At 38.9% G+C, this 288358-nt stretch overlaps 2 protein-coding genes and 3 pseudogenes across 2 annotated transcripts; 4 read left to right on the top strand and 1 right to left on the bottom strand.

Moving 5' to 3' along the window:
• Window positions 1-32483: 32483 nt before the first annotated feature.
• LOC143646078 (lipid droplet-associated hydrolase-like) lies at window positions 32484-33581 on the top strand (annotated as a pseudogene).
• Window positions 33582-52742: 19161 nt separating this feature from the next.
• LOC143645665 (nucleolar complex protein 3 homolog pseudogene) lies at window positions 52743-56544 on the top strand (annotated as a pseudogene).
• A 35032-nt stretch (window positions 56545-91576) lies between these two features.
• On the top strand, window positions 91577-178498 carry ARL8B (ARF like GTPase 8B). Its single transcript, XM_077116683.1, has 7 exons — window positions 91577-91902; window positions 157038-157118; window positions 168342-168415; window positions 168812-168905; window positions 171487-171554; window positions 171825-171895; window positions 177602-178498. The coding sequence occupies exons 1-7, from the start codon at window positions 91780-91782 to the stop codon at window positions 177649-177651; spliced, it is 561 nt and encodes a 186-aa protein (XP_076972798.1). The 5' UTR covers window positions 91577-91779; the 3' UTR covers window positions 177652-178498.
• Window positions 178499-186484: 7986 nt separating this feature from the next.
• EDEM1 (ER degradation enhancing alpha-mannosidase like protein 1) lies at window positions 186485-212840 on the top strand. The gene is made up of 12 exons (XM_077116682.1): window positions 186485-187085; window positions 192311-192383; window positions 197122-197225; window positions 198464-198635; window positions 199800-199983; window positions 201418-201592; window positions 203157-203277; window positions 205143-205313; window positions 207153-207226; window positions 208082-208178; window positions 210171-210374; window positions 212536-212840. The coding sequence occupies exons 1-12, from the start codon at window positions 186583-186585 to the stop codon at window positions 212623-212625; spliced, it is 1968 nt and encodes a 655-aa protein (XP_076972797.1). The 5' UTR covers window positions 186485-186582; the 3' UTR covers window positions 212626-212840.
• Window positions 212841-229689: 16849 nt separating this feature from the next.
• Window positions 229690-229895, bottom strand: LOC143646077 (phosphatidylinositol N-acetylglucosaminyltransferase subunit Y-like; annotated as a pseudogene).
• Between the last annotated feature and the right edge of the window lie 58463 nt (window positions 229896-288358).

Here is a 288358-nt window from a genome sequence, read left to right as displayed (position 1 = left end):
CACTGGGATTCCCGATATGAGTAAGAAATGCCTTTCACTTTAGAGGCACATGTAAGCAAATAATGACCACAGAATGTGCTAAGGGCAGCAATGGTCTGGCCCATCCCTTCCTACCCTGCTGGTGCCCCAATTGGTTAAGCCAGACAATGAAGCAATTAGCCAGAATCAGGAAACAGAACAGCTAACATTTTAGGCTTTGGAATCCCTGGCAGAAGAAGAATGGCAGCCCAAGGGAAAGGGCCAGCAGTTGTTGTGGCTAGAGGGTAGACTGCGTGATGCAGGGACAGGAGAGTGGTAGATTGTGAAGATTTCCCTTTGGTAAATGATGTTCATGGAAATCCATGAGGTCTGTCCTGGCACATGGGGACCACAGTCATGGGAAAATTGGAGCCAGCCTAAATGTCCAGCTCAGCCATTTCTGAGAATATATTGCAGTGCTTAAAAAATGTCATGTTAGGTTTTATTATGTGAAAAGTTCTTCAAAGAATATTTGTGAGCAGAGAAAGCATGATATAAAAGAGTATCATGATAGGTTAAATTATGCACCCCAATGAACATGTTCTTAATCTTCATCCACTTTCCGGTAGCTGTGAACCCGTGGTGAGTTCACCATGGACCCCTTGAAGATGTTATTTTTAATTAAAGTGCAACCCAACTGAATGAGAATGGGCCATAATTCTGATTATTGGAGGTCTTTTAAAAAGAACCCAGAAGTCACAGAAATGACAAAGGAGATGACATTACAAGGCAGAGAACCCCAAGGTTTGCCAGCAGCCAGCACCAGAATGCAAGGGTTTTGGGGGGAGAAAGCAAGCCTTGGCCTTCTCTTGAGGATTTCTAGCCTCAAAACTGTGAGCCAAAGAATTACCTTTGTTGAAACCAACCCCCTGTGTGGTATTTGTCATAGGAGCTTGGCAAACTACGACAAGTATGATCCTATTTTTTGTATTAAAATTATAGAGACTGCCCACATTCAAATCCCAACACCACCATTTACTAGCTGTGTGGTCTTGTGCATGTCCCTTAACTTTGAGGCTGTAGTTTCCCAGTCTGAAAAATTGGGATAATGTCAGTTACTACATCATTGGTTTATTGTTAGGATTAAATGAAACAAACCATGTAAAGCTTTGAGCCTAATGTTCGGCATGGATGAGGCACTCAGTAAATGAGAGCTATTATTATTACATATGCACAGGAAAAATTCTGGGTCAGAATATATCAAAATAGAAATAATAGTTCTCACTAGGTAATTATGTGTGATTTTAGTACTTCTTGCATGCCTATATTTTCTAAATTGCTACAGTGAAAATAAATTATTGTGTAAAAAGAAAATAGATAACAAGCCTTGATTACAGCCCTGTTCCCTAGCAGCACTTGACATATAAGTGTACCGTAAATATTTTTAGAATAACTTCATGGACATTCATACCACAGGTCATGCAGTTTAAGAGAATTTAACATCAAATATCCAGTTCGTTAGTTTAGCCAGGATTATCATACTTAAAGGTTTAAAAACAAATATATGCTTCCTTAAATTCTTTTCAGTATTGTTTTATATATCACTTACTGAGAAGAAATGAAACCTGTCATTTTAAAAGCCCTTATATAGTACAGATTAATTTTAAAAATAAGACTTTACAACCATATCTGTTGTATTAGTGAATATTTTTTAGATGCAAGTTGCAGATTTCAACTGAAATTGGCTAAGCAAAAAAAAAAGTTTACCTCTCATAAATAAGACTGGATGGATTGTTCAGCCTTTTGAGGGGCCCAGATAATGTCATCATCTTTCTCTATATACAGGAAACAAGATGGCTGTGGTTGGCCCAAAGGTTGCCATCCAAAAGAAAGACAACGTCTTATCCAATGGCTCTGAAAACATACTAGGGAAGCCTCTGATTGGCCAAGCCTGGGTCAGATGGCAACCCTTGGGAGGAAATTGGGAGCAGAAACTGAGGATATTTACTACGGAATGGGAAGAGGAGTGAAACCCAAAGGAAAGATTACCAATCACACCAAAAACCATATGTTCACTGTCCATAAGCAAACAGGCCCCTCATTTCCAGTGGAAGGTTCTTCGTAAGGTTCATTGAATTCTCTGGGAAAATAATGTTGCACTAATGTAAGAAGATTTGACTTTGCTGAAAGATCTGGATTGTCACCCAGATTCCAATCATTCTGGAGTGTGAAGAGAAATGAAGGAGAAGATAAGGATCAAAATACTGCCAAGTATTTCGACACTGAACTCTGGCATCATGCAAAACATTGAACTTTCAGTCCAGAGACATCTCCAGGACTCAGTTACTTCCTGGTTAAAATTAGAGGGTTGGCTTTGATGATTCATAACATTGCTTCTTGCTTGAAGATGCTGTGATTCTGGATATCACCACATCAGAACAAGTTCTGCCTGGATTTTGAAGTAGGTATAGTTTGCACAGGCCTATAGTTTCCTAGATGATATTGACCTTCAAGGAGTCATTTCATAGTGTGAGACCTCAGGAAGCAAAGAACATGATTTAATTTTGTAATAGTAGCTATCACTTTTTGATTACTCACTGGGCCTAAGACTGTCTTGAACCCTTTACATACATTCCATTTGGCCTTCACCACACTTCTGAGTGGTGTGGTAGACAGAACCGCGCCCCATTCCCCACAGTGATGCTGCATCCTACTCCCCAAAACCTGAGAACATGTTAGGTGACCTGGCAAAGGGGAAATAAGGTTGTAGATGGAACTAAGGTTGCTAAGCAGATGACCTTGAGATGGGGAGATTATTCTGGAGTATCTGGGTAAACCCTGTGCAAACATAAGGTCCTTCTAAGTGAAAGGGAAGCAGAAAAGTCAGAATCAGAGAAGGGGAGCAGAGGCTGGATGATGTGACTGCTGGCCTTGAAGGTGGAATGGGGCCACCTGCCAAGGAATGTGGATAGTCTCTGGAAGGTGCAATGATAAGAAAACCAGTTCCCCATGAGCTTCCAAAAGGAACATAGCTCTGCCGACATCTTGCTTTTAGCTTAGTGAGACTAACTTTGGACTTCTGATCTCCAGAACTGTAAGATAGTAAATCTGTGTTTTAAGCCACTAAATCTGTGGTAATTTTTTATAGCAGCAATAGGAAATCGATATAGGTAGGCACTGTTAACCTGATTTACTGAGAAGGACATAGTCATAGACTATTTAAGTGACTTTCCCAAGCTCACATGGCTAATAAATGGCAAAGTTGGAAATTTTAACTTGCTCTAACCACTGCACTGTGCATTTTGAGTGTCATATGTGTCATGAAATATTGACCTGGGAGGGGGGAGCACAAGAACAGAGTCTCTAACCTCAGGGAATCGATATACCTATTGCAGGTGAAAACAACAGGCTTAATAATTACCATTTATTAGGAACTACTGCCACTCACTTTCCATATGTAATCTTAACACTATTACCCGACATGAAAAGGAAAGATGTTATCATCTCTATTAGTTCCCTGCAGATGTATAACAAATTACCACAAACTGGTGGCTTAAAACAACACTATTTATTGTCTTATAGTTCTGGAAGCCAGAAGCCAAAATCGAGGTGTTGGTAGATTTTGCTTTCTTTGAAGTCTCCATAGGAGACGTCTTCCTTACCTCTTTCAGCTATTGGTGCTCCAGGCATTCCTTGGCTTGTGCAAGCGTAACTCCAATCTCTGCCTCCATCTTCACATGACCTCATTCTTTCCTGTGCTTGTGTTTCTCAAATCTCCCACAGCCTTTATCTTTTAAGAATACCTGTCATTGGATTTAAGACCCACTCTGATCTCATCGGCAAAGAACTTTTTTCCAAATAAGGTCATATTCATGGGTTCTGGATGAATAGAGATATATTTTTTTGTGGGCCACAATCCAACCCACTCTACTGTTTATAATTAAATGGACTTACTATTAGCCAAACTGTATACACGATAACTAAGAGTTCTTTACTTTGGGCTTGAATGGGTATTTCCAAACCAGGGCAGGGGAACTCAGGAGGAACTTCTCTAATGTATTCAATTTATTGCTAAATACTTCAGTGGAGGCAAAACCATAGGTTTCAGTACTTTAAGAGCTAAAGGTAACCTCTCTCTTTGTCCCCCAAACCTTTCCTTTTCTTCTCCCCATCTCCCATATCCTCTCAGTCCATTCAATCTCTTTACTCTCCTCCTTCAAAACTAAGGTCTAGTCTTTTATTTTACTTAATCTGTAATGTGGGTTTTCTCTCTAGTGCTACTATTACATAGGGTCTGGGGGCTCTGAATCATAAAAACATTATAGGGAGAGATACAAATTCTCTACAATAGTCTTGCCTTAGAATAAATCACCAAGAAAGGAATCAGGCTTTTCATACCACAAAGAAAAATCTCATATGCTTCCTGTCTCTTTCACTGCCTTGAGTTGCATTACCAGAGCAACTTGGTAAAAAAAAAAAAAACCCTAAATCTCATTGGTTTAAAACAACCAAGTTTATTTCTCCATCATGCTACTTATGTAATGTTAGCTGCTGGGGCTCCTGCTTATCACAGTTACTAGGAAACACAAGTTGTTGGAGCCTCCATTGTGTTTCCATGATAGCTCAGGGAGAGGAAAGAGAGTGTGACAAATCATCTGGTATTATAAATTTCCACCTAGAAATGACACACGTTACTTCCACTCACATTTCATCAGCCAAAACAAGCCAAATAGTTTATAATACTTCAAAGGAAGAAATAGGAAATGTAATCCTCTCATATACCCAGAAAGAGAGAAGGCAACTATTTGCAACTAGTCATGATAACTGCCATGAAGTACTTTGGGCTGCAAGTAATACAACTAAAAGTGGCTAAAACAGTGAGAAGTTTTATTATTATATATAACAGGGAGTCCACATATCAGGTAGGCCGTGGGTAGGTTCATTAACTGACTTAATGACATCATCAAGGACACGTATTTCTTCCATTTTCTGCCCTTCCATCCTCACTGTTATAATCTTATAAGATGACTCTTTATGGTTTAAAAATTGTCGCCTTCTTATAGTCATCATATACAGATAAAAATATCCAGAGAAAACCTATCTGTTTCATATCCCTTTTTGAAAACAATGAAAACATGCCCAGAAGCTCCCCAGCAGACTTCCCCACCTCACTGGCTAGAATTGTATCATGTGCTTTTGTCCAAACTATCCACTTGGCTGGAGGATTGAGAGCACCACAATTGACTTATATCAAACAAGATTTATTTCTTAGGATTGCCTAGGGGACAGGGGTCAACCTCCTGTGGCCTCAAGTAAAGGACATGGTCATTTGAAGAAGGGTGAACCAAACTTGAATTCTGTTTTTAAGAAGGAGTATAGTGTCTGGTCAAGCAAGACAGGAGTATAAGACACTCCAGGGTTCCGTTCCCCACTGAATCTTTGAACAACTATCAAAAACTGGCAAAGCCATATTTCTCAAGACTGTGGTGAACAGTTCCAGGGGTCTTATAATTGGAAAAGGGCTGAATCAAGAAAATGCTGCTTTAAATATGGTAGGAATTGGGTAGATGGTAATACTAGTGGTCAGTGAGAGGGAGGGGCAATGGGTATGGGATGTATGAGCTTTTTCTTTTTTCTTTTTGTTTCTTTTTCTGGAGTGATGCAAATGTTCTAAAAATCATGGAGATAAGTGCACAGCTATGTGAAGATGTTGTGAGCCATTGATTGTACACTCTGGGTGGACTGTATGTGTGTGAAGCTATCTCACTAAAAATATTAAAAGCAAAAGATACAGCAAGTACTCAGCATCCTCCCATAGATGTTATTCTGATGATTTAAGCTTTAAAGACAGTGGGAACTTACAATCACCGTTTGGAATGCTTTCTAAAATAACAGCCCCACCCCACCTCGCCATGACAGTCATTTTTTTCCTTCATAGCAACGTTTCTCAATGTTTTTCTAATGTGGGGAGAATATATTTAAACTCTACTACATGCTCACATTTTAATATACAGATGTTCTTATTCCAGCTTTTCAGAGGGGAAAATGGAGCAAGAGAGAGGGGCATGCTGAGACAAGTTACCAGGGTATTGAGGCCAGGATGCCATTGCCAGACAGCATTGTCTTTGTCAGATTAACCAGTAGTTCATGAAACTGTTTTTCCAAGTTCTCGTTATACAGAGCCTCGAAAGGTCAGAGAGACTCAGTGTGACAGCCAAGCATGAAAAGCAGGAAGGAATAGCAAATTTAAACCAAGAAATGATAAAATACTGGAGGTGCAAATTGCTATTCATTGTGTAATAGAACATGTACCATAGTTCCAGATCAGGTTTTTCAGAAACACATTACCAAATTATAAAGGTAAGAATCTAAAAAGAAAAAGGTTATATGTATGTATGTTATTAGAATTAAAAGAAACCCCACAAAACATAAGATGGTATAATACAAACAGGGATCTCAAATGTAAACCTTGGACTATTAAAAAAAAATGGTCGGAGAACTTTGTGGCACCCTTACTGTCTCCTCCACCAACCCCTCCCCAGTGAGGTTGGTCCCCAGACTGAACTTCCATTGTGGGCCCCCAGGCCTGTTTCAGAGCTAGCACAGTAACCCCTAGTGCATGTTGGCATGCCTGTATGCTGGTGCCAATCTACTGAATAGCATCATGAAAAACTGAACCAGGGAGCTCATCTCTGGCTCACCCTCCCAGAACTTGCCCTGTAGACAGAAATATCTTGTGGATTGCTAAAGCAATGTAAGAAACAATTAAGACAAAGCGGTCTGGGACAAAGAATTACCAGCTTTACGACTTACAATAGAGCACATGGGATGAAGGAAGTCTATTTCATAGGGAGTAGAGGGAACATTCAGATTCCTGTAAACAGGGGAATTCCTAAGGCCATGAGAGCACAAGCCAAGAACGAGATGTAAGCTCAGAAAAGATGGAGAGAAGCTACCCTTTCACCTCAGGCTGATAACACCTTGATTTCACCTTGTCTTGATAACAGCACTAAATTCTGAGGGAGAGCACCAGCCGCCGAAGCAAAGCCAATTTCAAAGCCAATTAACAAAGACTGTGGACACTGGTTTTTGTTTGTTTGGTTTGTTTTTGCATTAGTTTGCTTTTGTTAGCTCATGGCACATGAGGAAATCTATGTCATATCACCAGCTGGATATAAACTTGAGGAACAGACAGCACAGGAACTAAATCACAGGGTTAATAAATTAAAACATTAAAATGTTCAAGGCGCAATAAAAAACGGCAAGACAGACAAACAGGAAATGATGGCCCATCCAAAGGAACAAGATAAAATATCAGTGAAGACCAGACTTTGGACATACCAGGTTAAAAACTTAAAAAAACTGGTTTTAGTTATGCTCAAAAAGCGAAAAACAAAAACAAAAAACAAAAAAAACACAGAGAGAAAGAACTAAGGGATATTAGGAAACGATAAATGAACAAAATGAGAACCTCAATAAAGAATAATTTTAAAAAGGAACCAAACAGAAATACTGGAGTTGAAGACCATAATAACTGAAATAAAAAATTCCAGTGTTTTGGGAACAGATTAGAATAAGCATAAAAAGAATCTGTTAACTTGAAGACAGAACAATTAATATGATTCAGGCTGAAGAGCAGAAAGAAAGAAAAATGAATAAACATGAACAGAGGGTGCACAGGTGGTTCAGTGGTTAGAATGCCCGCCTTCCATGCGGGAGACCTGGGTTTGAGTCCCGGACCATGCACCCCCCCAAAAAAGTGAACACCATCAAGTCTACAAATACATATATTATAGAAGTCCCAGAAGAAGTAAGGGACAGAAGGAATAATCAAAGAAATAATGACAGAAAACTTTCCAAATTTAACAAAAGACACAAGTATACACATTCAAGAATCCCAGTGAACTCCAAACACAATAAAATTGAGATGATTTTATGCCTAGACACATGTAGTCAAATATCAAATGCCAGGGGGAAGGAGAGAGTTCTGAAAACTGCAGGAGAAAAGCAACATAGTTTACTCAAGGGGCCCAAATTAGTTCAAATGCTGATTTCTCATCAGATCATGGAAGAAAGAAAAAGTGGGATAAATATTTATAAAGTTGGGATAAATATTTATAAAGTGATGAAAGAAAACAATTGACAAATAATTTTATGTTTGGCAAGGCTGTCTTTCAAAAATAGGGAGAGATTAAGATATTCCCAGATAAACAAAAGCTGAGGGAGTTCATCACCGCTAGACATGCCCTATAAGCAATGCTAAAGGAAATTCTTTAGACTGGAAGGAAAGGACACTAGACAGTGGATCAAAACAGCATAAAGGAAAAAGATATGGGTAGTTATAAACGTCAGTACTATTGTATTTTTTGATGTGTAACTTTACTTTCATGTCTGACAGTTTCTAAAATGCAATGCATAAAAAGTAATGATAAAGATGATTTAAGGCTTTTGTGAATTGTAATAGAATGAATGTATTTTGTGTTTGGAAAGAATATGTCTTTCTGGGTTCCATAGGATGGAATGTGCTGATTTGAAGCTATTATGTACTCCTAGAAAAGCCATGTTCTTTTAATCCAATCTTGTGGGGGCAGATCTATTGTTGGATAGGACCTCTTGATTAGGTTGTTTCCTTGGAGATTTGACCCTGCCCATTCAAGGTGGGTCTTAATTCACTTTCTGGAGCCAGTTAAGAAGGAAACATTTTGGAAAAAGCACAGAAGCTTAGAGAAAAATGCCCCGGGAGCTGCTAAGGAAGGGGACCCACAGAAACTGAAAGCGCCAGAACCTGGAAAGAGCCAAGAGAGAAGCAAAGAGGTGAAATCAGAGAAAAGCCTCTGGAGAAGAGAGAGCCATTGAAACCAGAGCCCAGGAGAGAGGGACCAGCAGATGCTGCCACATGCCTTCCCATGTGACAAAGAAACCCTGCATGCCAGCAACATTTCCTCCAAGAAAGTATCCTCTTGTTGACCCCTTAACTTGTACATTTTCATGGCTTTACAATTGTAATTTGTAACTTAATAAATCCACTTTGTAAAAGCCAATAAAAAAGTAATGATAAGCCTATGGTTTTGGACATACAATGTAGCAAGATATAATTTATAACAAGTACAAAACAAAAGGGTGGGGGAACAATGTGTATGCTATTGAAATAAAGTAGGTTTCAAATCAAATGTGGTAGTTATAGAATGTTAAATTGAAGCCCCATGGTACTGCAAAGAAGGTATATGAAAAATATATATGGAAGGAAATGATAAGGACTCAAAATGGTGCACTAAAAAAAATCAAGTAAATATGAAAATGGTTATTAACAAAAGGGGGAACGAAAGGTATAAGACTTAAAAACACCATATAGCAAAATGGCAGAAGAAAGTCCTAGGTTATAAGTAGTTAACTTAAATATAAATGGATTAAACTCTCCAATTAAAAGGCAGAACTTAGGAGAACGGATAAAAAAGCATGACCCAATTATATGCTGTTCACAACAAACATCATAAGTTCAAAGACACAAATAGATTGAAAGTGAAAGGATGGAAATAACATTCCATGCAAATAATAAACAAAGGGAGCTGGGGTAGCTATACTAATATCAGATAAAATAGACTTTAAGTCAAAAGCTGTTATAAGGGACAAATAAGGACACTATAGACTGATAAAGGAGTTACTTTAATAAGAACTCATTATTATAAATATATAGGCACCTAATGGCAGAGGCCTAAAATCTGACAGGTGACAGATAGGAAGGGAGAAATGGACAGTTCTACATTAATGGCAAGTGACTTCCATACAGCACTTCAATAATGGATAGAACATCAAGACAGGAGATCAGTAAGGAAGTAGATAAATTGGATGAACTATAACCAACTAGACTTAACAGACACAAATAGAACATTTCACCCAACAACAGCAAAATACACATTCTTCTCTGGTACATATGGATCATAAGTTAGGTCACAAAACAAGTTTCAATAAATTAAAAATTGTTGAAATCATATGATGTATCTTCTTCAATCACAATGGATTGAATGGATAGAAATCTTTAGCAGAGGGAAAACTGGAAAATTTGCAAACGTGGAAAATTTAAAAACACACTCTTAAACAACCAATGGGTTGAAGGGAATTAAGAAATAACCGAAATGAATGGCAATGAGAACACACCATACCCACATTTACGGAATGCAGCAAGAGATGTGCTTGGAAGGAAATTTATAGCTATAAATGCCTATTCCCCAAAAGAAGAGAGCTCTCAAATTAGATACCTATTTTATATAGGTAGAACTAGAAAAAGAAGAGTAAACTAAACACAAAGCAAGCGGATGGAAGGAAATAAGATTAGAGTCAAGGTGAATGAAATAGAGAGTAATAGTTTAAAAAAATAGATGCAACAAAACCAAAAGTTGGTTCTTTGAAAAGATCAATAAAATTGACATGCCTTTAGCTAGACTGACAAAGATAAAAAGAGAGGACGAAATGACTAAGTCAAAAACGAAAGGGAGGACATTGCTATCAATCCCGCAGAAGCAAAAAGGATTGTAAGAGGATATTATGAACAACTGTATGCCAACAAATTAGACAAGCTAGACGAAACAGACAATTTCCTAGACACACGCAAACCACCTACACTGACTCAAGGAGAGTAGCGTGACCTCAACGGACCAAGAGTGAGTAGAGATCGAGTCAGTAAACAACTCCCCCCAACTCAGACAACTTTACACTACATGCCTTCACTTGTGAATCTTACCACATCTTCCGAGAACTAATGACTACCCCCCTCAAACTCTTCAAAACCTTGAAGGGGAGGAAACAGTTTCTAACTTATTCTCTGAGGCCAATATGACCCTTAATTCCAAAGCCGGAGAAAGAGACCACAAGAAAATAAAACTGGGGGAAGGTAGCTGTGCAAGAGGTGAAATCCCTGCTTTCTGTTCATCCACGAGTCATCTTAATACAAGCAGCGTTTCCATGATCAAATTGGCAGATCGCTGAATTTCCTTACTGACGTCACAAAGATCCCCTTTTAAGTAGGGGCAGTACCCAGTTTTTGGAAAGGAAAAAAAAAGGGCAGGTGTGTTCATCTGCAACTTTATCCAGGACTAAACTTTCCTAGGAAAGGAGTGTGAGCTGATGCAAAATTTCCTGTGAATCATTCTCCGCCAACACTATTATTTGCCTCCTTTCTGTAAGAAAAATTTGCATTGATTTGAAATCCTGCTTTTTCCTCCACCTTTACTAATAGAGGCACTGAGAAATGTTGTAGGAGCCTGAATCAAGGTATCCAGGTGGGGAGTGGGGAAATGGGGAAAGTGCTTGAGAAGGCTCTGGGGGACGCCAGAGAAATACCCACCGACACGCTGAGCCCACGTCGGACCCCTCGGCCGGCCTGATGCCAGGCTGGGCCCTTGATTTCAAACCTCTGGCCAGATTATACAGCAGCCTAGGGTCTGGACCTCGCTGCACATAATTATAGTTGGCATTTCCCTTTCTGGAACCCCTCCTAAATGCTAGATACGGAGTTAGTCACAATACTGCACTGATACCATCTCAGTCATTCTGGCTATGTCCTCAGTGACATTTCCAAGGCATAAGAAAATGGAAGCTCAAAAGTTCAGAGACTTGTCCAAGGTTACAAGGAGATGGCAGAGCGGTGGTCATATTTCACATCTGTCTGGTTGCCAGCTTCCTTTGCTCATCTGAAAAACTGATTTCGTTCGTAAAATCCTCCTAAAAAGTCTATCAGGTAGATATGGACCCGACTATCTCGCCTTAGTTCAGAGAACTTAAAAACACTTGCTTCATGGAGTTAGGATTTGAATCGATGTTCAAATGACCCCACAGCTCAGTTTTTCCCTTCACTCTTTGACCCTGCTTGCCCCTGTACACGCAACACTAAGGCCAGCACCTCCCCTGCCCAAGTCACCTTCCACCTGGACAATCGGCTTCTTTATAGTAACGAATTACCACATTAAAATCACGTAAAAGAGAGAATATGTTTGATTTTGCAAGCTAGCTTTGAGATATACATGTCTATAATATTTTCCCCCTCTTAAAAATAGCTCTGTGTCTTCTAAAGGAGAGTTCTCCTGTTAAAAATGCCCCTGTTAAAAATGTACCTGAAACTGTAGAGCTGTGTTCCAATAGCCTTATTTCTTGAAGATGTATAACTACATCTTTTTACAATGTGACCGTGTGATTGGGAAAGCCTTGTGTCTGATGATCCTTTTATCCAGGGCATGGACAGATGAGTGAAAAAAAAAAAAAGGATAAATAAATAATAGAGGGGACAAAGGGTAAAATAAATTGGGTAGATGGAAATATTAGTGGTCAATGAGAGGGAGGGATAAGGGGTATGGTATGTATGAGTTTTTCTCTTTTTTCTTTCTTTTGCTGAAGTGATGCAAATGTTAAAAAAAAATGATCTTGGTGATGAATACGTAACTATGTGCTGATATTGTGAGCCATTCATTGTACGCCTTGTATTGAATGTTTGTATGTCAAGAACGTTTGTATGTTAAGTTTTTACAATAAAAAAATATATTTTTAAAAATGCCCCAATCGTTTCCCCAAGGTCTCTTTAGGTCGGCATATTTAAAAATAGAAAGAATTTAACTTGTCACTCAGCTCGCACTTTGTATGAATCATAACAGGACTCTACGTGGGGAACCAGCCTAATTCTAGGAACCGGTAATAGAAGCTGGGGGTTGTCGCCTTCACGGTTGTGTTTCAAATCCCATTTGGGTGCTTGTTTGCGGCCCGTGTGATTAACCCAGGTCAGAACTGAGCAACTGGGTGGTGACCATTTCAGCTTTTAGATACCGGAATTCCAAAGGCAGCTGCCTCTTTGATCAGACCCAGGGCAGGGACCAAAGAGTAAAGAAGACTCTTTAGAGGAATGGCATACTTCTCCCTTCAAAATTGTATTTCGAGGTCAGGGGTAATAAAGCAACAACAATAGTAATAGCAGCCAACATTACTGAATGCTTAGCTATAATTATTGTTGTTGTCATTGTTATAGATAACAATATCTATAACAATATCTATAACATTGTTATAGATAACAATAGATAACGACTAACTAGATTAACCACCAAACACCCTCATAAGTAGCAATCACTTGTTAAGCACCTGTAATAAAGTGTGGTGTTTAAAAGATCAGCCTGCAGGGGCGAAGACTCTTGGGTTCACTGGTGATGTGAATAAGGGAAGTTACTTAAACTTGTGAGGTTGGCCTCAATTTTCCTCATCTGTAAAATGGAGTCAATGATCGTAACTATTTCATAGAACTGTTGGGAAGATTAAATAGGCTCCTGTATGTAAAGCACTTAATAGTGCAGTCCTGACGCAGAGTGAGAGCTGAGTGATTGGAGGTGGTTATCAGCTATTAGGGTGAAAATGCTGGAAACTCGCTGATGTTTTGTTGCCTCCAGGAAGAGCTGGCCTGCTCATACCAATGGTTCAGTGCCTGTTCTCTGTAAGCACCCAAAAAGATCTGAGTTTTCCATTGGTGATGATATGGAGGGAAAAAGAAGGAAAGAATCTCTAGAAATGAACTATGATTTCTTGCCCACAAGCTAAGACAATGGTACTCAAGTGTCTTGCTAGGTAAATTTTAGATGGTCAGGGGTTTGCAAGGATGGGACACTAGGAGTAGAGAGGGATGTGTTTTTTGGATGCTTTGTTTCTGCCTTGGATTTAGTGCTGAACCTATTTTGTCATTGGCAACATCAAAGAGAGAGAGAAATTCCTCAGGCCTGTGCCTGACATCCTTTGTGACGCTGGGCTGGAGAGCAGGGAGGAGCAGGAAATAAGTAAATTAATTAAATAAATATGATCAAAGTATTTGCTATCCTAGGCATTTGCATCTGAGAGGAGAAGACAACATAAATCTTTCCTGTGAGTTAAATCTTGAAATAGGACGAGAAATTGCTGCAAAATGAATATTCAATTCGGAATGCCAGTGGCCTCATTTTCTTGACTTGAGTTTATCTATGGATCTGATTATCTTTTAGGAAAAAGTTGGGAACCCGGCTCCCAAGTGTGGGGCTCCTTCTCTCTCTTCCCTTTCCTTTTTCCTTCCGCTAACATTTACTCAGGGCTAACCCTGCACCAGAGGATATAGGGGAAGGCATTTGATTTAGCACCTCCCCTCAGGATTGTAGTACGCCAATAATAATTGCTGTTGTGATAAGTGCTAAGAGGGAAAAGGCTCAAAAGAGTAAGAACAAGAGGGAATATTAGGGACCCTCCCCATGCCTACTCTGGGGGCTCAGGGGGACAGCCTCCTTGAGGAAGTGGTATTTGAAATGAGACCTGGAGGGTGAGCAGAAATTAGCCCGGCAAAAATGAGTAGTGGGGATGTGGGTGGGGAAGTTCAGCATTTTCAAGAAACAAGGAAATGACCAGGGTGGCTGAAGCACAAAAGGCAAAGAAAGTGACGTGAGAGGGGGCTGGTGAGGAGCGAAGGGGCCAGGCTGCCCTAATTTCCTCTCCCTTTGGATACCTCCTGTACAGGAGTCCAGTTCCTGGAGACCCGCCCTCCCTGTCTCAGGATCGTAGGTTTTAGGCTGGTGCAGCACTCTTTGGGGTTCAGCTGGCTCCCTGACCCCGCGGTTCTCTTGTAGCTGGGGCTGCATGCTTTCTCTTAGGAGCTGAGCTGCCACCAAGCGCTGAGCCCAGTCCTCCATCAGAGATTTCAGTTACTTGGCGGATCTGGTTTCCTCTTTTCGTGAGCGGTTCTCCTGTGATCTGGTGTCACAGTAAAGAAACCAAGTCCCCACTTCCTACCCCAATTCCAGCAACCAGTGCCTTCTCTCGTTATCACTGATTGCAGTGAGAATGGCTCCCTTCCCTGGGACCGTCTTAATCCATTTGTTCACCTGGGGCTTATTCTGTGGCTTTTTGTTGTCCTCCAGGGAAAGAAAGGTAAGTAAACTCAGACAGAGTCCTGCTCCTGAGCAGCACATGGTCACCCAAGAACTATGCTAATCACTTTACATCTTATGTCATTGCATCGTCACAATAAGCCCCTGAGGTAGGAACCATTATGCACTCCCATTCTACAGATGAGTAAACCGGGTTTAAGAGAGATCATGCGACAGGCCGAAGGTCCCACTTATCAGATGAACCTGTCTGGTTTCAAAGCCCGAGTTCTTAACCAGCACCCTCTGTTCCCTCCCCTCCTGTCTCTGTAAATTTCAGGAAGTGTACTCAGCCTGGCTTTTCTCCACCTGGGGCTCTTCTGGGTGGAACCCTGCTCAGCTCCTCCAAGTTTTCCAGTGGCTGCAGCCTGCTTATAGGTTCCCACATGCCCCACTGTGTCTTGCAGGGCTTCTGTGTCCCTGTCGTCTGTTGGCCTAGTTTCTTCATGTCACCATATTCTTTCTTCTGCAGTATTATATGCTTTTTAGGGGGAACAGAGTTCCACCTCTTGCCTGAGGCTGAGGTTTTTACTATTAGAAAGAGATCAGCCCTTCTCAGCCCACTCCCCTTGCCCACTGCCAACCCTTTGACTCCCAGCTGGGTGAGAGAGCACAGAGGAGGAGTTGGGCTAACCCAAAGAGTGAGTGAAAGACCTGACGTTCTGAGCGTTGTGACTTCAATAAGTATTTCTCAAAGGGCACCCTGCCTTCTTCATGGGAGCACTTTTGGTTGTTGCAATGACTGCAGGGGGTAAAGGTGAAAATGGGGGATCTGGGGTCCCAAAAGAAGTTGGGGATGCCCAACAGCTGGGATGTGTGGGGGACGGTCCTGTGATACAAAGAACTGTTCTGGGTCCCCCCAAGATTTGAAATGTCCCACCACACATGCACATAAATGAGAAACGTTTTGGCAATTATCAGAATTCAGATCCTAATTATTATTTTTTTAATATATGAATTTTGTATTAGAGAAGTTGAAGGTTTACAGAAAAATCATGCAGAAAATACAGTTCCCATGTTCTCTCCTCTGCCCTGCTGGTTATTAACACCTTGCATTAGTGTAGTACCTTTGTTACCACTTTTTACAAAGATAAAAGTACAAACACCAGCATAGTTTTTTTTTTTTTAAATTCATCAAGTATCATGTGTAATGCCCAAAGTTGACAGTCTATCAACATTCTTCAGAGTAGTTTAAGCATCCATTGTGTTTTCCAGGACTGCTACTATTGTGCAAATAGAAGGAAGACTCAATAGCCTTCCTTGGATGATATTACCAAGTGCTTTTTTGGCATTTTGGAAAATGACATCATTAACAGACCCACACCCAGAATCTGAGTCGCTAATGCCACACGATTGAATCAGTTTTCATTCAATTCTGGAGGTTTTCTGTGTGCTAATTTCTTTTTTTTTTTGAAATAGCAAATATAAGGTAAAAAAGGTCAACAGAGTTCAGTTGATTATTTTCTCACTCCTCTGAAATCCAAGTGGGTATAAACATCTGACAACTTCATTGTCTTCTTACACAGTCATAGCCATGCTTGAGAATTTTCATACCGAAATACATATTTTACAGCAAGTTATTTTATTTCTCCTTTGTATGACATTAGGGCATTATATTGATTTTTAGAAATTATATGTGTAGGTAGATTATACTATCTGTGAATTTCAATTCAGGATAGTAAAGGGAGCGTTACAAAAATATTCGTTATAAAAGAGGGTTGTGATGGGTGTTTGAAAGAAACGCATCAGTTTTAAGGAAATGAAAATGACTTTTCTTTCAGTGCCAGAATTTATACACCAAAATAGTCCTATCCAACCCTCCTTGGCAACTAAGGACTTCTTCTATTGGCTATAGTTACTCCAAAAACTTGCTCTTCTTTTCTTGGAACTATCATCAGAGGCAAAACAGGGTCCTTTTGCTCCCCTTCATAATTTTCTAGGTTTTGTTCATTGAAGATGATTTTGATTTTTGAGATGAGCCAACAGTCATTCAGAGCCAATTCTTGAGACCACAGAGAAAGATCAAAAATAGATGATGATATTCTTGGTCCTAGACTGTCAGATCCATGGGGGAAGAGCACGTGTCTTATCCATCTTTGTGTCCCCAGCACTTAGCACATGGTACATAGTAGGTGCTCAGTGTGCGCTGATCTGAATTTTGTCCAGTAATGCAATATGAGTTTGGTATAAGAAGCCTGAAGCTATGCATGCGTATCATACAGAATATAAATAATATAGAAGTGTGTAACAGTAGAAAGTGAAACCTCCTCCCTTGGATGATATTCAAAATATTTAACCATTGTATCGCACGGGCACAGTCCAATCAGAGTGCATGCTGGCTGTGACCAATTAGTGAGCCCATACTGGTGCACTCCAATTGAATATCGGCCTGTCCTTCTCTTCTCCAGCTGTTCCTTCTGGAAATCTCACTTCCCAGACATAACTGTTAGGCGTAATGGTGGATGTTCTCCTCTCCTTACTGTAAACACTATTAACACTTGGTGAATTTCCTTCCAGACTTAAAATGTGTTCACAGAGGTGGGGAGTGGGCATATGTTTGTGGAGAGTATTAGCATGTTTTAACGTATTTATTCAATTTATAAAAATGAGATTATATCACAATAGATATCTAAAATGGGCTTTTTTCATTTCTGCATAATCTCATGCCAGTATATTCAGAACCACTTTGAGGCCAGGTGTTTTGAAGAAGAGAATAGGTTATCAAAGGGCCAGTTTTCATGGAAAATATGCCTTTGGATGTTTGAGTTCTCCTGAAGGCTTTTTCCCCCCATTTGAAATGTACTAGAACTTGGGTGTTGGCAGATGTGAGTTCAAATTCCAGTAGGGAGCAAGAGCTTTTATTCTAGTGCAGGGACTAACACTAGCAGATAAATAAGCAAATGATATCGACATCATTTACCATGGGGTAAATGTGCTGAAGGATATAAATAGTGTGACGGATGTAGGGCCAAAGCCACTATGGGCAAAGTAATCAAGAAAGATGGGATCTGAAAAGTGGGATCCTGCAAAGGCCCTCAAGGAGGAGAGGGTGGGATGTGTTTTGGGAACCACAAGGAACCCATCAGGAGATTCATGGGTCGTGGGGTCTGTGAGTTTGGCAGGAAATAGGACCTTGTAGGATCTTATAAACTATGATAAGAAGTATGGACTTTATTCTTAGGGGACTAACTTGTTCTGATTAAAGAAAAAAAGTTTATAGTGGTAACATAAACATAATGTAACAATTCCCATTTTAACCACTTTCAAGTATACAATTCAGTGGTGATAATTGTATTCCTAATGTTGTATTACTATACAACCATCCACTATCAAAACTTCTCCATCACCCCAAACAGAAATTCTATACTCATTAAGCATTGACTCCCCATTCCCCCACCCCAGTGCCCTGAAATCTACTTTCTGTCTCTATGAATTTGCCTATTCCAGTTATGCCAGATAAGTGGAATCACACAATGTTTATTTTTTTGTGTCTGGCATGTTTCACTCAACTAATACCTTCAAGGTTCATCTGTGTTGTCACATGTCTCAGAACTTCATTCTTTTTATGGCCAAATAATATCCCATTGTACACATATACCATATTTTCCTTATCCATTCTTCTGTCATGAACACTTAGGATGCTTCCACCTTTTAGCTATTGTCAATAATGCTGCTATGAACATTGGTGTGAAAATATCTTTTTGGGTCCCTGCTTTCAACTCTTTGGAGCATCTTTTTTGGTTAAACGCATTTTTAAATGTCTAACTGATATTCAAGTGGGGTATCAATTAGGTCAATGGACTAATGAATGTAGAGCTGGTTTGGAGGTATAGATTATGGGACTAATCGACATATAGATATACTTAAAGTCACAGGAGCTAACTTTGGAAAGCAACTGTCTTTCTAGTTTTTAAACCCTGATTGCAAAGTTTCTGAGTGATGAGAAAAAGAATATAAAGAGAAGGGGAGGGAGAGAGAGAAAGAGGGAGAGAGAGCTCACAGTTCTAATTTTACCCTTAGAGTATGTCTTGCCACAAATGGAGTGAAGTTTTTGCAGGCATCCTTAAGACAGGGCCTTGGGAATGGCGTTTTTTATGACACATGGGGCACGCACACCACCTGCTGGAGATTTCCCTGCATTTTCCAACACACCCTTCAGGGCAGAAAGAAACGTTTTTTTGTTCATCAGGAGTATAAGCTGCCAAAGTATTTCCAGAGGAAAAAGGGTTGAGCTTACTGTCCCCAGTAGCTAATAATCTCTCATTGTCAAGAGCAGAAGAGGCCACGGGTTTGGGAAAATAGTGGGAAGAAACTTGGAACACAGAGAGCTGTATTTGAATCCCACCTCTGCCTACACAAATGGCAAGACTTTGGACTCTAGAGTAGGGTTTGTTTTTTTGTTTGTTTGTTTGCTTTTTCCTGGTGGAGAGTGTCTGCTCTGCTCTCTTTCTTTCTTTTTTTAAAATTTAATTTATTTTGTATTATCAAACCAAAACAACATACAAACGTGAACATTCTTACCATACAAACATTCCGTATATGGTGTATAATCAACGGCTCACAATCTCACCTCATAATAGTGTATTCATCACCATGATCATTTTTTTAGAACATTTGCATCCTAGAGTGAGTCTTTGATAAAACTTCTTATGAAGATGGGAAGCTTCGGTATCTATACTGTCTGATATAGTAGCCACAAAGCCAGATGTTGAGCTCTTGAGCTCTTGAAATGTGGTTAATATGACTTAAGAACCAAAAATTTTAATTGCTGCAAATTTAAGTTTAAATAAGAATCTGTGGGTAGTGGCTATCATATTGGATAACACAGCTCTAAAGACTCAGTTTATCTTTAGCTGTACAAAGTAGTCAAAAACCTACCTACAAGTCTTGGTGAGAATTAAATGAAATAATTTGGAAAGACATCTAGCACAGTGCATGGCTTATGACAGACAGTTAAGAAATTTGTGTTTGGATATGCACCCAAGGAAATCAGTAGAACGTTCCATTTGCGCCCATCACTAAATTTTTCATTAATCTCCTGCTGTGAATTCACAAGGAAAAACAGGGAATATTCATTAGGACCACAGGCCTGGCTTTCTTGAAAACAATCTGCTTAGAATAAATCAGTCAATGTGGTGTTTTGTATTTTCTTTTCTCCTCTTTCTGAGACGGGAGACTATATCAGCTTATGGTGAGAAAGTCATCCCAGTCAATGAATAATCCAAGGCAAAGCCAAGCAGATGATAAATCTTGGCCTCCATTCTGAGAAGCCACCCACTAAGCAAAGTTGAATAAATCTGTTCAGGCTTAGCATATTTTTCAGGGTAATTGGTTACAGTTTTCTCAGACTCTTTGATTGGCTAACCTTATCTTGGACTTATTCCAAGCTAATGAAGCAGAGAATGAAGTAAGTTCTGATTTTGGTCTAAGTTTAGGGTGGGGACCATAGCGTTAGCTACGCCAACAAAAAAATGTTAGTTCATCCTTCTCTATCCTGAATGCTGGCAACATCTGGGTTTCTGTGATGTTCCCAGATGTTCCCTTCTCCTTGGAGAGGGCTACAGGTGACTTAGAGAGAACAGCACAAAGCACCTTGTAATTAAATTAATTATAGCTCTATCGATGCAGCATATTAGCATTTTAAGTCATGGGTTTTGGAAGTTATGAAGAGAAGCCAGAGGCACGCTCTAGAAATAGTTAACTCTGTGGGTACAGAGTCAGGAGACGTGGATTCAAGTTCGAGCCTCGTCCCTATCCACTGTGTAATCACGAGCAAGTGATTGAATGTCTCTGAGTCTCTGTCTGTTGTTCAGTAAGATAGATGTAATGCTACCTGCCTGTCTTGGTTTGCCAGAGCTACTGCATCAAAGTGCCACCGATGAGATGACTAAAACCACAGAGATTTAGTATCTCACGATTCTGGAGGCTAGAAGCCCAAAATCAAGGGGTGGGCAGGACCATGCCTCCACTTAAAGGGGAGAATCTGCTCCCTGCTTCGCCCCTGGCTTCTGCTGGGTGGCCACCAATCCATGCCATTCCTTGGCTGATAGCATAATTCAATCTCTGTATCCACCACATGGCCATTGCTCTCTTTTGCGAACCCTATCCAAATTCCCTCTGCTTATAAGGATACCAGTCCCATTGAATTAGGCCCAGCCAAATGCCATTTGGCCTCATCTTAACTAATAACATCTTCAAAGATCCTATTTACAAACATATTCAGATTCACAGGACCAGAGATTAGGACTTGAACATGTTTTTTTTTGGGGGGGCGGACACGATTCAATCCATAACACCAACCCAACAGAGTGCTGTGAGGACAAATAAGGTAATATCTTTTATGTATCGGGCACAGTGCATAGTATATAGTAAGGACTCAAAACACACAGGCTAGTGTTAGGCTACACCTTATTTAGTGTGGGAAAAAGAGAAAACTCATCCCCCACTCTGTCTGGTACTCATTCATTCATTTTTTTTTCATCAAGTATCTTTTATGAGCCAGGCCTGAGGATATAAAGGTGAACAAGATCAAGTCCCTATACTCATAAAACATATGATCTAGTCAAGTACACAAATGAAATAACTCCTAGGGACAGGTGCAAAGGCCCTGAGGTAGAAATGAGTTTAAAGGGTTGTAGGAATGGAATGGACATCCATATGGATGGAGTAATCAGAATGAGTGGGGAGGCGAGATGAAGTCAGAAAGAAACGCCAGGCAGGCCTGGGACGCCAACTACAAAGTTTTTTGTCGGTTTGATTTTGGAGAGTCAGGACAATCCCATGATCCCTGGCCACTGTAGCCCTCATAAACTTGTTGAATGGATCCACGACTGTGGCAGAGTCTATGATGCAACATTTGGATCCTCCTTTAGGACGGAAGGATTTATTCCCCCAGGCATTGGGAATGATACCAGAAGACAACCTTTAGCCGTCACAGCACTTATGGGATTGCCCCAGAAAATGGCCTCACCCTAGCCTCCTTTTGGAGACAGCCTGCATCAGCAATTGGCAGATATGGGGACATAAAGACTCAGCCTCTTTGCTCTAACCTGGGATAAACCTGAAGGGCCAGTCCAGCTTCAGAGCTGCCCGTGAAGTTAGCCTAGGTCTTTTCTGAGACTCTCTTGCAGCTCAGTTTCTCCCTTTGTCCAATCCTGCTTGCCTTCTACAAGTGTTATTCACAACCTAAAAAATCACAACCTAAAAAAGTTCCTGCTGCTAATCTCCTACTCAGAATCTGCCTCCTGGGCACAATGTCTCTGCTGAAAATCAGCTGTGAGACGGAATATGATTTTTACAGCAATTCAGGAACTTCCGTGTGCCTGCGTAGTCAACAATCTCTTCTGAGCGGTCTCTTACCCGTGGGCCACCATGCTCTGTACCACATGACCTGGCAAATGTGGCTTAAGCTGATCGGAGGAGGGATGGGGTTCTAACTTAAAGACGCCCATGAGACCGGCTTTTGCAAGCTGTCTACCTAGCAGATGGTCTCTACCCCTCCCCTGTTGTGTTCTTCTTTACCCTCACATTCCATTTATCGTGCTTTCTGTAGTTTCTCCTTCACTAGGGCATTTCATATGCTACTGCCTCTGCTCGAACGTTCTGCATTTCTCTCCTCCCCACACATCTTCTCTTTTGGCCCTGCAAAAGACCACTTATCCATTTTATTTAAAAAAGTCACTCTGCTAAGGAAGCAATCTCTTAACACTCCCTGACTTGATGTTCTTTGGTGTTTTCCTTCATGACACTTATCCCAGTTGATAAACCTATATTAATGATTGTATTATGAATGGGTGTGAACCATGCCAGGCTGTGAACAATGTGAGAGTAGGATCTGATTCTGTTTTGCAGACCATTGTACTCTCGCCCCTAGCACAATGCCTGGAGTGCAGGGAGCTCCCAGCAGTTTTTGCTGTATAAACAATAGGGATTTTCTTATTGAATGATGGCTAAATCTGAACCAATCAGATTCTCTCTCTTTAAATGAGAAGTTTAAATTAGAAAAACAAGCAGAGAGACGGAGATGATGAGAATTAGGGTGGAGCAGTGGTTCTCAACTGTGGTGCAGGGACACTTTGATGCCCCCAAATTTTTTCGGGGGCCCACAAGATCAAACTATTTTCATATTAATACTAAGATGGCATTTTGTCCTTTATCATTCTCATCCCCTTAGGGGGGTGTACAGAATATGAAAAATTCATTGCCACAGTCAGATTCCATATTGTAACCAACATTTAAGTAATGACTACTTGTTGAGTTTTAGGGTAATATCAAAAAATTATATCTACAACGATCTGAAAAGTTGATTAAAACACTCTTAGCTTTACCAACTATACAAATATCTGTGAGGTTAGATTTCCTTCATGTATTTTAACCAAAACATCATATGGCCGTATATGAAAACAAAAACAGATATGAAGATTCAGCTCACTTCTATTAAGCCAGACATTGCAAGACAATTGCAAAAATGTAAAACAATGCCATGTTTCTTGCTGAACACATCCTGTTTTGAAAAATGCAATTATATTTCATAAAATATATTATTTATATTAACATACAATAGGTTTGCTTTATTAGTTTTAAGAGAATTAATAAGTAACTTTAATATTTTTCTCAATTTTAATTTCTAATATGGTAAATATCAATCAAAATAACCCACATAAAGAAAAATTCTTTGGTATCTTCTATAAATTATAAAATTGCAAAGGGGTCCAGAGACTAAAAAGTTTGAAAACCATTGCTATTGTGTAGTAATCACATTTTTTAGATGCAAGTGACAAACTCACAACCAACTGCCTAAACAAAAGCGAAACTCTCTCCATCTCTTGGTCCTTCTCCCCTCTGTGCTAGCTTCCTGCTCCAGCAGGCCCTCCCCATGGGGTGGTGATGATGACTTATCAGCAACTCCAGGTTCACATCCTATCAGTGTAGCAAATGTCAGTACCTCTTTTCCAAGAGCTCCAGCAAAAGTCCCCGGGTGAACTGTCATTGACCTGACTCCCATCATATTTCCATCCTTAAGCCAATCACTATGACTCATTGGTCAGGTCTTGGTGTGATGTTCATCTCCAGAATGGTGAATTGTGTGTGGTTAGTCTTGAATGGCTCATGTGGACTGAGAGAGATGACTCTCCATGGGAAAATCAGGATGCTTTTACATGCGACAAGAAAAGACAAATCAGATGGGCTAACACAATATCTGTCATCTTGGGAAGATCTGAAACAGTAAGTCTTCTCCTTTAATAGCCAGATGTTGAGAGGTTTAAAGTCCTGAATAAATAACCAAATGTCCTCTGTTTCCCTTCTTTCAAATCTTTGCTTTTATCTCTACCAACATCCAGAAGAGCTGTTGGCAGGAACATTTCAGAAAACAGTAGACCAAAGTGAGGGAAGCCAAGAAAAACCAGACTGAGTGATCTGTGTTGGAAGATGGTCAGAGGAGTTGTTGGCAGGAACATTTCAGAAAACAAGACAGTCGTCCAAAGTGAGGGGAAGCCAAGGAAAACCAGACTGAGTGATCTATGCTGGGAGATGGTCGGCTGAGGGGGGGCGTTGCCATACTTCCTGTTGCTGTCCTATCCATTTCGTCTTGGTGATGATGGATATGCTTCTGTGCTGATGGCTATGTGTATCTACAATTTTTTTTGACATTGATTGGGAGTCTCCATTTCTGTTCCCTTCTTGACACTCTTTCATTCCCATAGTCCTTCCTTGCTTCACTCCAACACAAACTGGGTCATGTCCAATGCCCTGACCTCAAAGTTTATTTATCCCAAGTCCTGTTTCCTGAAGCCCATGCTCTGCCTCAGGGGAGACTATGGAAGAATATGGAAATCCTAAAAGAGTCACATCAATAAGGAAGTTGGGAAGATTTAGGTTTGAGAGCCCTTTAGTATCTCTCAAATAAAACCATGGAAGAAGTTGCCTAAGGAGACTGTCCATGCGGAAACTAATCTTTGACGAGGACCATTTTTCCCTTTGACCATCCATGGATAGGCCTTCACTGTAGATCTTTACATGTGGAAGGAAGGGTAGACTTGTCTGCATGGATCTAAAGCAGGGAAGAGGACTAAGGGATGGAAAAAAATGGGCAGATAGATTTTGACTGAGCATAAAGAAAAATGTTCAATAGACTTGTTCAAAGTTGGAATGGGCTACCTCAGGTGTTTTGGTGGGAAATGGCCACGTACACCCACACATGACCTCATTTTCTTAAAGGCAATCAGTCTTGGGATTGCTGGAAACTTGAGTAATATAAGCATAAGATGCATTATTATTTCCTCTGAAAGGCCCCCTTTCCTAAGACCCGATCAGACAACCCTGTGCTGAGAGTCCTCAATTCACATCCCACATAACCTCACCTGTACATCTTGAAAACCACAGCTCCCATCTCTCTCCTGAAGAACCTGGGCATTGCTAAGATATTACAGTAACCAGGGACTTTGATACTTATTCCCTCTGAGTTCCCTGTGCCCAAGTCTGCAAGGACCTGTGTTTCCAATTCCTCTCCTCCTCCCAGTTTTCCAAGATCTTGCTATCTAATCTGGGAAGCCATTGGTATCCCTAAGGCCCTCTGGCCTTCTGGAAACTGACTGAATTACAACAATAACCTGCTAATTGATCTCTTTAATATTACCACCAGCATAGAATGGATGATCAATAAATCAAAAGCCTCCATTTATTGAATATTCAGTGCCAAGAATGTGTTAAGTCCTTTCAAGGCTGGGCCTTTTTACTTCTCTCAACAGTGGTATAACCTAAATACTACTACTATTCCCATTTGACAAATGGGCAAACAAAAGGCCCCGAAAAGTTCATTGGCTTTCCCAGGAGCATATCGCTAATTTAGTAACAGCACCTGCTTATTCCTGCTTATCTCCCTTTGAGGAGATGTGAAGGGAATTCAAACATTGGATGGAGGTAAAGAAATGGAAATTGGCCTCTGTATTAGTTAGGGTAATGCTGCTACTGTAAGGAATACAGTCCTAATTTCAGTGCCTTAATAGAGTAGAAATGCATTTATTACCCATATAACAGTCTGTTGAAGGTGGTCCTGGTGGCTGTCTTCCACGTGGTAATTCAGGGACTCAAGCTCATCTCATCCTGTAGCTTCTGCCACCTGTAAGGTCTGGGAGGCCTCTGTGTCCAGGATGAAGGGGAAGGAGAAGATGGCGTGCCATCACTTGTGCTCTTATTCCACTGGCCATCACTAATCACATGGTCTTTGATAGATGTCAAAGCATTGAGAAGTGTATTCCCATTTGGGTCTGCCCCTTCTCATCATCAGCTCTGTATCATGGAAGGGGGAACATAACATTTTTGGTGGAAAGTTAGTTATCTCTGCCCCAACCTCAGTGATCTCAAGTTCCTTCTCTCCCATAGGTTCAGTGGTTTTGTCATTTAATTAGTCTGGAACACATGAGATTTTGGAGAAATCTTGAAGGTCTTTTACATATGGCAGTATTTTGTGAGACATGATTAAGACAGAAAATGTCTGTGCCAAGTGCACTCTGCGGCCTGATAGTTCCAGTAACTGAAAAGTGGCAGCATCTGGATCTCTTTTTCATGTTCAGATTTGCATGGTTCATGATAACATTTCCACAGGGGGGCAAGTTGGACCCCAGAGGCAGAAGCCTTGCCGAGGCTCCATGACTCAGTGGAAAGAGAGGTACTCCAAGATGTAGTTTTTACATAATGTTTAGAAATAAGCATCTGAGAAGTGTGGAAACATGCCGTCCTGGTTTACTCAGCTATATCGTTAAGCAGTGGCATTATCACCATCTGCTGAATGTGGAAGTTGTTTAAAAATGAGTCACCTGGCACCAGAAACCGTTTTTATACAGAACCCCCCCCCCACCATCACCCCACACACACGCACGCACACACACACACACACACACACACACACATCCGACCCATCTCTTGGGAGCAATAAAAAGTCTGCTGCTCGTAAGTTGTAAAAAGATATAAGAGAGCATGAGTTCCCCCAAGTGGCATATGGCTATTTATCCTACAGGACAAAGACATCGATTTCCTTAAACCTTGTTGGTACACTTGCCTTCCTAGGGTGCTGAATTATGTTGCATGGAGAAGAGAAATATTTTTCCTAAATTCATGTGAGAACTGGCTGGATCAGACCCCTTTGAATATCTTTTCCATCTCATACTCTGTATTTATTTGATAGCTGGAAGCTCATCCAATGAAAGATACTATGTGTTGAAACATAATACAACCATCCCGCATGCATCCCAAGACATGCTAACTCTTTCATAATAAAGGATCCAAATTTCCTTTATCCATTTTTGAATGATATTCATTCCTCTTTTGGCTGAGATATACTCTCCCTTGATATCCTATGACTTAAATACTGAAATACAAGATTAACTACTATTAACACATCTTATGTTAGATGGTAGGGGAATGGAAGAGGGGAAGAACAAAACATTTATGTATAAGCAAATGCATATAAGTCAAAATAAGAAAGAAGTAGACTTAGTTGGTATAACTTAGGAGTGTCTAGAGTGGACGATGATGGTGATTAAATAGACAAATATAAAAATGTTTTTCATGAGTGAGAACAAATGAATGTCAACATGGTCCATTCTAGGGTGGGGCTGCCATACGATCCTGAAACACCTTTGCTCAGTATGTACCTGGAAGAGCTGAGAGTGGGGACAGGAATGGACATTTGCACACTGGTGTTTATAACGACAGTGTTCTTGATTTGCAACTGATGCAGGTGGCCTAAGGGTACACTGACTGAGGACTGGAAGGGGGAGCTGTGGTGCACACATACAATGGACTACTGAGCAGCTGCAAGAAAGAATGAAGTGAGGCATGCAACTAGGTAAATGAAACATAAGGACTGCATGTTGAATAACATGTTAGAAGCAAAAAGACAAACGTTATCATGCCTCACTCATATGGATTAACTATAATATACAAACTTGGAGAATTGAAGTTGAGAGCATGGGTTATCAGGTTGGGGCCTATTGTAAACCTTTACCTATTGTAAAGGTTCCTAGATTGTACGTTCTTACAGCAGTCACATATTTAGGAGTTGTAACTGATATTTCTAAATTCTGAAATGCTGAACTATTTGTTATTTAACCTGGTTGTTACCTGAAACGTTGGGCATTTATGTGACACCTGAGACTCAGAGTTAGAGCTCTGAAGCTATGAAAGTCAGCATTATCCCATTCAGCAACTGTTTAAAAAGCTGAAAAAGTGATCCATCTTCATCTAGAGATATGAATGAAGCTGATCTGGATAGGACTAAGGTAAGTCAGAATATTGGGTAAAGGATGATATGGCCCATATTTTCAAACTTCAACCTCTGTGCAAGACCAAAGGGAGAGATATTTATTTAGTGCAAAATTTATATTTTGGATAGCACATTATCTAATTTAATTCGTATGGTCAATTTACTTGAACACTAAAATAACATGGAATCTTGAATAGAGCGTAAGATTTTGTTAGTTTGTACAGGTTAGTGTGATGCCCCAATACGTCCCAGAGTAATTTGGGCAGAGAATAAAAGAGTATCTGCAAAGTCCCCTTGGAGGACTGGGGAAAAAGAAGGAAATATTAAACTTCCCCATCTGGGGAATTCCTGATTCTCACAAGCAGTGAGGACAACCCATTCAATAGGCTGAGCCCTTAATCTTGGGGTTTGCCCCTATGAAACTTGTTCCTGCAAAGGAGAAGCTAAGCCTACATAATTATGCTTTGAGTCACCCCCAGAGAACCTCTTTTGTGGCTCAGATGTGGCTTCTCTCTCTAAGCTGACTCAGCAGGTGAACTCATTGCCCTCCCCAATACACAGGATATGACTCCCAGACGTGTAAATCTCCCTGGCAATGTGGGATGGGACTCCGGGGGATGCACCATGACCCTGCGTCATGGGAATGAGAAAACCTTCTTAACCAAAAGGGGAAAAAGGGAAATGAGACAAAATAAAGTCTCATTGGCTGAGAGATTTCAAACGAAGTCGAGAGGTTATCCTGGAGGTTATTCTTATGCATTATATAGATATCCCTTTTTAGTTTATGGTATAGTGGAGTGGCTGGAGAGAAGTACCTGAAGCTGTTGAACTGTGTTCCAATAGCCTTGATTCTTGAAGAAGATTGTATAACTACACGGGTTTTACAAAGTATCCATGCAATTGTGAAAACCTTGTGTCTGTTGCTCCTTTTATACAAGGTATGGACAGATGAGTAAAAAAAAAAAAAAGGGATTTAAAAATCAATAAATAATGGGAGATAGAGGGTAAAAGTTGGGTATATTGAAATACTGTGGGTCAATGAGAGGGAGGGTAAGGCATATGGGATGTATGAGTTATTTTTTCTTCTTTTTATATCTTTTTCTAGAGTGATGTAAATATTCTAAAAATGATCATTGTGAAGAACACACAACTATGTGTTGATATCGTTAGCCATTGATTGTATAATATGGTTGGATTGTATGTCTGTGGCTAGTTCTCAATAAAAATATTTTAAAAATATAAAGAAGTACTCAGAACAGTTACAGTCTTAGTTTCTGCAATCGGTCACATGCCTGTAGCTGGTATTTATAGCTGCCTCCTTCCTCTAGCCCTCCCATATTTCCTTGGCCCTCAGTATGTACATTTTGGTAAGCTCCTTGCTGGTACCAAAACGTCATTCCTAAACCCTTACTGTGTAACCCAAAAAGGGGTCACTTGTATGTGAGACATAGAATATGAGAAGATTGCACAGGACTAAGCTGCTATGCAAGCTGCTCTGTTGCCTGAGATGTGTGACCCGTAGGTCTGAGGCTGCTTGAGGCTTCTGGGGCTGAGAGGGGTGCTGTTTGGAGCCTTTGTAGGACCGCTATAGAGGAATCACAGCATAGAACCTCAGGATCTGGGGACTAAGCCCGGATATCCTCTGTGGATAACTAATCTTTTTCTTTTTCTTCTTCTTTTTTTAAAAAATAATTTTCTATTTGAAAAGCTGTAGGTTCACACAAAAATCATGCAGAAAGTACAGAGTTCCCATATACAGCCCTCATTATTAACACTTTGCATCAATCTAGTAACTTTGTAACAGTTGATGCAAGTATATGCTTTAGTTTGCTAGCTGCCAGGATGCAATATACCAGAAACGGAATGGCTTTTAAAAAGGGGAATTTATTAAGTTGCTAGTCTGTGGTTCTGAGACTGTGAAAATGTCCCAATTAAAACAAGTCTCAAGAAAGGCTGATGAATTTCAGGGTTTCTCTCTCAACTGGAAAGGCAAATGAGGAACAGGGTGAAGTCTGCTTGCTTTCTCTCCAGGCTTCTTGTTTCACGAAGCTTCCCTGGAGGCATCTTCCTGCTTCATCTCCAAAGGTCTCTGGTTGCATGGGCTCTCATGGTTCTTGTGGCTGTCTTCTCTCGTGGCTCTGTTGCTTTCTCCAAAATGCTTCCTCTTTGAAAGGATTCCAATAAACTAATCAAGACCCACCTGGAGTGGGTGGAGTCACATCTCCATCTAATAAAAAAGATAATACCCATAATTGGGTGTGTCACATTTCCATGGAGACAATCTAATCAAAAGATTCGAACCTACATTTTTGAATAAGTGTTAAAAGAAACGGTTGCTCCCACAAGATTGGATCAGGATTAAAACATAGCTTTTCTAGGGCACATCATCCTTTCAAACCAGCACAGTTTATTGTCATAATTGTACTCTTGATGATAGTATATAGTTTACATTAGGGTTCACCATTTGTGTTGTACAGTCCTATGAATTTTTTAAAAGATTTTTATCCTATAGTAACATATATACAACCTAAAAATGTCCCCTTTAGCCACATTCAGGTATGTAACTCAGTGCTGTTAATTATATTTACAGTGTTATGCTCCCAGCACCGCCATCCTACCAAAATGTATCCATCACTCTAAACAGTACTCCGTACCAATAAACATTAACTTCCCCATCCCTGTCCCCGCCGCAGCCCCTGCTAACTAATTCTAGTTTTTGGTTCTATGAATTTCCTTGTTTTAATTATTTCATATCAGCGAGATCGTGGAATATTTGTCCTTTTGTGTCTGGCTTATTTCAGTTAACATGATGTCTTTAACATTCATCCATGTTGTTGCATGTATCAGAAATAGTCCCTTTTTGAGAAGGTATATCAAAGCAATGCTTTCTCCCCGAAGACTGTGGCACTTTGGGGCTGGCTGCTGCTGATCCTTGGTTCACATGGATATGTCACATGGTGTTTCAGTTTGTAAAAGCTGCCAGAATGCGATATACCAGAAAGGAAGGGCTTTTATAAAGAGGAATTTACTAAGTTGTAAGTTTACAGTTCTAAGGCTGTGAAAAATTAAGACACCAACAAGAGGTTACCTTCCCTCAAGAAAGGCTGGTGAAGTTCAGGTTTCCTCTCTCAGCTGGGAGGGCACATGGCAAGGTCTGCTTTTTCTCTCCTGGCTTCTTGTTTCATGACGCTCCCCCCGGGGATGTTTTCCTTCTAGATCTCAGAGGTCTCTGGCTGTGTAGACTCTGTTGGTTCTGGTGACTCTAAAGCTTTTTCCAAAATGGTTCCCTCTTAAAAGTCTCCAGTAGGCAACCTGACTTTGAATTGGTGGAGGCACATCTCCATGGAAACAATACAAAAGATCCTACCCAGCCGCACTGGATGAGGATTAAAGGACATGGCTTTTCTCGGGTACATAATAGCTTCAAACCGGCACACATGGCAAGGCACTTGGTGGCCTCTCCTGGCTTCTTCTTCTCTTCTGGCTTCTGTTTCAGCTTTTTGCTTCCTGTGGCTTTCCCTCTGAGTGTCTGATTTCATTCTCTTATGCAAGACTCCATATAGATGAACATCCATCCTGGTTCAGGTGGGTCACTCCTTAATTGAAGTAACCTCATCAAAAGGTCCTACTTATAATGGGTTTACAACCACAGGAATGGATTTGATTTAAGAATTTGCTTTTCTAGGGGTACATACAGCTTCAAACCACCACACTATGCCATTAAAATTCTTTCACATATGGGTGTCCATGTAAAGTGTGTGAGCAAAGGGTATTTTAGTAAAGGACTTGAGAAACACAGGACTAAATGTTTTTTAGGGTCTCTCTCATCTCTAAGAGTCTGTGATTCCAGCCATATGACAAATTCATCCTGTGACAGATAAATGACCCAGGACACCCCTTGCTTGTTGCTCTGGTCTGTCCAATATATACGTATATATATTGTACAATTCTTGTTCCTTGTTTCTTTTATTTTTTAACTTTTTTTTAATTAATCATAACCATATACAAACACATTCTTACCATATGATCATTCCATTCTTGATATATAATCAATAACTCACAATATCATCACACAACTGTATATTCATCATCATGATTGTTCCTTGTTTCTTGCTAATTTTATTTGGTTCTTCTAAATCTGAGAACTAGTAGAAAAGTCACCAAGGACTGCAGTTTTTTTTTTTTTTTGTACATGTGCACACTTAACTCTTAACAGCCAGGGAGAACAGATTAATTGACTTGTGTTTTTGATGTAAAATTGTGTTTTCAATACAAAATTGTTCACTTAAAAATTAAATTGTTGGACACCTTGCCAGGACAGTGGGAAAGAGCTGGCTAAGCAAACAGAAATGAAGTCAGAAATCAAAGAGGAAATACCTGTGCATGAAAAATTCATTTTGTGTTGTGGAGTTGAAATCCAGATTCTAAAATCTGGACCGATCTGTTTAGTGATCAAAGTGCCAATAAGCCAAAATTGCTTATTTTCATTATTCCTGGTGATCCAGGTTTTATTGCCTTCTATGTGCCATTTGCAAGAGCTTTGCGCTCTTCAATAAGCAGACGCTTTCCAGTTTGGATTACCAAGTCATGCTGGGCATGTCTCTGTCCCCAAAGACAAGAAGAGTCTTACAACCTGGTTGATACAAATCCTCAGGAAATTAAAGACATCTATGGAGTCCGTGGTCAAGTAGAACACAAAGCTAGCTTTCCTGAGAACTCATGTACCGAAGGAAATGAAACTTGTGTTGACTGGCTGTTCAGTGGACTGCTGTACTTCTCTGCGGACACTGAAGCACCCCTGAGCTTCCAGTCATCCCCATCTTGCTGCTCTTCCCAATGACTGAGTGATTATCACAGACACCCAAGGGCAAGCTCACCACCTCATTGCTCTGCTGGCTTTGATATGCCCTCGACGTCACCAGCCACGTGTTACTGAAACTGTGCCCTGAGGAAATCAAGTCCTTACTCATCAGCATGGGCCTTCTATATGAAGAATATGTCCAATGAGATTTCAGTCCATAGTGTTTTGGAACCATTCTGCCTTGCGAATGTTGCCTACTTTGGGAGTCAAGAAATGATGGAGATGGTGGACAGAGGCAATGAAACCATCAATGAACATTTGTCTAAGCTTACATTTTACTATGGTCCTATTGACAGTTAGTGTCCAAAAGAATACTATGAAGACATCAAGGAAGATTTTCCAGAAGGAGACATTCGACTCTGCGAGAAACAATACCTCACTGTTTTATCATCTCGTCTAGCCAGGAATTGTTTGATCATCTCGTCTAGCCAACTGCACAACACAAAATGAGTTTTTCATGCACAGGTAGTTCCTCCTTGATTTCTGACTTCATTTCTGTCCGCTTAGCCAGCGCTTTCCCGCCATCCTGGCAAGGTGTCCAACAATGGTAGCCGACTGGCTAAAGGATGACCTACCCCAAATATAAATGACACAAAAGGAAGGAAGCACCTACAGCCAATACACAGGGACAGTAGGTTTACTAGATTTACTGGACAGGTGTTTAATTTTGAAGACATATTAGAAAAGAAAAATGTGAGAACCTCTTGGCTTAAAAAATACCAGTCCTAATGCTAGAGCCTGAAGTAAACACAGGTGTTGAATCATTCCCTAAGTTTAACAAGACATTTCTCAAGACTCAGGGACCATACTTCTAAACAAGGTCCCTTATGTTTGCAGGAGCTGCTCAGTGGCACCAGGTGGTCTGTTTTCATGGGCTGGATCCCTGCAGACAGAATGATGTCCAAATCCCATTGATTTTAATTGAATATATTGTAGAACAGACTCTCCTAGAGGAGAAATTATGAAATAACTACCAGAAAATATAAAGGAGGTCTTGACTATTAAGTGGATTACGTATGTGAAGTGCATGAGACCATCAGGAGGATGCACTTGTGCCCCAGGGGAGGGGAGTAATGGGCAGCGGACCTGACCACAAGAACAGAAGCTGAGGGTCAGCCCAGGCTAACTTTGCATGGATGGTGGCTGAGGTCAGCCAAACTAGACAGGGTCTCAGCTCAGTGTCTCCTTTTCAGTTTTTAGTACCTTGGAGCTTTTGGTATCTAGGGGGAAATACCTGACACTGTTGAAATATACTCTCCCCTTGATTCTTGAAGATGATTGAATAACTAGAGAGCTTTTAAGGTGTGACCATGAAAACCTTGTGACTGACACTCCCTTTATCCTATGTATGAACAGACGACTAAGGAAAAAAAAAAGACAAAAAATAAATAAATAATTGGGGGTATGGGAGGCATGGGATGTTTTGGGTGTTCTTTTTCACTTTTATTCTTATTTTACTTTTATTTTTGAGTAATGAAAATGTTCATAAATCTATTTTGACAATGAATGCACAGCTATATGATAACACTGTGAACCACTGATTGTTCAGTTTGGATGATGATATGGTTTGTGAATATATATCTCAATAAAATTGGTTTAAAAATAAATAAATAAATAAATAAATAAATAAATAAAGTTGTCTACATATCAGAAAGTGACTCAAAACGGAGGCCACTTTTTTTATATAGGCATGTGCTTCCTCCTTTGTCTAGCAATTCAACTCAAGTCAAATTTTTTGTAATGAACAAATTGCATGTGATATAACTGAAGGAACTGGGGGTGTGTATGCTATGCGGTAATTCTCCCTCCCCTTCCTCCCTAGCCTCCCTAGGCCCTTTCTCCAGCTTTGGGGATCCTACTCTGTGTCCTGGAAGGCTGATGCCTGGCCTTTGTTTTCTGACTGCCCTAAAGGGGGCAGCAGCAGGGCGGAGGAGGGGGTTGGAGGGAGCAAGGTCTGGAGATTGTTCCATCCGTGCCGGCCTTGTCTTGGTCGGGCTGGGGCAGTGGCTGTCTCCCTCTCTTCCGTCAGCCTTCCTCAAGCCACCCATCTTCCGTGCTCCCAATTCTCAACCATGCTCTGGTTACATCTTCAGACCTAGGAAGAGTATTAATGGCTTCCCAGGTTGCTAGCCCCTGGGTGCCTCAGTATCCCCTTGTGCTTCCTTTAGCCCTTTCCCCACAACTTTGTAAATAGTTACTCATTAAAGTCTTTTAAAGAATTCCAGCTGAGTGTGCTTTTCCAAGACTGACGGACACTGAGCAACTATGACAACAATGAGGGTGGAAAAAGAGGAGAGGACCCCAGCTAGCCAAGCAAGACAGCCAATTGTGGAATCATACAGAATTAGATTCAGCTGTGAGAATCAGCGACCCAAAACAACACTTACTTAACAGGAGCAGTGTATTTCTTGCTCATGTAAGAGTCTCTGTACTCTCGTCTGTAAAATGACGATGATTATGGTACCTACCTTCCTTGGTCATGTGAGGACTGAGTGAGATAATGTATGAAAACTTCTTAGCCCTGGGCCTACCATATAATAAGTATTACTTTTATTGCTATTATTATTATCTTACCTCCTTCCTTCCCTCACCCGCCCTGTCACCTTGCATAACAGGCTCATTCTTTTGGATTCCCTTATGTGGAAAATGAAGTCCTTTGGTGATGTGCTCATCCAGGTTTTGATTCTCTGTAGCTATTTTTGGAGGATGGAGACAACCAGGGAGAGCGTAGGCAACCAGAGAGAGATTGGTGGCAAAAAGTGGTAAAATGGTAATATTAAGACTTAGATCAGTGAGGTGTTGGTTGTTTGGGATGGTTGGATGTTTCGCAGGACCTCACATTTCCCTAAAATTGACTTTAAATATCTATTGCCTATTTTAAATGATGAGAGTGTATACATCCAGCCAAACTAAAACATGCCTACATTTTCAATGTGTTTTGTACAATAAATGGCCAGAGCCTAGACCCCTGGACCCCCAATGCCAGGCTCCTGGTGAATGTGGATGTGGAGGGGTGTGGTAGATTGACGCATGTCCCCAGAAAGGCATGTTCAAGTCCTGACTCCTGCTCCTGTGGTTGGGAACCCATTTGTAAACAGGTGGGCCTCCATCCAATATGTCTGGAGACCTTCCAAGCAAAGGAAATCGGATACAGTAATAGTAAACAACAGAAGAGGAGACAGCAAGAGATAGATGGCCATGTGACAGAGGCAGAGATTGATTACCAGCAAGCCACTGTTAGGCCACTATAGACTTCAGATAAGGCGTGGCCTACCAGAACCTTGATTTTGGACTTCAAGACTCCAAGACTGTGAGCTAATAAATTCCTGTCTGTTTGGCCAATAAATGGTATTTTATTATAGAAGCCTTGGCAAACTAAGATAGGGGGTGACACTGCAGAGGTCCTTTAGGAGGAGATTCTGAGATCGTTTATATCAATGTTTTAGTTTCTTTGTTGCTAAAGCAAGTACCATGCAATGGGTTGGCTTAAACAATGGGAATTTATTAGCTCACAATTTTGAAGCCAGGAGATCAAATCAAGGGATCATCAAGGTGATGCTTTCTTCTTGAAGATTGACTTTCTGGGCTTGGCTGCTGGTCATCCTTGGTTCTGGGCTTCTCTGTCACATGGCAATGCAAATGGCGGCCTCTCCTGGCCTCTTTGTTCTCCTCTGGGTTCCAATGATGCTCAACTTCTGGCTGCTTCTTCTGTGACCTCCTCTCTCTGTGTCTGAATTTCATTCTGGTTATAAAGGACTCCAGTAATGGGATTAAGACCCATCCTGATTGAGGTGAGTCACACCTTAACTGAAGTAATCCTATCAAAAGGTCCTATTTGGCCATACAGCCTGTTATGTGCCTGGCCTGCTGGCCAAGCTTCCTCCCGTGTCCCTCAGCTGCTCCAGGAGGGTGCAGACACCACCTAGAGAGTGATCCTGCCAGATGCTTGGACTGGGCTGGATCCTGTGCCACGTGTGGGCGGTGTCATGAGGCCCCTACCCTACTTTTGTTGCATCCAGGTGGTGTGAGCTTCAGTCATGGCTCCAAGCAGCTGGGCATCCCCGCTGCTAACTTTCCTGAACATGTAATCTTCCAGCTGATATGCTCACTGGCATTTATGATGTTTGGGCCACTGTTGGAAGTGGAGATGTCTGTAAAATGGTGGTGAGCATAGGATGGAATACTGCAGGAATATGAAAAAGTCCGTGGAAACTTACATGCATACCTTCAAAGAGGAATTCTATGGGTAAATGCTCAATGTGGCTGTGCCAGTTTGAATCTGTGGTATACCCCAGAAAAACCATGTCCTATATAATCCTCATTCAATATTGCTGGGTGGGAGTTTTTTGATTATTCATGGAGATATGACCCAACCAATTGTGGGTGGTAAGTTTTGATTATATGATTTCCATTGAGATGTGTCTTCACCCATTCAAGGTTGGATGCTTATTAGAGCCCATTAAGAGTGAACCATTTTGAACTAAAGGACAAATACTGTATGGTCTCACTGATATGAACTGACATTAATGAATAAACTTGGAATATGTCGTTGGTAACAGAGACCATCAGGAGATAGAAATAGGGTAAGATAGTGGGTAATTGCAGCTGAAGGGATACAGACTGTGCAACAGGACTGGATACAAAAACTCAGAAATGGACAGCACGATACTACCTAACTGTAATGTAATTATGTTAAAACACTGAATGAAGCTGCATGTGAGAATGATAGAGGGAGGAGGGCTGGGGACATATTGAAATCAGAAAGAAAGATAGATGTTAAAGATCGAGATGGTATAATCTAGGAATGCCTAGAGTGTATAATAATAGTGAAGTGTACAATGTACAAATTTTAAGAATGTTTTGGCATGAGGAAGAACAAAGGAATGTCACTATTGCAGGGTGCTGAAAATAGATGATAATTAATACTTTAAAATGTCACCTTATGTGTGAGACTAAAGCAAAAAAAATGTTTGTTACAAAATTTAGATTTTGACTAGAGCATTTCCTAATATAACTCATGTAGATAGTTTGATTGAATGTCATAAGTACTTGGAATCTCAGGTAGCACATGAGATTTTGTTGGTTTTTCCAGAATGATCCCCCGATGAATCCCAGAGTGATTTGATCAGTGACTGGAAAAGTATTTGCAAGCCCCCTTCGGGGAATGGTGAGAGTGGGGAGAAATTCAACTTCCCCAAGTTGAATTCTTGATATTCTCACAAGCAGTGTGGACAACCAAAGCTATAGGCTGAGCCCCCAGTCTTGGGGTTTGTTCATATGAAACTTAACCCCACAAAGGATAGGTCAAGTCTACTTAAAATTTAGGCCTAAGAGTCACCCCCAAGAGAGCCTCTTTTGTTGCTCAGATGTGGCCCCACACTCCAGCCAACACGACGAGCAGTCTCACCACCCTCCCCCTCTCTGCGTGGGACATGACTCCCAGGGGTGTGGACCTTCCTGGCAACGTGGGACAGAGATCCTGGAATGAGCTGAGACTCAGCATCAAGGGACTGAGAAAAACCCTAGAATGAGCTGAGAATTAACATCAAGGGATTGAGAGAACCTTCTTGACCAAAAGGGGGAAGAGTAAAATGAGACAAAGTGTCAATGGCTGAGAGATTCCAAACAGAGTCGAGAGGTTATCCTGGAGGTTATTCTTACGCATTAAGTAGATATCACCTTGTTGTTCAAGATGTAGTGGAGAGGCTGGAGGGAATTGCCTGAAAATGTAGTGCTGTGTTCCAGTAGCCATGTTTCTTGATGATGATTGAACAATGATATAGCTTTCACAATGAGACTCTGTGAATGTGAAAACCTTATGTCTGATGCTCCCTTTAGCTACTATATCAACAGAAGAGTAGAACATTTGGAATAAAAATAAATAATAGGGGGAACAAATGTTAAAATAAATTCAGTTTGAAATAGTGGTAAATGAAAACGAGGGGTAAGGGGTATGGTATGTATAGTCTTTTCTTTCTCTATTATCATTTTATTTCTTTTTCTGTTGTCTTTTTATTTCTTTTTCTAAATCGATGCAAATGTACTAAGAAATGATGAATATGCAACTATGTGATGATATTAAGAATTACTGATTATATATGTAGAATGGAATGATATCTAAATGTTTTGTTTGTTAATTTTTTTTAATTAATAAAAAAGTTAAAAAAAAAAAAAAAAAAAAAAAAGAGGGAACCACTTCAGAAAAAGCTACAGGGCCCAGGAAACCAGAACCTTGGAGATGAAGAATGAAAACCTCTCCAAGGGAGCTTCATAAAACAAGAAGCCAGGAAAGAAAGCTAGAAGACACTGTCATGTTTGCCATGTGTCTCTTCAATTGAGAGTGAAACCCTAAATGTCCTTGGCCTTTTGAACCAAAGCATCTTTCCCTGGATGCTTTAGATTGGACATGTCTATAGCCTTGCTTTAATTTGGACATTTTCACAGTGTCAGAACTGTAAACTTGTAAGTTATTAAACTTCCCTTCTTAAAAGCTATTCCATTTCTGGTTTATCACATTTTGGAAGCTTTCAAACTAGAACAGCTATATCTGTTAAAACTCACATTATTATCATAATTGTAAATGTTACTTACTCCAAAAACAAAATTTATTATAATTTTACAATCTTGGCTTTTATGGAAGTGAACAATAAATATTTCCAGGAAAAAAAAAAAGAGTGAACCATTTTGGAAAAAGCTTTAGAGCCATTAGAGCCCACACAGCCAGAGACCTTTGGAGATCAAGAAGGAAAATGCCCCAGGGGTAGCTTCATGAAGCAAGAAACCGGGAGAGAAAACAAGCAGATTTTGCCATGTGCCCTTCCAGCGAAGAGAGAAACCTTAAACTTCACTGGCCATTCTTGAGGGAATGTAACCTCTTGTTGATTCCTTAATTTAGACATTTTCATAACCTTGCTTTAATTTGGACATTTTCATGGCCTTAGAACTATAAACTTGCAACTTAACAAAATACCCTTTTTAAAAGCTGTTCTATTTCTGGTATATAGCATTTCGGCAGCTTACAAACAAGAGCAGTGGCCATGAGAAAATAACTTTGGTTCTTTAGAGTCACTTATTTCAGGAATTCAAAGTGATATTAAGGAAGCTAAGAAATGACTAGAATTGCCAGAACAGTTAAAACTCAAAACCATTCTTCCAGGTTCTTAAAAGCAAAATAATGAATGGCCACTGCCGAAAAGTCATTTTATTTCTTCCTTCACTGTTTTCTAGTGTTCCACTTCTCATAACTACTGCCTCACATTGGCTATATTTTTAAAATCAACCATTTTCCTATAACTGTGAATTAGTTTAAACAGGACAATGTAATTACTGTCTTTATGTTTCAGCTGTTAAACTCACTGTGCCATAGTACAAGAAAGATTTCCTTTAAAAATCAAGAATCTTTTTAATGTAATTGTTCTTAAAAACTCCTTCAAAAGATGGTTGTATAATGATGTAGCTTTCATAATGTGACTGTGTGATTGTGAAAATCTTGTGTCTGACACTACTTTTATCTACAGTATGGACAGATGAGTAAAAAATATGGATTCAAAAGTAAATAAATAATAGGGGGAACAAATGTTAAGGAATAATTATAGATGGATACATGGGGGGAAATGTACCTATTGCAAACTATGGGTTATGGTTAGCAGTAATATTTTAATATTCTTTCATTAAAGGTTAACAAATGTACCACACCAATACTATGGGGGTCAATGGGGCGGGGGGAGAAATAAGGAGTATGGGAGGATTTGGATCTTTTTTTAAATTTTTATTTCCTTTCTGGAGTAATGAAAATGTTCCAAAGTTGATCATGAGAATATACGCACCCCTACGTGATGATACTGTGATTGAATACTTCAGATGGTCTGTATGGTATGTGAGTGTATCTCAATAAAACCGTACTAAAAAAATTAAAAGCGAGCAAGGAAAAAAAAAACTCCCTCAAAAAAAAAAAAGCTTTCTAAAATGTACCACTAGAAAGGTCTTAAGTTTCTTATGATGGAAATAAAATACATATAAATGTGCATGAAAGGCATATCAGTAGTTTGAGATGAAACATATGATCCTCACAGTAAAAACCAGTATATATGTACTTGCGTAGCATGTGCTGTTAAACAAAGAAGACTTGCAAAAGTAAATGCATTAAATAGAAGTTTGGTAGCACCGAGGATAGACTGCCACATATTTAATATTCAGCAAATTTTTGTAGAATGAATAAGCCATTCAATGTTTCCATGTACTATTTGGCCATTCTTATATCTTCTTTTATGAAATGTCTGCTTCTTCTTTCTTTAATTTTATTTTTCTTTTTAATATTGATTTGTAGGAACTTTTTAGGGAGTTCTTCATAAAGAACTCTTTATAATACATGATTTTAGTATATGGTTTACGAATACATTTTCCTGGTTTGTAATTTGAGTATGCATTTCTTTAATTGTATCTTCTGGTGAGAAGTTTTTAATTTTAAGGGAGTCTAAATTATCTCATTTATCTTTTGTGACTTTGCTTTCTATGTCCTATGAAATTTTGCCTATTCCCAAGTCATGAGGCTGTCTTTCTCTATTTGTCTCCAAAAGCCATATGAATTTCCCTTTCCATTTGTCAGAGGTAATGTTAGTAGTACATGAACAAATGTCTTTAAAATTTAGTAGTAATGTTTTTTATTTTTATGGTTATTTTCAATTTATAGTTTTGCATCTATGGGAGCAATGTACAAATTCTCTTTTTCGAATACATTTATTAAAGCTAAAAAACTGAGGATGAAAGAGAAAAAAATTTTTTTTTGCCAAAAAATTGGCAAAAATCATGGAGATGACACTGGAATAAATGAAATTTGGAAAATATAATGGCAAGAAGTTTTAGTTTTTGGAGAGTCTAAACAACAATTTAGTTTTTTAATTGATGGTAGAAAATGACTTCTTTATTAATTGTAACCTGATTAAGGCCTTGGCTTGGATCCCTTCGTACCTAGTTCTTCAGCTCAGATCTAGCCCAGGCTAGCACAGTTTTCATGAACTAACAACTTCCTATTACTGCTGGACATTGGATAAATGTAAAAGCAGAAATCATTCAAAAACTGCAATATCATGTCTTCAAACCAGCATTTGATCCCAGGTATCTTCATCTGGAATGTAGAATTTTCTCGATAAAATTCATCAAGAAATTCCTAGAACAGTACACCTTTTTTCAGTATTATTTAAGGAGTTAAGATGGAGGAACATCGCATGTATTTGTGTTTAACTTTGCTTTATTAATTTAGGAAAATAAGGCTTTTCCCAGATTTGAAAAATAAGGGAAATCGACTGTCTCTCTGTCAATGAATCTGCTCTGATTGTCAGTGTGGGTAATTGGGGGAACCTTTTACAAACAGTTTTGTTCTGCTCACCCCCACCCAACCCCCACCCCGATAAGGAACCTGGAAAGATAAACTCATTTGAAAGTATTTAGATCAATGATCCCCCAATTTTTTTTCTCTCTCACCCTATCAGTAAAAACTTAAATGACGTAAATATATGAAAAAGGGATCAGACTTAGACTAGAAATATGCATGAAGTTGATCTGGACAGGACTGGGGTAGATCAGAATACAGGGTAAAGGATGATATTGTCCATATTTTAAAAATTCAACTTTTGTGTGAGACCAAAGAGAGAGATGTTTATGTAGTGCAAAATTCATATTTTTGATACTGCATTAGCTAATTTAACTTGTATGGTCAGTTTAGGTGAACACCATAAGTACACGGAATCTTGAATAGGGTATGAGATCTTGTTGGTTTGTACAGGTTAGTATGATACCCCAATATATCCCAGAGTAATTTGGACTGTGAAAAAAGAAGTATTTGCAAAGTCCTTGGAGGGCTAGGGAGAAAGGAGGAAGTATTCAACTTTCCCATTTGGAGAATTTCTGATCTTTTTGCAAGCAATGGGGACAACCAAATCAATAGGCCAAGCCCTTGTTCTTGGGGTTCACCCCTATGAAACTTATTCTTGTAAAGTAGAAGCTAGGCCTACTTATAACTATGCCTAAGAGTCACCCCCAGAGAAACTCTTTTGTTGCTTAGATGTGGCCTCTTTCTCTAAGCCAACTTGGCAGGTGAATTCAGTGTTCTCCCCCACCCCCTACATGGGACATGACTCCCAGGAGTGGAAATCTCCCTGACAACATGAGACATAACTCCCAGGAATGAGACAGGACCTAGTATGATGGGACTGAGAAAGACTTTTTGAACAAAAGGGAAGAGAGAGAGCAAAGATGATGACTTAGTGAGGAATAGGATTTAGTTCATCCTCCAGAGAATATAGTAAATAGTCAGGAAAACTACAGAACAATTCTGGGGCCATGCAGTGTACCCCAGTTTGGACAAGCTGGACTGGCTGCAGAACTGCGAGTTCCCCTAGCCATGGTGGCCGGCGCTCTTCCCCCACAGGCTGCTTCCCAGAGGTGAAAGGAAAGAGACTTTACTAGCATCAGGGGCTGAGTACAACCAAACTCCAATTGTGGAATTAATTAGCAAATTCTGATTACTAAAAATAGGCCCTAGCTCAGCTGAAACTCAAGTAAAAGTTTCAGCTCTGGTGTCTCCACCTTGAAAGGATACAGAGGGGGCAGGGCTGACAGAAAAAGAAACAAAAAAACCCAACAACATAAAAACAACTATGCTAGTGGGACCTGAGACAGACAAGTGCTACATACCAAGTAACCCAGGAAAAACAGAGTCCAGAGGCTTCATAGAAAAGCCTTTCAATTTGCTGGGTCTCACCCTCAGGGAGAGCTAATATAGGCGACTCTTTCCTTCTGAAAAGAGGCCTGTTTGGTCTGGGAAAATCTTACTGGGATCTATAATACCTAAGTAGACCCTCTTAAGGGGGAAAGAAAAAGGCACCATACAGGCAGGGCAAGAAACAAGGAAGCAAGAACTGAAAAACAGTGATCTGTTAAACAAAACCTAAGCTAGGTGTCTAGAATAAGCTGAATTGAATGTCAAAGAACAGATAGACAACAAGGTCACCCAGCAAGAAAATCCTAGGTTAAAAAAGTGAAAACAATCTCCAGAATAAACTAATTAAGGAAATTAAATGCCTAGATGCCAGCAAAACGAACAAATCATACTAGGAAAATTGAAGATATGGCTCAGTTAAAGGAACAAACCAACAATTCAAATGAGATACAGGAGTTGAAACACGTAATTCAGAATGTTCACGCAGACATGGAAAACCTCATCAAAAATCAAATCAATGAATTGAGGGAGGATATGAAGAAGGCAAGGAACAAACAAAAAGAAGAAACCAAAAGTCTGAAAAAAAAATAAAAAAGAACTTATGGGAATGAAAGGTATAGTAGAAGAGATAAAAAAAAATGGAAACCTACAATGTTAGATTTCAAGAGTCAGAAGATAGGATTAGTGAATGGGACATCTGAAATCCAATAAGAAAAAGAAAATATAGGGAAAAGAATGGAAAAATATGAGCAGGGACTCAGGAAATTGAATGACAACATGAAGCACACAAATATACGTGTTGTGGATGTCCCAGAAGGAGAAGAGAAGGGAAAAGGAGAGAAAAATTAATGGAGGAAATTATCACTGAAAATTTCACAACTCTTATGAAAGACTTAAAATTACAGATCCAAGAAAGGCAGCATACCCCAAACAGAATAAATCCAAATAGACGTACTCCAAGACACTTACTGGTCAGAATGTCAGATGTCAAAGAGAAAGAGAGAATCTTGAAAGCAGCGAGAGAAAAACAATCCATCACATACAAGGGAAGCCAAATAAGACTATGCATAGATTTCTCAGCAGAAACCATGGAGGCAAGAAGACTGTAGGATGATATATTTAAGATTCTAAAAGAGAAAAATTGTCAACCAAGAATTATATATCCAGCAAAATTGTGTCCTTCAAAAATGAAAGGGAAATTAAATTATTTTCAGACAAAAAATCACTGAGAGAATTTGTGACCAAGAGACTGGCTCTGCAAGAAGTACTAAAGGGAGCACCAGAGACAGATAGGAAAAGACAGCAGAGAGAGGTGTGGAGAAGAGTGTAGGAAAGAAGACTATCAGTAAAGGTGAAAAGAAGAAAAATTAGATATTACACATAAAATCCAAGAGGCAAAATGGTAGAAGAAAGTACTGCCCATACAGTAATAACACTAAATGTTAATGGATTAAACTCCCAAATCAAAAGACATAGACTGGAAGAATGGATTAAAAAACAGGACCAATCTATATGCTGTCAAGAGGAGATGCATCTTAGACCCAAGGATAAACATAGGTTGAAAGGGAAAGGTTGGAAAAAGATATCTCTTGCAAACAGCAATCAGAAAAGAACAGGTGTAGCTATTCTAATATCCAACAAATTAGACTTCACATGTAAAACAGTTAAAAGAGACAAAGAAGGACATTGTGTATTAATAAAAGGAGCAATTCAACAAGAAGGCATAACAATCACAAATATTTATGCACCAAGCCAGAGTGCTCCAAAATACATGCGGCAAACACTGAAAACATTGAAAAGAGAAATAGACACATCTACTAAATAACTGGAAACTTCAATTCTTCACTCTTATCAATGGACAAATTATCTAGGCAGAGGATGAATAAAGAAACAGAGAATTTGAATAATACAATAATAGAGCTAGACTTAACATTTATAGAACATTACACCCCACACAGCAGGATACATCTTTTTCTCAACTGTTCATGTATCATTCTCAAGAATAGACCATATGCTGGGTCACAAAGCAAGTCTCAATAAGTTAAAAAAGATTGAAATCATACAAAACACTTACTCAGATCATAAGGAATGAAGTTGGAAATCAAAAGTAGGCAGAGGGCCAGAAAATTCACAAATATATGGAGGCTCAACAATACACTCTTAAACAACCAGGGTCTCAAGGAAGACATTTCAAGAGAAATCAGTAAATGTCTTGAGGCTAATGAAAATGAAAACACAACATATCAAAATTTATGGGATGCAGTAAAGGTAGTGCTAAGAGGGAAATTTATTGCCCTAAATGCCTGTATCAAAAAAGAAGAAAGAGCAAAAATGAATAAATTATCTGTCCACTTGGGAGAACTAGAGAAAGAACAGAAAACTAACCCCAAAGCTAGAAAAGTAAAGAAATAACAAAGATTAGAGCAGAAATAAATGAAATTTTGAACATGAAAACAATTGAGAAAATCAATAAGACCAGAAGTTGGTTCTATGAGAAAATCAATAAGATTGATGGGCCCTTAGCAAGACTGACAAAAAGAAGAGAGAGGATGCAAATAAATAAGATCAGAAATGGAAGAGGAGACATAACCACTGACCCCACAGAAATAAAGGAGGTAATAACAGGATACTATGAACAACTTTATGCAAATAAATACAACAATGTAGATGAAATGGACAACTTCCTAGAAAGGCATGAACAACCAACATTGACTCAAGACGAAATAGACGACCTCAATAAAACAATCACAAGTAAAGAAATTGAATCAGTCATTAAGAAGCTCCCAAAAAAGAAAAGTCCAGGACCAAATGGCTTCACATGTGAATCCTACCAAACATTCAAGAAAGAATAAGAACCAATCCTGCTCAAACTCTTCAAAAAAATTGAACAGGAGGGAAGGCTACCTAACTCATTCCATGAAGCCAACATCACCCTCATACCAAAGCCAGACAAAGGTATTACAAGAAAAGAAAACTACAGACCAATCTCTCTAATGAATATAGATGCAAAAATCCTCAACAAAATTCTTGCAAATCGAATCCAGCAGCATATTAAAAGAATTATACACCATGACCAAGTAGAATGCATCCCAGGTATGCAAGGATGGTTCAACATAAAATAAATTAATGCAATACACGATATCAACAAATCAGAGCAGAAAAAGCACATGATCATCTCGATGATGCAGAAAAGGCATTTGACAAAATGCAATATCCTTTCTTGTTGAAAACACTCCAAAGGATAGGAATAGAAGGGAATTTCCTCAACATGAAAAGGGAATATATGAAAAACCCACAACTAACTGATCATCCTCAATGGGGAAAAACTGATCTTTACCCCTAAGATCAGGATGTCCACTATCACCATTGTTATTCAACATTGTGTTGGAAGTTCTAGCCAGGGCAATTAGACAGGAAAAGCAAATACAAGGCATTAAATTGGAAAGAAGAAGTAAAACCCTCACTGTTTGCAAATGATATGATGCTACATGTCAACCCCCCCCAAATCCATAGCAAAGCTACTAGAGTTAATAAATGAGTACAGCAAAGTAGCAGATTACAAGATCAACACTCAAAAATCTGCAGTGTTTTTATACAATAGTAACGAACAATCTGAGGTGGAAATCAAGAAACAAATTCCACTTACAATTGCAACCAAAAAAATACAGTATTTAGAAATAAATTTAACTAAGGATATAAAAGATGTATACAAAGAAAACTATAAGAAATTATTAAAAGAAATCACAGATGACTTAAATAAATGGAAGGGCATGCTGTGTTCATGGGTTGGAAGATTAAATATAGTTAAGATGTCAATTCTATCTAAATGGATTTACATATCCAATGCAATACCAATTAAAATCCCAAAAACTTACTTTTCAGAAATAGAAAAACCTATAACCAAATTTACCTGAAAGAGCAGGGTGCCTTGAATAACTAAAAATACCCTAAGAAGGAAAAATGAAGTTGGAGGTCTCACGCTACTTGACTTTAAGGCATATTATGAAGTTAGAGTGGTCAAAACAGCATGACACTGGCATAAAGATAGATATACTGATCAATGGAATCGAATGGAGTGTTCTGATATAGACCCTCTCATCTATGGGCAATTGATCTTTGATAAGGCAGTCAAGCCAACTCACCTGGCACAGAACAGTCTCTTCAATAAATGGTGCCTAGAGAACTGGATATCCATATGCAAAAGAATGAAAGAGCATCCATATCTCACACCCTATACAAAAATTAACTCAAAATGGATCAAAGACCTAAACATTAGATCTAAGACCATAAAACTGTTAGAAGAAAATGTAGGGAACTATCTTATAAATCTTATAATAGGAGGTGGTTTCCTAGACCTTACACCCAAAGCAAGAGCAGTGAAGAAATAAATAAATAAATGGGAACTCCTCAAAATTAAACACTTTTGTGCATCAAAGAACTTTGTCAAGAAAGTAAAAAGATAGCCTATACAATGGGGGACAATATTTGGAAATGATATATCAGATAAAGGTATAGTATCCAGACTATATAAAGAGGTTGTTCAACTCAAGAACAAAAAGACAGACAACCCAATTACAAAATGGGCAAAAGACATGAACAGACACTTCTCAGAAGAAGAAATACAAATGGCCCAAAACCACATGAAAAGATGCTCAACTTCCCTGGCTATTAGGGAAATGGAAATCAAAACCATAATGAGATATCATCTCACACTCACCAGAATGACCATTATCAATAAAATAGAAAACAACAAGTGATGGAGATGATGCGGAGAAAGAGGCACATTTATCCAGTGTTGGTGGGAATGTAAAATAGTGCAAGGAAGGCACTGTGGAAGGCAGTTTGGTTGCTCCTCAGGAAGATAAATATAGAATTGCCATATGACCCGGCACTACCATTGCTAGGTATCTACTCAGAGGACATGAGGGCAAGGACACAAAAGGACATTTGCTCACCAATGTTTATAGCAGCATTATTTACAACTGCCAAGAGATGGAAACAGCCCAAATGTCCATCAACAGAGGAGAGGCTAAACAAGCTGTGGTATATACATTGATGGAATATTATGCAGCTATAAGACAGAATAAAGTTATGAAGTACATAACAATATGGATGGACCTTAAGGACATTATACTGAGTGAGATTAGCCAAAAACAAAAGGGCAAATACTGTATGGTCTCACTGATATGAACTGACATTAATGAATGGACTTGGAGAATTTCAGCTAAGAACAGAGACCATCAGGAGATAGAAATAGGGTAGATATTGGGTAATTGGAACTGAAGGGATACAGATTGTGCAACAGGACTGATTGTAAAAATTCAGAAATGGATAGCACAATACTAGCTAACTGTAATACAATAATGTTAGTACACGAAATGAATTGAATGTGAGACTGATAGAGAGAGGAGGCCTGGGGGCACAAATGAAATCAGAAGGAAAAATAGATGATAAAGACTGAGAAAGAATAATCTAGGAATGCTTGGAGTGTACAATGATGGTGACTAAATGTACAAATTAAAAAATATTTTTGCATGAGGAAGGACAAAGGAATGTCATTATTGCAGGGTGTTGAAAATATACGGTAATTCATATTTTAAAATTTTAACTTATACGTAAGACTAAAGCAAAAAATGTTTATTTGGTACAAAATGTATATTTTGACTAGTGCATTTCCTAATAAAAGTTATGTGGACAGTTTAATTGAACATCATAAGTACACAGAACCTTGAGTAGGGCATAAGATTTTGTAGGTTTGTCCAGAGTGATGCCCCAGTTAATTCCAGAGTGATTTGAACAGTGAATAAAAACATAGTTGCAAAGTCCCCTTGAGGGGATGATGAGAAAGGGGGAAAATACAATTTCCCGCCGTGGAGAATTCCTGATATTCTCACAAGCAATGGGGACAACCAAAGCAATAGGCTGAGCCTTCAATCTTGGGGTTTGTTCATATGAAACTTATTCCCGCAAAGGATAGGCTAAGCCTACTTAAAATTAGGCCTAAGAGTCACCCCCAGAGAACCTCTTTTTGCTCAGATGTGGCCTCTCTCTCTCAGCCAACATGACAAGAAAACTCACTGCCCTCCCTGTCTATGTAGGGCATGACACACAGGGTTGTAAACCTTCCTGGCAACGTGAGACAGAAATCCTAGAATGAGCTGAAATTCAGCCTCAAGAGATTGAGAAAACCTTCTCAACCAAAAGAGGGAAGAGAGAAATGAGACAAAATAAAGTTTCAATGGTTGAGTGATTTCAAACAGAGACAAAAGGTTTTCCTGGAGGTTATTCTTTTTTTTATTTGGGGGAGCTTTTTTTTTTTTAAACTTTTTTTATTAATTAAAAAAAAATTAACAAACAAAACATTTAGATATCATTCCATTCTACATATACAATCAGTAATTCTTAATATCATCACATAGTTGCATATTCATCATTTCTTAGTACATTTGCATCGATTTAGAAAAAGAAATAAAAAGACAACAGAAAAAGAAATAAAATGATAATAGAGAAAGAAAAGACTATACATACCATACCCCTTACCCCTCGCTTTCATTTACCACTATTTCAAACTGAATTTATTTTAACATTTGTTCCCCCTATTATTTATTTTTATTCTATATGTTCTACTCTTCTGTTGATATAGTAGCTAAAAGGAGCATCAGACATAGGTTTTCACATTCACAGAGTCTCATTGTGAAAGCTATATCGTTGTTCAATCATCCTCAAGAAACATGGCTACTGGAACACAGCACTACATTTTCAGGCAGTTCCCTCCAGCTTCTCCACTACATCTTGAACAACAAGGTGATATCTACTTAATGCGTAAGAATAACCTCCAGGATAACTTCTCAACTCTGTTTGGAATCTCTCAGCCATTGACACTTTGTCCTGGAGGTTATTCTTATGCATTATATAGATATCACCTTTTTAGTTAAGATGTAATGGAGAGGCTGGAGGGAACTGCCTGAAAATGTAGAGCTGTGTTCCAGTAGCCATGTTTCTTGAAGATGATTGTATAATGACATAGCTTTCACAATATGACTGTGTGTTTGTGAAAACCTTGTGTCTGATGCTCCTTTTATCTACAGTATGGATAGATGAGTAAAACATATGGATTAAAAATAAATAAATAATAAGGGGAACAAATGTTAAAATAAAGTTAATAGATTGTAATGCTAGCAATCAACAAAAGGGAGTGATAAGGGATATAGAAAAAAAATTGGGGAAACAAAGGTTAAAATATATTGGGTAGGGTACATGGGTAGTTCAGAGGTTAGAATGTCCGCCTTCCATGCGGGAGACCCAGGTTCGATTCTTGGACCATGTAACCCCCCCCCCAAATATATATATATATATATTGGGTAGATGGAAACACTAGCAATCAATGAGAGAGAGGGGTAATGGTATGGTATGTATGAATTTTTTTCTTTTTATTTCTTTTTCTGAATTGATACAAATGTTCTAAGAAATGATCATGGTGATGAATATACAACTATGTGATGAGACTGTGAGTTATTGATTACATACCAAGAATGGAATGATCATATGGTAAAAATGTTCATGCTTGTATGTTGTTATGTTTAAAAAATATACAAAAATTTTAAAAAAGGGGGAGAGAGAAAGGAGACAAAATAAAGTTTTAGTAGGTGAGAAATTTCAGAGTGAGAGGTTATCCTGGATATTATTCTTATGCATTATATAGATACCCATTTTTAGGTTATGGCGTATTGGAGTGGCTGGAGGGAAGTACCTGCAACTGTTGAGCTGTTGTGCCAGTCGCCTTGATTCTTGAAGACTACTGTATAAAGATAAAACTTATACAATGTGGCTGTCGGATTGTGAAAACCCTGTGTCTGGTGCTCCTTTTATCGAAGGTATTGAAAGATGAGTTAAAAAATATGGACAATAAATAAATAAATAGTAGGGGGATAAGGGACAAAAGAAACTGGGTAGATTGAAATGCTAGTAGTCAATGAGAGGGAGAAGTGATGGGTATGGGAATGAGGTTTCTTCTTCTTCTTCTTTCTTTTTCTGGAGTGATGCAAATATTCTAGAAATGATCATGGTGATGAACACACAACTATGTGATGATATTGTGAGCCATTGATTGCACACCATGTATGGACTACATGTGTGTGAAGATTTGTCAATAAAAACATTTTTTAAAAAAGAGATTAACAACGCACTATAGCTTTTATTGCCATTGAAATAAAAATTTGAAAACATAAATGTGCAAGCAATTCTTCAAAAGCACATCATAGAAGAGAAGTGGTTCAATCTTTTTAGCGTGGTATTTAAAGTCTTTCCTAACGCAATCTCTGTGCAACTTTCTAGATTAATTTCCTTATGTTCTTCCTCATTGATTCATGAATATATGTTGTATCTTTGGTCCATTTGACATAAGCCCTTTACAGGTACTTTGAATGATTTTAGAAATAATTATTGACACTATTATTGTTCTTTCAAACTTCCAGCAACAAAAATCATGAAAAGATACTAAAAAAAATTAGATAACCAAAAAAATAATATTCTAATTTATTTATTTAAATGTATTATTAAGGTTACAAAAATTATTTTCTTCTCTGCACCTGATGAAGAATTCATGCTGGAGTAAGAGAAGACTCAGCTTTGCCATTTTCCTGTTGTCCTCTTGGGCTTGCTGTCTTGGTATTACCTTCAATCAGGAGTTTCGTTGCTGGAATCTTTTTAAGTTCCCTATTCGGTGTGCGATATTTTATTATGTAAAAACTAAAGGATAAAAGCTGTACATCCACATAAACAGGAACATAATGAAATATACTGAAAGCAGGCATCATAGCCTCGTACAAAGCCTTGTGCTTTTGGAATGTATCCCCGGGGATTGTAAAGCAGGAGCAGAGTGAATCAGGAAGGAGGGAAAACTAGTACAAGAATCTTTTACTGAGCTTCGGCATGTATGTAGCTTTGGCATGTATGTAGCCTCCATGGGATTGCTAAATTATCTCTACTGATGGTGAAACTGTTGGGCTGTGATTTCCTTCAGGCCTAAGAATGAAGCCGAGATGAAGTAAAAAACAGATCCCAAGTTTTGGAAGTGGCTAAAAACAAGTCAAGTCAAACTTGAAGACAAACTAAAAAATTAGCACATTAAACCACAAAATACTCTCAAGAACCATCGAAAGGAACAGAGGAAACTAAGCAAACTGGAAAAGACGCTGTCTCTAAGGAACCCATGCCACTGGAAGACCCAAAGGAAAAATGATCAGGTAAAAGAATCGAGAGGGAAGAGGAAGATTCTTTAGATATAATGGATGAAGATGGCTTACAGCTTATGAAGGAATTAGGGCAAAGACATCTTTTCTAACAAGAGATCTTTCTTCTAGTAAGCCTGTTCATGCCTCGAAATGGGAGCATGAGAGCATTAAAGAGAAATATGAAAAAAATACCAAGAAATATGCAAACTGCATCAGAGAAAGAACTGATCCACTTGCTTCCTATCAAAGATAAAAGTGGTATAATCCTATAGACCAGGGAGAAGCCAGTTATTGGTAGTAACAAAGATGAAGAAGGTTAAAAAAAAGAGATGGATCAAGAGGAAAACATCACTGAAGATCCCGTTCAAGAGCTGAACATAGAAGAACATTTAACTGAGAGGAAGAAGAAACTGCAGGGGAAGAAAATGTGTATTGTAGCTTTGGCATCTGCCATATTATCAGATCCGGAAAGTGATATTTAAAAAATGAAAGAATTACATTCCGTGCTGATGGAACAGAATCCTGATGTGGCTACGTGCCGGTTTGAATCTATTATGCTGACCCCAGAAAAGCCATATTTTAATCCTGATCCAATCTTGTGGGGGTACCTTCAGTACTGTAGTTTGGAAACTTGATTAAATTACCTCCATGGAGATGTGACATGCCCTATTGTGGGTGTGACCTTATGATTAGATGGAGATGTGTCTCCACCCATTCCAGATGGGTCTTGATTAGTTTACTAGAGCCTTTAAAAGGGGAAACATTTTGGAGAAATCTCAGAAATGATAGAGCTGACAGAAAAGTCAGAGCAGAGCTGACACAGAGGCTGATACCTGGAGAACAGAGACATGGATGTTTGAATTCCTTGGAGCCCAGCAGATATCATCATGAGATGTTTAACAAGCCAGAACCTGGAGAGAGCCAAGGAAAGCCAAGAGATGAAAGCCATCCCTAGAGAAGCAAAATGAGGAATCCCCACAGGTACAGAGGCTGAAAGCAATGGATCCCAGGAGCAAGGGACCAGCAGATGCCAGCCACATGACTTCCCAACTGACAGGTGTTCCTGACCCATTGGCCTTCCTTGAATTAAGGTATCTTTCCCTGGATGCCTTAGTTTGGACAATTTTATAGGCTTAGAACTGTAAACTTGTAATTTATTAAATCAGGTACATCGCATTCAGGCAGCTTACAAACCAATACAGGCTGTTACTGCTTGCAAGCTGGTGATAGTTTCTCTGATGGAGTTATTTAAAGATATCACTCCTTCATATAAAATCTGACCCCTAATAGAAGCAGAAAAATCTACCAAGACTTGCAAAGAATTCCAAAAGCTTTGAAGAAAGCCTGGTTAGCCAATACAATTTTTGTTTGGAAAATCTGGAGTAAATGGTTAAAGACTGGAAATGGAGGAAGCTGAAGAGAAATAATGTAGTTCCATTAAAGGCATATAAAGGACTGGCAGAAGTGGCTGTGAAGAGCCTGTATTGGTGGCACTACTCATTTTAACTTTCACAACAATATCATTGTATTAATTGTCCCTCTCGAGAATGACACGTCAAAATCGATATCTGAAATGTGTTGTGAGACAGTGAAGAAGCTCTTTAAACAAGAGGATAGCTTAGGCCAAGCTTCTCTTGGGTTAATTAAAGTAATTTCTGGTTTTGTGAAGGGCAGGAATTATGAAGTTAGGCCTGACATGTTAAAGACATTCTTATGCCTGAGACCCAAGGAAGTAGAAGTGAAAAAAGACATAGAGGACAGTAACAAACAAAAATAAGTTTATGACTTCAGACTCACCACCCTCCCCCTGTCTTCGTGGGACATGACTATCAGGGGTGTGGATCTTCCTGGGAGCATGGGACAGAAATCCCAGAATGAGCTGAGATTCAGCATCAAGGGATTGAGAAAACCTCTAGAATGAGCTGAGACCCGGCATCAAGGGATTGAGAAAACCTTCTCAACCAAAAGGGGGAAGAGTGAAATGAGACAAAGTGTCAATGGCTGAGAGATTCCAAACAGTCAAGAGGTTATCCTGGAGGTTATTCTTATGCATTAAGTAGATATCACCTTGTTATCCAAGATGTAATGGAGAAGCTGGAGGGAACTGCCTGAAAATGTGGAGCTGTGTTCCAGTAGCCATGTTTCTTGATGATGATTGTATAATGATATAGCTTTCACAATGTGACTGTGTGATTGTGAAAACCTTGTGTCTGATGCTCCTTTTATCTACCTTGTCAACAGATGAGAGGAACATATGGAATAAAAATAAATAATAGGGGGAACAAATGTTAAAATAGATTTAGTTTGAAATGCTAGTGATCAATTAAAGGGATCAGTAAGGGGTATGGCCTGTAAATTTTTTTTTTCTGTTTGTTATATTTTTCTGTTGTCTTTTTATCACTTTTTCTGAATTGATGCTAATGTTCTGGGAAATGATCATGATGATGAATATGCAACTATGTGATGATATTGTGAATTGCTGAGTGTATGTGTTGGGAATGTTTGTTTCTTGTAATTTTTTTTATTAATAAAAAATTTTTAAAAAAGTTTATGACTTCCAAGAATACAGAGCAAGTGGGAGAAAGCAGAAGAGAACCTCAAGTGAGAGCATCAAGAGGCAGAGCTTCAGAGAGTGCAGAGGAAAAACTTAAACTGCACACAGAGGCTCTGAACATCGTGTTTGTAACCGGCTTCAGAATACCGAAGAAGGCACAGAAGTCTTCTCTCCTGCCCAGGTATAGAAAGTTTTGCCAAATTTGCTCACCTTGTAAATGTGGAATGTTTTGATGATTTATTAATAGTTCTACATATTCTCATTGAGTCCGGGACTTAACTACTGAGGAATTCTTCCCTGTGTTCAGACTGCTTTTCATACTCTTTCTGGACAGGGTGATGCTCTGAATATTGGCCTAATGCAATTCTGTGCACATGCCTACAAAACACTGTTCCAGTTACATGCAGATACCACCAATGAAGGTGCTGAGCTTGTTCTTCAGGGCCATGACATCACTCTAACTAGCGCAGGAACAAGTTTTTCAGCAGCGAGCCTTTGCCTTCATCAAGCGCCTTGCTATACTTACTCTTCACATTCTTCCAAATTCAAGCATTGACATATTAGTGACTAACAGAATAAACTGATGCATACCTTTCCAAAACAGATCTGTTGCTTGACAATGAATCTCAGGGCTGTGGGGTTTTCCTCCCTGAGCTGGATGAACCCAGGTACTGCAATGCCCAGAACACTGCTCTTTGGGAATTGCATGCACTGTGGAGACATCACCATCCTAGTAGTGCAGAGATTTGCAGCTCACTTGATTGCTGGAGCACCTTCGGAAGGCTCCAAAGCTCTTAGACCATTTGAGTTGAGCCCAAGAACTGCTCTTGAACTTCTTGAGACCTACAGCATGGCAGCTTTCAATCTTCCTGTTGAATCTTTGAATTCCAACAGGAAAGATAAAGTTTTAGAAGGGGATTTGTTCTGGAATGAAGATTTAAATCAACTAATCAAAAGACACTCAAAAAAAAAAAAGACATTGCATGAAGTTGTTACTCAGTTGCCTCTGGATTTTCCCAAATATTTTGAAACATCACTATGGTAATGGAAGGATGCAGTCTGGATTTTTCTCATATATTTGTGTATCTGAGCCAATACATATAAAGATATGTCCACTTAAAACTTTTCTTCCTACACAAAGCAGACTTTCTAAGAACAATTAATAAAAGAGAGTTACCCTTTGCATAGCATGGAAAGCTGCCCCAATTCTGAAAATGTTCTTTCATTAAGGAAGGTGAATCAAAGCCTTTTTTTCCCTCAAATATTTGGAAATTTCTTTCCTACTAATACTGTCTTTTAAAACTGTATATACTAAGTTATATATATATATTTTACTTTGGAGCTGAATGTTGTTGAAATGCAGTTGGGTTAAAATTAGGGCATAGAGCGCAGAAAAATCAAAGACTGAGAATGTTTTTTACCATTCAGATATTCCTCTTCATAACCAAATATTTTTATTGCAACAATATAGATAAAAGTGAAAAACATTTTAAACTTGAGTGAATTATTTTTATGAAGATTTTGAAGAGAAGAGAAAATAGCCTGAAGTTGGACGCCAAGTTCATTGGTTCTTCTTGCTGGATGAAATATCTCAGGAAGTAACCTAGTTTGGCCTTTTTTTTCTTTTTTTAAGGAGCAAGTGTTCATTATGGCTACTTTCAAAGAAAATTTGAATGTGATTCTAGTCTCTTCAAAATTCATTGCCGTTTCCGACGGACTCTGGAGGAAGATAGGAAAGAATTACTCCAGGGCAGAAAAATAAAGTCCATGAGGTTCCCCATTCCATTTTAGGGAGAAAGGATACCCAGAGAGGGACTTCTGCTTCTTTCTTTCTTTCCTTTTTTTGCTACAGGTAAAGTACCAAATAATTCTGATTATTATGAATATAATTATCAAGGAGCATTTTATGTAAAAGTTGTCCCCAGATTCTGGGAATGGCCTACAAATTAACTGCTTTGATAACTTGGTTATAAATATTTTTACTATAAATAGTTTAGTAAAACAGTAATTTTCTCTGCTTCCCAAAAAAAAGAGACTCGGTTATTAAGTTGCCCTTCCCACCTGCCCTGGCTAAGGGTAGTTGGTGCTCCATGTTGCTGGGACTTATTGGAAAGCTTAAGGAATTCATTTCAGAGCTGTGCACCCTGGGGACAAGAGAGAAGCATTGATCCCCCAGCTCCTGTCCCCATTGGTTGAGAGTGGCTTCTTGGGCATAAACCCCCCTACTCTTCTAGATTGTTCAGAGGGGGTTCCAAGTCCCACAGCAGGACGGAAGAGGTAGGCAACGAGGGCCATGTCTACACAGGCACCGTACTAGTCAACACAGCAGCAACTGACTCCTTCCACCTTAGTGGGCCAAGAGGATTTTAAAATAGTGCACAAGAGGATTCAGAGAGAGCGGAGAAGAATGACATAGCCACAAGTAGCAGGGAGTCCACCAACCAGCGATCCTTGGAGATGAAGAAGGAACACGTCTCCTGGGGAGCTTCATGAAAGAGGAAGCCAGGTGCTCGCCATGTGCCCTTCCAGCCGAGAGGGAAACCCTGACCATATTCACCATGTGCCTTTCCAGATGAGAGAGAAACCCTGGCTGTGTTCACCATGTGCCTTCTCACTTGGAGAGAAGCCCCGAACTTCATCGGCCTTCTTGAACCAAGATGATTGATTGCTACTAATGGGTGTGAGCAAGTTAGATATTCTATACCAGAGACTTCTTCTCACAAAACTTTGTATCAGAGGATGGGGAAGGCCAGAGGACCTCATAAGGCTATTTGAATTTAGAAAGATTATTGGAAATTGAGAAAGATGACAGAATCTGGTTTCAAGCAATTATCCAGTATATATAGAAAAGATTGAAGAGGACTCAGACTGTAGGATCTTAGATGGACACTTTGTTTCCCCTATGGTCCACTACATGCCTGATATCATGCCAGCTGAATCTGTTATTGCAGGGTTCCAATTTATGGTGCCTAAAGAATGGAGCAGCAAATATAGACCCGTATGTATTCATCTTGTTGGAACAGGAGATCATTACTACAGGAGTCAATAAACACTAGTAGTCTGTCCTATGATTAAAGAAGCCCAAATGACTTCTTTGTTGTTAGAAAACCCTTATTATATCCTTTTGTGATATATAAACTTTCCTTTTGTTAATTAATTTATTTAGTCATCAAAAGGAAGGCTAGATAGTAATAAATTTTTGTAAACCAGGAAATTTAATGATCAGTTAAAAATTACTTAAGGTGCAAGAACAAAGAATAGTAAAAATTGTTTCATGTCTTTTTAAATACCAATATGGATAGTATACACATATAAATTGTATTTCTCTTTCTGGTGAGAGTTATGCTGAATTTTGATGTTCATAAGTCACATATCTGCTTTTAAAGGAAACTCATATTTTATATTCATTTTATCAGCTGACGTTTAGAACAGTTCTTAAATTATTTTCAAGATGACATCAGACTATTCAAGAAGAAGAAACAAACCAGATGCACAGACAAAAAGAAATGTTCAACTTTGCTGGTAATAACAGAAATGCAAAGTTAAAGTAACGATCAGCAAAGATTTAAAAACTAAAATAGCATTGATGAGGCTATTGTGAAGTGGGCACTCTTATTACTGGTGACTGTGAAAGTCGGTTCAACCCTTTGGAAAAGCATTTTTATCAAATGCATCAGGAGCCTAGAAAAATCTCATACCCTTTGTCAGAGTGATTTTTATTCTTGGAAATTTTTTCTAGGACAAAATACTTAGAAAAGAGAAAACTTAGAGACATTTGGAGAGCTTTTTAGAACTTACTTAAATGTCTTTTGATAGAGAAATTATTAAGTAATTTCATAGTATCAGAATATTTTGCTACCAATTGTGTTTATTGCACTATCACTTGAAACTTCGGCAATTGTCCTAGTTTGCTAGCCGCTGGAATGCAATACACAAGAAATGGAATGGGTTTTAAAAAAGGGAATTTAATAAGTTGCTAGTTTACAGTTCTGAGGCCAAGAAAAATGTCCAATCTAAGGCATCCAGGGATAGATACCTTGGTTCAAGAAGGCCAATGAAGTTCAGGGTTTCTCTCTCAAGTGAGAAGTCACGTGGTGAACACAGTCAGGGTTTCTCTTTCGGCTTGGAAGGGCACATGGTAAACATGGTGTCATCTGTGAGCTTTCTCTCTTGGCTTCCTGTTTCATGAAGCTCCCCGGGAGGTGTTTTCCTTCTTCACTTCCAAAGCGCTGGCTGGTGGACTCTCTGTTTCATGGTGTTGCAGCATCCTTTGCTCTCTCTGAATCTTTCTCCAAAATGTTTCCTCTTTTATAGGATTCCAGTATACTAATCAAGACCCACCCAAATGGGTGGAGACATGCCTCCACCTAATCCAGTTTAACAACCACTCTTGATTAAATCACATCTCCAGGGAGATGATCTAATTACAGTTTCAAACATACAATGCTGAATAGGGGTTAGAAGAAACGGCTGCCTTTTAAAAATGGGATTAGGATTAAAACATGGCTTTTCTAGGGGACATACATCCTTTCAAGACAGCACAGTAACCTTTTTTTGGACATGTGACCCAATCTTTCTGCACCTTATTTTTTCATTGACAAATGAGAATAACATCTTAGGTTGTTGCTCAGAGGATTATACTTAATACTACCTAGAATAGTGACTGGTAAATAGTAAGCATTCAATAAGTTTTTAACTGTTAGTTATTATTTAAAAGTGTATAATAATGTATGAAAAGTATTTATGATGGAAAAATGGGATATAAAATTGTGGTGTAAAAGGGATACAAAAAAACCAAAACAAAACCAAAACAAACCTAAAAACTGTGCATAAGGAAAAATACTGAAAGAAAAACACCAAAATGGTTAATATAGTTGTCTGTAAATTAAGTCATTTTTCTTCTATCTGCTTTTCTGTATTTTCCAGGTTTTCTATAATAAACATGATTATATGAATTAAAAAAAATAGTGTGTAAGAGATGTCCAATATAGCGGATGAACAAAAAGAGGGTACCATTTTCAACACTGCCTTGTGCAACTCTTTCGCAGTGCTTCCCATAGCACGCATGCCATATAGTCATTGGAACTCGAGCCAGGAGAAAACTTTGTCCCTTCCTCCCTCCCTCCTCGCCTCTCCTCCCCATCCCCTTCCCTCCCTTCTCCTCTCCTTTTCCTTCGCTCTCTTTCTTTCTTTTTTCTTCCCTTCCTTTTCTCTTCCTTCCCTATCTCCCTCCCTTCCTTTCACTCTCTCTCTCTTTGCTAAAAATAAATCGAAGTAGAAGTTATGGTGATTTATTGCCTTACCCCAGTGGAATGCTTCCATACCCTATGGGATGAATTCACACTTTGAAGGGCAAGGATTTAGACTACCAAGAAAAATAGAACAAGGAAGTAAATTGCTTCTATTGGAAAAAAATCATAATCAATCCAAAGGCAAAAAAAAAAAAAAAAGCATTTAGGTTTTCCAGTGCATTTAGATTTTCTAGTGCATTTTGAAAAAATGCCCAAGATTTGTAGTGATTTATATCCTTACATAACTTTATTAGCATGGATGATGGGATATTGGCAATTTTGAATTTGAAAATTTATCTTGTACATGAGACAGTAGCTACTATTAAAAAATGCTGGTGAATCACTGGGCTTGAAGGATTGGGCTTCAAGCCAGACCACCAGAGGGCAGTTTCTTGGATTGCTTGGGTTCCTGATGGAGACCTTTTTATTAAATTATGTTTTGGCATAATGCTCTTGGCTTGTATTGAAGGAAACCATAAGAAATAGCTAAAAGTACTTTGCTATTATATTTTCCTTAGGGATCTTGTTGGAGATATAACCATGCCACTAGCATATGCCCCTTCTTTGAGGATTCCTGGATGCCTGGAAAGTTATCTCAGGCATCAGTGCCAATAATTCTGATTTCGCCTGATGATCTTATATGCAATGGGCAAAGTCAACCTTGAAACCGATTGTGTTTTCCTTTTTGCTTTAGCCATCTGGAAGTTTAGCACTTAATTTGCTACTTACTTCGAATACTTGTACAAGACTTGAAAGCATGTATGTCAGGGTGACAACACTTCTCTGGCTCTATTTTATTACTGGGCCCTTATTTTCTCCTACTCCACTATATTTTTATGTAAGAAAGAAAATCTTTTAAAAGCGGTCTCAAATCTGTTTTGGATCTAAACTAGGCATAATTAAAAGACAAATCATTTCAATGTCCTGAAATCCATATGAATGGCATAAATCATTCCCAGTGTTGGACACATTTTTGGTTAAAATCACTGGAAAATCTGAATAGTGTTAAATTTTAATACAGTGATATTTTCTCTTCAGTCTCTGTAAAACTTTTTTAAAAAAATGTTGAGTCAATAAATAGCATTTCCTGATTCCCTTCCCACTTCGAAACAGTTGGGAAATAAAACACAGGTCTAATGGAGATGGAGCTAAAGATGTCATCTGTTACCAATAAAAGTGAATGAAGACTGTGGCCCAAAGGGCTTACTAATACTCCACCGGAATTAGACAGATTTTCACACCCAGGCACGGATATAGATGGATTCCAGGTCTTTCTAACAGGACAGAACCTGTCCAGACAGCCTACCACCTCCTTCTCCACAGATCTCAAAGAGAACAGACCCTGGCAGGTGTTGAGCTGCCTTGCTCACTCTTTCCCCCAGAGCTGCCAGCAAGAGAAATTCTTTCGGTGGGATGGGGAGACGGGGGTACAGAGAAGCAAGAGTGTCACCTTAGTGAGCTGTTTCCTAAGGGTTGCATTTGACATGTTGGGTAGGAAAGTTCTCGTTTGGGCTGTCCTACCTATTGCGCAGTATTTAGCATTCCTGAATTGTGGGCATACGTTTCAGATGTACTCCCTTAACCCACAAGGTTGAGAATCTTGGTCTAGTGGAAGTCTCTCATGGAAACAGGACACTTGTGTGCAGGGAGAGTAGGGATGAGGGTGGGCGTCATCGTGTACTGGACTGACTTAACAAATTACCACAAACTGGTGACTTAAACAAACATATTTATTCTCATCAAGGTATCAACTGCACTCCCTCCAAAGCCTCCAAGAATGAATCCCTCCTTGCCTCTTCCAACTTCTGATGGCTCCAGGTTCCTTGGCTTGTGGATGTGAATTCCAATCTCTGTCTCTGTCTTCACCTGACCTTCTCCTTTACTGTCTTATAGGGACACTTGCCCTTGGGTTTAGGGCCCACCCATGCACTCCAAGATGATCTCTTCTCAAAACCCCTAACTTAATGACATCTGCATGGACCCTTTCTCCAAATAAAGTTACATTCACAGTTTCTGGGGGTTAGGACACAGACCTATCATTTTGGGAGACACCACTCAACCTACCACAGTTTGGGGGTGTGGGTACAGGAAGGTAGCAATGACGGAAGATCTTTTCTAACATTCATGCTTTTTAAAAAAATTTTTTTATTAACTAAAAAAAAATTACAAGAAAGAAACACAAACATTCCCAACACATGCTCATTCCGCTCTGCACATACACTCAGCAATTCACAATATCATCACATAGTTGCATATTCATTATCATGATCATTTCCCAGAACATTTGCATCAATTCAGAAAAAAAATAAAAAGACAACAGAAAAATAAAATGAAAACATAAAAACAAAAATTTACATACCATATCCCTTACCCCTCCCTTTGATTGATCAGTAGCATTTCAAACTAAGTTTATTTTAACATTTGTTCCCCCTATTATTTATTTTCATTCCATATGTTTTACTCATCTGTCGACAAGGTAGATGAAAGGAGCATCAGACACAAGGTTTTCACAATCACACAGTCACATTGTGAAAGCTGTATCATTATACAATCATCATCATCAAGAAACATGGCTACTGGAACACAGCTCTACATTTTCAGGCAGTCATGCTTTTGTTTTTATTAAGTTTATAGGGTCTTTAAATTTTTAAATGGGTTCCTTAGAATGATAACAATGCAAGTTGGCCTCATTCTAGTCCTGCTTGGAAATCCTCAGCAAGGAATGTTAAGGGTGGCTTCACAAGGCGGTCATCAGATTTGCTTCCAGTTTGCAAGCTGCCAGAATGCAATATACCAGAAATTGAATGGCTTTTAAAGAGAGAATTTATTAAGTTGCAAATTTACAGTCCTAAGTCCATGAAATTGTCCCAATTAAAGCAAGTGCATAAGAATTGTCCAAATTGAGGCACCAAGAAGAGATTGCCTTCTCTCAAGAAAGGCCAATAAAGTTCAGGGTTTCTCTCTCTCAACTGGAGAGGCACTTGGCACCATGGCATTGTCTGTTAGCTTTCTCTCCAGGCTTCTTGTTTCTTGAAGCTCCCCAGGGGCTTTTTCCTTCCTCATCTCCAAAGGTCTCTAGCTATGTGGGCTCTCCACCTCCTGTCTCTCAAAAGGGACTCTCTCCAAAATGCTTCCTCTTTTAAAGGATTCCAGCAAAACTAATCAAGACCCATCTGGAATGGGTGGAGTCACATCTCCTAATCAAAGGTTAATACCCACAGGTGGGTGAGTCACATCTCCAAGGAGGTAACCTAATCAAGTTTCCAACCTACATTATTGAATAGAATTAAAAGAAAGGGTTGCTCCCAGAAGATTGGATCAGGATTAAACCATGGCTTTTCTAGGGTACATAAATCCTTTCAAACCAGCACAGCTAGGTAGTTATTGTATGTGCTCTCAGGGATAGTCATACAGGAATCTTGGTGGGTTGAATCTTGACAAAGTTCAGTAAAACTGAAGCACAGGAGGAATTGGTGGGGCTTTTGCTTCTTCCATCAGTCCTTTTAAGCAAACAAAAAATAAAGGAAATATCTACCCCATCTTCTTCCCAATTTTAATCACACAGAAGGGACTCAAAAGTTAACATTTCCAACTCCCATTCCTACCCCAAATCTGTCACCACCAGAGATGACTGTTTTTAAGTCCTTCAAGTGGTTCACATTTATTTTAGATAATGTATTCATATCTTATTTTATCAACTCGGATGGTACCTGTTGCAGTTTCCGATCACCTATATGCCCACCACCCTTCCCCCTTCGGTATTATATTAATTCTTATCGTGGAGATCTTTATGACCTAAAATAACATAATTATATCTCTCTTTATTTTTGAAATTTAAACAGCTCTCTATTGATAGACTGCTGTGAAAGAAGAGAAATCACCACACTGACCTTTCTATCCAGTCTTCATCTCACATCCTGCCTTCTAATTTTCATTATTTCCTTTTTTGTACTATCAAGATTTAGAACTATAATGCATTTCTCATATTTGTTTTCAATTTTTGTTTAAAGATTGAGCCTAACATTTTAAATTTAATAAAACCAATTGTATCAGTCAAGATTTCTCAGAAAAACAGAACCAGTAGGATAGAGCATGTATAGAGCTGTATTTATATATGTATGTGTATGTGCATGTGTATATACATTTATTTTAGGGAATTGGCTCATGAAATTGTGGGAACTGGCAAGTCTGAAATACAAAGGGTAGACCAGAAGCCTGGAAACTCAGGCAGTACTTTTTTGCTGCTTTTGAGGCAGAATTTCTTCTACTTGGGGAAAACTCAGTTTTTGCTCTTAAGGCCTTTGAATGATTGGATGAGGTATTTAAAATTCACTGAACTTACTGACTGTAGATACTAATCACATCTACAAAATACATTCACAGCCACACCTAGACTAGTGTTTGATCACACAACTGGGCATCATAGTCTAGCCAAACTGACACATAAAATTAATTATCACACCAACAAATAAAATATTATGATTATGTAATTGCTATTTACCGTGGAGCTGTTTCATCTGATTGGATCCATTGAGAAGGAAATGCAATTCTGTGCCCTTAAACTTCAAATCCTTGGCGGGGCATACCCTGAGCATCAGGGATCAAGGGATTCTTCCTCCAATGGTTTTTAGCTTTCTTGTCTTCTTCTAGGTCACATGGAATTACCACTGCTCCTTCTACCTTAGGCCATCTTCTCCTTGAATTTCTTTTTCCACTTTGCTCGAAAGTCTTCCTTTTTAATTATCTTATGGTTCTGTATTTTGGTTTATTTTATTCATGGTAACCATAAGGGCATTATCCTAGCATCTGTTGGAGGTGCCCCCCATGAAGTCCTGGTCAAGTCTTATTCCACGTCCCTGTAGGTCTGAATCCATTTGTAAGTAGGACCTTTTGAAGATGCTAATTTTAGTTATGCTAAACTGTGGCCAAACTGCATCAGCGTGGGTCTTAACCCATGTGACTGGAGGCCTTTTAAGAGACAGTCAGTGGGTGGGCCACAGTGGCTCAGCAGGGAGAGTTCTTGTCTGCCATGCCAGAGACCTGGGTTCGATTCCCAGTGCCTGCACATGAAAACAAAAAACAAAAAACAACAGTCAGTTAGGAAACCAGAGGAAGCAGCCAGAAGTCAGAAGAAGCCACAAAGAAGAGAGATTGCCAGGTGACGGGGGAGTGCCATCACTGGAATGTTTACTGACCTGGGGAGAAACCATGGCCTTGCCAGCATCTTGATTTTGGACCTGTAGCCTGCAAACCCAGAAGACAATAAATTCCTCTTGTCAAGCCTATCAGTGTGTGGCATTTGTCATAGCAGCCCTGGCAAACTAAGACAGCTTATGATTTCTTTCATCTTTCCAGCAGGTTAGTAGAGGCTGTGGCGTAGGTAAGCTGTAGGAAATAACTTGTTCTGTTTTGCTGGCTGTACTTCACCATTGCATTTCCCATCAGAAGTTGAAGATTGTATTGTGAGCAATTAGAATGTCCTCATTATAGGGGAAATCTAAAATCCCATACTTGATGATTTTAAAAGATTATAAAATATCATTTATAAACTTGATAACTGTTAGAGGAAAGGAGTTACTTTCCTTTTTTTTACTTACACCTGTCAGAGCTGAGAATCTCAATGCTGAGACCATTTCTCATGGCACTTTATTCTCTATCTCAGCCAAAGATTCCTGAGAATCACCCCTGAGTACCACCTTCAGCTCTCCCAGCTTTCTCCCTTTGCACACCGAATCAGTACAACTGTGGATTTTATCTCCTAAGTTGTTCTTTTTTTATTTTAACTGTACTTTATGAAGGTATACATGCAGGCTGCACAAATCTTAATTTTATAGCTTGATGACTTTTTAATAAATATACAAATGTATGAATGTATGTATGTGTGTGTACATATATATCAGCAAGATTCAGTCATGGAACATTTTTCTCACTCTAGGAATTTCCGTCATGCACCTTTCTAGTGCATACTCCCCTGCCTCCAGCATCCTCTTCTCCCTGAGGTATCCACTGCTCTGAAGTCTTTCACCATAATTTCATTTGGCCTATTTTAGAACTTCATTTAAATGGATCTGAACTTCTGTGCTCTTTTTGTCTGGGTCCCTTTAGCAACATAATTTTTCAAATGATTTTTATTAGAGCTTTTGTAGCTTTACAGAAAACTCATAAAGTACAGAGTTCACATCCCATCCCCACAGTTTCCCTATTATTAACATTCTGTATTCGTGTGATGCATTTGTTACAAGTGATAAAGCAATATTATTATAATTATACTTTTAATTATAGCTAATTTAATTTAGAGTTCACTTGTGTTGTACAGTTCTGTGGTTTAAATTTTTTTTGGCAACATATATGTAGTCTTTATCCACTTTCAATTATACAATTCAGTGATGGTAACAACTTTCACAATTTGTGCTAACATCACCGCCGTCCATTACCAAAACTATTCCATAATGCCTAACAGAAATGCTGAACCCATGGAGCATTAATCCTAATTTCTGACTTTATGACTTTTCTTATTCTAATTATTTCACATCAGTGAGATCATACAATATTTATCCTTTTCTGTGTGTCTGTCTTATTTCAATCACTGGGACATTGTCAGGGTTTATCCATGCAGTAGAAACTGCACTCTTTTCATGGCCTAATAATATTCCATTGCATGTGTACAGCACATTCTGTTTATTCACTCATCCATTGATGGACACTGGGTTTCTTCTACCTTTTGGCAATTTCAGCATAATATTTTTGAGATTTACCCATATTGTTGTGTATGTAAATAGCTTGTTATTTTCTATGGCTGTGTTTTAGTTTACAAATATACTAAAATTTGTTTTTCCACTCTTCGGTGGATGGACATTTGGATTATTCCTAGTTTTGGCTATTATTAATAAAGCTACTATGAGCATTCTTGTGCAAGCCATTTTGTGCACGTATGCTTTAATTTCTTTTGTGAACATATCTAGAAGTGCCTTTGCTAGAATAAAAAGTACATCCCACTAAATGTAAAATAGCAAGAGTTAGTGACGATGCAGTAGTAATCCTCATATATTGCTGGTGGGAATGCAAAATAGTGCAGTTGCTGTGGAAAGCAGTATGGAGATTTCTCAGAAAGTTAAATGCAGACTTATCATATGATCCAGGAAACCCACTGCTAGGCATACACAAAATAACTGAGAGCAGGGACCTGAAGTGATATTTGCTCATTAATGTTCAACACAGCATTATTCACAATAGCCAAAAGGTAGAAACAACCCATGTATCCATCAGCAGATGAATGTTTGAACAAAATGTGGTATATACACAGAATGGAATAATATTCAGCTATGAAAGGGAATTCAATTCTAATACATAGTACAACAAGGATGAATCTTAATGATATCATGTTCGATGAAATAAGCCAGACACCAAAGGACAAATATTGTATGATTCTACCTATATGAAACACCTAAAACATGCAAATTCATAGAGACAGAAAGTAGCTTACAGGTTGTTAGGGGATTGGGGGTGGGGTGGAGGGGAAGTTTAGGAGTTATTGCTTAACTGGTAATAAGTTTCTGTTTGGAGTGCTGAGCAAGTTTTGGTGATGGAGAGTGTAGTAGTTAGGTTCTGGTGTCAATTTGGCCAGGTGATGGTGCCCAGTTGTTCTGCTGCTCTGGACTTAAATTATCAGCATGTGAAATTCATCTATGGCTGATTACATAGACGATTGGTTAAGGAGAGTGCCTTCTGCAATGAGCGATGTTTAATTTAATTAACAGTAGACCTAAAAGAGAGAGGTCAGAAGAGAGCTCAGCAGCTCAGACCCAGGCTCAGACGTTTGGAGATATACAAAGGAATCATCCCGGGGAAAGCTATTTGAATCCAGAATTGGTAGGGAAGGCCAGCAGGCATCACTGTGTGCCTTCCCATGCGGCAAAGAAAGTCAGAGGAAAACCAGCTGCCTTTCCTCTGAAGAACAGGAAATTTGTAACTAAATGAATCCCCTTTATAAAAGCCAGTCCATTTCTGGTGTATTGCATTCAGGTAGCCTTAGCAAATTAAAACAGATAGTGATGAAGGCAGCATAATATTGTGAATATAATAATATCAGTGATGTATACACATGAAGGTGGTTAAAATGGGAAATGTTGTGTTTTATATATGTTACCACAATTAGAAAAAAAAAAAAAAGAACCGACTTCCACAGTCTGCAGCCCCACCTGACACAAAGACCATGGTAGGACTGATATTTACCTGTATGCACAGGTGTGGCTACATGGGTTGTCAACGTACTAAAATACTTTTTTAATGGTTGATCAATAGTTATTGCCTCACTCCCCTACTCACTTGCAATCCCTCTACCTTGACCGGTCACCTGGCACCTCCCTCTAGTATCTCAGGAAGGTTATGCTTGGTGTAACCACTGGCAGATGCTGCCAGGACCCTGTGCAGCACTATGGCTAGCTTGTCTTGTGATTGGTTGGTGCCCATGCTTTATTGATGGTTACATATTTAGGATCACACCTGCCGTGGGTGACTGAATTATGACAGTGACATCAAGTCACAGTCTGGAACATTAGCAGCACTGGCAATCCCAGGAAAGAGAAAGTCCAACATACCTCTGTTCTGGATTCCAAGGTCCCCTTAAGATTCTTGACATGCTGAGGGAGACAGAGAGCCTCAAGAGACAGATACCAGACTTCCTGCTAATCTTAGTAAGCAGAGTCCTAATTTAATTTTTTTTAAAAGACGTGAGACATTGCTGCACTGTCAGGGATCAGGAGGCAAATCATTCTCATTAAGGACGTATAAGGAATTATTTTTATATTTATTGAATTACCATGTGTGCCATAGAAAGGTTGCTGTGTTACTGAAAACAAATCATCAGACACTGTGGTTTTCCTGTCCCATTGGTAGTACAGACTACTAGAACAGATACTCCAGAAAGGGTGATATTCCTTTTTGGTCACTGATCGCCCAATTACCCAGGATAGTACCTGTTCTAGTTTGCAAGCTGCCAGAATGCAATATACCAGAAACTGAAAGGCCTTTAAAAGGGGGAATTTATTCAGTTGCAAGTTTACATGTTCTAAGTCTGTGAAAATGTCTAAATTAAAGCAAGTTTATAGAAATGTCCAACCTCAGGCATCCAGGGAAAGATAACCTTGGTTCAAGAAGGTCGATGATGTTCAGGGTTTCGCTCTCAACTGGAAAGGCACATAGCGAACAAGGTGATATATGTGAGCTTTCTCTCCAGGCTTATTTCATGAAGCTCCCTGGTGGTAGGCTGGGTTCCTTCTTCATCTCCAAAGGTCTCTGGCTGCATGGGCTCTAAAGCTTTTTCCAAAGTGATTCCCTCTTAAAGGGCTCCAGTAAGCAACCCCACCTTAAATGGGTGGAGACACATCTCAATGGAAAACATCTAATCAAAAGTTACCACCCACTATTGGGTGGGTCACACCTCCATGGAAACAATAAGAAAAGCTCCCACCCAGCAATATTGAATGAGGATTAAAGGACCTAGCTTTTCTGGAGTTCACAACAGATTCAAATTGGCACAGTACCTGCCACATAGTAGGTTCTCAATAAATGTTTGTTGAATGAATCCATAGTTTCAGAGGATTCCAAGTGTTGTTGTTTTGCTTCAGCAGAGGCAAGAACTTTGCAAGAGATACCAAATCTATTTTCTACATGGAAGCATTCAGAATCCTTGTCTCTTCTGACTATGGAACCTCAGTGGTACAAGTTGCAACTCTGCTGTTTTTTTTTTTTTTTTAATATTTTATTGCGATATCTTCATGTACCATACAGTCCATCCGAAGTATACAATCAATGGCTTACAATATCATAACACAGTTGTGTATTCATAGCCATGATAACTTTTAGAATAATTGCATCACTCTAGGAAAAAAAAAAGATAAAACTCATATACATGCCATACCCCTTACACCTCCCTTTCATTGACCACTAGTAATTCAATCTCCCCTGTTTTTTTACTTCTTATACCCTCTACTATTTATTTATTTTTATTGTTTTTTTTACTTTATCTGTCCATAGCCTGGTGTGGTAGTCAGATTCAGTTGTCAACTTGGCTAGGTGAAAGCACCTAGTTCTGTTGCTGTGGACATGAGCCAATGGTACGCGAACCTCATCTGTCAATGATCACATCTGCAGTTGGCTAGGAGGTGTTCCTGCTGCAATGAATGATGTTTGACTTAATTGGCTGGTGTTAAATGAGAGAGCACAACATAACACAGCCCAAGAAGCTCAGCCTACCTCATCTCAGCACTCACAGCTCAGCCCAGGCCTTTGGAGGTGCAGAAAGAAATCACCCCGGGGAAAGTTGTTGGAGTGCAGAGGCCAGGAGAGAAGGCCAGCAGAGACCACCCTGTGCCTTCCTACGTAAGAAAGCACCTCAGTTGAAAGTTAGCTGCCTTTCCTCTGAAGAGCTATACATTAACTTAATAAATCCCCTTTTATTGAAAGCCAATCCGTCTCTGGTGTGTTGCATTCCAGCAGCTAGCAAACTAGAACACCTGGATAAAGGGAATGTCAGAAACAAGGTTTTCACAGTCATACTGTAAAAGGTATATAGATATACAATCATCTTCAAGAAACAAGACTACTGGAATACAGTTCAACAGTTTCAGGTATTTTCTTTACCCATACGAATACACTAAAAACTAAAAAGGGATATTTATATAATGCATAAGAATAACCTCAAAAATAACCTCTCGACTCTATTTGAAATCTCTCAGCCACTGAAAGTTTATTTTGTCTCATTTCCCTCTTCCCCCTTTTGGCCAAGAAGGCTTCCTCAATACCATGATGTCAGATCCCAGCTCATCTCAGGAGTCCTGTCCCACATTGCTGGGAGATGTACATTCCTGGGAGTCAGGTCCCATGTCGTAGGGAGGGCAGTGAGTTCCCTGCTGAGGTGGCTTAGAAAGAGAGGCCACATCTAAGGAGCAAAAGAGGTTGTCTGGAGTGATTCTTAGGCATAATTATAAGTAGGCTTAGCTTTTCTTTTGCAGGAATAAATTTCATAGGGTCTAACCCCAATAATTGAGGGCTCAGCCTATTGAATTTGTTGTCCTCACTGTTTGTGAGAATATCAGAAACTCCCTAGATGGTGAAGTTGAATATTTCTTCCTTTCTCCCCAGTCCATCAATGGGATTTTGCAAATACTTTTTTTATTCTCTGCCCAAATTACTCCAGGATATTTTGGGGCATCACACTAACCTGTACAAACCAATAAGATCACATGCCCTATTCAAGATTCCATGTAATTATGATATTTGAATAAACTGACCATACAAATTGTGCTGGTTTGAAAGGATTATATATCCTAGAAAAGCCATGTTTTAGTCCTAAGCCATCTTGTGGTAGCACCTGTTTCTTTCAATTCCCATTCAGTACTGTAGGCTGGAAACTTGATTAGATCATCTATATGGAAATTGAGTCACCCAGTTGTGGCTATTTACCTCTGATAAGAGGGAGATGTGAGTCCACCAATTCCAGGTGGGTCTTGGTTAGTTTACTGGAATCCTTTAAAAGAGGAAACATTTTGGAGAGAGCCACGAGAACCAACAGAGCTGTGAGAAAGAACCACGAGAGCCGATGCTGCCAAAGACCTTTGGAGATGAAGAAGGAATACGCCCCTGAGGGACCTTCGTGAAACGAAAAGCCTGGAGAGAAAGCTAGCAGACTCGCTATGTTTGCCATGTACCTTTCCAGTTGAGAGAGAAACCCTGAACTTCATCGGCCTTTCTTGAGTGAACGTAACACCTTGTTGGTGATTTCATTTGGATATTTTTATGGACTTTCTTAGCCTTAGAACTGTAAACTTACAAGTTAATAAATTCCCCCTTTTAAAAGCCATTCTGTTTCTACTATATCACATTCTGGCAGCTAGCAAACTATAGACACAATATAATTAGATAATGTGCTACCAAAAGTATAAATTTTGCACCAAATAAACATCTCTTTCTTTGGTCTCACACATAAATTGAAGTTTTACAATGTAAACCATAACATCCTTTACTGTGTATTCTGATCTACCCCAGCTCTATTTAGATCAGTTTCATTCATATCTCTAGTTGAAGTCTGACCACTTCCTCAAACTTTTTAACAGTTAATGTATGGGGTAATGCTGCCTTTCATAGCTTCAGAGGTCTACTTCTGAGTCTCAGGTGTCACACAAATACCTGAAATTCTACGGAATGACCAGGTCATACACAAATAGCTCAGCATCTCAGAATCAGAAATAACAGCCACCTCTACTCTTGAGACAAACTACAATTTACTAATTTATTAAGCAGTAGCACCTTAGAGACTTGTCAAAAAATTAGTGTGTCCACATAATTCGAGGTGATTAATTTAGCTCTAGGAGAGAAGTTCTCATTAAATGCCCGCCAGGTGGTGGATCCTGGGCAGATTTCATCCGGGCCCCTCTCAAGGGGCCAGAAGGTTTCATAGATGAGGCAAAAGCCCTCAGACTTGATCTCCTGTTGTCAGCCTCTTCCTGGGAGTTCGCTTATTTTGCATTTTCTGTTTGCTTCTCTGAGCCTCATTAGACAGTTCCTTAAACATTCGTTCCCAGCTGTCTATTTTTTCCCTTCTCTCTGCATCTCCAACAGCCAAACTCTCAAAGCAAAACACCCATAGAAAGTTGGCAGGCCATTTAAATGCATTAGGTTTTAGCTGCTTTAGGAAGACCAGATTAAATTAAAACAAACAAACAAAACCTCCTTTAATAATGGTTCACCTGAACATTAACTAGTAATAGCCAATCATGATATTAATCGTTTTGATTTCTTGAACAATTACTATGTGCCAACCAGGTACTTTACATACATAGGTTAATTTTCATGTTCATAATAACAGGGAAACCAAGATTTAGAGAGTTTGTCTTGCTCAGTGGAATAAGACAGAATCATAAGTCCTGAAATATAAAGATGACATAAACATATAGTCAATGAAAAGGCAAATGTCACAACAGCATGTCATACTTAATCTCACTTTCATAGAAAATATATAAACACATACATACATCCCATAATATCTGTTTGTAAATGTATAGAAAAATGTGTGATAAGCTGTGCAACCTTGGGCAAGTTACTTATCTTCTTGAAGCTTTGGGTTCCACATTTGTAAAATAGGAGTATTAAAAGTATCCAACCCAGAGGTTGGAATAAATAAAAAAGATTAAATGAAATGGTTTATGTAAAGCATTTGAGCGCAGTGCCTGATGCAAAAATAAATTCTTGATCTATATGTTTGATATTATCATTATTATTACCATCACTACCTCTAAACAAAACATACTAACTGTCAAAATACCTCTGTGGAGTGAAGCTGGGGGATGGGGAGTGGGCAGAGAGGGGACCGTGACTTGCATTTCCTGCTTCATACATATTTGGGTTGTCCCAAATGCTTACAACAGTGATGTGCTACTTTTATTATATATATACATTTAAAAAAACATCATACCAAAATTTATTTCTTGACATGCCTTCACTTCTTCTATAATCAACCATTTAAAAAATGATGGAGAACACTTTAAAAAATATATCCGCACGTTCTGTTCAAGTGCCTCCATCCCATAGCATATTCTTGGCAGCAGAGCAGCATGAAAAACCCGATTTTATTTACAGTTCTTCTGCGGATGGCCTGAGTGGGTCTTCCCCCACGCACGGGCAACGCAGACCCGCTGCCCAAGTCTTGTGAGCGCTGAGGACATTTTGGACCGATGAGTCTATCCTGAAAGCACTGGGCCCGGCTTTGAACCCGCCCGGCCATCGGTAACAGCTCCCAGGTCATGGTGGACAGTCCGGCCCCGCGTGGGCGCACAGCTCCGCATTCTTCAGATAACTCATATCAAAGGCTCCAGACCTCTATAAAGGACTTGCAAAAGTAATGGCTTTGAAAGTTGGCAGGTGAACTCACTGCCCTCCCTGCTACGTGTGACATGACTCCCAGGGGTGTAAATCTCCCTGGTGATGTGGAACAGGACTCATGGGATGAGCCGGACCCGCATCATGGGATTGAGAAAGCCTTCTTGATCAAAAGGGGGAGGAGAGAAGTGAGACAAAATAAAGTTTCAGTGGCTGAGAGATTTCAAACAGAGTCAAGTAGTTATCCTGGAGTTATTCTTATGCATTACAAAGATATCCCTTTTTAGCTTATGGTGTATTGGAGAGGCTGGACGGAAGTACCTGAAAGTGTTGAGCTGTGTTCCAGTAGCCTTGGTTCTTGAAGACGACTGCATAACTATACGGCTTTTACAGTGTGACTGTGTGACTGTGAAAACCTTATGTCTGATGCTCTCTTTATCCAGGAAATGGACAGATGAGTAAAAAAACAAAAAAGAATAAAAAATAAATAAGTAATACGGAAATAAGGGATAAAAAAATTGGGAAAAAAAGATTATATGCAATTCACATTAAAAAAAAAAAAAGGCAATGGCTTTGAGATGCTTTGCCCTTAACTTACGTAAAGGGGACCAAGAGAGGAGAATTAAAGAAAAAGAGAGTATTTAGAGTCATCTATTGCTGAGTTAATTTCTCTCCCTACCCTCACCTACAGCGAGAGGGGTAGGGGCCATCTGCTTGTCGACTTAAACCTGGGGAAGAGGGGCTCTGAAGGGACCTCTTGGAGAGGCTGGGAGAGGCAGTGTACAGTAATAACCCAGAAGGTAAGGTTCTGGGGCTGGCGGGGAGCTCTGATTGAGGAGCGAAGAGAAGTCGCCGCATGGGGGCAGCCTTGCTCCTATGGTTTGTCTGGGCAAATATCTCCCCGGGAGGCAGATGAGGACCGCCAACAGAGAGGACTGGGATGAACGTTGTCTGCGATCTTGTGTATGAGGGCCTCCTGCTGGGGAGTGGGGGGACCTTGGTAGAAAGAAAACAAAGCTAAGCTTCTGGATGCTCCATCTGTTCTAAAGGAAGGAACGTTATGCCTCCTGCCAGTAAAGAGAGGCATTCACCTAAATCCAGGAGACTGCAGGCGAAAGCTCCCATGCCCCAAGGACTTAGCCTGGAGCATCACCAAGCCCAGAAAACACCTGCATCTTTCATGACAGTGCTGGTCAAGTCAGCCCTTGCATAACCCCCTCAGCCTTCCCTCCCCGCCTCCATTCTCCCCCCACCCCCACCCCACCCCACTCCCCACTTCCACTGGGTCCTGGCGCTTCATGTCTTACCCAGGAAGTTCTGATCTACATGTATGGTTATGGCGTCATTATTAATAGCATTCCTTTAACTCTCGAAAGGGTTCCATTTTGGATGATAACTTGCGCGTACTTCCTATGCATGGAGAAATGGGTATAGATGGTTAGGCAGAAAACGGAAAAGCAGCTGTCTTCTCTTTTCTATTATTTGCAAACGTCCTATCTGCAGCAGACTTGAACTAGGGGAATAAGAGATTTTAACTGGAATTAGTTTTTTGAGTTTTTAATTTCTTAAAACTAGGCATATTTGTTGTAGTGATTTAAAGTGGCAGCAGGAGGTTTTTGCTACCTAAGAATGACCAGTGGCAGGGGAAAAAGCCATCCACAGAGTAGTGGCATAGCATAGCAAGGTCAGCCTTGGATGCAGTGATAAAGAGGTGTAGCGTCTGGAGAGAAGTTGTAAACAATAATAAACAGGCTAAAGATCAGTCTAGTTTTTAATATATCACTGAGCTGGCAATTCTGCACAATGTCAGTGATTGCACTGTCCTCCCTGCCTGGAGACCCCACCCCCACAGCCCCCACCTCTTGGCGTACCACTGCCTCAGAGTTGGTTTAAAGGATGAGAGGAGACAGGTAAGATTATTGTCTTATCCAGTGCTTTTCAACTGGGGGGGGGGGTGTCCCCCCCAGGGAGCATCTTGCAATGTCTGGAGAAATTCTTGATTGTCATCACTGGAAGTGGTGGTGGTAGAGGCCAGGGAAAGTGCCGTATATCCTACAGTGACAGCGCAGCTCCCACAACGAAGAATTACCTGGCCCAGGATACCAATAGGGCTGAGGCTGACAACCCCTGGCCTGGACATTTAACTTCAGAATTCACACTAAAAGTTTCCAAACAGCCTGTGAGGATGGTCGACTTCTAGGAAATGCTGTCGTAGACTATAAACTTCTAGAAGGAGGGGATCATGCCAGTCGTTTCCTGGATAGCATGCCTGTCCCAGGAACATGGGAGAGGGAATGTCCACCTTAAGCATGGAATCTTGGATGTGAGAAATAATATCATTGCCACTTAATGGCAAAACACTGTGCTAAGAGCCTCTGTTACGTTGTCGCATTTGACTCTCATGATAACCCATGGCAGGTAGATATTGTTGGTCCCACTTAAGCATTGGGAGGTTAAGTGATTTGCTAATGATGAGAAGTAACAGCACTGGTGTTCATACCTGTGCCTGTTTAACTCAGAAAGGCATGTTTTAACCATCCCACTGACAAGTAATCAAATCCACCAAGGAGCAATGATGACCCTGCCGAAAAAGGGGCCCATTTTATTAAAAAAATAAAAAGCCATGCTTTTATACTTTACCTCTGTGTTCTGTTCTTGTTCTATAGCTTCATCCCCTTTATTCCATTTTCTTTCATTTCTCTACCTTTTTTGTCTTCCTTTCACAAATAGGCTTTGCTTTTGTTTTGATTTCCCATATCTATTTTAGACAGGCTTCTTACCAAAGCACTTGCCAGAAACCCACACCGAGCAGGCTTAGGCAAACAGAGAAATCGAATCAGTGTTCTTAAACAAACAAGAAAAAGTCCACTGGAGAGACAGGGCCAAGATGGCAGCTTAACGAGGTGTGGGATTTAGTTCGTCCTCCAGAGCAGCTAGTGAATAGACAGGAACAGTACAGAACAACCACTGGGGCCACGTCAGTGACCAGACACACAGTGTACCCCAGTCTGGACCAGCTGGACCAGCTGTGAGCCCCCCCAGAACCGTGAGTTTCTCAAGCTGTGGCGGCCGGTGCCCCTTCCCCACAGGCTGCTTCCCAGAGGGGAAAGGAAAAGAACTTTACCAGCAGCAGGGGCTGAGCCCAACCAAACACCAATTGTGGAATTAATTAACAAATTTTGACAACTGAAAATAGGCCCCCAGCTCAGCTAACCTCGAGTAAAAGCAGAGGTTGCTGGTTTTTGCCCCAGCACAGAGGGGGCAGGGCTGACAGAAAAAGAAAAAAGAAAAAAATACAGAGGGTTTTTTGGATCTGAAAAAGTCTGGGCCCTGCAGGAAAGGAGGGGGCACATAGGACCTGAAGATACACAGAGCAATGTACCAACTTAAGCTTTTGATTGGCAAACCCAAGGAATGGGGTCCTTCTTTGAAAAGGAATTTTCTTTTTCTCTTTTGTGACTCTGTTTCTAGAGATTGATAACTCTTTGGATACAGAGTATTTTTGTATTTTGCAAGACTTCTCAGGCTCCACTGCCCCAGGCATAGGCAGAATTGAGCTTGTTTGAGAGCTTGTCTGGAGCCTTTGCCTTCCCTAGGATAGAGGTGGGGCCCAGCTCAGGTGGAATCCCTCCCTCAAGGAATTCAGACCCCAGGGTCTGGAAAAGTGAAGTGATTAAAGCCAGCCTACAAACTCCCCTCTGTCTCCACCACCTTCCCAGCAGGGAGAGTCTACTTGAGTTAAAGGTAGTTCATCACCTTATGCTGGTGTGATCTGCGGGCAGAAAAGCACCACATACTGGACAGAATAGGAAAAAAACAGAGTCCAAAGACTTCATAGGAAAGCCTTTTAAACTGTTGGGTCACACCCTTAGGTAAAACTAGCACAGGTAACCCTTTCCTCATGACAGGAGGCCAGTTTGGTCTGGGATAATCTGACTGGAGTCTATAATACCTAAGTAGACCCTCCTAAGGGGTGGGAGAAAGGTACCATATAGGCAGGGCAAGAAACAGAAAAACAAGAACTGAAAAATTCTGATCTATTAAACAAAACCTAAGCTAGAGGTCCAGAATAAGCTGAACTGAATGTCAAAGAACAGATAGACAGCAAACTCATCCAGCAAGAAAATCCTAGGAAAAAAAAATTGAAAACAATCTCCAGAATAAAGTAATTAAGGTAATTAAATGCCTACATGCCAGCAAAAATTAATGAATCATACTAGGAAAATTGAAGAAAAGGCCCAGTCAAAGGAACAAACCAACAATTCAAATGAGATACAGCAGTTGAAACAATTAATTCAGAATGTTCGAACAGACATAGAAAACGTCATCAAAAATCAAATCAGTGAATTGAGGGAGGATGTAAAGAAGGCAAGGAACAAACAAAAAGAAGAAATCAAAAGTCTGGAAAAACAAATCACAGAACTTATGGGAATGAAAGGCACAGTAGAAGAGATGGAAAAAAAAACAACAGAAACCTACAATGTCAGATTTCAAGAGGGAGAAGATAGGATTAGCAAACTGGAGGATGGAACATGTGAAATCTGACAAGTAAAAGAAAATATAGGGAAAATAATGGAAAAATATGGGCAGGGACTTGGGGAATTGAATGACAACATGAAGTGCATGAATATACGTGTTGTGGGTGTCCCAGAAGGAGAAGAGAAGGGAAAAGGATGAGAAAAACTAATGGAGGAAATTATCACTGAAACTTTCCCAACTCTTATGAAAGACTTAAAATTACAGATCCAAGAAGTGCAATGTACCTCAAATAGAATAGATCCAAACGGATGTACTCCAAGACACTTACTAATCAGAATGTCAAAGGTCAAAGAGAAAGAGAGAATCTTGAAAGCAGCAAGAGCAAAGCAATCCATCACATACAAGGGAAGCCCAATAAGACTAGGCATAGATTTCTCAGCAGAAACCAGTGGGATGATATATTTAAATTACTAAAAGAGAAAAACTGCTAACCAAGAATTCTATATCCAGCAAAACTGTCCTTCAAAAATGAGGGGGAAATTAAAACATTTTCAGGCAAATAAATCACTGAAAGAATTTGTGACCAAGAGACTGGCCCTGCAAGAAATATTAAAGGGAGTATTAAAGACAGATAAGAAAAGACAGGATAGAGAGGTGTGGAGAAGAGTATAAAAATGAGACTATCAGTAAAGGTTAAAAGAAAAAGAATTAGATATGACATATAAAATCCAAAAGGCAAAATGGTAGAAGAAAGTACTGCCCATATAGTAATAACACTAAATGTTAATGGATTTAATTCCCCAATCAAAAGACATAGACTGGCAGAATGGATTAAAAAACAGGACCCATCTATATGCTGTCTACAGGAAACACATCTTAGACCTAAGAATAAACCTAGGTTGAAAGTGGAAGGTTGGGAAAAGACATTTCATGCAAATAACAATCAGAAAAGAGCAGGAGTAGCTATACTAATATCCAACAAATTAGACTTCAAATGTAAAACAGTTAAAAGAGACAAAGGAGGACACTATGTGTTAATAAAAGGAGCAATTCAACAAGAAGATATAACAATCATAAATATTTATGCACTGAGCCAAAATGCTCCAAAATACATGAGGCAAACACTGAAAAGAGAAATGGACACATCTACCATAATAGCTGAAGACTTCAATTCCCCATGCTCATTGATGGACAGAACATCTAGACAGAGGATCAGTAAAGAAACAGAGAATTTGAATAATACAATAAATGAGCTAGACTTAACAGACGTATATAGAACATTACACCCCACAACAGCAGGATACACCTTTTTCTCAACTGTTCATGTATTGTTCTCAAGGATAAACCATATGCTGGGTCACAAAGCAAGGCTCAATTAATTTAAAAAGATTGAAATTATACAAAACACTTTCTCAGATCTTAAAGGAATGAAGCTGAAAATCAACGATAGGCAGAGGGTCAGAAAATTCACAAATATGTGGAGAATCAACAACACACTCTTAAACAACCAGTGGACTAAGAAAGAAATTGCAAGAGAAATTAGTAAATATCTTGAGGCAAATGAAAATGGAAACACAACATATCAAAATTTATGGGATGCAGCGAAGACAATGCTAAGAGGGAAATTTATTTCTCTAAATGCCTATTTCAAAAAAGAAGAGAGAGCAAAAATCGAGGAATTAACTGTCTGCTTGGAAGAGCTAGAGAAAGAACAGCAAATTAACCCCAAATCAAGCAAAAGGAAAGAAATAGCAAAGATTAGAGCAAAAATAAATGAAATTGAGAGCATGAAAACAATCAAAAAAGTCAACAAAACCAGAAGTTGATTCTATGAGAAAATCAATAAGATTGATGGACCCTTAATGAGGTTGACAAAAAAAAGAAGAGAGAGGATGGAAATAAATAATATCAGAAGTGAAAGAGGAGACATAACCACTGACCCCACAGAAATAAAGGAAGTAATGAGAGGATACTATGAACAACTTCATGCAAATAATTCGACAATGTAGATGAAATGGACAACTTCCTAGAAAGGCGTGAACAACCAACATTGACTTGAGAAGAAATAGATGACCTCAAGAAACCAATCACAAGTAAATAAATCGATCAGTCATTAAGAAGCTCTCCAAAAAGAAAAGTCCAGGACCAGATGGCTTCACATGTGAATTCTACCAAACTTTCAAGAAAGAATTAGAACCAATCCTGCTCAAACTCTTCAAAAAAATTGAAGAGGTGGTAAAGCTACCTAACTCATTCTATGAAGCCAACATCACCCTCAGACCAAAGGCAGAGAAAGATATTACAAGAAAAGAAAACTACAGACCTATCTCTCTAATGAAACTACAAGAAATGAAATGCTATAGTTCTAATGAAACTACTACAGCAAAACTACTAGAGCTAATAAATGAGTACAGCAAAGTGGCAGGTTACAAGATCAACACTCAAAAATCTGTAGTGTTTCTATACACTAGCAATGAACAATCTGAGGTGGAAATCAAGAAAAAAATTCCACTTAGAATTGCAACCAAAAGAATAAAATATTTAGGAATAAATTTAACTAAAGAAACAAAAGATGTATACAAAGAAAACTACAAGAAATTGTTAAAAGAAATCACAGAAGACCTAAATAGATGGAAGGGCATACCATGTTCATGGATTGGAAGACTAACTATAGTTAAGATGTCAATTTTACCTAAATTAATTTACAGATCCAATACAATACCAATTAAAATCCCCAAAACTTACTTTTCAGAAATAGAAAATCCAATAACCAAATCAATCTGAAAGGGCAGGGTGCCCCGAATAGCTAAAAGTATCCTAAGAAAAAAAAATGAAGTCTGAGGTCTCATGCTACCTGACTTTAAGGTGTATTATGAAGCTACAGTGGTCAAAACAGCATGGTACTGGCATAAAGATAGATATACTGATGAATGGAATTGAATAGAGTGTTCAGATATAGACCCTCTCATCAATGGACAGTTGATCTTTGATAAGGCAGTCAAGCCAACTCACCTGGGACAGAACAGTCTCTTCAATAAATGGTGCCTAGAGAACTGGATATCCACATGCAAAAGAATGAAAGAGGACCCTGTACAAAAATTAACTCAAAATGGATCAAAGACCTAAACATTAGATCTAAGACCATAAAACTATTAGAAGAAAATGTAAATCTTATACTAGGAGGTGGTTTCCCAGACCTTACACCTAAAGCAAGAGCACTGAAGAAAGAAAGAAATGGGAGCTCCTCAAAATTAAACACTTTTTGCGCATCTTACTTTGTCAAGAAAGTAAAAAGACAGCCTGCACAATAGGAGACAATATTTGGAAGCGATATATCAGATAAAGGTCTAGTATCCAGAATTTATAAAGAGATTGTTCAACTCAACAAGAAGACAGCCAACCCAATTACAAAATGGGCAAAAGACTTGAACGGACACGTCTCAGAAGAGGAAATACAAATGGCCCAAAGGCACATGAAGAGATACAAAACTTCCCTGGCTATTAGAGAAATGGAAATCAAAACCACAATTGTTGGTCACAGCTATGACCCTAAGGAATGTTAAAGTAAAAATGAGAGAGAGACTGGGATCAGGGGATCCGGAGACATCAGTCTTCAGACAAGTTTATTTTCAGCCAAGTACAAAATTATATACTAGCAAGAAAGGTGATAAAGGTTGTTTGCATGCAAAAGCTGAACAATGCAAAAACAAGTTCCAGGAAGTAAATACTTCTAAGGCTAGAATGTTAATTTCCCTTAAGCAAAGTCTCTTCCACAACTCATTGTGCTTGATCTGCATATCTCAGCTTCTATTGAAGTTCCAGATCCTGAAAGCTCAAGTCTGCATTTCCTCACAGACTTGTGTTTGCAAGCTTTAGGTTAAACAATAACCTTTTTAATTCCTACACACAATGAGATATCATCTCACACCCACCAGAATGGCCATTATCAATAAAACAGAAAACGACAAGTGTTGGAGAGGATGTGGAGAAAGAGGCACACTTATCCACTGTTGGTGGGAATTTCAAGTGGTGCAACCGCTGTGAAAGGCAGTTTGGCTTTCCTCAGGAAGCTAAGTATAGAATTGCCATATAACCTGGCAATACCATTGTTAGATTCTACTCAGAGGACATGAAGGCAAAGACACAAACGGACATTTGCATACCAATGTTTATAGCAGCATTATTTACAATTGGGAAGAGATGGAAACAGCCAAAATGTCCACCAACAGATGAGTGGCTAAACAAACTGTGGTATATACTTACTATGGGATATTATGCAGCTGTAAGACAGAATAAATTTACGAAGTATGTAACAACATGAATGGACCTTAAGGACATTATGCTGAGTGAGATTAGCCAGAAACAAAAGGACAAATACTGAATGGTCTCACTGATATGAACTGACATTAGTGAATAAACTTGGAGAATTTTTTGGTAACAGAGATCACCAGGAGATAGAAATAGGGTAAGATGTTGGCCCGCCCAATATTTAAAAATTTTAACTTATGTGTGAGACTAAAGCAAAAAATGTTTATTTGGTACAAAATGTATATTTTGACTAGTGCATTTCCTAATATAACTTATGTAGACAGCTTAATTGAACACCATAAGTACATGGAACCTTGAGTAGGACATGAGATTTTGTTGGTTTATCCAGAGTGATGCCCCAATAAATCCCAGAGTGATTTGAACAGTGAATGAAAAAGTATTAGCAAAGTCCCCTTTGGGGAACCGTGAGAAAGGCGGAAAATTCAACTTCTCCAGATTGAGTTCTTGATATTCTCACAAGCAGTGTGGACGACCAAAGCTACAGGCTGAGCCCCCAGTCTTGGGGTTTATTCATATAAAACTTAACCTCACAAAGGATAGGCCAAGCCTACTTAAAATTAGGCCTAAGAGTCACCCCCAAGAGAGCCTCTTTTTTTGCTCAGATGTGGCCTCTCTCTGCAGCCAACACAACAAACAAACTCACCACCCTCCCCCTGTCTACATGGGACATGACTCCCAGGGGTGTGGACCTTCCTGGCAACGTGGGACAGAAATCCTAGAATGAGCTGAGACTCAGCATCAAGGGATTGAGAAAACCCCTAGAATGAGTCAGCTGAGACTCAGCTTCAAGGGATTGAGAAAACCTTCTTGACCAAAAAGGGGAAGAGAGAAATGAGACAAAATAAAGTGTCAGTGGCTGAGAGATTCCAGAGTGGAGAGGTTAACCTGGAGGTTATTCTTAAATAGATATCACATTAAGTAGATATCATCTTGTTATTCAAGATGTAACGGAGAGGCTGGAAGGATCTGCCTGAACATGTAGAGCTGTATTCCAGTAGCCATGTTTCTTGAAGATGATTGCATAATGATATAGCTTTCACAATGTGACTGTGTGATTGTGAAAACCTTGTGTCTGATACTCCTTTTATCTACGTTATCAATAGACGAGTAAAACACATAGATTAAAAATAAATAAATAATAGGGGGAACAAATGTTAACATAAAATTTAGATTGAAATGCTAGTGATCAATGAAAGGGAAAGGTAAGGGGTATGGTATGTATGCATTTTTTTCTGTTGTCTTTTTATTTCTTTTTCTGAATTGATGAAAATATTCTAAAAAATGATCATGATGATGAATATGCAACTAGGGGATGATATTGTGAATTACTGATTATCTATGTACAACGGAATGATCAAAAGTTAAGAATGTTTGCGTTTGGTGTTTTTTTGGAATTTAAAAAAAATTAAAAAAATTAATAAAAAAGAATGTTTGTGTTTGTTGTTACATTTAAAAAAATTATAAGTTAATAAAAAAAGGAAACAAAACAAAAACGAAAAACCCTTTGGACCCCTTTCTTTTCTGCCAAAGGGTCATGTAAGTATTTCTTATTTCCACTGATGCCCCTTGTTTTTCGTGCCACTTGGTATTTCTTTGTTTCTTTTAAATATTCAGAGTCACAGACTATCAAAGTGAAAAGAGTCATCTCCTTCCCCATGTAGGAATCCCTTCCTGAACATTTCAGTCAGGCTGCTATGAAATTATGGTTTTAGAAATAAACCCTTCACTTTATAGATAAAGAAACTGAAGTCCAGAGCAGGGAAATGACTTGCCCAAGGTCACACAGGTATTTAGTTTTTGTTTTTTGTTTTTTTTTGCAATTTAGTTTTTGAAGACAAGATGATAATTTTTAATTCCAAAGTAAGAGTTTTTATTCCCAGCAGAGAACTCTTTGCACCACCCCACTGAGTATCTGTACCCTACCTTTGGAAATGTAATATGATGGAATTTTCTTAAAATGGGGTTGACTAGCTTGGTTTTAGAATGAGGGTTGTTCGTTTTTGGATTAGTCAGGGTTCTCTAGGGAAACAGAAATGACAGGATATATAGATATTTTACATATTTACTTTATATATCTAAAATGTAAGTAGTATGAGATTTACTGTAGGAATTTATTATAGAACTTGGCTCATAATACTGTGGGGATGGGCAAGTCCAAATTTTGTAGGGCAAGCTGCCAGCTGGTAACTCTGATGAAGGTTTCAGTGAAATCCCTAGGAGAAGCTGGATGGCTGAAGTCGAGATGGATATTCTCCGTTCTGACTGCTGAAATCATCACCGCTCCTTTTAAAGCCTTCAACTGATTGGCTGAGACTTCCAATTGTTGAAGGCAAGCTCCTGAGTTGAATGTAAATATGACCACTCTTAGATGCAATCAACTTAATGATGATTTAAATCTATAAATCATATATCTGATGGTTCCTATACAGCAACCATCAGGCCAGTGCTTGCTTGACCAAACAACTGGACACCATAGCCTGGCCAAGTTGATACCTGAACATAATGAAGCATCACACTTCTAAAGAGAACTCTCTAACTGGCTCTTGCTTTCATTTTTCCAGATGACCTATATTTTCTCTTTAAAGGACAGCACTGACATTCTGTCCCTTGCAGATTTGGAGGTGCTGACTTTATAACTTGCTAGTGACATCCATGTGTAACGAAGATTTCTGGCCCCTTGGCTGACTTGACCAGATGCAGAAATGTTCTGTGACTAAGACCCATGTGCTATCATTTGAAGATGTTATTAGGTTGATAATGGACTAGTGGGAATATATGGACTATGTCACACCCATTCTATTCTTTGGCCAAAACTGCTATCACCTTAGACAAATGTGAAGCTAAAAAAACAGAGCCTGAGAGACTGGTTTTCAGGGTCCACATGGTGAGTGTTTTTTTAAAAATATTTTTATTGATAAATCTTCATATAAATACATTCCATACATGGTGTACAAGCAATGTCTCACAATATTATCACATAGTTGTGCATTCATCACCATGATCATTTTTTAGAACTCTTGCATCACTCCAGGAAAAGAAATAAAAAGAAAAAAAAACTCATATAAACCATACTCCTTACCTCTCCCTCTCATTGACCACAAGTATTTCCATATACCCAATTTACTTTACTCTTTGTCCCCGCTCTTATTTATTTATTCCTTATCCATATTTTTTACTCCTTGTCCATACCGTGGATAAAAGGAGCAATAGACAGAAGGTTTTCACAATCCCACAGTCACACTGTACAAGTTGTATCTTTATACAATTGTCTTCAAGAATCAAAGCTACTGAAACATAGCTCAACAGTTTCAGGTACTTCTCTCCAGCTACTTCAATACACCATAAACTAAAAAGGGATTTCTATATAATGTGTAAGAATAACCTCCAGGATAACCTCTTGACTCTGTTTGAAATCCCTCAGCCACTGAAACTTTATTTTGTCTCAGTCTCTCTTCCCACTTTTGGTCAAGAAGATTTTCTCATGATGCTGGATTGAGGCTCATCCCAGGAGTTCTGTCCCACTTTGCCAGGGGGAACATATTGAGTGTTGATTTAGGTAGAAATGGTCTCGGTCCTTAAGGGGTTTATAAATTAAAATTATTTCCTGAAGTGTGATATTTCCCTCCTCTGTGAATCAGTTTTACTGTAGGTAAATCTAGAATGGTCTTCAAGGATTCATTCATCTCTGATGCCGTAAAAATTTACCTTTCTTACACAGTCACACAGCAAATATGCAGGTCAATCTTATCTTTTGCCTCTGCGCCCTCCATCCACATTCCCAGGACACTGGGGTTCCTGACCTTTTACGTAATCTGTGAATGGATCCATGTGTCCGAGCACATGAACCTGGGTTCCCATTCTTTTAACTTAATTCTAGACAAAGATCAAAGGGAACAGTACACTGGGCTTTACACACTACTGAGCTCACCCAGCAGAAAATGCCTCCTCAGTTAAAACAGTAACTAAAGGTGGTGTCCTTGCTTCTATTTTAGAGATGAGAAACTGAACCTTTGAACTGTTAACCAATCGTCCAGAACTACTATAATAATTAGCATTTAGTGAGTGCTAATGCTGCATTGTGCATTGGTATTGGACTCTTCCATTTACACCTCACAATAACCCTCTGAGGCAGATAATAATGGTATCTTCTTTTCCAGGAAATGGAGGCACAGAGAGGTTGAGCTCCTTGCCCAGATCACACAGCTAAGATCTGTGTGATTGGAATCAGTCAATTTAATGATGTAGCCAGTGCTCAATAATTATATTATCTGCTTTTCATTACCTTACTTAATCTAATTTAATATTATTTTATGTAATCCTCATTTTAATGCTGTGAGTTAGGTATTATCAATGATTTGCTGGTAAATGCATAACAGCTGATTCTCTGGGAGGGAAAAAAGTCCTAATTCAAAGTGTTTGTCAATTTCTGAGGTGTAGATACTTCCCCCCGTGGTTAATTTCAAGTTACCAAAAGTGATATTTCTGAACATGGAGTAGGGAAGAGATGCCCAGTAGCCCTCTGTTGTATATCCACCACAGGGATACAATTTCGTTATATATATATATATATATATATATGAAATTAGCTTATTTATTAATTTATTGTTCATTGTCTATCTCTTCCATCAGAATGGAAGCTGCCTGACAGCAGAAACCTAAATGCCTACTAAGTAGCGTTCCCACTACTAACTAAAGGCAAAATCATTGCCTTTAGTTAATGTAATAGCCTCCTTACTGGTCTCACTGCTTCTGCTCTTGTCCTCCTGCAGTCAGTTCCCCTTGGAGCCACCAAAGTGAACTTTTCAAAAGCTCCCACTATACTGAGAGTGAAATCCAAACTAGGGCCACCATGTCCTACTTCACCTGGTCTGACCCTCTTTCTCCATCCTCTTCTTCCACTGCCTCTCTTACTAATCGGCGTTTCTCACCCTGTCTTTCGGTCCCTAGAACATGTCCTGTTCCTTCCACCATCAAGGTCTTTGCTGTTCTCTCTGCCTGGGATGCTTTTGCACCAGATGTATGTTCTCTTTCTCACTCACCCAATTCTCTGCACCCAGGGCTGCCTCCTCCAAGAGGGCTACTCTCTGCCTCCTTCTCCTGTTCAGTTTTTTCCATAACATTTATCACTACCAGGCATTATATCCTATATTATTTATGGTATTATATGTGTCCCACACTTGAAGGTAAGTAAACTCCATGACAACAGGGGCTTTTTCAAAAAATTGAAAGCCGTAAGGATATTTTATTTGCTTTTCAATCAAATTAAAATTTGGAACAGGCAACCCATTTACATGGTTGAAAAGTCAAAGAGATATAAAAAGGTACCCAGAGGACTCATTCGCATTCATGCCCATGGCCACCTGGATCCCATAAATCCATTTTTTATCACTATATTATTTATCCTTCCAGTATTTCTTTATGCAAATATATACGTGCATATATTTTCTTTTCTATCTTACACCAAAGCACTTTGCTTTTTTGTTTCTTGTGAATACTTCCTGGATGTCATTCAAATCTGTCCATAAAGAACTTCCTCGTTTTGTTTTTTTTCTCATTCTTTTTTAAAAAATAATTTTTAAGTTTTTTACATTGTGTTACCATATATAGAAAGCACAATATTTGCCATTTTAACCACTTTTAGATGTGCAAGTCATTTGCAATCAATGCAAATGTGCATTGATTACTTTTGCAGTATTGTGCTACCGTTACCACCTTCCATTACTAAAACTTTCATCATCCAAACAGAAACTCTTTACCTGTTAAGCAATAATCCTTCATCCCCCCTTCTGGTTTTTTTTTTTTTTTTTAGAGGAGTTGTATGTTTGCAGCAAAATCCTGATAAAACACAGAGTTTTCATATACCATCCTATTATTAACATCCGTCATTAGCATGGAACATTTGTTGCAACTGATGAAGGAATATTTTTATAATTGAACTATAGTGCATGGTTTATCCTAGGGTTCAATGTTTGCTTTGTATAGTCCTATGTATTTTCTTTTTAAAAAATTTATTCTAGTAACATATATACAACCCCAAATTCCCCCTTTTCACTGAATTCAAATATACATTTTAGGGCTTTTAATTATGTTCACAATGTTGTGTTGCTATCTCACCATCCATTACCCAAATTTTCCCACCATGCCAGATAGAAGCCCTGTACAATTAAAACATGAACTTCACATCCCCAACTGTTACCTCAGTCCCAGGTAACCTAAATTATAGTTTTTTACTCTATGAATTTGCGTATTCTATTTCATAACTGTGAGATCATACAATAGTTGTCATTTTTGTGTTTGTCCTGTTTCACTCAACATATCTCCAAGCTTCATCCATGTTGTCACATGCATCAAAACTTCATTTTTTATGACTGAGTAATATTCCATTGCATGTATAAACCACATTTTGTTTATCCATTCATCAATCAATGGACTCTTGTGTTGCTTCCATCTTTTGGCAATTGTGAATAATGCCACTATGAACACTGGTGTGCAAATATCTGTTTCAATCTCTGCTTCCACTTCTTGGAGGTCAATATTTAGTAGTGGGATTCCTAGGTCATGTGATAGTTCTATACTTAGCTTTCTGAGGAAATGCCAAGCAGTCTTCCACAGTGGCTGCACCATTTTACATTCCCAACAATGAATGAGTGTTCTTATTTCTTCACATCCTCTTCAGTACTTGTAGTTTTTCAATTTTTTTAATAGTTGCCATTCTAGTGGATTGGCTAATGACATGGAACAACTTTTCATGCGTTTTCTTTTTAACATTTTCTTTATCGTGAAATAGAACATACACAAAAAGCAATACATTTCCAAATACATTTTTACAAGTAGTTGTAGAACAAATTTTAAAATTTGGTATGGGTTATAGTCCCAAGATTTTTCATTTTTTCTTCTAGCTGCTCCAGAACACTGGAGACCAAAAGAAATATCAATATAATGATTCGGCAGTCTCATTGGATAAATCTTATCTTCTCTGTTATACTCCTTCTCTCTCCTTTTTTTTGTGATAAACAGCATATATACAAAAAAAAGCAATACATTTCAAACTACATCGCAACAATTAGTTGTAGAACAGATTTCAGAGTTTGGTATGAGTTACAATTCCACAATTTTTCATTTTTACTTCTAGCTGCTCTCAGGTACTGGAAACTAAAAGAAACATTGATATAATGATTCAGTAATCATACTCATTTGTTAAACCTTACCACCATCACCTTTGATTTTTCTCTCACTTTTTAGGGGTATTTGGGCTGTGCTCACTCTAGCTTTTTCATTTTCATGTTTTTTTTCCATTTGTATATCCTCTTTGTAGAAATGTGTATTCGAGTCTTTTGCCATTTTTAGATTGGGTTATATATCTTTTTGCTGTTCAGTTGTAGGATTTCTTTATATATTCTGGATAGTAAACCCTTATCAGATATGTGGTTTCCAAATATTTCCTCCCACTGTGTAGGTTGTCATTTTAATTTCATTACAAATTCCTTTGATCCACAGAAGTTTTTAATTTTGGTGAGGTTCCATTCATCTGTTTTTTCACTTCTTGCTTGTGCTTTGGGTGTAAATCTCAGAAATCACTGCCTAACACAAGGTCCTGGAGATGCTAGGAGTTTTATAGTTCTCGTTCTTATATTTAGGTCTTTGATCCATTTTAAGTAGATCCTCATTCATTTTTTACAAGTCTGTAGTATTCCATTTTTGGGATCTAACATAGTTTATTTAATCAGATCCTTATCGTGGCTTTCTATCTTTTCCTATTACCAACAATGTAGGTCAAGAATTTTTATCCCATGATGAATTCCTCAGAGTCCTGTAGTCTTCTGCAAGGGTTAGATGCACAATGAATGAATGAATGAATGAATGAATGAATGAGTGAGTGAGTGAGTGAGTGAATGAATAAGCGAGTGAATGAGTGACTGAGAGAATGGAGATGAGTGAAGGAATGATATTAACCAACAATGAATGAGCTAAGGAGGGGTGATGACCTAGGACAGCCGATCGGAAGGCTGAGCTGCGGGATAGCCCCACCAGGTGGCGTTGCGCGCGGCGGGCGCACCTGGCCAGAGAATTACGCCGCTCTTGCCGTGGGCGCCGGCATCTGCGCGGGGACGGACGTAGGGGGAGGGCGAGTCATATGACCCGCTCGGCTTCCTGGCTCCGGCCGCCGCCGCCCGCCAGTGTCAGCCCGCGTCGCCCCGGGACCCCGAGGAGCCGTTGAGGGGTCCGGGCTACGGCCCGTTCGTGTGGGAGCCGTTGCCGCCACCGCCCGTCCATCTGGTTGCCGGTCCTGATTTCTAGCCGCCATCATGCTGGCGCTCATCTCCCGCCTGCTGGACTGGTTCCGCTCGCTCTTCTGGAAGGAGGAGATGGAGCTGACGCTGGTGGGGCTGCAGTACTCTGGCAAGACTACGTTCGTCAATGTCATCGCGGTGAGCTTCGCCGGCCCGCTCGGGGTTCCGTGGTGCGCGAGTCCGGCCCAGCTTTTTCCCTCTGGCTCGGGTTGGGCTTTCCTCAGCGCCAGGGGACAAATGTCGAGGGTGGGGGGAGAGGCGAGAGGGCTACCAGGCCCGGCCAGGATTTGGAATTCCCCGCGAGGTGGTGGCTGACGTGTAGTGCTGAGATCGGCAGCTGAAGGGTTAATTCCGTCTAGTCATTTTCGAAGGACTGTGTCTTCGACGCCACTGGGGCTTGGAAAGGGTTAAATTGGACTTGCCACGTTTTTAAAGTGCTTGAAACTGGGCATTCTCTCGAGTTTGCTCAGTAAGGGTAACTGACGGGTTAACTCTGGACTGTCATTTTCCCCGTAGGGTAGCTAGACCCTCAGATTTGCGGGAAAGCGAAAGGATTAAGAGCCTCCTTCAAATCACCACTTGGGACGAAGGGCTCCTTTATGAGAAAGGCGGGAGACCAGTACGGTCTGAATTGTATATGCTCGGTTTGGCTCCTGTAATTCTACAAATCTCTCTTTTCTTCGGTTATTCCTTTTCGCTCATCTTCCAGGGGCCGAGATCCAGCTGATTGCTGAGCCTGCTGCTAGAAGCTGGGTAGGGATAGGACTAGTCAGTCGACGGTAGTTCAACGATATTAATCTGTGGTGTTAGGGGGCCTTGCTTTTGCAGAGCTAGTTGTTTTAAACGAGGAGATGCAGTGTGGTCAGCAGAGTTTATTACCTTGTGAATGAAAGGTTGGTCTTTTGAGGATGTTTGTCACTTGAAGAGAAGAGAAGGGATTGAGCAGAAACACGGTTTATTCCAGGCTCGGGAATAGGTTTCCAGTAAGGTCATTTCCCAGGGAATTTATACATTGTGGTGTTTATTCAGCAATGACTGAATGGAAGGATGATTAAGATTCTTTTGTTAATTGGTTTGTTGGGGAAGGAACAGAAGTGAAGCATTTTTATCAGCCTTTATTTAGAGCCCAGGGGTTGCTGTGACTCAATCAGCCAATAAGAGTTTGTAGAGGCCAGGGATTAGATGTAGAACAGTTCTAAAGAGAAATGCCATCAGTTCTGTCTCCTTTAAGATGACATTTGAAATCCCTGTTTAGCAGGAGACTAGGAGTTCAACTGGTTTGGTTACAGGAATGACTCAAACATGTTTTGTTCTCTTGTTGGAGAAAATAGGTAACTTGTGATTCTTAGTCCTTGCAGTAATATAGCAACAGGAGTCAGTAAAACTTGAAAAAAGAGAGATGAATACAATCCAAACTGCCTCTGAGGAATGTTTCATTGAAATATAAAGAAAACTTGCTTGTTTATTGGCTTTTTTTTGTAATATGATGTTCTTTTTTTGGGGAAAGGAAACTTGAAATGATTATTTTTTTTCATGGATATAGTAGTGTGAAATGTGTATCTAAAACCACTAAAAATACAGAAAAACAAGCTAAGTATCCATTTAAGAACTTTCATATGTAGAAAAGAGAGACTTTAACCTGAGTGAAGCTGAGCTCAGTTAACTATATAAATTTTATCATGCTCCTTTGAGATAAGAATTGGAGTCACTTTGTAAATCCTATCCCTTTGATCAGATTGATCTAATTTATAGTGTAGGTACATATACAATTCTAATAATTGTGCTTGTTACAAAGCAGTAGTTGTATTTGGAAAAGTTAAAAAAATTGATATAATGATGAAGTCAGGCAGCCTTGGGTTTGAAATGTAGCTCTGCCACTTGGCAGTTTTGTATCCTCTTTGAGTCCTAGCTTTCCTATCTATTAAATGGGAATAATAATATATTCCTTACAGAGTTGCTTTTAACGTCTGAAATGACACATGTTAATTGAGGAGCAGCATGCCTAGCCATGATAACTTATTTGTAGTGAGTAACATCATTTAATGCAGAAACAATGTTTTGAAATGTATTGAGGAGGGACTCAGCTGGGGTCATTTCCTTTTTTAAATCTCTGTATGCATCCAAATTTGGGCTGCAGTAATGGATTTATGGATTGGGGCAAATAATCACATCATGTCTCCCCCCCATTCTCTCTTTTTAGTATTAGATTATTTTACTTTAAAAAAATCTAGAAATCTGTTGAACTCAAATTGAATCATTGGTTTCAATGTTATGTTAATGTTAGATTATATTGTGTTTGAATTGTAATGGTATACTAGGTTCTCTTAAGAAATATGGACTGTAACTGGCTGTGGCCTTTAAAATGGCTCAAAGAAGGGAGGCCTCAGGAAACTTCATGCTTTTTTTTTCTTCCTTTTAATTTTTTTTGTCTCAGACTCTAACCTAACTTGTGATTTTTTTGGAATATAGTGAGGGGGAGGGAAAAATTGATTAAAGTTGATTTTACAGACTTTCAGATAGAAACAATGTATCCAGAAGAGTAAATTTATGCTTACTTTTTTAAAAAGTGACTCGGCTCTCTGTATTATAGAAGGCTTTATTTGTAGGCTCAGAGAAGTGCAGATGTATTGAGCACTGTGTATCACTTTTGAAAATTGGGCACCTATTTACTCAGATTTAGCAAGTAACTTCCCAGATTTCAAAAGCTTCTTCTAAAACCATTTGTCTTTTTGTCATACTGAATCATGTCAGTATTACAAAACTTTTGTAAAAATTAAAGTAAATCTAGCTATATTTTCTCTCTTAAAAGTTAAGAAAGATTTTGTAAATATTTACCTTAACAGATATGTGAAGCTGAAATACTTATATGTAGCGTTTGAGACTAGGCAGCTTAATTACGGTGGTTCAAATCTTAAGAAAAATATATGTTCTTATGGTTTTAAAACTGAAATGATACTTCATCTGATATTTTAATGTAGAGACACTTGAATTACAAAATGCTTTCTTTTGTTTTGGATGTTTTTAAAAGAAACATCCATAGTCTTTAGTTTTCTAATGTAGTATTAGGGAATGAAATACTGCCCGTGCTGTTTTCTGGCAGTTATTGCATAATAAGTCATGTGCCCTGTATGTGTTATGTGTGTTGGGTAATCTTTCTTTTTAACAGGAACTTTTAGATGGGTTGTAGTGTGTTAATTAAGAAATGTTTATAGGAATTCTCAAAGTATTATAGAGTAAATTTTATAGAAATTGTTTGTTTGGGAACTGGATCGTATTATACAAATTTGTCTGCACATTTATGAGATGTTGATTCCTGAAAGGTTAATCCAAGGATCCATTTATTACTGCTGAGAAGTAGGAAAAAAAAGATATTTGTAAAGCTTATAGAAATCTGAACCTAGAATCCTAGAATCTTTTCTTTATTTATTTTTTTTTTTTTTTTTTTTTTATGTCTTGGTAGAAACCTTAATTTTACAGGCCTGGCTAGGGGATCCAGAGAGTTTAAGTGAATTTCTTTAGGATCCAGAGCTAATTAATTGCAGAGGTAGGATCCAAACCCAGGGCCAGTATATACTGTCTAATTTTCAACCAGCCTGTACATTGATTGAGGTTTGAATTCAGAGTTATGAGTTGGGAGGACCTCAGTACTTTAAAAATAGTTTTGTATGTAAATATGCCCCTCTTAGGAACCTGGATAGCATTTAAAATCCAAGCATCTAATGAATGGTGGCCAACATTTGATGACTGTAAATTGAATTAGGGGAAGGAGTGATCATCTATTGAAAAATAGAAGTAATGGAATATTATGTTTGAGACTTTGAGTAACTGCCTAACAAGCATTGTTGGATTATTGAATGATCTTTAATGTTTTTTAAAAGCAGAAATAGTTTTGCCTTTGATCAAAGTGCTTATACTTAGTTACTTTGGGGTGAGAATTGCAAAAAACAAGTTTTTAAAGAAAATAAGGTGTGACTTGAGTTTAGATTTTACAAATCTGAAACTTTTTGGTAGAAGCTAGTCTTCCAGTGGGTGGTCTCTAACTGTGGAATCAATTGTGAACGAGGCAGGCATCATGCCTAGGAGCATCTCTCCAAAATTCTTTCCCCTTCATCTCCTCCCCTATTTATTTTTTCAAGCAGACCTAGAATATTGAAAGCCAAATGTTCTGTCTCATTAAGAAGTTGTTAAAGTGTAAAATGAATGCATTTAAATGACTTCCAGTATATTTGAGAACCTAGAGCACTCTTTTTAAGTTTATCAAAGAGACATTAAACGGCCACTGAACATGAATATAAGATGTGTTGTATCTATATAGTTGCTTAAATGTTATTTTTAAAAGATTTTTTTTCTGATCATAAAAATAATATGCCTCATTAGTAGAAATTTGATAAGAATAGTATAAAGTAGAAAAAAAAACCCATTTATAGCTCCACTATTCAGGGTTAACTACTGTTAACATTTCAAAGTATTTATTTTGTCTTTTTAAAAATATGTATACCAATACCTTTAAAAACATTTTTGAAATACTGCTTACAATGTTTTGTATCCTGTTGTGTTTTAACTATGGTGTATGCAGTTTCCTATGTCTAAAACCAATTTTAATGCCTTGGTAATTTATTCCTTCTTGTGGATACACTGTAGTATATTTGGTCATTCCCTCATTATTGGACATTTGGGTAGTTTCCAGGTTTTTGCTGTTGTATATCCATTTAATCAGCATTTCCACAGAATGGGTTCCAGACTTAGTATACTGGGTCAAAAAATGTGAACATACTCCAGGTCAAATGGGCAGCTTGCTTTCCAGAAAGTACACACTGTTGCTAAAGTCATGTGAAAAGATTTCGTAATATAATATTGAACTTATTTAAGCACTTTTTCCTTTGATATTTTTAGGACAAAACATACTTAGTTTTCTTGATGAGGTAAACTGAATCAACAATATTTTTAGATTACGCTCTTAAATATCATTCTGTTTCTGTGTTTAATGAGTTTTAAGAAGTTCCTGTTTAATGTTTCAGCAACGCTAAGACTTAGGCCTTAAAGAAAAACATAATTCTTTTTCAGTTTTCTTTTTCATATAATTTTAAAGACAGGCCTCATAAGTACAGCTCATTCCTTTTAGCTATTATACAAATTTGCTTTTTTTAAAAAAAATATTTTAATTGAGATATCTTTGGACCCATACAGTCCATCCAGCGAATGCAATCAATAGCTCATAATATCATCTCATAGTTGTGTATTCATCACTATGATGATTTTTAGAACATTTGTGTCACTCCAGAAAAAGAAATAAAAAGAAAAAAACTCATACATCCCATATCCCTTACCCTTCCCTCTCATTGACCATTAGTATTTCAGTCTACCCATTTTTTAACCCCTTATCCTCCCCACCAGTATTTATTTTTTAACTCATCTGTCCATACCCTAGATAAAAGGAGCATCAGAACAAAGTTTTCACAGTCACGGGGTCATTGTAAAAGCTATATGATTACATAATCATCTTCATGAATCAAGGCTGCTGGAATACAGTGCAACAGTTTCAGGTTTTTTCTTCCCTCTAGCAAATTTGCTTTAAACCTACTAGTGAATTGCATTAGTAATTCATTTTCCAGAATTCATTCCATGCAGTCTTTATCTAACCTTGTTTTGTTGTAGGGGGATGCTTTTTTTTTTTTTTTTTTTGCTTAGATATCCTTTTTTTCTAAATCAAAATCCAAGAAAGTTGGCCAGGTAGACCACTTTTTGAGATTGTAGCATGTTACTTTTATTGAATTCATAACTTGAGTATCATTTTGTAATAAAAATTGATTCATGTTCTTCAAGCTCATATTTGAGTTAAGGGAAAAAGTATCAGCCTTTTTTTTGAATGCTCAGAATTAATGATAATTTAAGGTGTTTAGTTTTTCTAGGATATATAGCAAAATAAAATTGAAATCTTTAATGGAGTAGAGTTAGTTTCTTTCACAGTCAAAACCACAATCTTTACACTATTGGATCCTTTTTTTTTTTTTTATAAGATTTCTCTGTTCCTTAAATTAGATATTAGATTTTGTATTTGGTTCTAATGTTATAGTTTGCCCAGTCCTGTATACTAGAATAACAATTCTTATCTCATATCCTGAAAGAAAATGTTTTTTATTTAGAAAATCAACAAAGTCTCAGGGTTTATTTAAAAATCATCTCTGCTTTTTAGGAATACTGTATATATGTGTGTGTGTATGTGTATTTAATCATAATACTGGCAAAAGGAAGGATTTTAGTTACAACTATTTAAGCTGTGGCATTTCTGCTTGAAGACTGGGGACCTTTCCTCTTAAACTGGGCTAGAAGTTATTTACTGTAAAAAACTTGTAAATTGATTTACACAGATTATTGTGAAGTGATACTAAAATATCTTTTCTACTAGTTTGCCTGGTGGAAATTGCTTTAATGTCTACTGATGTAGTGTTACTGTAAGAATATATTTGAACCTAAATTTGTTGGGATATGAATGTAGTATGTTTGAGTTTATTTGTAATATGTTTAAATTAAGTGGCTACATGAGCTACATTAGAATGGCATGGTGGTTGCCAAATGAGAGCCAGGCAGCTTAGGTTCAAATCCTGACTCCTTCACTTATGATATTTTTGGCAAGTTATTTAACCCCTCCGTAGCTATTTACTTATTTGTAAAATGGTAATAATAATAGTACCTATCTCATAGGATTAGTATGAATTAATATATATAAACATTTTGAATTGTGCAAGGCACACAGGAGGTACTTCATAAATGTAAGCTGCTAGATTACTGTAATGTGATCCCCTTTAGAGCAGGGATTTTGTTCATTGATATATTCGAAGTGTCTGGAACAGTACCTGACATTTATTAGTTGCTCAAATGCACTTTTTTTTTTTGTATGCTGTGCAGTGTGGGTCACATTACATTCTTTTTCTATATGAATATCTCATTACCGAAGCACTATTTGTTGACTTTTTGTGTGTGTGGAGTGTGGGGACCAGGAATTGAACACGGGCCGCCTGCATAACAGGTGAACTTCTATCACTGAACTGCCGGTGCACCTTCAAATACACTTTTTTTTTTTAAACTTTTTTTATTAAAAAAAAATTAACAGGCAAAACATTTAGAAATCATTCCATTCTACATATATAATCAGTAATTCTTAATATCACCCATAGTTGCATATTCATCATTTCTTAGTACATTTGCATCGATTTAGAAAAAGAAATAAAAAGACAACAGAAAAAGAAATAAAATGATAATAGAGAAAAAAAACTGTACGTACCATACCCCTTACCCCTCGCTTTCATTTACCACTATTTCAAACTGAATTTATTTTAACATTTGTTCCCCCATTATTTATTTTTATTCCATATGGTCTACTCTTCTGTTGATATAGTAGCTAAAAGGAGCATCAGACATAAGGTTTTCACATTCACAGAGTCTCATTGTGAAAGCTATATCATTGTTCAATCATCATCAAGAAACATGGCTACTGGAACACAGCTCTGCATTTTCAGGCAGTTCCCTCCAGCCTCTCCGCTACATCTTGAACAACCAAATACACTTTTGAATGGACAAATAATATTATTATTTTAAATTTCAGTAAGCAAATAATTGTCCATATGAACCAATATTCATATTTCATTATGTGAAATCTAGTATATTGTTAACCTCAACAGTTCTGCAGTTGCCAGATTTGGATTTGAACATTGGCACGGATATGTAACAGTTGGCTTTCTGCTTTAGTTTTCCTCCATTTTAAAGTGGAGACCACAGAATCTACTTTGTAGAGTAGCTTTGAAAATTAAATGTATGAATGTATACAAAATGCTTTGTGCAGTGCCTGGTATATAGAAAGCACTAAATAAATAGTGACTGTTATTTATCCGGAGTAGTAGTAGATGTAATTATTTGCTCTAATGAACAATTCGTGTGTAAATTTCTCTTGGTTGTACTTTAAATATTGGTAGGTGTTGTTTAGAAAATAAGCCTTTTGTTTTTTATTGTGTTTAATTCTTGGATAATTTTTGAGCGTGATATAAATGCTGAATTTAATTGCTAGCAGAAATGGGCAGATGGAAAAAATGTTTTAGTTTCAAGAAAAGGCTAGTAATTTTTGTTGGATCTACTCAGAGTTCTTCCATTTAGCAGGTGAAGTTAGATCTGATGTAATTTCCATTAATCAGTACATAATTAATTTTTGTGGAAATAATTCTGAACAGAGAGTTAGAAATAAAAGTTTTCCTTTTCCTGCTCCCGCCATTGACTAATGGCAGATCAAATCACTTAAACTTCTCTGTTCTAAATGTTAAAATAAATTTGGCCAATTGAAATGCTAGTGATCAATGAAAGGGAGTGATAAGGGATATAGAAAGAAAATAGAGGAAACAAAGGCTAAAATATATTGGGTAGATGGAAATACTAGCAATCAATAAGAGGGAGGGGTAAGAGGTATGGTATATATGAGTTTTTTTTCTTTTTATTTCTTTTTCTGAATTGATGCAAATGTTCTAAGAAGTGATCATGGTGATGAATATACAACTATGTGATGATATTGTGAGTTATTGATTGTATACCAAGAATGGAATGATCATGTGGTAAGAATATTGTTTTTGTATGTGGTTATGTTAAAAAAATTTTTTTTTATAAAACAAAAACAAAAAACTTCTCTGTTCTTCATTTTTGTTGTTTAAGAGTGAATAATCATTATGAGAACCTTGAACCTTGCTGTTTGGGAATCAGTGGTACTTTCTTGTACCTGGAATTAGAAGTCTTAGGCATAGATCAGAGAATTAAATAAATATATGAAGGCCCTAACATAAGAAGCTAGTTATAAAATACCAGTGCCTCTTAGTAAGAAAAGTTGAGATACTCTGCAACTTTATGGTAAGAGGTGGAAAGGTAGACTGACCCTAGCAGGGAGGAATGAGCCCTTGGCAGAAGAACCTTCCCTCTAGAATTGAGTGCCCTGTCCAAGCGTATGCTTATATGGTAATGTTAAGTTTGCTAAGATTAAAATATTGATGTCTGTGTGTGCATGTGTGTTGTTATAATTTTATTTTAACTAGAATTTAAGATTAGAGTGGGCTTAATTACTGTCAATAGCCATAAATTTGCAAGTCCCCTTAGGCGGTATACTTTATCTGAGTTAGCCAGTTCTCTTCTAAGATGAGAAGCGGACTTTTATCGACTGTTTATGTAAACTAGGCTAGAAAGCGTTTTTGGCAGGTTCTTCTCTCTTATGATGGCTTCAGTGTCTGGTGAAGACACTGATTAATAGGCCTTCTTTTGCTTCACTGTTTTTTTGAAAGCTGGTTGTGTGTGAAGAATGTTTTAATGCAAAACCATAGACCCTATTATTTCTAAATAGTTCTTATTAGAGGAAAAACTAGGAAATGGAGAAAAACCATTTTTATTTCTCCACAATCTCCTTACTCTACTCCACTAGTTTTTTGGTTTCTTTACTTTGATCTTATTATTTCTTTATTCAGTGACTGAATTTTTTTTTCATTTTATTATGCCTTTATTTTTACTTTTTAAATCATTTACAAGCTTTCATTTTGTTCTTTAACAGATTCCAACAGAGCTATTTATTTGTCAGAATTACGGGCTTTTTCTTTCTTTTTTTTTTTGTGTGTGTGTGTGTGTTTCAAAAAACTATTAAATGCTTTTTAAAAAGAGCAGATGCAGGAAAATATTATCCAAAACCCAAACATAGAAAGCCACAACATAGGTAGGAGTCATTACTTCTGACTGAGCCCAGCAGTCAGCAAAAATAGACAGTGTTCTCAAAAACTTGAATGATCTAGTGAGTGGAAAAGTATTTGCAAAGTCCCCTTCGGGGAATGGTGAGAACGGGGAGAAGTTCAACTTCCCCAAGTTGAATTCTTGATGTTCTCACAAACAGTGTGGGCGACCAAAGCTCTTGGCTGAGCCCCCAGTCTTGGGGTTTGTTCATATGAAACTTAACCCCAGAAAGGATAGGTCAAGCCTACTTAAAATTAGGCCTAAGAGTCACCCCCAAGAGAGCCTATTTTATTGCTCAGATGTGGCCTCTCTCTCCAGCCAACACAACAAGCAAACCCACCACCCTCCCCCTCTCTACGTGGGACATGACTTCCAGGGGTGCAGACTTTCCTGGCAACATGGGACAGAAATCCTAGAATGAGCTGAGACTCAGCATCAACAGAGTGAGAAAACCTTCTTGACCAAAAGGGGGAAGAGTGAAATGAGACAAAGTATCAATGGCTGAGAGATTCCAAGCAGAGTCCAGAGGTTATTCTTACGCATTAAGTAGATATCACCTTGTTATTCAAGATGTAATGGAGAGGCTCCAGGGAACTGCCTGAAAATGTAGAGCTGTGTTCCAGTAGCCATGTTTCTTGATGATGATTGTATAGTGATATAGCTTTCACAGTGTGACTGTGTGATTGTGAACACCTTGTGTCTGATGCTCCTTTTATCTAACTTGTCAACAGATGAGTAGAACATATGGAATAAAAATAAATAATAGGGGGAACAAATGTTAAAATAAATTTAGTTTGAAATGCTAGTGATCAGTGAAAGGGAGGGATAAGGGGTATGGTATGTATAAATTTTTTTTCTGTTTTCATTTTATTTCTCTCTCTGAATAGATGCGGATGTTCCAAGAAATGATTATGATGATGAATATGCAACTATGTGATGATATTGTGAATTACTGATTATATATGTAGAACGGAATGATCAAAATAGGAATGTTTGCATTTTCTTTGTGTTTTTTGGTATTTAAAAAAATAAGAAAAAAATGGAATGATCTGCAGTGAACAAATGCAGCCTTCTAGTGGCACCTCAGAATAAAACTCCTTCTTATGGAAATGGAGGGGTATTGGCCTATCTGTGTACTCCCTTCCACTTGTCCTGAAGTGAAACCTGCCTGTTGATACATTTCATCCACGCACATTGTGTCCAACTGGCTATTGCATTCTGGGGAAACTTGTTGAGGAAACTGTCCTCCACAATAGCAGATGAAATCCATGCCATATACTTGTATTAATCAAAGTAGCCATTCATAAATATCAACAGTAGAACAAAGATAAAACTGAGGAGAACAAATAGGACAAAAGGGATGGAACAAGATGAACAAATTTAATCCTAGAGAGAAAAATAAAAAGATCTTGAAAATAAATTCAGTTGTTGAAATTTTTTTAAAATTCTTTGAAATGCTGGAAGATTAGAAAATCCTTTAGAACACAGAACAAAAAGAAAGTAATATTTAAAATGTGAGGAAAAGAAAGTAACAAGATAGTGGACTCTACCTAAGAAAACCAACTTCAATGTAATAAGCTCTTCAGAAATAGAAAGTCGTAGAGGTAAACTAATAAAAGAAATGAAGAAAATGTCCAGATCTGAAGAAATTTCCAAACTTCAAATAGAAATACTACACAAAGTATTAAACCCAGCAAATAAAAAAAAAAAAGCCCTCTCCTAAATAGAGTCACATAAAATTTTAAAGGGAAAGAGAACCCTGGAATCATTTAGAAAGGAAACCAGTATTACCAATAAAAAAATGAGACTCAGACTGGCATTAGACTTTTATCTTTTACAACACTAGGCAGCAGAAAACAGTGGAGCACAGTTCTGGAGGATCTAAGTGAAAGGGATTTTCAATACAGCATTCAAAACCCAAATACAAATCGTATGTGAATGTTAAAAAAAAAAAGTTTCCGACATGTAAACTTACTTTCCACGTGCTCTTTCAGGAAAAAAAAAAAATCGAAGATTTGATCCAGCAGAATGTAAAGGATATTCATAAAAGTGAAAGTCAGGCGACAGCAGTAGCCATTTCTGGGGCATCTACCTTGGCTTGAGAAGCTTGGCCAATTATTTTCTTCCTCTCTGAGGAGGGACCACCACTCAAGAGGAAAATCCGTGGAGGAGAAGGAAGGAATTGCTGATGAATGGGATGTTTTCAGGGGGATGTGACGATGGGGCATCCTCCATCTCTAAGCAGCGCACACTTCTGCTCATTAACTGTCATGGCTGTCCCAACCACATGACTCCGGCTAGGCTTTGGCCTGGTTTCCAGCCGCTCTACTTGGGTAGCCCCTCTTTTTGGACTCCCTCTTTTTCTTGTTTGAAGCCTTGGACATTGCCTTCCTTCCCTTGAGAGGCAGCTCCATAGACTGAGAAATCCAACAACATCTGTGGAAAATGACCCATTGGTTTCATAGGAACCCATTCAAAACCACAGCTCCTATCTCTTTTAACTATTATGGTGTGACTGCTTGCCGTGTGCTTCAGAAGTGTGCAGTGATTTGAGAACATCTAGGGCATGATTGCTTGAACTGTTAACTGATTTGAGCTGTGATCTGGAACTGGTGAAGAATGTAGTGGATTCATATTTTTCACTTTTATAAGGGTTCGTAAATTCTGTGGATGAATCTACTCAAGAGAGCAATTTATGATATATGCAAAATTTTAAGTGGGCTGATAATGTTAGTAGGACAGATTCCAAGATGTTTTATCCATTTATGAGAGAGGGCAATTGAAGTCTCCAACTATCATGCGTAACAGAAAATGAAGCAAAAGAAGTCCACCAAAGCTTAGATATTGCAGCTGGGATTTTTAAACATAAAGGAAAATCATATCCCAAATCATATTAAACTGATATCATGGTCAGAGTTTGTTGACTAGTGAGAAATGTGGTGAAACAATCAGGTCTCTCCAAGAAGCAGAAAAATTTTATGCAGAAGTAGAAGCATTATGCAAAGAATATGGAGAAACCGAAGAACCTGGACCAACAGTCAAACCTTCAGGACATTTGTTCTTTAGGAAACGTGGAAGTCTTCTGAAGAATACGCTCCACCTGAGTAGCATAAATGACCACCAGCACCACCACCAGCACTGTAAGCAGACAGCAAAAAAGCCATAGTTTGAAGAAATTGGTCCACATTGTCTAGCTGTGTCTTGATCATCCATAGCCGACACCATACTTTCACTCTGCAAAGCTCCATGACTTTGTTTTTCTGAACTCCAGGTGCCTCCTGGTGCTCTCCCAGACTCTGGACCTCAGTGACTGAATTAAAAAAAAAATTAGAATGTGTTTCTTTTTTGAAAAAAAAATAGAAAGTATAGGTAAACAAGAAAAATTGTCTTTAATACCATTAAGAGATAATCATTGTTAATGTTAGGCTGTATATCCTTCCAGTTGTTTTCCTATGCCTTTGTGTATGCAGACGCCAGTTTCTTGGTAATAGTGAGAGAATCATGCTGTACATATTGCGTCATCTCATGTCATTTTCATGGTTTAGTCCCTCAGATGGTGTTCTAGTTTGCTAGCTGCTGGAATGCAGTATACCAGAAATGGAATGGCTTTTAAAAAGGGGAATTTAATAAGTTACAAGTTTACTTATGGACTCTGTGGTTTGTGTTTTTGCAGCGTTTTGAAACTTTCTCAAAAATACTTGTTTTATAGGATTCCAGTAAACTAATCAAGACCCACGTAGAATGGGCGGACACATCTCCATCTTATCAAGTTTAATACCCACAGTTGATTAAGTCACATCTCCATGGAGACAACCTAAACAAGTTTCCAACCTATAGTACTGAATAGGGATTAGAAGAAACCGTTGCTCCTACAAGACTGATTAGGATTAAAACATGGCTTTTCTAGGGTACATAAATCCTTTCAAACTAGCACAGATGGTTAATAGTCAACTAACTCAAATTCAGTCAGTTCAAAATGGGGCTCTTGATCCCTTCCTCCCAAATATGAGGGACAAACATCAACCCATTTTTTAAAAATTTTAAATCAAATGGATATTACAGACTTTAATTATTCCTTACATGTATATTTTGGTCATAGCCATTATTTTCCATTGTTGAGTGGATGAAATGCTCATGCCTAAAACTTTGGTTTGTGTGGTTTTCTTCAGAAGTCCCAGAAATGAAATTAGTGAGCCAAAGGGTTTGAGCAGTTTTAACCTTTGAACTTTCCTGTCACCTTGTCTGTAGTAGGCATCTTCTTAAATCAGTCTCGATTATGTCACCCATGTCATTATTATTACCACATTTGTTACTATCAGAGATTATATTGTTTCCTTACTAATTATCTTTGCTTCTTTTCTGAATATGAATTCCATGAAAGCAGGGCTATGTGCTTTTCAGTGCTGTATTCTCAGTGCTAAGAACAGTGCTTGGCACTTAATAAGCTCTTAAAATATTGAATAACTGAATGAATATCATTGTATGTATACTTAAATTATGTACAAGGCATGGTAATAGGAGATGATTCATAAATCTACCAGTTGAGATCATTTATGGCCTTGTAATAGCCATACATAGGATAGAGAAATATGAAGTGTCTTAGGAGTTGTACAGAATGCTGTGAGAATCTCTTCTTCTCCACATTAAGATGGGGCTTTTGGTGAGGTTAACTTTTGGTGGGTCTATAGCAGGAATAGCTGTTGTGGAGTTCTGAGAGTAGGGTAGATTATAGTCATTCAACATGTGTGTAAGCCACTGTTTTAAACCATATGGATACAGTTAGGAACAAAACAGAAATGGCTCCTGCCCTTGTGGTGCTTCCAGTATTATGGGGGGGAGAAAAGATATTCCAAGAAGGAATTGTTGGTGAAGCAAAGGCACAGTTGATGAATTGAAGGCAAGAAGTTTTGTTGGATTAGATGTGAGGCTGGAAGTTTTTAAAAAAAGGAGGCTGGAGAAGTTGTCAGCTTCCCACAAGGCCTTGACTTAGTTTATTTCTCTGGCATGGGGATCCACTGAAGGTTTTTGTTGGGGGTAGAGGGGAGAAATAAGACCTGTGTTTCCAAAGGATTAATTTAGTAGCAGTATAGAGGCCATTGATAAGAAAATTGGTTATCGTGTTATTAATAAAGGACTGATTGAGAGATAATGAGGGAGACAGTTGGAGAGGATGGGAAAAATTAGTGCTATTATAAAGTAGAATGGGTTTAAGTTAGCAGTTGAATCAGGTGTGCAGGACAAAGGGAATCACAAAAAGTTTGAGAATTGTGAGAATTTGAGCTAATGGCAGAAGTATGGTTGTGCCATCACAAATAGCTTAATTTGGGTGGTGGAGTGGGAATAGGTTTAGAATGAAAGGGATGAGTTGAGTATAAAGTGTATTACATAGTTAGTGATATAAAGGGAATGCTGTTTGGAGATGACAGGGCTTTAATGCTATATTTAAGTACAGTGGGAGTAAAACTGAGAATTAAAATTTCATACAATTTATATGTATGAAATATATTTGTCATCAGGAGTAGTAGAAAACTTATCCTGGTTCCCCTTCAGAAGAGTGAGTTGTAAAGTAATTTTTTTTCTTAGTGATTCATGTAGATTATCCTATCTTCTAATTACTTGTTTTGCCAGCTTTTTAGTACACATGGACAAAGCAAAGTGTTTTTCATTCCTTCCAGAGTTGCAGTTGGGCTGCCCTAATTTATTTGTGGTGCTTATTTGTATACTTTAATTCATGGTCATAATGCACGTTGCCCAGAAGCAGCGTTAATCTAATCATGGCCCTTCACACAGCTGGGATAGAAGCTGTATTTTCTAAATAGCTCAGATTCATTTTCAGTCTTGAGAAATTTTGCCATCTCATTCAAAGAGGGATGTTTTCATCCCTGGAAAGTGCCTGGTTTAGGTTTGTGTAATGTCTTTCTACTTAAGAGAAAAGCCAATATGTATAATTTCTTATCTCTTGAGATTTAAATTGGGTAAAGATGTGAATTATATTAGACTCAGAATATAGTTTTTCTTCTCCAATTACAGTATTGTTCATTTCCCTGTTTGTTTGAAAGGGCAAAGTAAGATCCTCTGTTGTCTTCTGCGAGTTTTTAGGCTGTTTGACTTGAATAGAGTGAAGCCATGTAGGGTAATTTTTATGTGTGAGGGGTTAGACAGGCTTGGGGTTCCGTTTTGGGTTTGCTAAGGCCTTTTGCCCCTCAGAGCTTCAGTTTCCTCACTATTGATGTAAGAATGAGAATAGTTGCCTCATGGGCTCATGGTGAGATGAGATAGTCAGCCCAGGGCTTGCCATAGAGTTAGTGTTCCATAGTCGGTAATTACTATTGCTGTAGATGGGATATTTAGGCAAGAGGCAGGAGCATGAACTCCAGTTAGATGGGAGGTGAGACAGAATCTGTTAACCCTGAGGTGAGCTATGAGGAGGGATTGTTTCAGAAAGATAAAAGATTCCTGAGTTCCAGAATAGAGGTGTACTAGGCATGAGGGGCCGGTTTCTGATTCTTGATGGAATAAAGCTACCTCGCTTCATGCCTTAATTGACTCGGCCTCCAGTCCTTTAGACCCGCAGCGAGGTCTCCTGCGCGCGCCCCTTGGACCCAGACCCCCGGCTCGAGCCCCTTTTCTGCGTGCGGCAGTGTCGTCTAGCAAGCAGTGAGAAGCTGAGGAGTAGAGGGTCCCCGATAGCTTAGCGGTTGGCCCAAACCGCAGGAGGTGAGACAGAATCTGTTAACCCTGAGGTGAGCTATGAGGAGGGATTGTTTCAGAAAGATAAAAGATTCCTGAGTTCCAGAATAGAGGTGTACTAGGCATGAGGGGCCGGTTTCTGATTCTTGATGGTTTTCTGCCATTCTGAGAGAGCAGTACTAAAACTGCTCCTTTGTTATAACCCTCCGTGGGTCTGCTAGACTGTCTGTGATAACCTGCTGAAAAATTTGCTTGTCTATTTGGTTTGGTCTGTTCGTGGTAGATACTAGTTTTAACTTGGTTGAAGAGATTATCATTGCTCCAAGTTGGTATTTTTACTGCTCAGTGTAGAAGATGAGAATAGTATCCACTTACAACCTCTCATTTGACTACTCAGTTTGTATTTTGTTATTGTTGTTGTTATTCAGCAACCTAATATATTGGCTTCAAGCTTCTGTACAAATAATGATCTTTATCTGTTACCAAATAACTCTAGAGAGCCTAAATCATTATGGTTAAATATAAAGTAACTTTAGGCCTTTGCAGTTCAGACCTGGGTTCAAATCCCAGTTTTGCCACTGTTTAGCTGTGTGACCTGTCACCTTGCTTGACATAGGTTTCTTTTTCTGTAAAATGATCCAGTGGTGTTGTGCTATTATCATTATTATTATTGCTAGTAATAGTGTAAGGCAACATGTATTTCAGCTAATAATAATGATGTATTCTTAATGCAATAATTACGTGTAAGTGGAAAAATATTTTGTCACTCCAACCTCTCTTGTACTTTGAAATATGTGCCAAACGCCCTACCCTGTTGGTAGTAAGTGGGATTGTGGACAACTACTGAATAAATAATATGTTAGTATTTGGAAGGCGCTGTAATTTGGAATCTGAGCAGTATGCAATGACTCAATATTTCATGACTATCCATCATTTACCAGCTGAATTTCAATGAAAAACAATACTGTGAACAGTGACTGGGTTAATGGAGTAGCTTTACAATATTTAATGTTTCTTCAGGGGCATCCATAGAGAGCCAAAGAGTGAAAAATGCTTTTTGAAAGAAAGTATAACTAGACCATGGCACTTTCTTCAGCTACAACAGTCTGCCAAAAAACCTGAACGTGGAAGCAGAGCTGTCTCTACCGATATGTAAACAAACAGCTTTTTAGCTATTTGATGTACTTACTGTAGTTTTAAATATTTTGAGGGAATTAATAACTTTAATATTTTAGAAACTATGTGTTACTAAACATTTTTCAATGGAGGAAAGTACAAAGCAAACCATGTGATGCTATTAGTTGAGGAGATAAGACTACAAATCCTTGAGGCACAAAAATATTAAAAGTAGCCAATAAAGGATGAATAAGTGAAAATCCAGTATGTAATTTATCTATTGAAGGTACCACAGTTTTCTTCCTCCCCTGCTTCTGTCAGGAATGCCTGGGCTACTCTTAAAAGATAAGGAAGGATGAATATACAACTATGTGATGATATTGTGACCCATTGATTGTACACCATGTATGGAACGTTTGTATGTTAAGAATATATGTGCTTGCATGTTGTTATATCAATAAAAATTAAAAAAAAAAAGATAAGGAAGGGAGAAATCACCTATTTGCTTTACGACATATCTGTGGAGCAGGGTTTTAACAGCATCATTTATCTTCCAGATAGGAAAAAGAGTTGATAAAGCGACATGCAAATGCTGTCATATGGCATGATATGCTGTAATCCTTTGCCACCTTTAGAGAATGTTTCGTTCTAATATTTAAATGGTCCACATATCAGTAAGAGTCTGGGTTAAATTCTAACCTGGGAGACAGTTTTCAGGTAACTTTTCTCACACAGTCTTTGACATTTGTTTAATTTCAAATCTAAATAGACAATACTGGGTGTTACAGTTGTAGTGAGCAGTGAAGTTTATTTCCCAGAAGCAGAACGAGGCAGATTGAGAATATTACTAGTCATCAACTAGATTTCTTCATGGCCTGGAAATCCTCCAGTAGCAATCCCCTTAAGGAAATGGGGCTGAAGGAGAAGCGAAAGTAGTTAATGGATGATATTGGACCTGGGAATTCTGAATGAGTCAGTTCAATGTCTGCAAAGAAATGAGGGCAGTATATGATGCAAGCCTCCTACTGGTCTTCTTAGTCATATTCTTCCAAAGGTAGCAGTTGTCATGGTCTATACCTTCCCTGTACAACTGGGTGGCAATTTTAAAAATAATGTTCTCCTGTTGATACATTAGGAAATAGGCCTCTTGGCTAGATTTCAACACAGATTAATCTTGTCTTTAATTCTCTATTTAATGAATGTTGGTGCTAGTTTCCAGATGGCTTAAAATTGAATTGAAGGGTACAATCAGAGGGAAAAGACACCCTGAGGGAAGCAACCCATTTATATATATATATATATGTGATTTGTGGTATTTTGAAAATTCTAGACTAGGGTAACCACCAATAACCTGCTGGCGGGGAGGTTGTTACCTCCCACTTCTCCATGCGCGTTTCACCAACATCTGTTTGGACAAAACTGACAATCTAGACTATCAGCAAATGATAGCTATTATCCCTTAATCAAGTGATAGTGTTCTTCCATCACACAAATCTATTAGTTTATGAAACTTTGCTGTAGATTGGTATGAATATTCTAACCACAGTGGTCTATCCTATTGCTTCCTGTTATATCTTATGTCATAATTGTACTAGGACAGTTTAACAATGTTTTTGAATATGTAGCTACTTTTAGGTACCAGGGTATTGCTTGGCTTATAAAAGGAGTTGGGGAGTGTTGCCCCACCCACTCTTCTATTATTTGAAAGAGATTATCTAGAATTGGTGTTATGTCATGTTTATAAATATTTCTTATAATTTATCAGTAAATCATCTGGGACTGGAGATTTCTTTTTTTTTTTGTATGCTGTATAGCGGGGGTCATATTTCATTCTTTTTTCCATGTGAGCATCCTGTTACTACAGCACCATTTGTTGAATTTTTGTTGTTTGTTTTTTCCTTTGTTTTGCTTGTTTGTTTGTTTGATTTGGAAAGTGCATGGACCTGGAATCAAACCTGGCTCTTCTGCATGGCAGGTGAGAATTCGACCACTGAACTACCTGATCACCCCCTGGAGATTTCTTTTTAAGAAAATTTTAAGTACTAATTCTATTTCTTTAATAGGGCTATTCAAGTTATTTTTATCACAGATGAGTTTTGTCATCTTTGGACTTTGAAGAAATTGGTCCATTTCATCTAAGTTGTTAAATTTATATTTGTAGAGTTGATATACTATTCCCTTGTAACATCTGTGGGATCTGTAGTGGTACCCCTTCTTTCATTCTTTTTTTTTTTTTTTTACATGGGCAGGCACCGGGAATCGAACCCGGGTCCTCTGGCATGGCAGGCAAGCATTCTTGCCTGCTGAGCCACCGTGGCCCACCCCTTCTTTCATTCTTGACATTGGTAACTTTTGTCTTTTTTCCTTTATCAATTTATCAGTTTTGTTTATCTTTTCAGAAAAACTTGGTTTAACTGATTTATTTCTATTTTCAGTTTTATTGACTAATGCTCTTTACTGTTTTCTTTTGCTTGTTTTGTATGTATTTTGCTTTTTGTCTAGTTTCTAAGGTAGCAGCTTAGATTATTAATTTGAAACCTTTTTCAAAATATATAATATTAGCATTTGATTTTATAAATTTCCCTCTAGGCACTGCTTTAACTGCTCCCCCAAATTTTAGTATTTGTATTTTCATTTTTTTTAGTTCAAAATATTTTCTAATTTCCCTTGAAATTTTCTCTCTGACCCATGGGTTATATGTAATCAAATATTTTTTAATTTTTAATTTTGAAATAATTTCAATCTTGGGTAGTTAGAAAAACATACAAATTTATTTTGATTTGCGTTTGCAGGGTGTATCTCTTTCCACCCTTTTACTTTTTTTTTTTTTTCTGGGACTTTTTTTTATTAATTAAAAAAATTAACAACAAACAAACAAAAATATTAACATATCATTCCATTCTACATATATAATCAGTAATTCTTAATATCATCACATAGTTGCATATTCTTCATTTCTTAGAATGTTTGTATCGATTTAGAAAAAGAAATAAAAAGACAACAGAAAAAGAAATAAAACGATAACAGAAAAAAAAAGATTATACGTACCCATACCCCTTACCCCTCGCTTTCATTTATCACTAGCATTTCAAACTAAATTTATTTTAACATTTGTTCCCCCTATTATTTAGTTTTATTCCATATGTTCTACTCGTCTGTTGATATGGTAGATAAAAGGAGCATCAGACACAAGGTTTTCACAATCACACAGTCACATTGTGAAAGCTATATCATTGTTCAATCATCATCAAGAAACATGGCTACTGGAACACAGCTCTACATTTTCAGGCTATTCTCTCCGGCCTCTCCACTACATCTTGAACAACAAGGTGATATCTACTTAATGCATAAGAATAACCTCCAGGATAACCTCTCAACTCTGTTTGGAATCTCTCAACCATTGACACTTTGTCTCATTTCACTCTTCCCCCTTTTGATCGAGAAGGTTCTCTCAATTCCTTGATGTTAATTCTCAGCTCATTCTAGGGTTTTTCTCAGTCCCTTGATGCTGAGTCTCAGCTCATTCCAGGATCTCTGTCCCACGTTGCCAGGAAGGTCCGCACCCCTGGGAGTCATGTCTCACGCAGAGAGGGGGAGGGTGGTGAGACTGCTTGTCGTGTTGACTGGAGAGAGAGGCCACATCTGAGCAACAAAAGAGGCTCTCTTGTCCACCCTTTTACTTTTTTCTTTTTTTATTCACTCAGCAAACATTAATTGAACATTTTCAATATATCAGGCATTGTGATAGGTGCTGAGAATACAAATATAATTCAAATTGGAACACATTCTTATCTCCCAGGGGTTTATGGTTTACAGAGAGGCTTAAACATTGAACAGTTAAAGAAAGGAAAGAATAATAGGTTCTACAACGCAATAATTTCCAAGAATACAGAAGGACAGTCAGTTCTCTCTAGGAAAAGTCAGTTAGGTGCAGTGCTCTGAAGGAATATTCCCAGTATCTTTGAAAAAATAATTTGTGAAATGGCAAATTGCTATTTGCTCATAAGTTTCCTTTGTCATTTCACCCTGGTGAATAATATGCTTGTTGTTGAGTTTATCTAAACCATTGTTTTAAGAATAATAGTAGTAGGTACTAATATTTATTGAATGTCTACTACATGTCAGACAGTCTTCTAAATATTTTTAATGTATTTTCTCATTTAATCTTCTCAGCAACCCAATAGAATTGGGTTACTGAAATCTCCATACTATTTTTCATAATAAGTTAGGTATTAATGTTGACTTTTGTCATTTTATTCTTTTTAAAAATTAGTATGGCTTAATTTTTTTTCCCCCAGAAGATCTTTATTGCTTTGGCTGAACAAGCACATCAGACTTGTTTTACACATGAGAACTACTAGAATTTGGGAATGTCCTCAGGTCCAAATGGGGACTTTGAAATATCTACTAAGAAAAACTCTTTACAAATGTATTTGATTTTGTAGAAAGAATTACTTAATAAAATATATATATTAAATAATGTTTTACCTGAGAGAAATGCTGTAATGGAGAAAGTTTTAATTTGTTAAGATGAAAATGTCCTGAGTCAGGCATTGTGTTAAGCACACAAAAATATGAGTAATGGGCGGGCCGCGGTGGCTCAGCGGGCAAGGTGCTTGCCTGCTATGCCGGAGGACCTCGGTTCGATTCCCGGCCCCAGCCCATGTAACAAAAACGGAGAAACAGAATACAATAAAACAAGAAAATGTTTAAAAATGTTTCCCTTTCTTCCTTCCTTCCTTCCTTCTATCCTTCCTTCCTTCTCTCTGTCTTTAAAAAAAAAAAAAAAAAAAAAAAAAAAAAAAAAATATGAGTAAGACTTCTGCTTACTTGTTAAAAGGAGATAAATATTATAGAATTCATTTCCAGTTCCCAATAAAGAGCATTCACCCATGGAGCATGCAAAGGCCAGAACTGTCATAGTGAAATTGAAAAAAAAAATCACGCATCTGTATTACTAAACTTAATTAATGCGTCAAGGTACAATAGTCATTCGGCTTGGTTTCTAAAATAAGGGTGATTATTGGCCCCTTGGAAGTTTCTTTTTACCTTTATAACTGATTTGCTGGGTTGTCCATTGTTTCACGTTTTGATTTCCCTATTCTGTAGAACAAATGCTAAAACTTTATGCCGTGGATATGCATGTTTGGGTTTATTTAACTTATTGACTGATCTTTTTCATGCAGGAGCGTGAAATACTCTCTTGATTTCCTTTTTTCAGTATTTAATACTTTTTTTAATACACTTTAATACACTTTTTTAAATATACTTTTTTAGACTTTCAAAATACTTAATGACTAACAGAGAATGTGACTACCCTTGTTACCACTTTAAACAGGTGTTAGTCAAGAGGAGACTTCTTTCATCAGCTGGTATATCTTTTATCTTTTTTATTTAAAAAATATTTTTATTGAGAAATCTTCACACATATACAGCCATTCATAGTATATATTCAGTGGCTCATAATCATCACATAGTTATGTGTTCATCATCATGATCATTTTTAGAACATTTGCATCACTCCAGAAAAAGAAATAAAAAGAAAAAAGAAAGAAGTCATACATCCTATACACCTTACACCCCCACTCATTGACCACTAGTATTCTATCTACTCCATTTATTTTACCCCTTGCCCCCCCATTATTTATTTATTTTTTAGTCCATTTTTTTTTTTAACTCATCTGTCCATACCCTGGATAAAAGGAACATCAGACACCAGGTTTTCATAATCACGTGGTCACTTGTAAAAGTTATATCGTTTTACAGTTGTCTTCAAGAATCATGGCTACTGGGTTTGAAATGCTAGTGATAGATGAAAGTGAGGGGTAAAGGGTATGGTATGCATAATCTTTTTTTTTTCTATTATTGTTTTATTTTTCTGTTGTCTTTTTGTTTCTTTTTCTGAATTGATGCAACTGTTCAAAGAAATGATGAATATGCAACTATGTGATGATATTGAGAATTACTGAATATATATGTGGAACAGAATTATATGTTAATGTTTTTGTTCTTAATTTTTAAAAATTCATAAATAAATTAAGAAAAAGAATCATGGCTACTGGAACACTCCAATAAACTAAAAAGACATATCTATATAATGCATAAAAATAACCTCCAGGATAACCCCTCGACTCTGTTTGAAATCCCTCAGCCACTGAAACTTTATTTTGTGACATTTTTCTCTTCCCTTTTTTGGTCAAGAAGTCTTCCTCAATCACATGATGCCAGGTCCCAGCAAATCCCAGGAGTTCTGTCCCATGTTGCCAGGGAGATTTACATTCCTGGGAGTCTTGTCCCACATAGTGGGTAGGGCAGTGAGTTCCCTGCCGAGTTGGCTTAGAGAGACTGGCCACATCTGAGCAACAGAAGAGGTTCTCTGGGGATGACTCTTAGGCAAAGTTTTAAGTAGGCATAACCTATCCTTTGCAGGAATAAGTTTCATAGGGGCGAACCCCAAGATCGAGGGCTTAGCCTTTTGATTTGGTTGTCTCCACTGTTTGTGGGAATATCAGAATTCCTCCTTTCTCCCCAGTCCTCCATGGGGACTTTGCAAATAGTTCTTTATTCATTCCCCCAGTTATTCTGGCATATATCAGGGCATCACACTAACTTGGACAAATCAGCAAGATCTCTCACGCTATTCAAGATTCCATCTACCTATGGTATTTAAGTAAACTGACCATACAAGTTAAAGTAGGTGATGTGCTACCCAAAATATAAATTTTGCGCCAACTAAACTTCTCTCCCTTTGGTCTCATTCAGAAGTTGAAATTTTAAAATATGGACAGTATCATCCTTTACCCTGTTTTCTTATCTACTCCAGTCCTATCCAGATCAGCTTCATTCATCTCTTTAGTCGAAGTCTGATCCCTTTTTCAACTTTCTAAATAGTTCCTGTATAGGGGTACTGCTGACTTTCATAACTTCAGAACTCTAACTCTTGATTCTCAGGTGTCACGTGAACACCTGAAGTTTCTGGGAATGACCAGGTTATATACAGACAGCTCGTTATCTCAGAATTTACAAATAACAGTTACAGCTCCTGAATATATGTGACTGCTGTAAGAGCTTACGGTCTAGCACCCTTTACGATAGGTCCTGACCTGATAAACCATGCTCTCAACTTTAGTTCACCAAATTTTTATATTATAGTTAGTCCGTATGAGTGAGGCATGATAATATTTGTCTTTTTGTTTCTGATATTTCATTTAATATACCGTCCTTAAGGTTCATTCACTTAATTGCACGCCTCACAACTTCATTCCTTCTTGCGGCTGTTCAGTAGTCCATTCCGTTTATACACCAGTTCCCCCTTCCATTCCTTAGTTGTTGTACCCTACGCCACCCCCATCCGTTGTGAATTGGGAACACTGCCACCATAAACACCAGTTTGCAAATGTCCATTCCTGTCCCCACACTTAATTCTTCCAGGTATATGCTGAGCAATGGGGTTGCAGGATCATATGGCAACCGCCACTCCTAGCCTCCTTTGAAACTACCACACTGCCCTCCAAGGGGCTGCCCTTCTCATTTTCCCTACCCACAATGAATAGGTGCATTTCTTTCTCTGCATTTTCTCTAGCACTTGTTTCTCTCTGTACATTTTAAAAAATAGTTTTATTTGCACATCATATAGTACAACCTAAGTAAATAGATATGCCTTCACTACCATAATAAATATAAAGACATTTCCTTTTCTTCCACAAGGAATCCATACCCCTGCTCCATGTCCCCTGCCTATTGACATTTAGTTTTGGCATAATGCCTTTGTTACGTTCAGTGGAAGCATATTATGGTGTTACTGTTGACCGTTGACCCCAGCTTGCATTGATTGTACTTTTTCCTGTATATCATCCATTTTCAACAGTTTTGTACTGTTGACATACATTTGTTCTCCCTCATGCAAAAAAAATTTTTTTTCTACATTTAATCACTATCATTTATCCTCTCTAGGCATCTGCATCTTTATCTTCTTTCTTTCCTTCTGGTTTCATATGTAACCCCTAGCCTTTCTCCCTCGATCATACTCACATTCAGCTTCATTCAGTGTAGTTACATTATTGTGCACAAAAAGTATTGTACTATCCATTTCTGAATTTTTACAGTCAGTCCTGTTCGACAGTCTGTATATCCTTTAGCACCAAATGCCCAATCTCTCTACCATCTTTCTATCTCTTGATAACATATATTCCTAATTTCAACTCTAAAGTTCAGTCATTCATGTTAGTTTATATTAGTGAGACCATGCAGTATTTGTCCTTTTGTTTCTGGCTAATTACACTCAGCATAATGTGTTCAAGGTTCATCCACATTGTTATATGCTTCAAGACTTGATTTTTGTCTTACAGCTGCATAATGTTACATAAAATGTATACCACAGCTTGTTTAACCACTTTTCCATTGATGGGCATTTGGGCTGTTTCCAGCAGTTGTAAATAATGCTGCTATAAACATTGGTGTGCAAATGTCCATGTGTGTCTTTGCCCTCATGTCCTCTGAGTAGATACCTAGCAATGATATTGCCAGGCCATATGGCAGTTCTATACTTAGCTTCCTGAGGAACCGCCACACTGCCTTTCACATCAGTTGCACCATTTGAAATTCCCACCAACAGTGAATAAGTGTACCTCTTTCTCTACGTCCTCTTCAGCACTTTTCGTTTTCTGTTTTATTGATAATGGCCATTCTGGTGGGTGTGAGATGATAATCTCATTGTGGTTTTGATTTGCATTTCCCTAATAGCCAGGGAAGTTGATCATCTTTTCATATGCCTTTTAGCCATTTGCATTTTGTCTTCGGAGAAGTGTCTGTTCAAGTCTTTTGCCCATTTTGAAATTGAGTTGTCTTTTTGTTGTTGAGTTGAACAATTTCTTTATATGTTCTGGATACTAGACCATTATCTGATATGTCATTTCCAAATATTCTCTCCCATTGTGTAAGCTGTCTTTTTACTTTTTTAAAAAAAATTTATTTATTAATTAAAAAAAATAAACAAAATGAAACAACATACATAATCAGTAATTCACAATATCATCACCTAGTTGCATATTCATCATTTCTTAGAACATTTGCATTAATTCAGAAAAAGAAACAAAAAGACGATAGGAAAAGAAAACGAACACAGGAAAGAAAAAAAAAGATTATACCTATCATACCCCTTACCCCTTGCCTTCATTGATCACTAGCATTTCAAACTAAATTTATTTTAACATTTGTTCCCCCTATTATTTATTTTTATTCCATATGTTCTACTCCTCTGTTGGCAAGGTAGATAAAAGGAGCATCAGACAAGGTTTCCACAGTCACACAGTCACATTGTTACAGCTGTATCATTATTCAATCATCCTGAAGAAACATGGCTACTGGAACACAGCTCTACATTTTCAGGCAGTTTCCTCCAATCTCTCCATTACATCTTGAATAACAAGATGATATCTACTTGATGCATAAGAATAACCTCCAGGATAACCTCTCAACTCTGTTTTGAATCTCTCAGCCATTGATACTTTGTCTCATTTCCATCTTCCCGCTTTTGGTCGAGAAGGTTTTCTCAATCCCTTGATGCTAAGTCTCAGCTCATTCTAGGGTTTTTATCAATCCCTTGATGCTGAGTCTCCGCTCATTCCAAGATCTCTGTCCCACATTGCCAGGAAGGTCCACACCCCTGGGAGTCATGTCCCACATAGAGAGGGGTAGGGTGGTGAGACTGCTCATTGTGTTGGCTGGAGAGAGGGGCCACATCTGAGCAACAAAAGAGGCTGTCTTGGGGGTGACTCTTAGGCCTAAATTTTGAAGTAGACTTGGCCTATCCTTTGCGGGGTTAAGTTTCATATGAACAAACCCCAAGACTGGGGGCTCTGCCTATAGCTTTGGTTGTCCACACTGTTTGTGAGAATATCAAGAATTCAACTTGGGGAAGTTGAATTTCTCCCTGTTCTCACCACTCCCTGAGGGGGGCTTTGCAGATACTTTTCCAATCACTGATTGAACCACTCTGGGATTCATCGGGGGATCACTCTGGACAAACAAACAAAATCTCATGTCTTACATGAGATTCCAAGTACTTATGGCATTCAATCAAACTATCTACATAAGTTATATTAGGAAATGCACTAGTCAAAATATAAATTCTGTAACAAATAAACATTTTTTGCTTTAGTCTCATACAGAAGGTGACATTTTAAAATATTAATTACCATCTATTTTCAGTACCCTGCAATAATGACATTCCTTTGTTCTTCCTCATGCAAAAACATTTTTAAAATTGTACCTTGTGCATTTCATTATTATACACTCTAGGCATTCCTAGATTATGCCATCTCAATCTTTAATGTCCGTCTTTCTTTCTGATTTCAATATGTCCCCAGCCCTGCTCCCTCTATCATTCTCACATGCAGCTTCATTCAGTGTTTTAACATAATTATATTACAGTTAGGTAGTATTGTGCTGTCCATTTCTGAGTTTTTGTATCCAGTCCTGTTGCACAGTCTGTATCCCTTCAGCTCCAGTAACCAATATCTTACCCTATTTCTATCTCCTGATGGTCTCTGTTGCCAGCAAAATATTCCACATCTATTCACTAATGTCAGTTCATATCAGTGAGACTGTACAGTATTTGTTGTTTAGTTTTTGGCTAGTCTCACTCAGCATAATTTTCTCAAGGTGCATCCATGTTGTTACATACTTCATAAGTTTATTCTGTCTTAAAGCTGCATAGTATTCCATCGTATGTATATACCAGTTTGTTTAGCCACTCTTCTGTTGATGGACATTTTGGCTGTTTCCATCTCCTTGCAATTGTAAATAATGCTGCTATAAACATTGGTGTGCAAATCTCCGTTTGTGTCTTTCCCCTTATGTCCTCTGAGTAGATACCTAGCAATGGTTTTGCTGGGTCATATGGCAATTCTATATTCAGCTTTTTGAGGTTCCACCAAAATGCCTTCCACAGTGGTTGCACCATTTGACATTCCCACCAACAGTGAATAAGTGTGCCTCTATCTCCACATCCTCTCCAGCACTTGTCATTTTCTGTTTTATTGATAATGGCCATTCTGGTGGGTGTGAGATGATATCTCATTGTGGTTTTGATTTGCATTTCTCTAATGGCCAGGGACATTGGGCATCTCTTCATGTGCCTTTTGGCCATTTGTATTTCCTCTTCTGAGAGGTGTCTGTTCAAGTCTTTTCCCATTTTGTAATTGGGTTGGCTGTCTTTTTGTTGTTGAGTTGAACAATCTCTTTATAAATTCTGGATACTAGACCTTTATCTGATATGTCATTTCCAAATATTGTCTCCCATTGTGTACGCTGTCTTTTTACTTTCTTGATGAAGTTCTTTGATGCACAAAAGTGTTTAATTTTGAGAAGTTCCCATTTATTTATTTATTTCTTCACTGCTCTTGCTTTGGGTGTAAGCTCTGTAAAACCGCCTCCAATTATAAGATTTATAAGATATTTCCCTACATTTTCCTCTAACTGTTTTATGGTCTTAGACCTAATGTTTAGATCTTTGATCCATTTTATGTTAACTTTTGTATAGCGTGTGAGATACAGGTCCTCTTTCATTCTTTTGCATATGGATATCCAGTTCTCTAGGCACCATTTATTGAAGAGACTGTTCTGTCCCAGGTGAGTTGGCTTGACTGCCTTATCAAAGATCAAATGTCCATAGATGAGAGGGTCTATATCTGAACACTCTATTCGATTGCATTGGTCGATATATCTATCTTTATGCCAGTACCATGCTGTTTTGACCACTGTGGCTTCATAATATGCCTTAAAGTCCGGCAGCGTGAGACCTCCAGCTTCGTTTTTTTTCCTCAAGATACTTTTAGCAATTCGGGGCACCCTGCCCTTCCAGATAAATTTGCTTATTGGTTTTTCTATTTCTGAAAAGTAAGTTGTTGAGATTTTGATTGGTATTGCATTGAATCTGTAAATCAATTTAGGTAGGATTGACATCTTAACTATATTTAGTCTTCCAATCCATGAACACGGTATGCCCTTCCATCTATTTAGGTCTTCTGTGATTTCTTTTAACAGTTTCTTGTAGTTTTCTTTGTATACGTCTTTTGTCTCTTTAGTTAAATTTATTCCTAAGTATTTTATTCTTTTAGTTGCAATTGTAAATGGAATTTGTTTCTTGATTTCCCCCTCAGATTTTCATTACTAGTGTATAGAAACACTACAGTTCTTTGAGTGTTGATCTTGTAACCTACCACTTTGCTGTACTCGTTTATTAGCTCTAGTAGTTTTGCTGTGGATTTTTCGGGGTTTTTGACATATAGTATCATATCATCTGCAAACAGTGATAGTTTTACTTCTTCCTTTCCCATATTGATGCCTTGTATTACTTTTTCTTTTCTAATTGCTCTGGCTAGAACTTCCAACACAATGTTGAATAACAGTGGTGATAGTGGACATCCTTGTCTTGTTCCAGATCTTAGGTGGAAAGTTTTCAGTTTTTCCCCATTGAGAACAAAATTAGCTGTGGGTTTTTCATATACTCCCTTTATCATTTTAAGGAAATTCCCTTGTATTCCTATCCTTTGAAGTGTTTTCAACAGGAAAGTTGAATCTTGTCATATGCCTTCTCTGCATCAATTGAGATGATCATGTGATTTTTCTGCTTTGATTTGTTGATATGGTGTATTACATTAATTGATTTTGTTATGTTGAACCTTCTTTGCATACCTGGGATGAATCCTACTTGGTCATGACATATAATTCTTTTAATGTGTTGTTGGATTCGATTTGCTAGAATTTTGTTGAGGATTTTTGCATCTATATTCATTAGAGAGATTGGTCTGTAGTTTTCTTTTTTTGTAATATCTTTGCCTGGTTTTGGTATGAGGGTGATGTTGGGTTCATAGAATTAATTAGGTAGCTTTCCCTCTACTTCAATTTTTTTGAAGTGTTTGAGCAGGATTGGTACTAATTCTTTCTGGAATGTTTGGTAGAATTCACATGTGAAGCCGTCTGGTCCTGGACATTTCTTTTTAGGAAGCTTTTGAATGACTGATTCAATTTCTTTACTTGTGATTGGTTTGTTGAGGTCATCTGTTTCTTCTTCAGTCAATGTTGGTTGTTCATTCCTTTCTAAGAAGTTGTCCATTTCATCTACATTGTTGTATTTATTTGCATAAAGTTGTTCATAGTATCCTGTTATTACATCCTTTATTTCTGTGACGTCAGTGGTTATGTCTCCTCTTCCATTTCTGATCTTATTTATTTGCATCCTCTCTCTTCTTTTTGTCAGTCTTGCTAAGGGCCCATCAATCATATTGATTTTCTCATAGAACCAACTTCTGGTTTTATTGATTTTCTCAATTCTTTTCATGTTCAAAATTTCATTTATTTCTGCTCTAATCTTTGTTATTTCTTTGCTTTTGCTTGCTTTGGGGTTAGTTTGCTGTTCTTTCTCCAGTTCTTCCAAGTGGACAGTTAATTCCTGTATTTTTGCCCTTTCTTCTTTTTTGATATAGGCATTTATGGCAATAAATTTCTCTCTTACCACTGCCTTTGCTGCATCCCATAAGTTTTGATATGTTGTGTTTTCATTTTCATTTGCCTTGAGATATTTACTGATTTCTCTTGTAATTTCTTCCTTGACCCACTGGTTGTTTAAGAGTGTGTTGTTGAGCCTCCACATGTTTGTGAATTTTCTGGTGCTTTGCCTATTATTGATTTCCAACTTCATTCCCTTATGATCTGAGAAAGTGTTTTGTATGATTTCAAGCTTTTTAATTTATTGAGACTTGCTTTGTGACCCAGCATATGGTCTGTCTTTGAGAATGTTCCATGAGCTCTTGAGGAAAAGGTGTATCCTGCTGTTGTGGGGTGTAATGTCCTATCAATGTCTGTTAAGTCTAGCTCATTTATTGTAATATTCAAATTCTCTGTTTTTTTATTGATCCTCTGTCTAGATGTTCTGTCCATTGATGAGAGTGGGGAATTGAAGTCTCCAACTATTATGGTAGATGTGTCTATTTCCCTTTTCAGTATTTGCAGTGTTTGTCTCATGTATTTTGGGGCATTCTGGTTCGATGCATAAATATTTATGATTGTTATGTCTTCACGTTGAATTGTTCCTTTTATTAGTGCATAGTATCCTTCTTTGTCTCTTTTAACTGTTTTGCATTTGAAGTCTAATTTGTTGGGTATTAGTATAGCTACTCCTGCTCTTTTCTGGTTGTTATTTACATGAAATATCTTTTCCCAACCTTTCACTTTCAACCTATGTTTATCTTTGGGTCTAAGATGTGTTTCCTGTAGACAGCATATAGAAGGATCCTGTTTTTTTAATCCATTCTGCCAGTCTATGTCTTTTGATTGGGAAGTTCAATCCGTTAACATTTAGTGTTATTACTGTTTGGGTAGTACTTTCCTCTACCATTTTCCCTTTTGTATTTTGTATGTCATATCTAATTTTCCTTCTTTCTGCATTCTTCACCACACCTCTCTCTTCTGTCTTTTTGTGTCTGTCTCTAGTCCTCCCTTTAGTATTTCTTATATAGCTGGTCTCTTGGTCACAAATTCTCTCAGTGATTTTTTTGTCTGAAACTTTTAAAATTTCTCCCTCATTTTTGAAGGACAATTTTGCTGGGTATAGAATTCTTGGTTGGCAGTTTTTCTGTTTTAGTAATTTAAATATATCATCCCACTGCCTTCTTGCCTCCATGGTTTCTGCTGAGAAATCTACACATAGTCTTATTCGGTTTCCCTTATATGTGGTGGATTGTTTTTCTCTTGCTGCTTTCAAGATCCTCTCTTTCTCTTTGACCTCTGACATTCTGACTAGTAAGTGTCTTGGAGAATGCCTATTTGAATCTATTCTTTTTGGGGTATGCTGCACTTCTTAGATCTGTAATTTTAGGTCTTTCATAAGAGTTGGGAAATTTTCAGTGATAATTTCTTCCATTAGTTTTTCTCCTCCTTTTCCCTTCTCTTCTCCTTCCAGGACCCCCACAACACGTATATATGTGCACTTCATATTATCATTCAGTTCCCTAAGTCCCTGATCATGTTTTTCCATTTTTTTTCCCTATAGTTTCTGTATCTTGTCAGATTTCAGATGTTCCATCCTCCAGTTCACTAATCCTAACCTTTGTCTCTTGAAATCTACCACTGTAGGTTTCCATTGTTTTTCTTCTCTTCTACTGTATCTTTCATCCCCATAAGTTCCGTGATTTGTGTTTTCAGACTTTCCGATTTTTCTTTTTGTTCGTTCCTTGCCTTCTTCATATCCTCCCTCAGTTCATTGATTTGGTTTTTGATGAGGTTTTCCATGTCTGTTCGTATATTCTGAATTAGTTGTTTCACCTCTTCTATCTCATTTGAACTATTGGTTTGTTCCTTTGACTGGGCCATATGTTCAATTTTCCTGGTGTGATTTGTTATTTTTTGCTGGTGTCTAGACATTTAATTACCTTAATTAGTTTATTCTGTGATTGCTTTCACTTCTCTTACCTAGGGTTTTCTTGCTAGATGAATTTGTTGTCTATCTGTTCTTTGACGTTCAGTTCAGCTTTTTCTGGACCTCTAGCTTAGGTTTTGTTTAACAGAGGATAATTTTTCAGTTCTTGTTTTCTTGTTTCTTGCCCTGCTTGTATGGTGCCTTTTTCCTCCCCACCCTTAGGAGTGTCTACGTAGGTATTATAGACTCGAGCTGGGTTTTCCCGAAATAAACTGGCCCCCTATCAGGGGCAAGGAGTCACCTGCGTCAGTTTTCCCTGAGGGTGAGACCCAACAGGTTAAAAGACTTTCCTGTGAAGTCTCTGGGCTCTGTTTTTCTTATCCTGCCCAGTATGTGGTGTGTCTGCCGGCGGTTCGCACCAGCAAAAGATGTTGAGGTACTTTTAACTTTGGAAGACTCTTCCTGCTGGGGGCATGGTGGAGACGGAGGAGAGGTTGTAGGCTGGTTTTAATGGCTTCAAATTGCAAAGCCCTGGGGTCTGAATTCTTTGAAGGAGGGATTCCACCTGAGTTGGGCTTCACAACCCTTTCCTGGGGAAGGCACAGGTGGGAGACAGCACTGAAAGCAGCCCATTTCTGCCTATGCCTGGGGCAGTTGCAGCCCAAGACTGAATCCAGAGGCTTCCAAGTCTTCATAGAGACACAGCCACTAAAGCCTCCGTTTCCTCCCCTTTCCTCTTTTTCCGTGAGCCCAGTGATCAACCTCTGCCTTGACCAGGTTTAGAGTCTCTTTCCTTTCCCTCTGGGAAGCCGCTTGTGGGGGAGAGGTGCCGGGCACCAGCCGCCGCAGCTTGGGGAACTCACAGTTTTGGGGAGGCTTGCAGCCGGTCCAGCTGGTCCAGACTGGGGTACGCTGTGTGTCCAGTCACTGACGTGGCTCTGGGAGCTGTTCTGTACTGTTTCTGGTTATTTAGTAGTTCTTCTGGAGGACGAACTAAAATGCGCACATTACTAAGCCGCCATCTTGGCCCCGAATCTCTCTCTTTTTACGCTCTTGACGAAGTTCTTTGATGTGCAAAAGTGTTTAATTTTGAGGAGTTCCCATTTCTTTCTTTCTTCAATGCTTGTGCTTTGGATGTAAGGTCTTAGAAACTGCCTCCTATTATAAGATTTATAAGATCTTTTCCTTCATTTTCTTCTAAGAGTTTTATGGTCTTGGATCTAGTGTTTCAGTCTTTGATCCATTTTGAGTTAACTTTTGTGTAGGGTGTGAGATATGGATCTTCTTTCATTCTTTTGCATCTAGATATTCAGTTCTCTAGGCACCGTTTATTGAAGAGACTGTTCTGACCCAGTGAGTTGGCTTGACTGCCTTATCAAAGATCAGTTGTCCATAGAGGGTCTATGTCTGAAAATTCTGTTTGATTCCATTGGTCTGTATATGTATCTTTATGCCAGTACCATGCTGTTTTGACCACTGTAGCTTTGTACTATGCCTTAAAGTTAGGTAGTGTGAGACCTCCAATTTCATTTTTCTTTTTCAGGATACTTTTAGCTATTCAGGGCACTCTGCCCCTCCGGATAAATTTGGTTATTGGTTTTTCTGTTTCCGAAAAGTAAGTTTTTGGGATTTTACTTGGTATTGCCTTGAATCTGTAAATCAATTTAGGTAGAACTGCCATCTTAATTATATTTAATCTTCCAATCCATGAACATAGTATGCTCTTCCATTTATTTAGGTCTTCTGTGATTTCTTTTAACAATTTCTTATAGTTTTCTCTGTAGGTCTTTTGTCTCTGTAGTTAAATTTATTCCTAAATATTATATTCTTTTGGTTGCAATTGTAAATGGAATTCGTTTCTTGATTTCCCCCTCAGATTGTTCATTACTAGTGTATGGAAACACTAAAGATTTTTGAGTGTTGGTTTTGTAACCTGCCACTTTGCTGGACTCATTTATTAGCTCTAGTCGTTTTGCTGTGGATTTTTCAGGGTTTTCGACATATAGTATCATATCATGTGCAATGAGTGAGAGTTTTACTTCTTCCTTTCCAATTTTGATGCCTTGTATTTCTTTTTCTTGTCTAATTGCTCTGGCTAGAACTTCCAACACAGTGTTGAATAAAAGTGGTGATTGTGGACATCCTTGTCTTGTTCCTGATCTGAGGATGAAAGTTTTCAGTTTTTCCCCATTGAGGATGATATTAGTTGTGGGTTTTTCATATATTCCCTTTATCATTTTAAGGAAGTTCCCTTCTATTCCTATCCTGTGAAGTGTTTTCAACAGGAAAGTATGTTGAATTTTGTCAAATGCCTTTTCTGCATCAATCGAGATGATGATGTGTGTTTTCTGCTTTAATTTTTTGATGTGGCGTATTACATTAATTGATTTTCTTATGTTGAACCATCCTTGCATACCTGGGATGAATCCTACTTGGTCATGGTGTATAATTCTTTAACATGCTGCTGGATTTGATTTGCAAGAATTTTGTTGAGGATTTTTGCGTCTATATTCATTAGAGAGATTGGCCTGTAGTTTTCTTTTCTTGTAATATCTTTGTCTGCCTTTGGTCTGAGGGTGATGTTGGCTTTGTAGAATGAGTTAGGTAGCTTTTCCTCCTCTTCAATTTTTTTGAAGAGTTTGAGCAGTATTGTTACTAATTCTTTCTGGAATGTTTGGTAGAATTCACATGTGAAGCCATCTGGTCCTGGACTTTTCTTTTAGGGGAGCTTCTTAATGATTGATTCAGTTTCTTAATGATTGATTCAGCTTCTTAATGTGATTGATTTCTTGAGATCATCTGTTTGTTTTCAGGTCACTGTTGGTTGTTCATGCCTTTCTAGGAAGTTGCCCATTTTGTCTACATTGTCAAGTTTATTAGCATAAAGTTATTCATGGTATCCTCTCATTACTTCTTTTATTTCTGTGGGGTCAGTGGTTATGTCTCTTCTTCCATTTCTGATTTTGTTTATTTGCATCTTCTCTCTTCTTATTTTTGTGTACTTCGCTAAGGGTCCATCAATCATACTGATTTTCTCATAGAACCAACTTCTTCTGGTTTAATGATTTCTCAATTGTTTTCCTGTTCTCAATTTCATTTATTTTTGCTCTAACCTTCATTATTTCTTTCCTTTTGCTTGTCTTGGGGTTAGTTTGCTGTTCTTTCTCTAGTTCTTTCAAGTGGACAGTTAATTCTTTGATTTCTGCTCTTTTTTTTTTAATATGGGCATTTAGGGCATTAAATTTCCATCTTAGCACTGCCTTTGCTGCATCCCATAAATTTTGATATATTGTATTTTCATTTTCTTTTGCCTCGAGATATTTACTGATTTCTCTTGTAATTTCTTTCTTGACCCACTGGTTGTTTAACATTGTGTTGTTTAGCCTCCATATATTTGTGAATTTTCTGGCACTCTACCTGTTATTGTTTCCTAACTTCATTCCTTTATGATCTGAGAAAGTGTTTTGTGTGATTTCAAGCTTTTTAAATTTATTGAGACTTGCTTTGTGACCCAGCATATGGTCTATCCTTGAGAATGATCTATGAGCACTTGAGAAAAAGGTTTATCCTGCTGTTGTGGAGTGTAATGTTCTATAAATGTCCGTGAGGTCTAGCTCATTTATTGTATTATTCAAATTCTCTGTTTCTTTATTGGTCCTCTGTCTTAGATGTTTTGTCCATTGATGAGAGTGATGAATTGAAGTCCAACTAGTATGGTAGATGTGTCTATTTCTCTTTTCACTGTTTTCCTCATGTATTTTCAAGCATTCTGGCTCAGTGCATAAATATTTATGATTGTTATGTCTTCTTGTTGAATTGTTCCTTTATTAATACCTAGTGTCCTTCTTTGTCTCTTTTAACTGTTTTACTTTTGAAGTCTAATTTTTTTATATTAACATAGCTACTCTTGCTGTTTTCTGATTGTCGTTTGCATGAAATATGTTTTCCCCACCATTCACTTTCAACCTGTGTTTATCCTTGGGTCTAAGATGCATTTCCTGTAGACAGCATATGGATGGGTCTTGATTTTTTTTTTCTTTTTTTTTATTAATTAAAGAAAAAAAAGAAATTAACACAGCATTTAGAAATCATTCCATTCTACATATGCAATCAGTAATTCTTAACATCATCACATAGATGCATGATCATCATTTCTTAGTACATTTGCATTGATTTAGGAAAAGAACTAGCAAAACAACAGAAAAAGATATATAATGTTAATATAGAGAAAAAATAATAATAATAAAAAAAGGAAAAAGAAAAAAAAACAAAAGACACAAACAAACAAACAGACATACAAAAAAAAACTATAGCTCAGATGCAGCTTCATTCAGTGTTTTAACATAATTATATTACAATTAGGTATTATTATGCTGTCCATTTTTGAGTTTTTGTATCTAGTCCTGTTGCACAGTCTGTATCGCTTCAGCTCCAATTACCCATTATCTTACCCTGGTTCTAACTCCTGCGGGTCTCTGTTACCAATGACATATTCCAAGTTTATTCTCGAATGTCGGTTCACATCAGTGGGACCATACAGTATTTGTCCTTTAGTTTTTGGCTAGACTCACTCAGCATAATGTTCTCTAGGTCCATCCATGTTCTTACATGCTTCATAAGTTTATCCTGTCTTAAAGCTGCATAATATTCCATCGTATGTATATACCACAGTTTGTTTAGCCATTCGTCTGTTGATGGACATTTTGGCTGTTTTCATCTCTTTGCAATTGTAAATAATGCTGCTATAAACATTGGTGTGCAAATGTCCGTTTGTGTCTTTGCCCTTAAGTCCTTTGAGTAGATACCCAGCAATGGTATTGCTGGGTCGTATGGCAATTCTATATTCAGCTTTTTGAGGAACCGCCAAACTGCCTTCCACAGTGGTTGCACCATTTGACATTCCCACCAACAGTGGATAAGTGTGCCTCTTTCTCCGCATCCTCTCCAGCACTTGTCATTTTCTGTTTTGTTGATAATGGCCATTCTGGTGGGTGTGAGATGATATCTCATTGTTGTTTTGATTTGCATTTCTCTAATGACCAGGGACATTGAGCATCTCTTCATGTGCTTTTTGGCCATTTGTATTTCCTCTTCTGATAGGTGTCTGTTCAAGTCTTTTTCCCATTCTGTAATTGGGTTGGCTGTCTTTTTGTTGTTGTTCAGTTGAACAATCTCTTTATAAATTCTGGATACTAGACCTTTATCTGATATGTCGTTTCCAAATATTGTCTCCCATTGTGTAGGCTGTCTTTCTACTTTCTTGATGAAGTTCTTTGATGCACAAAAGTGTTTAATTTTGAGGAGCTCCCATTTATTTCTTTCTTTCTTCAGTGCTCTTGCTTTAGGTTTAAGGTCCATAAAACCGCCTCCAATTGTAAGTTTCATAAGATATCTCCCTACATTTTCCTCTAACTGTTTTATGGTCTTAGACCTAATGTTTAGATCTTTGATCCATTTTGAGTTAACTTTTGTATAGGGTGTGAGATACGGGTTCTTTTTCATTCTTTTGCATATGGATATCCAGTTCTCTAGGCACCATTTATTGAAGAGACTGTTCTGTCCCAGGTGAGTTGGCTTGACTGCCTTATCAAAGATCAAATGTCCATAGATGAGAGGGTCTATATCTGAACACTCTATTCGATTGCATTGGTCGATATATCTATCTTTATGCCAAACCATGCTGTTTTGACCACTGTGGCTTCATAATATGCCTTAAAGTTCGGCAGCGTGAGACCTTCAGCTTCGTTTTTTTTCCTCAAGATAGGTTTAGCAATTCGGGGCACCCTGCCCTTCCAGATAAATTTGCTTATTGGTTTTTCTATTTCTGAAAAATAAGTTGTTGGGATTTTGATTGGTATTGCATTGAATCTGTAAATCAATTTAGGTAGGATTGACATCTTAACTATATTTAGTCTTCTAATCCATGAACACGGTATGCCCTTCCATCTATTTAGGTCTTCTGTGATTTCTTTTAACAGTTTTTTGTAGTTTTCTTTGTATAGGTTTTTTGTTTCTTTAGTTAAATTTATTCCTAGGTGCTTTATTCTTTTAGTTGCAATTGTTAATTGTCATCTTAACTGTATTTAGTCTAATCCATGAACATGGTTTGCCCTTCTATTTATTTAAGTCTTCCTTGGTTTCTTTTGGCAGTTTCTTATAGTTTTCTGTGTATGGGTCTTTTGTATTGTTAGTTAAATTTATGTCTAAATATTTTATCTTTTGACTGCTATTGTAAATGGATTTTTTTTTCTTACTTCCTTACATTGCTCATCACTAGTGTATAGATAAACTACTGATTTTTGGACATTGATCTTTTACCCTGCCACTTTGATGCACTCATTTATTAGCTCTAGTAGTTTTGCTGTAGGTTTTTTGGTATTTTTGACATGTAGTATCATGTCATCTGCAAGCAGTGAGAGTCTTAATTCTTCCTTTCAAGTTTGGATGCCTTGTGTTTCTTTTTCTTGTCTAAGTGCTCTAGCTAGAACTTCTAGCATGGTGTTGAATAACAGTGGTGACAGTGAGCATCCTTGTCTTGTTCCTGATCTTATAGGTAAAGCTTTCCGTCTTTCCCTATTGAGGATGATGTTAGGTGTGGATTTTTCATATATTCCCTTTATTGTGTTGCGAAAGTTCTCTTCTATGCCTAGCCTTTGAAGTGTTTCATCAAGAAAGATTGTTCAGTTTTGTGAAATGCCTTTTCTCCATCATTCGAGATGCTCATCTAATTTTTCTGCTTTGATTTTTTGATATGGTGTATTATATTAATTGATTTCTTATGTTGAACATCCTTACATACCTCAAATAAATTCCACTTCATGATGGTGTATAATTCTTTTAATGTGCTGCTGGATTCGATTTGCAAGTATTTTGTTGAGGATTTTTGCATCTAAATGCATTAATCTAACTCTGAAGAGAGTGGTCTGTAATTTTCTTTTCTTGTAATATCTTTGTCTGAAAGAGACGGTTCCGGGACAAGATGTCGGCTTAGCAATCTGTGCGATTTAGTTCGTCCTCCAGAATAGCTACTAAATAACCAGAAACATTACAGAAGAGCTCCTGGGGCCACGTCAGTGACCAAACACACAGCGTACCCCAGTCTGGACCAGCTGGACTGGCTGCGAGGCCCCCAGAACTGTGAGTTCCCCAAGCTGTTGCGGCCGGCGCCCCTCCCCCACAGGCTGCTTCCCAGGGGGAAAGGAACAAGGCTTTACGATCAGAAGGGGCTGAGCCCAACCAAACGCCAATTGTGGAATTAATTAACAAATTTTGACAACTGGAAATAGGCCCCCAGCTCAGGTGAACCTGATCAAAGCAGAGTTCACTCATTTTTGCCCCGGTGCCAAGGGGACAGGCCTGACGGAAAAAGAAAAAAGAAAAAAAAAAAGGAACAGAGGTTTTTGTGGCTGTGTTTCTGCCTTTGGATACAGCAGCAGGACTTCTCAGGCTGCAACTGCCCCAGGCATAGGCAGAAACAAGCTCATTTGAGGGCTTGTCTGGAACCTGTGCCTTTTCCAGGGGAGGGGTCAAGTCCAACTTAGGTGGAATCCCTCCCTTCAGGAATTCAGACACTAGGGCTTGGTAATTTGAAGCCATTAATATCACCCTACAACCTCTCCTCTGTGTCTACTGTGCCCCCAGCGGGGAGAGTCTGCCAAAGTTAAAGGTACTGTATCATCTTATGCTCGTGAGACCTGCAGGCAGAGAAGCACCACATACTGAGCAGGATAAGAAAAACAGAGTCCAGAGACTTCACAGGAAAGTCTTTCAACTTGCTGGGTCTCGCCCACAGGGAAAACTGATGCAGGTGACTCTTTCCTCCTGATAGGAGGCCATTTTGGTCTGGGAAAATCCAGCTGGGGTCTATAATACCTAAGTAGACCCTCCTAAGGGTGGGGGCGAAAAGGTACCATACAGGCAGGGCAAGATACAAGAAAACAAGAACTGAAGAATTCTCCTGTGTTAAACAAAACCTAAGCTACAGGTCCAGAAAAAGCTGAACTGAATGTCAAAGAACAGACAACAAATTCATCCAGCAAGAAAACCCTAGGTGCAAGCAATCTTCAGAATAAAGTAATTAAGGTAATTAAATGCCTAGACGCCAGCAAAAAAATAACAGATCACACTAGGAAAATTGAAGATATGGCCCAGTCAGAGGAACAAACCAACAATTCAAATGAGGTACAGGAGTTGAAACAATTAATTCAGAATATATGAACAAACATGGAAAACCTCATGAAAAACCAAATCAATGAATTAAGGGAGAATATAAAGCAGGCAACGAATGAACAAAAAGAAGAAATTGAAAGTCTGAAAAAACAAATCACAGAACTTATGGGAATGAAAGTTACAGTAGAAGAGATGAAAAAAACAATGGAAACCTACAGTGTCAGATTTTGAGAGGGAGAAGATCAGATTAGTGAACCGGAGGACTGAACATCTGAAATCTGACAAGAAAAAGAAAAATATATGCAGGGACTCAGGGAATTGAATGACAATATGAAGCACGAGTGTCCCAGAAGGAGAAGAGAAGGGAAAAGGAGGAGAAAAACTAATGGAGGAAATTATCACTGAAAATTTCCCAACTCTTTTTAAAGACTTAAAATTACAGATCCAAGAAGTGCAGCATACCCCAGAGAGAATAGATCCAAATAGATGTACTCCAAGACACTTACTAATCAGAATGTCAGAGGTCAAAGAGAAAGAGAGAATCTTGAAAGCAGCAAGGGCAAAGCAATCCATCATATAAAGGGAAGCCCAATAAGACTAGGCATAGATTTCTCTGCAGAAATCATGGAGGCAAGAAGACAGTGGGATGACTCATTTAAATTACTAAAAGAGAAAAACTGCTAACCGAGAATTCTATATCCATTAAAATTGTCCTTCAAAAATGAGGGAGAAATTAAAACATTTTCAGACAAAAAAATCACTGAGAGAATTTGTGACCAGGAGTCCACCTCTGTAAGAAATACTAAAGGGAGCACTAGAGACAGATACGAAAAGACAGAAGAGAGAGGTGTGGAGAAGAGTGTAGAAAGGAAGACTATGAGAAAAGGTAAAAAAAAAAAAAAAGGGAAAATTATATATGATATATAAAGTTCAAAAGGCAAAATGGTAGAAGAAAGTACTGCCTGTGCAGTAATAACACTAAATGTTAATGGATTGAACTCCCCAATCAAAAGACACAGACTGGCAGAATGGATTAAAAAACAGGACCCATCTATATGCTGTCTACAGGAAACACATCTTAGATCCAAAGATAAATATAGGTTGAAAGTGAAAGATTGGGAAAAGATATTTCATGCAAATAACAATCAGAAAAGAGCAGGAGTAGCTATACTAATATCCAACAAATTAGACTTCAAATGTAAAATAGTTAAAAGAGACAAAGAAGGATACTATGTATTAATAAAAGGAACAATTCAGCACAAAGACATGACAATCATAAATATTTATGCACCGAACCAGAATACTCCAAAATACATACAGTAAACACTGAAAACACTGAAAAGAGAAATAGACACATCTACCATAATAGTTGGAGACTTCAATTCATCACTCTCATCAATGGACAGGACATGTAGACAGAGGATTAATAAGGAAACAGAGAATTTGAATAATACAATAAATGAGCTAGACTTAACAGATATTTGTAGAACATTACACCCCACAACATCAGGATACATATTTTTCCTAAGTGCTCATGGATCATTCTCAAGGATAGACCATAAACTGGGTCACAAAGCAAATTTCAGTAAATTTAAAATGCTTGAAATCATACAAAACACTTTCTGAGATCATAAAGGAATGAAGTTGGAAATCAATAATCGGCAGAGTGCCAGAAAATTCACAAATATGTGGAGGCTCAACAACACACTCTTAAACAACCAGTGGGTCAAGGAAGAAATTTACAAGAGAAATCAGTAAATATCTCAAGGTATATGAAGATCTTTGCCTGACTTTTTGGTATTAGGGGCATGGTTGAGAAAGAGTGTGTAATAGTAGCTGGGCTTTGATTGCTTCTGTTTTCTAGATCGTGGGGCCATAATTCCCTGAAGGAAGACCTCTACTTGAGCTGGGCCCCACCCTTCTTTTCTTGAGGAAGATATACCCTTTAGGGAATCGTCTGCCTGACTATTTACTTTGTAGACTCTCAGACATGACTTTATTATGTCCTTGCCTGGGGCAGTGATGGAGCCTAAGAGTGATTGCAGTTCTATCTACTGAGATGTTAAGAAGTAAAAAAACAAAAAACAAAAACACCTTTTCAGAGCTTTCCCAGGATTGCCAGTTCAGAGCTGGAGTTGGTATGTGGTTCTGTGTGTGTTTCCAGGTTCTTTGGCCCCCTTTTCTTGGGGTCCAACTCTTTTCCAGTATTTTGTGCTAACTCAGAAAGCCTCTGGGTCCCGTCATCTCCACCCCCCCACCCCATCGTCAGCCCTGCCCCCTCTCTGCCAGGACAAAAGCTCGGGAAATTTTAGTGCTTATTCCAGGTTTATATCTGTGCTGGCGGCCTATTTTCAGTAGTCAGAATTTGTCAATTCTGCAATTGGAGCTTGGTAGAGCTAAGCCCTTGCTGTTAGTAAAGTCTGTTTCCTTTCCCCTCGGAAACCAGCCTTTAGTGTCTGTAGGGGAGGGGCTCCAGCCTCTGCGGCTTGGGACATTTAGATTCTGTGTAGGGTCTCAGTTGTTCCATCCATTCCATACTGGTATATGCTCTGTGTCCAGATGTCCCCCCAACAGTTGTTCATACGGTTCTTGGCTATTTACTAGCCACTCTGTGGAGGAGGAACTAAATTCCCCACCTCACTATGCTGCCATCTTGCCCTGCTATTGCTGGTGTCGTCTTGATTTCAACATTTTCCTGCCTTCAAAACCATGAGCAAATGAATTCCTATTGTTTAATCCAAACTGTTTCATGGTACTTGCTTTAAGCAGTATACGAAATGAAGATAGTGTTTCGTTCATATATATTTAATGTAATTGTTTATATTTTTGGATTTAGTTCTACCATTTTACTATATTTTCTGTTCATACCCTTTATTTTTTTGTTCCCGTTTCCCTTTCTTGCTTTCTTTTTGGTAACTGTGTGATTTTTAAAATTCGGTTTTAATTTGTGTATTGGTGTTTTGACTATTCTCTGTAATTTCTTAGGGGTTTTTCTAGAGATTGTAATCTATATAGTGAACTTCTTCCAGTCTGTTTAGAATTAATATTTCATCATTGCATGTGGAATATAGAAATCTTACCACCATATAGGTCCCTTTACCATTCCCCTTCGTATTGTAATTGTCATCTGTATTACATGTACATACATTGAAAACCATACCATATATTGTTGTTGGTTTTGCTTCTAACCATGGAACATATTTTAAGGGCCGCAAGAGGAAGATAATAGTTTCTCATATCTACTCAAATATTTACCATTTATGTTGCTTTACTTTCATTCCTGAACCTCCTCCACATTTTCTTCTGATATTATTTCTCTTATGCCTAAAGAACATCCTTAACATTCTTTTAGAGCAGTCCTGCTGGCGCCAAATTCTTTGTTTTCTTCATCTGAGAATGTCTTTATCACCCTCATTACTAAAGTATTTTTTTGCTGGATGTAGAATTGTAGGTTAATGTTCCTTGTCTTTCAGCCCTTAAGAAATGGACTTTATTGTTTCTGATGAAAAATTCATAGTCATTTGGGTCATTAGTATATAATGCATTGTTTTCTCTGGCTTATTTCCAAGTTTTTTATTTGTCTTTAATTTTAGCACTTTAATTATAATGATCTGGATGTGGGTTTCTTTGAACTTATCCTACTTTGGATTTGTTGTGCTTCTTGACTTTATGAATTTGTCTTCCACCAAATTTTGGGAGAGTTCAGTTGTTATTTCTTTATATATATATTTTTGCACTAGTCTTTTTTTTTTCAATGCATTTTTAAAAAATTAAAAAAAACAAGCACAAACATTCTTAACATATGATCATATGTAATCAGTAATTTACAATATCATGACATAGTTGTATATTCATCATCATGATAATTTCTTAGAACTTATTTGCATCAATTGAGAAAAAGAAATAAAAAGGCAGCAGAAGAAAATTCATACATACCATACCCCTTACCCCTCCCTTTCATTGATCACCAGCATTTCAATCTACTAAACTTATTTTAACATTTGTTCCCCCTATTATTTATTTTTATTCCATATGTTTTACTCATCTGTGATAAGGTAGATAAAAGGAGCATCACACGCAAGGTTTTCACAATCACACAATCACATTGTTTGCACGAGTCTTTCTTACTCTTCTTTTACGACACCAATGATATAAATGTTAGATATGTTTTATTTTCTCCTACAGATCCTTGAGGCTCTGTTCATTTTTTCCCCCCCTCTCTCTCTTTGTTTAGCTTAGATAATTTCTATTGATATATCCTCAAGTTCATTGACTCTTCTCTGTCATCTTCATTATGCTACTAAGCCTATCCAGTGAGGTGTATTTTAATTTGGTTACAGTATTTGTTTGGTTCCAGGATTTCCATGTGGCCCTATTTTGTAACTTTTATTTTCCTCCTGAGATTTTATTCCATTAATTTCAAGAGTGTTTGTCCATACTTCTTGGAGTATGGTTATAACTCATTTTTGTCCCATAGTTCCAACATATGGGTCATCTCAGTGTTGACAACTTCCTTGCTAGTTGTTGAAATTTTCTTGTGTTTTTCATATCCTAAATTATTTTGAACCCTGTGAATGCTATGAGAGTCTGAGTTTTGTTTAAATTCTTTGGAGAACATGGATTTTCTTTTATCAGGCAGTTGACCCAGTTAGATTCAGGCTACAAGATCTGACGAGCCTTAGTTCTAATATCAGTTCAGTTTTCAAAACCTCTTTAGTGCTATTTGTATCGTTCCTGCTTCTACACCACCCTGGGCATCAGCTGGGAACCTCAGTGATGGTCTATTGTTTCATTTTCTAAAGTGTTTGATTTACTGCTTATGGTCAGATTTGGAAATGAGCTCAGTAATTCATGTATAATACTATGGGATCTCTTGCTCCATTTCTTTCCTCCCAAATCCTCCTGATATATCTGGTTCATAGTAAACCAGAAATGCGTTCATCCGGGTAGAAATCGACCCTTTAGTTTGCCAGTTCTTGTATTCCCTTTGCTTGACTGAATCTGCTTCTGGAGACAAGAGGCAGGAGAATAGAGATACGGACTCCTGTACATCCCACCCCCCAAATGGCATCTTTGGGACCACAGTTCATCTGGTCAGAGAGGTTTCTTCTCTTTGTAGGTGGCTTCCTGGACATCCCTACCATAGCTGCGTACAGCTTTGGGGCTTAGTTTTGCCTGGCACTGGGACAGGCAAGGAGAGGAAGGGGATTGCTTCCACCCTCTATCCTTTATCTTTCACCTCCCCACTGTACAGCTCCAATATTCCCTCCCACTCCAGTCTAGAAAGTGAAGGCTTTCTTGGAGCTTTTTCACACCTGGTGCACATTTCTGGGAATTGAGCTGTCTTTGAATCTAGGCTGGGAAGTCAGGAAGAAACATGAACAACAACGAATGTAGGAATCTCAGTGCCAGTTGATTGTGCTTTAAATTCTGGATTCCTTCTGTGATTTGCCTACTATGATTAACTTTTCAGATAAGCTGCTCCATGCATTCTATCCAGAGTTTTTAGGTACATTCAATGGAAAGGACAGGTGGATTACATGTACCTTATCTTTTATTATTATTTTATTATCATTTAATATTTTTTGAGATATCTTCACGCACCATACAATCCATCCAAAATATACAATCAGTGACTCACAGTGTTATCACATAATTGTGTATTCCTCACCGTGATTACTTTTAGAATAGTTGCATCCCTCCAGAAAAAGAAATAAAAAGATAAAAGAAAAACCCACGCATCCCATACCCCTTAACCCTCCGTCTCATTGATTACTAGTATTACAATCTACCACTTTATTTTTTTACCCCTTAACCCCCCCATTATTTATTTTTGTCCTTATTTTTTTTTAAATATTTTTATTGAGAAATCTTCATAAGTGTTCAGTCCATACATAGTATACAATCAGTAGCTCACAATATTGTCACGTAGTTGTGTATTCATTACCATGATCATTTTTAGAACATTTGCATCACTCCAGAAAAGGAGTGATGGCAGGCACTGGGAATCGAACCCGCTCGGGTCTTTCAGCATGGCAGGTGAGAACTTTGCTTTCTGAGCCACCATGGCCCGCCCACATTCACAGTTTTAACAGCTGATCAAATGGTATCTAAATTAATGATTAATACTTAGAATTTAAGAACTTTGCTATCTGAATTTGTAGATTTTTTCCTTGTTGCCTTAATTTCCTAGTTGCCTCACTACACAAACGCAGGCTTTACAAATGATTATATGGATACTTTATTTAAATATGCCTGTGGTTAAGCTAAGTAAGATATCCATTTTTGGTGGTTCTAAGTGTATTGTTTGTTTTCTTAAATTAAAAAAAGACTCAAAACCATGATTAGAGTGTGGTTAATGAAAGGTATAGTGCAATAGTAGGCCCATTTGAAATGAATTTTCTTTAGGAATATAGGTTAGCAGAAATGAGAATTTTCAGGTTCCTAATTGAAGTTGTGGATTGGAGAACATTTTAATCCCAAGAGTTGTCTTTTTAAAGGAGGTTACTGCAAAATAGCTCTTTGGTATTAGAATGCAATAAGTATTAGTTGCTTCAAATGAGTTGAATTGAAATGACAGTCAGGCATTTAATTAATAATTGGAGAATTTCCTGTGCCATTATGTTTTATAAAAATTTTTCATCTAAAGATTTTTCATTTATTATTTTCCATTTTTGTAGCCTATGAGAAATCTTAATGAAGCTTTTCATCAGTATAATGGTTCCGTTGAAGAAGTATTTTAAAATCCTCAATGCTACTGTTTGGGGTGTTGTATTTTCTGACAGTGTAAGTAAAACCTCCACTCACCACTATTTGTCCCCGCTCCCCAATGCAAACCTGATTTCTTACCTGGATTACCATAAACTTAAAAAAAAGGAAAACAAAACTCCTGGCAGTTTAAACACTGAACCTCAGAGGCTTGCTGTATTCACTGAACCCTTAGATTTCAAGAGTGGCTGTCAGGCCAGAAGCTATCAAGAGCTTCTGACAGCAGAGAGGCAGTGCATGAGTGGTTTATGAGGAACAGTAATACAGCAGATAAGAGTTAAATGCTATGGATTTGAATGGGTCTGTTTGCCTCAGAGATGAAAACAATACAGTATTTTTTAAAGGTCAGCTGTTTGGAAGTAAAAACAGCTATCTCCTGTGGCTCTTGAGAGTAAGGAAAGATGGACAGCAGAGGGAAAGGAGCAGTAGACACTTGAGATGATAGAGGAAGTAAGCTAGCTAAAGGTGCTTGAAAGAAGCAGCTATAAGAAGGCAGTAAATAAGACACCTTTGCATTGGATGAAGAAAGGCTGGAATCTTCTGTAATTCATATATAATTGAAAGTAACATACCTAGATTTTCTGAATCCTTTCCAAGTAACACAGTAGTTAGGTGAGCTGCCTAGCCTGTTTTATTGTCCTGTCTAGATTTTAAAGTACCTTTTGGGGCTTAAATGTCACCACTTCAGAGAAGTCTTCCTGGACACCCCATCACTCTCTATTACCTCTTCTGTTTTAAATAGCACATGTTGTGTGATATTTTCATGTTTATTTCCTAGTTTCTGTCCTCCTTTTCCTTCCCACTTCCGTCTCTACCCCAGCATACTAGAATGTCAGCTCCACTAGAGCAGGAAACTTGAAGATCTTGTTAATTGCTATATGTCCAGCACATGGTAGGAGCTTAATACTTACTGAATAAATAATGAATAAATGCAGATGCAAGCTAGCTTTCTGGGTTCATAAATTCTATGAAGAAAAGGGTGAGCAGTAATAAGGTTTGTGAATCAGTACATCACATGTTCATTATCTGTTTATGATATTAGTGTGCACAAAAGGCAGCTGTGTAAATTGGTTGCTGCTCATTGGATTGCCTGTGAAGTAGCTTTTATCGGCTTGCCTACGTTGGTACATCTAGACCAGAGTTCATGAATACCTAACATGAGAGCTGTAGCCACTTCTTCTTATGGACAACAGCACAGATGAATTGATCACTCATTGAGCCCAGATCAAAGCCATTGTTAGTGGATTTGAGTTGGTATACCAGATGAAACAAATTGACATCCACAGTCTACATAGGGGGCCTCTTTATGGTAAGATCTAAAGTTGCCCTTTTCTTGCTGTCTAGTGTTTTATGAAAAGTTAGATGATCTTATTGGGGCATGTTGTGAATGATGTTCGTTTTGAAAGGATAATTTTGGAATTGTATGGTGTCTTAATTTCCAGCCTTCTGAGACAAATGTACAGTGGGTTGCCTAAACAACAGAATTTAGTGGCTCATGGTTTCAGAGGCTGGAAGGCTTGTTTCCTCCCAGGGTCAGTAGCATTCTGGCTGACTGGCAGTCCTTGAGTTTCTTGATTTTCCCATCACATAGAGATGTCATCTCCGTTCTCTTCATAAAGCCTCCAATAATAGGATTAAGGCCTAACCTCATTCATTTGGTCACACCTTAATTAAAAATGGCATCTTCAAAAGGTCCTATTTACAATGGGTTCGTACCCACAGAAATAAGTTAAGATTAAGAACATATTTTTCTGGGATACATAATTCAGTCTACCATGTGCGGCTTTCAAGAAAGTTTTATTTTTTTATTTAGAGTCATACCTCATTTTATTGCGCGTTGCAGATACTGTTTTTTACGAATTGAATGTTTGTGGCAACCCTGTGTTGAGCAAGTCTATCAGCACAATTTTTCCAAAAGCATGTGCTAATTTTGTGTCTCTGTCACATTTTAGTTAAGGTATGTACATTGGATTTTTTTTTTGAGACATAATGCTCTTGCATATTTAGTAGAGTATAGTATAGGCATAACTTTTAAATGCACTGGGAAACCAAAAAGTTGCATGACTCTCTTTATTGAGGTATTTGCTTTACTGTGATGGTCTGGAACTGAACCCCCTCAGTATCTCCAAGGTATTCCTGAACTTCAGAGAAACAATGTCTGAATTTAGTTTATCCTGGAATGATGGCCATTTTGAGAATTGACCCATCCAAAGAAAAGAGGACTTAATTGATTAGGGCCCTAAGGATCCTGAAGCAGCAATTTAACATATTTGCATGCTGCTTAAATTCATTCATTATGGAAAATAATGAGAAGAATCTGCCCCCCCCCCAGCCAAAAACAAATCCGTGGAATTTTGAGAGACATTATTCTTAGATTAATAAAGTTTTAACTGCCCAGTGAATCTTCTTACCATAAGTCTTTTAACAAATATCTTGTAGAAAGAAATTATGTCTGTAGTTAGAAGGAAATCCAGATTTGTACATAAAACGCAGAACAAATCATTGTGTTTTGTGAACTTATTTAAGGAAAGATTGCCCAAAGTGTTCAGAAACTGAGAGAAAATGACTATGTGATCCTTGAAATTTTTTTTTTAGCAATTTCTTCCAATATATTTTATTTTGATGAAGTTACAAAATAGATGCAAAATACTTTTTAAAAACTACAGTTAACTGACTTAGAAAAATAGATAAAATCTCTAAAGGTTTAAAAATATGTAAATTTTTATGTAAAGAACATTTAAAAAATATTTTAGATGATAACCAAGACCAACTTATGCAAACTATTTTATAAACAGAATGTTTATAAAACTTTTCCTTTGCTATTAAGAAAGTTATGGTGAAGAGATTTTGGAATAGAATCTGATAATGACCGAAAATGAATTTCAGCATAGTTGTTTCAATAAAATTACTGCAACCATATGTAATATCATCTCTACAACTTCAAGTCTTTTATAATCTGAAGTATAAAAATCTAATCTAAAACACAGGAAGACTGAAAAGAACTGCTATTTCCCTTCTTTGCCAGAATTCTACAGCAGTAGTGATTGAATCCACTCACTGAACTGAATGTCAAGAAAAATAACATCCCTGTAGAAGGTGCTCAGTGTTTGGTGTCCAGGCTGACAGGAGACAGCCAATTTCACAAAACAGGATAGCACTAGCACCAGGACTGGGGCTGCTTAGAAACAAATTTCTGGGAGTTACACTCTTTGGGCCTGGTTTGTTTATGCTTACAAGGTGATGATATTATGTTTGAGAGGTTATACAGGTACTGGTTATTCCAGTACCTGTATAACCTCATTGCTTAGAGAGAAGGCCAACAGGAAACCTCAACTGTATCTGCGAAAATTAAAATCATCTCCAGGATTGTTGCTCTTACCTCTGCAGTACTAGAAAAACTTTCCCTTTTTTGTTAACAAAGTTATGGTGAAGAGATTTTCATTTCTTGAGTAAGCAGGTACATGAGCCAGGGCTCTACAAGCTTAGTATGAAATGCTTTGTTAGATGACAGCCTTCTAAAACTAATTTGTTCACACTCTGAGGAGGAAATAAAGGATATACTTGGTTGTCAATACGAAACTTTGGTACAAGGAAATTCCAGTATTTAAATAAAAATCATCACATCATTGTCTAAGATTTAAACAGAAGAGAGAAACCTGAAAATTAAAGCACCATAGAATTAACTGCATGATTTAGTGAATACTCTCCACCCCATGATTGTAAGGAGTTATGGGGAGCAGAGATCACAGACACTGAGAGGAGAATGCTTCTGATGAGGAGAGGGTAGGGGAGTAAATGTTGGGGAACAAGGAGCCCCAGGGAGGGGTGTTGGGGACAGCACTGGGAGATAAATGAAAAGTGAGAGGCCCCAAAGTCTGATTTCTTCCAGCTTTTATTGGTTGTTGACTTTCCAGCCAATTCAGGAAGACGCCTGCCTTCTTCCATTCTTTCCCTTTCCTCTAAGCCTCCTCCTGCCCTCCATCCCTGGCTTTGAATAGAAACAAATAATACTAATACTAGTATTTAGCTGCATTGTTGGTTAAGAACATGGTAATGCTTTTTTTTTTTTTTTTAACATTTTGAAGTATAGTATTTTTGTTTGTTTGTTTTTTTAATTGTGAAATATAACATATACAAAAAAGCACTAAATTTCCAAGTACATTTTAGCAAGTGGTTATAGAACAGATTAATTAAAATTGTGGGTTATAGTTCCACAATTTTTCATTTTTTCTTCTAGCTGCTCCAAGACACTGGAGACCAAAAGAAATATCAATATAATGATTCAGTAGTCATACTCATTTGTTGAATCCTATCTTCTCTTTTTTTTTCCTTTTTATGCAAAATGACATATATTCAAAAAAGCAATAAATTTGAAAGTACATCCCAATAGTGAGTTGTAGAACAGAATTCAGAGTTTGGTATAGGTTACAGTTCCACAATTTTAGATTTTTACTTCTAGCTGCTGTAAGGTACTGGAGACTAAAAGGAATGTCAATATAATGATTTTGGTGCTCATACTTACTTGTTAAACCTTACCTTCTTTGTATACCTCCACTATCACCTTTGATCTTTCTCCCACTTTTTAGGGGTTTTTGGGCTATGCCCATTCTAACTTTTTCATCTTGGAAGGGGCTGACAATAGTATGGAATAGGGGAATGGAACTAGTTGATGTTTTGGAGAGGCTGGGCCTTTCTGTATTTCAGGACTTATCAGGTCCAGGATCTGGAGGTTGTAGGTTTCTGGAAAGTTACCCTAGTAGAAGGAACCTTTGTAGTTACCCTAGTAGATGGAACCTTTGTAGAATCTTATATATTGCCCTAGGTGTTCTTTAGGATTGGCAGGAGTGGTTTTGGTTGGGGTTTGTCAAGTTATGATAGGTAGCAATGTTTAACTGAAGCTTACATAGGATTGACCTCCAGAGTAGATTCTCAATTCCATTTGAACTTTCTCAGCCACTGATATATTTGCTACATATCTTTCCCCCTTTTGATCAGGATGGCATTGCTGATCCTGCAGTGCCAGGGCCAGCCTCATCCCTGGGAGTCATCTCCCACACCGCCAGGGAGACTTTCAAGAACATGGTAATAATGTTTTTATTAAAAAAAAAAAAAAGTCCGAGTCTCAGATTACCAGCTGTGCTAGTTTGCTAACTGCTGGAATGCAATATACCAGAAACGGAATGGCTTTTAAAAAGGGGAATTTAATAAGTTGCTAGTTTATAGTTCTCAGTCTGAGAAAATGTCCCAATTAAAGCAAATCTGTAGAAATGTCCAATCTAAGGCATCCAGGGAAAGATACCTTGGTTCAAGAAGGCCGATGAAGTTCAGGGTTTCTCTCTCAAGTGAGAAGGCATGTGGTGAACACAGTCATAGTTTCTCTTTCAACTAGAAAGGCACATGGTGAACATGGTCAGGGTTCCTCTCTCATCTGGAAGGGCACATGGCGAACATGGCATCATCTTCTAGCTTCTTTTCCTGGGTTCCTGTTTCATGAAGCTCCCTGGGAGACATTTTCCTTCTTCATCTCCAAAAGTTGCTGGCTGGTGGACTCTGCTTCTTGTGGTTATGTCATTCTGCTCTGCTCTCTCTGAATCTCTCTCATCTCCAAAGTGTTTCCTCTTTTTTATAGGACTCCAGAAACTTCTCAAGACCCACCCAAATGGGTGGAGACATGTCATCACCTGATCCAGCTTAACCACCACTCTTGACTAAAGCACATCATCCAGTGCTTTACGCTTTCAGTGTAAAGTGATTTTCAGTGACACAGTGATTACAGTTTTCAGTAATTACAGTTTCAAACTTACAGTATTGAATAGGGATTATTCTACGTTTATGAAATGGAATTTCGATTAAAACATGGCTTTTCTAGGGGACATACATCATTTCAAACCAGCACACAAACTTTTAATTTATATCAAGTTGCCTTTATTACTATTCTAGTATGTGGCCATTTTTGTTTCATTAAGGGGCTAGTCATGAGAGGAGGATTTCTATCACCAAAAATAAATGGGGAAAAGTGTGACCCCACTTTTGTTTGAGAATACTTGAAAATATTAGAAATGATGATGAAAATATAACCCTAGTTGAGAAACATAAGTTCATTCCTTGTAGCCTTAAAAAAAAAAGTGTTCAGCATAAACATAAAGAAAGGTTTCTAGGGACCTGTGGATGAGCTTAAGTCATTGTATATGAAATGATTCTTGCAGGGCTTTCCTCTTTTTATCATAAGTGATCATCCCACTCTAACTCTTCAAGCAAAAATGTAAGGTTTAAGCCTAAATTAAATGAAAGGTTTTATTCCTTTAAAATTCTGTAAATAATTAGGAATTTATTGAAATTGAGTTATAAAAAATGGAATTTCTAAACAGTTCTTTCCTTATAGTTTAATGGAATAATACTTTTTTTAAAAAACTAATCAAGATAGTTTGTTAAGTACTTTGCAAAAACAGAATGGTGATGAAACTGAAGTTTTGCCATTTTGGCAGCTCTTCCAGTATACTTATTGTGCCTCAATACATTTTTTTAACAGCCAGATAGAGTTTACTAAATCCTAAAAACCAAATGAAAAATAGATGTTTTCCTTATTAAAGGGGAATTTTTTTTAATCCCAAAAGTTAAAAAAGAAATTCAAGTTTTGATACGAAAACAATTAAAACAGGATAAAACGTCCAAAGGGACTCAGTCCATTCTTTTAATATTAGCAGAATGAAGATTGTTTTTTTATTTATTCCTCCTGTTTTTGTCTCCTTTAAACATACACATGTTAAAGATTAGGAAGAGCACACTCAGCCTTTAGCTGTGTTATAAAATGTTTACATGTTCATAATTTTTATTGTGGTTTTCCTTAAGTTATCCTTATTGGGATAACGTTTGTGCGTTTCTACATCACTCTTAACTAAGTCTCAAGTCACAATAAAAACATATGAAAGTTTTTCTATTCTTGTTTAAGGAAATTCAAAACAAAATAAGTCAAGTACTCTGAGTACTTTCATTCCTCTGCCCAGAATTTCAAGGGGGTTGAAAATCCACATGAATTAAAATAGTGGCTTTGAGTCCTAAGTTTGTCCTAATTTAGGAAGTTTTCGTCGTCTTAACTCAAAGCTATGTATGTTAAAATTAATTTGAATGAAGCATTTAAAAATAAAAATCTGCAGGATCATCCTTAGGAGGCTTAAAAAAATATTCTTGACGTGCACATAGGCTCATCTTCTAGTTTGTAAGCTGCTGGAATGTGATATACCAGAAACTGAACGGATTTTAAAAGAGGAATTTATTAAGTTGCGACTTTACAGTTCTAAGACCGTGAAAATGTCCAAATTAAGGCACCAACAAGAGGTTACTTTCACTCAAGAAAGGCCAGTGAAGTTTTGGGTTTCTCTCTCAGTTGGAAGAGCAATAGTGAAGTCTGCTTGCTTTCTCTCCAGGTTTCTTGTTTCATGAAGTTCCTTGGGGGTGTTTTCCTTCTTAATCTCCAAAGGTCTCTGGCTGTGTGGGCTCTAAAGCTTTTTCTAAATAGTTCCCTCTTAAAGGGCTCCAGTAAGCAACCCCACCTTGAATGGGGTTACCATTCTAATCAGAAGTTACCACCCAATATTGGGGGGTCAAATCTCTATGGACACAATAAAAATGCTCCCATTCAACAATATTGAGTGAGAATTAAAGGGCTTGGCTTTTCTAGGGTACACAACAGATTCAAACTGGCGCAGCTCCTAACAATTTAGATAGGTTTATTTATTAATAAATCCCAAATAAAGATTAAAAAATAAAAATCACTTTAGATATAACTTTGATTGCTCCCATATGCTATATGAGGATTTAAACTGCAATAAAAAGTTTTATAAAAATATATATACAAATACATATTCTTATCTATGAAAACACTAGCATACAAAGTTGAAATTAAAAGGTTATCCGAAGTGACACAAATGTTCTAAATGTTAAGGAAACTTAATAAAAATGCCTTTTGTGTTTGTAAAACAGAAGTGAAATAAAAGTGATCTGTTGTTAGGAATTTGTTTTGGAAACATTAATAAATTATAGATGAAAATTCTTAGTATCCATTATATTGTCATCTGAAACAGATTCATCCATTTTCTTCAGCAAAGAATAATAGGCATATTAATAAACTCTAGGTCAGTCATTGTATACTACAACCAAGAAAGCCCACTGGACAACCAGAGATGTGGTCACATAGGGGGTCAGAGTGGGCCATACCAAGTGTCTCACTCTGGAGCTATGAGGCCACCCTCCCTTTGGGACAATTTTATCTATAGATACAGACAATGGGTACCTTTTTAATCCTGTTTTCTTAAAGTTTGTATTACTAGTCTATAACAGATAGCAAAGAGATAGCTCTAGCAGTAGATGAAGCAAGAGGGAATGATGTTTTACAATAAACATTTCTATCTTTCAATCCAAGCTTCTCAATTAATTCTTGAAGAGGGACCAACTCACTCCTTTCAATCAGATTAAACTCCTGAACAAAATAAGTCGAATGCTTAAAGAAGGTACCGAGGTGAGCCTCCTCCTGCAGCTGCATCACAGAATCGAAGTGCTGGTTATAAATTTGGGCGTAAACCCTGAATGGATATTTTAAAATAGTCTTTGCCACACACATAAAGTTTTTGGGAAATGGGACACTAATCTTAGAAGGAAAAAGAGTTTCATCATCAAGCTGATCATGAACCCACGTCATCAAGTATTCAATGTATTTTGGAGGAGAACATTTGATTGGCCTTTCAGTATTAATATCATCTGCCCACTGATACTTGTTCTAGTTTTCTAGCTGCTGGAATGCAATATACCAGAAACAGAATGGCTTTTAGAAAAGGAAATTTAATAAGTTGCAAGTGAACAGTTTTTAGGCTGTATAAATGTTCCAGTTAAAGTAAGGCTATTGAAATGTCCAATCCAAGGCATCCAGGGAAAGATACCTAGATTCAAGAAGGCTGATGAAGTTTAGAGTTTCTCTGTCCAGTGGAAAGGCACACGGCGAACACGGCCTCATCTGCTAGCTTCCTCTCCAGCTCCCCAGGAGGCACTTTGCTTCTTCATCTCCAAAAGTTGCTGCCTGGTGGACTCTGTACTTTGTGGTTCTACAGCATTCTGTCATCCGCTGCTCTCAGAATCTCCAAAGGTCGCTGGCTGGTGTACTCTGTGCTTCTCTCGACCTCGAGGCTCTGCTTGGCTCTGCTGTGGCTTTCTCATCGTTCTCAAAAGGCATTCTCTCCGAAAAATGTCTCCTCTTTTATAGGATCTTGGTAAACTAATCAAGACCCACCTGGAATGGGTGGAGACATGTCTCTACCTAATGAAGTTTAATACCCACACTTGATTGATTCACAGCTCCATGGAGATAATCTAAAGTTTTCAACATATGGTGCTGAATAGAGATTAGAAGAAATGGCTGTCTTTTCAAAATGGAATTAGGATTAAAACATGGCTTTTCTAGGATACGTAAATCCTTTAAAACCAGCATATTCTACTCTCTGGACCCTGAAAAATGACATGTTTTCCCAAATACAAAATACATTCATTCTGGGTGGTGTGACAGTGGCACAGTGGCAGAATTCTTACCTGCCATGCCAGAGACCTTGGTTTGATTCCCTGGTACCCGTCTAAGTGGAAAAAAAAAAAAGACATTCATTCCATAACAACATCAGAGAACCTCAAACCATTTCAGTAACATTACAAATACAATACAAGGTTAAAACCACTACAAAGCATCATCAGAGTTAGTTACAGGCATGGTCTATTCTAAGACAAAATCCTCCTCTGGCTCTGGACCTGTGAAACTCAAACAGGTTATTTGCTACCAGCATACGAAGGAGGAACAGTCATAGGATACATGTACCTGTTTTCATAGGCAGGAAGGAACACAGAGGTCACTGGACCCAAGCAGTTTTGAAAACCTGCAGGGCAAGCTCCATTAGATTTCAAAGTCTGAGAGTCATTTATTTTCTAGGTTTTAGGAAGTGGCAGTCCCACCCTTCCCAAGGGCCTACGCAGCGGCCCACCTCTCTCCGAACGCAACCTTGGGGGACATTGGGGAGACCACCTTTTTCTCAGCTCTACCCTCTCCAAGCATTGGGGGCATACCTGGGATCTCTGCCATCTCCTGGACACACGCTCAACCCCTCCATGTGGGCAGCCAGGCTCTCCCCAAGCTCCAAGGAATGTGCTCCACCCTCTCCAAGACCTCAGGTAGCACAGCTGTACTGCTGCAACAAGGTGGAAGGCCATCCTCTGCCTTTGGGGCAAACTCACCCTCTCCATGTGCTTGGGTGTGAGTGGACCACTCTCCTGGTGCAAGGCTTCTTGGCTTCAGACCTCGGGTTTCATTGTTCTGCCTTCGAGATTAATTTTCCTCCACTGTGTTCCTTCTCTGTCCCTCTCAGTCCCGACTGGCAGTGGTTCTCTTTATACAGATCCCAGCAACATTCTTGTTGGCTTTCTATGCAGTAGCCTCAGATCATGCCCATCAGACATAAGGAGTTTGCACAGATCTTTCCTGGATAATTCCATGTCCAGTCCTGGCTTTCTCTGAAACAGCTGACTGGTTCCACATTTGACCAAAGCTTCCTGAAGAGGTGCCAACTCATGCCTTTTAATCAGATCAAACTCCTGAACAAAATAAATAAAGTATTTAAAGGAGGTATTGAGGTGGTCCTTCTCTTGGAGCTGCATCACAAAATCAAAGTGCTGTTGATAAATATGGGCGTAAACCCTGAATAGATACTTTAGAATAGTCTTTGCCACAGACGTAGAGTTTTTGGGAAATGGGACACCAATCTTAGAAGGAAAAAGATTTAGTGTACAATTCAGTGGAATTAATTACACTCAACCTATTTTACTACCATCACCAACATTTGTTACCAAAACTTTTTCATCACCTCAAACAGAACTCCACACTCATTAAGCAATAATTCCCCATTCCTGGTTTGTTCATATGAAACTTATCCCTGTAAAGGATAAGCTAAGCTTACTTAAAATTGGACCTGAAAGTCACCCCCAGAGAACCTCTTTTGTTGCTCAGATGTGGCCTCTGTCTTTGAGCCAACGTGACAAGCAAGTTCATTGCCCACCCCCCCTCTCTATGTGGGACGTGACTCCCAGGGGTGTAAAACTTCCTGGCAACATGGTACAGAAATCCTAGAATGAACTGGGACTCAGCATCAAGGGATTGAGAAAACCTTCTTGACCAAAAGGGGAAGAGACAAATGAGACAAAATAAAGTGTCAATGGCTGAGAGATTTCAAACAGAGTTGAGAGGTTGTTTTGGAGGTTATTCTTACGCATTATATAGACATCATCTTTTTAGTTAAGGTATATTGGAGAGGCTGTAGGGATGTGCCTGAAAATGTAGAGCTGTATTCCAGTAGCCATGTTTCTTGAAGATGATTGTATAATGATACAGCTTTTGCGATGTGACTGTGTGATTATGAAAACCTTCTGTCTGATGTGCCTTTTATCTACGGTATGGACAAATGAGTAAAACTTATGGTTTAAAAATAAATAAATAATAGGGGAACAAATGTTAAAATAAATTTAGTAGATTGAAATGCTAGTGATCAATGAAAGGGAGTGGTAGTGGTAAGGGTATAGGAAAAAATAGGGGAAACAAAGGCTAAAATATATTGGGTAGATGGAAATACTAGCAGTCAATGAGAGGAAGGGGTAAAGAGTATGGTATGTATGAGTTTTTTTTTTCTTTTTTCTTTTTCTGAATTGATACAAATGTTCTAAGACATGATCACGGTGATGAATATACAACTATGTGATGATATTGTGAGTTATTGATTATATACCAAGAATGGAATGATTATATGGTAAGAATATTTGTGTTTGGATGTTATGTTTAAAAAAAAAAACAACTAGAAACCAAATAATAATAATAATAATAATAATAATAATAATAATTCCCCATTCCCTTCTCCCCCTCATCACTCAACATGATGTCTTCAAGGTTCATCCATGTGGTAGCATATGTTAGAACTTCTTTCCTTTTTATGGCTAAATAATACTCTATTGTATGTGGACACCACATTTTGCTTGTTAATAGACACTTGGTTGCTTCTACCTTGTGGCTATTGAATAATACTGTTAAGAACATTGGTGAACATATATATCTCATGTGAGTCCTTGCTTTCAGTTCTTTTGGCTGTATATCTAGAAGTAGGATTGCCATGTCATATGGTAATTCTGTGTTCAACTTTCTGAACTATCGAACTGATTTCTGTAGCAGCTACACCATTTTACAGTACCACTAACCAAGGTATAAGGGTTCCAGTTTCACCACATTCTTGACAAAACTTGTTAAATATATATATATATATATATATATATATATATTAATAATTATATACTACAATGTGTGAAGTGGCATTTCATGGGTTTGATTTGCTTCTCCCTGATGATTAGTGATGTTATGTATCTTTTCATGTGCTTATTGACCAGTGTATAACATCTTTAGGATAAAAGTTTATTCAAGCCTTTTTCCCATTTTTAATTGGGTTGTTTGTCTTTCTGCTGTTGAGTTGTAGGATTTCTTTATATAGTCTGCACACTAAACCCATATCAGGATCCAGTCTAGGGTCAGGTATTACATTTAATTGTCATTTCTCGTTAACCTTCTTTACTCTGAAATATTTTTACAGCATTTCTTTTTTTGTCTTTTACAACATTGACATTTTTGAAGACTGCAGTCCCTGCCTCCCTCTTTTAATAAAATATTCCTCATTTTGGGCTTGTGATTAGATTTTTCCTTGTGATTAGATTCAGGTTGTGCATTTTTAGCTGGAATGCTACATTTGGGATAATGTGTCATTCTGTGGTATAACATCTGTAGTTATATGATGTCCATGACTGCCTCATAGCCGTGCTTATGATCACCCATTCATAGTGTTGTCTGATTACTCCATTGTATATATTTAATAGTTTTTCCCTCTTGCAACTAATGAGCAATTTGTGGGGATACACATGAAAATATCCTGTTCCTCATCAAACTTCTCCTAGATAAATCATCTGAATACTGTCATTCTCTTTTTCATGAATTGGATTGATTGTAAGAGCACCATTATTACTAGTTGTTCTACTTATTAGAAAAGTATGAGGCATAATAATGCTAGTAAATAGAAAAATGAGTATTGGTGATAATAGTAATTTCTTGTCTAAATGAAAAGTGCTGTGAAAGAGAAACAATTCATTTATTTATTGGCCATATCTTGTTACTTGTCAAATGTGTGAATTTTGGCAATTAAATAATTGCCACACTGTGTTTTGTATAAAGAAAAGACCATTCTGCTTAGCATGTGAAAAGTGGTTTCTTCTGGCTGAGGAGAAATCTAGTATGAGGCTTTTCATGCTCCTTATTTAATTCTGTCTTTACAAAGTATCTTAATAACCAAAGCCTTAAAAAAAGAGGTTCTTAGAAAAAGAGACATGAGAAATTTTTCAAAGCAGGTATTTTTTCATGTGTCTTTTCAAGTTTATTGGACTGGATTTTACTACTGTAGATGGACAAATTTAAGCAAAGAGAAATTTCTTTCCCCATATTGTTATTTCCCCAGATTCTGCATTTGTTCATTTAAAATCTAACTTAGGGTGGGTCATGTGGCTCAGCAGGTAGAGTTCTGGCCTGCCATGCCAGAGACCTTGGTTCGATTCCCAGTGCCTGCCCATGAAACAAACAAACAAACAAAACTAACCTAATCAATTTAGAATCACCTTACTTAAAAATACTGGTACATATGAGACTTTTACTGTGTTCTCACCAGTGTTCAATACCATGTTTCAAAGCAACCACTATACAGTACATCTATGGAACCTTAACCTCTTTCCAAATAATTGCCCATCTTTATATCTTGGGTATCTTCAGTCAAGTATACTACTAACTTTCTCTAACATTGGTTCACTGCTTTATGCCTTCTACTTTGTTGGTGTTAACTTTTACCTTGGTTCCTCTCGTTCCTGTAAATTCCTTTCCCTTTAAATTCCTCTCCTGTTTCTGAGTTCTACAGTACCAAATATAGGTAAGCTATACATGGCAGAGTTAACAATGATAGAACTTTCTGGAACAAGATCTACCTTAGCCTGTGGTATACTAGTGAATTTTGGAAAAAGAGAGCTACATTTTCTACCATTTTAGACATCTGTTTAACTGTATTTTAAATGAGAGGTCTATGACTAAAACAAAAAAAAAACGTAAAATGTTAGAGCTGGAAGTGACTTTAGAAATAATCTTTCAATATCCCTTTCTCCAGATAAGGAAGCTGATTCTGGAGAGGTAAAATGACTTGCATTGCGGTTAATTAAATTGCATAGCTGGTAATAAAGTTCCCCTGACTACCAGGACAGTGTTTTTTCACCACCTTATTTTGCTTCAGATTTATTTGCCCAACTAAGCTAGTTCCAAGGAGTATCTACTACCTTGGAACTTTGGCTTATAGGGTATGCAATGATAACTATAGCTTTGTCACAAAATCACAGTGCATCCTACTCTTAATTACAGCTTTGTGTTGTTTAGTGAAGTCAGTTTATGCTTCATATGCTATTTAAGAAGGCAGACATAAAAACATATTTTTATTTCTCTAACCTTTCCCCAGTCAGTGACCTGCTATCCAGATCTCAAGAATAATGTGACCTTGGGCCAGTGATTTGTTTTTGCCTCATTTTCCTACTGGATAATGATACTTATCTCAAAATATTTTTGTAAGAATTAGATAAATAAGTATTTGTTAAGTTCTTAAAACAGTGCTTGTACATTGGAAATGTTATATAAGTGTTTGTTAAATTTGTTAAAATAAATAGAGCAATAAACAACTAAGTAGCATTTTATCTGTTTCCTAAGTTAATAGTCTCAGTTAAGCAGCATCGCAGTGGCATAGAAAACATATTCTCAGCTATCTAGAATAAACCTTACAACTGAGTGGTAAATTTTTTCAACACAAGCTTTGGAAAGTGAAGATTAAGATTTGACATCAAGAAAGAAGTAGAAAATGCTTCTAGGAGAATAAAGTAATTTATCTCACAAAATCTATTCCTTAAAGTTAAATATTTTCTTGATGGAAAAATCCAGGTACTCCCTCCTTTATAACCCGATAATTTCAGTGTTTTCAAGATATTTTGAGATAAAAACCCAAGAACTTCATTACCTAATTTTCAGCCGTTGCAGATTAGCAGTAGCAACCAAATTAGGAAAATTCGTTTTTAGCATGTCAGTAGTGAGACGTAATGGTGATGAGAAGGTTCAGGAAAACCCCAATATACTGCAGCCCTTTGTGTCATTTTATTGTGGTATAGTGCTATAATTGATGTTCATAATCATAAAATTTTTCTGCCAGAAGGGTCCTTGAGGGTTGTCTAATTTAGTTTTCTCATTTTACGATTGATAAAATGACCTTGAAATACCAAGAATGTGTTAAATCATGTTCTATATATATTATGTGTGAGAAGTCAGACAAACATGCATTGCATTTTAGAAAGCTTTCTTTGTAAGGTAGTTTAAAAAAAGTTCTGTTGCCTAAAAGGTTTAGTTGCTTTCTAGCTGTTTCATTATCTGAAATATATTTATTTCATAATGATACCTCATACATGAGGCATTCTTTCATATAGATCTCTCCCCAGAGGTTAATTAAAACTTCTTACAACAAATATAATTTTAGTGAAAATCTTTAAGAACAATATAATCAGCCACTATTGAACTGTGTGACCTGGGGAGTTTATTCTCTGCTCTATAAAATGTTCATGATAATTGCCTTTCCATATACCATGACTAGTGTGAGAACTAAACTAAATCATGCATGTGAATGTTCTGAGAATTATAGTGTGAAATGTAATTGAAAGTAGTGATAATGGTTGTATTAACAGTTTTCTGAAATCAGGTAAAATGCCACTGAACAGGGAACATAAAGCTGTAGAACTTTTGGAGTTACACTGTGGGAATTAACTTGTAAAAATGGAATTGAGTACGCTCAGGACTTGTGGACAGTTATGGTATGCATTGTACTGTGCTGAGGACTAGTAGACAGTTATGGTATACATTGTAGCTAATAAGGTCCAGCACACAATCAACCATTGTTAAGGCCTTGCATTGGGTTTAACCAGTCTCTTGCTGAAATACTTAATAATGCTGCTTTTTGCCTAAAACTAGTGTCAGGTCAACTGAGAAATTAATTTGGTAAGGTGGCTAGAATATAAATATATAAAATCAGTATTAACTGTGATTTATTACATATACTTCGTAATGGCAATCAAAATAAAGAATATGACAAGAAATACGTAAGGCCTGTTAGAATTATGATGCTTTATTTATGGGTATAAACGATTTGAATGATTGAATGGACAAACCATGAGCCTGGAAGGGGAGGCTTTGATATTGCTTAAATATCAAGACTTTAAAAAGGCTAGTTCTTCTCAAATTCATCTATTTAAGACTCCAGCCAATATTTTAACATAATTTTTTTTAATTCTAAAGTTTATCTGGAATGTAGGAGATGAGTCAGTATAATTTTGAAAACATTGTCAATTCTTGATCTGCTACATAGAATAATGCATAATGTGAATTACAGTAATTCATGTAGTCCTGATTTAGAAATAGACTAATAGAAAAAAATTGAGGTCTCATATATAGAGCCATCTATGTATGAAGTTTGGAATATCACTTCAAATTAGGTGGGAAGGGGTAGATTTTTAAATTAGTGGTGGGATGATTATTGGTTATCCATTTGGAAAAAAGAAACTTTGTTTCATTAAATAATAAAACAGATTCCAGATAGATTGAATATTCCAAATGTGAAAAAGTCATACAAATAACTATTAGAAACTATAGGAAAATACTGAATTTCAGTTTTATTGACATCGTCAAAAACTGAAAAGAGGATTAGATAAAACAAAGAACTTTTATATGACAAAACATATGTCAAGCTTAGTGAAAGACACTGAAAAAACCTATTCAATTATTTTAAATTTAGTTTCAAAATAATTTAAAGGTTAAAAAATGGAAAACTTGAAGGTTTTAGTTCTGGTTTTCTTCTCCTTTGTGTGTGTGCAAGTATATAAGTTATAGAATTTATAAATTTTCATATAAATATGCAAAGTTTCTTTTTAACTTGAAGAAATAATTTAGAAATTATCTTATTTTCAAAGATATATTTTTACAGTGGGAGAATATTTTTGTAAGAACAAAATAGTACATTCTTTAAGAATTATGATTATAAGGAATGTTTTTTTTCCAAGCTGATTTCTTTGGCCACTGAAAACTATTTACTAAAGTTTTTAGAGTAAAAATGTAATGTTAATTTTGGAAGATTATGCACTGCTATGTCTCTTTATATTAGTCTAACTTCAGATATTTTATTTTGTTCAGTCAGGTCAATTCAGTGAAGATATGATACCCACAGTGGGCTTCAACATGAGGAAAGTAACTAAAGGTAACGTCACAATAAAGGTATGTTGGCTTCTTACCTTTTTGATTTAAGTTGATTAGCATATACGGCTAGAAATTTTTCTGTTCCTTTTTTTGTTTTTGTGTATTTGCAGTTCTTAACTAATAAATGGGTGTGTTTCAAAAGAGTATAAATCAATTGCATTTTGTTTCTCTAATAGGTCAGAAAGTATGAGTTGAAGTGTTACAGGTGGTCTGTATAAAGCTTAGCATATGGGTACACAGGAGCAGTATTTGGAATTTAGATGTTCCTGCAATATATGACTCCCAACCTCAAAAGTATTTGGAATGTACTACTACATTATTTTATATATTATATGTTAAAACTAATTATATATAATATTGGTAATTTAACATTTATTGTATTTGTGGTAGCAAATACTGCAATCCAGGTTTTTCCTCCTTTAGATTGAAGCCCTAAAATTGGCAATTAAAAAATAGGAAAAGAAAGTAAAGGTGAGAGTGGGCCAAGATGGCAGCCTAGTGAGGTGTGGGATTTAGTTCGTCCTCCAGAGCAGCTAGTAAATAACGAGGAACAGTACAGAACAACCGCTGGGGCCACATCAGGGACCGGACACACAGCATACCCCAGTCTGGACCAGCTGGACTGGCTGCAAGGCCACCCAGAATCGTGAGTTCCCCAAACTGCGGTGGCCAGCACCCCTCTTCCACAGGCTGCTTCCCAGACAGGAAAGGAAAGAGACTTTACCAGCAGCAGAGGCTGAATGCAATCAAGCTCCAGTTGTGGAATTAATTAACAAATTCTGACTACTAAAAATAGTTCCCTAGCTCAGCAGAACCTCAACTAAAAGCTGAGTTGCTGGTTTTTGCCCCTGCACTGAGTGGGCAGGGCTGACGGAAAAAGAATAATAAAAAAAAGAAACAGGTCTTTTGGATCAGATAACACATAATACTTGAAAGGGTCTGGGCCCTGAACAAAAGGAGGGGGCACATAGGACCTGAAGATACACAAAGCAACATACCAGCTTAAGCTCTTGTTTGGCAAACCCAGGGAATGGAAGTCCTGCTCTGAAAAGGATTTTTCTTTTTTTTTTGTGGCTGTGTTTCTATGGTTTGACTGCTCTTTGGATACAGCTGCAAGGCTTCTCAGGCTCCAGCTACCCCAGGCATAGGCAGAATTAAGCTTGTTTGACTGTTTGCATGGAGACTCTGCCTTCCATGGGAGAGGGGTGGGGCCCAGCTCAGATGATTCCCTCCCTCAAGGAATTCAGACCCCAGGGTCTGGAAAACTGAAGCGATTAAAGTCAACTACAACCTCTCCTCTGTCTCCACCACCCCCGCAGCAGGGAGAGTCTGCTGAAGTTGAATGTACTGCATCATCTTATGCTGGTGGGACCTGCAGGCAGAAAAGTGCCACATACTGGCAGAATAGGAAAAACAGAGTCCAGAGAGTTCATAGGGGAAGCCTTTCAATCTGCTGGGTCTTACCGTCAGGGAAAACTGACGCAGGTTACTCTTTCCTCCTGACAGGAGGCCAGTTTGGTCTGGGAAAAATCTAATACCTAAGTAGACCCTCCTAAATGGGGGGAAAAAAGGCACCATAAGGACAGAGCAAGAAACAAGAAAACAAGAACTGAAAAATTCTGATCTGTTAAACAAAACCTAAGCTAGAGGTCCAGAATAACCTGAACTGAATGTCAAAGAACAGATAGACAACGAAGTCATCCAGCAAGAAACGCCTAGGTAAAAAAAGTGAAAACAATCTCCAGAATAAACTAATTAAGGTAATTAAATGCCTAGACACCAGCACACACACAAAAAATCATACTAGGAAAATTGAAGAGATGACCTAGTGTAAGAAACAAACCACCAATACAAATGAGATAAAGGAGTTGAAACAATTAATTCAGAATGTTCAAATAGACATGGAAAACCTCATCAAAAATCAAATTGATGCATTGAAGGAAGATATAAAGAAGGCAAGGAATGAACAAAAAGAAGAAATTGGAAGTCAGAAAAAACAAATCACAGAACTTATGGGAATGAAAGACACAATAGAAGAGATGAAAAAAGAACAATGGAAACCTACAATGTCAGATTTTATGAGGCGGAAGATAAGATTAGTGAACTGGAGGATGGGACATCTGAAGTTTGAGAAGCGAAAGAAAATGTAGGGAAAAGAATGGAAAAATGAACAGGGATTCAGGGAATTGAATGACAACATGAAGCGCACGAATATACGTGTTGTGGGTGTCCCAGGAGAAGAGAAAGGAAAAGGAGGAGAAAAACTAATGGAGGAAATTATCACTGAAAGTTTCCCACCTCTTATGAAAGACTTAAAATTACTGATTCAAGAAGTGTAGCATACTCCAAACAGAATAGATCCAAACAGACATACTCCAAGACACTTTATGAATCAGAATGTCAGATGTCAAAGAGAAAGAGAGAATCTCAGAAACAGCAAGAGCAAAGCAATCCATCACATGCAAGGGAAGCCCAATAAGACTATGTGTATATCTCTCAGTAGAAACCATGGAGGTGAGAAGACAGTGGGATGATATATTTAAGTTACTAAAAGAGAAAAACTGCCAACCAAGAATTCTATATCCACCAAAATTATTCTTCAAAAATGAGGGGGAAATTAAAACATTTTCAGACAAAAAATCACTGAGAGAATTTGTGACCAAGAGACCGGCTCTGCAAAAATACTAAAAGGAGCACAAGAGACAAATAGGAAAAGATAGCAGAGAGAGGTGTGGAGAAGAGTAGAAATGAAGATTATCAGTAAAGGTAAAAAGAAGAAAAATTAGATATGACATATAAAATCCAAAAAGCAAAATGGTAGAAGAAAGAACTGCCCATACAGTAATAAAACTAAATGTTAATGAATTAAACTCCCCAATCAAAAGACATAGGCTGGCAGAATGGATTAAAAAACAGGGCCCATATATATGCTATCTACAGGAAACGCGTCTTAGACCCAAGGATAAACATAGGTTGAAAGTGAAAGGTGGGGAAAAGATATTTCATGCAAATAACAATCAGAAAATTCCAAAAGTAGCTATACTAATATCCAACAAATTAAACTTAAAATGTAAAACAGTTAAAAGAGGCAAAGCAGGACACTATGTATTAATAAAAGGAACACTTCAACAAGAAGACATAAAATCATAAATATTTATGCACTGAGCCAGAATGCTCCAAAATACATGAGGCAAACAGTGAAAACATTGAAAAGAGAAATAGACACATCTACCATAATAGTTGGAGACTTCAATTCCCCACTGTCATCAATGGAGAGAACATCTAGACAGAGGATCAATAAAGAGAGAATTTGAATAATACAATAAATGAGCTAGACTTAACAGACATTTATAGAACATAACACCCCACAACAGCAGGATTGATCTTTTTCTCAAGTGCTCATGGATCATTCTCAAGGGTAGAGCATATGCTGGGTCACAAAGCCAGTCTCAGTAAATTTAAAAAGCTTGAAATCATACAAAATACTTTCTCAGATCATAAAGGAATGAATTTAGGAAAGCAGTAATAGGCAGAATGCCAGAAAATTCACAAATATGTGGAGACTCAAGAACACACTCTTAAACAACCAGTGGGTCAAGGAAGAAATTACAAGAGAAATAAGTAAGTATCTCGAGGCAAATGAAAATGAAGACACAACATTTCAAAATTTATGGGATGCTGCAGAGGTAGTGCTAAGAGGGAAATTTATTGCCCTAAATGCCTATATCAAAAAAGAAGAAAGAGCAAAAACAGAGGAAGTAACTGTCCACTGGAGGAACTAGAGAAAGAGCAGCAAACTAATCCCAAAGGAAGCAAAAGTAAAGAAATAAGATCAGAGCAGAAATAAATGAAGTTGAGAACCGGACAACAATCAAGAAAATCAACAAACAGAAGTTGGTTCTAGGAGAAAATCAATATGATTGATGGACCCTTGGTGAGGTTGACAAAAAGAAGAAGAGAGAGGATGCAAATAAATAAAGTCAGGAACGGAAAAGGAAACATTACCAATGACCCCACAGAAATAGAGGAAGTAATGAGAGGATAGTATGAACAACTTTATGTTAATAAACTTTACAGTGTAGATGAAATAGACAACTTCCTGGAAAGGCATGGACAACCAACTTTGACTTGAGAAGAAATAGATGACCTCAACAAACAAATAGCAAATAAAGAAATTGAGTCAGTCATTAAGAAGCTCCCCCAAAAGAAAAGTCCAGGACAAGATGGCTTCACGTGTGAATTCTACCAAGCATTCAAGAAAGAATTAGTACCAGTCCTGCTCAAACTCTTCAAAAAAATTGAAAAGTAGGAAAAACTACCTAACTTATTCTATGAAGCCAACATCACCCTCATACCAAAGCCAGACAAAGATATTACAAGAAAAGAAAACTAAAGACCAATCTTTCCAATGAATATGGATGTAAAAATCCTCAACAAAATTCTTGCAAATCGAATCCAGCAGCATATTAAAAGAATTATACACCATGACCAAGTAGGATTCATCCCAGGTATGCAAGGATGGTTCAACATATGAAAATCAATTAATGTAATACACCACATCAGCAAATCAAAGCAGAAAATCCACATGATCATCTCGATTGATGCAGAAAAGGCATTTGACAAAACTCAACATCCTTTCCTGTTGAAAACACTTCAAAGGATGGGAATAAAAGGGAACTTCCTCAACATGATAAAGGGAATATATGAAAAACCCATGGCTAACATCATCCTCAATGGGGAAAAACTGAAAACTTTCCCCCTAAGATCAGGAACAAGACAAGGATGTCCACGATCACTTTTATTCAGCATTGTGTTGGAAGTTGTAGCCAGAGCAATTGGACAAGGAAAAGAAATACAAGGCATCAAAATTGGAAAGAAGGAAGTGAATCTCTCACTGTTTCCAGATGATATGATACTGTATGTCGAAAACCTTGAAAAATCCACAGCAATACTACTAGAGCTGATAAATGAGCACAGCAAAGTGGCAGGTTACAAGATCAACACTCAAAAATCTGTAGTGTTTCTATACAATTACAATGAAGAATCTGAGGGGGATTCAAGAAAAAAATTCCATTTACAATTGCCACCAAAAGAATAAAATAATTAGGAATAAATTTCAAGAGACAAAAGACGTATACAAAGAAAACTACAAGGAATTGTTAAAAGAAATCACAGAAGACCTAAATAAATGGAAAGGCATACTGTGTTCATGGATTGGAAGGCTAAATATAGTTGAGATGTCAATTCTACCTAAATTGATTTACAGATTCAAGGCAATACCAGTTAAAATCCTAAAAACTTACTTTTCAGAAATTGAAAAATCAACAACCAAATTTATCTGGAAGGGCAGGGTGCCCCGAATAGCTAAAAGTATCCTGAGAAAGAAGAATGAAGTCGAGGTCTCACACTACCTAATTTTAAGGCATATTATGAAGCTACAGTGGTCAAAACAGCATGGTACTGGCATAAAGATAGATGTATTGAATAATGGAATCTATGGAGTGTTCAGATTTAGACCCTCTCATCTATAGACAATTGATCTTTGATAAGGCAGTCACGTCAACTCACCTGGGACAGAACAGTCTCTTCAATAAATGGTGCCTAGAAAACTGAATATCTACTTGCAAAAGAATGAAAGAGGATCCATATCTCACACCCTATGCAAAAATTAACTCAAAATGGATCAAAGACCTAAACATTAGATCCAAGACCATAAAAGTGTTAGAAGAAAATGTAGGAAAAGTTCTTATAAATCTTACAATAAAAGTTGGTTTCCTAGACCTTACACCCAAAGCACAGACATTGAAGAGAGAAATAAATACATGGGAACTCCTCAAAATTAAACACTTCTCCACGTCAAAGAACTTCATCAAGAAAGTAAAAAGGCAGCCTACACAATGGGAGACAATATTTGGAAATGATGTATCAGATGAAGTTCTAGTATCCATAATACATAAAGAGATTGTTCAACTCAACAACAAAAAGACAGGACCCAATTACAAAATGGACAAAAGACATGAACAGACACTTCTCAGAAGAGGAAATACAAATGACCAAAATTTCATGAGCACATGAGAAGATGCTCAACTTCCCTGACTATTAGGGAAATGCAAATCAAAACTGCAATGAGACATCATCTCACACCCATCAGAATGGCCATTGTCAATAAAACAGAAATTAAAAAGTGCTGGAGAGAAACTTTTTTATGGGGAAAGAGGCACACTTATCCACTGTTGTTGGGAATTTCAAATGGTACAACTGCCATGGAAGACATTTTGGCGCTTCTTCAGGAAGCTACGTATGGAATTGCCATATGATCCAACAGTACCATTGTTACTAATGTCTACTCAAAGGACATGAGGGCAAGGACACAAATGGACATTTGCACACCAATGTTTATAGCAGCATTATTTACATTTGCCAAGAGGTGGAAACAGTCAAAATGTCCATCAGCAGATGAGTGGCTAAATAAGCTGTGGTATATACATACAATGGAATATTATGCAGTTGTAAGACAATAATGTTATGAAGCATGTAACAACATGGCTGGATCTTGACGACTATATACTGAGTGAGATTAGCCAGAAACAAAAGGACAAATACTGTATGGTCTCACTGATTTGAACTGACATTAATGAATGAACTTGGAAAACTTCAACTGGTAACAGAGACCATCAGGAGATAGAAATAGGGTAGATATGGGGTAATTGGAACTGAAGGGATACAGATTGTGCAACAGTACTGATTATAAAAATTCAGAAATGGATAGGGCAATAATACCTAATTGTAATACAATAAAGTCAGAGCACTGAATAAAGCTGAATGTGAGAAAGATAGAGTGAGGAGGCTTGGAGGCACAAATAAAATCAGAAGGAAAGATAGATGATAAAGACTATCGTATATAGAGATGGTATAATCTAGGAATGCCTAGAGTGTATAATGATAGTGACTAAATGTACAAATTTAAAAATGTTTTTGTATGAGGAAGAACAAAGAAGTGTCAATAATGCAGGGTGTTGAAAATGGATGGTAATTAATATTTTAAAACTTTAACTTCTGTGTAAGATTAAAGCAAAAAATGCTTATTAGGTATAAAATTTATATTTTGACTAGTGCGTTTCCTAATATAACTTATGTGGACAGCTTAAGTGAACATCATAGTACATGGAACCTTGAGTAGGGCATGAGATTTTGTAGGTTTGTCCAGAGTGATGCCCTGATAAATCCCAGAGTGATTTGAACAGTGTATAAAAAAGTATTTGCAAAGTCTCCTTGGGGGAATGGTGAGAAGGGGGGAAAATTCAACTTCCCCAAGTGGACAATTTTTCATATTCTCACAAGCAGTGGGGACAACCAAGCAATAGACTGAGTTCCCAATTTTGGGGTTTGTTCAGATGAAACTTAACCCTGCAAAGGATAGGCTAAGCCTACTTAAAATTAGGCCTAAGAGTCACCCCCAAGATATCCTCTTTTGTTGCTCAGATGTGGCCTCTCTCAGCCAACTGGACAAGCAAACTCACTGCCCTCCCCCTCTCTACGGGCGATGTGACTCCCAGGGGTGTGGACCTTCCTGGCAACGTGGGACAGAAATCCTAGAATGAGCTGGGACTCAGCATCATGGAAATGAGAAAACCTTCTCAACCAAAAGGGGGAAGAGTGAAATGAGACAAAATAAAGTGTCAATGGCTGAGAGATTCCAAACAGAGTTGAGAGGTTATCCTGGAGATTATTCTTTTTTTTTTTTTAATTTTTTTAATTTTTTATTAATTAAAAAAAAAATTACAAGAAGCACAAACATTCCCAACACATACACTCAGCAATTCACAATATCATCACATAGTTGCATATTCATCATCATGATCATTTCTCACACATTTGCATCAATTCAGAAAAAGACATAAAAAGACAACAGAAAAATAAAACGAAAACAGGAAAAAAAATTTTACATGCCATACCCCTTACCCCTCGCTTTCATTGATCGCTAGCATTTCAAACTAAATTTATTTTAACATTTGTTCCCCCTATTATTTATTTTTATTCCATATATTCTACTCATCTGTTGACAAGGTAGATAAAAGAAGCATCAGACACAAGGTTTTCACAATCACACAGTCACGTTGTGAAAGCCACATCATTGTACAATCATCATCAAGAAACATGGCTACTGGAACACAGCTCTACATTTTCAGGCAGTGCCCTCCAGCCTCTCCATTACATCTTGAATAACAAGCTGATATCTACTTGATGCATAAGAATAACCTCCAGGATAACCTCTCAACTCTGTTTGGAATCTCTCAGCCATTGACACTTTGTCTCATTTCCCTCTTCCCCCTTTTGGTCAAGAAGGTTTTCTCAATCCCTTGATGCTAAGTCTCAGCTCATTCTAGGGTTTTTCTCAATCCCTTGATGCTGAGTCTCCGCTCATTCCAAGATCTCTGTCCCATGTTGCCAGGAAGGTCCACATCCCTGGGAGTCATGTCCCACGTAGAGAGGGTTAGGGTGGTGAGACTGCTCGTTGTGTTGGCTGGAGAGAGGGGCCACATCTGAGCAACAAAAGAGGCTCTCTTGGGGGTGACTCTTAGGCCTAAATTTTAAGTAGACTTGGCCTATCCTTTGCGGGGTTAAGTTTCATATGAACAACCCCCAAGACTGGGGGCTCTACCTATAGCTTTGGTTGTCCACACTGTTTGTGAGAATATCAAGAATTCAACTTGGAGAAGTTGAATTTCTCCCCATTCTCACCACTCCCCGAAGGGGGCTTTGCAAATACTTTTCCACTCACTGATCGAATAACTGTGGGATTCATCGGGGCATCACTCTGGACAAACCAACAAAATCTCATGTCCTACCTGAGATTCCAGGTACTTATGGTGTTCAATCAAACTATCTACATAAGTTATATTAGGAAATGCACTAGTCAGAATATTAATTTTGTAACAGATAAACATTTTTTGCTTTAGTCTCACACAGAAGGTAACATTTTAAAATATTAGTTACCATCTATTTTCAGTACCCTGCAATAATGACATTCCTTTGTTCTTCCTCATGCAAAAAAATTTTTAAAATTGTACCTTGTACATTTCACTGTTATTATACACTCTAGGCATTCCTAGATTATACCATCTCAATCTTTAACATCTATCGTTCTGATTTCAATATGTCCCCAGCCCTCTTTCAATATGTCCCCAGCCCTCGAGATTATTCTTATGCATTAAATAGATATCACCTTTTTTACTTAAGGTGTTTTGGAGAGGCTGGAGGGAACTGCCTGAAAATATATAGCTGTGTTCCAATAGCCATGTTTCTTGAAGATGACTGTATAATGATATAGCTTTTGCAGTTGACTGTGTGATTGTGAAAACCTTGCTTCTGATGCTCCTTTTATCTATCTGCTTTATCGACAGACAAGTAAAACATATGAATTAAAAATAAACAAATAATATGGGGAACAAACATTAATTTAGTAGATTGAAATGGTAGTAATCAAGGAAAGGGAGGGAGGGGTAAGGGGTATGGTATGTATGAATTTTTTTCTGTTTTCTTTTTCTGAATTGATGCAAATGTTCTAAGAAATGACCATGATGATGAATATACAACTGTGCAATGATATTGTGAGTTACTGAGTATATATGTAGAATGGAATGATCATATGGTAAGAATATTCATGTTTGTATGTTATGTTTAATAAAAAAAAAAGAAAAAGTTTGCTGTTTATTAGGGACCATATTTTCGTCTTTTTTGGGAGGGAGGGGCTTTCAATCATCTTTGGGAGTTTATTTCTATTGCATGAAACCTTATGGCTATTTTCCCTATTTCTCGCATCTCACAGAAGCTGTTCACTAAACTCTTTTTGTGGAGGCTCCTAACTTATTCATGTATGTCTCTATGCATGTTTGGACTTTGTTTCTATAGCTAAATTAGAGGCTTCTTCAAGATAAATGATCAAGTTTATCTTCAAGATAAATTTAAGACTTTTTATGTAACCTTGTGTCCAGCATGGTCCCTGTTGTAGTTTTTTAGCTGCCAGAATGCAATATACCAGAAACGGAATGGCTTTTAAAAAGGGGAATTTAATAAGTTGCTCGTTTACAGTTCTAAGGCTGAGAAAATGTCCCAATTAAAGCAAGTGTATAGAAATGTCAAATCAGAGGCATCCATCCAGGGAAAGATATGTTAGTTCAAGAAGGCCGATGAAGTTCAGGGTCTCTCTTAAGTGAGAAGGCACATGGCGAACATAGTCACGGCTTCTCTCTCAGCTGAAAGGGCACATGGTGAACACGGCGTCATCTGCTAGCTTTCTTTCCTGGCTTCCGGTTTCATGAAGCTCCCTGGGAGGCGTTTTCCTTCTTCATCTCCAAAGGTCCCTGGCTCGTGGACTCTCTGCTTCGTGGTGCTGCAGCATTCTCTGCTCTCTCCGAATTGCCCGTTCTCCAAAGTGTTTCCTCTTTTATAGGACTCCAGAAACTTCTCAAGACCCACCCAAATGGGTGGAGACATGTTGTCACCTAATCCAGTTTAACAGCCACTCTTGACTAAATCACATCATCCAGCGAGATGATCTGATTACAGTTTCAAACATACAGTATTGAATAGGGATTATTCTACCTTTATGAAATGGAATTTTGATTAAAACATGGCTTTTCTAGGGGACATACATCCTTTCAAACCAGCACAATCCCCTACAGAATAGACATAATAATGAAATTGTTATGGGTAGTGACTTTCATATGGATAAAATAATTTTACATAAGAAAAATGCTTCAGTAGGAATGTTGGTTATATTACTTACAGGACTACTCATAAAGAATGAGCATTAATATCTTTCCACTCAGATGATGAACTGTTGCCTGCCTTAGCATTCAATTCTGGATGATGCATGGTTCTGTAGATTTTAAAAGTGTTATCTTAAATATATTTTTAGTATTAGAAATGTATTGGTTAATCGGCAGATGAAGTATTGCACAAAAGCCAAATCTTTGCTTAAGCAGAATTTTAGATCTATTATAAATATAGTAAGTATGGACTTCAAATTTAAAATCAGCCTTATGAACTCTCAGATTGAGAGAGCTTGTTTGTAGCTCAGATCTTTCGGGAGCTCTTTTGCTCTAACATTGTAGAAATGGGCATTTCTGCCTAATTGATCTCTCTTTCTTCTGCTACTTTCTCTCATTCTGCTGCGTCTTTCTTCAGTATATCATTTGAAGTCTCCTTTATTAAGAATTGTCTTGTTTTGTTTATAAGATCTGGGACATAGGAGGGCAACCTCGATTCCGGAGCATGTGGGAACGTTACTGCAGAGGAGTCAATGCTATTGTGTAAGTGTTTTGTTTGTTTTTTTTAATGTCAATTTAGACATCAAAGGAAAAGTTGACTTTGCAAATACACAATTTGCATCTTAGGCCATGAAACCTTCTTAGCTACCTTCTTAGTGTAATCCTATTAACATGGGATTTAAAATTTTGTAATCATAGAATGAGAGCTTCATTTTTTTTTAATGTATACAGCTAAGAGCTAAAGGATATAAATGTTTTACTGTTATGCATTAGCTCCTAAGAATAGTCTAGTTAAAAAAGTATATGGACGTGGATCTTCTCAGTATCTAGGATTTACTTACTTTGATGAACATTTTCTTTGAATTAAGAAAATGAAATTTGTTATATTAGCTGAATATGGTGAAGGCATATTGAGATCATTGCCTTTTTTTTTCAAAGTTACATGATAGATGCTGCAGATCGTGAAAAGATAGAAGCCTCTCGAAATGAACTACATAATCTTTTAGATAAACCACAGTTACAAGGAATTCCAGTAAGTGTGGAGTACTTTTTTTTACATTTACATTTTACAATTATTTTGATTATGTTTGAAATTAGTAAAGTATTTTCTGTTTTAAAATTCTTCAAGTATTTATTAAACTACTACACATCAGGAGCAGTATTTAATTTCATGGGTATGGTGGTGGACAGAATAGAAACATATTCCCTGCCTTCATGGAGCTTACAATTCAGTGGGAAAGGCAATAATATGAAAGCACTTGGATAATTCAATCTAACAAGTGCTATGAAGAAGAGGTGCAAGGGGGTTCTAGACTTATAAATTAGTGAGGAGATTTGATTTAATTTGGGGAAAGGGTGAAGGATTCCTTGAGGAAGTGATTCTTCATCTGGGGAATGTGTAGGAATTAAGTTGGTGACAGGTGAAGGCAAAAGGAGTTCCAGGTGAAGGCTCTTTGGTGAGAGGCAGCAGGACATTGAGAAGAGGCCGCTCAGCAGAGCACAGAGCAAAGTAATGAGGGTGGTGTGCCATGTGGCCGAGACGCTGGAGGAGACCATGTGATGGGAAGCCACTGAAGTGTCTTAAATGGTGAGATTGGTGATTTTAGCAGATTATTCTTATTTTAGTGTAAGAGTGGATTCAGGTAGTCAAGGTGGATTATCAAGAGGATGGTATAGAAGCTGTTGTAGTACTCCTGCCAAATTATGATACCTTGGATTAGGGTGATAGACAAAATGAGAAGGAAACAGATTTTGGAGATATTTGGGAGCATGATCAGCCAGACTTGGTAATAAACTGGAGAAGGGGAGGTATAAAAAATAATTCCTGGTTTCTGGCTCATGTAATTAGGTGGAGGATGGTGCTATTTATTGAGCTAAGGAATGCTGGGCAGGGACTAGGTAGTAGCCCCAAGATACAAACTCATGAATGTTAGCTATCTGAGGTATATTATCTTAGTGAAGCCTCTGAACATTTTGAGGTTTCTTGGTGTTATCCGTCTTTTGATAGTTATTATTAGCTCAGGACTGCATGGCTATTAGTAAAGTTGAACAGCCAGTTTTGAATCCATATCTGAATTCAAAGCCTATTCTTTTTATTCTAGAGTAAAACTAGATCTATAGACCACACAGAAACAACATTTCTTGGTAAGCATTCACTGATTTAAGGAGAAAGGAATTATCTGAAAAGCTGTTGGGTAGCTTGCACAATCCTTGGGAAGACTGTATAATCGGACTCAGAAATTAGGCTGGAGCAAGGGAAGCTAAGCAACTGCTAAGTGCATGCCCAAACTCACACCGTAGGATAAGTCAGGTGACCACATGGAGTTGTCAAACTCTAGAGACAGTTGCTCCAGAGGAAATAATCTAACGTATTTCCCAGCGTTGTCAGAATGGGTTCTCTGTTCTTACTTTGTGTTACTGGGTTATGCATTTAGAGTTTTGGTGGGTATCTCTAATTGATTGATCCTAGATTATGCGTCCATGCCCTAGCTGAAAGGAAGGCTGAGAAAGAAATTGTCTATAGAGGCAGCTATATAAGGTAGAAAATTTCCTAAACGAAACAAGAGGGCTATCATGCCAGGCAACCACAGAATTGACAACTGATCACAAATGATCATGATGTATTATTAGGAACTCATCCAGTTAGAGCTTGAGAACTTGAAATGACTTAAATAAGAACATGGAGAGGAATAGAAGTAGAGAAAAGGAAGGCAAGCTAGCTGAAGGTATTGAGATTCTGGTTCTGATGTTCTGACTCCCTGTAGTCTTATTTAACATTCCCTTGAGAGCCCACAACACCCCTGGCTTTATGTGCCTGTGCCCTTGTCTCTGTCCTTTGTACAAAAGAAGAGTCTAGGCCTAGAAGTGAACTCCATCAAAGTGTCTGGAGTAGACAGGGTGTATTAAGTGAGAGAACAGTTGTAACAACGTAGACATGGTGTTACTTTGTTAGGATGGGCCAAAGATGAAAATCCTCACAACACTGTCTTAGAGTATGGATGTTTTCAAATAGCTTACATGTTTTCTGTTTGTAAAGCGGAAAGGATATTGTATATGGGAAGGGTAGAGTAACTGGGAAGGCCACCTCTGCTCTGGCCTTTTCAGAGTACACCTAGCAGTAACATTTATTCATAGAGGTGGTGGTGACTATTTTCATCCTGATGTTCAAACTTTTCCACTGTCTTAAGTATTTGCCAATGATATTCTACAGAATGAATTCTGAATTTTAAAAATTATATGTTCACATGATGAATGGTGTTCTATGACAGTTTTTAAAAAATGGTTCTCCTGCTCTGGGTTTTTAAAATCATATTTGCATTTTGATGAAGGTTTATTTTAAAATAGCATAATATAGACTTAATATATTTCAAATAGAAGTTTGCAACACAAATTGAATTTAGGGCATCTACATGATAGGCATTAAATGAATGCTAATTTGGGTGATTAAAGTGATGTGATGGGTCACCTCTTATACAAATATACTTTAATATTATAGTATATGGTACCATTCTGGTTTTATATCTATAGACAACAAGATATCCTTCTGTGACATTAGTTTGTTAAAATTATTTTTGTCCATAAAAATTCACTCTCAGTATCTTTTGGTTTTAAAGGTCCTAGTACTTGGAAACAAGAGAGATCTTCCTAATGCCTTGGATGAGAAACAGCTAATTGAAAAAATGTACGTCTTAAAAATGACTGATGACATTTAAAAAATTTCTTTCTGAAGTACATCTTTCACCTGCTACTTTAACATTACTCAGTAATGGCTATAGCCCTGCTTTTCAATAGATAAAGTTGGCCTACCAAGAAATGATTCCTTAAAATCTTAGTAGTAGTAAAATAATTTCTTCAGTTTAGTAATAAAAGTAACTTAAATAAAATTGAACTAAGAGTGATAAATCAGACAGTTGTTTTAAGCACAGGTTTATTTCCTTAATTCTCCTTATAGGAATCTCTCTGCTATTCAGGATAGAGAAATTTGCTGCTATTCAATTTCCTGCAAAGAAAAGGATAATATAGGTAAGTAATGACTGGTATCTTTGGAAGAAATGGGAGTGTCATTGGAAGGAATGTCTAATGCTTCTTCCTGTTTCCTCCCATTTCTTTTAAGTGGCTTCTTTTATAAGATGCTGTTGCTTTTGTCTCAGGAAAAAGAGTAGACATCAGATCTTTTGAAAACAAATATAACTTCACGAATCTGATCTATGCTATTTATAGAAGTAAATGCAATAAAGCTATGAGGTTAAGCATGAGGTGATATAAATTTACTGCTTTAATTTTTGCAATGTTGTTATCCAGCTGTGCTTTATAAAAGATGACATTTAGAAATAGGACTTTATAAAAATTGCCATACAGCGGTATTACATTTTTTTCATTTATTGCATCAGTATATAACTGTAATCCATTGCACTCTTTTGGACTTATAAGCCAAAAATAGACTATATCTTCATAATGTCCTTAAAGAATAAGTGTGGATGTCTTAACTTGCATCCCTATAAATATGGTGAGTGATTATTTAATAAACAAAAGTGTACTGACATAAAGTTCAATAAACAGTGCTGAAATAGTGTGTTTAAAAAGTTTTTAGCTCTCATTCAATATGCTTTGATTCTCATCCTACTTGATTTATTCTGGAGCTGATTCAAACCTGTATCCCCACTCCATCACCTGGCATTATTCCAAACGTGCTCTAATGAGCTCAGATAGATGTTTGGGTCAATTCTCGGCTTCCTTTAAAGACCACTCAAAGCAGTCTGAGTCCCAGTGCTTTGCCGCTGGACTGAAAATTTCCTCTTTTAAATGGGTAGAATAAGCCACTTGTTGCATTGGGAGTGCTCAGTTTGAGAACAGACTGTTCAGACACTACGGTTATTTAAGATTCTATTTAAACATTTTTTTTCCCTGTGTGGGAGGAACTCTAGTTAAATGTTAAGATGTGCCCCCGAGAGGGTATTTACTTTGACACCAGTGGCTCTCAGTGAGTAACACCCTTCCTCACCCCACCAGTGATCATTTGGTTGTCTAAGGAGGGACTTGACGGTGATATATAGTGGGTTGAAGCTGGGGACGTAGGTAAACATCCCACATCCTTGACAGTAAAGAATTACCCCTCCCAAAACATTGGTAGTACCGAGATTGAGAACCCCTATTCTAACTAACCATAATTTTTATTACAAGTGGTATTCTGTAAACCTTTACTCCCCTATATTATATGTAGCATTTTTCTGAAAAAGAAAATGCAAAAAAAAAAAAAAAAAAAAAAAAAAACACCTTTGAAGGGGGAAAAAAAGTCCTTTGTGATTTTACCACCATGACAAAACTAGCTGGATATTTATTTTCCTGAAAAAAGTCTCACGTACTCATTTATGAAGAAATGCAGTAGAGCAGCTGAGATCCGCTTTTGCATTTGTAGCTGATCTTCATAGTTTACCATAGTTCATTAGTCACCAGGATCCATCTAAATCTGGCTTTGTATTTTTAAAACTTCTGGTTTACTTAAAATATTATCAAGTCCAAGGAAATGGATTTACTCTTAACTAGATCAAAACAAGTACTTTGTAAACCAGAATGCCTATTTATTTGGGGCAAGAGATACAACTAACCACCTGCAAAGTGAATTAGGGTTCTTGAGAAATCAAGGCAGAAACACTCTCCTTAATTTCAGCTTTTTAACTTATTATAGTGCCAAATTTATTAATTTACTCCTGTAAGAATTTAAATGGACAAGGGTTATTTGTATATTATGCTTCATTTCCTAATGTGGTACCTAAAATACCTTAATTTCATTAAGAACATGTCCTCATTCATATTGTAGAACTGATTAATTTCAGGAAAATGATCTTTCAAAGGTGACTAATACTTGTGAGTGACTGTTTTTATCATGGAAGCTGACTCGCCCTTTATCTGGATATCTTATTTCTTTTCTGACTTTTTATCTAGTATAAGGGAGCTCTTTGCAGGATATGGCCTTCTGTCCAATCCAATTTCCACAGGGCTTTTTATTTTTGTTTTAAAGTGAATTTCTTAAATACTTAAACCTGGTTATTTCACTTCCAGAGATCACTTTATCCCAGTCAGTTCAGATGTGGACGGCTTTGCTGTTACTGCACACTGCTGTCCTTTCAGAAATGCAAATGACCTGTTTCAGCAGTTGGGTTAAATCATTGTTTCCCCAATGTAATCTGTTTATATTGATCAGATCTTTTAAAGAACATCTCTAGACTATGTATATATGTATGTGGCTTATGATTTCTTTAGTGCATGTTAGGTGTGAAACTAAAAGATTAAATTTACACTCATCTTTCAGGATTGGAGGAAAGAGTACTGCTATTAATAGATTATCACATACCCTTTAGATGGATTAGTACGTTTCAAAGACTCCAAGGACAATAATTCTATGTCCTGACTTAACTGCCTTTTTTTCTCAGTGTTGTGTGCTTTTTTCTTGACTATCTCAACTACTATAGCTTTAGCTGCCGCCTATATGATGGTATCTTCCCTATTACCACCTCTATCCCAAGTCCATCTTGTCAGAACTACCTGTTGGACAACTCCATATGCATTACACATTGCAGCTCCAACTTGATATGCCTGCTGCTGAAATTTTTTTTTTAATTTTTATTGACAAATCTTCACACACATATATTCTGTACATGTTGTACTATCAGTGGATCGCAATATCATCACAAAGTTGTGTATTCATCACTGTGATCATTTTTAGAACATTTGCATTACTCCAGAAGAAGAAAATCAAAGAAAAAAGAAGAAACTCATACCCCTTAACCCCCCTTCTCATTGACCACTGGTATTTCAATGTACTCAATTTATTTTATCCCTTATCCCCCTATTATTTATTTCTATTTTATGCATATTTTTTATACATCTGTTCATACCTTGGCTAAAAGGGGCATCAGGCACAAGGTTTTCACAATCACACAGTCACATTGCAAAACCTTCAAGCAGCATGGCTACTGGAACACAGCTCTACAGTTTTAGCACTTCCAGTCACTCTGTTACACAATAAACTAATAAAGGATATCTATATAATGCATAAGAATAACTTCCAGGGTAACTCCTTGACTCTGAAATCTCTCAGCCACTGAAACTTTATTTTGTCACATTTTTCTCTTTTCCCTTTTGGTCAGGAAGGCTTTCTCAATCTCATGATACTGGCTCCTGGTGAATCCTAGGAGTTCTGTCCCACATCACAAGGAGATACACCCCTGGGAGTCATGTTTAAAGTAGGGGGGAGGGCAGTGAGTTTCCCTGCTAAATTGGCTTAGAGAGAGAGAGAACCATATAGAAGCAACAAAAGAGGTTCTTGGGGGCGATAACTTAAGTAGGCCTAGCCTATCCTTTGCAGGAATGAGTTTCTTAGGGGTGAACCCCAAGATTGTGGGCACAGCCTATTGATTTTGGTTTTCCCCAAAGCTTGTGAGAGAATATCAGGGATTCTCCAAATGAGGAACTTGAATATTTCCTCCTTTTTCCCCAGTTCCCCAAGTGAACTTTGCAAAATACTTCTTTATTCTCTGCCTACATTACTCTGATATATATTGGGACTTCACACTAACCTGGACAAACAACAAGATCTCACACACTGTTCAAGATTCCATGTGCTTATGGTGTTCAACTAAACTGACCATATGAATTTAAATTAGGTAATGCGCTACCCAAAATATAAATTTGCACCACATAAACATTTCTCCCTTTCCTCTCACACAGAAGTTGGAATTTTTAAATATGGACAATATCATTCTTTACCCTGTATTCTTATTTACCTCTGTCCTATCCAGATCAGTTTTATTCGTGTCTCTAGTTGAAGTCTGATCCTTTATTCAACTTTTTAAGCAGTACTGCTGACTTTCATAGCTTCAAAACTCTAACTCTGAGTCTCAGGTGTCACACAAATACCTGACATTTTTGGGAATGTCCACGTTATATACAAATAGCTCAGTATCTCAGAATTTACAAATAACAGTTACAACTCCTGAATATATGTGACTGCTATAGGAGCTTGCAGTCTAAGACCCTTTCCAATAGGCCCGAACTTGATAACCCATGCTCTCGACTTTAGTTATAAAAAATATATATATATAATTTTTATATTATAGTTAGTCCATATGAGTGAGGCATAATAATCTTTGTCTTTTTGTTTCTGGCATTTCATTCAGCATCCAGTCCTTAAGGTTCATTCACCTAGTTGCATGCTGCACAACTTCATTCCTTCTTGAGGCCTGTTAGTAGCGCATTTTATGTATACACTGCAGTTCCCCATTGCATTCCTTAGTCGTACCCTTAGGCCACCTCCATCCAATGTGAATCGTGAACACTGCTGCCATAAACACCAGTGTGCGAATGTCCATTCCTGTCCCCATACTCAGTTCCTCCAGATACGTACTGAGCAGTGAGGTTGCAGAATCCTTTGCTTGTCTCCTGTGGAACCACTGCACTGCCCTTCAGGAGGCTGCACCTCTCACTTCTCTGCTGACAGTGAATAGGTGAACAGATACGTCTCCTTCTTTGCATTTTCTCTAGCACTTGTTTCTTGCTACTGAATTCTTAATCTTTTTTCCAGAGCCCTTCTTATTGTGAGCTCCATGACACAGTTAGTCATTCAGACTAGAAGATTCTTTCTCACCCACTACATATAATCAGTCAACTACCAAGTTCCTAGCAGTTCTGCATCTATTCATGCTCCCCATTTTACTTGTCTTTATCCTTAACAACATTTGGCTTGCTTCAGGCTTTCATTCCTTTCCTATTCCTGTTGCAATACTTAGTCTCCATGTTGGTAGTCCCCCAAATTATCCTCCTTTATTGCCATTGGTGATCTTACCCAAAATAAGCTAATTTGACTTTGCTGTTTAAAATTTTCTGTTAATTTCCTATTGAGTCTAAAACCCAAGCTTCAGGATATCTGGCTTCCTCTAGCTCAGTGTTTCTCAGCTGAGGAAGACTTAGACACACGTATACCCCTGGGGTGGGGTTGTTTGGTATGTCTGAAGATGTTTTTAGTTGTCGCACTGGATGTGGGAGTATGCTGCTGGCGTCTAGTGGTAAGGCCGTGGGTGTTTCTAAACATGTACAGTGCACAGCACAGCTCCCTGCAGTAAAGAATTGTCCATCCCAAATGTCCGTAGGAAGAGGCAGATGAACCGTGCAATTGGTAACAGCCCAGTCTGCCTATTCCTGTACTTTAGCCACTTTATAGCACTTAACATTCATTCAGAGCTTTGTACTGTTTAATGCCTTTCTTTATTCTTTTGCTTTTGCTGTTTCTTTTGCCTGGAATTCTTTAGGTCTCCTTCTGAGCTATGAATGATTATTAGTTTCTTTTCCATCTGTTAGACTAAAAGCTCCTTGACGGCAGAGAGTGGTTCTTCCATATTTTTATATTCCTGGCACCTTATAATGCCTGGTTTTATAGGCAGCCAATAAATTTTTGAGTGAATAAAAGGTGACACATACTGTCTTATACATGATTTAAATTTTAAATCAGGAGACTCTTCAATCTCTTATAATTCCTCAGATTATCCTTTTGCAGCTCAGGCAATGCTGTATAGTATGTGTAGATGCAGAAAGGCATAAGAGGACAGGCCCTGTGTTGGCTGCATGTATCTTGAATAGTAACTGTCTTTTCTAATATCATCTCTCTGTTTGATGTTTATTTTCTTGACTTTGGTATCTTAACGCTTTTACTTTTTTTTCTTCCTCTGTATTTAGATATCACACTTCAGTGGCTAATTCAACATTCAAAATCTAGAAGAAGCTGAAGAATCTTCTGAAGTCTTCCAATCCTTCTTGGCTATAATCCTAAAATTATTATCCGTTCCTCTGAAGTACTTCCCAGAATACGGTCCTTCCTAAACCGAAGAAATTGCCTTTTTCAGAGTTTATTTCTCATGTGCACTGCTGAAGATGTGTATCCCTAATCCTTCATAAAGAACCAGCTAGAGTTGTCATGATAAAGTCAGCACACACAAAAAAGGCTTTTTGCACATACTTGTCTTAAATAGTGTGTAGAGCTTTTTTAAAAACCACACTTTGACCATCTTAAATCAAGAAAATTGCTTATTTCTGTTCTGGTCTTTATGGGTCAGATTTTTATATTGATTTTCAGTACAATTCTATCTATGATATTTAATTAGAGAGTCCAGTAGCTTAACACTGGTACTGACTTGAGACAGCATGAAGTTTCTAGTGCCATACACAGTATTTAGAAAACCTTTAAGCCTGACTCAGGTGGGATATAAACATACAGTGTTTATCTTATCTCACAAATGCATGTGAAATGTATAATTATACCTTAGGAATTTAAAAAAATGGTCTGCACAGTGGGAGCAGAGGCACCAGATTAATGTTCTTATCGGTTCTTTACAGAGATTTTACTTGATTGTTAAAAGTGCTTTCTGAGATTTCTTCCTCACCAGATTGTAGTTGGGGATATGGGAGGAACTAAGGCATACTGTTTTGTATCTGTCCAGATAATTATTTCTATCTTTTATTTCTTTTCCTAGTTCAAAACACTTTTTTAAGGGGTTGGGAATTGAAGATTTTCTCAAAAGCTTTCATGAATTTAGAGCATTCCAGCCAATGTAATAAAACCTGTTAAGAATGTCAGACTGTTCAAAACACCTGTTTGTTGTTTCTATCTCCAGTCATTAATTCAGTGCTGCTGCATGACACTCTTAACTCTTGACTTTTATATGTAGTCATAAAGTTGACTTTCAGCACAAGAGTTACTTATAAACAGAAAAAAATTCTTATTTTCTCTTATTGATGTAAGATTTGGCACTATTTTGTCTGTGCCATTAGAAATCTTGATTATTGTGACAACTCTAGACCTGCCTGCTTTATTTAATGTAATCACGCGCAATGTCAACAGGTTAATAATCAGTCACACAGAGAACTGAGGAACTGATGCTGTTTATTCTTTGCTTCTATGATACAGAGATGTATACAAACTTAAAATGAATATTTTGTAGTTTAGTGATCTCCATATACATTAAGGGACATATTAATACTGGTTCACTTGTAAATTGTTATTCATAGAGACCACTGTAGTAGATAAAGCTCTATGGTACATCTGCTTATGTGTTGCCTCACACTGTGTGTGATTTTGTTTCTTTTGTTAAGCAGCACTTATTCATAGACAGTGCATTTCCAAACATGTTGAGCACTCAAAGTGTAGTCAACAGTGAGTTCTTTTAATGAATACCAGTTTTAATTTATAGACTGCCATGGCCTTAAAAATATTCTGTACAAAATACTGCACTGTGTTGCACAGACACTACTTGTTTTTCTCCATTGACATTTTTATGAGTAGAATCAGGTCTTTTAAAATTCTGTTCTTATCCTTTGAAGCATGTTGCATACTTCCCTGTTGGGTAAATAAAGGGATATTTAAACTTACACTATTATTTCAACACCATTAATGGTCACTGTGAACGATTACAAAGAATTGGCAACTTGCTTGTGCCTAAAAGGAAGAATCAGAACTAGAATGTGTGACTTTGTGGAGACCTCATAGGTTTATGAATTGACCTATAGCTAAACTTTTAATGTGTTTGTGTGTCTGTTCGTTGTTTTCAACATTTCAAGACATCCAAACACTACAACCAACATTTTCCTATGCATTAACCTCTGCATGTGAAAACCTAACAGTTACTGAACTTTGTAAATATGTGAATTTTTTATTTAGGTGGCTGCATTTTTTGTCTGTTTACTGCTCTTCTCAGCTTTATTCAATAAGCTTACATCTTGAGGGTTGTGCTGGCAATTTTAACTTAAAATGTGCATCATGATGGAAGGTGCTGACTTTATTGGAAGGTGATGGAAATATAAAGGGTCCATAGACCATGTGCTAGAAAGAAATCAATTCTGTCCTCTAAGGATTGGGTCTTTGGGCTAATTAAAATAGAAATAAACTTTTAAAATATAATCCACAGAACTGATATTGTGATTTTTTTGAAGGGGGAGGATGCTACGACTGTAAACTGTCACGATAACACCACACTTAGGACTTTAAATGGGAAGAGCTAGTAAAGTCTTTTATGACCCAGTTGTTTTAAAAATCAAAACCCTACTAATAATATGAAATTGTAGGACATACTTCGTACCTACTGACTTTATAGTTCCAGAGTGAAAATATTTTAAATACCAAACATGCTGGTTTTTCCCACAATGCCAAATTTTTAGAGTAAAACATTTGGCCCGTTTTTCTAGTACATAATCTTCTGCACTATAAAAGTGAACATGTATCTCATTGAAGCTGTTGCAAAAATGATTATAAATATTTTTACTCACAAAAGTTCAGCTTGGATTTCCCTCCTTTATATTACACGTGGTCATTCAGTGCAGCCAACCCTCAGTGTGATTTAGCATTTCTGCCCCTAAGATACCAGGTTTAATTGCTTACTGAATTGGTGGAGCTATTTAATCAAGCATTCAGTTTGGACCCCTCTTGCCAGCCTCCTACCAAAGAGAGTTTTGAATAAGGAGGATTGAGACTTCTGAAATAAGTCCCTTTGCTCTGTGAAGTAAATTGGGTATATTGGACCATGGCTGCTTTAGCGTTGGTTATGTTTTTTCACTGAGTAATTGCCTTGTCTAGTCTATTCACATCGACTCAAGTTACACTGAAAGCTTTTGATTTGGCAATTCCAACCTCTCAGAGGGATCTGGCAGGTTGAGAACTGGAGTGGAAGCTTAAATTTAATGAAGTTGACACCATAACTTGTAACTGCTGGAGTTGGACATTTTGTTACTGACTGATAAATTCTCACCCGCCATCACGTGTCTATGCCACTGAAGACACTTGGAAAGGAAGACAGTAAAGCAAACACTAACCTTACAGACTTCCCATATGTTTGTGGTTCTACAGATGTTGCAGCCCACTGCAGGTGTTTCCTGTTGGTTAATAAATAGCCTTCACGCAATTTCTGTTTAAAATTCAGCTATTAATAAAAACGGTTGCTTTTGTAATTGCTGCCTCTTGGGTGTTCTTAGGGAAACAAGCAGATCATTGACATGCTAGATGACCTGCAGTTGCAAGTTTCTTAATGTAAGCGTCAGTGATAGTCGTTCATTATTCCGTTTCATTAACAAGCCCTGTCTTAAGTAAGATAATTCTATTTTAAAATCCCAAGGCAGCTGGCCACTTAGGTAATGCAGATTTCCCAGCAGGGAACAGGATAGGGGTAAGATACTATAGCCTAATTTTATTGGGGCTTTAAGGTCTTGCTTGCATAAAAGGAAGGAATGTAGTAGGAAAATTCAGTTTAAAATGCTAATAGAGTGTGGTTCTGTAAAAAAAGAGTTCTGGATTGGTATTTGGGAGAATGGGTTCTTGTCTTTGCCAGTAAACTGTCAAGACTCAGAGTAAAGAATTTCTAACATAATTTCTCCAGTTAACAGGACACCTAGAGATTTGGATGGCGGGTGAAACAGAAAGAGATTTAGGGAATATAAGTTGATGTTGCATATCCCTTCCATTTGAAAATAATTTTAAAAATACAGAAGTATTTATATTTTATGACTAAATTGTTAACATAGTCAATGGCTGGAGAGCACAGACATTTCGCAGAAGGATATAACAAATTTCGTTTGAAGGAAATACTGTAAACATATGGCCTTATACTTTGAAAGGCATTTATAATTTCTGAGCATTTCTCCCAGACTGCAAAAATGTTTACTCTCAGATACACTGTGGAAAAAATATACATACCTACTACTGATTTTCGGGTAAATGGTTTAGAGGTAATGAACATTATAGTTTTTGTCGTCAGATTCTGCTAAAATTTATTTAGAGCTTTGTAGAAAACTGGGTCAGAAAATACTTTCAAAGTAATTGGGGGAAGAAAGCAACAAACCTCATGTGTTTTTCCCTTTTGAACATAGGAAGTAGAACATTAATGGATTGCTGATTATAGTATCTCCTCCAACCAGCTCTTGATAATGTCCAACTGTGGCCCACCCTCAGTGTTGTACAATCTGTATCACACAATGAGCTATTTTGTTTCTGTTTTAATTTTAAGAGGGTCCAACATTTCTACAAACTGTCACCCAATACATGAGCTAAGTAAATTTTTTTTCCTTCTATTCTCATGTATCATTTTCTAGGGAAAAAACATTGCTTTTTGTCATACCATGAGCTATGAAAGTGCTAGCTCTCACTATTCAAAGAAGGCTTAAGGATTTATATGGCTCCTACTTTGTCTGGAATCAAGTAAATAACCTAAGGGCTGTGTGTGGCATGCTGCCTGTGTGGTGTCAGTTCTTGATGGATAGTTGCTACTGCCAATCAAGAAATAACAGACTAAGATGCAAGGCAACAAAGGTACATATTTGGGGTCTAGAATTATAATTTGGGGAGCACAGATTCAGGGAGCAACTCAATAGTGTCCTGTCTTGACATTTCCAGGCAAGGGTTTTATCTTGTGATTTGTTTCATGGTGGCCTGCTGATCCTGCTTGAGGCTTTGCGTACTTTGGCAGTTCGTGATATCTGGCCAATGCTTAAGAGTAATCGCCAGAATGACCTACCATTTTCCATTTTAAATTTCTTAGTAACTTTTGTTTCTTCTTACACTACATTTGATTTAGTGTTTAATAGAACATGGGAAGGGAATAAATTCCATTTAATTTTTGAATAAGTTGATTTGAATAGGTAAATCATATGATTTAAAACTGTGAAATATGTAAAAAGATACATGAAGTTTTGATTCTCCTCATGTCTGAGTAGCCACTCTGGCCCTTACAGATACCTTTATATTAGTTTATTTTTGCAAAACACAAAGAACAAAAGAAATATATGCTTATTTTTGTCACTTTCTTCTAGAATCCACTTTGATGGTGGAGGAACCCCCCCCCCCCCCCCCCACCGCCTTAATATGTCATAGAGATCTTTCCAAAGACTGCTCCTCATTCTGTTTTTCAACAGCATGGTTCCTGTTTCATTGTGGTGGTGTGGGTGGGTGGGGGCTGGTTTCCTTGTGTGATGTGTGTGGGTTCCATAGTTTATTTTAATTGGTCCCTGGTTGACAGACATGTGCTTGTTTATAACCTTCTCATTTTATAACCAATACTGCATTGAATCATTCAGTACATGTGCAGCAATTCACAGAAGCATTTCTGGGTCAAAGGGTAAATGTGTTTTTAATTAGTATGGGAATCACCAAATTGACCTTCCTAAGGGACATATCAGTTTTTACTGCCAACAGTGACTGTTCCCTGTGTCTTGCCAACAGAATGTGTTGACATCCTTTGTATTTTTGCCCATCAAATAGGTGGGAATGATAATTTTATACTATTCAATTTTGAACCAACGTGAAATTTAGCTGCTTTTACAGAGAGCTGGGAAAATAGTATTCACTTAATTCTGGAGTTGGAAGGATTTTCACCAAATTAATGGAATTATAGGTAGCCCACCCCCTTTTATGCTTATGTTTATTACTCCCTCTCATGTATATTTTATATACATATATCTAGCTTCAGAAAGAAGCAGTAAAGTTTTAAAAGTCAAATCATTGCTCACTTGATTTTTTTCGCATTATTTTAATGATTTATAAATTCTTTGAGTAGAGAAAAATCTGTTCTTTTGATAGACTGTTTTTTCACATAGGGAGCTCAGGGACTAACTTCTGACATCACAAGGTAGGAGCCTTTTTCTGGCTTTGCAATTTTAGGAACATAGCATATTGATCTGTGCACTCAGACACACACTTCTTATTCTAAACACATGGAATATCAGCCTATACAGAGGATGGAAGCTAACTCTATAGGCACTGAAATATTTCTGTTAGCCATATCACCTACCTTCCACCATCAAAATAAAAGAAGACTGGATTTGGATCAGCTTGTGGGATGTAGCAGAAACCAAAGAACTGTGATTTTATAGAAGCTGCTACAAGTTGAGGTAAATAGAACTGGAATTAGAGTGGAGAACTCAGGACTTTTTCAGCTTTGTGGTGAGTTTTAGTTCTTGTCCTATTTTATACTCTTTCGTATTAAGCATGGTTTTCTCCTTAGGCAGTAGTCTGAAAAGAGGAGGGGCTTCATTGTGGAATTCATCCAGCAGTCATCAGGTGTATAATAAGTACCAGTTACTTTTACTAGACGCTGGTCTTAAAAGATTCATAGAGTTGTAAAGTAGTAAAATTAGTTCACTATGTATGCAGTAGTTTTATAGGCATGTTACTTCTATTAACTAATTCTAACCACCACATGATGCTAAGATGAAACAGATCAGAAAAGTTAAATAATTTTCCAAGGTCACTCAAGGTGGAGCTACAATTTGGACATCTGGCAGCTGGACTCCTCAGTCTGGATTCTTGGCTACCTACTCTTCCGCACCCTGAAGAAAAGCCATTTTTTATCATGAAAGTGCCCTTTTAATATTCTTTTTTATCAGTCCTGGAGGCTCTTGTGAGATTACTGAAAAACTTATTAAAATCAAACCATTTTAAAGAGTTGTTCCAATCTTATCAGCTACCTTTAGGGGAAATCTAAAAGGCTAATCATAAAATATTCCTTTTTAAAAATTTTATTGAATTTAAAAGGGAAATATTTTCTGAAATGGCTCCTAAATCTAAAACTACGCTTGGCAGGGCATTAATGCCAACATAGATGTTTGTGGGGTGACTTGTAAAGGCTAGAGGGTCCAGTCTTTCTAGGCTCAAGAACCAGCATTTGAATGTAAATAGTCCTGGACTAAAGTGTAGGAGAGTTGCGCAGTAGCTCTTTTGTTACCTTGAGCAAACTAGAGTCCCAGGCCTTGGCCCCCTCCTAACCCCAGTCTGATGATTCTTTACCAGCTTGTGAATTAGGCTTCATAAGGTTTTCTGTGAAGATTCAACGAGAACACCTGTGAAAGTGTTCTGAAAACCATAAAGAGCCATACAACTGGCAGATATTGTCAGTTTTGCCATGAGAAATGTCTTTCAGAAGTTGGACGTTTTTCTCTGGTTCTTTTAAGGCTTATTTTTTTTCTTAGAGTTTGTCACTAATGTGTGAACAGCAGCTGCCATCAATATGGTCTGCCATTGGCTCTGGTGCAAGATGAAGTTAAAGTTAAAAATTGCAATAAAATCGTGTAGGAAGGAAACATACAACATGTGGCTTAAAATTCACAGGGCATGAGAGTTCAGGGTCGAGGGCTTGTGTTGGGCCTTCCCAGTAGGGTCCTTAGGTGCCCCTTATACAGGGGAGGAGCAATCTATGTAGTCAAAAGACTGGCTGAAAATCTCATTTTATTCTCTTTTTACTGCCTGGGCAGACCTATCCCTCATGATTTGGGGAAGGAACAAGGCTAACTCCATGAAAAAGGCCTTACTATGTACCAACCAGTGCGTGTTGTCATCAAATGTTTCTTTGAGCTCTTTCTCAGCACTCATAAGCCTCCTCTGTATTGTAAAATGTCCCCTGACCCTGAGAATGTAATAGAGTGTCACAGGACAATTTTATCATCATCTTAATCACTCAGTCAAACTCTGACTAGCTCCCCTCCAACCCCAGTCAGGTCTTACTTCCCAAACATTTAAGGAACCCTGGTGTAACAGACACTGGGCTAAACTTTAGGGAAGACAAACCTTAGATATTTCCAAACACAGTAAACAACCAAACCCACACTGTTGAATCATCACATGAAAGCCCTATCCCTTCAGAGTTAGTATTTCCAACCTTCTTAATTATCATAGGAAGTAGATAAAGCGATTTGACCAGTAATGTATCCCAAACCTCAAAGGTTAAGTAGGTCACTGCTGCGGTGCACAGAAATGGGAGGGGAAGGGGGAGAACACGGTTAAACAAAATCCTATAAAAATAATACAATGATGGTAATAGTCTCGATTTTTTTTTTTTAAGTATCCTATATCCAAGACAAAAGCAATGTAACCTCACTCGGCGTTTTCTGAAAAGGCCAGAGCTAAGACTTACTCAAGAGCACTTGTTATACACATCCTTGGGACCCTCCATCGGAGATGTTATTTGGGTAGATGTGGGATAGGATCTGGTATCTTGAGTGGCTCTTACTAGTCAGGGTGTTCTGATGAAAACAGCAGAGCTCAAGAGACCGCGGTTGGCAGTCCCAACCCCACCTGTCATTGCTCCTTTTATACGGAATCTCCTTTCCTTCCTCTTTCTTGATGTTATCTTCTACCCTCCCCACCCCTAACCCAGCCCTGGACTGGCTTCCTGCCGTCCAAGCTCGGCCACAGGAACGCCAACCAGGGGCCACTCTCCGCCAGAAGCCGGGCAGCTCTGGGACCAGGTCTCCGTCGCGCGTCGGCGGCGCTCCCGTGACACGCTCCCATTGGCCAGAAGTTCCTTCGTCCGGAGCCGAGCGGCCCCTACTCGCCACGCCAGCCCGTCCGGACAGCGGACCGCCCAGGGGGCGGGACCAGCCCGGGGGCGGGGCCTGGCGGCGCCCGGACGCCCCGGCGGCCTATGGCTCGGGAAGGGGTCCCCGGCCGCGCCCCGCAGGCCGGACCCGGCCGGGCCAATCCCGGGCGACACGGCGGGCGAACGTCGGGCCTGGCCGGCCGGGCCCGCGGAACTGGGGGTGGGGGACAATGGCCCAGTTCCTGGTGCGTCACGGGGAAGTTCCTTAAAGGGGAAGTGAGCGGAGCCGCGGGGCGGGAGCGGCGAGCGGCGGTCGGCGGGGGAGGCCCCGCGCTTTAAAATAATGCCCGCGGCGCCCGCGCGACCATGCAATGGCGAGCGCTCGTCCTGGGGCTGGTGCTCCTCCGGCTCGGCCTCCATGGGGTGCTGTGGCTCGTCTTCGGGCTGGGGCCCAGCATGGGCTTCTACCAGCGCTTCCCCCTCAGCTTCAGCTTCCAGCGCTTGAGGGGCCGCGCCGAGCCCGCGCCGCCCGCTGCGGAGCCCGGGGGGACGTCCGGGCCGTTGTGGCTGCAGCCTTCGGCGTTCGGCGCGGCGGCGGAGGCGGGTGGGCGCGGGGCTCGGCGGCTGCCGGGGCCGGGTGTGTGCGGCCCGGCGCACTGGGGCTACGTGCTGGGCGGCCGGGGCCGCGGCGCGGATGAGTATGAGAAGCGCTACAGCGGTGCCTTCCCGCCGCAGCTGCGCGCCCAGATGCGGGACTTGGCGCGGGGCATGTTCGCCTTCGGCTACGACAACTACATGGCGCACGCGTTCCCCCAGGACGAGCTCAACCCCATCCACTGCCGCGGTCGGGGGCCCGACCGCGGGGACCCGTGAGTAGCCCGCGAGTGCTCACCGCCCCCTTCCGTTCTCGATTTGGGGGCAGCCATCTGCCCTCTGGGCCCCCTGAGAGATGCCAGGGCGTTTAGGGTTCTGGGGGCAGCGCCAGCCAGCCCCTCCCACTAGCCGACCCCCCTTTAGGGATCCCACACAGGCTTGGGGGTAGGTGGGTGGGCCAGTGGCTGTTGTCATTCTTGACACTCTAGGAATCTCTGAAGTACAGGACAGCTGTCTAGCGCAGGCTCTATTACGAATTGGGAAACTGAGGCCTAGAGAACGGAAGAGACAGTGGCAGTACCAAAGGGTGGTTTGTGGGGGCTTTTAGACCCCTCATCTCCAGCCCCTTCCTTCAGATGAGTACATGGTCTAAGGAGATCCTTTTGCTTGCCTCAACGCAGTTTAAACTAGGCCTTTAGTCAGGTGGCCACGCCCAGGTCTTTTCTAAATAAAAATTCTGGAGTTGACTCTGGGAAAGGACATTTCCAAAGCCATACAGTGCGTTTGCGGCAGAGCAGCAGTACAGTTCTTTCTCTTTCATCACAGGGGCTTCTTTGCCACAGGATGGTTAGGTGGGAGGGGGCGTGGGTGTCTGGCTCAGATTTGGGGCCCTGAGACTCCTAGGTTGCTAAATTGATTGCCACTGCCACCGCCTTGTAACTTGCATCTTATGAATTTCCCCACCTAGTGGTGGGGCCTTTAGGGAAGGTCAGCCAGTCTTCCTCCCCACCAGTTGCCTTTGCCAGGATATGAGCTTGGAGGGACAGCGCTGTTGGCATCAGAGTCCAAGAGGGCAGCTCAGCCAGCTAAGGCCCTTCTAGTTGAAGGGAGCTGACCACCTACCTCCCTGTTCAGCTGAGGTGGTGGAGGATTTGGGTTACTCAGTGTCTGGCCAGTACACCCTTTGGGGAAATTTGGACACTGGGGGACATGATTTCCTTCACCTGGTGAAATGCAGTGGTGTCCAACCCTGACTTCTAAAAGGAAAGTCCATATGCTTGAGGAGGTTTTTAAATAGTTTCCTTATCTAAAGTTCACCACTTAGATTGTAATTTGAGAGCCTAATTTGGAATGAAGCAAGGGCAGATCCCAGGATTGGGTCTTCCAAGGATTAGGCCTCTCCAAAAAGATGAAAAATGGTAGAGTTACTTTTCTTGCTTAACCATATCAGGCTTTATACATGTAAATGTATGCTCTATTTTGATTTGGAGAAGGAACTTCATTAAATTTTGAAAAAAGTAATGGGCCTTTTCAAGTTGGAGGATATTGAGATGTTTGTCTCATTTCACTAGTCTTTATACTTTTAAAGGCATTTTCTTTTTAACTGAACATTTCTTTTTTTTTTTTGGAGAAAAACACTTCATTAAATTTTGGGGGAAAAAAGTCTGAAGTCCCACTGGACACAGTTATTTTTTATTTATCTTTCTCCTGTCCCTACACATTTTTTTACACAGTTGCAATCAAAGTGCTTGTACGTGTACATGTTTTGGATCTTAATTGTTTTTTCTCATTGATACTTTTAGTATTACAAGGAGGGAGGGTACACTTTCAGTAAGTGCCCTCGCTCTTTTGCAAAGAGACTTCTTTCTCGTATTTCCTTTTATGGGTTGAACCTAACCGAGAATAGTGTAATGGTGAATTGTGATGGCACATTCAACTGGGAATGTGACGGTCTGGAGAGTGAGTTGATGACATTTTAATGTTTTTCGTAATTGAACCTTAAAAACCGAGAAGTGGAGGCCATCAGCCTGCTTAGGTGGTAGTTGATTACCTTTGTGGTCTCAGTGGCAGTCATGCGTGGAATAGGTCTTTATTTCAGGATGAAATCTGCTGCTGAGGGAGTGTTTGTCACTTTGGTTGTGCAGGAACAGTCCGTGGCTTAAGCTAAGGACAGGTTGCTTTGGAAAAGATGTATGTTGCTATTAGAAAGATTGGTAATATTAGGATAGTGTTAAAAATAGTGGGGCGGGGGCATTTGGAAAGGGTTTGGCTCACAGTGAATAAATCACTTGCTTGGTAAATCTGTGTGTCTTTGAGGAGATATAAGAGTGTCTGGGATTATGGTGGGCCTGAATAGACTCTCACAAAGAGTAGAAAGCTTTTTTTTGTTTGTTTTTTACTCCCCTTCCATTAATTTAGCTCCTCTCTGGCTTTGGTAAGTTAGAGGAACATTTAGAATCAGAGTTTTGGCCTTCTGGCTCTGAAACGATAGAGTACTTTTACATCTCCAAAATAAATAGTCTAATAAAAACATGTCTATTTTTTGTCAAAAATATTTTAGTAATTGTTGTTAGAATGTATTCTAATGATTTGTTTAAAAAGTAGTGAACTAGACATTAGAATGTTATGAAAAAGTACAAAAACAAAATGTGGGCTATGAACATGCTTATCTTATTCTTTTTTTTAAGTCACATTTGAATCAAGGCTTACCTCTTGCCTGTCTTGTTTGAATTGGGTGGGGTGAAGAGTTAAAGTAAATAAAGCCAGAACACGTTACAAATAGCGAATATGTCTGTCCATGCTGCAGATTGCCATGCCAAGCTAGTTTCTTTTACATCCCCAATTTGGATTGGGGGATCAAATTCAAAAGCTTTTTCAAGTAAGTTTGGATGTTACAATGTTGCAATTTTGTGGTAGATTCATAACTCTAGTTTCGGGTCTTGGGCATGTGACCCATTTTGCTTTCTTTACAACCATAAGGCCATTAAAATGAAAAAAAAAAAAGGCTAATCTCAAATTAGCTAAATAGATATTGGCCCCCAAGTGGACTCATTCCTAGGCACCCCTCACTTGAGGTGTCCTTCTCTCCGTTCCTTTTTTCTGTTTCAAATCCTGCCCTCCTGCACGGTCCACTCTAGTCTTTTTCTGTGATGCCACTGGCCTGTTAGAAGATGAATTTCCTCTTTGTTCCTTCACTTGGAGCTGCTATTCCACATTTTAATGTTGCTTGAGAATTGAGTACTGTTATGGACTCACCTTCATTTCCCTTTGTCTTATCTCTCCAGATTGCCAATCCCTTGAATGCAGGGACTGTTTCTTATATTATCTTTGTGCCTACACAGCACCAGGTAGATTTCTGAACAGCTGTTACAGTTAAGTATGTATCTGTTTTGTTTTGTTTTTTTAAAAACATTTTTGACTTTGTTAGCTACATAACCAAAATTTTTCTATCAAAGGTCAGAGTCTTCTCCATCTTTTCTATCTTGGGGTGGTGAGATGCCTGAACAGTCACATGTATAAATTTATTGGAGCATTCATTTCTGGACCATCATTGTTTTATCATCGTAGTTTTCTTGTTCCTTGGAAGGACACACACCTTTGAGCCCAGCTTTTTACAGGAGATTGCATTCTTAGCTCAAGGCACTTAAAAAGGTATCAGGTCAGCCTTGACATGCAGTGTGGGATGGCATAAGTGGAGTTGCTGTTACTCTGGTGCAGTTAGTCTAGAAGTCTAGAAGTTTTTTACAGACTAGGTCATTTCCTTCATTCCCCTCCCCTTTTTTCTTTTTCTTTTAAAAAAGTTGGTACATTTTAGAAGGGTACACAGTTATTTGGCAGAAAGGATTAAAAGTGTTCTAATGAATGCACTAGATCATTGAGTGAATTTGATTAGTGTGGAGAGAAAGGAACTGCCGCAGTTGTGGAAAATATCTTTTTTTTATCATGACAACTTCGATCAATTATTAGTGACTGCTTGGCCCATTTTGGTTTACAAAGCCTTCCATAGCCTGGCAGGATGGAGAGGGTGACCCATTATGTATTTGCCAGATTTGGTGGTTCACCTACGTTTTGAGCTTGGATGCTAAAAGATGAGGGAACCGTTTTCTGTTGAGGTGGATTGATGGAAGCCACTCTTTGTTTCTGAGCAGCAGAGCAGTGTAATTAAATGCTTAAGCCCAGCAGAAGATTCTTGACTTGATCTAATCAAGCATGGGCTCTACTTGTCTTTTTTGACGTAACATTCAACATTATCTATATCCCTTCTGTTTGGCCCTCCTCTCATCTTTAGAAAGAATTGAAAGATAGAAGTGGGTGTAGTTTTTCAGCTGTTGGCTTTATGGCACATGAGAGACTGTAAGAAATCCTGGATTGCCCCTACTATACAACTTGTTTCAAAAATAGATGTAAATGTTGGCTCTTAATTCTTTGTTCTAAAAGTTTGCTCTCTCTGGGAAGTGAGACAAAGCCGTCAGGGGCATCCAGGGAGCAGACGAAGGGGGATATAATGGAAGATGACAGAATATCAAAGAATCACTTGCTGAAAGTAAAAACTGGGGCCTTTTCACTTTGGTAATCAACAAATGTAAATTTCAGACAGTTGTCTCATTTCTTTCATGAACTGTTATTTTTTTCCCAAGCTCCTGCAATTACTTTCTGGGTTCATGAGAATGAGACAGGAATAAATGGACTCCACAGACTTTGTCAAGCTGTACTTTCTGAATTACACTGTGTTTCCTTCCCTACTCTTCCCAGATGCATCAATTTTTGTGGCTCATGTTCTCAGTGTTATAAAAAAATGTCTGAGTGACTAGGAGCTTTACTCTCATTGTAGTTCTGAAGTTGGTTTCTTGAGATTATTTTGAAACTGAAACTTGACGTTGATCACTGGGGCTGGGGTGGTGGCAGCAGGAGGTACGTGGCAGAAACATTCATGCAGCTCCAGTTGACAGAAGGAAGAAAAAGCCCTATTCCTGTCTTGCTTCGTGTTTAAAAACAACGTGAAATCGTGGGGGTTCTTTAGATGAGATGTAAACCAAAGATACTCAGGCTGTATTTGAAGGTTTATTCTTCTTGTGTGCAACCCGCCAGTATGTCTGATTTCTGTATTAAACTTTTTAAGGTCGTCGGACATCAGTGTCTCTCTTTTAGCTCCTAATTGCAAAACCAGAGCTTTCTGAATGTGGGCAGGAACAAAAAGATCATGTGTGGTGGTAAAAATGTATCTCAGAGAAGACAGGTGACCGTTATCCATAGTTTCCTGACCTCCCACTTCAGTAGAATAGTGTCTGCAGTTCCATCACTCAGCCCTACTTACAGACAGTACAGAACCTGTTGTAGAGAGAGAAAGAACTCTGCCATACTGATCCACCCACGATCAGTCCCTGAATAAGTAAGAGTTGTTGGTAGTTTAGTATCTGTTGGGTGTTCAGTTTTGTCTTTTTTTTCTTTTCTATTTAAAACAGACTACCTCTGTTTATCTTTAATTTCATTTCTTTTCCAGTTCAAATCTGAATATCAATGATGTCCTAGGAAACTATTCACTGACTCTTGTTGATGCCTTGGATACCCTTGCAGTAAGTGTTCAATCTTATTGTTTTTTATTATTAAGAAAAGATGTTTAGGAGTTGATTATTCTGTATTTCACACGTACTCCTGCCCCATCCCCAGAATGCGAAATCCAGAGAACTTAATACTCTAAATGTATTGATGACTTTTTTAAAAAAATACATTTTTATTGACACGTCTTCACACACATATAGTCCATCCATGGTGTACAATCAGTGGCTCACAATATCATCACATGGTGACCACTTTTTAGATATTTGCATCACTCCAGAAAAAGAAATAAAAGGACAAAAGAAAAAACTCAAACATACCATACCCCTTATTCCTCCCTCTCATTCATCACTAGTATTTCTATCTACCCCATTTTTTCTCCCTCATCCCCCTATTATTTATTTATGTATTCTTACTTTCTTTTACTCATCTGTCCATACCTTGGATATAAGGAGCATCAAACACAAGGTTTTCACAATCATACAGTTACATTGTAAAAGTTATATCTTTTTAAAGTCATCTTCAAGAATCGAGGCTACTGGAACACAGCTCAACAGTTTCAGGTACTTCCCTCCAGCCGCTCCAATACACCATAAACTAAAAAAGGGATATCTATATAATGCCTAAGAATAACCTCCAGACTTCTTGACTCTGAAATCTCTCAGCCACTGAAATTTTATTTTGTCTCATTTATCTCTTCCCCCTTTTGGTCATGAAGGCTTTCTCAATCCCATGATTCCAGGTCCGGGTGAATTCCAAGAGTTCTGTCCCACGTTGCCAGAGAGATTTACACCCCTGGGAGTCATGTCCCCCATAGCGGGGAGGGCAGTGAGTTCACCTGCTGAGTTGACCTGGAGAGAGGCCACATCTGGGGTTGACTCTTAGACATAATTATAAATCGGCTTAGTTTATCCTTTGTAGGAATAAATTCTGTAGGAGTGAGCCCCAAGATTGGGGGCTTGGCCTATTGATTTGGTTGTCCTCACTGCTTGTGAGAGTATCTGAAATTCTCCCAATGGGGAAGTTGAATATTTCCTCCTTTCTCCCCATTCTCTCAGGGGACTTTGCAAATACTTCTTTATTCACTGCCTATATCCCTCTAGGATATATTGGGACATCACACAAAGCTGGACAAACAACAAAGTCTCATTCCCTATTCAAGATTCCATGTACTTAGGTTGTTCAACTCCCAGTTTCCCACTGCTTTATTCCTAAAAGGAATCTATGGAGACTTCCATTGATGCTGATAGTTTCTGTGGTTAAGTTTTCAAGAGTCATAGATGGAAGATTTCAGGGTCAGAGATACCATCTAGTGACTGGTTCCTAAGAGCGCATGTGAGCTCTGGTGGCAGCCCATGTGTGGAGAACTCCCCCGAAACACTCTTTTATTTGCTGCATCTTGTTTTGCACACACTGCCCACTTCAACCCCAGGCTGCCAGCCCAGGTGCTGCCTTTACCTCCTCCCTTGTGGTTTCCCTCTTTGACTCTGGAGAATGGGAAGGGGACATTTTGAAAGCTGTAAAGCAGTATAGAAGTGTTATTTATTGTGAGGCGTCTTTGTGCTCCATCTCCTTCATGGCCTTTTGCCATATAATACGGTTTTCAAGCGACTGCCATCGTTTTTAGAACTCCTTAGATAAGTTTCTTGTACAGCTGCCTGGTATCTTGCTAGTAATAGAATTACTAGAACTTGGAAAAAGCTTGAGTGATCAGTCTCCACCCTCATTTTATAAATAAGCAGCAGAAATGGGGCTGGGCCCTTGGTCTGATAGGAAATCCAAGTTCCTGGATTTCTTCTCTATCGGGCTGTAGTTGTGAAGCATTTCAGTTTCCCAAGTTATTTCTGACCTTACTGCTGCTTCTCTTGAATTACCCCATCGCTGATGAAAATGTACCCAGACAAGTATGTTCAGTATAATTAGAGTTAACTTCTTAAAGATACCAGAGGCTGACTCATCCTACAGATGTTGCTTTAAAAAAGTCTTACGACTTACATATATGCTTATGAAAGCCCTTCACCTCTTCTCCTTGAGCTCTCCCTTTTTGTCTTTTTATTCCCTTTTCGTGCTTCTTCAGTATGGAGATTTGTCTCCATTATTCACTGCACACTCCCCTATACCTAACTCAGTGTCTGGTACATGGTAGGAGTGCAAATACTTATTGAAAGCATAAATTTCTACTAATTCAGCTTTTCCCAGCAGGTTCCATGAGCATTTTCCTTGAAAGAAGAGTTTTATTCCCAAATAAACTTGAGAAATCCTGTGTATCTGTTCCATCTTTGGAGAGCCATAATGCACATCAGTATTTTAAAGACTCTGAGGTGCAAAATTCATATTTCAGTAGCACAGTATCTAATCTAACTTGTATGATCAGCTTATTCGAATACCATAATTACATGGAATTGTGAATAGGGAGTGAAATCTTGTTGGTTTGTATAGGTTGGTGTGATGCCCTGATACATCCCAGAGTAACGTGGACAGAAGATTAAAAACTATTTACAAAGTCCCCTAGAGGGACTGGGGTAAAAGGTGGAAGTATTAAACTTCCCCACGTCAGGAAGACTTTATAATTTGATGGGACAGTCCCTTGATCTTGGGACTGGCCCTTATGAACTTATTCCTGCACAGGAAAAGCTAAGTCTACTTATGATTAGGCCTAAGAGTCACCCCTAGAGAACCTCTTTTGTTGCACAGATGTGGCCTCTCTCTCTAAGCCAACTTGACAAGTGAACTCACTGCCCTTCCCCCTACGTTGGACATGACTCCCAGGGCTGTAAATCTCCATAGCAACATGGGATAGGACTCCAGGGGGTGAGCCTGGCCCTGGCATTGTGGTAGTGAGAAAGACTTCTTGACCAAAAGTGGAAAGATAAATGAAACAAAGTAAAGTTTCAGTGGCTGAGAGATTTCAAATAAGAGTTGAGAGGTCATTCTGGAGGTTATTCTCATGCAGTATATAAATATTCCTTTTCAGTTTCTGGTGTATTTGAAGTAGCTAGAAGGAAATATCTAAAACTGTTGAACTGTAATCCAATAGCCTTGATTCCTATGTAGCTTTTGTGGTATGAATGTGTGATTGTGAAAACCTCGTGACTGATTCTCTCTTTATCCAGTGTATGGACAGATGAGTAAGAAAAAAAAATGAATAAACAACAGGGAGCAGTGTAGAGAATGGGATGTTTTGGGTGTTCTTTTTTATTTTTATTTTTATTCTTATTGTTTTTGAAGTAATGAAAATGTTCAAAAATTGATTATAATGATGAATGCACAGCTTTAAGATGATACTGGGAACCACTGATTGTACACTTTGGATGATTATATCTCAATTAAAAAATTATTGGAGGGGAAAAAAAGGCTCTGAGAAGTCCTGCAGTAAAGAAACCTGTTTAACTGTCCAATCCAGCTTTTCCCAAACCTGACTGAATGAATTTCTTTGCCTGGCCACCTAGGGTTCTGTAGCCATCTTATCAAACTGGTTAATTACAATATGTAAGTGAGCGTTGCTGGCTTCATTCAGTCCTTCACTTGATCTGAGATCATATCAACACCTGCAGCTGCTAGCAGATATTGTTACTGGTGAACATTCTGTAAGGAAACAAGCCCATCTCTGTGGTTTTCACTGTTGCATATCCAGCCTTTAATGTATTAGCACTTTTAGCTTATTTTTTCAGGTGTTCCTTATGTTGTTGAGGTTTTCCTTTCTTTTGCTAACATCTTAAACAGGCTCTAAGAAATATGTTGCAGTAATACTCATTAACAGCAGTTCCCTGACCACTAGATGCAACTTGGGGCATTATTGCATAATCTTAAAAAAAAAAAGAACTGAAAGCCATAAAATAATTGCACTTGCTCTGCATGTTGCAGCAAAATAACAGTGAGAAAAAAGTAAGATGCAGCAGACCAATAAATATTGGAAAACAACTTGAATGAAGTAATGTCTGAATGAAATTATTTGGTTTTCCTTGTTTGTTTTTTCCACATCCTTATAATGTCATTAGGGTTCCAGGATTGTCATAAAATCTTGAATAGGACAAAATCATTTTGGATCAGGTTAATCTATGGAATTTTATGTCGATTTTGCATTTTCATATAGAAAAGGGTGATGTGGTGTGACATAATCAACACACTTAAATAGGAACTACAATTCTGGATCCCTTTTTAAAAAGGACCTACTGCTGATTTTTTGCATGTTTTGTTTTGGATGTCATGGGCTTTGTTTTGTGTTCGATTAGCTGTATGTTATTCCTCAATATCCAGACATCTGGATTACAAGCAATAAATTCAGCCAGTTTTGCATATTTTTTGGTCTCCTGGGAGCCAGGGACCCAAGCCGTCTAATTACATAAGGAGTAGAGGACAAGTTATTGTTTTGTTTCTACGGTTTTTGCTTTTTATTTTTACCCGTTCTGAAAGTTTTAGAAACTAGAATGCCCTGCATGTTAAGTAAGGCCACACTGAAGTTTTGAGGGAGAGTGGGTTGGGAAGATGAGGCCTACCAGTGATTTTATGAGGAATTGTTTTCACTGCTTTGTCATTTGGGGCACAGTTCTTGAGTTGGATTGGTCAGAGAAAACAGACTGGCCATCTGTCACAGAGTATATTCTAAGAAATAACTGTGCTTTTCTACCTTCCATGCTTGCACTCTCATGGATGGCAAAACCACAAGCAGCATTGAGATGAAGGGCTCTGGTTGCTGAGATCATGTCGCCTCAGTTTCATTTCAAGCTGTAACGATTTGTGTTCCTCTTTTTAAAGATAATGGGGAATTCATCCGAGTTTCAGAAAGCAGTCAAGTTAGTGATCAGCACAGTTTCATTTGACAAAGATTCCACGGTCCAAGTCTTTGAGGCCACAATAAGGTAAGACATTGAATGGGATGAAGGTTTCCTTTTTTCTGTGTAAGGAAAAAAATAAGGTCATAAAATCCACGTAAAGTACCCACAAAGACCTTGTGCAGTGTACATTTTTCATTTTCATTTCCTTATCAGAACTGGCATAATTGACATTTTGAAGTAATTGACATTTTGAAGTAATTGACATTTGGGAATGAACAAAAAGATACTTATGCTTTAATGGTGATATCAGATAGATGTCTTTTCAATACAGTTTTACATGGTTTCTGTTTGTATCTGGTCTCATTTTCTTCCTTCACTGTGAGCTAGGAAAGCCTCTACATATTTCAGAGGAAATCAGAGTTTCCCAACTCACCTATGACCTACAGAAAGCCACTGTTTCACATTTCAGTGTATTTCCTTCTTATGTGTCTTTCACTAGTGTCTCTTTTATTTTTAGCGTTTTGGGATCGTGCCCTATCTGCAGTTTTGTGCCTTGCTTTTTTATCTGAATATATTGTGACTATTTTCCTGTTTCACTTCAACTTTTTGAAAATAGTATTAAGTGCATAATATTACAGCTAACAGATGTAATATTTACTTAAAGTTAAAGTTAAAAATATGTTTGTTCTGAAAGATGTTACCGTCCACTTCTGATCATTGGAGTGGGACAGGAATTCATGGTTACGGGGACATAGCTCCAAGCTTAGTCTACAATGTCTGAGCAGTTCATTTTGTCTTTGTTTTCTTCTCCACCTCCTCCTCTTACTTTGCCTTTTTATAAGAGACTGGAGAAGTTCATCAGTTGCTTGGTAGCCAAAACCACAAAAGTTCTTTCTGGAATTTAATTATTTGTTGCCTGCCTTTTTATCTTTCTTAGATATGGATGAATTTCTCCCCCGAATGAGGTAAAACAAGAGTAATTTAATAATACTAATAGATAACATTAATTCTGAGAATAATTAGTACAGTCCCTTCGGATAAAATGATTAAGATGATCAAGATAAGTTATTTTAAGTGGGATTATTCTTAGTGGCCTCGGATGAATGGGTCCCTTTCTTCCCATCAGTAATCCGATTAGCTAAGAATTGATTGTTTATTATCAGAGCTGGAAAGGACTTCAAGAGGCCATTAAATCAAGTACCTGCTTCCAGGCAGTTCTGAGTCCATCAGGAATTAGAGGTGTCTCCTGTCATTCTGAATTAGGTTGTATACATTGACAACCAACATCATTTTATTTTATTTTTTGTTCTTTCTGTTTATAGGGTTCTGGGAAGCCTCCTTTCTGCCCACAGAATAATAACTGACTCCAAGCAGCCCTTTGGTGACATGACGATTAAAGATTATGATAATGAATTGTTGCACATGGCTCATGACCTGGCTGTGCGACTCCTCCCTGCCTTTGAAAACACGAAGACAGGCATCCCCTATCCTCGGGTAGGTAGGCTGGCTTGGCCCTTAGTATTGGACGGTTTGCTGTCTTTCTGAATTCAACTCTTTGTTTATTCATTTATTTAGGGGAGGGAGAGGGGCTGAGACAGGAGAGGAAAGTGGTGTCCTAGAAAGAATTTGGCCCAAAATAGGATGCCAATGTTGTTCAGTTTATTTAGTATGTGCTCAGTGCCTGCGGTGTGCCAGGCATGCAGTGAGCGATCAGACGCAGTCCTCCCTTTTGGGTTCCTGTGCTCAATATTCTGATGTCCTTTTGCATGTTGGTTCCGTATCCCCAACTACAAAGTGGTGTGAGGGATTTGTCTTCAATTCTGACTTACCTATATATATTGATTTTTGGGTGCACAGTCCGGGAACCGAACAGGGGTCTCCCGCGTGGAAGGCCAGGATTCTACCACTGAACCACCCGTGCATCCTCTTTTTCTGATCTTTTTTTTTTCCTGACTTATATTTCCCTAAAGACCCACCTCCACCCCCCACCCCCCATGTGTATATTATAGAAACTCAGTAAATGTTCTTTGGAATGCTTCACATGTTCTTTCAAATAAAGCCTGCACCGACTGGTAAGGAAGCTGCTGATTAAAACCCAAGATCTGGAATGAGACTGTATCCTGTGGCATCTGATTTGCTGAGCCTGGACTGCCTTAGGGAATTGAGTCAACCTTTTGGGCAACTAGAGGGCACTTGCCAGATCTCAGAGCTTCTGTGATGAGACAGGCTGCCATATTCTTGCCATGCCTCTTCTCTCCCAGTCTGAGCTTTATTTACGTTTACTCAGCAGGAGTGAATACATGGCTCACTTAACATTTACCAGTGACTCTTTAACTTGTCTCGTTTCTAACCCTAAAGCCTGGTGTGCGTGTAACCAGAAAAAGAACCTTCTGGAAAGAGGTGGTCCCTTGAATAGTATTGTGATGATTTTCCTAAGACTCATTCTCATTAGTAAGACAAGGCTCTGGTGTTCTTGCCTTCTTTGTGTGTTTTAAATTTAACTCCCACGTTCACCTCAGCCATAAAGCAGGAGGCAGCGAGCTGACGCCCATGCAGTTGGCTTGGGTCATTAATCAGGGTAGTAGCCGTGAACTGCCTTTGCAGCCCTGTGGGTTTCTTGAGTTTTACCATCAAGCCTTTGTCTCTTCCTGTGCCCAGGTTAACCTAAAGACAGGCGTCCCTCCCGACAGCAATAATGAGACGTGCACGGCAGGAGCTGGTTCCCTTCTGGTGGAATTTGGGATTCTGAGCCGACTGCTGGGGGACTCGACATTTGAGTGGGTGGCCAGACGAGCAGTGAAAGCCCTTTGGAACCTCCGAAGCAGTGACACAGGATTATTAGGTATGGGGACATCTCCTTGTACAGTTGGCACTATACACCATTTAGTCCCCTTTCCTTTCATCTTCTCTGGGGCTTTCCCTCCTCTCTGCTGTTAGATACTACTGAACCTGAAAATCGACAACTCAGTGCCTGCCATACCCAGTTTCCTTACATGACCTTTCACTTAGGGTGAGGCTGGAAGGGTTGATGGGAAAGGATAATGCTTTTGCTGTTTGTGATCTCCCTTCTAATTTGGACCCCTTGGCACATTCCATTAAAAAAGTATTGTTAATGGAAATGCTATAAAAAGAACTACCCCGTGGCAGATTTTTATTGCTTCAATATAGGGATCTAAATACAGGAAGAAGAGTTACTGGTAGATTGGCATTCACCTTTTAGAAAACACTAGGCATATAGTAGATTGAAAGCCCAGATTAATAAAGTGTTCACCCCCCCACCCCCAAGATTGTTTGGTCAAGATGTTAAAAAAAATCATGGAAAATCTCAAAAGTGTGAAAGTGGAGAGAGAAAGCATAGTGAGTAATGAACCCTTATACACTCACCACTCATCTTCAATAATTATCAGTAGTTACTTACTCAAGATGTTATTTTTAAATAGATTTTACCTTATTAACTGTTTTATTTCAAGAACTACTTTCTTTTTTGGCATTAGGAAGTAACTTGACTGGGTTGTCTCAGAGCTACAGAGGGTCATTGCAAAAGCCCTGATTTTTTAAAGTAAGTTTTGATCATTCTTTAAGTTCTGAAACTTACTTAAAAATTAGTCATATTTAACATTAGTAGCGATGAAAAAATCTTCTACCATCCCATCACCCCCAGTTTTCGAATGTTGAACTTTTCCATAGGCCCTTCAGCTTGTGTGTGTACAACTTTTCTATATTTTCAAATTGCAATATGAAGAAATATTTTTATTCTGCCTTGCATTTGATGGGCTATTTAAGTGTTACCAAGTTTTTACCTTGTTCTCATAGTTACATCTTGAAAAGCTACATAATAGTCCATTAACCATTTTTCAGATGTCAGAAACTTAAACCAGGTTTGTTTTTCTTCCATTTTATAGATAATGGTGGATAACATTGTAAATTCTGTTTTTAAAAATATTTTTCTTTAGAATAATTTTTAAGGAATGGCAGTATTGGATCAAAGCCTGTGACTACTCTTTGGCTTTTGAAATGCATTCTCAGTCTGGAAAAACTAAATGACAAACCTGTTTTTTTTTTCTCATTCAATGTTTATCCCCATTGTAAGGTCAGTGATTAAACGCTACATGCCCAGAAAGATTTCCAGGCTGTCCATGGAACTGGACATAGTTGGTAAAAGCTTTTGGGCTGGGCCAGGCATTCACTCCTCTTACCTGTGGAGGGCAGTGGGGTGGAAGTAGCAGGCCTGCCCCTCCAGTGGTAATGGAACTGAAGAGCGTTGTTTATTTTGCAGGCAATGTTGTGAACATTCAGACAGGCCATTGGGTTGGAAAGCAGAGTGGCTTGGGTGCTGGTCTGGACTCCTTCTATGAGTACCTCTTGAAATCTTACATCCTCTTTGGAGAAAAAGAAGACCTAGAAATGTTTAATGCTGCATATCAGAGTATTCAGAACTACTTAAGAAGAGGGTATGTCATTTTAACGTCCTTGCATTGCCTTCTAAAGTAAACTGAATGCATTCTGAAGTGTTCATATTTTCCTCAACATAAATTCACAGGGTCTGTGCATCTCTGACATCTCACCACTACTTCTGGTTGTTTGTCATTTGGGAGTGAAGGGATGCATAAGCTGTCTATTGCTGCATAACAAACTACCGCAAAACTTAGTGGCTTAGAACAGCAGACATCATCTCACACAGTTCCTGAAGGACAGGAGCAGCTTAGCTGGTTGGTACTGGCCCAGGGTCTTCATGAAGGTGAAGTCAGGCTGCAGCCATCTCAGGGTTTGAATCAGCCTGGAGGAGTCACTTCCCAGCTTACTCTCATGTTCTTGGCTGTTGGTTGGGTTTTTGCTATGTGGGGCTCTTAATAGGGAGTTTATGGCAGCTGGCTTTCCTCAGGGCAAGTGATCTGAGAAAAGAAGGAGACAGAGAGAGATGCATCAAAGCCACCATGCCTTTAATGACATAATCCAGGATGAGGTACAAACACTTCTACCATATTGGTCACATAGATCACCTCTGGTGCAGTGCAGGTGGGGGAGGAAACTCCTACACAAGGGTGTGAACACTGGACACAGAGGTCATTGACGGCTGTCTTGGAGGCTGGTAGCATCTCAGTATGTTTAAGTTTGCCATTTGTTGCAGATAAAACTGATATGCAAGGTAATTTTTGAGTTATTTTGGTTTTTACTGTCCAGAGAATGTTAGGATTGGTTTCTTTATACCTGATGAAAGGATAGTTATCACATTATTTCCCTCTGTTTCAAAAACAAAATTATTTGCCATTTCTCATTTATGCATTCAGAATGACAGGAAAGAGAGGGGCCATTCAAAGCTACAGTGGCTTCTACCCTGGTTTCACCTCTCTCTTCCCCAGGTCTACTCTCTTTACATGCCTTTATAAATTAATGGCCAATGTAAGTTATAGCTACTGAGTTTCTTGCTGGGTAGGATTTTCTAAGACCCTTTTGCACATTTGCCATTGTGAGAACTGCATGTACAAATGCTGTATTTGAATAGGAATCCAGTCATATTTGCTTTTCAAAGTCCAAAACTGAAAGAACAACAACTGAGTTGTAATCTCTGAGGGTCTTACTCTCATGTGGTCCTCCAGGCCCAAGATGCAGGACCATGTAGAGAAGAGACTCTTTCTGCTGTAGAAATAAGCAGGTTCACTGGCTCAGGCTGAACGTCAACCCATGAGACATACCAAACTCCGTTATGTGTCATTGTTCTTAAACCTGAATGTCATCGCACTTTTTGCAAAACCCAATGAAATCCTGATATATTAAAAGGGCTGAGTCTAGAACTTTAATTCTATGTTACATGTCGCCTCGCCTTGTACTAGAGTTTAGTATAGACAGGCAGTAGCGGTCTCCAGAAGCTTAAAGAAAGTGTTGATTCCATGTATTAAACTACCAGGAAATTGCCTAGGAATAGGACTAGATAAGGGTCCCTCATTTTATAGCCAGCCTCTGGGCCTGTCTGTCTGTGACATTCCTCACCTTTGGATGCACTGCTTGGTTTTGTAGACGCGAGGCCTGCAACGAGGGAGAGGGAGACCCCCCACTCTATGTCAATGTGAACATGTTCAGTGGACAGCTGATGAACACCTGGATTGACTCTCTGCAGGCCTTCTTCCCTGGACTGCAGGTATTCTGGGCTCTTACTTGCTAAGAAAATTAGTGTTAAGGAGCAATGAATGAGCCAGCCTCACGTTCTGCCTAGAAATAAACAGACTTAGAGTTGTTTTTTTTTTAAATTTATTTAGGCAAACCAACAATTTCTAATGCCTGTACTGGGAATTAGGATAACAATGCTTAACTGGCACAGAGTTCTATAGAAAAATGTTAAAATTGTAGGTTGAACTCTATGTATTTTTACTTTACAGATAAATTTTTTTTTCCAACTATACCAGCAAAAAATAAAAAATGTAAAGTTACAAATAATGTGATTCAGGTTAAACTCTGTATTGTTAGGTTGGTTCAGAAATCCAGTCTAGATAGCCTTTCTGCCACAGAGATGATGTCCTCCAAACTCTTCCATCCCATTTGGCCTGCATTTAGCAGCTGGGTAAGGCTCTGGGGAGGTGGTGGTATTTATCACAAATCCCAAGAGGAACGTAGCTCTTCAATGAGGATTGTGCCTGGTTGTGCCTTTGACTTGCACATCTGTTATTTCTGATGCTCACAATAGTCCTGTGATGAAGAAACAGGCTCAGAGAGGTAGAAAGTCTCGTCTGTTGGCAGGGAGCTAAGAACTGATGTAGCCGAGCCTCACACACACTTTTCTCTGACTCCTTCCTTCTGCTAAACCCTTGATTGGGTTGTGTTTTTAAAAAATTGCCTCTTGAAATGAATAGTTTCATGGAATCAAGGTTGTCCTGGGAGTCCGAGTTATGTGTCATCATAGTCATCCATGCTCAGGCCTGAGCTGCCCTCTGTGCCAGCAGCTACTGTGGCTAGTGAGTTCCCGGAGAGTGGCCACATACAGATGGCCCGTGACTCAGCTACCCACTGCATCTCAAAGGCTTAGTGCAAAAGGAGGAGGGATGTAGAATATCTCACTAGCAATTTTCATATTGATTGATGTTGAAATGGTATTTTAAATATGTTGGGTTAAATGGAACAACATTAATTTTTACCATCTTTAAGTATTTTATTTTCATGTGACTACTAGAAAATTTAAAATTATATATGTGGCTTGTAATATGTTTCCATTGGAGAACTCTGATTCGGACTTTGAAATTTTTTAAAAGAAATTCTCTGAAAGGCCAAATGTTTTCATTTTTTTCTCAAAGCAATTTTATTGAGATAAATTCATATACCATGTGTCGAAATGTTTTTAAACCAAAATTGACCACTTCATTCCCCCCAAATCTCCATTTCAAGGTCACCTGGCACGTCAACTGTTCTCCCACAAGTGGTAGATTTCTTTTTGTAAGTCTTATCTTGTAGGCTGATGAAACCTTTGAAGCAATACTTAGTCTCTTGGTAGTAATGACAGTGTTTTCTGAAAGGTAGTAATTTACAAATCCCTAATACAGTGTTTACTTCTCCTGCAACTGGGTTCCAGGTGGTGTGAAAGGGACTGGAGAGCACTTTTTGTTTTGTTACTGGATACAAGAGCATTCTCTAGCCCCTCCTGGAGGTTAACAATACAATATGTCCCAGTTATTTGGTCCATTAAATTGTACAGAGCCATATCAACTCTAGTGCAAAGCCATATTTGAAAAGTAATTGTGTATGCATTTTGGTTAATCTGCCTCCCAGTTATCTCAGTCCTCTATTCTTGGTTCATTGGTATATTCACCCCTTCTATGTAGTTCACAGTTTCCTGGCCTTAAATTTGATGTTGGTGGCCATATAGGGAGAATATCTCTTTGTCTGGGCCCACTTTGGGGTTGGTTTTGCCTCCCACTATGCTTGTCAGAAACCGGAGCGCCTAGGGCCTTCATGCCAGACTTGCCCTTCTGGGAAAAGTGTCTTAGTCTGATGATGGGTGCCTCTTCTTGGTAGGTTCTCATAGGAGATGTGGAAGATGCCATCTGCCTCCACGCCTTTTACTACGCCATATGGAAACGATATGGGGCCCTCCCTGAGAGGTACAACTGGCAGCTGCAGGCCCCTGATGTTCTGTTCTACCCACTGAGACCAGAGTTGGTGGAATCTACTTATCTTCTCTACCAGGTACAAGCATTTGTTACACAGTAGTTTGTACATAAAACCTAGGAAGATGTGTAGCAGATGGTTCTTACAACTCTGATAGAGTTACCAACTCTCTCTAGTCTTACTAGTGTTTAGTATCATTCAAAGCTCCACAGGACATAGAAGGCTTCTGCAGTCAAATATGTCTTTGAGGGTGGGCCACAGTGGCTCAGCAGGCAGAGTTCTTGCCTACCATGCTTGGAGACCTGCGTTTGATTCCTGGTGCCTGCCCGTGCAAAAGAAAAAAAATACATCTTCTATCCTAACAATTTTGCAAAGCTGGATAGTGTCTTCACTCTAGGGCTTGTTAAATAGTCAAGAAGAGGATTTAGTCCCTAGTGTTTTCCATATTTATTTGACCAAAGAACTCTTTTCTGGGATCCAGTTCTTTGCACATGTACTATGGATCCCTCATCTATATAATAGTTATTCATAGGAAAAAAAACATTATTTTTCTTGATTGTGAAGGAAATCATATGGGATTCATCTGGACATCTATTTTATGTAATACTTAAAAAAACATGTAGTGTTCATCTTTGGTGAAATTCCTTTAGTGCCTGAGGGAATGTCACTTTAACTGTGAAATGTCTTCTCCATCACAGTTTAAGCTAGGTACTTATAATCCTATGCAGGCCATACCTGTATACACACCAAGAGTCATCATCCATTCACAAACATCAGCATAAGTTGTTAGTCTTTCTAAGAGGTTGTCCTTCAATACTATTCAATAGATCTCTACCAAATGGCTATATTAGGCAAACCTGAGCAAGCAGAACTTCGTATTTATGAGCTCTGACAATAGGATTAGAACTGAGGTTTAGATTTATTCAATTCAATTCAATTCAGTCTTTGCCATTTGCCCCTAAATGGAAAGTGGTGAGGAGGGAGGAATCTAAGAAACTAGTGATAGTCCTCTTGCCTGAAGAGAGCCTTCATGAGTTTGCAATAACCTTTCCTCTGAAAAGGCGAAAGATTATACCCTCCTGTTTAGCTTCTCTGAACTCAGCACAGAGAGTGGCTGTATACTCTGAAGGTACATGCCTAATATGATCTGCTTTCCTTCTCTTAAGCTCAGTCCTGTTGCATTTGGGTTTATACCCCTTTATTTCTGTCACTGCCTCTCTCCCATTTGCAAACTTGTTCATGTTTACTTTTTTCTTAAATCCAGGGAAATCTTCAGCCTTTCTATGAGGCCCTGTGCTCTTTTAATCCAGAAAAGTTAATCTTTACTTGTTTGCTTTTGCTGCAGCAAGTTTGGCAATATGTGTGAATAAAGAGATGATCCCCAACTTTGAAATATTTTTGGAATAAAAGTCTCATCTTCACAGGTATTTTCATTTTTCCTAATGAAACCATCGAGGAGCAAGCATGCAACAGAAGACTTGAGCAACCAGAGGACTGATTTCTTGGAATGATTGGAGAGGAAAATGTGGAGATGTCCTCTAGATGCTTTTGAACATCTTATTGATGTCTTTCTCTTGATAGAATGCCCAAATAATATCTTACAATGTTATAAGGACAATGGAGGCAGCCTCCTCTTTTTCTGAGTCTTAAATTTCTAGAGAGTTCTGAGGCAGGATACAGACAGGATTTGCTCTCAGTCATGGTACAGTCATTGGGTATTATTTCATTTCTGACCTTGACAGGTGTCAGGAGAGCAGTCTCTGCTCTGGCTAAACACATTGTAGGTGTGTGTTCCTTTAGCCGGTGTCTCATCTTCTTGGGAGAGTCCCGCACTCACCGTGGTGTTTGCTGTTGGCATGTGTTGTTGCCATGATGTTTGCTGCCTTTGTGGATCACATTCTCTTGTATTCTGTCTAGGCAACGAAGAATCCCTTCTACCTCCATGTAGGAATGGATATTCTGCAGAGTCTGGAAAAGTACACAAAAGTCAAGTTAGTTTTCCAAGTTCCTTCCTTTGTTTTGTTGGCCACTTTTGTCTTATTTTGAATTGATCTGGGGATATATTCTATTTTTCATTATAATTTATAGAAAGGTCATTAATGTTAATTTCGTAGGGGAATCATTTACTTTTTGATGTGGTAGAACCTCTTCATTAATAGTGGGAATTGCTTTTCATTTTTTCCCCTTTTTTCTTTAAGGTACCAGCAGATTATGCGTACGTCTTTTAATTGAGTAACTTATTTCCCCATATTTTACAAAAATGCACACACTAAAAAATTTAGAGGTTACAGAAACCCTAAATTTCTGTAGAATATTATTACTCTACTGTCCACAAATGAACATAACTACTGTCAGCATTGAAGTATATATACTTAGAATATTTTAAATATATTTGCATCTATAATGTGTATAGATCTATGTATACCTAAAAAAAATATGCTGTATTTCAGTTTTGTACCCTGCATTTTTTACCTACCAATATGTCATAAACATTTCCTTATGAAATACTTTTTTGAATGCCCAAACGATAAGTTACTTCTAGAAGTCTTGGGACTAAAAAATTGAGAGCTTCTGTATTTGTTATCAATCATTTTCTTGGTGTCATGTTGAGCTTTGTCAAACACTGCTCCTTCTGACTAGTCTGACAGTGTAACAGCCAAGCCACTTTTAAAATAAATTTGCAAACAGTCCAACCTAAAAGAAGATGATCCTTAACTGTAACATAATTTATTTTCATATGGTGTTTGATAATTTGATTATTTTGTTGACGAGTACTCCTGTTTCTTAAATTAATAAGCAGGGTAGGAGGGAGCAGAGGAAGGACTAACTGGTAAATTGTTTTGTAGATGTGGATATGCGACGCTGCATCATGTCATAGACAAATCGAAAGAAGATCGGATGGAGAGCTTCTTTCTCAGTGAGACCTGTAAATACTTGTATCTGGTATGTGTGTTGCAAGATTAACCCAAGGAATGTTTAGTGCTGCTTGGAGCAGGTATTCATTCATTTGTTCATCTAACACATGTTTATTTACTGGGCACCTACTACATGCTGGACATTGTGCAGGGCCCAGGGGATACTTTCACTAACAAGACAGAAGGATATCGCTGTCTTCCTTCATGGGTTCTAACCTGGGGAAAGAATCATTTTTTAAATAGACAAATTAATATATGATTACATATTGTGTGAAGTGCTGATAAAGATTAAGATTGGCTGGTGCTGCTTGGTGGCTTCTCTTGGAAGCAGAGCAGTGCTTATAGCTCTTACTCAGTTCTATGGATGTATGTGATCTTGGCCCAGCTGCTTCTCCATCCATACATACATCCTCAGTATATGTGTAGAGAGAGAAAATTTTTGAATCAGGAAGAAACTTTAGAGACCATCTGGTTCGTTCTTTCCCTAACAGAGAAACCAAAGTCTACTAAAGAGACTTGACTCAGGTCTTAAGGTGACCAAGTGGCACAGCCAGTGCTCAAACTCCAGTCCTGACTCCTTGTCCAGTGCTCTTTCCCCTCTGTGCTGCTGTACTTGGTGTAGCTACACACACACGATAGCTTCCTAAATCCTCCTAAAGGGCTGGGCTTCCTGGTTGGGAAATAATGTGGCCATGAGAATTTGGTGCTGAGATTCAAAGATATTGAGCAGTAGCAGTAGGCTTTGTTTTCTAATTCTGGGGTTCCCAAGCTTAGGGACCAGCTGAATCAGAATCACCTGGAACCCATGTTAAAATTACAGCTGTATTTAATCGAAATCTTTAGAAGTAGGCTCAGGACTCTGTAATTTTAATAAGTGCACCAAATGATTTGTACAAAGCCAGGGTTTGGAAGCACTGGTTTAATCCTTTAAGACTGTTCTGCTTCTGGTGTCAGGTTCCACAGAATGCTGCAGAGGAGGCATGTTCCCCAGCAGATCACAGAGTTCTAACTGCTGAAAAGAAAACCGTCCTGCTCTACAGTACCCACATGGCATGGTGGTTCTTATGCCACAGTGAGGGCTGGGCAGGCAGGCAGGTCAGGTCCTGGCCTCGCAGCTCTGTCCAGCAGCTGTGGGTGTCAGAGGATGCTAACCGGGTTGCGAGTAAAGGAAGGGACCCAGGAAGGTGCCCTGAGGAAAGAACTCAAGGCCCGGCATGAGAAAACCTGTGACCCACCCCATCCTTCTGTCAGCTATGAAAACATGAACAGGATGCACTGAGCCTCATTTTTCCTTGTCTGTAAAATGAAGACTTTAGGTGACTAATATGGTTCCTTCCATCTCTAAGACTTTGTTTCTAAGTATTCATTCATTCTTTTGACATTTCTTGAACACCTGCCTTTTCATCTCACTGACTCATCCCTGCTTAGGGTTAGGACGCAGCAGCCATGCCTCCTTTGTGCCTCTGCAGGCACACTGCTGAAGGAGGGTGGACTGTGCCTCACATGCTGCCCTGTCCTCAGATCCCCACCCATGTGCTGACACGAGTATCAGTGGTCAAAGAGAATGTTGGCAAGTGTGCTGGGCCCTGTGCTAGACCTGTGGGCCAGAGTGATGGATAAGTCACGGGTGGGAAAACAACTTAGGGTCTAGGTGTGTTTCTTGGAGTGGGGAGTAGTTCTAGAACTCCAGCACTGGAACTTGCAGGGGAGTGTGTCAGAATCATCCAGAAAGTTCTTATCAACTAAGTGTGTTTAGCCTCTAACCTGGAAATTTCTGAATCAGTAGGTTGGAGGGTGGGGTGGGGGCCTAGACATCTGAATTTAAATCAAACAGGCAATTCTGTCTTGCAGCTTGTGTTATGGATACCTTTTTTGTCCATTTGTCATTGAAAATCATGATAGCCCAAGTAGATTTCTACTGAGTGAACAGTCTTGAGACTCATCTACTATAAGCTAGTTTGGGGTTCTAAAGATGCTACAACTACTAGCATTTGTATCTTTCTTTTTCCTTTTCCACTAGCTGTTTGATGAAGAGAATCCAGTACACAGATCTGGAACCAGATACATGTTTACAACTGAGGGGCACATTATTTCTGTGGACAAACATCTACGGGAATCACCTTGGAAGGAATTCTTTTCTGAAGAAGGAGAGCACAACCAAGAGGGAAAATCTGTGCACAGGCCTAAATCTCATGAATTAAAAGTCATCAACTCCAGCTCCAATGTAAGTTGCTTTATTGAATTTTAGTTTGCATACGAAGGAAGAGAAAATACTACTAATTACTGTGTCATCCAGAGCTGCTGGCAGAAAACCACTGACATACTCAGATTGGGTCTTTTGAAAAGAGTGTCATAAAGAGACCGTTTACAAGGTTGTTCCAGGGTATGTGGAAACCATCAGGGAATGGCAGCCTCCATTATCGACTTCCTGGCTTCAGAAGCTAGCAGAGAGAGTGGGGCAGAGCTGTGTGGGGTGAGCAACCCCTGACAGAAGCCATGACTCTGATCGAGGGGTGCAGTGGCTTCAGCCACCTTGCAGGCCAGGAGCCAGTGGAGGAAATTCTTCCATTCTGCTGGAGCTTCTCTTTGGCCATCCCTAGCCAGGTCAGCCCTCTAGGGAGCAGAGCAGGGTAGAGATGGCACAGAGAATGGGCCTGGAAGGGCAATTAGAGAAGAGCCACAGAAACACTCATCAGCAGGAGAGGAGAAAAAAGCAGTTGTCAGGCATGATTTTTGATGAAAATGCTTTTTGAAATGCAGCAGGTACCCATTGTCATTTAAAACAGGGCTTCCTTAAGTATGTCTAGATTGCCTTGATAGGCACGGGGAAGGATTGGGAAACATGAGTCTTCCAGCCCCCAGGGAAACCCGAGGTGGATGTATTCATTTGAATCAGACTGGATGATTTGGAGGCAGGGGATGGAAAATGAACCCTAAACCAGCTGAAATCTCAAATCTTTTTATGCCCCAGTGTGCTTGGATACCATCTGTCTTCTCAGGAAAAGCCTTGGTTAAAAAAAGGTCCTACTGCTTCCCCACACACCACCTTGGTCAGGGGAAGCCCGTTCATCTCAGCTATGCTTCAGCATTCTTCCTTTCGTGTTCTGCAGAAGCTCTTCTCCTTCAGTCTCTGTGCTAAGTTGACAGGCCAGAGAGAGATACGCCCCTGAATCTCCATTAGGCCATGCAGTGTTCATTGAACAGAGAATAATTGAAAAGGAAATGGAAAGAGAATTAGAGGAAGAAATATTCATAGTAGCCAACTTCTGCCACATTCACTGTGTCCCAGACACTGTTCTAAATGCTAACTTAAATTAAACGCGTTTGCTTCTCATGACAGCCCTGGGAAGCATAGGTACTGTGAATATACCCACGTTGCACGGATGAAGAAAGGGAGGCACGGAGGGATTAGGGTGACCTGGTGCAGTGGGGTGGAGCCAGGGACCCTGGCGGCATGGCTCTGTCTGCGGAAGGAGATCCCCCCAGCTGGCACACTCACTCCCTAGATCTGCTGGGATTCAGCTCTGGGGATATAGGCAAATAAGAGTGATGCTAGTTCTGGATTAGCTCATTGCCTTGGGAAACCAGCTCATATCCAGGTATTTGAACATGCCTGGACTGTGTGAAGTGCTGCTGAAATGCAGAGGAGGGAAGAGATTAATCTGCCAGAGGACATCTTCACTGGGGAGGCTGCCTTTGATTGGATTCTTGAAGGATGAGGAGGGGCTTCCCTGGATAGGATTTTGAGGCAGATGGGAGAGCACGTCTGGAGGCCTGGGGTAGGGACCAAGTGAAGGACCTTTCAGGTGTGGTCTTTCCAGGGACAAAGAGCAGGGCATGGTGATAGGAAGTACAGAGCACTGGGATAGCGTTTCTTTAGGGAAAAAGCTTGCAATGAATATATATGAACAGCTGTTTCTGGAGGTAACATGTGGTCCTCAGCCAGTGCTTCAGCACTTCTCCTTTGAGGAAAGAAAAGCCTTTAAAAACACAGCATTCATAAGCATTTAGGTTTTAACTGTGAGTGAGCAGACCCATAAACTCAGAAGGCCACAGTATTTTCAAGTAGCTGATGTGTTTTCTGAAATTCTGAGGTCCTGGCCACTGCAGACTTACCATGGATTTCTTCACCTGTCAAGAAAGAATTGAAGTAGGTCAGTGGTCCTCAGCTAGGAGTGACTACACAATGGCTGGAGACATTTGTGGTTGTCACAACTAGGGGAGGGTGCTGCTGGCATCTGGTGGGCAGAGGCACACAAAGGATTGTCCACCCTAAAATGGCAATAGGTTGAGAAACCCTGAGTTAGGCCATCTAACCATATTTCCTGAGGGATCAGCACACGAGGTTTGAATTCAAAATGTACATTTCGCTTTTTCTTCTCTAGTGCAACCGAGTTCCTGATGAGAGAAGATACTCCCTGCCCTTAAAGAGCATCTATATGCGACAGATTGACCAGATGGTTGGCTTGATATGATCCACTGGCCTCGTTTTCAGCCGGATACCAACAGCTGAATCCAAACCAAGCTGAAATCCAGTCTGAAGTGGAAGGAAGAGGACAGAAGTCTGGGCCATCCATGGCAGTGATGATGGTGTGGGGATTTCTGTCCAGCTGCTCACCCACATACTATTAATTCTAGCATATTTTAGTATTTCTCTTCTATTCAATAAAAGGCCCTTATTTTTTCTTAAGGATATAATCCGAAATGAGAGGGTACATAGAAATTGGATGCTTATAAAATGTTGATGTCATTAAGCACAGTTGATGGGACATCTTGGGATTGACCTTCATAGGTTAATATTTTCAGAATCCAGGTTTCTTCACTTTGCTGGCATTTGTCACAATTGCAGTATTGCTACCTCTTTGTCAGGGGACTGTGAATGAAATTTTTCTGGAAAAGGATCTGAGATTTACTTGACATCCCTTTTTATCACGTTTTGAAAAGTATCATCCTTTCTCTTGATTATTGGATAATGGGGGCTCTCCCCCAATATCCAACTACCATTTTAGATCACATGAAGAAAAAAATCTGTTTATTCATTTGCACCCCGAGTGATCTTCGCAGTGTTTCATGTTAGTTGCTTAAAAACAACAGCCTTATCAGGATTCTAACATTGTATTAGGAAATTTACTGGTACCTCATTTGGATGGTATTTTGCATTTATGTTGAACATGAACTTAACCTGAGGAGCTTCCATAGTTCCAGAACCAGGTGCCTTTTAGGGAAAGGAAAATACCTAAGATAGTCTGAGCTTCCATCTGTCTCATATTTACTAACCAAGGATTCTCAATTCTGACTGTGTTTGGGTTAGAATTTTATTTTGTTTTTGCTTTGTATGTCTAGTGCCAATTAGTTAACTCAGGGAGAACAAAATGATCGATGACTTTCTGGCATCCCTTGAACAGTTCCCTATATAACACAGGCTTTAGATTAGTGCCTTACGCTAGCTTTGGTTTGGGTCACTGGATGTCAGAGCTGCTGCTGCGGTGTAGATAGACATGTTTTGTGGTACCACCTGGCGGGGCTACACTGAAATAAGGTTGGGATGGGACATTAGTGAGGAAGATTGCTGGAAACCGCTTGGCCAATCCTCATCTTTAAATCTGATATTTTTAAGCAAGCACATATAAGGAGGACGTTGTGCTAAAATGCCCTCTTTTGTTATTATTTCTTGAGTCAGAACAGAAGTATCTATTTGAACTTAGGTAGAGTGCTCATACAGAGCAGAGCTGGATTTGAACCTCTTATCTGGCATCTGTGTGGCATCATAGGTGAAAATTCATTCTGATAGAAAGGGATAGGAAATCTCCCTCATACCAGTTTTCTCACCTATCACCATTTGCCACCCAAGTGATTTTATTTTAGTCTCTTGAAAGCTAGAAATAAGTGCCATCTAAGCCATTATACTTTTCAGTCAAAAGGGAGACATTTTTTATTCCTTGTTGAAAATTTAAGTGTTTAATTAGGTGTTACTGTTTCTAAAGGTAGATAAATTATTCAGTTCCTGGGGATTTTAAAAAGGGATTTTCAATAATATACATGCCATTGCTAATACTTACATATTTACTATGCAGATTGTTTTAAAGTAAAAAACCAAATGCTTCTATTTTACCTTTTTGTTTATTTCAAAAGTATTCTGTTTATCAGTAGTGTCTCATCTACTGAATAGAAAATTTCTTTGAGCATACTATATATTTTAAATATTTTCATTGAATCAGTAACACTACATTGTTCCATTTTACACACACACACACACACACACACACACACACACACACACACATACGCACTCATCCCTGCATCTTCTCCAGGCAGATTCTGATGGGACTGATAATGACATATTTGGGAGATTGGGGCATATAAGGCAGAGGTGAGTCCTTTGTTCATCTCTTTTCTCTTGATGTTTTCCTCACATCTCATGCTTCTGTGGCAACATAAGTAATGATGCCAGTGTTTCCCTGCTTATCTGGGTCCTTTTACCTGCCACCCTCAAGCAAGCGCTAGGGTTTCTTCCTCCTTGTCTCTGGTGTTGGGAGCCAAGCTTGGCAGCACCTTCATGCTTCAAGTGTTGCAAATGCATCTCTCAGGGGCTCCAGGCCAACATGAGATACATTTTGTATTGAGGCCCAAATCCTCTTGACTTCAGGGCACTGGACTTGTGTGAATTGGATCAGAGGGTTCCATGAGTTACTGCATACAAATCATGGCTGTTGAGCTTCCAGACTACCTGGCCTAAAGTCTGATGCTGCATAGTAGTAATTTGTGTGGTTGGGTGCCAGGATATTTAGAGCCAGTCAGAAGGTCTCTGAGCTAAGTTCAGAGCTTGCCTGTGTTCTTTTTTAAAATCAGAAAGTTAACAGCTGTGCTATATGCTGCTTTTGGTGTTCCTTCTATTCTGTGTTGTAGACTGTTGGGGAGAGGGGAGGAGAGGGTATCAGAGTAGTCCACTTGCTCAGTGATTTGCCCCAGCAGCGCCCTGCTTCTTTAGAACAGCTGTGAGCCTGACCCATCTTCATAGTTGGCAGGTGTCTGGCAGCAGCTTTGATGGATATGATGAAAATGGTTTTTCCAAACCATTGTAGAAAACTGCCTTATAGTTAGGCTTGATGGAGTCTAATTCTCCCACCACTGAGTTCCTTACAGGGTAGGTGTAGCTCTGAACTCTATTTTCCTGGAAGAGTAAATGACACAGGAAGTGCCTGCTAGCTTTCTGGGTGTGCTGGCCGTTGTGAGAACCCAGCTTCCACTTTTAGTGCTTTCCTCTGGTTTGCTGTAGCTCTTCTGCCAGAACTTGCTCTGTTCAGCAGAAGGCCCAGGTTCTGACAATGTATGGGGCTCTTGTCCTGGATGGAGGAGCGTGCACATGTCACTTCAGTGGTTTTCCATATGGTCAAGGAAAAATGCATCAGGACTGTGTTCGTGCAGATGAATCTGAGAACAGAGTGGAGAGTTCCCTAGTGTAATAAGTGCGGTTGTGCAATTTGGACTGAGCCTCAACTTGATTTCTCCCTCCCCTCCACCAAAGAAAAATATCCCTTAGCTATTTTCTGAGCTCAGTTTACTGAATGATTACAAACTAATTCTTTGCTTTGGATTTTGTAGACTTGACAGCAGACATTCCTTCTTTGTGGAGGGCTCTGAGGACCCTTTCTTTTGATCTTTTCAAATTTCGTGCTGGTTAAAAGATAGTGCTAAATGATTGCCCTCAGCACAGAACGGCTGAGCAGGGACTTAAATCTTGTTCTTTCCTTCTCCCTTCCCAGGCATCCAGCTCCCACTCTGCCTCTTCCCTGCAGGGCAGGGACCCTTACAAGAGTGAAAAGGTGGGACAGGCTGGGCTGCACATCCCCCAGTTTTGCAGGGCTCAGGGTTATCCTCGCATTTGAATTTGGTTGTGAATTTGGTGAAAATGTCAAGTACCTGTGGAACTTCTTGATATATTACATCTTGTCCCTCTTTCTGAGAGGCAGAGGAAAATATTTTTAATAGGTATTTTTTTTCATTTTAAATAAGCAAAACAGAAGCTGCATTTTTATTTATTATGCACAAGAAAGATGAATCTTTTTACAAAAAAATCTAGAGTTGGAAACTCTGGGAAAATCTATTGGAATACAGAAATGCTTGTCTAATGTGCAATATGCTTTGCAACCATAGATGATATTTTATGTTTAATCTGTAAATAAGAAATGTATTTAAATTAAAGGGGAGCTTTTTGTAAAAGGACCAAATGTTCTTTTATAAATGTACTAAGGAATATCTTACTCTTTGAAATTTATTAGGATTTTTATGAGTAATTTTTATTAAAAGATTTTTTTTTTTGAATTGTCATTCTGTTTCTCTCGTACATATCCATATAAGCATATTACCTGCAGGACAAACAAAGGAAAATAATTCTTTAAAGGAAACCATGAAACTACTTGAATCAAAACCTTATTTGGGTGTTTTACAGCTAATCCCTGAGTAAAGCCTTCCTCTTGGAATTCTGCTCCCCCTTTGTCACACCCCTCCTGTTGAACTTCCTTCACCCAGGACTGAGAACTACTTTTAACGATCAGGTGTCCCATTGCAACCGTCCTCCACAGTAGCCACCTTTCTCCAAGGCACTGACTCCTCAATTCCTATTGCCAGTCATGAGAGCATATCCAGGTTCTGGAACCAGATTTCCATGTTATCTTCGGCAAGGCAGTGCATTTCTGCAGATTACACTTCCCACCTCTGTTAAAACAGCACGATCACACCAGGTGCTCTACCTGTGGGCAGAGCCAAGGAGGGAGGAGAGTTTCAGAGGGGTTCCCCCCCCCACCCCTCTGTGAGGTCTGCAAGGAGAGACCCTGGCCCCTGTAATACTGGGGTATCCCAGCTTTGTGTCATAGGCAATTCTTACTGTTTTTTAAAACATTTACAAATTACAGCAGGGTGAAGGAGAGAGCCCTGACATTGGAAACACCTTGCTGAAAGGAAAGCAGGTGAAACTGGAAACACCTTGCTGACAGGCAAGCTCTCTAGCATGGTAGAGCATGGTGATGTGTGGTGGCTTTTCCCCAGGTGCCCTGGGTTCGTAGCCCTCTTGACAAAGCAGAGCAGATCCCAGGCGCCTGGGGGCAGGGGAAGTGCCACAGATAGCCCCTTGGACCCTGCCTTCCCCGCAAGTTGCCTTGCCTGATTGTGTGAGCACAGGTAACCTGGGCCAGATGTAGATTGCAGTTTGGCGTCGGAATTGAGGAGGGGCTCTGGATCCAGGCTGCATAGGGTACAGTGCTAGCTCTGCTCCTCACTAGCATTGTGCCTTGGGCAAGCTACATAACCCCTCAGCCTCAGGTTCCCCATCCGTGAGATGGGGTGATAATAGCCCCTAACTCACAGGGTGTTTGTGAGAATTGAGTACATCAACGTGGAAAGTGCCTAAAGCAGCAGCTAGCATGGACATGCAGGCTCAGGTGTGTTTCCTGTCATTATGATCAAGCTGGATTTGTTACTCGGGATAGGCTCTAGGGTCTTTAAACAAGGACCCTGCAGTAGGGCTGGACCAGAGAGGGGCCTGGGTCAGAATACCGGGGTCTCACCTTCACACAGTTTCTTAATTTGTACAGCCAGAGATGATCTCACCTGATCTCCCAGGTTCCGGTGAAGGCTGATGAGTTGAGAGTGACATGTTCGGGCATTTTCGGCACCCGCTGTTGGAGCTTTGCATACATACCTTCACGTTTAATCCGGGAAGTGTGCCACTGATCACCCGTCTTGGAGACCCAGAACACTCGAGGCACGTGGAGTGAACGGTTTCACCAAGTCCTGAGCAGTAGGCTCTGTTACTCCTTGTCTACAGACGAGGAACCAGCTCAGGTAAACAACCTCGCTGCAGGTCGCAGCTGAACCAGTTTGAACCAGGCGGTGGGGCCCAGGCTGCAAACCTGCTTCCTCGGCATCCAGCTTAAGGCCCTCGAGCCTCTGAGAATCACGACTCCACAAACCCCGCTGTAGATGCACCTCTCCCTACTGCTCTGGACGGCTCCGGACGGCTCCGGACGGCTCCGGACGGCTCCCGACGGCTCCCGACGGCTCCCGACGGCTCGGTATTCTCTGTGCTTCTAGGTGAACATCGGCAAGGCTGCTTTGGGGGTCTGCGCTTTTTCTACACCAATAGGAAAGTCCCTCTTCGAAGAGCTTGGTCTTTCTCACATATCTCCCTTTTCCAAGGTAAGAATTTTCTCATCATGAGCACTTGAAAGAAGTGCAGATCTGAGGGGAGCAGTGCTGGGTGCCCTCTGGAGACTGACCTGCCCCCTAGGGAGGCCTTTGGGGAGGTTAATCAAATTCTTAAGGAAAACTTTTCAGTGATTTGAAGAGGTTAGCAAGAAGGTCAAAAGGGGGTGTAGAGCCAGCCCTCCTTGTTAGAACCCATCCGAGCCAGCCTAAACTTTTTCCTTTGTAAATATTGACATTTAAAAATAACAGCTGAAGTGACTCTTTTCAACATAGCTATTGGAATCTAAAAACCATTGGAATTTGTTACCCGCCATCCTCTACTGAAAAATATATTCAAACATTCTTTATCAGATGGGAATTTAAGGTCGTTTCTTTTTCTTCTTCAACTGATACTTCCATTCATTTTCCACCACAGAATTTTATACTTTATGTGTTTTAATCCTTTAAAGTCTTACTGATAACCCAATCATACTATGCCACAAAATTGTATATAGTTTGACAAATATATGGTTTAGCTACATTCTGTGATTGCAAGGCACTTAATATTAAAAGATTTCTTCAGGATTGAGGTAACATTGCCATTAGTAGTATATAAATAGCATAAATATATTATACATTTTGATAATTATTAAATAAGTTAAATTTTATTGCTTCCTTTTATTAAATGGACAGTTTGTTGTTTTTTCTTTCCTAACTGAGGTGTGTATCTGTGGGTGATTATTACTTATTGCTGCAATGAGATGGGTTTCAGCATCAATTATATTCCTTTTTTTTTTCATTTTTCTGGATACAAACACTTAGAGACCTTGTTCACATTAATAACTAGATAGGAATTGAAGGAGTAACTCACTTTGAACTGCTGAGCAATATGTCAAAAATCCACAATAATTTATCATCAGAACTTATTTTTAACAATCCATTAGCTGACAAATTAATTAGGCTCTCTTTCAATTTTGTTGCAAGCATAGAATTGGAAACCACTGACTTGCAAAAAGTTTGTTACTTGATTATTAGAGTCATTTGCTATTGCAATTTCTGGAACACATTCTAGAAAGGCCTTTCAAGACTTATCAAATGCGTATTCATTGCACGGTGATTCTTTTATTTAAAGGCATTTTGGGTAACCTGGAATACTCAAGAGCTGGGAAATTAAAAAATGTTATTAAATTGAACACATCTCAGAGAATGCATTTTATACATAAAGTGCTTTTGTCTAGTCACTTCCTTTAGATAATACTTGTCACAAAACCTTGGAGCTGATTATTTAGCTCATCCAATTTAGAGATCAGATCCACCATGTACAAAATTGGCTAAGGGGTCCCTCATTTGCAAACTCACCAGCCCCATCAGGCTCATTTGCTGGCAGGCAAAATCTGACTTCATTTTTCAGTCTTAACCAACGGTTGGTACATGGCCCATGAATTCTAGGATAGCTGCGGCAGGAAGCTTTGCTGGAGATTGTTTCTTGGATGAAAGGAGGCACTATCGCCTGTGCTAACACTCTCTTTTCCTGTGTCCCCTGAAAGCTGACCCTAGGAATAACGCATTGTTTGACAGTAGTTGGGAAATAGGGGAAATACAGTTGTTAAATGGAAAATATTTTACATTGACCCTTTGCCCCAGAGGTTTTTATGTGGCAGAGCTGTGCATCCCAGAGAAAGGTTCTATATTTACTCCAAGCAGGAGAGGGATCTGCACTTCTCATGTCACACCTCAAACCTCCCATCTCCTCCCAAAGAGGCCTGTTTTAGAGACCTGGGGGTCCCTAGGAACCATTGATACAGACACCCCTTTCTTTCCTCACAAGTTAGGGCTTTTGTTTCCTTCAGGATATTAATATAGTCTGTAGTCTGTATATTTAAAAAAAAATTGCCTGAGCTTTGACCACAGTCTTGGTTGCCCGTATTTCCGTAGGAGGAAGGTTTTTCAAAAATTTAAATCATGATCGGAATTACCCAAATAATTGCTTCAGCAATGTGTAAGCGTCATTATGGGGCGATGGGGGGGGGGGGGGGGTTATGTGAGCACATGGCTCTGTCACTTCTCAAGTTCCCAAAGAAAAATGACTTTTCTCCATCTACAAAAATGCAGCAGAGCTGTCAAAAATATGTGAACTCTTTGAAAGTATTTAAAAATAAAAAGTTAAGAAAATACATGAACTCAAGACTCTACTATTAGGGAGATACAAAGCAAACGATTGCACGTCCATGAAATTGGCAAAAATTAATAAGTACTAGGAAGGAAATGAGTAGTGGGGACACTTTTTTTTTTTCCTTACCATATGATCATTCCATTCTTGGTATATAATCAATAATTCACAATATCATCACATAGTTGTATAGTTATCACCATGATCGTTTCTTAGAACATTTGCATTAATTCAGAAAAAGAAATAAAAAGAAAAAAGAAAAAAGCTCATACATACCATACGCCTTATCCCTCCATCTCATTGACTGCTAGTATTTCCATCTACCCAATATATTTTAGCCTTTGTTTCTCCTATTTTTTTCTATACCCCCTTATCATTCCCTTTCACTGATCACTAGCAATTCAATCTACTACATTTATTTTAACATTTGGCCCCCCTATTATTTATTTATTTTTAATCCTTATGCTTTACTCATCTGCCTATACTGTAGATAAAAGAGCATCAGACACAAGCCTTTCACAATCACACAGTCACATTGCAAAAGCTATCTCATTATAGAATTGTCTTTAAGAAACATGGCTACTGGAACACAGCTCTGCATTTTCAGGCACTTCCCTCCAGCCTCTCCAATATACCCTAACTAAAAAGGTGATATCTATATAACGTGTAAGAATAACCTCCAGGATAACCTCTCGACTCTGTTTGAAATCGCTCAGCCATTGACACTTTATTTTGTCTCATTTCTCTCTTTCCTCTTTTGGTCTAGAACGTTTTCTCATTTCCTTGATGCTGAGTCTCAGCTCATTCTAGGATTTCTGTCTCACGTTGCCAGGAAGGTCCACAGCCCTGGGAGTCATGTCCCACGTAGAGAGAGGGAGGGCAGTGAATTTGCCTATCGTGTTGGCTGAGAGAGAGAGGCCACATCTGAGCAACATAAGGGGTTCACTGGGGGGTGACTCTTAGACCTAATTTTAAGTAGGCTTGACCTATCTTTTGTGGGGATAAGTTTCATATGAACAAACCCCAAGATTGAGGGCTTGGCTTATTACTTTGGTTGTCCCCACTGCTTGTGAGAATATCAGGAATTCTTCACATGGGGAAGTTTGAAATTTCCCCCTTTCTCGCCATCCCACCAAGGGGACTTTGCAAATACTTTTTTATTCACTGTTCAAATCACTCTAGGATTTTTTGGGGCATCACTCTGGACAAACATACAAAATCTCATGCCCTACTCAATGTTCCATGTACTTATGGTGTTCAATTAAACTGTCCACATAAGTTATATTAGGAAGTGCACTAGTCAAATTATAGATTTTGTACCAAATAAGCATTTTTTGCTTTAGTCTTACACATAAGTTAAAGTTTCAAAATTTGAATTGCCATCCATTTTTAACACCCTGCAATATTGACGTTTAGTGGGGACACTTCGGCAGGCCTGGAAGGAGTGCACACTGGCAAAGCCACTTTGGAGAAGGACTTGGCCTTACCTGGTAAAGTGGATCATGCAAGTGCTCTGTGGCCAAGCCAGCCAGGGCTGCAGTGTCTGGTTGCTGGGGCTGTGCACTGCACCACTCAGGGCTGCCCTGGGGCTGTACAGTAGGGTGGCCCTGGCAATTCTGCTTTTAAGTAAATCATCCAAAGCAGGGCTGGTGAACCACAGCACCTGTTTTTGTAAATAAAACTTTATTGGAGCACAGCCACACTCATTTGTTTACAGATAGTCTATGGTTGCTTTTGTTTTACAACAGTAGAGTTGGATGGTTGTGAGAGAGACTGGCTCATAAAGCTCCAACTACTTACTATCTGGCCTTTTCAGAAAAAGTTGGCCTACCCCTGATCTAGAGGAACACTTGCATGTGGAAACCAGGCGATGCATACAAGGTTGGTTGTTCTTAGCAGTGCTGTTTGTGTTTGGCAAGGCAAATGATTAGAAAACTACCACAATGTCCGTCAAATATAGTCATATAATTCATATAATGGAATACGATAGAGCAGAGAAGCAAGTCACAATGTGTCCATTTATGTACAGTTCAAGATCAGCCAAAACTAAATTTATTGCCTAGACACATATACATCTGTGGAACACTCTACAGAAAAATAAGGGGATGATAATCAAAATTAGCACTGGGCTCATCCTGGGGTGATGTGATTGTGGAGAGACCCATGGGCGTCCTTTAGGGAAGATGCTGAAAATGTTCTTTCTTAGCCTGGTTGGTAGTTGCACGGATTTTCACTTTAATTTGATGCTTTAAACTGTGCACATGTTTTAGATGCTCTGTGGTATATATGACGAATTTCACAATAGATGAACTTAAACATTATATGTGAAATCCATTTCATGCATTGTGAAATTTAAGCAATCGTCCAGTTCTGGGGCACTGAAAAATGGCAAAATGTTCATCAAAATAGGGGAAGAGTAAACAATGTGCAGCATTTGGTGGAGAAATATACCAAGTATTTTGGGCTCCATCCAACCCTTTTCCTTCCATTAACACCTAAGCTAGCCTTAATGTTTCTCTGCCTTCCATGAACATACATGCAGGTGAGGAGTTGCCAATACGCTGGCAGCCCGTTTTTTAATGGGTTTCCAGGTAAGCAGTGCGTAGATATTGTGGCCCCATCAGGAAAGTGGTATTTGGAAAAACATAGTGCTACGCACAGCACAAAGCCAGGGAAGCTCACTGGAACATTATCTCAAAGACATCCCCTGAACACCTGTTTCACACCCATCTGGGGGATTTTCAGAACACAGAATGGGAAGGCTGGCAGCCAACTGCAGAAAGAAAATTCTCCATGGTGCCAGGAAATGCTCCTTAGATATGGCCTTAGGTTTTAGGCATACCCACTCAAATACCATTCACTCAGTGTCCTAAAAAATGATCATGGTGATGAATGTACAACTATGTGATGATACTGTAAGTCATTGATTGTCTACCATGTATGGAATGTTGGTATATTAAGAATGTTTGTGTTTGTATGTTGTTTTATCAATAAAAATATTTTTTAAAAAAAGATTGTGATTGCTCTCAGGGGGCAATTTGGCAGTATCTATTGAAATTAAAAATGCATACTTGTATATCCCATCCACTTTCAAGAATTTCCTGCAGGTATACTTGCGTTTATTCTAAGTGGCATGAGCACAAATAAAAGCAAAAAACTGGAAAACAAAAACAAAAACAACATACACTCTGGAAATGGACCATTTTCCACTAATGGGTATCCAAATATCTTGTGTGATTTAGGTTATATAAACTGTTGCAAATACTGCTCACTTCCACAAGAGACCACTATTGCTTTACTTTTTCTACCTTTGCCTTGAAAAAAAAAATCCAGTTCTCACAAGGCAGTGGTACAGAAAAAACAAATAGGGTTGGCAGTTTTTAACCAGTGTGCCAAAATGCAATTTCATGGTGGTTTGGAATCTTGCAGCTGACTCCTGGTGTATGATGCTAATTGAAACATGAGTAATAGTAATGACAACAATGAAGACATTGCCTGTTTCTCTGGTGTCTTGATCCCAAGATCATAGCTGTCTCTATATGTGATTCAATTGCATCACAATACCACTGGGACTTGGTGTTCTCATCTTCCAAGAAGTAGAACTAAGCTTCAGGGAAGTATCACAATTGCATAGTTAGGCGGAGCTATTTCAGAACCAGGGATAAGTAAGGAAAGAGGGAAACAGAGACATAGTCTTTTGGGAGCGTGCTAGCCTTGCCTAGATGTTCTGATGCATGCGTTAATTTTCATCTCATAAAGATGCTTTCAGCTTGATATGAAATTGGGGATTTACATAGTTCTAGAGGAAGCTCGTGAGGGGCTGTACTGTTAGCACTCATGGAGCGTTTCTCTACTGTGAGGCAGTGCCAGGAGGTTCCCAGGATGACAACTTTCTGGTTGCCTCTTGCCCATCAGCTCCTGCTCTGGATGTTGGAAGCTTCTGGACCCCTTTGGAGTCTGACCTCCTAGTACCTCCTGCTAGTTACTGTCTACAGTTTCAGAGATCTGATTTGGCAGAAACTGGGCAGTGTTTGGAGTCAAAGATCTGGGTTTGAATGTGACATCTGCTGCTTATGTGTAGGGCAAGTTAGTAAACCTTTCTGAGCCTCGGCTTCCTTATCTGTAAAATGGGATTAATTATACTCATTTCATAAGGTTCTGAGGACATGAGCAATTTTGTGTGTAAAGGGCCTGGTCCTCCTTGCCTTCCCTCCTCCTCTAATCAGTGGCCTCTATGATCATTTTGTGATGATATAGGTCATCACAAAATACTTGTTATTGACCTAATTACAGTTTCCAGTACACTCTTGAGGTTTTGGGCAATGGGTGTCAAAATTAAATAATTATTGCCTGGTGTAATTGATAAGATTCCTCAGATGGTACTGAATCAGAATCCATCTCTTTTGCACTCTCTCCAGGGGATTCTTTTTAAAAATATTTTAGTTTTGTTTTTATCATGCACCATGTAGTCCATCCATAGTATACAAGCAGTCACTCACAATATCATCACATAGTTGTGATTTCATCACCATGATCATTTGTAGAACGTTTGTATCACCTCAGACAAAGAAATAAAAAGAAAAACTCATACATCTCATATCCCTTACCACTCCCTCTCATTGACCCACAGTATTTCAATCTACCAATTTTTTTACCCTTTACCCCCTCTATTATTTATTCATTTTTTTAACCTTAGTTTTTTCACTCATCTGTCCATACTCTGGATAAAAGGAGCATCAGACACAAGGTTTTCACAGTCACATGGTCCCATTGTAAAAGCTATACAGTTATATAATCATCTTCAAAAAATCAAGGCTACTGGGACACAGCTCAGCAGTTTCAGGTACTTCCCTTGAGCCACTCCAATACACCATTAAAAAGGGATATCTATATAATGCATGAGAATAACCTCCAGGATAATAACCTCTCTCTGAAATCTTTCAGCCACTGAAACCTTATTTGGTCTGATTTCTCTCTTCCCCGTTTTGGTCAAGATCTTGTCCATTCATTCTTTTACCCAACACATACTAAACAACTATTATGTGTTAGGCACTCTTGTGGGTACTGGGATATAGTGTTAAAATTGTGCCTTTATAGATATAAATGAACAGATATATGCTGTAACTACAAAGTGGTAAGAGCTGTGAGGACAAAGCAATGTAGCAGGTAGAATGCTGGTTGGGTGGTAGAGGAGTGGGAGGGGAAAGGTGACTATTTTAAACAGTGAAGGAAGCACAGGCTTCTCTCAGATGGGATCATTTTAAAAGTCTCCTGAATAAAGTGAGGGAAATGAAGGTTTTTATTTTGATCAGGGGGGGAGGGGAAAAGAGAAGGTTGTCTGAATCTTTCTTGACTTTGGACCAATTATCATATTTTCTCTACAAAGAGAAAAAGAGAAATGTAAGACACCCGTTTCAACTACAAAGAAGTTATATGCTAGTAGAAGAGATAAGACATTTCTCTCTTCTTGGGAGCTCCACAGAATGTTATACTTAAATTCTATCTCTGGTGACCTTAGTCTCCAAACTAATAGTAGTAGTTACTATAGTAATAATAATTAATAGCTACCATTAATTGTTAATGGTCTGTGCTAAGGGCCTGTAGGTATTTTCTTATTTAATGCTTTTACTCCCTCTATTCGGGTGCCTTCTCTATAAAAGGATTCATGGAGTGTGTGCCTTTTGAGTCCAGCTTCCTTCCCATAGTTCAATACTTTTGAGATTCACCCATCTTGTTGCATGACTCAGTGTTTATTTCTTTTTAGTGCTGACTAATGTTCCATTGTCGGTATATACCACAGCTTTTCTGTTTACCAATTGAAAGACATTTGGGTTATTCTAGTTTTTGTCCTAGACTCTTTAATTAGTTAACTTATTTAGTGTTTATCCCGCGCTTGGGCCCTGGCTAAGTACTTTACTTATATAATCATTTATCTTACAATATGTAAGACTCAGAGAGGTTAAGTAATGTGTTCGAGATCACACAGCTCATGAGTGGTAGATCTTGGTGAAAAGAACCAATGACCAGTTATTTGGGTAGTCAGGGTAGGTTCAAGTGAAAGGCATATGGCATGCAGCAGAGGGAACTCTGGGTTTAGACTCAGATGAGCCTGGGTTGAGTCTTTTTTTTTTTTTTTTTTGTATACTGGATGGCAGGGTCACATTTCATTATTTTTCCATGTGAGTGTCCCGTTATTGCAGCACCATTTGTTGAATTTTTATTTGTTTGTTTTGCTTGTTTGTTTGGTTTTTGGGAAGTACATGAACTAGGAATCTGGATCAAGTCTTGAATTCCTCTCTTTACTGGCAGTGAAACCCAGAGAAAGTCATTAAATCTCTCTGAACCTCTGTTTCTTCATCTGTGAGATGGGAGTAAGGCCTAACCAAGGTGGAGGTGGTATATGACTGGCTGGTACAGGAGATGAGGAGAAGTCAGTTCTCTGTTTTGCCTTCAGGTTGAAGAATCCATGCTTTCCCTTGGGTAGTTTAGAGCACATGTCAGTGTGTCTATATTTCCGCCTTAATCTTTGTTCTTTTGGTAAAAGAACCCCACTCCCCTCAGTCCTTATCCCCAGCCCTCCTCCTTTAGGGGTAGTCACCTGACCCAGGTCCAGTCAATCAGAATATTCACCTCTCTGCCCCCCAACAGCAAATGCTTTAGGCATGGATGCAAGATATAAGCTGCTTGAAGGAGATTCGGTTCTGAAACTTCTCCTAGGAACTACTGGAAGGAGAGAAATAAAAACCTCTGTTCATAACTGCTGAAGTTATTGCACTGTGGGTATTTCGAGCTTGGGGTTCCCAGGGCCCTCCTTGAGGCAAGAGCCCCCCATAGAAAGTAGAGTCAAAAGGAAGGCACTGAACCACTAGATCCAGTCCCATCTGGACTTCTTAGTTTGGTCAGTCAGTATATTACATTTTCAGTTTAAACTTGTTTCAACCCCTTGAAACACAAAGAATCCTACTATAAACTCAGGGAATCCAGGTCCTGGCTCTGCCACTTTGACGGGGAGTCAGTTTCCTTCTCTGTAAAATAAGGTGATGAAGAGGATCGGGTGAGGTGAGAGAGAGGGAGGTGTTCAGTGAGGGGCAGCTGATTCCATAGAACAATTTAAAGCTGACAGCTGGATCCTTTTGTCCTTAACCTAATGCACTCAGGTTCTGTGTTGAAGAAACGTGTGACTACATTCTCAGGGACGGGAAGAGTGGCTGTCTCTTGTGTGTCTCGATTCTGGTAGTTCATATGGTCCTTTGATCTCCTCCCCACCTCCCCCCATCCTACAAAAGGAGCACAAGTGTGCAAGGAGAGACATTTTTCCTTTTCACAGTGAAATACAATTACATCGAGTTCATGGCAGTAATGATAATTGTCTCAAATCACAGCATTTGCTGGTGCTCAGTAGGGAGATATATATAATAAGGTGCTGATAAAGATTTTCTGTTTCTAATTCAAATTGTACGCAGATAAGATGACCCTTCTTTAGGGCAAAACTCTCTTTTCTCAGAATTAGAGAAGAATCATTCACTTTGGAGCTAATTTACATGGCATGTGTTTTTTACACATCCATCAATTTCAAAATAGATTTTAATGAGAAAAAAAGTTTTAAAAAATCTCTATTTAGCCATCCTGGTGATCTGGTCTTAACAATATGCAAAATAGGAGTAGAGGTGAAGGAGAAGACCTGGTCATGCATAAATGAGCTTGAAGAAGGAGGAGACAGGAGGCATTTCCTCTGTCTGAGAACAGTTCTATCAGATCACAGCTGGGACAGGCTGGGAAGGAGGTGGGATGGGGGTGGGGTCCGGGACAAACAAGCTGGACTGACCAGTCCCTGGACTGGGAATCTGCTTAAGTAACAAAAAGAAGCCCATTTCCGCATTTCCGTCATTTGGAGCCGTTCTTAATATCTATCTACAGAAGGGTTTGTCCACCTTTTGTTCATTTTTGCCTCCTTGGGCATTTTTAGACTTTTTTTTTTCCCCTGAATTGCTTCCCCGGCTTCATGATTTTTTTTTAATGGAAAAGTATTAACATTTTATTTTATTATTAATGTATGCATTTGATGCCAAAGAAATTAATTTTCCAAACTCAGAACTTTTTCAGCTACATGGAATTTCCATTTCACTATAAGGTTTGATCAAAAGTGGGAGGTTATTTGTCCAATGCATGCAAGTGACTAATTCCTGAGATACAGAGGTTCAAAGAGAGCTTATTGCTAGACTCAAAGCAGGAGATCAGATGGCCCATTGGACTCCAAATCTGTCTCCCTGAAACATGTATAGTTTTATAGTATCAAAAGATGGGCAGGTTTTAGGATGAGTACAATGGCTTGAGATGACAGAGTTTGAGATGATCTCATTATTGAGCATGCACAGAGTGACTACATGCCAGCTTTGTCTAGTAAGACAGTTTAGGGTTAGTCCTGTGCTGACTCAACTTCCCTCATTAATAAACTTTAGGGGCTATCGTGGTGTTCTGAGACTCTAAAGTTGTAAAACAGGATAAGAGGGTGTAAGTGGGGCCAGTCAGGAGGTTTTTACAATCACCAGATAAAGGCTATATAGTTATTCAATCATTATCAAAAGATGGGCAGGTTTTAGGATGGGCCAGCTGATCTTTCACTGTTCAGCAACCTCACGCATTTCTTTGGTCATTTTACAATATATGAGAAAGTAAGAAAAACATCTATATGATTCAGAAATCATAATTATTAGTTAATTCTTAACTCTGTTATAGATTTATATAACACTGGTTCAAATGCATTTCTCTAAAACTATGCTGGCACTGTCCCTTTGAGATTTTAATTATCCCCAACATGTGACTTTACCAAAGAGCTTGAATCTAAACAAACAATTTCAAATGACTAACTTTTAGGTGAGTGAGACAAGAATTAAAGTCATCTCTGGTGATTGGAGCTATTAATCCCCAATAAGACATTGTTGAAATGTATCTTCTGAGCAGCAGTTATACATTAAAACCTTCAAGAAACAAGGGCAAAGTGTAACAACAGAAGCTTCTGCAGCTTAAGCATCCCATAGTCCTAAGCCACTGACAGAGGCAAGGGGAAATAGCTGCCAGCAAACTAAATGGTCTCCAGTAGTATTTCCATCTAGTTGAGCTTTCTCAACTTGATAGAGGCCCAAGACTTACAGCTATTTTATATACACCACCTTGGCTCTGGTTTGCATTAATTATGTCTGAAGAGTTTTAACACCCATTCAAGTCCAAAGGTGGAAGCACATATAAACGGGTATGGTAATTGCCAAGAACAGACAGTGAAAGAACAGGCTGGTTGTGCTAGTGCAGCCCTCTAGCTCAACAGAGACTGAACAGAACAGTTCTGCTAGAGAGGTGTGGAATAAGTACACTCAACACAGGAAGAGAGAGAAACATTCTTCTTCCCGGTTTATTATTGACACCTGACCTTTTTTTCCTAAAGAATAGACATATCGATGAACAGAACAGAGTCCACAAATCAACTTGCAATCGACTGATTTTTGACAATAACACCACTGTAATTAAGTGGGAAAAGAATGGTCTTTTTCACAAATGGTCCCCAAATAAAATGAATCTAAGTGGAAAAAAATAAACATCAACTTAAAAATTAATTTGAAATAGATCATATGAAAGTTAAAACTTCTAGAAGAAAATGTAGGAGACAATCTTTGCAACTTTGGGGTAGGCAAAGACCGTAGAATACCTAAAATACTAATCATTTTTAAAAAATGGAAATTTACATCATCAAAATTAAAACCTTCCACTCTTCAAAAGACATCGTCAAGAAAAGGAAACAATGGGTCCCAGATTGGATATAAATGTTCGTAAGACATACATCTGACAATATAAAGAACACCTGCAATTCGATAACAATAAGGCAAACCCATTAAAAAATGGGCAAAAAGATTTGGACACGTCATAAAAGAATAGTTAATACTTGAAAAGATGTTCAACATCACTGTCAGGGAACTGATTTACTTTAAAACATTTTTTTATTGTGAAATATAACATGTAAAATAGCAATAAATTTCAAAGTCTGTTGTAACAAGTAGTTGTAGAACAAATTTCAGAATTTGATATGGGTTACAGTTCCATAATTTCATGTTTTTCCTTCTAGCTGCTCCAAGACACTGGAGATGAAAAGAAAAATAAATACAATGATTCAGGAGTCACATTCATTTGTTAAATCCTATCTTCTCTGTTATAACTCCTCCTTCTCCTTTGATCTATCTCCCAATCATTAGCGGTGTTTTGGGCTCTGCCCATTCTAACTCTTTCACGTTGGAAGGGGCTGTTGATAATATGGGACTAGTTGATGTTCTGGAGAGGCGCTGCCACCCTGACTTTTTAAAAGCTAGGTAGCCTTAACTGAATTTAATTGTTGCGTGGGTTTTCTTTAAATTGTGTGCTAGTGTGGCTGCATTTCTTCTTGATTTTATTTTGATGTGTCATCCTCGCTGCCTGTGGTATCATATTAGGAATGCCATCAATGCTTGTGTATGCTGTGTCAACTCATTGATCCATTCATGTATGGATGGTTTATATCTGAGCGGCTTCTGGGAGAGCGGGCACACCAGGAACTCCAGCAGCACCGGGTGAAAGCTCCAGGAGGTGGCTCCTCTGATCTGCCAGCGATTGGACATGTGCAGACCCCTTGGGAGACCAGGGCGCCCCGCAGTGCCGAGGCCAGCCTGCTGCATGCCTGGCTCCACACGTGTTCTGGTTTGCTAGCTGTCGGAATGCAACACACCAGAGACGGATTGGCTTTTAATAAAATGGGATTTATTTTGTTGGTTCTTCAGAGGAAAGGCAGCTAACTTTCCACTGAGGTTCTTTCTTAGGTGGAAGGCACAGGGTGGTCTCTGCTGGTCTTCTCTCCAGGCCCCTGGGTTCCAACAACATTCCCGGGGTTGACTTCTTTCTCCATCTCCAAAGGCCTGGGCTGAGCTGCAAGTGCTGAGATGAGGAATGCCGAGCTGCTAGGCTGTGCTACATTGCGTTCTCTCATTTAAGCACCAGCCAATTACGTCAAACATCACTCATGGCAGCAGACACGCCTCCTAGCTGACTGCAGATGTAATTGGCAACAAATGAGGTTCACGTACCATTGGCTTATGTCCGCAGCAACAAGACTAGGTATGCTCACCTGGCCAAGTTGACAACTGAATCTAACTAACACAACACGGTCGGGTAGGTGCCCTCCCTGTGCTCTGTCCTGCAGAAGTACTACAGAGTTGTTTATGTACTCGTGTATATCTGTGTTTTATACATAAAAGGAATTAGATTTTTTCACTCTCAGGAACCACTTTTGCCCCTTGGCCAGGTTGTGCTTACTCAGTATACAGCAGGCATTCTCCTGGGTGCTTACTTACAGGAACTCGTTTAATGCTCACAATGACCCTATCAGATACACCCGTTCAAGGACAGGACAATGAGGTACAAAGAAATTAAATGACTTGCCCAAGGTCAAAGAGCTAGTTATGATGAAACTGGGATTTGAAGACAGACAGTCTGCCCCCGTGGGAAAGAGGTAATGCCTGGGGTTGGAGGTCATATAGTTGCTCCACCCTCACCCTGTGATGATACGGGTGTGTTCTCATTACACAACTGAGTAAACTGAGTGGGGCAGGCTGAATATGACCCCCCGAAGATACCAGACCTTGATCTCTACAACCTGTGAATGTTGCCTTATATGGCAAAATAGACTTTGTAGACATAGTTAGGGATCTGATGATGGGAGATTTTTCTGGATGAACTGGGTGGTCCCTTGATTTAATTATGTGTCCTTTTAAGAGAAAGATTTAACACAGAAGTGGAGGAGACATATGCTGGTTTGAAAGGATGCATGTTTAAAAGCCATGTTTTAATCCTAATCCCATTTTGTGAAGGCAGCCCTTTCTTCTAATCCCAATTTGTACTATATGTTTGAAACTATAATTAGACCATCTTCCTGGAGATGACACTCAATCAAGAGTGGTTAAACTGGATTAGGTAGAGACATGTCTCCACCTATTCGGGTTGGTCTTCTTTAGTTCACTGGAATCCTATAGAAGAGGAAACATTTTGGAGAATCAAGGGAGATTCTGAGGGAGCAGAGAATTCTCCATAGCTGCGAGAATTAAAGAGTCCACCAGCCAGTGACCATTCGGGTGGGTCTTGATTAGTTTACTGGAATCCTATAAAAGAGAACAAGAGAGAAAGCCAGGATATTCAGAGAGAGCAGAGAATGCTGCAGCACCATGAAGCAGAGAGTCCACCAGCCAGTGCTTTGGAGGTGAAGAAGGAAAACACCTCCTGGGGAGCTTCATGAAATAGGAAGCCAGGAGAGAAAGCTAGCAGATGATGCCATGCTTGCCATGTGCCCTTCCAGCTGAGAGAGAAACCATGACTGTGTTCTCCATGTCTCTTCTCACTTGAGAGAGAAACCCTGAACTTCATCGGCCTCCTTGAATCAAGATATCTTTCCCTGGATGCCTTAGATTGGACATTTCTATAGACTTATTTTAATTGGGACATTTTCTCAGCCTTAGAACTGTAAACTAGCAACTTATTAAATTCCCCCTTCTAAAAGCCATTCCGTTTCTGGGATATTGCATTCCGGCAGCTACCAAACTAGATCAAGGCAGTATGGGCAGAGATTGGAGTGATGTGTTTTGAAGATCAAGTAAGAGGCCACTAACCAAGAAATACAGGCAGATGACCATTAAAGGATGAAAAAGTCAAGGAAACATCCCCCATCCATTTTCCACAAGTAATCCGCCCTGCCAGCGCCTGACATTTAGCCCAGTTTGGCCTCCAGAACTGTTAAGAATAAATCGGTGTTGTTTTCAACTACCAAGTTTGTGGTAGCATTTGTTACGGCAGCCCTAGAAAATAAAAACTTTGAGACCTGGAGAGCTGGATAATTTGCCTGAGGCCCCAGGGCTAGGAAGTAGCTAGTCTAGAATTTTAACCTAGATACCCAACTCCAAAGCCTAGTTCTTATTTCCCTGTGCAGAGGTGGCTGATTCAAAACATGCAGGAGGACATTTCACACCTGCATCTCTATTAGCCATTGATAATCGATCGAGGTGTTGATGAGATCCCTTGTGAACTTGCAGCTCTTGGCAGCCTCAGGATGTCCTGGTACCTGTACCTTTACCTCTCACCTTGAGACTTGTAAGGAGAATAGCAGCCCCATTCTTGAGCAACTCTCTTGCATTTTTTAATTCCTGAGTTTATAATGCCAATTCCTCCCAAAACAAATGCTCCTTATATGTCCTCTCTTTCCACTTTCCCCAGTCCAGCTGTTGCTTGAATATTTGGACTTTGCCAACTGTAGTTAAATGTCCTAGCTCTTGATATACATTCTTGAGACCCAGCCCTGTCAACAGAGCCTAATCTTGTGTGTTTTATCACTGCCTTAGGACAGTTCCTCAAGAAGCAGAACTTGAGGCATGGATTTGGATGCACAAGATTTATTGAGGGGAAAACCCCTCAATAAAGAGGTGTAAGGGAAGCAGGGTAGGTAAAAGGGAAGGAACTGAGCAAGAATAGGGTCCCAGGTATCCTAGCCTGGGTACCATGGTACCATCCCACCTGAGGCAAAGGGCTGGCTCTCTGAATGTCCTTGCTGACTTGCCATCGTTACGATGGGCCACCTCTTGTTGGGTAAGTATATGCATCTTCTGGGAGTCAGGTTTTGCCATCTGGGAAGAATTCTGCCTTGATGGGCAATTCTCTGGAAAAGGGGCAGGTGTGTACCATCAGTAATGAACATTCCCCCAGTGGGGTGGTGTTGGGGGAAAGATTGGGTGCACCTCCCCAGGAAAGGCTATCTGGGCTGGGGAACCACAGTGTCACATACCATCACCTGGCCAAGTGTCTGTTTTGTTTCTTTTAAGAGTGCCTCTGGTCCTGCCCAGGGCTCTAGCTCTGGGGACTTTTAACTAGGCCTGGGTCATTAAGTTGGAGGCTGCATTTCCTCTGGCTGCTTAACCAGTGCATCTCTAATATTTGTGATCTTCAGTCTTTGTGTTTATACAAGATGATCTCTCTGTTTAGTTATTTCCCATTGTTTGCATCTACTTCTATATTCTCATTGGCTTCTTGTTCACTGAAAACCATTAGGTGCTTAAAATATGCTTTTGAGTGCTTAGCTATGCTGAGGTCTGGCTGGGGGCCTCTGGACGACTTTCAGAGGTGAAGCAGGCTGCTTCTACAGTGGCTCCTGGCGGTCCTATCTCCTGGTATTCAAAGCCGTGTCTAAGTTCCTCCCCTTGAGTGTGGATGGGACCTCGTGACTTGCTTCTAATGACAGAATATGGCAAAAGTGATGGGGCATCCCTTCTGAGTTTAGATGATCAAGGACTTCTCTCTTGCTGATGTCTTCCTTGCTTTTGCTTGCTGGTTCTGGGGAAGAAAGCTGCCGTGGTGTGAGCTATCCAATGGAGAGATCCATGTGAGGGGGAACTAGGAAGGCCTCTGGCCGACAGCCCCCGAGGAACTGAATTCTGCCAGCAAGTTCTGGAGTGAGCCTGGAGTCTGACCCTTTCCCAGCTGAGTCTTAATCTGACTGCAGCTTTATGAGAGAGCACAGCCAGAAGATCCAGCTAAGTAGCTCCCGAATGCCTTCTACACGAAGCTATAAGCCAATAAATGCATGTTGTTTTAAGTCACTATGTTTTGGTGTTATTTGTCACATGGCAATAGATAACAGATAACAAAGAAGAATGGCACATGGAAGCTGAGGCAGAGCGTGTAACATGCTTTCGTAAAATTTAGCACTATATGGTAATCATTTTCCTGGGTCATTAAAAACTAGTCATGAACATGATCTTTGATGAATGAATGAATCATAATTTATTTAACCATTTTCCTATTACTGGCCATGCTGGTTGCCTTCATTCTTTTCTATGATGAATAGTACTACTGTGATTTATATATAACTCTTGATCTGCATCGCTGTTCGCTTCTGAGGAACTTTTTCCCTTACAAGTGGAATTATTAGAGCATATATATTTTTATAATTCTTAGTATATATTGACAAATTGTCCTCTATTAAGTTTGTGTCATTTCACAATCTCACCAGTAAAAATGATAATGCATCTTAAAAGCTCATTCCAGACTGAAAACCTTCTGTATGACTAAGACTGCTTTCATTTGTTTCTGGATCCAAGAACCTAGCTCTCAGTGCCTGCTTGATAATAGAACCCATTTGGTAATTACCTCACGATGGAAAAGCTTAGTAAATACTGCATAATCCTTGTTTAAAGCTATGTTTACCCTGGGAGTGACTGCTCATTGGGCAGCTATTACTCTTCAGTTTGTGACTCCTGACCAGTGGGTGGGAAGAGTGCTGTGGTTCTCAGAACTTAACATACACAAGCACTGGAAGACTTGTTAAAACAGATTGATGGGCTCCACCCTCAGAGACTCTGATTCTACAGGTGTGACCGGAGCCTGAGAGTCTGCGTTTCTAACAAGCTCCCAGGTGATGCCGATGCTGCTCATTCACGGACCACACCTGCTGGCAGGGAGGATGTCTCAACTCTCTGACCTGGGCGTTATGACTCCCTTTGAGAACTGTGTTACCAGACAAAGGTAGTGGCTTCTTTTGCCTGATGTGCTCAAATGACTGACATCAGGGTTTTAAAGAAAGAATTTATTACTAGGCGTATAGTAGGAGAGTGGATGGCTATTGGACCAAACTGCAATCATTCTGATAGTTGTATAGAATTAAAGCATGGGCAGGTTTTAGGATAATGAGCACAGTGGCCCAGATGATGTAATTAGAGGTGATCTAATTACTGAACGTGTGCAGGTTGATTATGCTTAGTCACAGCGTGTATGTAAGAAAATGACAGAATGAGGTGTAGGTGATTTGTAAATTAAAATCTAAGCTACTGTACGTTTCAGGTGGGCCCACTTTGGTTAGATCCAGTCTCAGTTATCAAGACAACTTTGGACATGGGGTGGGTTAGTTTGGGGCTGATCTGAGACCCTTTAATAATAAAAATTAGGGGCTGTCTTTAGTGATCATAGGACTCTTAAAGTTGAAAAAACTGGATAACTGGGTACAAATGAAGGTTAATCATAAGATTTTTACAATCACAGGGGCAGTTGATAAAGGCTTTGCAGTCATTATCAGAGATAAAGGCAGCTGGATTACAATTTAGAAATTTCAGGTATTTCCCTCTGTCTACTCCAATGTACCAGAAAGCAGAAAGGAATATCTGTATAATGATTGGGTGATCAAATCATCCTTCAGATCCTGATTTCTAGGTTATAGTTGTCCACACCCTTATTTGGGTGGGGCTGCCATCCACTGTGCCCAAGCATCCCTCCACAGGGCTGGAAATAGGTCTCAGGTCAGTCCAAGAACCAGTGAGTGGTCTGAGGTTTGGATTATGACCTGGGCAGAGCTCTTCTGAATGTTTTGGGAAGGGTTGAGATGGACGTGGGATAAGAGCTGAAATTTCTCTTCTGAGATTGCAAAATACAAGGGAGCCAGCCTGGAGCTTGCCTGAGAAGGAAGTCAACAAAGAGGAAAGCAGAGCCAAGGCAAGGGAGACAGACTTTCTCCTCTTGACATTTTAGCCCCCTCCCTCCCCCCCATATCTAGGCATGCCATGGACTCCCTAGAAATGTGAACTAATATATTCCTCCTTTGCTCAAGCTAATTTGAGTTAGGTTTCTCTCTTTTGCAATTGAAAGAGGCCAAATTGGAATGTGGAAGGATGCTGATGAAGACATTAGCAGGACTTCCTACTCACAGGAGTCTCTGTAAGCTCGTAGGGATCCTAAGTGTAATCAGTTAGCACGATTCCTGAGGCCTACCTGCAAACTCCCAAGCACAGGCAGGAAATGCGATATTGCTTGTGAAGACTTTCACCAGGTGGACATTTGTCAGCAGAAACCTCTGTAGACATTCAACATTATTTTCACTACAGCTCTTGGCCTCAGACTTGCTCAAGAGACACCTGTATACACAGAATAGCTTCAAAAGATTCAGGGCAGTTTTATGGACTGATCCTCTGCTTTTCTGAGGCTGGGGGACAAGTTGGACTGAGTTCCCTTTATTTGGGGAAAAGCCTTTCATTCTCCAACAAGAGAGCAAGTTGGTGACGCTCCTAGAAGAAAGAATGTAGTGAGTTGAACTTTCAGGGCTGGGTGGTATGGGACTAATTGAGGGTTTTGATAGAAGAAGGGGCGAGGTGGAGAAGAGAGGCTGTGGGGGTGTAAATGCCTGGGAAGATGGAGCAAGGGACAGAACTATGTAGTTACAGATACTGAAAACAAGTGCAGAACAACTCTGGGTCTTGGGAGTAGCTGTAGCCAGAAACAAATGTTTGTTAATCAAGGAACATGATCTTTATTCTGTGCCATTTACCCCCCTTAAATAACCACCACTCCTTCTTACCAGCATATTTCTCATAATTTGTTTTCTTACTCTTCCTTACTCACTGATCCACACCTTCCTTATGTTTGTTTATTTATTTATTTGTTAAACAAGTATTTATTCCTAGACATTGTGTAGATAGCTGTGTTGGTTTGAAGCTGTATGCACCCCAGAAAAACATGTTCCTAAATCTAATCCACTCCTCTGGGTGTAAATTCATTGTAAGTAGGATGTTTCGTTGAGGCTGCTTCAGTTAAGGTGTGACCCACCTCATTCAGGATGGATCTTAATTTTATTACTGGAGCCCTTTATGAGCCAAATGAATTCATTCAGACATGCACAGAGAGAAAGCCATGGAAGCAAGTGGCTGAAAGCAGTGAAATCTGGAAGAGAAGGGACAGAGCAGCAGATACCACCATGTGCCTTGCCCTGTGACAAAAGCCAAGGATCACTGGCAACTGATCTTTGAGAAGGAAGTATTGCCTTGATAATGGCTTTATGTAGACATAATCCCCAGTCTCAAAATTAAAAGCTAATAAATTCCTATTGTTTAAGCCACTCCATTTCATGGTATTTGATGAAGCTGCCTAAGAAAGTGAAACAATAAGTATTGGGATACAATGGTGATTCAAGAAGCAGATATAGTTCCTGCTCTTGTGGAGTTGGCAGCCTAGAGGGAGAGGGAGACCACAATAAAATAACCACCTGAATGTATAATTACAAACTCTGCTAGGTGCTGACAATCAGTGTCATCCATAAGCACTTAGCTCACAGTTGAAGAGTTTTCATCAATGTGAACTTACTATTGACTATATTAACATTCCAGGAAACTGTTGCTAAGGAAGCTGAAATTGCAAGATAACTGTATTGTTTGGGAAAATGCATTTATACAAATTAGAGGCAACCAAACTGTTTAGTTTGTAAGGGGCCAGAATGCAATATACCAGAAATGGGATGGCTTTTAAAAAGGGGAATTCATTAAGTTGCAAGTTTACAATTATAAGGCCATGAAAATGTCCAAACTAAGGCATCCAGGGAAAGATGCCTTGATTCTAGGAAGACTGATGGGTCCAGAACACCTCTGTCAACTGGAAAGGCATGTGGTGACGTCTGCTAGCTTTCTCTCTTAGCTCTTCAGTGGCTTCACTGGTGGTATCTTCTTTCATCTCCAGAGGTCTCCGGCTCTGTTGGTTCTGTAGCTTTTTCCAAAATGGTTTCCTCTTAAAAGGCTCGAGCAAGCAACCCCACCTTGAATGGGTGGAGATGCATCTCCATGGAAACCGTTTAATCAAGTTAGCACCCGACAATTGGGTGGGTCACATCTTTGTGGAAACAATCAAAGAGATTCCACCCAGCAATATTGGAATGTAGATTAAAGAACTAGGCCGTTCTGGAGTACATGATGGATTCAGACTGGCACACCAACTCATTAGGCAACAGGATGTTCGACTAGGCTCATCAAATGACTTTTCAAGAGTTTTCAAAACCCCTGCCTGGCTGTGTCCACCTTTCCCAAATGATTATGTTATGGACTTTGCACAGTTCCAGTAAGACCTTGCATTGAAAGACCTGCCTTAAAACAGTCCCTCCAAATCCCTTTAATATTCCAACTTTGCCCTCTCCCCTGTGAGATGCTACTAAGGTTTTGACAAGTTTGTACTTTTTCTTGTTGCAATGAGCAATGAACTTGAAGTTGGCAGATGATGGTGTTCTGAAGGAATGGAACAGTCCTAAGAGACTCTGGACCACAACTGGAAGCTTCCTGGAGAAACCACGGTCGAGCTGAGTTCTGAAGGTTGTACAAGAGTTAATATGGCAAAAAGAAAGAGGAAGAGGAGAAAGGGCAAAGACTGGGAAAGGAGGACAATGCCGAAACCTTGTTTAGGAAGGAGCATGGAGCTTCAAGGGCCTGCAAAAAAGCCAACCTGGATGAATCCTGAAACTGAGGGGCCTGGCAGTGGGTTCAGGCCAAAGAGGTAGGCAGGGACCAGACTAAACAGGGCCTCAGAAGCTGGCCTTGGGAAGCCATTGAGAGATTATTTTAAAACCGGACTTTTATTTTCATAAGTGTTCACCATGCACAGTCAGAAGGAGGATTAACTAGGAGGTCATCAAGGCCATCCAGGTTGAAGATAGCATGGCAGATAGGATGTAGGGAGGCAGTGCACTTGGGAGATCTGTAGAGGGTCAGAGAAGTTAAGTAACTTGAGCAAGGTTATGTAGTGGCTATTTAAATTTATATTAATGAAAATGAAATAAAGTTAAAAATTCGGTTTCCTTAGTGGTACCAGCCACGTGATGAGGGCTCAGTAGACACACTGACTAATGTATTGGACAGTGAGGACTATAGAACATATCCATTGTTGTAGAATGTTTTCTTTTTTTTTTTAATACATGGGCAGGCACTGGGAATCGAACCTGGGTCCTCTGGCATGGCAGACAAGCGTTCTTGCCTGCTGAGCCACTGTGGCCCGCCCCAGAATGTTTTCTTGACAGTGCTGATTTAGAATCCAAGTCTTCTGAAAGTCTTTGCCTTATTCATGACCTGATCCTTGGTTTTATTATATAGTTTGAAGGCTTTGAGTGGTTCAGGGCTGAGGCCAGCAAGTCTAGACTGTGCTTGATCTGGAGCAAACTCCCCATACCTGGGAAATAGAGTTGGGTTCAGAACAGCTCAGTGTTCCTGCCCATTTCATCACAAGGTAGGGTCAGAAGTTGGAAGCATGGTCACTAATTATTCATGTGAATTTAATCATAGGGTTGGCTGGAGTGCATTTAGACCCAGAGAGACCAAGCTGGACCCTTCTCCATTTACAAGTGGTAGTAAGGGGTTTAACCAGATTAACATGTGGCACACACATTTCACGGCTGGAATTTAGCCATTTTGGAATTAGATAAATGGTGTCAGAAGAAAAATAAAGTTACTTTTGGCAAGTACATATTATCTGTAATGAAATAAAATGGGGATTGTGGCAAATACAACTCAATTTCCCACCTCAGAGATTTATTAACTCTAATCCCACTCAAATCAGCAAACAGGATCTGAGAGGATTATAAAATGGACTCATTTTGCACAGTTTTTTTCTTGAGTGCTATTGGTGTAAGAAGAACAATATTAAAAAAAAACACCCAAGCATATGTTTAAATTTCTCCTATTAATTTATGACTGATTTTTGTGGTGAAACAACAGTAGTGTTTCCAGGATACTGGCTTCCACCTTACCTTAGTTCATAGCAGAGAGAGCAAATTCATGACACCTGTCTTTGCTCCCAGATCCCTTTCAGACATTACTAATCAATCATGGACCTCTTTCTCAATGATGCAAGGATAGCAGTTCAGGCTGGGAAGAGAATACCTGAGAGACCTAGTTACTATCCTTGGATTAGGGGCAGTCATTTTACCTGAAATGGAGCAAGGTGGGTATTCAGTTCTCAGAACACAGTAGAAACTTGTTCAGAGCTATCTATTTCTGGGAAAGAGGGACACATTCTTGCTGTTTTAGGGTTATTATAGAGGAACAGTTTATCCCAGTGAATTTAGCAGTGGCTAAATGGTGGTTGTCTCACCATAGACTCTTAATTGGAATCATCAGCTTGATGATGAAACGGTTTCTCAGCATTTACACTATGTTTTTTTTTCTTTTGGAGAACTCGTTTATTAATATTTTTTACAAGCAAAGTCCTAGTAGTAAGGCTGCCCTTCAGCGAAATTCAGCAGAAAGCATGTTGTGTCTTGGATTTGGGGCTGACTCCATTGGTTTCCTTTTATACTACACTCCATTGGTTTCCTTTTACTGGTTTCCCACTCAAGAAAACTACGTGAAGGTAAAATTGGAAAATTACAGAACTTGGAGAAACTAAGAGGATATGTATTAGCAAATGAATAAATGAGTCTAGCCCAGCATGGGTTCCATGGAATTGTTTTCCAAGTGTTAATAGGAGTTTTAGATTAAAAGAATTTCATAGTCAGCCATGTTAGGTTAAACAAAGTTAAACAAGTTTCTTTAACATAGGATTTCTCAGAACTCTAATGTGTGAATGCTTATTGTGATTCCCCAAAAGAGTAATTCAATATGTGATATTCTTCAAACTTATTTGATCACAGGATCATCTTCTTTTTTTTTTTTTTAAATATATGAAACAGCTTGTAGGACTAGTATTCTAAGAAGCCCATCATTTCAGGAAGCTCCACCCTGATCCAAACTCCTCCTTTCACTAATTATGAAAATGAGTTCCAAAAAGGGCAACACAAGTTACTCAAGGTCTTGTAGGCGAGTGGTTGGTCAGAGATTCAAGGCCATCTGAGGCCAATGCTGGGACCACTACATTGGGTCATCTATCACTGGTTGGAGAGCCGCAGTCCTTAGGTTGTCATCATTTTACAGGCAATTGCTTCCAGGCAGAGTATCAGTACATAAAGCCAGGCTGGCTGAAGAGAGGCTCAGGAACAAGCTACCAGCTCCATCCAGTTCAATGCCTGTTACCAGCAGGACTCCAGGTGGCAGTCCTGGAGTTCTCTGGCTGTTGTCACTTTGAAAGATGAGTGGACTATGATTTTCATTTCTAAGTAGTAGTGCACAACCTCTTCAATTAATCTAAAACCATTGATCCTGTCTTTTCTACCTCCTGGGGACAATGAATATCTTAAATTGTGAATCCCATGAAGGTACAGAGGAGAATTGGGGCATCCTCCTGGGCCTCATTAAATCATATCGGGTGATTATTTAAACTATATGTCAGGGGAGCCTCTCAGACAAATGCCTTAGCTTGACTCTGAGACCCCTGCCAGTACTTTGTAATGACTTTTTCTTCTCATGAGCAGTAGATAGAATTAATGGATGGCAGCTATTTTTCAGCATTCTTCTTTTTTTTTTTTTAGTATTTTTTAAATTAATTTTTAAATTTAAAAATATATATAACAACAAACAAACATTCTTAACTTATGATCATTCTGTTCTACATATATAATCAGTAATTCACAATATCATCACATAGTTGCATATTCATCATCATGATCATTTCTTAGAACATTTGCATCAATTCAGAAAAAGAAATAAAAAGACAACAAAAAAATTCATACATACCATACCCCTTATCCCTCCCTTTCATTGATCACTAGCATTTCAATCTAAATTTATTTTAACATTTGTTCCCCCTATTATTTATTTTTATTCCATATGTTTTACTCGTCTGTTGATAAGGTAGATAAAAGGAGCATCAGACGCAAGGTTTTCACAATCACACAGCCACATTGTGAAAGCTATATCATTACGCAATCATCGTCAAGAAACCTGGCTACTGGAACACAGCTCTGCATTTTCAGGCAGTTCCCTCCAGCCTCACCATTACATCTTGAGGGTGGTGAGATTACTTGTTGTGTTGGCTGTAGAGGGAGGCCACATCTGAGCAACAAAAGAGGATATCTTGGGAGTGACTCTTAGGCATAATTTTAAGTAGGCTATACCTATCCATAGTTTCATATGAACTAACCCCAAGATTGGGGGTTCAGCCTGTTGTTTTGGTTGTCCCCACTGCTTGTGAGAATATCAAGAATTCAACTTGGGGAAGTTGAATTTTCCCCCTTTCTCACCATTCCCCAAAGGGGACTTTGCAAATACTTTTTTTTTTACATGGGCAGGCACCGGGAATCAAACCCAGGTCCTCTGGCATGGCAGGCAAGCGTTCTTGCCTGCTGAGCCACCATGGCCCACCCCAAATACTTTTTTATTCACTGTTCAAATCACTCTGGGGTTTATCGGGGCATCACTCTGGACAAACCAACAAAATCTCACACCCTACTCAAGGTTCCATGCACTTATAACATTATTTTTTGTGGATTCTCCTAAGGTTTTTGTGTCTTTTACCAGAGATGGGCTGCATATCTGCAAAAAGGGAAGAGAATATATAATGTTTGCAAACCCTCTGCTGAGCACTTCTGCATTTAAAAACCACACTTCTCAGGGGGCAAAGTAGAATTCTCACCTGCCATGTGGAAGACCCTAGTTCGATTCCCAGTCCATGCAGTTCCCCCAAAAACAGACAAACAAGCAAAACAAACAAATTCAACAATAGTGCTGCAATAATGGGATACTCACATGGAAAAATAATGAAATTTGACCCCTCCATACAGCATACAGAAAAAGATCACACTTGCTTGCTGTGCATATTTTTAGGCATGTACGTATACATATTAGGGAGAAGCTTGCACTTTGTATCCCAAATAAGGCCCAAGAGAGTTATGATTGGATAGAACCGTGGTCTCAACAATTTCTGCTTGGGAAAAGCACCAGGAGAGATAGACCATCTCTTTCTTTGAGGGATAGTAGTCCAGTTGTATCTGCAAGATTTTCTGTCCTGCCCCCATTGCTGACTGGCCCTTGGTGTAGAAATTTTCAGACTATTGAAGAATCCCAACTTTCCCAGAAGGCAAAAGCAGTATAGAGAAATCAGGAGAGAAAGACCATTTTTGCTGGTTGCTTATTCTTTATGTCCTACGATTTCTGTCTTGGCATTATTGAATGGGCTCAAAATTCTGTTTTGGCCGGAGAGGCAGCTCAAGTCTGGTACATTCCAGGACAATACAGCTGGCTTTTATTTTTCATATGGGAAGGCACTGGAAATCAAACCCAGGTCTCCAGCATGGCAGGCAAGAACTCTGCCTCCTGAGCCACTATGGCCCACCTGACTTTGCTTTTGCCACTCAGTTTTCCTGGTTTTGATATAATGTGTTGGTGCTTACCAGGTTCATAGGTTAGGTGGCTTTCTGTCCTCTTGTTCAGTTTACTAGGGCTGTGTAACAAATTACCCCCAAACTTGGTGACTTATGCTCATGGATTCTGCTGAGTAAGAAAATCAGATATGACATAGTGGAATGGCTAGTCTCTGTTCTAAGATATCTGGGTCCTCAGTTGGGAAGACTCAAAGGTTGGTGGTGACATAATTGCAGAATACTAGACTCTCCTGAAGACTCAATCCTGGGTACATCTGTGGTCTGGGCTAGGATGTCAGAGAGCCTCCCCCTGGTCTCCCCATGTGGCTTTGTTTCCTTACAGCATGGCAGCCTCAGGGGAGTTGGATTTATGTTATGGTTCAGGTCTCAAGCCACAAGCTGTCCCACAAGGTGGAAACTGTAGTACCTTTTATGACCCAGCCTCAGTCATCTCTGCTATATTCTATTACCTGAAGCAGTCACAATCCTGCCCACTTTCAAGGGAGGGGAATTAGAGATGCCTACTGATGGAGAAGCACGATAGAAGAGCATATTGCAGCCATCCTTGGAAAATAAAATCTTCCATTCCTCTCTCTCATGAACCACTGTGAGGGGGATCCAGGCTGAACAAGCTGTGACAGCTAGATAAATCGCTATGTAACCTCCTGGTGCTCCAAATTCCCTGGAGTGGTGCTCCTTCGATAAGAGGGAGAAGCCCACGAGGGAGCTGTGACACTAAAGCCAATTAGCACACTAGAGAGCATGTAACAGTTCTTCTTAAATGCAACTAACTGAGCCAGTTTCTAACTTCTATGGGGTTTATATAAATTAGAAAAGACACCCTCTGGACATGGGAGGTGGGAAAGCAGAGTGTGGGCTGGATTTCAGTCCCCTCCATATGGGTGAGACCCTTCTGCAGTGCATATACCGTACAACTAAGCCTAGCAGTCCTGGTAGCTTTATAGTTGTAATTCTGTGTGTGTGTTTTACCATTTAAAAAATAGAGCAACCAAAGCACTTCAGTAGTCCCACACCCAGAGTCCTCCTGGTTGGCTTCTCCAGTGTGCACTCCCAGCAGCCCTTTGCATGGGGACCTTGCTCTTTCTTTTTCTTGAGCTCCCTCTTTTCCCCAGAAACATGTGGCAGTTCACAAACATGGAGAGAAGTGTGCAGATTCCCAATAATGTCATTGGCTTAATGGGATTAATATGCATTTGAAATATTTTTAACATTTGAAAAGTTTCTGACTTTGAAGGTAATACATATTAATAAAAATTCAAACAAATGATACAGAATAGAAAAGATAGTGACTCAGAACTCTCTTTAATTGTGGAGATTTTCAGCAATATAGTAGACCCATCAGTAAGTAAGGTATCTGTATGTGTGTGTGCATGTGTGCACACCGCACATGTGTGCAGGATATCTGCATGTGTATATGTGTGTGCATGCACATGCCCAGGGTATCTGTGTGTTTATATGTGAGAGCACATATGAGTGTATGTGTGTGCATGCATGTACTCAGGACATCTGTGTGTGTGCATGTGCATGTGTTGCATATCTGCATGAGTGTATACACGGTATTTGTGTGTGTACAGGTGTGCATACAGGATATCTGTACATGTGTGTAGGATATCTGTGTGGAGGTATCTGTGTTTGTGTGCATATGTGCACAATGTCTGTGTGTGTAAGGGGTGTAGGGTTGCCACATAAAATACAGAACTCCCAATTAAATTTGATTTTCAGAAAAAGGAAGAATATTTTTTTTAGTATTAGCGTGCTCCAAATATGTTTACCTGAAATTCTAATTTAACTGGATGTCCTGTATTTTAATTGCTAAATCTAGCAACCATATCTGTGTGACATGTGAATGGAGGAGTCTGTGGAAGAATTGGTATGTATGAATGTGTGGGTGTGTGATCTCTGTGTGTGTGTTGTGTGATGGGTGTGTGGTGTGTATAGGGGGGTGTTTATGTGAGTTATGTATTTGAGGGTGCGTGGGGGGGGTTGGTAGAAGAAGGAAAGCAGAGATAAAGGAAACCTGAATGTGTTTTTAGTTTCCACAAATTGGCCTTGTAACTTACACAGATTTTTGTTCTTGTACTTATAATACTTTATTGTGATGTATTGGCCTAAATGTCCACATCTCCACTACACAGACTCTCGTTTCTCTTATACTTCCTGCAGTAGCATTGAGTGGACATTCAGCACACGTGGAGTTGGGTGCACTCAGACGTCAGGGCATTTAGGGATTTAATTCCAGGGTATCTGTGTTCCCCAATATTCCCACATATCATCTGAGAAGCTATTTCCTGCTTTCCCCAAATACCCAGTCTTCAGAATGATACAGAATAGCTGTGGTCTTCCAGTGATGGGGCATCATAGCCACCTGCAAAGTTCGTTTACAATACAGATCGCAGGCCCCACCCCTCAAAGAGGTTCAGGAAGCCTGGAGTGAGAATGTGGACAGGTATTGAATGGACAGCACATGTTTCCATTGAGTTATCTTTGCTTTAAAAGGGAAAAATCCCACATAGCAGGATCAATCCCGTAAGTCATGCCACGTACAACTGAATCTATATGTGTATATGTGCATGCCACATTCCACCCCCCACCAATAAGCAGACAGGAGGTGTGCAAAGTGAACCTTGGTTCGTTGATATTTTATAGAGATTTTTCCTCTATGAATTTATGTTTGCGCCACTCCTAACAAATCACTTGCCTTGAGCAAATGTGAAATAAAAATCAGTCTGCATTTTGAGCTGTGCCCAAAAACGCTCTAAGGAGAAAAAAGGGAAACAAAGGCTTTCTTTTCTAGCAGCGTAGCCCCAGCTGTGCTTTCCAGAATGAGGGGGTAGCTTCAGTCTAATGAAATTACTTCTGTATTGACGCTAGTCATAGGAAGCTTCAATGGTGGAATGAAGTCTACCAAAGTTGAAGTTAAAAACTTACAAAGAAACCCTAGGATGAAAGAAGAGTGGCAGTTGATTCTGTGAGTTCATGAGATTAACAGTTCTTTTAGGTTTTCTCTAAGGCTTTTCCTTCCCAAAGACCAATTCAAAACATTGTGGTCACACAAAAGAAAACTCTGTGAATATACATCAACCCCATTGAAATGTACACTTTAAATGGGTACATTGTATGATATATGAATTAAATCTCAATGAAGGTGATATATTTTCAAAAAAGGACATAGGGAGGGACCAAACTCCATAAGCATGAAAACTTTCTGTAAGAATCAGGTCATTTTTACTGGAAATTAACAGTCTTATGATAAATCTTAGGGTGATTACCTTTTAAATTCAACCTCGCAGACTTTTTGTGGAAGATTTTGTAATAGAAGCATATAATGAAGTTAAAAAAAAATGCAACAAGAGAAATGGTATTGTTTAAAGTATCAAGAAGGTTGATTTCTAGAAAATATTAATGGTGAAGAGATGTCAACTTATTATCATTTTTTCCCCTTTTGTTATCCATCTTTAATTTATTACCTGCTGTCCATTTCGGCTTGGGGGAAGTAATTGCTAGGCTACAGATGAGGAATATTGGCTAGTTGACTGCTGTTAATTTTTTATAAGTCTCATTTACTGAAATCTGTGGTTTGAAAATGGCTTTTCTTTAAAATGTTCTGGTTTCTCTGAGTTCAATCAATTTCTTAATCATGCAACAACAGCAGGAGACGCTGAAAACCAGACATGGGCTACAGAAAATGACACATTCCCTTTCTTACGATACAAAATAATCATGTTCTATATATCTCCTTCACAAAAACTCATCTATTAACTGCAAATTTGAGTGGCTTGGGGGAGGGAAAGAAAATGTATTTTTAAATGAGAGAAAAGAAAGTCAGAGATGATCGTTGTTCAGTGAACAACAACAAAAAAAGTCAGCAGCTCAGCACCTGATGAAAGGCAAATTATACTATTCTCATTGATCGCTTTTTCTCACTTTTTTCAAATGATTTATTATCCTTTGATATTACAATCATTTAGCCAGCTCGCTGCAGCATAAATATTTGATCTCTGCATAGCATTTCTCACAACTGCTTTTTGCTATAGCCAGGCATCCTTGTTTTTTTTGCCTCCAACTTTCCTTGATTAAGGCAAGGAGGCAAATATGAGGTGTGCAAAGAGAATAGAAATAATTGACCTGTAAGTCATCCAAGTGAGGGAAAACCCCAGGGAATAAATAAAATACCAGCAGGGAGAAAGTCCAAAAATGTATTTCTTGGGTGTTATATCAGGTGTGTCCTCTTTCTGTTCGAGTCCGCTTGCCTGGGGAAGAGTCAGAATATCGTGGAATTCATTTTGCCTTCAAAATCACATTCTTTTGCTCTTCAGTTATTATTAAAGTGAGCTGTATGGGAAGAGTGGGGGCTGGAATTTGAAGATATTTATTGTAAATGTCAAAGTCCAAGAAAAGTCTGGAAAAGCAAACCTTCAATTGCGTTGTGCTCCACCCCTAGAGTGGATTCTCCAGGAAAGGGTGCAGGCACGAGAATTTGGCAGCCAGTACTCAAAGCAACCAAGAGTGAGTGCTTGCTGCTGATCACGGCGATCTGGGTGTGACACGGAAGCCTCTAAACTACCCACTGATTAAAGTTCTATTTTCTGAGGACACAAGAACAAATCTGGTGCAGCTTCCATAAAAGACAGTTTTCCAAATACTTGAATTCCCTCCCTCTGTTCCACTCTTTTCTTCTTCAGGTTAAATTCATTTTAACCCCTGCTCATATAGACATGGCTTAAAATCCCCTTCATCACTTTCCTTTGGAGTCAAGATTCTAGACTGAAATCTTGGCTTCTGCTTGGGTCTATGGTGTGACCTTGAGGTGGGGAAGGGGTGTGGGAGGAGAGGTGTTAAAACCCATTCCCCATCTCCAAAGTAGAGAGGAGGTCACCCCTGACCTCATGGGATATTGTGAGGAGGACAGAAAGAGGCTTGTGAAGGGCTTAGCACAGGTGAATAGCGTTGCTCAGAACATGGTAGCTATTACTATCATGTTCTTTGAAAGAGTCATGTAAAATCAATCACGGTGGCCTTTTTCTGACCTAGAAGTCTTGTCTTTTTTTTTTTGTCCTGACTCTACTCCACTGCCTTACTCTAACCCTGGGTTTCCAAAACAAGGCTGTGCACCGTAGCAAGATGCTGATGGGGATCAGTATTAGCCTTGGGCAATTTGAGTTCTCTGAGCCTTGGTTACCTCTGGGAAGAGCTGGGGATTAAAGGAAGTCATCAGTGAAGGAGATCACCGACTTTATTCATGGTAAAGGATTACCACCACTTCCCCTGCCATAGACTCTCCTGCCTGTAATACTCTTTCTCCCATACTTTCTGCTTTGTTTAGTCTCACTCCTCAGATCTGTGTCCAAATGTCATCTTCTCAAGGAGGTCTTCTTTGATAGCCATATCTGAAATAGACTCCTACCCCCATGTTGACTGTAATTATTCATTTATATTTTGAACATGTATATTTTCTGTTTGCTGCACTTGAGTGTTAAGGTGCAGGAAGGCAGGAATTTTGTTTTGCTTTTCACAATATGTCCATTGCCTAACACATTGCATACTCTCAATATATACGTATTGAACGAATACATACAAATTCTCACCACTATGATGAAGAGGGCTAAAACGGTGAGTTTTCCATCACTGCATTTTCAGGCATAGCATACTCAAAATTTATGTGGCTTTTTATGTGAACTCCTAAGTGCTAGGTTCTGTGTTTCTGGGACTGTAGGGCTGAATCAGGGCTCGTCAGATGGGGTTCCAGTGCCTAGTGCCTTCTGCATGTAAACAGAAGTCTGAAGTTCTCTTCCTGCACCCCAAGTCTTCCCTCTTAGCAGCACCCTTTCCCTGAGTTTTATCCTTATTATTTTCCCACCTCCACCAGCTTCCTACTAAAAATATCTGACATTTCTTCAGCATTTACTGTGTGCCAGATACCCTGCACAATGTTTTATATGCATTCTTTTTTGAATCATCATAACCACGCTTTGAGATAGAATTGTGAGTATTCCCATATTACAGACAACAGCATGAAGCTGTGAACACAAATCTTGGAGACCAAGCAGGAAGCCAGGATAAAGTAAATATTGGCAAGAATAAAAATGGAAAGACAGGAGTTGGATACAAGAGCTGAGTAGTTCTTATAAACTGGCAGTTGGGATAAAAGTGGTTTGAAACCAATCCAGAAAGCAGAGGTCATTAATCCTGAGTCAATGAAGGTCAACCGGACTCAGGAACCCAGCTATTCCCAGGGTCCAGGGTCAAAGAGAAGCAGAAGGGCCACCAGTCCAGAGAGTAGACTGTAAAAGACATCCTCCCCAAGCATCATTTGACATGGAGATTTTAGTCCTTTTTTTTCCTCAGGAACTGGTATTTACTATCAAAATCATATTTGATGTCAACAAGATGCCACAGCTACCCCCCCCCCCCCCCAAATAGCACACATTGCAATCTCAATGCAGACAGTCAAATAGAACCCTAGTGTGTTAGTTAGGGTTCTCTAGAGAAACAGAATCAACAGGGAACAATCACAAATATAAAATTTATAAAAGTGTCTCGCGTGACTGTGGGAACGCAGAGTCCAAAATCCACAGGGCAGGCTGTGAAGCCGACGATTCCAGTGAAAGGTCTGGATGAACTCTACAGGAGAGGCTCACCAGCTGAGAAGCAGGAAGAGAGCCTGTCTCTTCTGAATCCTCCTTAAAAGGCCTCCAGTGATTAGATTAAACATCACTCATTGCAGAAGACACTTGCCTTTGGCTGATTACAAATGGGATCAGCTGTGGATGCAGCTGACATGATCATGATTTAATTCTATGAAATGTCCTCATCACAACAGACAGGCCAGCACTTGCCCAATCAGACAAACACTTGCCTTTGGCTGATTACAAATGGAATCAGCTGTGGATGCAGCTGACATGATCATGATTTAATTCTATGAAATGTCCTCATCACAACAGACAGGCCCAACCAGACAAACAGGTACCACCACTTGGCCAAGTTGACATATGAACCTGACCATGACACCTAGTCATTAAAAAAGTAATCCAAATGACCCAAGAAAGCAACTGAATTTCTCAAACATCTTTACACATACAGCTAAAAAATTAAGATGGTTAACAAGAAAAAATACAAATTCAGAAGTCTGGTATCAATGTTTAGAAAAGGCAACTGTTAAAGCATTTCTATCGATTTGAATATCAGTCTCTCGGCCATTCAGCTTCATTCCATTCAGAATCTGGCAGGCTCTCTCAGCCACCTCTGGTGACTCAAACTTTACACCGCACCCCTTGGACTTCCCATTCTCTGTCTTTATGTAGCATGCAGCCCGTGGCCACATTCATTGAATTTGTCTTTTAACATTTGCCATGTAAAAAAATTGGAAGATTTCTCACAAATGTCTGGCAGGCCTTCCTGGCCACCCCAGAAGCATGGGCTCCAGCCCCACCGAAGGAGCTAGCAAAGCCTCTTAGTTCTTAATTCCTCCTACAACTGGACCACTAGGATATGTCCAACCCCAGGTTTGCTGGAGAAGATGGGGGGTGCCTGATACCCGTTTTGACTGGTAAAAGGTATGAACAGATTCTGCCACAGAGCAGGTTGCCCTGCCCAGGGAGGATGCAGAGGAAAAGTCATCCTCAGACACAAAATGACTTTGAAAATGCCATCTTTTCCAGTGCTGTTCTTTAAAAGTGTGACAGAAACCCCTGAAATGTCAAGAGATAGGATTTTTGCCAAGGCAACAGAATGCTGAGGACTGCGAGTAGAGATTCTTATTACAGAAAGGTGCTAAATTCTGGAGTAGGGTTTAATTATACCTGAGGTATTTCTGACTTGGTCTGTGGGCGGGAGGCTCTACCTCTCTCTCTATTGCTGTTATTGTCTCTTGGGTCTATGCTTTAATTTTTCACAACATGGGGCTTCTCCATGAACCTCTCAATCTCCCGGCTCCCGCTGGGACTCACTCAGCTGCCAACAAAAGCTGCACCCAGGAATCAAATTCCTGGCCAGGGCTAATCATCAGGCGTAATCATATGTTAATAATTTGCAAGGATGGTATGGGGGCAAGCTTCGGAAATTCCTGAGGCTGGATCTTTATTGCCCAGATAGTTGGTTAGAAAAACATGTCTATGAAAAGCATTTTCCTTATTGAAGGTAGGGATTAAAGAGGGTGGGAAACACAGTGGTGTTTCAGGCTGTGTGCTTAGTACAGCTGCTCTTGATGGATTTGTTCTTTCTAAGCTGCTGGCATTTCTTAAATGCAATATTTGATATGCTCCATTTCTCAACCTCTCCGGCTCTTCTCCATTTGTTTTGCTGGCTTCTTCTGAATATTTTATGTTCGTGTATTTATCGGTGCCTCTCTGGAGCTCGTCGGAACTCCATCAGTGCAGTGGCTTTCTCTAGGTACCAGTTCATCTAGCAGTGTCAAGGCTCTCAGGGGTAACCAAAGACCATCTTTCTTCTGCTCAAATTCTCCAGGGGCTTCCCATCTTATTCAGCAAAAAGTCCAGAGGCCTCATTGTGGCATGTCAAGCCCTGTCAGATCTGGCCTCTGGCAGCTTCTCAGAATTCATTTTCCTAACATCCCTCTTTGCTTACTCCACTACATCTATATAAACCTCCTTGCTATTTGAACCTGTTTTCTGTTTCTGAATAATAAGTCACTACTGATTTAGCGACCGTAAAACAACACCCATCTGTTAGCTCCTGTAGGTCAGGAGTCTGGGTTAGCCTTGGCTGGATTCTCTGCTTCAGATCAACCAAGGCCAAAATCAGGATGTTGGATGGGCTGGGCTCTTATCTGGAGGCTCTGGGTGGGGGTGGGAATCTGCTTCCAAATTCATTCAAGTTGCTGGCAGAAAATCCCTTGCAGTTTTAGGTTTGATGTCCCTGTTTCCTTGCTGGCTTTCAGCTGGGGCTACTCTCAGCTCCTGGAGGCCACCCACATTTCTTGACACAGTTCCCTCCATCAAGCCAATAAAGATGCATTGATTCCTTCTTGTGCTTTGAATCTCTCTGATGTCCCCTTCTGCAGCCCGTTGAAGAAAATCTCTCTGATGTCCCCTTATGCAGCCCATTGAAGAAAACACTCTGCTTTAAAGGGCTTATATGATTAGGTTAGTCCTACCCAGATAATTGCCCTATTTTAAGGTCAGTTAATTAGTAAGCTTAATTAAAGATGCAAAATCCCTTTTGCCATGATGACATAAACATAGAAGTAACTCTGGGGGATGGAGGTCGTGAGGTCTTTTTAGAATTCTGCCTGCCACACTGTATCTATGACCACTCCTATCTCAGGACCATTGCACTTGCTATTCCCTTTTTCCTTTGTTTAGAACTCCTCCCCAGCTAGTTATGTGGCTTCCTCTCCCAGTTCCTTCAGGTCTCTGCTCAAATGCCACTTCAGCAGAGAGGCTTTCTAAGATCACCATTTGTGAACAAGGTCTTTGTATTCTGTATCTCCTTACTCTTCCTCCTTTTTTTTTGGCAACACCTAGCATATCTGATTTACTATATATTTATATGTTTATTTGTCTCGTATCTCCCTTTCCTCACTGGATTATAAGCTCCTAAATATGGGGGCTTTGCCTGCTTTGTTCATAGCTGCATCTCCAGTTCCTAAATAACACCTGGTATAAAGCAGAAGATCCATATGTATACATGAATGATGAATGCATTAATCTTTAGCTTTTGCAATACCTTTCTTCCGCTTCCTTCTCTTTCTCACTCAGATGTCTCTGAATTTTAGAGATCCTATAAAATGATCAATATAAACCTTTTCATTCTCACTGAACACATGCATGGGTGATGGGAGCCATAAGAAACCTCTTACTTTTACATCTGGTTAAAATAATCACAGAACAAGGGTTGTTGAGAAGAGGAGGGTTTGTCTCTGTTATCAGTTTTTCTTTTACATTACACATTATCTCTTCATTGCATGTTTTTTATGCATTCTCATCTTTATACCCTAGTTCAGTGTTGGAAAGAGCCTTAATGATGTTTGATTGTAGTTTCCCATTCATTGAGTGACTCTTCTACACTGAAACATCCTCTGTCTCCTTTCCAAGAATATCCTCCAAATATTTAAGCTCCAGTTCATGTCCCACAGATTCCATAGCATTCTTTGATTGGTACAATTCATAGGGAAATCTTTCCCTTTTGAATTCTTCTAATATCTAAAGCAGAGGTTATAAAACTGGAGCCCAAGACCTGGATTAGGTAGAGTGGTCTATTTTCTTTAGGTTGTGTAGTAATTTTAAAAAGTTTGAGTCTTCATTTAAAGGAAATTGTAGTAAAAAGCCTGGAATTCCCATTTCTCTTAAAAATAGAAACTCTGATCACACTTGCCTTCTCAGTTCCATATGGTGGCAGTTGGGGCTGGAGAAAAAGCTGCCTCCTTTAGCTGGAATGTGTGTTTCCAGTTGGCACAATCTTCATCTCTTCCTGTTGTTTCCCTCTGAACTGAGACTCAGTGGTAGTTGACATTTACCAGCATGCAAGTGCTGATTTTTTTTTTTTTGAAGAAAAATATTTCTCTATATCCCTGTTTTATCAAAAGTGAGAAAATAAAAGATCCACTCACCCTACCTCACTGCTTTCCATCACCTGCCTGGCCCCAGTGGAGTTTTTTTAATTTTAAAATTCCTAATCTAGTCTGGAAGTCCATGAAACTAGAAATATGTCTGCCTTGCTCATGTTGAATCTGGAGCCTGGAGTGTAAGAGGTCATTGTGCCTGTTTAAAATTGTGTTCTTTAATCCTAATTCAGTATTGCTTGGGGGGGATATTTTTGATTAAGTTGTTTCCATGGAGATGTGACCCACCCATTTAAGGTGGGATTGCTTACTGGAGACCTTTAAGGGGGAACCATTTTGGAAAAGAGTCAACAGAGCCAACATGAGACTTGATACTTGGAAATGCAGAAAGAAAATACCTGTGGGGAAGCTGTTTGAAATGAAAAGCCACAGGACTAGCAGAAGCCTGCCATGTGCCTTCCCAGCTGATAGGGGTGTTTGGATGCCATAGGCTTTTTCTTCAGAGTGAAGGTATTTTCCCTGGGTGCCTTAGTTTGAACATTTTGATGGCCTTAGAACTGTAAACTTGTAACTTAATTCCCTTTATTAAAGCCAACCCATTTCTAGTATACTGCATTCTAGAAGCTTTAACAAATCAAAACAGCAGTCAGTCAATAAACGATTAGGGAATGAATGAATGAATGAATGAACACCTGGCATCTAAAATCTGTGCAACTCTCATAGTACTTAATGCTGGACTTTACCATTGTTTTTTTATGTATAGATATCCTTCTACAAAATGTGTGCATTTTGAATTGTCTTTTCAACTAAATTTGTCAAATGCAGGACCATATCACTTGCTAATTTGTATTCCTTTATTTGAAAAATATTGAGAACAAACTATTTACAAGGCTTTCTGCTGGGTGCTGGGCAGGGGTCAAGCCCAGCAGGATCCTTACCACTATAGGGGATATATTTATCTCTAGTAAGCAATATATGCGGATAACTATTATTTAATGTCACACCTGGGGAGTACTCCGAGAGAGCTACAAAACATCATGGGGTCTCAAAGGACAAAGATATCAGGGTATCAGTGACTGTCTTGATGGTGGTGGAATTTTTATCTGTTCCTTGAAGTATGAGTACAATTTTTTGAAAAATTGGGAACATTACTGTCAGGAGGAAATGCATGAGAAACGCAGGGGTAAAACAAACAAACAAATAAACAAACAACAAAATAACATCTCTTAGAACAATTACTTATTTTGATGAGACAGCCATCTATGGCTCCCCAAGGGTGCTGTTTGTATATAGGGGATGTTCAACAAACATTTAGTTGACTACAAACCTCCATTAAACCCTTTGATGTCCTTGGTGCCATGTTAGGGACTCTACTCAATTGACAAATTTATAGTTTTCTGAGAAATTGCAGTTCATGATAGAGAGATAGGAATGGAAGCAGCTGATATGCTAATGACATTGATATTATATTATTCACTTGGAAGTAATGTTTGCTCTCAAAGCCGCTAGGGGTGGTCTGCAGATTTGCACTTTAATCTCTTAAATAGCTAGCTCAACTGCAAGGCTCTAAAATTTCATCCTGTGGGCTGCTAATCACATGCTGATCCATTTGGACCCTACTGCTTCTTGGTTGTTTCCAAATTTGATTAATGTTTCTGCCTTTATTCGCACTCTCCATGGTCAGGCAGAATGCCACAAATTACACCCACCAGTGGGTTTCAGGCAGCAGAGGAAATTTCGTTTTTAGCGATTGTGGAGCACAAAGGAAATTTCCTGAGATGGCTAGTTGATCATGTCACAATGGTGATGCCACCCTGGAGTTGAACAGGAATAAGGAGATGACCACGACTCCTTGGCTTCCGGGAAGGTAATGGGCGATCCAGTTTCAATAGGAGCCAAGGAAGATCCTTTGCTAGAAAGATATTGGCCATAAATGCTGACTGTGTGTGTTGAACGTGAAGATTCTGACCTTTAGGGTATTTATTAACACAAATTTAACTGCATTTTAAATCTTGGGTTAATGTGGCATTTTAAAAAGATTTTGAATTCAGTAACTATTTATTGAGTACAACTATGGAACTGTTTCATTGGACTCTGTGATACAAGCCCTGTCCTAAGGTGTTTGTACATAGAGTCTGTGCTGGTTTGACTCTGTTGTGTACCCCAGAAAAGCCATGTCCTTTGATTCTCATTCAATATTGCTGGGTGGGATCTTTTTTATTGTTTCCATGGAGTTGTAACCCACCTAGTTATGGGTGGTAACGTTTGCTTTGGTAGTTTCTCTGGAGATGTGTCTCCACCCATTCAAGGTGGGGTTGCTTACTGGAGCCCTTTAAAAGGGAACCATTTTGGAAAAAGCTTTAGAGCCAACAGAGCTGAGAGAGCCCACACAGACAGAGATCTTTGGAGATGCAGAAGGAAAATGCCCTTGGGGGAGAGTCATGAAGCAAGAAGCCAGGAGAGAAAGCTAGCGGATGTCTCCATGTGCCTTCCCAGCTGAGAGAGAAAGCCTGAATGTCATCAGTCCCTTCCTTTGGAGTTAAGGTATCTTTCTCTGGGTGCCTTAATTTGGACATTTTCATGGTCTTAGAACTGTAAACTTGCAACTTAGTAAATTCACTTTTTAAAAGTCATTCCATTTCTGGTATATTGCATTCTGGCAGCTTTTGCAAACTAAAACAGAGTCTAAGAGTTTGCCAGTTGTTTAGTACCCAGAAGGTCATTCACTTCAACTTCCCTCAATGCTTGAATCGTTCTCTGTACTGGTCTACATCCTCTGACCAGGTGGTTGACCAGTCTCCATTTGAATACCCTGTGATGGGGGAACTTTTTACCTGATAAGGAAATTCTAAAGAATGACTTTTTAATTTGTTTTACTTTTGTTTGCTCACCAATAACATATATTTAAAACACTTATGATGGTTTGGGGCTGTTAGGTACCCAAGAAAAGGCTGTGATCTTTTGATCCATTCCTGTAGGTATAGACCTATTGTGTGTGGGACCTTTTGATTAGGTTATTTCAATTGGGATGGGAGCCACCTCATTCAAGGTGAGTATTAATCCCTTACTGGAGTCCTATATAAGAGGATAAAGGACACACAGAAAAAGCCCAGAGAGCTTAAAGAAAAACCCCAGAAAAACTAAGATAGGACCCACAGAAGCTCAGAGAGGAAGCCACTGAAGTGATGAAACCGGGAGTGACAGACAAATAGACACATGCCATGTACCTTCCTTTAGGACAGAGTTGTCTCTGATGCCAGCAATCTGTCTTCAGAGTCCAGGTATCATCCTGTTGATGCCTTGAGTTGGACATTTTCATGACCTAAGAACAGTAAATTGTAAGTTAATAAGTCCCTACTGTAAATGCCAACCTATTTTTGATATATTGCATTCTGGAAGCTTTAACAAACTGAAACAGTCTTAGCTAGTATTTTTAATAAAGAATTAATATACGCACATTAGTCTACAAGTATAAAAGGATGTATAATAATAAGTGAGTCTTTCTCTTGCCTCTCATATATTTCCAGAAGTGTTCTTTTTTGACTTTTAAAAGGGAATTTTAATAAGTTACAAGTTTACAGTTTTAAGGCCTTAAAAATGTCCAAATTAGATCATGAACAAGATGTTATCGTCACTCAAAAAGGCTGATGCTGTCTGGAGCATTTCTGTCAGCTGGGAAGGAACCTGGCTATATCTGCTGGTCCCTTGCTCCTGGGCCCTGTTGCTTTCCACCTCTGTTCCTGTGGGGGTTCCTCACTTGGCTTCTCCAGGCTTGGGTTTCATTTCTGGGCTTTCTATGGCCCTCTACAGGTTCTGGTTTGCTTAGCATCTCATGGGAAGGCACATGGTGACATCTGCTGGACTCTGCATCTGCAAACGTCTGGGTCTTTCGTTGGCTCTGTCAGCTCTGAAGTTTTTTCCAAAATGGTACCCCTTAAAGGATTCCAGTAAGCAACCCACCTTGAATTGGTAGAGATACAACTCCATGGAAACCACCTAATCCAAAGGTCCCACCCACAATTGGGTAGGTCACATCCCCATGGAAATAACTTAATAAAAAAGATCCCACCCAACAATATTGAATGAGGATTAAAGAACATGGCTTTTCTGGGGTACAAAACAGTTTCAAAATACTACATTCCACCCTCTGGACACCATAAATATATTTTCTTTCAATATATAAAATACATTCATTTGTTACAATATCACAAAGCCTTGAACCATTTCAGTAACAAAACAAATACAATACTAAGTCAGAAACAGTACAAAATTTCATCAGAGTCAGCTACAGGTATGGTCTGTCCTAAGGCAAAAAATTCTCCCCTGGCTCTCTGGACCTGTAAAACTCAGAACAAGTTATCTGTTGCCAATATACAATGGAGAAACAGTCATAGGATAAATGTTGCCATTTCCATAGGGAGAAATTGGAAGGAAAGCAGGGGTCACCAGACCCAAACAGTTTGGAAAACCTTCAGGGCATATTCCATTAGATTTTGGATTCTGAGAGTCATTCATCCTTGGGCCTTTAGAAAGTGGCAGTCCCACCTTTTCTAAGGACATATACAGTGGCTCCACTCTCTGTAAATGCTGGACTGTTGGTTATAACCTTGGGGGACATTGGAGAGACTACCTTTTTCTTAGCTCCAACCTCTCCAAACATTGGGGCAGCATCTGGGCTCTCTGCCATCTCCAGGGCACATACTCAACCCCTACAGAACATTGGGGTGGCAACCAAGCTCTCCTCAATCCCCAAGGAATGTGCTCTACTCTCTCCAAGGCCGGAGCACTGAAATTTCTGCCCTCTCCCTTCAGGGCAAACTCGTTCTCTCCAAATACTTGGGTGGGTCTGTTCTCCTGGCCTGAGGTTTCTAGGCTTCAGAACTTAGCTTCCATTGTTCTACATCTAAATTTACTTTTCCTTCAATCTGTTCTTTTCTGTCCCTTTTAGTCCAGACTAGCAGTGATTCTGTTTATACAGATCCCACAACATTCTTGTTGCTTTTCTGCACAATATGCGGGGATCATAACTAGCAGAAAAAAGGACTTTTTGCAGATCCTTCCTGGGTAACCCCATCTTCAATCCTGGCTTTTTCTGAAATGACTGACTGGTTCCCTATTTTTTTTTTTTTAGATTCTTACTTTATGCTTTATTGTTCTTGGATATCAGAGCCTGGATGCACCTTTTTTTTGGTGACTTTTTCTTTTAATTAATTAATTTATTAATTAAAAAAATTTAACAACTACCGAACAAAAACATTAACATATGATCATTCCGTTCTACATATATAATCAGTAATTCACAATATCATCACATAGTTACATATTCATCATTTCTTAGAACATTTACATCAATTCAGAAAAAGAAATAAAAAAACAATAGAAAAAGAAATAAAATGAAAACAGAAAAAAAAGATTATACATACCATACCCCTTACCACTCCCTTTCATTGATCACTAGCATTTCAAACTAAATTTATTTTAACATTTGTTCCCCCTATTATTTATTTTTATTCCATATGTTCTACTCATCTGTTGACAAGGTAGATAACAGGAGCGTCAGACACAAGGTTTTCACAGTCACATTGTGAAACCTGTATCATTATTCAATCATCTTCAAGAAACATGGCTACTGGAAAACAGCTCTACATCTTCAGGTAGTTCCCTCCAGCCTCTCCACTACATCTTGAATAACAAGGTGATATCTACTTAATGCATAAGAATAACCTCCAGGATAACCTCTGGACTCTGTTTGGAATCTCTCAGCCATTGACACTTTGTCTCATTTCACTCTTCCCCATTTTGGTCGAGAAGATTTTCTCAATCCCTTGATGCTGAGTCTCAGCTCATTCTAGGATTTCTGTCCCAAGTTGCCAGGAAGGTCCACAACCCTGGGAATCATGTCCCACGTAAACAGGGGGAGGGTGGTGAGTTTGCTTGTTGTGTTGGCTGGAGAGAGAGGCCATATCTGAGCAACAAAAGAGGATATCTTGGGAGTGACTCTTAGGCCTAAATTTTAAGTAGGCTTGACCTATCCTTTGTGGGGTTAAGTTTCATATGAACAAACCCCAACACTGGGGGCTCAGCCTATAGCTTTGGTTGTCCATACTGCTTGTGAGAATACCAAGAATTCAACTTGGGGAAGTTGAATTTCTCCCCATTCTCACCATTCCCCGAAGAGGACTTTGCAAATACTTTTCCACTCAATGATCGAATCACTCTGGGATTCATCAGGGCATCACTCTGGACAAGCCAACAAAATCTCATGTCCTACCCAAGATTCCCAGTACTTATGGTGTTCAATCAAGCTCTCCACATAAATTATATTAGGAAATGCAGTAGTCAAAATATAAATTTTGTACCAAATAAGCATTTTTTGCTTTAGTCTCACACATAAGGTGAAGTTTTAAAATATTAATTACCATCTATTTTCAGCACCCTGCAGTAATGACATTCCTTTGTTCTTCCTCATGTAAAAACATTTCTAAAATTTGTACACTTAGTCACTATTATTATACACTCTAGCAATTCCTAGATTATACCATCTCAGTCTTTATCGTCTATCTTTCTTTCTGATTTCACTTATGTCCCCAGCCCTCCTCCCTCTATCATTCTCACATGCAGCTTCATTCAGTGTTTTAACATAATTGCATTACAGTTAGGTAGTATTGTGCTGTCCGTTTCTGAGTTTTTACATTCAGTCCTGTTGTACAATCTGTATCCATTCAGCTCCAATTACCCAATGTCTTACCCTATTTCTATCTCCTGATGGTCTCTGTTAACAATGAAATATTCCAAGTTTATTCACTAATCTCAGTTCATATCAGTGAGACCATACAGTACTTGTCCTTTGTTTTTGGCTAATCTAACTCAGTATAATGTCCTCAAGGTCCATCCATGTTGTTACATACTTCATAACTTTATTGTGTCTTAAGAGCTGCATAACATTCCATCATATGTATATACCACAGTTTGTTTATCCACTCATCTGTTGATGGACATTTTGGCTGTTTCCATCTCTTCACAATTGTAAATAATGCTGCTATAAACATTGGTGTGCAAATGTCCATTTGTGTCCTTGACCTTATGTCCTTTGAGTAGATACCTAGCAATGGTATTTCTAGGTCGTATGGCAATTCTATATTCAGCTTTTTGAGGAACCGCCAAACTGCCTTCCACACCAGTTGCACCATTTGACATTCCCACCAACAGTGAATAAGTGTGCCTCTTTCTCCACATCCTCTCCAGCACTTGTCATTCTCTGTTTTGTTGATAATGGCCATTCTGGTGGGTGTGAGATGATATCTCATTGTGGTTTTGATTGGCATATCTCTAATAGCCAGGGGAGTTGAGCATCTCTTCATGTGCCTTTTGGCCATTTGTATTTCCTCTTCTGAGAAGTGTCTGTTCAAGTCTTTTGCCCATTTTGTAATTGGATTGGCTGTCTTTTTGTTGTTGAGTTGAGCAATCTCTTTATAAATTCTGGATACTAGACCTTTATCTGATATGTCATTTCCAAATATTGTCTCCCATTGTTTAGGCTGTCTTTTTACTTTCTTGATGAAGTTCTTTGATGTGCAAAAGTATTTACTTTTGAGAAGTTCCCATTTCTTTCTTTCTTTCTTCGGTGCTCTTGCTTTGGGTGTAAGGTCTATAAAACCGTGTCCAAGTATAAGATTTATAAGATATTTCCCTACATTTTCTTCTAACACTTTCATGGTCTTAGACCTAATGTTTAGGTCTTTGATCCATTTTGAGTTAACTTTTGTATGGCTTGTGAGATATGGGTCCTCTTTCATTCTTTTGCATATGGATATCCAGTTCTCTAGGCACCATTTATTGAAGAGACTGTTCTGTCCCAGGTGAGTTGGCTTGACTGCCTTATCAAAGATCAATTTTCCATAGATGAGATGGTCTATATCTGAACACTCTATTCGATTCCATTGGTCAATTTATCTATCTTTATGCCAGTACCATGCTGTTTTGACCACAGTAGCTTCATACGACGCCTTAAAGTCAGGTAGCATGAGACCTCCGACTTCATTTTTTTTTTTCTCAGGATACTTTTAGCTATTCAGGGCACCCTGCCCTTCTAGATAAATTTGCTTATTGGTTTTTCTATTTCTGAAAAGTAAGTTGTTGGGATTTTAATTGGTACTGCTTTGAATCTGTAAATCAATTTAGGTACAATTGACATCTTAGCTATATTTAGTCTTCCAATCCATGGACAAGGAATGCCCTTCCATCTATTTAGGTCTTCTGTGATTTCTTTTGACAGTTTCTTGTAGTTTTATCTGTATAGGTCTTTTGTATCTTTAGTTAAATTTATTCCTTAATATTTTATTCTTTTAGTTGCAATTGTAAATGGAATTTTCCCCTTGATTTCCCCCTCAGATTGTTCCATACTAGTGTATGGAAACACTACATATTTTTGAGTGTTGATCTTGTGACCTGCCACTTTTCTGGATTCATTTATTAGCGCTAGTAGTTTTGCTGTGGATTTTCGGGATTTTTGACATATAGTATCATATCATCTGCAAACAGTGAGAATTTTACTTCTTCCTTTCCAATTTTGATGCCTTGTATTTCTTTTTCTTGTCTAATTGCTCTGGCTAGAACTTCCAACACAATGTTGAATAAAAGTGGTGATGGTGGACCTCCTTGTCTAGTTCCTGATCTTAGGGGGAAAGTTTTCAGTTTTTTCCCATTGAGGATGATATTAGCTGTGGGTTTTTCATATATTCCCTTTGTCATTTTAAGGAAGTTCCCTTCCATTCCTATCCTTTGAAGTGTTTGCAACAGGAAAGGATGTTGAGTTTTGTCAAATGCCTTTTCTACATCAATTGAGATGATCATGTGTTTTTCTGCTTTGAATGTTGATATGGTGTATTACATTAATTGATTTTCATATGTTGAACCATCCCTGCAAACCTGGGATCAATGCTACTTGGTCATGATGCATAATTCTTTTAATGTGTTGCTGGATTTGATTTGCTAGAATTTTGTTGAGGATTTTTGCATCTATATTCATTAGAGAGATTGATCTGTAGTTTTCTTTTTTTGTAGTATCTTTGTCTGGCTTTGGTATGAAGGTGATGTTGGCTTTGTAGAATGAATTAGGTAGCTTTCCCTCCTCTTCAATTTCTTTGAAGAGTTTGAGCAGGATTGGTACTAATTCTTTCTTGAATTTTGGTAGAATTAACATGTGAAGCCATCTGACCCTGGACTTTTCTTTTTGGGGAGCTTCTTAATGACTGATTTAGTTTCTTTACTTGTGATTGGTTTGATGAGGTTGTCTATTTCTTTTTGAGTCAAAGTTGGTTCTTCATGTGTTTCTTAAAGTTGTCCATGTCATCTACATTGTTGTATTTATTAGCATGAAGTTGTTATTATCCTGTCATTACTTCCTTTATTTCTGTGGGGTCAGTGGTTATGTCTCCTCTTCCATTTCTGATCTTATTTATTTACATCCTCTCTCTTCTTCTTTTTGTCAATCTTGCTAAGGGTCCATCAATCTTATTGATTTTCTCATTGAACCAGCTTCTGGTTTAATGATTTTTCTTAATTATTTTCATTCATTTCTGCTCTAATCTTTGTTATTTCTTTCCTTTTGCTTGCTTTGGGGTTAGTTTGCTGTTCTTTCTCCAGTTCTTCCAAGTGGACAGTTAATTCCTCATTTTTTTCCCTTTCTTCTTTTTTGATATAGGCATTTAGGGCAATAAACTTTCCTCTTAGCACTGCCTTTGCTGCATCCCAGAAGTTTTGATATGTTGTGTTTTCATTTTCACTTGCCTCGAATATTTACTGATTTCTTTTGTAATTTCTTCTTTGACCCACTGGTTGTTTAAGAGTGTATTGTTGGGCCTCCACATATTTGTGAATTTTATGGCACTCTGCCTGTTATTGATTTACAACTTCATTCCTTTATGATCTGAGAAAGTGTTTTATATAATTTCAATCTTTTTAAATTTATTGAGACTTGCTTTGTGACCCAACGTATGGTCTGTCCTTGAGAATGATCCATGAGCACTTGAGAAAAAGGTGTATCCTGCTGTTATGGGGTGTATTGTTGTATAAATATCTGTTAAGTCTGGCTCATCTATTGTATTATTCAAATTCTGTTTCTTTATTGATCCTCTGTCTAGATGTTCTGCCCATTGATAAAAGTGGTGAATTGAAGTCTCCAACTATTATGGTAGATGTGTCTATTTCTCTTTTCAGTGTTTGCTGTATGTATTTTGGAACAGTCTGGTTTGGTGCATAAATATTTATGATTTTTATGTCTTCGTGCTGAATTGTTCTTTTTATTAATACACAGTATCCTTCTTTGTCTCTTTTAACTGTTTTACATTTGAAGTCTAATTTGTTGGATATTAATATAGCTGCTCCTGCTCTTTTCTGATTGTTATTTGCATGAAATATCTTTTCCCAACCTTTCACTTTCAACCTATCTTTATCTTTGTGTCTAAGATGTGTTTCCTGTAGACAGCATATAAATGGGTCCTGTTTTTTAATCCATTCTGCTTGTCTATGTCTTTTTGACTGGGGAGTTTAATCCATTAACATTTAGTGTTATTACTGTACGGGTAGTACTTTCTTCTGCCATTTTGCCTTTTGGATTTTATATGTGATATCTCATTTTCCTTCTTTTTACCTTTACTCATAGTCTTCTTTTCTACACTCTTCTCCACACCTCTCTCTTCTGTCTTTTTGTGTCTGTCTCTAGAGCTCCCTTTAGTATTTCCTGCAGAGCTGTTCTCTTGGTCACAAATTCTCTGAGTGATTTTTTTGTCTGAAACTTGTTAAATTTCTCCCTCATTTTTGTAGGACAATTTTGCTGGATATAGAACCTTGGTTGGCAGTCTTTCTCTTTTAGTAATTTAAGTGAATCATCCCACTATCTTCTTGCCTCCGTGTTTTCTACTGAGAAATCTACACATAGTCTTATTGGGCTTCCCTTGTATGTGATGGATTGCTTTTTTCTTGCTGCTTTCAAGATTCTCTCTTTTCTTTGACCTCTGACATTCTGATTAGTAAGTGTCTTGGAGTACATCTGTTTGGATCTATTCTCTTTGGGGTATGCTGCACTTCTTGGATCTGTAATTTTAAGTCTTTCATAAGAGTTGGGAACTTTTCAGTGATAATTTCCTCCATTAGTTTTTCTCCTCCTTTTCCCTTCTCTTCTCCTTCTGGGACACCCACAACACATATATTCGTGTGCTTCATATTGTCATTCAATTCCCTGTGTACCTGCTCATAATTTTCCATTTTTCCCTATATTTTCCTTTTCTTGTAGGATATCAGATGTTCCATCCTCCAGTTCACTAATCCTATCTTCTGCCTCTCGAAATCTACCATTGTAGGTTTCCATTATTTTTTTCATCTCTTCTATTGTGCCTTTCATTCCCATAAATTCTGTGATTTATTTTTTTCAGACTTTCGATTTCTTCTTTTTGTTCATTTCTTGACTTCTTCATATCCTCCCTCAATTCATTGATTTGGTTTTTTGATGAGGTTTTCCATGTCTGTTCATATATTCTGAATTAATTGTTTCAGCTCCTGTATCTCATTTGAGTTGTTGATTTGTTCCTTTGACTGGGCCATATCTTCAATTTTCCTAGTGTGATTTGTTATTTTTTGCTGGGGTCTAGGCATTTAATTACCTTAATTAGTTTATTCTGGAGATTGCTCTAGCTTCTTTTATCTAGGGTTTTCTTGCTGGATGACGTTGTTGTCTGTCTGTTCTTTGATATTCAGTCCAGCTTTTTCTGGACCTCTAGCTTAGGTTTTGTTTAACAGAGGAGAATTTTTCAGTTCTTGTTTCCTTGTTTCTTGTCCTGCTTGTATGGTGCTTTCCCACCCCCACCCCTCTTAGAAGGGTCTGCTTAGGTGTTATAGATCGTAGCCGGATTTTCCCAGACCAAGTTGGCCTCCTATCAGGAGGAAAGAGTCACCTGCGTCGGTTTTCACTGAGGGTGAGACCCAGCAGGTTGAAAGACTTTCCTGTGAAGTCTCTGGGTTCTGTTTTTCTTATCCTGATCAGTATGTGGTGCTTGTCTGCCTGCAGGTCCCACCAGCATAAGGTGATACAGTACCTTTAACTTTGGTAGACTCTCCCTGCTGGGGGCATGGTGGAGACAGAGGAGAGGTTGTAGGCTGGTTTTAATGGCTTCAAATTACCAAGCCCTGGTGTCTGAATTCCTTGAGAGAGGGATTCCACCTGAGTTGGGCTTCACCCCTCCCCTGGGGAAGGCACAGGCTCCAGACAAGCCCTCAAATGAGCTTGTTTCTGCCTATGCCTGGGGTAGTTGCAGCCTGAGGAGCCTTGAAGCTGTATCCAGAGGCAGTCAAGCTTTTGTAGAAACACAGCCACAAAACCTGTTTCTTTTCTTTTTTTCTTTTTCTGTCAGCCCTGCCCCCTTGGTGCCTGGGCAAAAATGAGTGACCTCAGCTTTGACCAGGTTCACCTGAGCTGGGGGCCTATTTTTAGTTGTCAGAATTTGTTAATTAATTCCACAATTGGCGTTTGGTTGTCCTCAGCCCCTGGTGCTGGTAAAGTCTCTTTCCTTTCCCCTCTGGGAAGCAGACTGTGGGGGAGGGGTGCTGGGCACCACGGCTTGGGGAACTCACGGTTCTGGGGAGGCTCGTAGCCGGTCCAGCTGGTCCAGACTGGGGTATGTTGTGTGTCTGGTCACTGAAATGGCCCCAGGAGCTGTTCTGTACTGTTTCTGATTATTTAGTAGTTGTTCTGGAGGATGAACTAAAACACGCACATTGCTGAGCCGACACCTTGGCCCCACCTCTCCTGGTTCCCTGTTTGGTTAAATTGTCACATGGGTTACTATTCTCTGGGGTTTCCCTTCTTGGGAACCCAGAATATTCCAGACCATCAATTTCTGTTTTTTTGGTACCCAAGATTTCAGTACTCAGTTTATCTCTTTCCTGTCATATTTTGCTATAAGCTGCAAGGAGAAGCCAGGCTGCATTTTTCGCATTTAGTTTGGGACTTCCCTCAGCTAAGTATTCTGGGTTGTTGCCTTTAAATTCTAATTTCCATCCAACAGCAGTATTCAGTTTGGCCAAATTGTCTGTCATTTTAAAACAGGGGTCACCTTCCTTCCAGTTTGCAATGGTGTATTCCTTATTTCTGTCTAATGCCTCGTCAGCAGTATCTTTAGGACCTACATTTCTACCGACAGTCTCTTCACAGAAGTCTAGGCCTCTCTAGCAAGCTCTTCACAACTCTTCCCTAATCTTCCCCTTACCCATTTAAAAAGCTGTTCCAACAGGTCTGGTATTTGTAAACTGCAGCACCTCATTTCTCTGTTACCAAAATCTGTTTTGTTTTGCTAAAGCTCCCGAATGCGATATACCAGAAATGAAACGGCTTTAAAAAGGGGAATTGTTTTGCATTACAAGTTTGCAGTTCTAAGGCCCTGGAAATGTCCAAATTAAAGCATCAACATGAGGTTGCCTTCACTCAAGAATGACTGATGCCATCTGGAACCCCTTTGTTAGCTGGGAGGTCACATGGTTGGCATCTCCTGGTCCTTTGTTCTTGGGCTTTGTTGCTTTCAGCCTGTGTTTCTTGTGGGGGTTCCTTACTTGACTTCTCCAGGGCTGGGTTTCATCTCTTGGCTTCCCTTGGCTCTCTCTAGGTTCTAGGTTGCTTAGCATCTCATGGTAAGGCACATCGTGACTTATGCTGGTCCCTGCATCTCTAAACATCTGCATCTTGTGTTGGCTCTGTTGGCTTTCTCTAGAAGTATTCTTAACTTTAGACAAATGTGCATGTGAATGTGTAGGTATACATACCTCTTTTTTTTTTTTTTTTAGCACAAATGAGATTTTATAATTCACACAGCTCCGTAGCTTTCTTCCCATCCCCACCCCCAACAGGGTACTTTGAAGATTATTCTGCATTAGCACATATAATTCTGCTGCATTTGTTCTTGGCATCTGCATAGTATTCCATTGACTAGCTATGTTATCATTTATAATTACTTCTGTATTAATGGTAATTAAGGTATTTCCAGGAAACCAGATATATTTTGAGTACCATTCCTTGCCTTCTAAGGCAAAAACTAAAAAGTTCTTGGGTCTTTTTCTTCCATCTGCACCCACTCAAAACCCCATTCTTTACATCTGGAAACTCTATTCATCCTTTAATCACTGTAACCTCCTTGAAGAAGTCCCTTCAAATTCCTCTTTAGGGTTCCTTTTTAGGGTTCTAAGAGCATTTTGTCCAAATCTCCAATATAGTATTCGGAACAGTTTAACTTTTCCTAGGGTATATGCATGGGTCTGATCTACCTCCATTGAAAATTGTTCTTTCCTTGGGCTAAGCTCTGCCTTTCCATGCTCAGGGCCTTGAACAGCACTAGGGCTAGGGTCACATGGGGGCAAGTGGGGAACCCAGACCTGTACTTTTAGTGGGGACTTTGGGAGGTCAGGGGAGATGGGCAGAGTGGTGATGAAATTATCTGTGACTACACTGCATATCTATTTTAAGATATTGCTTAACCCTGTTCTGGTTATCATAGATATACTCCTTCCACACTTGGCTGGGCCTCAGAAAAAATGGTTTAAAATACTAGATTCCTGGGTGTTCTAGTTTGCTAGCTGCTGGAATGCAATATACCAGAAACGGAATGGCTTTTAAAAAGAATTTAATAAGTTGCTAGTTTACAGTTCTAAGGCTGAGAAAATGTCCCAATTAAAACAAGTCTATAGAAATGTCCAATCTAAGGCATCCAGAGAAAGATACCTTGGATGAAGTTCAGGGTGACTCTTTCATGTGAGAAGGCACATGGTGAACATGGTGTCATCTGCTAGCTCTCTCTCCTGGCTTCTGGTTTCATGAAGCTCCCCAGGAAGCATTTTCCTTCTTCATCTCCAAAGGTCGCTGGCTCATGGACTCTCTGCTTTGTGGTGCAGCAGCATTCTCTGGTCTCTCCAAATCTCTCATTCTCCAAAATGTTTTCTATTTTATAGGACTCCAGTAAACTGATAAGGGTGGAGACATGCCATCACCTAATCCATCTTAACAACCACTATTGATTAAATCACATCTCCAGGGAGGTGATCTGATTACAGTTTCAAACATACAATATTGAATAGGGATTATTCTATCTTTATGAAATGGGATTTTGATTAAAACAAGGCTTTTCTAGAGTACATAAATCCTTTCAAACCAGCACACTGGGAGTTTCCCTGAAGAGACTGGATGAGTAGGCTAAAGATAGGTCTTGGCCATCAGCATTTTTTAAAAAAATTTCTTTTTATTAGAACAGTTCATGGTTTACCAGAAAAAATCATTCAAAAAGTCCAGAGTTCCACATACTTTTCCACCCCATACTCATGTACACAGTTTTCTGTATTATTAACATTTTGCATTAATGTGGTTCCTTTGTTACAGATAATGAAGCATTATTATAATTATTGTATTATTTATACATTTTTTACAAACAAGTTCTTCAGGTGATTCTGATAGGCAGTGCCTGGTTTGAGAAATTGTTTTTTTTTTTTTTTTGGATAAAAATAGGATGTGAAAGAAAGTTTTTTGACTCTCGAGTTCATAATGTAGTTGGGGAGACAGAAAAAAGTAAAAATGAGGTAGAATTTAGGTACAAAATATAAATATCTGCTAACCAGTTCTCTGTGGGGAGAGAGCTGTGCAGACTGGGGCATCAGAAAAGGCTCCATAGAAAAAGTGAGCCTTCGGCTGGGTGTAGGAGAATGGAGGGCCAGTCTGTGGGCTTTGTGGACTTTAGGTTAGTCATTCTCCAGACACATTTATGGGCTCTGCAGGGAAGCGGTAGAGTGTCGGGGCTAAGAACAAGAGCTTTTGTGCTGGCTGCCTTGGTTTAAGTCATGGCTCTATGCTTAGTAGTTGTGTGCTCTTGGGCAGATCAGTCCACGCTTTGAGACCTCAGTTTCCACATCTGTTAAGTGAAAACAACCATAACTCTCACCTCAGAAGGCTGTTGTGAAAATTAAAAAGGATAATTTACTCAGAACTCTTGGTATGCAGTAAGCCCTTGATAAGTGTGAAGTTTTAATAGTAAGTTAAACACAGATGCAGATTTTATCCAAAGCCTTTCTCTGAGGGACGTCAGGTATGGCTTACAGGGGCTAAAGGCTGAGGAAGCCAATGGAAAAGAAGAATCTGAGGCTGTCATGAAGAGGGGTTCACACAGGGTGGGCTCAGGAAGTTTTCTGCTTTGAGGCTCCCAGCCATGACCAGCCACCAATTTAAAACCAAGACTGAATATGCCCACTTAGTCCCCCGTCACTGCACTGTTTTCTGAGTGAGTAGCCCACATGTCCTGTAATAAGACAGGACTCAGGACTAAATTGGCTGCAGCCAAGGGCTGGCTCAATATCCCCCAAATCTCATTAAAATAAGGAAGATGTGAGACGGAATAGGGACCATGGTAACGTTCATTCTAAATCATCCTTGTGCCACAGTTTATCATATAATTTCACACGATGCTTAAGAAAATGTGGAAACCAGCCCTTTCTCTGGTGGCACCACATGCTCTGAGGTGGAGCTGGAATCCTTCTGTACCTTCTTATGCCTCTTCCAAAATGCAACACAATCCTTTCTCTGAAAAGAATCTGCTGTGAGTACTGTGTATCAGCCCCGGCCATGTGGGAAAACCACTCCTAATTTATTTTCAACTCAGAGTCTGAACAGTTAGAAATAGGTAGCCTTGGAGTTTGAGAGAAAAAGAAGGATGAAAGGGAAAGAGAAGGAGAAGACGAAGGAAAGCGTGAAAGCAAGGCTAAAGGAAAGAAGGGAAGGCAGAAAGAAAGGAAGAAAAGTCAAAAGGAAATGAAGGGCAAAGAAAGTCAAGGGAAGGAAAAAGGAAAGTAAAGAAAAGAAGGAAATGAAAGAACAGAGAAGGAGAGAGAAAAGAGAAAGAAAGTAGAAGCGACTTATTGTTTCCTGTTAACAGACTTCAGTTGAGACAGATGAGAGCTATTGGGTTCCACCATGGCAGATGCCTCTTTGTACATGCCAACCCTGGTTTAATGAACAGAGGCCATTTGTTCCTGGGTTTCTGCTGACAGCAATCGATAAGGTTATCTCTCTTACCAAGGCATACATAAGGTGATAAGGGAGATGGTAGAATAAGTGCTAACTTAGAATAAATGCTAATGAGTAGGAGCAACTATTATTTTTGAGCTTTAATAAGATCCCAGACAAAAAAGGCAGTTAATTTCCACCTAATGATCTGAGCTGTCCTTAGCGTCACACTAACATGGATGCATTGCTTTTATTGAACAAGGTTCTCCATGTTAGTGTCTGATTATAGGTCTGGCAGAGAGCTATGTTTTGGGGCTGTGCAAAGACATGGCAACCTAGTACTCTTATAGGACTCAATTTCTAGACCATGGGAGAAATAATAGGAAAGGACAACTGTTTATTTTTAAAGAGAAATCCCTGTTGGTTGAAGCCAATTTTATGGAGCTTGGATATGAACAATAAATTCATAAGCTTGTTATAGGATTCTTGTATGGTTTTCTGGATAAAACCCTAGATCACTTGTCGGAGTAGTGGTCCATTGTGGGAAGATGCTCGTATCTCCAATAATTTCTCTAAATGCCATCAGCTATGTTGGGCATTAAAAGATACTTTTTTATGCCCATATATATAATTGAACATACTGGACATATTAGATACCTCTAGATGAACTTTGAAACATCTCTGACTTTTGGAGAACGGAACCAGGGATGACACATGGGCCACTGTGCCCCCTTGTGTAGCTAAGCAGGCTTACTGATAGCAGTACTTTTCCCAGCAGGTCTAGACAAGACCACAAAATTCTTCTCTTTACACCGCTCCAGGTGGACACCACCAGTTGACTGGTTGTTACCATCCTGGCGCTGTTCATAAGGAAAAGTTCCCTTTCTTTTCCCTCCTGGTTGTTTCTTTTACCTTATGGAAATGCTTTGGGATAAACAACCTGGACCTCCTGTTTCAGGCTGAATCACTCAATGGCTCATTGCCTGTAATGTCACTTTGAAAAGTGGGCCACTTTAGAATTCCCACTGGGGAACTCTGACAGGTTTGCCAAAGCAAGGCTTCATTTTATTGTTTGAGTTCTTCCCCACATACCAGACATTGATGGGAGCCAACACCTGGAACAGATGGAAAGTTGTGTTTTTCAGAAGGGAAAGCAAATGCGTTGCACCAAGTGAGAATCGTATTCTTTATAGGAAGAAAGTTTGCTCTGATGACATACCAACAGTAAGTGATCCTAAATGCTCATGTCAATCCATTCAACTTGTCCCTACCCTGCATTTGGAGATTTCCAGCAAAAGCAGGAAAATGACCACCCAGAAGAGAATAATGTGTTGGGAAGAAAGATTTAGACTATAGTTTCCAAAGTTAAGGAGTGAAATGGTTTCATTAAACATGCATTATTCATAGAATAAAAAAATACAGCACTCATCTTTGGTTGACACATGATTATTAGATTCTTCAGAATTACTTGAATTTGTTTTGCAACTGACACAACACAAATGTCATCAGAGTTTTTTGAACCAAGGAAGCAATTTCAAAACTCAATATTGCAGTAAAAGGAAAACAAATAGGCCTTGTCTGCTAGTGTACAGTGGCCCTAAAAATATACCATTGCAATTTCATGGCTGACCTGTGCCATAATTTACTCCTAGTGGTTCACTTGCTGAAATTTTAATTCTTGGGACTCTATATATCTGGCCAAAAATTATCTATCTGCTAGAACCATGACATTTCTTCTCTCAGTAAGGGAGACAGGGAGATGGTACAAATTTAGTTTCTGTAGTATGGCTGAGAAGAGCAAAGGCTCTAGAGTGCATAGATCCTGGCTGTGCAACCTCAAGCAGATTACCAAGAATCTCTGAATCTTAGTTTCTTCATTTGTAATTGGAGCAATGATCCAAATATCTAAGAGTTGCTATGAGAAAGAGAGATGAATCAGCACATGTGGAATGCCTAAGGGATCAATAAACTTTGCTATTTTGTACCATGGCTTTGAATGGAAGCAGTCTTTCTAGTTGAGATAGTATTTTAAAAAAATGATCGAGGGGTTGTGTGTTGGTTTGAAGTGATGTATGTACCCTAGAAAAGCCATGTTTTAATCTTAATCCCATTTTGTAAAGGCAGCTGTTTCTTCTAATCCCTATTCAGCATTGTATGTTTGAAAAGTAATTAGATCATCTCCTTGGAGATGTGATGTAATTGAGAGTGGTTGTTAAACTAGGTTAGGTGATGACATGTCTCCACCCATTCGGGTGGGTCTTGATTAGTTTCTGAAGTCCTATAAAAGAGGAAACATTTTGGAGAATGGGAGATTCAGAGGGAGCAGAGCAGAATGACACAGGCACGAGAAGCAGAGTCCACCAGCCAGCGACCTTTGTGGATGAAGAAGGAATATGCCTCCCGGGGAGCTTCATGAAACAGGAAGCCAGGAGAGAAAGCTAGCAGATGATGCTGTGTTCGCCATGTGCCCTTCCAGCTGAGAGAGAAACCATGACTGTGTTTACCATGTGCCTTCTCACTTGAGAGAGAAACCCTGAACTTCATCGGCCTTCTTGAACCAAGGTATCTTTACCTGGATGCCTTAGAGTGGACGTTTCTATAGACTTGTTTTAATTGGGACATTTTCTCAGCCTTAGAACTGTAAACTAGCAACTTAAATTAAATTCCTTCTTTTAAAAGCCATTCCATTTCTGGTATATTGCATTCCAGCAGCTAGCAAACTAGAACAGGTTATATAATGGAAAAGCTCCCAAAATCACTTCCCTGTGTTGATGTTTTAGGTTTTAAGCTTCTGCCTATAAGACTTTTTCTATACTTCTTATAGTTGATAACAAAAATGCCCAATTCCTTGTCCTTTCTTCTATCCATACCCTTTGCCATGGGGCTTTGCAGTTTACTCCATCAAAGGGCTCTCTTTGTTTGCTCCTTGTTTCTGAATTCAGCCATGTGACTTCCTTGACTAATGACATGTTAGCAGACATGATGTAAAGGCTTAAAAAAGCCATGGGGTGTTTCTGCTCATTCTGAGTTATTTCGCATCAGATTCCCAACCTCTCTCTACATTCCTGTTGGAATCCTTTTGAAGGGCAATTCCAGTTGGTGTAGGTCTCATGGTGGGGATGACACAGAATGAGACTTCTTTAGTGTCCTCTTGTTCTGTGTATGCTGCCTGCTCCAGAGTTCAAAGTCAGTGGTGTCATCAAGAACCACAAGAGCTGTTGCCAGGTGGAGAAGCTAGGGATGGGAATTCTTATATTGTGAAACAAACCCAAAGTGCTAGGCAGATGTAGTTCCTTTGATTTTAAAATAATGTTCAAGATTGTATTACTTCCTTGGTAAAATGGTTTTGTTTTATCAAAAGAAAAATAACATTTAAACATTCTATAGTCAGAAAAAAAAACCCCATAAAAAACAATCACATATCTGGCATTACCATAAGAATGCCCAGGTTAGTCTGCTGGAAACGAGACATATGGAGGTGAGCTAGTCATTTTAAGCAAGAACATCCTAGAACATCAGACTCCCAGTCGACTCCCAGATATGCAATCAAATCCAGCTGAGGATAATAAAGCCACTTTGTTGACCACCCTACTGAGGTTTTGTTATGCAACATTATGATAGCAGTAGATAACAGTTACACTTCTATTAATTCTCTTGATGTGCAATTACGGCTGGTCTGTCAGGATCTCCAGATGTAATGGGAAGTCTTCTGGAGTAGGGGTAGTATCTTATTTACTGTGTCTCCTCAGAGCCCAGTACAGTACCTGGTGGGTAATAAGTGGTTGCCACCTGAAGTTCTGGCTTTAATAGGACATTCCTCCACTCATTGGTTTATTTGCTCCTACAGTTATATTTTCATTATCAAATGCTTACTAGGTGCCAGGCACTGTATTGGGTGCTAGGAGGATAAATGTGAGTAAAACTGACATGAAAGAACCCCATAATTAGGAATGCAAACTGTACCTTCATATATGCTTTCAAATGTGAATGAATGAGTGGATACATAAAAAAATATCTCTTATAAAACCCCTGCTGAATGTCAGGCCTGGTATCCCAAAGAGAGGGCACTCCAAGTAAGAGGAATGGTGGGTAAAATAAAAAAGGAAAGATGTATCAGAATTAGTGAAAGGTGAATGGGAGGGTTTGGGTTGGGGAATAGTAAGAGAATTTTAGATATATAGTTCTGTATAGTTTTGGCTCATAAACCAGGGATTTTGGATCATGGTTAAAAACTGAAGCATTTGCCTGGGCCAGACAGGTAAAGTAAATGAGTAAAGAGGACCAGGTGTGAAGAAAGATGATGTGGTGGGATCTGGAACAATCTGGAGAGCACACATCCATCTAAAGGCCTTGTCCAGACCTAGCTCAGTGCTTCCTAAACTTCCACGTGCCTAAGAATGACCTGTCTATCTTATTTCTGGGATTGTAGTTGTGGGTGGGGCCCAAGATTCTACATTTCTGACAAGCTCTTGGGTCATGTCCAGGCTGCTGACAAACTGATCTGCACTTTGAGAAGTAATGATCTCTTGAATTGGTAGTTGGAATATAGGTCCAGTTTTGCCAGGTCAGAAAATTATTATTTATTTTTTTTGTATGGACAGGCTCAAGAACTTGAACCCAGTCTCTGGCATGGCAGGTGAGAATTCTTCCACTGAGCCATCATTGCCCTCCCTAGTCAGAGAACTTTTAATGAAAACCTGAGAATCTCTATTTTATATGAAATTTTCAGATTTTCAAATGGTAGTGAATACTTAAAAAATATAAGGAGGAAGACTATCTTTGACTATATCATGAAATTATGAATATGATCTATCCTGATTTCAAATGTTGGGACATCTCTGCTCATTTCACCATGCTTTGGGCTTACATTTCATGCTTTTGACCTTGAAGTACTATATTTTATAATCTCTTATTTTCTCTACGTAGAATTTTAAACTTCTTAGCGACATGGATGGGATCCTCTTATTATTTTTCCATCTGCTAAAATATGTAACAGAATGTTTCATCCTCAATAGGAGGTCAATAGATATTACTAAACTAACTAATGGAGATAAATGGTGTATTTCCTAAAGCTGGAATGGATTTTCATATGTTATTAGTAGGAATTTTATTCTGGAGCAGGAAAGCAGAAAGACTTCCTTAATTTTATTAACTGTACTCATTTAAAAAGCAAACAAACATGTGCATTAATAGTTTAAGGAAGTCTTGAGCTGCATGGGAAAAAGTTTAATATTCCAAGGTGGTTATGTTGGCATTGTAATAGTCATTGGGAAAATATTGAGTGGCTTTATAGAACAAAACAAAATAGAAACAGTCAAACTCAGTAAAAAGCCCAATATTCTAAATGATTTGTGAGCCAATCCTTAAACACAAAAGTGCAAGTCTTTCTGGTAAATCTAATGGGATTGGAGGTGATACAGTGAAGCATAGTTCATGGAGGTGAATGCACCTGACATTAGGACTCTGAATATCTTTGGAGAATCAACAGTGGGTATTTGTCATTATGAGTTTGCCAGACTCTGAAGGATTACCTTTGAAAATTTGCAACCCTTGATTATGACCATACATGTGTAAATGCCTATATCTAGAACTTAGAAAGTGCTTTATTAGCTGAACTGACTCTCATGACGGTTTCAGTAGGTCAGCATGGGATATAGTGTCAAGAAAAATGATCCAGAACTTGAAAATAATCGAAAGACATGATGGTGTTCTTTTAGTACAGTATATGTACAGTCCAGTGATTACATGAGTCTGCAGGGATGTGTGCCTTTGATTGGCTTTCTATTGATGTTCTAGTTTGCAAGTTGCCAGAATACAATATACTAGAAACAGAACAGTTTTTAAAAAGAGGAATTTATTAAGTTACAAATTCAGTTTTAAGACCATGAAAATGTCCAGATTAAGGCACCAACAAGAGGTTACCTTCACTCAAGAAAGGCGAACAAAACTTGGAGTTTCTCTTTTAGCTGGAAAGGCATATGGCAAAGTCTGCTAGCTTTCTTTCCCAGCTTCTTGTCTCATGAAGCTCCCGCAGGGGCATTTTCCTTCTTCTCCAAAGGTCTCTGACTGCGTAGGCTCTAAAGCTTTTACCAGAATGATTCCCTCTTAAAGGACTACGGTAAGCAACCCCACCTTGAGTGGGTGGAGATACATCTCCATGGAGACCATCTAATCAGAATTTACCACCCACAATTGGGTGGGTCACATTTCCATGGATAAGCAAAAAACTCCCACCCAGCAATATTGAATGAGGACTAAAGAAAATGGCTTTTCTGGGGTACACAACAGATTCAAACTGGCACAGTGGCCTAGGCTAGAGGCCAGTAAACTTTTTCTGTAAGGCATGAGATAGTAAGTATTTTAGACTTTGCAAGTCACATACAGTATCTGTTGTACATTCTTCTTCATCTTCTTTCTTTCTCTTTTTTTTTTTTTTACTATTTTTGTTGAGATATCTTCACACACATAGAGTCCATCAAAAGTATATAATCAGTGGCTCACAATATCATCACATAATTGTGCATTCATTACCATCACTATCATCCTTTTTTTTTTCTTTTTTTTTTTGCATGGGCAGGTATTAGGAAACGAACACCATCGTCATTTTTAGAACATTCATATCGCTCCAGAAAAATAAATAAAAAGAGAAAAGAAAAACCCCATACATTCCATACCCCTTACCCCTTCCTCTCATTGACTACCAGTGTTGCAATCTACTTAATTTTATTTACCCATGTTCCCCCATTTATTTATTTATTTTATTGTCCTTATGGTTTTTTAAAAATATTTTTATTGACAAATCTTCACACACATACAGTCTATACATGGTGTGCAGTGGCTCACAATATCATCACATAGTTGCGTATTCATCACTGTGATCATTTTTTAGAACAAAAAGAAAAAAGAAAAAACTCATACATACCATACCCCTTATCCCTCCCTCTCATTGAGCACTAGTATTTCCATCTACCCAATTTATTTTATCCCTTATTCCCCCTATTATTTATTTATTTTTTGTTCATATTTTTTTTAACTCATCTGTCCATACTCTGAATAAAAGGAGCCTCAACACAAGGTTTTCACAATCACGTGGTCACATTGTAAAAGCAATATTTTAATATCATTGTCTTAAAAAAATCAAGGCTGCAGCAACACAGTGAACAGTTTCAGGTACTTCCCTCTGGCCACTCCCAAACACTATAAACTAAAAAGAGATATCTGTATATCTCTTTGGATATGAATATGAATAACCTGCAATATAAACTCTCATCTGTGTTTGAAATCTCTCAGCCACTGAAACTTTCTTTAGTCTCATTTTTCTCTTCCTCCTTTTGGTCAAGAAGACTTTCTCAATCCCATGATGGGGCTTTCTCAATCCCTGCTCATCTCGGGAGTTGTCACATAGGTCTTCTCCTTCCTTTTTATGACATTTAAAAAATGTAAAAAGACTTAGCTTATGGGCTGTACAAAAACAGGCTATTGGCTGGATTCATCCTATAGGCCATAGACTGTCTTGCCAGTACCGGGAGTAGGTAATTTTAGAACTTTTTAGGATGAAATTTCACTTGTAACAAGTTACTAGCAATGCAAATGATTCTTGTCTGAAAGAAATGTAGATAATTCTTGTCTATAGGGATAACATATGAATTTTGTCCAGTAAAGATGTACTTGATTTTTATTTTGGTAGAAAAAGACCCCCAATATTATAGTTTATTGCTCTATAGTACAGGCTAGCGTAATTGTTCTTCTCCATGAAGTTCTTAGGAATGCATAATATTTCCAGCTCACTCTTTACCCTCCTTTAAAGCATTGCTTTCAGCCTTGGCTCCAAGAGCAAAGGAAAATGAAAAGAAAAAGCAAAGTTGTACACCAACTGGTTTTCTTTGGTAGATTCCTGGAAGCTGCCACAGGACACTTCTGTTTACCCTTCCACTGGCCAGAACCTAGTTCTATAGCTACAAGTTGGTACCATAGAGGATGGGAAATACAGTCTTTATTCTAGGTGACCATGTATTAAAAATTCCATTTCTTTAGAAGAAGGAAAAAAGGACTATTGAGGAAAAATTAGAATTCTGCCACACCCTTCTCTATCAATTCCATTCTGTATTTCTAATTCCCTAGGATGCATTTGATAGTAGTGGATATTTTCAGAAAGTTGTGTACAAGATAAAGTGAGGATAGTTTTTGTATGTTTTGGTCAATTGCATATTGAAATATGTGGGTTTGTACATGGTGCTTTTCCCCCCAAAAGAATACCATGCATATCCTTATATCTAGAAAACTGTAAAATATTATCTGTCCTGTTTCTTTTTTTCTGTGTCCTCTCCTCCTTCCTTTCCCCGTATCTTTCCACAATTGCATGTAGATATATCAAGAATTCCAGACATAAGTCTATGGATGTTTCCACTAAAAAAAAAAAAGTCATGAAAAGCTTGATACTACTTAATTCTTGTTAGTGTGTATATTTGATTAGCTATTGCCATAGTGATGTTGCATAGTAAATCATTCCAAAGCTTAGTGGCTTAAAAGAGTAATAATGTACTAGTTGTTTATGGCTGCCTAAAAATAATTACCACTGACTTAGTGCCTTATACAACACACATTTGTTATCTTGTCAGTTCTGTGGGTCAGGAGTATGAGCATGGTGTGGATGGGTCCTTGGTTTCAGGGTTTCTGAAGAGGCTGTGATCAGCGTGTTGTCCAGGGCTGGAGTCTCATCTGAAAGATTGACTGGGGAACTAAGCACTTCAAGCTTACATTCTTACTGGCAGGATTCAGTTCCTTGTGGGCTGTTGGACTGAGCCTTTATTTCCTTGCTGGCTGTTGGCCAGAAGCTGACCTGAACTTCCTGGCTGGCTGTGGGCTGGAGGCTGTCTTCAGTTCTTTGTTCCAGCATGACTGTTTGCTTCAACAAAATTTGCAAGCTGAGAAAGCAAAAGAGAGTCTTTTAGCAAGACAGAAGTCACACTCTTATGTAATATAAACAAGGAAGGGGCATCCTATCACCTTTATTGAACTCTATTAGAAGAAAGTCACAGGTCCTGCCTACATTCAAGGGAAGGGGATTATATAGGGTCATGAATGTCGGGGGTTGGGATAATTGGGGGTCATTTTAGAATCTGTCCATCAAAAATAATTTGTTTTCACCAATCTGTGGTGTTGTGGAATAGGGAGCCTGCAGTGTTTGATATGTGTCGTATATTTGTCATCTTCCTTGGGGTTGTAACTGTTACCTGGAGGAAGTTCTCACAGTGATGGCAGAGACCCACGAGGACAAGCCTTATGTCCTTGAGCATTTCAAATCTCTGCGTGCATCACAGCTGCTAATATCCCATTGTCCAAAGCAAGTTACATGGCTGAGTTCAAAGTCAAAGTGTAAGGAAACACAGTCCAACTTTAGTGGAAAGTAAGCAAATGGAGGGTGTATGCAAGGTAGATGAAGAACTGGGCCCAATAATTAAATTGTAGCAGTGTGAAAACACAAAGAGACAGTATCATCTTGGATGGGACCCAATCCATGCTTGGCAGGTGAACTTGATGTTTTCACCACATGTGTTGAGATGGAGCTATCTATTTAACAGATAGGTGTATGTTCATGGTTTGGTTGAGAAGTGAAGGTGAGTTCTGGCATAATATTTACCATACTGATATGTAGTTATAGAGGATTTGGCAGACTATGGGTCCAATCTGGCTCACCATCTGCTTTTGTATGGCTTGTGAGCTAAGAGTAGTTTTTACACTTTTAAATGGTTGACATGAAATCAAAAGAAGTATAATATTTCATGACACATGAAAATTATATGAAATTCAAATTTCTATGGCTATAAGTAAATTTTTATCCAATACAGTGATGCTCAGTGTTTTGTGTGATGTCTATGACTGTTTTCACTCTGCAAAGGTAGTATTGAATAGTTGTGGCAGAGATGGTGTGGTCCACAAAAACACTTACTCTTTGGCTTTTCCCAGAAAAAGTTTGCTGACAACTATACAAATATATAAAAGAACAAAATAAATACACAATACACATGCATACACACAGACATATACAAATACATACATTTGTGCTATAAATAAAACATGAGCTGTATAGCACTTAAGGAGAATTTCAGAGGTGCAAGAGAAGTTGGAGTCCATATTTAGAGTATTACTCTCATTTTGGAGATGTGGAAACAGAGGCTCAGATACATAAAGTTGACTTGCTGAAGTTATACATTATGTTAGTGGCAAACTGAGAATAGAACATGTATTTCCTAATTAAAAAAAATTTTTCTCTCTGCAATATACAGAGATTTTCTCTGATGTTCATTTACAAAAATGAATTTAGACTGGAAAGGCCAAAGGGTCACATCATCTCATCTACATTTTCTCCTCAATTTATTTTTCTTAGTATTGTGATCTCTGTGATTAATGTGACAAATTTTCCTCACATGGCTGGGAAATGTATCAATTATAGGGTTAATTAGTGCTGGTGTTTAAGCCCAGAATGTAGTTATATTAATCGAATGCATCTATTTGATGGGGTTTAATTAATTAGGCTCTGAAAACCTCTTCTGAAAGACTCCACTCCATGCTAATGAACCCCATGGATCACCTTATTAAACTCTAACTATTTCCACCTTTCCCCTGCATGTTTAATTTGCCCATACAGTTTCCATAGTCAGTACAAGACCTTTATTTTTATACCATATAATCAGAGTTAGGAATATTCAGTGTCTCTAATTCATTATAGTTCCTGCATAAGAATGTCATGGAAGAGGATGCAAAGGTAAAAAATTGTTAGGCACTAAAAGGAAAAACTTAATCAAACTGGCATTAATGAAGCATGAAAGTAACGTAAAGCTAAAAAAGGTTTATGAAAAGAACCAGTAAGGTTTTAAGTTTAAAAATGTTTGTTATAAAATCGTATAGGGCTAAGAAACATAGGCTTTTAAATGGAATTTATTTTTTTCTTCTGCATCCTTTTAAAATAAAATATATTTCTTCAGTGAGGTTAAATTTACCTGCAGTAAAATTCATAGATCTTAAGGAAATATGATAAATTTTGAAAAATGATCACATCCTGGTAACCATGGCCCCAGTCAAAATCTCTGTCTTGATGAAGAACAATGCCAACACTGCAGAATACTTGTTTGAACTTCCTTCCAAATAATTCCCCATACAGATACAACAGCTTTTCTGAATTCCATCACCAGAGATTAATTTTATCTGCTTTGAACATCATATAAATGAAATCTTACAGATTGCACTGTTTTCAATGTGACTTCCTTCACTCAACTTATTTTTGAGATCCACCCCTGTTGTTTAGAGTGTCAGTAGTTTGTTCCATTTCTCTTCCTGAGTAGTATTTTATTGTATGTATGTGCCACAATTTGCTTACCTAGTCTCCTATTGATGGACATTTAGATTTTTTTCCTGCAAAGTGCAAGTTTTATAAATAAAATTGCTATGACATTCTTGTGTAAATCTTTGTGTGGATATATTCCCAGAAGTGAAATTCAGTCATAGGGTAAGTATATATTTAATATTATAAGAAAATGTCCAACAGTTTTCCAAGGTGCTTATACAATACTTATATCGTCAGTCTTAAATTTTAGTCATCAAGTTGGTGTGTAGTAGTGTTACTACAGATTTGTTAATATTTATCCTTTCTTATCTGTTCTTTTAATGCAGTTTTACTGAGATGTATTCACACATCCAAGGTATAGAATCATTGGCTGAGAGTATCACAGTGTTTCTAATTTGCATTTTTCTTATGACTAATGACGTTGAGCACTTTTGCTTTTGGTTTTTGGTCCTTTGTACATCTTCCTTTGCCAAGTGCCTGTTCAATTCTTTTGTTTTAAATTGTGTTGGCTTTTTATTCTTGATTTATAGGACCTCTTTACATTTTCAGAATCTCCATCTTTTTTCATACATGTACGGTTAATATTTTCTCCCACTTAAAGGATTTTTTTTCCATTTTCTTAATTGTCTCTTTTGATGGACAGAAGCCTTTCATTTTGATGAAGTTCAATTCATCAGTTTTCTTTTATGGTAATGTCTTTTGTGCTGTGCCTAGGAGTTTTCTTTACCTACATCAAGGTCATGAAAATATCCTCCTATGTTTTCTTTCAGAAGTTTTACAATTTTAACCTTTATATTCAAGTCTATAATCAATTAATTTTTGTGTGTGACGTGAGATAGAGGCCCAGGTTCATTTTTTCAATATGGACATCCAGTTGCTTGAGCACCATTTGTTGACTTTTCTTTTTCAATTAAATTGCATTGTTGCCTTTGTTGGAAATCAATTAACTGTACAAGTGTAGGTCTATTTATGGATTTTATATTCTGCCTCATTAATCAGTTATCTTTATGCCAGTACCACACTGTTTTGATGGTGGTAGATTATCAGTTATTCTTGAAATCTGGAAGTGTAAGCCCCTCAATTTTCTTCTAGTTTTCCATGATACTGAATATCTTTTGGATATTCTACATCCTTCTACATCTATATATTAGCCAGGGTTCTCTAGAGAAAGACAACCAACAGAAGATATCTGTAAATATGAGATTTATAGTAGTGTCTCATGCAACCATGGAGATGTAAGAGTCCAAAATCTGTAGGACAGGTCATGAGCTGGCAGCTGCATTGAGGGTTCTCAATGAACTCCCCAGAAAAGACTGGCTGGTGGAGCAGAAAAGAGATTCTCTTTTCTGAATTCTCCTTAAAAGCTTTCGGGTGATTAGATTAAGCATCACACGTTGCAAAAGACACTCCCCTTAGAAGACTGCTGGTGTAATCAGACGTGGATCCAACCAATGTGCTCATGATTTAAGTCCATGAACTGTCCTCATAGCAACTGATGGGCCAGTGATTGCTTGACCAGGCAACGGGGCACCATCACCTGGCCAAGTTGACACATGAACCCAAACATCACAATACTTCTTAGATTCAACTTGCCAATTTACACAAAAGTCTGTTGGGATGCTCATAGAGATTTGTGTGGTTCATTAGTAAATGTGGGGAGAATTGAAATATGATGTAAATGTTGAGTTTTCCAATCCATTAACATGGCATGTCTCTCCATTAATTTTGGTCTTTTAAAATTTCTCTCAGCATTGTTCTGTAGTTTTCAATATAGAGGTCTTAAACATTTCTTGTCAATTTATTTTTAGTTATTTTAAGTGTTTTTTAAACATTTTTTATTGTGAAATACGTATTTTTAAAAAACCAACAAATTTCAAAGCACACTGCAACAATTAGTTATAGAACAGACTTCTGAATTTGGTGTGTTACAGTTCCACAATATTAGATTTTACTTTCTAGTTGCTCCAAGACACTGGAGACTGAAAGAAATATCACTATAATAATTTGGCAGTCATACTCATTTGTTAAATCCTATCTTCTCTGTTGTAATTCCTCCGCTTTTGATCCTTCTCTGAGTCTCTAAAGATTGGAACTATTGGGTGCTTTGGCTAGGCTCATTTTAACTTTTCCGTGTTGGGAAGCCCTATCGCTAATATGGGACAAGAGGATGGGATAGTCAATATTCTTGGAGAGGCTGGCCCTTCTGAATTTCAGGGCTTATCTGGCCTAGGAACCTATCTGGAGTTTGTAGGTCCCTAGAGAGCATATTTAGTGTGTGAAACTTTTGTACAATCTCCGATTAAGTCCTAATAGTTTTTTTAGGATTGGCAGGAATGGTTTTGATTGTGGTTTGGCAAACTCTGGTAAATTAGCAGTATTTAGCTGAAGCCTGCATTAAGAGTAGCCTCCAGAATAGCCTCTCAACTCTATTTGAACTCTTTTAGGCACTGATACTTTATTTTGTTACAATTCTATTCCCCTTTTGGTCAGGAAGGCATTGTTGATCCCATGGTGCCAATGGGCAGGCTCATCCCTGGGAGTCATGTCTTATGTTGCCTGGATGTCATGTCCCATTTAGGGGGGAGGGTAATGATCTTACTTGTAGAGTTGGGCTGAGAGAGAGAGAGAGACAGAGAGCGAGAGAGAGAGACACCGCATCTGAGCAACAAAAGAGGTTTTCAGGAAGTAACTCTTAGGCATAACTAAAGGTGTATTTAGCTTCTCTGCTATAGAAATAGACTTCAGAAGAGCAAGTGTCAAGATCAAGGGCTTGGCCTATTGACTTGGGAGTCCTTAATGTTTGAAAGAGTACTAGGGGTTTTCCTGGTGGTAAAGTTCAATAGTTCTATATTTTTGGGTGTTTTTTTAATACTAATGTTAATACATTATTTAAAATACATTTTCCAATTGTTAATTGCTGACAAACATATGACTAATTTTTGTATATTAACCTAGTGTATTGTGACTTTGATAACTTACTAGTTCTCATAGAGGTTTTTGGCTGGATTTCTTTATATTTTTTACATATACAATCATGTAATCTATTTATAAAGACCATTCCAATCTTGATGCCTTTTATTTTGTTTCACTTGCCTTACTGCATTGACTAGGACTTCCAGGAAACTACTGAATACTAATGGTGATGGCAGACATTCTTGCATTGTTTCTGGTCTTAAGGGAACAGTGTCTGATATTTCATCATTAAGTGTGAGTCAAGTTTTTATAGACATATTTTGGTAGGTTGAAGAAGTTCTCTTGTATTTCTAATTTGCCAAGGATATTTTTATCATGACTGAACGTTTAATTTTGTCAAATGCCCCTTTTTTGGTTGCTTTTCCCCGTTGTTCTATTAATGCAGTGAAATACATTGATTTATAAATGTTAAACCACCTCTACATTGCTAGGATAAACCTCACTTGATCATGACATATTATTCTTTTTACATATTGCTGGACTTTATCTGGTAATATTTTATTAAGTATTTTTGCAACTATGTCCTTTATGGATATTGATTTGATATTTCTTGTCTGGTTTTAGTGTTAGGATTATGCTAAACCTATAAAGTAGTTAAGAAATGCTCTTTTCACCCACCTGTATTTTCTGAAATAATTTATGCTGATAATATTTCTTTCTTAAATGTCTGGCAAATTCACTAGTGAAGTGATCTGGGCTTGGAGTTTTTGTTGTGTTTTAATCACAAATTTGATTTATTTACTAGATGCATGATTGTAAATATTTTCTACTACTTGTATCAGTTTTGGTAATATGTCAGGTAGCAAGTATTTTGATCTTTGAGCTATTACAGGATTCAGATTCCATGGAGGGTTTCTGATTGCTGGGCTTAGGTAATGTGCCCACTGTCTTTTAGAAATGGGTTAGAATTCTTTGACTAACGATATTCAGAAGATGTATATGGAAAGGTGTGGAAGGGTACAAGATCCTGAGGTATAATATAGTTTCTGTTACTAGGAGAATTGGGATTATATTCTTGGGAGGCAAACACAACAACTATCTACTATAATATGCCAATTACTGTGCTAAGAATGTTACATTATCTCATTTAATCCTTACCAGGTCAACATGAGATGGATCACATTTCTGAGCATTTATAAACTTTGCCTATGACCTCCTAATGTTGCGTTACTGAGAAAACCGTCTAAATGTAAGCAATTAATGTGCCTAACATAAATTGTTATTTTTTGCTCATTAAAGCTTGTATTACAGGAGGGCTTGGCAATGCCACATACTTGAATTTTTTCTCCAGGCATGTAAGATAGACTGATAGTTTTTTTTACTAATGCAAATGAACTCTCTGAATGAGCATATGTAGTTTAGGAAACCAAAATGCTGCATTAGAGTTTTGGCCCTGCTGTACATGCCCATCATACCTGGAGCTTATGCGTCACCTCCCAAGGAATTAGCTTCCTCATCTAAAATGAAAAAGTGGTACTAGATCAGGTGTGGTAGGTGGAATTCTAGTGCTATCCCTACAGGATTCCTGTCCCTTGATGATTGTATCATACACTAACCTAGTACTGCAGTAAAGGGACTCTGCAGATGTAATTGAGGTTACTAATTAGCTGACCTTAAAAGATGTAGCTCAATCTGGATTATCTAAATGAGTCCAGTGTCATCAGGTAAACCCTTTAAAGGAGAAGAATAAGGCAGGTTTGTGGGTATGAGTGGTATGGCGGAAGGGGAGGCCAGAGAGAGTCAGAGCGTGAGAAGGACTCAATGTGCTGTAGCTGACCTTGATGATGGAGGAAGAGTAACAGGAGTCAGGGAACACTGGTGGACTCTAGAAACTGAGAACAACCCTGGCCAACAGCCAGCATGGAAATGAGGACCTCCTGCAACC

Source organism: Tamandua tetradactyla, chromosome 9 (genome assembly GCF_023851605.1).
Source record: "Tamandua tetradactyla isolate mTamTet1 chromosome 9, mTamTet1.pri, whole genome shotgun sequence".
Taxonomy (NCBI): Eukaryota; Metazoa; Chordata; class Mammalia; order Pilosa; family Myrmecophagidae; genus Tamandua; species Tamandua tetradactyla.
Note: the sequence above shows the minus strand (reverse complement) of the source record. Positions and strands in the feature narration are given on the sequence as shown.

Coding starts and splice junctions, on each gene's coding strand:
- ARL8B (XM_077116683.1), top strand. CDS start 91,780: ATGCTGGCGCTCATCTCCCGCCTGCTGGACTGGTTCCGCTCGCTCTTC. Junction 91,903..157,037: donor CGTTCGTCAATGTCATCGCG/GTGAGCTTCGCC, acceptor TATTTTGTTCAG/TCAGGTCAATTCAGTGAAGA. Junction 171,896..177,601: donor CAAAGAAAAGGATAATATAG/GTAAGTAATGAC, acceptor CTCTGTATTTAG/ATATCACACTTCAGTGGCTA.
- EDEM1 (XM_077116682.1), top strand. CDS start 186,583: ATGCAATGGCGAGCGCTCGTCCTGGGGCTGGTGCTCCTCCGGCTCGGC. Junction 198,636..199,799: donor CAGGCATCCCCTATCCTCGG/GTAGGTAGGCTG, acceptor TCCTGTGCCCAG/GTTAACCTAAAGACAGGCGT. Junction 201,593..203,156: donor CAGAACTACTTAAGAAGAGG/GTATGTCATTTT, acceptor TTGGTTTTGTAG/ACGCGAGGCCTGCAACGAGG.